The following is a 277,104-nucleotide window of genomic DNA, read 5'->3' as shown; positions in this document are numbered from 1 at the left end:
AAACAACCTGGATGATGCAGCTAACTGTGTTAGGGGGAAGTTATACCTTCCAGTGCCTACATTAAAAAAGAAGGGGGAGCGCCTGGGTGGCTCATTTGGTTAGGCGACTGACTTCCGCCCAGGTCATGATCTCGCGGTTCGTGGGTTTGAGCCCCGTGTCGGGCTCTGTGCCGACAGCTCAGAGCCTGGAGTCTGCTTCAGATTCTGCGTCTCCCTCTTTCTGCCCCTCCCCTGCTCGTGCTCTGTCTCTCAAAACTGAATAAAAGTTTTAAAAAATTGTTTAAAAAGAAGAGAGACCAATTAACCCCCACCCCAAAAAAGTAGAAGAAATAATAAAAGTAAGAGCAGAAATGAATGAATTGGGAAACAAAACAAGTACATGGTGAAAAGGATCAACAAAACCAAATCTTGTTTTGTTTTGTTTTAAGAGTAATAAATTTATACCCTGGCAGGACTACTCAAGACAAAAAGAGAGAAGACAAAAATAGTGATGTCAAGAATAAAAATGGGGACATACTGTAGAAACTGAAGACAATTCAAGAAATAAAAAGCGAAGGGATGCCTGGCTGGCTCAGTTGGTGGAGAGTGTGACTCTTGATCTTGGGGTCGTGAATTCGAGCCCTCATGTTGGGTATAGAGATCACTAAAAAAGAAATAAAACTTAAAAAAATAAAGGAGGGCCTGGGTGCTGAGTCGGTGAAGGATCTGACTCTTGATTACGGCTCAGGTCATGATCTCACGGCTGTGAGATCGAGCCCTGTGCGGGACTCTGTGCTGGGTGTGGAGCCTGCTTAAGATTGTCTCTCTGTCTGCCTGGCTCTCTCTCTTTCTCTCTCTCTCTCTAAAGGAAAAAAAAAACTAATAAATGAAAAGAGGAAATTATGAATAATGTTATGCCACTACTTTGAAAACTTAGATGAAATGAATACATTCCCAGAGAAAGGTGACATACCAAGCTGACAGAAGAAGAAATAGAAAGTCAAAACAGTCCCATGACCATTAAAGAAATTGAAAACCATCAGTTAAGTGTTCCCACAAACGAAACTCGAAAAACAGATGTCTATTCTTAAGTTCTATCACCACTTAGTAGAAAAAATAATGCCAGGGGCGCCTGGATGGCGCAGTCGGTTAAGCGTCCGACTTCAGCTCAGGTCACGATCTCGCGGTCCGTGAGTTCGAGCCCCGCGTTGGGCTCTGGGCTGATGGCTCAGAGCCTGGAGCCTGTTTCTGATTCTGTGTCTCCCTCTCTCTCTGCCCCTCCCCCATTCATGCTCTGTCTCTCTCTGTCCCAAAAATAAATAAACGTTGAAAAAAAAAATTAAAAAAAAAAAAAAAAGAAAAAATAATTCCAGTCTTACACCAACTTACCTAGAGAAGAGAAAAAGAGTAGACACTGCCCAAGTCACGTTAAGAGGTCATTGTAGGAGCAAACTCCAATGTGAACATTAGGAAAAAGGAAACATATAGAACTATTGCACTTACGAACACAAAAATCTCAAACAAAATATTAGCACGAATATGAAAAATGATAAGACTTCATGATAAAGTTAGGTTTTGTCCAGTAATTCAAGGTTGGTAAAAATATTTCAAAATCAATGCATTTAATACACTAACAGAAGAAAGGAGGAAATCTTATAATCATTTTAATAGAAGCAGAAAAGTTTATGTTAGCATCAGTATTGGAGCATAATAAAACTTAGCAAACTAGGGGGCGCCTGGGTGGCGCAGTCGGTTAAGCGTCCGACTTCAGCCAGGTCACGATCTCGCGGTCCGTGAGTTCGAGCCTTGCGTCAGGCTCTGGGCTGATGGCTCAGAGCCTGGAGCCTGTTTCTGATTCTGTGTCTCCCTCTCTCTCTGCCCCTCCCCCGTTCATACTCTGTCTCTCTCTGTCCCAAAAATAAATAAACGTTGAAAAAAAATTAAAAAAAAAAAAACTTAGCAAACTAGGAATAAAAGGAAACTTTCCTAAGCTGACAAAGCGTAACTACAACAAACCTACAGCAAACATTATTTTTAATGGTGAAACATTGAAAGATTTCCTTTTGAGATCTGGAATGAGATTAAGATGTCCATTCTCATTATTTCTGCATGACATTGAACTTGAGGGTTAGCCGGTTCAGTGGGGCAAGAGGAAGGAAAAGGTATTAGGACTGAAAAGGAAGAAATAAAACTCATTATTTATATGTGATATGATTGAGTATGTAGAAAATCCAAAATAATCAATTGGGAGAATTAACACGTGATTTTGGCAAGAATGTTGTTTATAAGTCCAGTATAAAACATGATAAAAAAAAAAAGAAGAAATCATAAAAAGAAGTCAATATACCAGCAAGACTAAGGAAATTTAAAACAAATTTAAAGGATACCATTTATAATATCAAGTGTAAGCCATTTACACAGAAAACTATACACTATTTGGAGAAATAATGAAAATGTGAGTAAGTGGGGGAATAGCCAAGTTCATGTGTTAGAAGCCTGAATATCACAAATGTCGCCTCTCTCGGAACTAATCTATAGATTCAATGCCTTTCTAACTAAATTCACAGGCGGTGGAACTTGGTAAACTTATTCTAAAACATGTGGAAAAGCAAAGAACCGAGGAGAGGGAAGCATTCTTGACAGAAAAGCACAGCGTGGCGGTTACCACACTGGACAACAAAGTAGGTCACAAAGGCCGAAATAACTGGGACTGGATGGTGTTGGGGCAAGGACACAGAGGAGGATCAGCTGGGCGGAAGGAGTCCAGAGACAGATCTACACGCACATGGGGGGCTTGGTTTATGACAAAGGAGGAAAGCAGTGCCTTTCAGAGAAATGGTTGGTGGGAAAACCATGGGAACAAATGAAACTTGACCTCTCCCGTGCACCACACACAAAAGTCAACGCCAGCTGGATTGCGTATCTAGCGTAAGACGTAGAATCATGAAGTGTCGGGAAGCTAACAGGAAGGTAGGGACCTCGGGGTAGGAAGACGCTTTCTAGATCAGGCATGAAGACACTAGCTATAAAGGAAAAGGTTGGTAGGTCGGGCTGTTAAAACCAATCTTTCTGTTCATTAGAGGACGCCATTTGGGGAGTGAAATGCAAGCTGTATATAGGAAGAAGGCATCTGTGGTGCACAACACAGAAAAGCATTCATTTCGTGGTAAGAGAACTATCCAGCAAGGGGGAAAAGGCACGCCGAGACAATCAGCAGCCGGCCAGACGTGAAAGGTGCGCGACAAGGACACACGCCTGAACGGTCCACGGATGTTTGAAAAGTCGCCCGACCTCCGAGGGGTCGTGAGAGTGCCAACCGAAATCCGGAGGCACCGCTCTGTGCCCACAGGATGCCTCAAATTCAAGGCTGACCGCATACGTTGCTGCAAATTCGTAAAACCACTTTGGAAAGCTTGGGTTTCTACCAGAGCTGATGATACGTCCACCCAATGACCTGGTTGCTTCTCTCCCGGGAACACGAGCAACAGAGATGCTCACACAAGTCCCTGGAGACACGCGCAGAGAGGCGCGCGTGTGCATGGCGGCCACAGCCCCACTCTGAAGCAGCCCGAGTGTCCGTCAATGGGACACCAGGCGTGTGCCAGCCGGATGTTGCCCCGTGATGAAAATCAACGCACTACCTCCACGCGCAGCAGCCTGGACTGATGTCCCAAGCATGCTATCCGGCACAAGCAGCCGGCCCCCAGTGAGTATATGCTGCGTGATTCCATTTACAACAGTTAAAGAAGCGGGCAACACCCAGCTCGTGTCGAACGACGCACGTACGGGCGCTAGAGCCGCGAGGGAACTCGAGGGGTGTTCACCACGAAGCGCGGTTGTCGGGAGCCGCTGGCGGGGACCAGGTGGTGCCGGGGGCTGTCAGGGCTCTTGACGCGGGGGTGGTGACGTGCACCTGCTTTCTGATAATGCGCACAACCCCCGAACAACACGGGTTGGAACTGCGAAGGTCCACTGAGCCGCAGACTTTCTTCCATAAATACAGAACAGCGTGTAAACGTATTTTCTCTTCCTCGTGCGTTTCTCGGTAACATTTTTTCCTCTAGCCTACTTTATTATACAGTACATGGCATGTACGACATGCAAAATAGGTGTTAATCAACTTTCTTGTTATCGGTAGGGCTCTGGCCAATAGCAGACTATTAGCAGTTGTGTTTTGGGGGAATCAAAAGTTGTATGTGGATTGTTTAGGGGTGCCCCGGGGGGCTCAGTCGGTTAAGCGCCGGACTTCGACTCAGGTCACGATCTCACGGTTCGTGGGTTCTAGCCCCACGTTGGGCTCTGTGCTAACAGCTCAGAGCCTGGAGCCTGTTTCAGATTCTGTGTCTCCCTCTCTCTCTGCCCCTCCCCCACTCATTCTCTCTCTCTCTCTCTCTCTCTCTCTCTCTCTCAAAAATGAATAAAATTAAGAAAACTAAAAGTCGTATGTGGATTTTTGACTCAGTGGGGGGTCAGTGCCTCTAACACCCATGATGCGCGAGCATCAGATGTACATTCAAATGTTAGGCTCGGGCCCTTGTCTCTGTCACGCTTCATGACGACAATGATTCTGAAGACACGAAAACGTTTCAAGCATCTTTCAAGCATCTCAGCTCTTCAATCCCCTCCCCCGGACTCCTTTGTGAAAACAGTTACTGGAGAAAACATTTCGACTGAAATGAAAAAAAAAAGAAACTTGCAAACGAGGAAGAAACTGAATCCAGGAAAAGGAGGCGTAGCCCTGACATGTGCAGTGAGAAGAAATGTCCGCAAGGGCACATGATGCCAAAAATTGTGTGATTGAGGGCTGAGCAGTTTCATGGGCACGTGTCGTGTGCACGCTCACGTAGACCGTGTGCAAGCACGTCTGTGCCCTGTGGATGCTCACATGTGCCGTGTGCACACGCACATCTGTGTGCACACTCACGTGGGCCGTGTGCATGAATGTCTGTGCCATGTGCGCGCTCGTGAGTGCCGTGTGCACATTCACATGGGCCGCGTGTGCATACGTGTCTGTACTGTGCACATGCACGCCTGCTGTGTGTGCACAGGTCTGTACGTGTGCATGCTCACACGGGCCATGCACACATGCATGTCTGTACTGTGCACGCTCACGTGGGTCATGTGCACACATGCATGAGTGTGCATGTGCACACTCACCTGGCTGTATGAGGACGCACACACATGTATCTCCATGTGCGCACAGATTCACGTGTGCTGTGTTTACACGTGAGCTGTCACATCCCGATTACGTTGACCCGGCCAGGGTCGGGAGGGCCCGGGTTTGGGGTCTGGGAGGACTGACGGAAGTGGGCTGGGGGTGCATTTCTACAGCTGGCCAGCCCTGGTCTCTCCTCTGGAGCCGAGAGGGTAGCGGGCGGCTGCCTGGGATAGGGAGGTGCCCGTGTGGTGAGCACTGTGTGAGGACATCAGAGCCAGTGTCACTGGGCTGAAGTCGAAGTGTTGACAGGGCTGGTTACTCCTGGAGGCTCCAGGGGAGAACCCTTTCCTCCAGCTTCCAGAGGTTTCCTGTGTTCCCCAGCCCCTTCCTCACATCCCCTCCCCAGCCTCTGCTTCCGTCCTACGTCTTTCACTCTGACCCTGCGACCTCCTCTGATAAGGACCCTGTGACCCCGGAGGCCTGTCTGGTCATCCAGGATAACTTTCCGTGTCAGGAACCTTCACTTGACCGTGGCTGCAAGGTCCCTCTGGCCGCGTGAGGTGACGTCCCAGTTCCCGGGTTCTGATGCGGACGTTCAGAGGGAATAGGGCCCGCATGGGGGTGCCCAGGCAGGGTCCAGGTGGTTGGAGCGCCTTGCACAGGGCGGGGCTGGAGGAAGCAGGGGGAGTGGAGGGAGAGAGCGCAGAGCCGGCCCCCAGAAGACCTGAAGAATGTGGACCAAGAGCAGGGCAGCCGGGGGACAGGCGTGTCTACACGGACAGGGGGCTGGGGCAGTGTCGGCAGGCAGGCCCCCCGCCCCGGCCTCCCCGGGCGCTGCTCAAGCCGGGGGAACACTGCCGGGTGCCCAGCCGCCTCCTGGCATCCGATTCATTCCACAGCCTCCTTGTCTGGTCACCTGTGGTCTGGACCCACTAATCCCCTTGGGGGTGGGGAGGGGTCCCGGAAGGAGGAAGACGCTGTGACCCTCGGGCTGTGCCCCTCCTGGAGACCCGGGCCCGACCCCCTGAGTCAGGCAGCGGATGTTTGTCTTGCTGCGGCCGAGGCCACAGCTGTGCGCTCCAGCCCGGCCCCGGGCCCCTGGTGGCCGGCCACGCGCTCACGTGTGACCCCGAGTCCTCCTCTCTGGGCCTCCGTTCCCGTCGCTGTCCAATGGGGCGTGTGGACTCAGGGACCTGTGAGGCTCCTTCCCGTCCTGTCCTGCCTGGATTCCGGGTGTTTATGAAGGGCCCCCACGGCCACGACAGGGTGCTCCTGCCCGAGGACGCTGCCGTTGCCGGCACCCCGTGCACAGGTCCCAGGACAGATAGCGGAGGGGCGGGCCGCGAGCCCAGCCACCCGGGGTGGCGTCAGGACCCTGAGGGTTGCGCAATAGCTCCAGCGGCAGCTGGCGGGCTGTGGAAAAGTTGTTTTTCACCGGGTGCAGCTGGAGGAGTGTGAGGGAAGCCAGCTCCTCGCAGCTGGGGGCCGGGGGCAGGCTGGGCGGCTGGAGGGGGATAGAGGGCCCCAAGGCCGCAGGGCCCACCCTCGCTGCACAGCCCCCAGCACCAGGGGAGAAAGTGGCCGCCTTGGATGCAGCAGCACAGGGGTCGGGGCCCCAGCAGGGTCCGCCAGACGGGGGCAAGGGCAAGACCACGGCGCAGGCCCGGCTGACGCCTGAGCCCAGAGAGCCCCACATCCCACCTCCCGCTTCACCGGCCGACCCCCTGAGTCTGGGGGGCGGCTCTTGCCAGCCAGCAGGCTGGTGGCAGGGAGTGACGAGCTGTGAAGTGACATTTGGGGGCACTTTTGAGGCCAGACCCCGAGGCAGGAGCCTCCCACGTGGCATTGAATCCAGTGTTTACTGTGGCACAGCAGGTGCCGACCAGCCGAGCCCGGCTCCTCTCTGGGCACCACCGCCTTGCTGCTCCCCGCATCTGCCCCCTCCCCTCCCTCCCCTCCAAAGTCAAAGGTTTCCGGCGGCGGTGGTGGGGAAAGAGGCGATGCCGACGGTTGGGGCGCCACTGATGTCCTCGGAGGCCACGCTCAGGGGGCCCGATCCATCCTGGGGGCGAAGTCCCCCCAAATGCCCAAGGTCCCCGACAGCAGGGGCTGCAGCCCCGCCCACGACCGCCACCACCTGTGAGGTCTCCTGCGGCCGCAAGGGACGGTTCTGGGCTCACCGTCGGCCCAGCTGCCTGCGGCCCTCTGCCCCTCGGCCGGAGGGTTTTCTCCAGCTCTGCGGACAGCAGCTCAGCCCCACACAGTGCACTGCCCCCCCCCCCACCCCCACCGCGCGGGGACCCAATCCCCCTCAGGGCAGACCCAGGGCCCCGGTGCGGCCCGGGTGTGGGGAGCGGCGCTCAGTTCACACGGTAACCGGAGCCCCAGGATGGCAAAACCGGGGTGCTGAACCAGACACGGCGCCCTCGTCAAAGCTGCTCGCGGCGATTTCTGGTCCTTCTGCCGAGTGCCCTGTGGTCTGATCCCCGCCAGCTCCTGGTGCGACTGGGTGTCCTGTGCATCCCTCTAGGTACCAAACAGAATCCCAGCCGCTGCCGCGGCCATCTGAGGCCACCCTCTAGACCTGCCCCGTGGCGGGGGGGGGGGGGGGGGGCCGGGTCACTGAAACACGGGCCTGTCCAGCCCCAGGCTCCCAGAGCTGGAAAGGGCTCGAGGTCCCGCGGTTGTCCAGCCGCCCTCAGGGAAGGTGGCCGGTGCTCACGCGGCTGCCCAGAGGCAGACCCTGCCCCCTGCGAGGCTGGGACCGGCGGGGTCTCCATCGCCCCGGGCTTTGCGGCCCGGAACCCAGGCCCGGCCCCCTCCCGCTCAGACCTGCTGGGCGCCCCTCCCCCTCCCCCTGGTGCCCCTACTTGCTACCCTGGGTGAGCTCCTGCCTCTCGGTCTCTTCCCGCCTCGCCCCGCCATCGCTGGCGTCAGGACCGGAGGCAGGAACAGCTGCGGCTGGGGCCGGGGGTCGGGGGAAGGGCTGCCCTCGGCGCCCCTGCCGGCCAAGGACCATGTGCTTGTAAACTTTAATTTCCATACAGTAGAGAAACACACAGTACAAGCAACATGGGGAATCCATTGTACAGCAAAGGCCACCGATGCACCTCAGAACACACGCGCGCCCCTCCCCCCCCACGCCCCGCCACCTGCCGCTTCACACAGAACCGCACAGGGGAGGAGGAACCAGCTCGGTCCTTGGAACCCCAACCCCCGTCAAGGGGCTTCCTCTGCCCGCCGTCCCAAGGCCACCTCCAGGAGGACAAGCGGCCTTCCAGAGGGTGTCAGGTGCTCTCTGCCCCTGGCCAGTCTCTCTCCTGCCACAGGGCTTGGCCGGGAAGCCAGGGCGCCTCCGCTCGGCACCTGCTGTGGGCCGGGTCCCCACGCTTGACTCCCCGAGTCAGACACGGCCGCCCCCCAGGGCCTCCAGGCTGGCGGGGTCACAGCCCTGGTCATTCAGTGCGGTGGGCACTGTGGTGTTCAGTGGGGGGGGGGGGATGGGAGGCATTCCTTGCGGAGGATGGGCTCGGGGACCGATCTGAGCAGGTGAGTCGGAGGGGAGGGAGGGATAGGAGTAGGTCGGACGTTTGGACACAGGTATGGACAGGTGTCGAGGCAGGGGTGTAGGACAGAAGGTGGGGGCTGCAGGGAACTCCAGAGGAGCGTTCTAGATATCCCGGGCACTTGGAGGGTGGCCCTCAGGAGCATCTGTACACGGGGGACATCCGGCTGCCCCCGTGGCACTGTGATGAGGGAGCCGACCCCCCGAAGGCTGAGAGGCAGGTCCCTGGCCAAGCCCTGCCCGCGGCGCTGCCCCTGGACAGCCAGGAGGAGGCCTCTGGCTCTGCTGAGGACCGTCTGTGGTCCTTCGTCCCGACCCCGTGGGAGGCAGCGGCTCCGGACGGGACCTCTCGGCTGGCACCTGTCCTGGGCCGCAGGCTCTGGCACTCGGCGACGTGGGGAGAGCTCCCCCTCACAGGACCACCTCGGGCGCGATGCTGAACAGGAGGTCATCATTCCCCCGACGCACCTCCAGCAGCAGAGGGGACTCCGTCAGGACGGCCTCCTGCAGCTCGCTCGAGTCCGCCAGCGGGCGCCCGTTGACCTTGACGATGATGTCGCCATCTTGGATGCCCCCCCTGCCGACGGAGAGACACCCGGTCACCGCACATCCCTGCAAGGCCAGGACCCCGCCCGGGGGACGATCTGGTTGAACAGCAGCGGTTGGAGAAGAACCACTTCCGCAGGTGAAAACAGCACCCTGACTGCGGGGTTCCTACCCCAGTGGAAAACCAACGTCCTACGAGGGCCAGGGCTGTGTCAGCCTGCTTCTTCTACACGTTAGGAGGGCTGGGTCCAAGTGTAGGCTGCCGCCTTCCTAGCTGGGCTGCCTCAGGCCAGGCACTGGGCCCCTTTGAGCCTCAGCTTCTACACCTGCAGCCCTATGTGGGGACACGCTTGCAAATTGCAAATTGCGAGGTCCAGGACGCGGTGAGGGTTGACTAAGGAGGTGCGTATGGAACGCTGATTCACGCCTCGGCCACCGGCAGCCACCGTGATCCCTGGTCCCACCGCGCTGGCCCTGAGGGCGGCCGCCTGCTGAATAAGGGGCCTGAATAAGGGGCCGGAGCTGGGAGTTGACTCTTTGCCTTCATGGATCTGCGTTCTAACAACTTGTCCTGCAGGCCGGCTGCAGACCGAGCGCGTGTGCTGGGGGCCCGTGTTTTCCCGCACAAGCAACACGGCACATGCAAGAGGAGGGGGGTCCTGGTGGGGTGAAGGGGCCCCGCAGGGCTGCAGGCCTGCCTGCCTGGTTCCTCTCCACTCCACCGCCTGCCTTCGTGCCCCACGGCCCTTGAGCTTGACCTCCAGCTGTGTGAATTACCATTTAGACCACTGACGAATGCAGCCCACCCTCCAACAGCGGAGACCTGGGGCAAAGGAGGGAAGGGGCTCGTCAGAGCCCCTCTGGGCCTGGATCGGCCCACAAGGGTGCCGGGCCCGTGCCACACCGGCTGCCTCAGCTCATGGTGTTGGGAACAGTCAGTCTTTCCCAGCACTCGGTGGTCTCAAAGGAAACGGGGCTTTATCTCATCTGAGCTTGACCAAGTCTCCTCAGGGGACAAAGAGTGGGCTGAATCGTGTCCATCTTGCAGACAAGGAAGGAGGCCCAGGCTGGCGGGAGTCAGGCCGGCATGGGGTTTGAGCTCTGGGGGGGTCTCTACTGCTCTGTCTCCCCAGACCCAAAGGAAAGGACATTCTGGGGGCACCTAGGGGGCTCAGTCGGTTGAGGCTCTGACTTCAGCTTAGGTCATGATCTCACGGGTCGTGGGTTCAAGCCCCACGTCGGGCTCTGTGCTGACAGCTCAGAGCCTGGAGCCCGCTTCGGATTCTGTCTCCCTCTCTGCCCCTCCCCTGCTTCCACTCTGTATCTCTCTCTCTCTCTCTGTCAAAAATAAATCAATGTAAAATGACAATAAAAATAAAAATAAAAGGAAAGGATACTCTGAACCAAGGATGGTGACTGCCAATGCCCCAAGGAGAGCTTCATCCTTCCAGCCTGCCCCTGGCTTAGACGACAAGCCGGAATCCCACCTGCCACATCCATGCCATATCACGTGCCAGGGGGCTCAAGTTCGTACAAGGTCACCGAGGCGAGCCCACCCTCGGCCTCATGCCCACCCAACCCCACCCACCAGGATGTCTGCTGGCCCCATCCAGCCTTCCTGCTTCCTGTAGGGCAGTCTACCTCTGAGAAGGTGAGTTTGGAACGACCTCCTGCACGTAGATCCCACTGCTGACCGATGGGAAGTCTGGGTCGCTGGCTTTCAGTTCTTCCAGCAAACTGAAAAGGCAGTTCCGTGGTTAAGGCACGTCTGCCCCCATCCTCACGTGGGGGCGGCTACAACCCCCAAACCCCTGGAGCCCCCCAGAAGCTGGGAGAGGCAAAGAAGGACTCTCCCCGCAGAGCCTTCGGTGGGAGCGCGTCCCTGCTGATGCCCTGATTTGGGACTACTGGCCTCCAGAAGTGTGAGAGAAGGAAGTTTGTGGTGATTTGCTACGGTAACCACAGAGGCTTCCTGGAGGAGGCAGCACCTGAAGGGAGCCTGAGGGAGCTGAGGAAACCTATGGGACAAAGGGGGAAATGGCACTGCAGGCAGAGGGACTGGCCTGAGCCCAGGCCTGGGAGTGCGAGTGCGTCTGGCCCACGGGAACACCTGCAGGCAGCCAGGCATGGCTGGACAGGGTCTGGGAGGAGAGAGGGGCAGCGGGAGTCATCCTTAGACACTCACCTCGGGGTGATGGTCCGCATCCGTATGCCGATGAAACGCTTCTTCCAGTCTGGGAACAAATCATGACAAGACTCCGTTAGAGCCTCTGTGAAAACCTCTGCCTTCCCTGAGGGGCCATGTGGGGACTAAATGTCCCCCAGGAGCCAAAAAAGCAGCGGGAGTCATTTGTGTAGTCACAGGCCTAGAGCTGCTTCTCTCCTCTAGGCTGCTCTTGAAGGGCTGGGAGATGTCCTGCCTCGTCTGGTGGCTTCATGCCCACCCCCGCCCTTAGGACCCACGCACCCATATCAGTTCCCACATCTGCTGTGTCGTGAGACCTACACCCAAACCCTGGTGGGCACTGGGGCTCTCCTCTCCAGCCTTATCTCCCAGATTTCCCAGCCTTGCCTGCTCAGATCTGAACTTGTCACCTTCTCCTGCCTTCCCCATAAATGATAATATTAGCCGATAATGCCCAGTGAGCACTAGCCACATGCCAGGCCCTCTGTTTAGAGCATCATACACACAACTTCCCCCTGGCTGCTCCAGCCTGTGACTTAGAAGGTGCCCTAGACCCAGAAATAACATTTACCTTTCTTGAACCATAAGATATGTCTCAGTACATTTTAAAATGTCCTATCATAAAAACATGCTCTCTGACCACAGCAGAATTAAAGAAGTCTCCAAGAACTTAGAAACGAAATAACATACTTCTGAACAACCCGTTTTCAAAGAAGAAGTCAAACAGGAAACTAGAAAGGATTTTAAACTAAATAAAAATGGCAAAACGACATATCAAAACTGGTGGGATGCAGGTAAAGCAGTACGTGGAGGGCAATGAATAGCACCAAAGTGCCCATATCAAAAAAAAAAAAAAAAGGGTTTCACATCAGTGACCTCAGCTTTCACCTTAAGAGCTAGAAAAAGAAGATCAGATGAAACCCAATGTAAGCAGAAGAAAGGAAATACCAAAGATTGGAAATCCGTGAAGTAGAAAACAGAAATATAATAGAGAAGATAAAACTTTAAGCTTTCAGCCACACTGATCAACCAAAATATGAAAAAAAGGACAAAGGAAAAGAGAAGATAATTATCCTCACCAGGACCACGAGAGGTGACATCACCACGGATCCTACAGGCATTAAAAGGGTCGTAAGACATCGCAATGAATAACTTGATGCCAATACATTTGATGACGCCGACAAAATGCACACGGTTTAAGTTTCCAAACTGCCAAATCTCACTCATGAAGCAGCAGACAACCACGTAACCTCACCTCTATTGTGAAAAACTGAATTTGTAGTTAAAAATCTTCCCACAAAGAAAACTTCAGGCCCAGGTGGTCCCACAGGAAAATTCTACTAAATGTTTAGTTAGGAAAGAGCACCGACTCTGCACAAACTCTTGTAGAACGCTGAAAATGAGCAAATACTTCTGGGATATCATGATTTATAATGAGAAATACGTATTTTGATGTTTGTTTGTGGTTCCCAGCACACACCCCCTAACACTTTTGTAATCCCTGTGATAAAGGCTCCGGGGACATCTTTTGCTGTCAGATCCTGAAATGGTGACAGTGACAAATGTGAGATGGGTTTCTTCTGTTACCTACGCCCAAGCCCCTTGCAACCACTCCTGAGTATATGTTAGTGAGTGATTTTGAGAAGCCCCTAAGGAAGGGGCTGGTTGCTAGGGAAACCCACCCACGTGGCCAAGGGTCAAACTTTCAGCCCCGACTCCCAACCTGCCTCTGGGGAGAGGTGAGGGGCTGGAGGATGACATAATCACCATGGCAGGGATGTAACCAATCATGCCAACACCACGAAGCCCAAGAGGGTGGGTGGGAGAGCTTCCCAGTTGGTGATTCCTCGGAAGTACTCTGCGCCTCCCCCCAGACCTGCCCTGTGCGTCTCTTCCATTGTTCCTGAGTTACTCCCCTTTATACATAAAATGGTCATCTAGCAAGTAACTGTTTTCCTGAGCTCTGTGAGCCACTCTAGCAAATGATCCAACCTGAGGAGGGGCCATGAGAACCCCCAGTCTATAGCCGGTGGGTCAGAAACACAGGTGATAGCCTGCACTTTTGATTGGCATCTGACTTGGGGGGCAGTCTTGTATGACCTTGATTGTGGGGTCTGACACTATCTCTAGGCAGACAGTGTCAGGCTCGGGGGAGAACAATAGGACAGCTAGCTAACTTTGGGAAGCCCCTCGCATTTGGTCCCCAGGGTGTCAGAAGTGACGCAGTGTCGTGGCAGAGAACTGAGGACAGATAAGAGGCACGGGAGGGGAGTTTTTCCTAAACAACTTCCCAACTATCATCCCGATACTAAAACCAGAAAACTAGACCCACACCCCTCTGGAAGACGGCTGCAAAAACCCTGTAGACATTTTCAGCGAACCAAATTCAACAATATGGAAAAAAGGATAATACCTCATGAGCAAGGGGGCTTTATCCCAGGAATACAAGGATGGTTCAACCCTCAAAACTCAGCCAACACAATTTGCCACATTAACAGACTCAAAACGAAGACCGCCGTCTCCAAAGGTCTAGAAAAAGTGTCTGACAAAATCTTCTAGCATCTGTGGCTTCTAAAACCCACGAATGGAAGGGAACTTTTTCCACCTGGGGTGGGACACCTGCGAGAGACCTTGAATGAGCATTCTGCTTACTGGTAGAAGACTAGAGACGTCTCTCCAAGGTCAGGAACAACGCAAGGACATCCTCTCTCACCACTTTTATTCAGTGTCTTATGCAGGCTCTGGGCAGACAAGAACAAAAGGCATCCAGACTGAAAGAAAGAGGCAAAAACTGCCTCTATCCACAGACTGCAGAATAATCTGCATAGAAAATCAGATGAGGACACCTGGGTGGCTCAGTCGGTTAAGCATCTGACTTCCGCTCAGCCCATGATCTCACAGTTCGTAAGTTCTGGGGGAGGAATTGACAAGCTGATTCTAAAATCCGTATGGAGGGGCGCCTGGGTGGCTCAGACGGTTAAGCATCCGATTCTTGGTTTCGGCTCAGGTCAGGGTCTCACGGTTTTGTGAGTTCGAGTCCCGTACCTGGTTCTGTGCTGACAGCGTGGAGCCTGCTTGGGATTCTCTCTCTCTCTCTTCTCTCTCTGCCCCTCCCCTGCCTATGCTGCTGTCTCTCTCAAAATAAATAAACTTAAAAAAATAAATAAAATCCACATGAAAATGCAAAGGATCCAGAAAAACCAGACCGACTTTGGAGGCGGGACAGATTGGGAGGGCTGACGTTGCCTGACCTGAGGACACTGCAGAGCTGCGGAAATCTGGACGGACAGACAGACAAGTGGGGCAAGACAGGCTCATTTTTTTTTTTTTTTTTTTGTTTTGACAAAGGAGCAGTTTAGGGGAGAAAAATACAGAGCGCCGGAACAACAGACTATCCAAAACAAAAACAAACAAAAAAGAACGTTGATTCATACTTTGCGCTATTAAAAAAATTAATTCAAAATACACCATCGTCCTGAGTCTAAGACCTCAAAAAGTAAACTTCTAGGGGCGCCTGGAGGGCTCTGTCAGTTAGGCATCCGACTTCAGCTCAGGTCATGATCTCACAATCCGTGAGTTCGAGCCCCGCATCGGGCTCTGTGCTGACAGCTCAGAGCCTGGAGCCCGCTTCCGATTCTGTGTCTCCCTCCCTGCCCCTCCCCCACTCACCCTCTGTCTCTCTCTGTCTATTGAAAATGAATGAACGTTAAAAAATTTTAAAATAAATAAAAAACAAAGTAAACTGCTAGAGGAAAAGGTAGGAGAAAATATTCCTGGCCTTTGGTTAGCAAAGATTTCCTAAATACAACACCACATGCACGATCCATTTAAAAAACTTTGTTAAATGAGACGTCATAAAAATTCACAAAACTTCTCTTGGAAGACACCGTTTAGGGAACAAAAAGTGAGGCCACGGGAGGAAACATTTGCAGCTCGTGTCTCTGACAAAGGCTCCTATCCACAATGCTCTCAAAACCTGCTAAGGACACAGACAGCCCCATCTTTTTAAGTGGGCAAAATATCTAAACAGGTTTTTCTGCACAGAAGATCGATGGACGGGACCAGGTGGCTCCGGGTGAGGGGAGGTCAGAGCGGCGGGGCGGAGGGGTGGGGGGGGCAGGGGGGCTGGGCCCACGGGTCTGCAGTCCGGGCGGCTTGGGTGTTCACCCCCAGCAGGTGCAGCCCGGGAGGGCTTTGGAGCAGAGACGGCCGTGGTCTGCCCTAAGTTTTGAAAGCGCCCCTCAGCCGGGAAGGTGTGTGGGGGTGAGGACAGCGGTACATCCCAGGCTGGGGTGCCGGAGAGGGAGGAAAAGGCCAGGCTGGAGATGTAAATCTGGGAGTCACCCCCCTAGATGGCACTTCAACCCTTAAGGCTGGGCGGGGCCCTCAGAGGAAAGAAGGGCCCCGCACAGAGGCCTGGGCCCCGCATCCCGCTGCCGACGTGGGCGCCGGCCCCCCGTCAGCATTGCTCAGAACCCCAAGGTCATGCTTCAAAACAGGAAGGAGCCCGAGCCTCCTGTGCTTGTGCGTGAGCGGCCCCCTGGCTGGGCAGAGGTGCAGCCCTGTCCCCCGCCAGGCAGCCGCCATCGCGTCGGAGTCCTTGGTCACAACCCCGATCGGCACCCAGCCCGGAGCCAGCGGGCCCAGCCCCACGCGGCTTCTCCAGAAACACGGGCGGTGGGGTGGGGGGCGGTGCGGGGTGGCCTGACTGGGTCCCTTTGTCTCCTCCTTCGCCGGGACGTCACCTAAATGCGAGGGTCCCGCGTGGGAGGGACCCAGGCGAGGCGACAGTCAGTGCAGGAAACGAAACCACGGGGGGGGGGGGGGAGGGAGGACTTCGGGTCCCGAATGCTCCCCGTGGGGAGACAGGCAGCTCCCCACACCGCCGGCGTGCTCGTGTCGCCAGAGGACGCACTGAAAGCGGTCGGCTGCAGGGCACGTGAACGTCACCTCAGCATGAAAACCAGCCAAGCCACGGAGAAGCGCGGGCTGGGGCTTCGCGGGCACCAGGGCTGATCCCTGAGGTGCCCCCTGAACCCGCGTCCCGGCCAACGCCCCTCCGCCCCAGCTCCAAGTTCAAGCTTCGCCGGGGACCCCACCTCTCCTCCCCTGCAGCTGCCGCACCCCAGCCAGGCCGCCAGGAAGGCAGCGGGGCCCCTCGTGGTTCCCCGCGGTGGACCCCCCCCTGCCCGGCACCCGCGGCTGCCTGCCAGCCCGCGCCCCTCTCTGCACCCCTCTCCCGGCCCTCCGCCGGCCTCCCTACTCTGACGTCACCGCGTAGACTGGCGCTCCCGTGCCCCTCCCCCCCCCCCCCCCCCCCCCCGCGCCCCAGCTAGAACAGAACCCCCCAGGGGCCACGGCTCCGTGAACATTCGCCGTCGTCGCCTCTGCTCCGAGACCCACCCTGCAGCCCAGAAAGCGGACTGACGGTCCCAGCCACGGAGCTGGGAGAGCGCCCAGCTCAGGTTCCAGGGACACTAAAGCCTGTGGCACCTTGAAGAAGCGACGATGGGTTCCAGGGCGCAGGCCCTGCCCGCAACCCCCTGCTCCTGCCGCCTCCCCGTCTATTGCACGCGGTGCCCAGTGCCTCCCTGCACCTCTCCCCGGGCGCACGGGACACAGAGACCCCTGGGGCCGGAGGTGAGCGACGTTTCCACTCCCCAGGCTGGACTGAGCACTGAGGATACATCTTCCACAGTTCACGGGGGGGGGGGGGGGGGGACCCTCCAGCCAAGCAGCCCTGGGGGTGCGCGCCAAGTCCCAAGGCTGGCTGAACCCCCAAACCCTCGTGAGCCCCGAAGCTGAGACAGGACCAAGAAGTGCTCCTTGACATCTCCCGAATTTAACTTAAGGATGGTCTGTTTTAAAGAACTTTGGATTATACTCTGGTTTCTCTTCAGATCGTATAAATCTTTCGCCTTTTAAAGAACTTTAGATTAACTGGGCTTACATATTTTGAAAGTTTTATTAAGAAAAAAAAAAAGCAAGAGTGAACACGTCAAGCTCAAAGGTTTTAAATTATAGATTCAGTCACCCCGCTAAGAATTACTGGGCTCTTTGATTAGTCCACATGTCCTAGGGGAGGTGACAGCTCTGGGGGCAGGGGATGACTGTTTCCCAGGGTGTCCGGGGAACGGTCACAACAAAGGAATGAACCCTGGTGGCCCCAGGCGGGCTCTGGCCCGAGAGCGGAGAGGAACAGGGCAAGAAGCAAGGAGACACGACCATCCAGTTTCCCGGAACAGTCATCTGACGACTCAACCTGCACCACATGCAGACCCACCAATTTCCAGGAGGCGGCCAAGGCCAAAGGCACCATTGGGGCAGAGGGCAGTTACACCAGGGACACTCAGCTACTAGGGAAAGGACCAAGGCTGTGACAGCTCAAAGGTGAAGCCCTGGGCTAAGTCCTGAGCTCCCCAGCAGCCAAGGAGTAAAGGGCTCCAAAGGGTTAGATGGCCCCCTGTCTAAGAGAAGAGGCTGTCAGCCTCTCTAGGGAAGGCCGGCTCTGCCCTGGCTCCAGGCCGTCTTCACACAAGGGCCCCCGATGAACCAAACGGTGTTCTCGCTCGAGAGTAGTTCTTCAGGTGACCAGCCCTCACGGCACCGGTCGCGGCTGCACTGGGTTCCGAGTGCTTGGCTGGTGGGACCGTTGGGGACGGGGCAAGCACGAAGAGGCCCCCTGCTCTCAGCGAACTGCTGGTGAGGGGGCTGGGAGGAGACAGGGGAGCAGTCTGAAGGTGGGAGTGGTGGGGGGGGGGAGGCCTGGGCGGCGAGCAGGTGGGCGCGGGAGACAAAACGGCTGGAGGGAGGCGCTCACTTGGGCTAAAATGAAAGGCAGGAGCGTCGAGGCCGCCAGGAAAGCTCCTGAGATCAGGAGACACGACCCTACTTTGGAGAACAGCCGTGGCCACCAACTGTAAGAAGGCGCTTGGCAGGCCCTCACTGGGGAGTCACCTGTGCCTGGCCAAGGCCCGCACCGGGTGGATGCCCCTGGCTGTCCAGAAGCGGGCAGGGGAGGCTGGACATCCCTGTGTGGATGGGGATGGAGAGAAGGGGCTGAGAGAACATGACTTCCAAGGATCAGGGGCTTGGGCACCACCGCTTTGGAGTTGAGGCTACCCTCCCGGGCAGTCGACCCGACCAGCAGACTGAGAGGGCAGTGTGCGGGGATGGGTGGGTGGGAGGAAGGAAAGCAGGGAGGGAGAGATGGAGGGAGGGAGAGATGGAGGGAGGGACGAAGGAAAGGAGGGAGGGAGGGAGGGAGGACAGACGGACGAGTCTGCAGCCACCCAGAGAAGTGGAGCCTGGGGAGCCCAGGTCGCTGGAGGCAGGTGGCGGGTGGCAGGTGGGGGACGCAGCCAGAAGGGGACAGTCTCGCGTGGTGGGGGTTGCACGTGGACAAGAAGCACGAGGCGGGGGGGACAGAGAAGGAGGCCGTGGCTGAGCGGGCGGGGGCCCCAGGGTGCCGGGGGACAGCTCGGAAGGCCGGCGTCCCTGCCCCGGCAGCCCCCGGGGCGGCACCGTACCTTTGGCGTGCCTGTCCTGGAACTCCGTGAGGAAGCGTGTGATGCGGTCCGAGGGGATGGCGAAGGAGATGCCGGCCGCAACCTTGAGCGTGTTGATGCCGATGACCTCTCCGTCCTGTGCGGGGGGCCGTCCGAGGGGGCGGTCACCTGGGCAGCCCGAGCCCCGTGGCCGCCGCCCAGTTCCCGTGGCCGACCGGCCGTCACCGCCCCCGAGGGGCTCCCGGAAGCTGTCTGGGAAAGGCGCTCCGGGGTTCGCCTCCGGGCCTGGGACCCCCCACCTCTCCCTCCAAGCCGGACCCCTCCTCTCCCTCGCCAGACAGTGTCCGTACGGGAGCTCGCGGTTCGCCCCGCGAGGAGGACACCCCCAGCAGCATCCCGGGAGCCCAGACGGGGGGTGATGAGGCGTATGCGCCCCTCTCTGCCTTCCTTCCAGAAGCACGACTGGGGGCGTGAGGTCGGGGCGGCTCCGGCATCACCCGCCCCCTCTGCGCCCTGGGAGCTGGCCTCCCCCGCCGCCCCCACCCTGCACCCCTCGAGGCTGCAGCCGGGGCCCCGGACACACCTCGCTCTTGACACCCTCCCGGGAAGGCACTCCTCTCCATACCCAGCACGCACCCCTGCGCCGGCTTTTCTGGCCTCCAGCCTGAAGCCCACCCGCACGACTTTCTCGAACACCAGTGCTGCGGCCTTCGTCCCGCTGAGCGTCCGACCCCTCCTGCTCGTGCTGTGCTGCTCCCCGGACCATCTTTCCCCTGCACGTCCCTCTCAACCCCAGACCCTCGGTCTCCACGGTGCAAGTTAGATGCTCCCTCCTCCAGGAAGCCCTCCCTGCCTGCATCCCTGCAGAGCCCCCTCACTGCTCCTCATGTCACACTTGCCCACAGGAGCTCCCCAGGGCGGGAGGGCATCCAACAATTCTCAGGGCCCAGAGCCGAACTGATTTCTGAACTGAACTTTGGGTTGATTCTGGAAATCTCCCCTGGGATGGGAATGAGCCTAACTCTGGGGCCCAGGGCAGACCTGGGGCAGGGGTGACCCAACAGGGCTGGGACGGAACGAGGATGCCCCCACACCCTCGCACGTAAACGCCAGGATGGGGGGCCCAGAGCCGTGACCGGCCGTGACCTGTGTCTCCCCTGCCCCAGGTCCTTGATGGGCATGTGGTCCCTGCCTGGCTGCTGTTCTGGGTCACCCTTACTCAGCAACCCTGGGGGCTTGGGGGGGCAGGGCAACAGGCACTTGGGGTCATGCCCTCCCCCGGGGCCCCCAGCCCAGCCACCGGGTGCGAAGATTCAAGGCGCATCTTCGAAGTTCCATCCCCGCCTCGGGGCCGTGCTGCCATGTGAGTGGAGGACTTGGGGACACTCACCAGGTTCACCAGGGGTCCCCCGGAGTTCCCGTACTGCAAGGGAGGAAACGAGACGTTAGCTGAGCCCTGAGCCCCTCGCGGGTTCCTGAAGCTCTGTCTCCTGAGCCCTCCCTGTTAACCAGCACAGAAGACGGGTACTCGGATTTTACCCCCAACAGCATCGAAAGGCCTCACTCCTGCCCCCATTTCACAGGTGAGAAAGCTGAGGCCCCGGAGGCCACGTGGACGCCGTCTGGCCTGGGCCAGAGCCCTCTGCACCCGCCACACGCCTCCAGATTCGCCTCACAGGGTACAGTTCTTCCCCACCCGCCTCGAGGGGTCTCTACAAAGACTAACATTTCCAGAAGAGCCCGAACCACGGCAAACCAGAGAGGTGGGTGTGGGGCGCCTGGGCAGAGCGCGCCGTGAGCCCCCCGATTCGGTGGCAACACTGAGGACGAGAAAAGCGAGGCTGACAGGGCGAGTGGTTCGGGCGCGGCTACGCCTCTGCGTCCCCCAAGGGCTGGCCCGGGTCAGGAACGAAGCCGCCGACTCCCAGGGCGGGCCTGGCGCCCGCGTGCAGAAGTCATAGGGAGTCCAGGCTCCGCTCAGCGTAAAGAAGCACCTTTCTAGCACGCGGGCCGGGCGACGGGGAGCGAGCCCCGCCGGAGGCCCCGCGAGGACTCACGTTGATGATGGCGTCTGTCTGGATGTAGTCCATGTCGGAGTCCCGGAGGCCCAGCTCCTTGCCGTCCCGCTGGGCCGTGCTGACGATGCCCGTGGTCACCGTGTTCTGCAGGGCAAACGGACTGCCGATGGCCACCACAAACTCGCCGGGCCGCAGGTCTGCCGAGTGGCCCAGCAGCAGGGCCGGGAGCTTCTTCTGCAGGGGGGACACGGGGAGGGAGGCTCAGCTGTCTGCCCTGGGTGAGACTGGAGCCAGATCAAGGCCGGGACGGTCCCAGGAGGGCCGGAGCGGCTGGCGACACCCATCGGGGGTGAAGGGCAAGGCAAGCTGCCAACTCAGACGGAGGCCGGGCTGGCCTCCAGCTGACCCGTAGCAGGAGGGACCCGGGCTGGAGTCCTTGGAACAGAGCCTCAGCCACACCAGTGACCACGGGAATCCCCAGGTGGGCTGCAGGGGTCACACACAGGGAGGAGGCCCACGGGGTCCGGCTGGGCACAGCCTCTGAGGTCATCGAGCTCAGTGGTTCGGTGGCCACAGGTCCCTCTGAAAGTCTGACAGGGGCTACGAATGCCGTCAAAAATGCATCACACACAGACCGATGCCTAGGACTGCAGGGGCTCTGGAGCCCTAGTTTTGGAATCCTTGATCCAGCTCAACCAGATCTCCCGATGTAGACACACAGGGAAACTGAGGCCCAGAGCGGCGAGGTGACTCAGCCAAGCTCTGCCATCACCCCCTGCCCACGGAGACGCCTGCCCACTCCAGTTTCACGTGGAGCCGGCCCGTCTGTCTGTCTGAGTCCACGGCTGGGCCGGCAGCTCTGAGGGCCAGCCGTGTTGGGGTCGCCTCCGTGTTCCGGAAGCTGCAGGAGACACGCTCAGAGGGGGTGCTCCTGAGCGGGCTTAAGGTGCCCGAGTGCGCACAGTGGCGAACGTGGAATCCACGGCGGCCGAGGCCCCGTCGCCAGCACCTCCGTGAATCTGGGGGTTCGGTGTCGCACCCCTTACGTCCGAGGCCACCACCGGGGAGGGGCACTGCTTCTGGGGGCTCCCCGGGGACGGCAGTCACTTGCAGACAGAAAGCTTTAAGAGAAGGTGCCGGCGACCGTCCTGTCCCGATCGCGGGGGGCCTCCCTCTAGCTCTGGGCAAGGACCCCACACCTCGGACCCTCTGAGCACCCGGTTGTGTGTGGTCACTCCCCTTCCCTCCCTGGCAGTGGCCTCCTCTTTCTGCTCCAGCCACCATGGCACTTAAGGTCTTCTGTCCCAGGGCAGCTCCCAGTACAAACGGGGGGACCTGTGAACGGGGGTGAGGCGAGCCGGCAGGGCTCCACTCGGCCCTTCCTCACCTGCCCGCGTGGCCGCGGGGCCGCAGCCCCCCCCAAGACTGGGGGGGCCACCACGCGCGGGACCCAGGGGCTGAGGCAGCTCCCGCTGGGAGGTCGTGCAGTCCTTACTAAAGTCCACCCACCCCTGGGGCCACGGACGGCTGCTGCGTGTGCCCCTCGGGATTGTGCCGCGGCGCCTGGAACAGGAGAGACCCGGCGACCGCCAGACCCGCGGTCCAGTCTGGCTCTGTGTCACCCTGTGGGGGTCCTCGGCAGGGGCTGCACCCTGTGGCCCTCGGGCCAAATGCAGCCTGCTGCCTGTTTCTGTTTTGTAAATAAAGTTTTATGGGGACACGGCCATGGGCTCGTGTGGCCTGTGGTGGCTGCGTCGTTGAGAGGCGTCCCCAGAGGGCCCGGACCCCACAAAGCCTCGAAGTGCTTACTGTCTGGAGCTTCACCGAAGACGTTTGCCAGCCTCTGTCTTTGAGCACACCCCGTGCCCCACCCCAGCCTCAGTTTCCCCATCTTTAGAACGGAGGTGGTGTCCCCGGGCTCAGTAACTGCCGTGGGGAAGGGTCCCCGTTGGGATAAGCCTCTCCTCCTCCCTGGATCGGGCAAGAAGGAGCCTCCTCACAAAAGATTCATTATCACCAAAACCACACACTTTCATTCAGAAAGAGCGGAAGCCGGATTCCAAGTCAGCCAAGCCAGACTCACCAGCGCAGACAGCCGCCCGGTCACCGGCCTCACGGCAGGGGCAGGCTGCCCTCACCGAGAGTCACGACCACAACACTGGACGTGCCCTGCCCCGGCTTAGCCTGACCTTGGGCAGTGACTTAACCTCTCTGACCTCAGTGTCCCCTCGGAAGCAGCAGGACACCGACGCCCCTTCTGTCAAGGGCGGTGGGGCGCAGGCACAGTGCCAGCCCCTGGCGGTGATGCGGGACGGCTGTGGCCCCGCTGTGGGCCCCGCCTGGCCAGCTGGGGGGACGGGATGTGGAGGGACCGGAGCGTATGTCCCGGAGCTCCGGGCCAGCGTCCCGTCAGCCCCACGGGGGAAGCTGCCTGTCCTGGAGTAAGCCGGGAGGGACGCAGGCAGCGTCCCTGGGCCTTGGAGGACGCCCCTTCGCGAACGACTTGGGGGCACATCGCTGGCTGGCGGGCTTCAGCCCGGCTCTGCTCGCACACGGCAGCTCAGGCAGCAGGGGCGGGGGGGTCTGGAGACCCCGGTTCTAGGCTGGCCCGCCCCGTGGCTGGGCCTCGGTTCCTCCGAGCGTCCCACAGGGAGGTCGGGCCGAGGCGACTCCGAGCGCTGGGGCCTGGGAAGGCGCCCCTGCCCCGCCCGCCGCCCACTCACCTTGGGGTGGATCTGGATGGTGGCGATGTCCGACTTCTTGTCGATGTCTTTGATGGTGGCCTCGTACGTGTCTCCATTCTGCAGCTGCACCTTGAGTTGTTGCCGGCCCGAGACGGCATTGGAGGTGGACACCACGTGGGCGTTGGTGACGATCAGGCCGGCCTCCGACATGATGAAGCCCGAGCCGCTGGACAGGGGCACATTGCGGCCAAACAGGGGGTGTCTGCGGGGAGCGAGTGCGGGCGGGGGGGGGGGTCAGGGCAGCCGGGGGCCTGCTGGAGGGGAGCGGAGCCCCGTGTGGGGTAAGAGAATGCGGTTCGGGGCCCCCCACCCCCACCCCGGCCTCGGGCCCAGCCCCGCCACCTTCGGCTGCGGCCTTGGCCTGCTCACTTAACGCCGGGCCCTCTTCACGGCCTCAAGGGGGGGCGGTGACCTCTGACTTGCAGTCTGCCGGGAAGGGACACGAGGCCCACGCCTGGCAGGCCTGTTAGGACAGGCGGGCACAGAGCTGGAGCCAGACAGGCCGGCACTTTAATCTCAGGGCCGTCCTGCTCATTACCTGCCTGGCCGTGGGCAAGCCTCAGTCTCCCCAGCTAGGAAATGGGGCATCTACCCTGCTGGGTGTGACGCCTGTTGTCCAAAGCGCCTGGGGGCAGGAAGCCACTCAACAAACAGGGCTGGGGGACAGCGCAGCAGGTGCCGGGGTCCCCAGGGGGGTACTTCTCCGCGGAGGGGCAGATCGGACCGTGCAGGGAAGGGGCAGTGCTGGGGCGGTCGCGTTCCCACCCCGCCCGGTCCCTCCCCTGCCCCGCACCTGCCCGGAAGCCCCAGACGGTGTGACAGGCAGGGCTGGGGGCAGGCTCTGCTCCATGATGACACCAGGTGTCATCCTTCCGGGGACTCAGGGGGCGGCGGGGACAGCGGACGGTGCAGGGCGGGGTGTGTGCTCAGACACAAGCAGACGCCGGGCCCGGCCTCTGTCTCCGTGAACAGGAGCAAACGGTCAGGGGTCAGAGTTCCCTGATGTGTGACCACGCCCAGCCGCCCGCAGGGCCAAGAGGGAACCACGGCCGCGGCTCAGGACCCTCTCTGGGGCGGGTCGCCTCTGGGACCCCCGAGGGGCCTGGACGGGGCAGGAGAGAAGGAACTCGAGGGTGGGGGCTTTCTCAGGGAAGTGAGGGTTGCACAAGACCCACCTCGGCGGGCAGGACCGGTGACCAGAGCCAAGGCCACCGGGCACCCCGAGCCAGACTCCCCGAGTGATTTAATGCTCACGACCACCCTACACGGTAGGAGGCCTTCAGTTTGCGGGTGGGGAAACTGAGGCCCAGGACTTGAACTACTTCTCTGGGTCAGGCAGGCAAAGGGCAGAGCAGGGGTTTGAAGCAGGCAGCCTGGGCACTCGGCCCCAGGGGGACCACGGGATCTGACCACTCACACGGGCCGTTGCCCCCGCCCCCCAGCTCCGTGTGGCCCTGGGCGAGGGCTGCACCTGGCCACACCCCTGCACCCACAGCTAGGGTCTGGCACTTGTCTGCTGGAGGGGCCCGAGGCGGGCCCGAGGCAGCCCCGGGGCCTCCCCGCCCAGGCCGGGGTCACAGCCAAGGCTCCCAAGCTTGATGAGCATCTCATCTGTGTCTGGGATCTTGCCCGCTCGGTCTCGTCCACCCACCCACCCACCCACCCACGTGGACATCGGCCTCGGAGGCTGATGTGGCAATGGCATTGCCACCTGGCCAGACTGGGCTACAGTCAGCAATTGGCTGGCTCGAAGCCTGGTGCCCGGAGCCTTCTGGAAATACACGGTCCTCGTCTGAGCCACTGGCAAGGCCAGGGACATACCACTTAGTGTGTCCAGTTATAATTTCCTCAATGATATGTCTCAGGGTCTGGAGGTTGCAGAAAGGGCAGTAAGGGGTCAGCTCTGGGGTCTGAGAGACCTGGGGTGAAACCCCGACTTGGCACTCAGCCGCTCTGTGAGCTCAGAGACGTTTCCAGGCCTCTGCTCCACACCCAGAAAATGGGAACATCAAAGCTTAGCTTCTGGGGCTCAGCCCTGAGGGACAGCAGTCTGTCGGGGTACAGTCTCAGTCAGCACTGAGGGGCGGGCCCCCCGGGCCCGACTCTTGGGGTGACTCCTGTGAGTGCCCGGCTGTCTCCACTAAGAGGTGGGCATTCACCAGGGCTGCTTAGACAGATGCAGGCAAAGCAGCTGAGGGGGCTCGGAGCACACGGCAGGTGTCCAGGGATACTGCTTTTCCGACAGTGAGCTCATGCCCTTGGTGGCTTGCCGCGTGGAGCACCATCAGGGGTGAGCACTGTCCTCACCCTCCAGAGATGGGGGGCAGTGACGTCCAGGAGCGAGGTCTCCCCCCGGGCAAGCTCCACGCCCAGGGAGCAGGGAGCCCCGTGCTGGGGCCAGGAATCGGGGTGTGGGGGATTCTGCCCACCCCCAGGGACCGGGGGCCACCCGGTCCTCTGCGCCTCGGTGTTGGCATAATGGCACCGGCCGGCCTCCACCCCTCGGGAGAGCGTGCTGGGGAACGGGGCTCTGGCCCCGCATGCCTCATCTGGGCTGTCTGGAGGCCCCCTCCCACACGGGGGCCACGAGGTTAAGACAAGGAAGAGGAACCCTGAACGTGAGACGTCGCACTGTCAGCGTCTTCTCTCTGGGGAGTACAGGACGCCCCGGGAGACCTCAGGACTGCCCTGAGCGATCAGCCGTTGGGGCCCCGGAGCTTCCCAGAAGCAGCTCTGACAGTCTCAGGGCCACCAGAGCTGACTCCGCGGTGCGCCTGCTTAGCACGCCCTGGCGCTATGAGGTCGATATCCCCCCCTTAGCGGGGAGACCAGAGTCAGAGAGGGGCCGCCCTCCCCAAGGGCGTCAGCAGTTGGAGGTGTCGGGGAGGTCTGCCGGACCCCACGTGCGCTTGGCTTCGACCGCCCCCGTGCTAGAACGGGGGTGGGGGGTGCCCGGGAGGGGTTCGCACACCTCAGGAAGAGCTCTATGTGGACCACGGCCGGCGCGATCTTCTCCACCACGTCCGCGATGAAGTTGAACTTGTACCTCGGGCTGGTCAGCTGGTGGAGACCTGCGCTGGCGGGAACAACCAGGCGCATTGATGAGACCCAGACACCGCCAGCGGTGCCCCGAACCCCGCCCCCCCCCCCGGGGAGGAAGCTCCAGCGAGGACCCCCCCCAGGCTCAGAGCCCCTCAGGGATGCCCGACACTCAGCCCGGTGACACCCAGATATTTGGGAGGGGGCTCCCTCGTCCCAAGAATGGTTACTGTGGAGTCTCCTCACTGGACGCCATACCACCGGGTGGGCCGGGAGGCTCAGAGATGTCAGGACACTTATTCTGACGTGACACTTGAGCCAGACCCGAGCCAGCCCCCTGGGCCCTCACCCAGAGCAATGCCCTGGCGTGAGGCCACCGTCCCCTCCCCCGCCGGCTCTGGCCCGTCCTCCAGCCTGTGCTAGTGCCGTGATCGGGCAAGGTGACAGCAGAGGTCCCCGGCCATCCCTTCGGAGCTGCCCTGGTCTGGCCCTGGGGTGGCCCCCTCCCAGGCCCCGCGGGACTCCGGATGTCTGCGTCGCCAGGGCCCCCCATCCAACTTGGCCGGACCCCAGTCCGACTTTCCAGGCGGTTCATGAACCCCCTGGAACCTTTGCCGGCTCAGATTTCTGCTGCTGTCAGCAGTGGGGGCCACCGCCTGCCGGGACCGCAGGCCTGAGGGATGTGGGTGGCACCGGGCCCACACCCCTTCGGTCTCCCTGCTCGGGCATGTGCTGAGCTCTCTCCGGTCGCAGCCAGAGGCTGGCGGTACCTGGAACCGGGCCTGCCCAGCACTGCTTGTAAGCGGCTCCCCGAATGAGCCGAGTGCTGGGAGTCCCGCAGGCCGGGCTTGGCTGGGCAGCCCCACTTCTGGCTGTGTGGCTTCAGGCAAATCACTCACCCTCTCTGGGCCTTGACTCCTAGTCTGAAAATGAGGCTGAAGGTGCCCCCCCCCCACCCCCGACCTGTGGGAACCGGGTACGGATGTGACTTGTGAGCCTAACCCTGCACCCCGGGACTGGTGCTGGCGAGCAAAGAGGGCTCGGCCCGTGAAGTCCAGTTCTGGGAGGTGAGGGGTCATCAGGGTTGAGTGAGAATCCGGATTTTTCCATTTTGCCCAGAGGGACAGGAGGTAAGGCGAGTGTAGCTATCATCAGTGCTGCATAAACATCTGGGGCAAATGCAGGGCTCTCCACACCCCGACTCATCTCCCCACGTCCAGGAGGCGGCCAGGGCAGGGGGCACTGCCCCCATCTTAAAGGTGGGAAAACTGTGGCTCCCTGAGCTCAGTCCTCTTGCCTGGAGATGCGTCTCTAGTTAGAGAAGGCAGGTTCTGAGCGCAGGCCGAGGGCTCTCCTCCTTAGGGGCCCCGAGTGTCCGTTATGCCTGAACCGGAGAGAGCTTCCCTCGGGGTCCAAGGTCAGAGGTGGGGAGGAGACCCCCCCCCCCGCCGGTTCTGTGATGTCTGCTTCTCAGCCAGGCAGTGGGCGCTGGACAGGGGGCCCCAGGCCACCGTGGTCAGCCTGAATCAAAGGCTGCCTGTCCGGGGTGGCCAGAGCCCGCTGGCCACCGCGAGGCCCCTCACCCATCAAAATGCAGGCGGCCTGGGGCTACGGCCTGGGAGCCCTCTTCTTCCGGGTGGCAAAACCCTCGGAGGGGCGGGGTGTAGGGCTCAGAGCTCACATTAACGGGGGCCCTGGGGCAGGGCCCACTGTGGGCCAGGGTTCCTTCCCCGCTCCCAGCATGCCATCGCGGTCGGAGTCTGTATCTCCACGCGGGATCGCTAATTTTCCCTGACGCTCTGCGACCGAGGCCGCCAGTCAGCTGGGGGGGCTGAGCCCAGCTCTGCCCTCTCCACCTCGAGGCAACCCCCCTGGGAGCCCACGTCATACTCTGGCCTCCGGGCACAGGGAAGGAAACCAGCCACAGAGTCTGCTGCCCTGTCCAGGTTCCGGTCTCTGACGAGACGTTCCTGGCCGGGCAGTTCCTGTGCCCTGGGGACCTCAGAGGACCCCGACCCCAGGCCCTTGTCTCTTCCACCAGGTGGGCGTTTGGCAGGGTCTTCCGGGTTTCCCCGGCCGAGGCTCGCGCCCACCGTGCTCTGCTGGGGCGGCCAGTCCCCGAGGGCTCAGTCAAGGGTCACCCTCTCCCTGCTGTGTAACCTGTTGGGCCATTTACCCCCAGTCTCTGCTCCATCACCCACCGTTCTGTGCCTCATCTGCACAGACCATTCATTCCCCACTTCCCCCCGCAGGACGCGCCAGCTTGTCCCGGGCACAATTCCAGTGCCGTCTCCTCCAGGCAGTCCCCCGGCAGGCTCCTTCCAGCCAGCATGAGTCTCTCCCTCCTGGGGTTCCCAGTGTAATGCCCCACCCACGGCCCTGCCTCTCATGCGGGGTATATTCAAGCCACGCAGGCCGAGCGCCTCTGTGTGCACCTGAGTTCAGCCGAGTTGGGCACAGCACAGCGTGACGGGGGATGGGGCACAGCAAAGCCCAGAGGTGCCCCAATCCGGGTCCCAGGGACTTCAGAGCCTGAGTCCTCCCTGACCCAGAGCGTGGGGCACCCCTCCGAGGCTCCTGGGTCAGCCAGCTGATGACTAGAGCCCCGCCGGGCCCTGTCCCTTTAAGCAGGGCCCCGGGGTGGGCGGTGGGGAGGGGGTGGTGGGGCGGGGCAGGCCTGTTTCCTGGTCCTCCTCCCTACACACAGATGAATCACCCCATGAATCAGTGGGAAGGGAGGACTCGGTTCCCACAGCCTCTTTCCACATGAAAACCGTGGGCCCCACGGCTGGAAAGCAGACTCTGTTTATTTGGGCTTTTGACAACCCCCACCCCACCCCCTCCTCCAGCCAAAGTTCTGAAGTCAACAGTCAGTCCCCACCAGATTCAGCCGTTAGCCTTTGTCGTTGTTGTTGTCGTGTTTTGTTTTCAAAAATAAACTGTGACCCACGGGCTCTGGAAGGTCCAGTTCGTGCAGAATTTGACACGGCAAAGCAATCGAGGCCAGGTGTCCAGTGGGGCCTCCCGGGAGAGGAAGGGACACAGCCAGGATGGGACGGACTGGGACAAGGGTTGGCAGGGAGAGAAGCTGGGCGTCAGGGCTCCACCCCAACACCCTGGCGTGGCCGAGCTCCCTGGAGGGCTCAGGGACAGTGGCAAACCCCGAGAGAGGACTTCACTATGTGCCAATTCTGGAGAGCCATACTGCCACGGAACAACAGAGGGGGAGACCAAGGCCCAGAGTGGGAAAGTGACTAGCCCAGACATCCCACCGGGCCGCCTTATAGTGTTACACAGGCTGTGGACTGCACAAGCCCAGGACCATTACTAACAAAGGTCTCAGCATGACTGGCTTCCCTTGGAGTTGGGCAGTGCGCAGCCTGCCCAACTATGCATTACCCCTCCAGCGCATAACAGGCACTGAGACCCAGTTTTGGCCCTCTCTGAGGTCATTGCCTTTATTCCATCATAAGAAGCTGCCACCTGTCACGCCGTGGTTAGCTGTGAACCGGGATGGAAGGGCCGTCGGCAGATGACCGCAAAGCCTGGGCCTATGCGTCCGTAATGCTGAACACAGCTTGCAGACCAGATGACGACGTCTTAGCGGTGCCTTCGAGGCCCAGGTTCTACCTGCGCCTGTCGCTCTCCCCTCTGGGCCCCCGGCTCCCTTCCCTCGTCCCTCCAGCCCAGGCCCGCACACCTCCTCTGGGGAGCCTGCCCCGACTTGGCAGGCTCAGTGACCACTCTCACCCCTCTGGGTCCCACAGCGCCTTGTAACACCTCCCTTCCTGAGGCATGTCCTTCTGTCCCCATGGCCTGGGCGCCCCAATCCACAGCACTGAGCAGGGAGCAGTGAGACAATGAGTGAATGAGCAAGCGGGGGGGGGGGGTGCATGGATGTTCTACAGGGACCGGGGCGCTGTCCCAGGGGACCCCCCACGGCCCCCAGCCCCCACCTGCAGGCCGCACTCACCCATCTGGGGCGGGCTCTGAAGCCCCAGGGGCCGCCTCCAGGGTCTAATTAGCCCCCAGAGCCAGGAACGGGGGCTTCCGATCCCACTGGGGCTCCCAGGGGCACCAGCACCGCTGTCCGTGGCCCTGGGGCCCCAGGCGCCTGTCCCTGGAATGCAGGCCTCCTCCCCCGTGGGTCCCTCCCCACGGCCGCCATCCACGGGCTCCGGGCCCGTGGTCCGGTGAACTCTTGTGACCGTTCTTCAAGGCAGGTGTCTCTGCCCATTTTACAGGCCAGGAGAACCCCCCCGCCAGGGCCCAGAGCCAGGTCCCTTGACGCTGACCCCAGGTACCTCCTCTGTCCCGGGCTGGTCCTCAGCCACTGCGCCTGGCTGTCCTGCCCAGGGGTGCCTGACCCGGCCAGTCCTCGCCTTGGGGCCAGCCTGGCTCCTCTAACGTGCCAACATCACGGAGGAGAGGCCCTCCCACCGGCCTGTCTGGACTTTTTCAAGGTGGGTATGCAGGCCAGTTGCCACGGAAGCCAAGGTGTGCTCGGCCCCCGGGCCTCCCCCGACAGGAAGCCCTCCCGGCCCTGACGGGTCCATCAGCGGCTCCTCTGGGCTCAGGCTTCCCAGCCGGTCCTGGGAAGTCCCCTGGGCATGTGGCAGCCCTTCCACAGACATTGCCTTCCGGCACCTTCTCTTCCTCGACTACCTACCTCTCCTTCACCCTCACGGCTATGGCAGAAACACCCAGCCGTCGGCACTCAGTCTGCTGGCACTCAGGGCTGTTAGCCTTCACGCTGTGCCAAGCACTTTGGACTCCTCGCCTGACTGCTCAGTGGCCCAGCGGGAAGGACACCACTGCCATCCCCACTTCACAGATGAGGGATCTGGGGCACGGAGAGCTTAGGAGACCTGCAGGTGGTGTAGCTGGGACTCAGCCCTGAGAACCGAACAGGGTCGCAGTTCTGGCTCTGCCCGTTACGCGCTCCGGGGTGACAGCATACAGTTGGGCAGGTTGGACACTGCACATCTCCAAGGGTTCACCTGCTCCCCCTCTGCCTCTAGACCCAGTGTTCGGTGTGGGGCACACATACATGCATCCTGGCCACACCTTTGCTGCACTGAGGACAAGGGACCTGCGACTTCATTCTCTTTCTTACCTGCTTATTTAACAACCTTATCAAAATCAGACAGAAAAGCCACTTCCCCAAGGCGCTGGAGGTCTGCCTCGCGTGCGGAACAGTACATGGAAAATCAGGGGAATCTGGGCGTGGGCAGAGCTGTCCCTCCCCAGCTGGGGTAGCTCGATGCCCCCGCTAAGCTTTTTCTTCTAACGGGCCATGAAAATAAGTCCTCAAGAATGTGTGTGTAAGGCTTTGACAGCCTGAAGCACAAGCCTGGCGTCTCCCCCTTGACCTTGGGGAACCTGGAGGCCTTCCTCCCTCAAAGCAAGGCCCGGGACGAGGCCTGAGACCCTCGGGCAGGACACAGCGCTCACTCCGCCAGGCGCCCGCCCACTTCCTTGTCTGGTTTGTGCAAACCCCAGGCCCCTGGGGAGGCCGCGCGAGTGTGGCTGGGCCCCGTCCCCCCCAGAGCTCCCGGTAGGCGGGTGAGCTGGCGGACGACTGAGGGGTGCCCGTCAGGTGCGTGGAGCCAGCGGGTGGAGCCTGGAACACCGTGGGTCCAGCTCACCCAGCACAGGGCTCGTCTGGCTGAGCCGCGCAGCTCCGGTCACCCTCACGTGGCTGCGTGTCTCCCCTGGTTCCCCGAGGACACGAACCCGGAGGCAAGGACGGGGCTTCGGATCTGGGCGGGGCCCACCGCTCCACCGGCCTCACGGGTCGCGGAGGGCCACCACAGGCCGGAGAGGGCCCGTGGCCCGTCCAGAAGCGAGGCCGTGCGCGCCCGACGAGGCAGACCCAGCGACACGGCCCCTGCGCACGGACGGGGTTGTTCGTCAGCCGGTCTCTTGGAACCCTGCCCCCGCCCCGGACACCGTCTACACCAGAGTGGCCCCAGCACCTGATCTGCACCTAACACCTTGCCTCTCCGGACCCGCTCCTCCAGCGGCCCTGACTCCAGGGCCCCCCGCCATCCTGTCACTCCCCCACCAACCCAACCCCGACGCCCATCAGGGACCCTCAGGCCCTCAGCTGTCGCCCTCGCTCCAGCCGCATCGGCCCTCCCCACCAGGGCACCGCCCCCCGCGCCCCCAAGCTGGGCCCCTGCACCCTTCTGCACACGTGTCACTCATAACCCTTGAGCTCCGCCCCTCCTGACGACGGGCCACCCTCCCAGCTCCTGCGCTCTCCGTGCCCACCTCTTCATGGCCGTTTACGTGCCACCTCCTCCAGGAAGCCCTTCCTAACCTACCCTTCCCCAATTCTGGAGGTGGTTTCCCCCTCACCTGGATTCCACACGTAGTCATCTGTCCCTCGCAAGACAGGATGGGGATTTCGTAGGCCATCTGCTAATGGTGGTGGGGCCCGGCAGGAAAGGGGAGGCCAGGCTGCAGCACAAGTCAGTGCTGGGTCTTGAAGGCAGTGAGAGCCATGGCTGGGCTTTTAGCAGGGAGGTCCAAGTCTCGTCACTCCCCCCGGGGCCGCTGCGTGCAGGTGCGTGTGGCAAGTGGAGACGCCCGAGCGGGCAGACCCCAGGGGTTGCTGTGGGGTCCCGGCCGCGCCTCTAGGCTTATGCCGGGAGCACAGGGGGTGAAGGTGCTTCCCGGGCCCAGCCTGGTCGGCGAAGGCCAGCTGCACGGCACCCCGGGTCTCAGGCTCCTCTCTGGGGGGGCGCCTGGCTCAGGAGCCGCCAGAAGCTGTGTCTCAGCCCTGCCGTCCAGGGTGCAGGGAGTGGGGGGGGGGGGGGGCGGGGAGCGTCATCCTGCCTGGTCCCCAGTGCAGAATTCCACACACAGGAATCTGCTAAGGGGATGAAAATCAAACACCAACCAAAGCTCTTAATACATAAAACAAGGGAGAGGGGCGCCTGGGTGGCGCAGTCGGTTAAGCGTCCGACTTCAGCCAGGTCACGATCTCGTGGTCCGGGAGTCCGAGCCCCGCGTCGGGCTCTGGGCTGATGGCTCGGAGCCTGGAGCCTGTTTCCGATTCTGTGTCTCCCTCTCTCTGCCCCTCCCCCGTTCATGCTCTGTCTCTCTCTGTCCCAAAAATAAATAAAAACGTTGAAAAAAAAAATTATAAAAAAAAAAATACATAAAACAAGGGAGAGACGCCGTCTGAACCTGCACCGGGGTCGCACACGGAACACGGATTCCTAAAGGCCACGTCGTACGCTGCCCTTGGGCTCTAGGTTTTGAATTAACTGTACGCACCAAGGCCCATTCGTCTGCAGGGGTGGGCAGAGAGGCCTTGAGGGGCAGGGACTCTGGCTAAGTGCAAAAGGGAGCCTCCTCCCTCCAGGGACACAAGGAGCACATTTACGTCTGTGTTTATCATCCCGGCGACAGACAGGTATTCACGCCAGGGAGTGGTTCTGTCTACCGTGGAGATGGGAAAACGCAAAGCTCCCGGAAAGGTGGTGAGGCCCCATCGCTGGGGGTCTGCAAGGAGGGTGGGGATGGAAATAAGGCAGATGATCCGGGTCAGAGAGGTGATGTGAGGGTCTAGAGGGGCCCCGGGGTGTGCTCGTGAGGCTAATGAGGGGGTTGCAAGGTGCGGTGATCAGGGAAGGCAGCTCAGGGGTGGGGGGTCGTCTAGGTCCAGACAGATGAGGACGTGGCCACATGAAAGTGAGAAAATGGGCACTTGGGCTGTAGCACAGCATGTGCAAGGGTCCTGAGGTGGGGAGAAGGGCAGGCTGGAGCACGGAGGATGAGGTGGCCGTGCGGGGTGGGGTGGGGGGGACCAGACGGCACAGGGCCTCGGGGGTCGGGTCAGTGTCGGGGAGCTGCCGAGGGGGTCCTGCTGGTGACGGGCAGAATGGATTTACCAAGGCCATCCTGGCTGCCGCATGGAGGGGTGGCGGGAGGGAGGATGAGGGAGGTGAGCAGGGGAGGCCAGCGGTGTGGGGACAAGTGGGCACTGGTGGCTTGGGGGACGTTTCCAGGCCGAAGACTCGCCTGTGGCTGGTAGGTAAGGAACGAGGGAGGGTGACAAACACTCCTGGAACAGACTTCCCGGTAGAGGACCACAGCCGGCAGGGATGCAGGACTCCGGCCCCGGGAAGAGGCGGGCGCTGGAGACTGGCCCCGAGTCATCAGCGCCGTGCATCTGAGGGCGGGCCCAGCGAGGGGACAGCGGGCGGGAATTCTGTGCAGAAATGCCCGGGCTGGGCAGTGCCTCACCTGCCCTCATGTGTAGACATCACCCGGCGCCTTCTGGCTGGACCCTTGGGACGCCGGGGGAAGGGAGGATGCTGCTCTATGGCGGCCGAGCCCAGTGGAGCCCACCTGACTCCAGGCCCCCGGGGCCCTGCGGTCCCCTGCCTGCAGAACGGAGCCCGGGACCCACGACGGTGCCGCTTTCCAAGCCAGCCAGAGCCGAGGCCCGAACGAGTGGCCTCAGGCCCCCTTGACCTCTCCCTGCCTCACTGAGCGCCTCTGCGGTGCCTGAAGGGCCAGACTGGCAAGGCCCAATGAGACGGCGCTGGCCCGAGACCCCGGCGCAGCAAGGATTCCGCGAGGACGGGATTCTGCATGCGGAGCCGGCAGAAACCTGGGTGTCTGAGGTCCCTGTACCTGGGGGGACAATGACGGCACAAGGGCCAGGAGTGAGGGCGGGGCCGCACTGCGCGAACGGTGCTCACGGACCCCAGCCCCGCGCTTTAAGGCCCCCGCTCCCCCCACCCCGAGGCTCACAGGGTCCCGTGCCCGGGGGACCTTGCCCTCTGCCTCTGCTGTGCTGCGTCCCTCCCGCCGCCCCCTCCTTTGCTGGGAGAGCTCCCGCTCACCGTCCACGGCTCGGCACAGAAGCTGACTCCCCGCATGAGACAGAGACGGGGGTGGGGGCAGGAGTCCTGGCAGCGACAGTAACACGGGGAACTAACACACGGTCTGCGGATTACCCATCAGGGGCACGTACCCACGCACCTCGGCCGTCAGTCCCCGCCCCCGCTCTCCCCGGCGGCTGCTACCGTCAGTCAGCCTCACTGTCATCAGATGGGAAGGGGGGCGGTAAGCAAGCTGCCTGAGGCCACGCAGTGGCGCCCCAGCCCGTGACCCCCGCGCTGGCAGCCGCCCCCCGTGCACCGAGCCACCTGTGCACCTGTCTGCCTTCAGGCTCTTGCCCTCTTCTCACCCTCCCACGTGTCTCCCCGACCCTCAGGTGTCTCCAGGGCAGGGCGTGGACAGGGTCGGCCCCATCCCAGCGCCCTTGCCACCAGCCGGGGGCCAGCTGGACACACAGGGAAGGTACTTTACAAATGTGGACCCGATCAGTCAAGAAATGAGGGTTTCCAAATGCTCAGACGGCCTCCAACCTCCCTGCCTTCCCTGCCCCCAGCCCTGGAGCCTTATTCTAAGAGCGCCCCCCACATGCGGGAGTCAGGGTTGGGGGGCCCCGTGGACACAACCACGCCGTAGTGGGAAGTCTCCAGCCCCGCCCCGAGCCCCCTGTGTCTCACAGGCATCGGCGTGGCCTGAGATGGGCCCGCCAGTCCCAAGCCCCAGGGCGGATGGGCCACCCGCGAGGGGGCAGTGTCTAAATACCCACCACCCGTCTCTGGGACTTTGCCCGGCACTGGGCTCTCATGCCTCACTCTCCTGGGCACCATCTAAACACAAGCCTGACCATATCACCCTCACCTCCCTCCAAGCCCTTCACTGGCTCCCCCAAACAATCACACTTAGGCCTATCTAGTGTTTCCCGGACTGGGTTCCTCGGAACCCCCGTGTGCCAGGAGGTCATATGTGCTCTGCTGACACCTTCTTGGAAAACACTGGGTTTTATTATTTTTGTGTGTGTGGTGTGTGGGGAGGGGGCGTCTGACCGCAGGTGTCCCCGGAACTTCTGACAGACTCAGGCGTCAACTGGGGAAGTCCGGCCTGCAAGATGGAGTCCAAGCCATTGGCACGACACTTATGGCCACTCATAAGTGTCAGCCCTGGGTGTCACACACGCACACACACACACGCACACACACGCACGCACACACGCTCGCGCGCACACTACTCCTTGTTCCCGGAGAGCCCTTCCCTACCGCCGCCTGGAACATCCGTCCCTGGCGTGAGATTCAGTTCGGATGCTTCTCATCCTTGAAGCGCTGCAGGTGATATACTCCCCACGGGGCTCCCAGGGCCACAAGCCTGTCCTCGAGGTTAGCGTCTCCCGCCCTGAGGCTATGAAACGAGGGCCCACACAGGGCTTGACTCATCCCCCTGACCTTGGGGCTCAGCGCCCAGCACACCGCGACCCCAAGTACCTATTGGACCAACGCCTTCCTAGGAGGCGCCCCAAACAGATAAAGGGACGGCAGGGTTTTCTAGCATTTTCTTCCACGCACAGGGTCCAGCTGTGTGGCAAGAAGCAGCCCTGGGCCAGCTCCGGGTGGGGGGAGGTCGTCCTGGGGTTTGGAGGGACAGAGGAATTTCCTGCCTCAGCAGCCTGTCCCAGGAGGCCCCGAGCCGCGCAGAGACCCCACATGCTCCATCACCATTCCCAACAGCCCTCTGGAGACCGGCACTCTAAGACCAGCTCAAAAGAAAGAGAACGCTGGATGTCGCTCAAGAGAACATCCGGACTGGGTGAGATGTAAGACCAGGAAAGACTGCCTTCCACCCAACACCCCCGGGGGCGGAGCAGAGCGGAATACGGGACCCGCGGAAAGGATACGCAAGGCAGGTACGTGTTGATGAGACCAGACCCCTTGGTGGTCAGGAGAGCACTGACTTTCCCCTTTAAACCACTTCTGTGACCCTGGGCCTCAGTTTCCCCACCTGGAAGACCAGGGGTCTGGCTAGATGATTTCCAACGGGCCTGCCCACGATGCCCAGCTTGGGCCGACCTCCGGGCTCCTCCAAGCTCCGCGCCTCAGTTTCCCCGGAAGGGGCCTCCCCTTCCACCCCGCGCCGCCCCTCGCTTACCCGACGGGCAGGCGCCCTTCTGCAGCTGGCGCACGGGCGTCCCGGAGAGCTGCAGCGCGCGCCGGCTGGCCGCCTGCAGCGCGCACACGCTGGCGTAGGTGTGCCCGTCGGTGCCGCACACGGCGTGCGCCCAGCGGCAGCGGCACACGCCGCGCGCGCACTCCAGGCTCTCCCCGCACGGCGAGTCGAGGGGGCGGCCGCACGGCTCGCCCTCGCTGGCGGCGCACACCAGGCAGCAGTTGCACTGGTCGGGCACGTAGCCGCCCGGACAGCGGGGACTGGGGCACCGGGACACGTCGCAGCGCGCGGGGCACGACGCGGCCGGGGGCTCCCGGGCCAGCGCCAGCGCGGCCAGCGCGGCCAGGAGCAGCGCGCGCGCCTGCATCGCGGCCGGGCCGGCGTCCGGCCGCAGCAGCGCGGGGGACGGGCCGGGGACCAGCGGGGGCGCCGAGGCGGTGCTGGGGCCGGGCTGCGGCCGCCTGCGGAGGGGACGGGGAAGGGCGCGCCGCCACATGCGCCGGCGGCTCCGGCGGGCGGGCAGCGGGACCGCTGGGGCACGCGGGGGCGGGGACCGGAGAGGCGCCCGCTCCTTCTGGGCCGACGCTGCGCGCCCGGGGCCCCGCCGCACTTAAAGGCGCGCGCGGCCCGCCCTCGCTGGAAGGGACGGCCCGGCCCCTCGGCCAGCCCCGCCCCGGCCCCCGCCGGCCCCCGCCCGGCCTGGCCTTCCGGGGCCTAGACCCAGCCGCCGGCCTGGCCTCGGAAACGCGGGCGATGGGTTTGCTGGGGGGCCTGAGGGGCGGGGCCGCGGGCGGGAGGAGCCACCAGGGCACAGGCCTCTCTCGGGCGCTCCCAGAGTCCCGGTGCCAGCCGCGTCCCAGTCCGTGCCCAGGATTCCTCTCCCCGTGGAAACTGACAAGCCCGGATCTCCCTGCCCCTCCTCCCCAGCGCGTCCCCCACCCCCTTGCTCCAAGTCCAGCTTGGAGGTCCAGCAGATGTCACCCCGGCCTGGCTCCCCACCTCCACCAGGGACAAACCCTCAGGAAACACCGCCCTAGGCCCGGACTTCCCTCCTCAGAGCTTGGAGGGCGCGACCTCTTACTGACACGCCTGACCCAGTTCTGCCTGTCTGGGGGTTCCGGCCCTCAGCGCTCTGTGACCCTGGCAGTCGTCCACAGCTCTGTGCCTCAGTTTCCCCCTCCACCAGAGGGGAAGGAAGAGCACTTTGCTAGCTCACAGGATTGCCGGGAGAAGCCCACAGAGGGGTTGGGGTACGGGACTCTCCTCTGGCAGGCGGCAAACCAGGAGCTGGTCACCACCTCGCGGAGCCGAGGCTCCAGAAGCAAAAGCCAATCAGTCAGAGTGGCGGCGCATCTAGCAGGGAAAAAACGCCCGCGCGCCAGCCCTGAGGCCGGAGATCCTCACCCTGTTTGTGTCGTGAGCCCCGCCGGGCACCTGCTGAAGCCTGGGGAGGCAGGCCGTCTCTCGGAAGGACGCTTTTGTAAACGCATGAGACACACTGGGCAGCATCGCAGCGGAAAGGAGCTGCCCAAACGCAGAGATTAAAATAGAGCAACAGAAGTAAGCCTGTGATGGACACACGGGCCTCTTTGTGAACGTGTTAAATAACAGCGTCTGGCCAGGGGCGGGGTTACCAGCCGAGATCCGCAAGCAGCGCGGGGCAGAAGGGACGCTTGGGGTGCCCGCAGCAGCCACGGTGGTCATGGAAACACCTGTGGCTTCTCTCGGCCACGGTCACAGGCGGCTCCGTGGCTCGAGCCTACCTCGCCACGGAAGGAAACGCTGCCCTTCAGGGAGGGGCGTTGGTGACCACAGAGATGTCGGTTCTCACCCAAGTTTACGGACACCCAGGGTGGGAACCGCTGGCCCAGGGGAAGGAGAAGGAGCAGGGGAGGGACGCGGGGCAGGCGCTGGGGGGCCCCCGGCCGTGAGCACCGTGGGGTCCCGAGAGGCAGTGGCCACGAGCATGGACGACAACAGGGCGGTGGGGTGTGAAGGGAGGCTGGGGCTTCCTCTTCTCAAAGGGGCAACAGGGACATGTGCTTTTGCCCCCCCAAAACCGGAAATGTCTTTTTCTTTGAAGACGTGGAGAATTTCAGGCCCTTTCCTGGAATGACCCCGAACGCCAGGGGTTGGGGACTCTGGGACTGGGCTCCTGGTTCGCATCTCCTGCCGGACGGGCTCAGGCCTCAGCGGTAGAGGGAGTGGCCCACCCAATGGGGGCATCGTGACCCAGAGCAGACCCTTCATAGGGGTCCCATCATGCTGCAGACGCCCATCCCTCAGGGCAGTGCTTTCTGGTGCCCGGATTCTACCGGGCCCAGAAGAGCAGAGACCTCAGGAAGGGCCAAGAGCTCACTTCTTCTCACCTTTTTTGTCTACAGGTGGGGAAACGGAGGCTCCCCCAGGGCTGGCCGCTGCTACAGACCGAGCTATATGGCCCTCCGTAGCTACTGCTGCTCCTGGGCCCTGGGGGCTCTGCATACGTTGTTTGGCTCAATTTTCACGGTGCCTAGCAGGCTCCAGAAGGCGCAGGTCACAGCGTGTGGCAGGCTGGGACTCCAGTCTGGGTCTTTCTGCCAGTCCGAGCTCTTCCGTCCAGACCGCACTGCCCCCAACGGTCACCTAGGACTTTTACAACCGACTTGCAAAGGGGTGTTTGCTCCTAGCACGGAGCGGGAAACCGAGGCCCAGAGTGAAAGGAAACATACAAGTTTCCCTCCTCCACTTGGACGGTGGGGTGTGGTTCCTGGGGTCGCCTTTGTGCGCCCCTGGCGTGGGCAGGCTGGGCTCACGCGGGCTACAGCGAGCACGGGTTGGCCCCAGGCCCAGACCTCTGCTGGAATCTGTTTCCAGATGTCAGGAGGCACTGCCTGGGAGACAGTGGGAACAGCGCCCCCTGCTGCTCGTGCTCCTTCCTTGCCTCCCGCTCAGCGAACCAGGACCCCCCCCCCCCCACCAGGAGCTTGGGGCGGGGGAGGCTATGGGACCCCTTCCGGGGCATCTGAGTCTCTCCCGGAGCCCTGCCCTCCCGTGGGTGCGTGTTCCTCGAAGGGTGGCGCTTTAAGGAAAGCAGAGGCTCCACTGTCAGGACCTACAGGGAACAGCAGGCAGGTTGTCCAGCCTTCACGACTGGGCTCTGCAGGTGTCCCCGGGCACCCGGCCAGGCCCTCTCTGGTCTGCCACTGTCATCCGCTCTCCGACACTGCCCACAAATGCTGGGCACTATTTTGTTGGCATAAATGTGTCATCCATTCGTGTGCATTTACTCCCCCTCACCGCTCCCATGTTTAAGGCTCTTCGTGAGCAAGAACAAGAAAAAAAGAGAAAAGAGAAACAGAGCAAAGCAAATAAAAGGGGGGGGGGAAGAAACATAATGGGAAGCCAGAAATGAGGGTAATATGCAAACTGTTATTACCACAAGAGGATATTTTTAGCGCATGCCCATAAATTTGTCTCCGAGCTTCCTGGTAGCCAGGGCAAAGAGGGAAACGTGATGTCCATGTGATGGAAACGAGCCCATTATCCCAAGCAGCCTATTTTTTCTCACCGTCGAGGAGAGAAGGGTCCCCCGGGGAGCCTCAGAAAGAAGATGCTGCCGACGGCCTGACAGCACGCTCCGCGGTGGGGCCTGTGTGGCTCCTCGTGCAGTGTTCCTCGGTGGGGACCCGGGCCAACACAGCTCAGGGATCCCGCGAGACGCTCCATTGGTCAGCAGGCGTGACCTGCATTCTCCTGGGGGTTTGCCACTCCTTCGGCACTGGGGCCTGCGCTTGGCAGAAAGTTGTAGAAGCTAAGTCGGGAGCAGGGGCTGAGATCCTGAGGTTGGTGGGAAGCACCTCGCCCGCCCACTCATGAGCACACCTGCCCCACGCCAGGCCTCCGCAGGTGCCACACGGCCACAGGCAAAGAGATCCACGAACCCTTGTTCCGTGAACGGGCTGGGCTCAGCCCATGTAGTTCGGGGCACACAAGACACCAAGGCAAGAAGGTTCTAGAAGAGGGGAGAGGGTCTGTGGGGACTGAGGGCCCTGGGAACTGTGTAGCAAGGGCCACAGATGCTGCCGTGGGACCGTCTAAGAAAACGTAGCTCAGGGACTGAGGCGTTATCCCCAGGTCAGCGCTGGTAGTGGGGGGGGGGGGTGGGATGGCGTCACAGCAGCAGAAGCCGGCCGGAGGGTGGTCCTGGCCCTGCGCTCTGCCTTATCTATGAGCTCGTGACAAGTACCTTCTGGGGGACACCCTCACATCCTTGGGCAAATGGGGATACTTTCCGTGGGGCTCCGGGTCCTGCACCCGTGGACGAGGGTTCTTGCTGTAAACAGTGACCTTGTCTCTGGGATGCAGTTATGATACGACCACCATCTAGGTCATGCCTGACCCGGCTCCAGGCGGCAGCCCCTTGCAGAGAGGGACAGTGTCTCATCTCCCCAGGGCTGGAGCACGCTGGGCGTCACACGGTGTTACCACCCACGATTGGAATGGAATTGAGGGCATCTGGGCCGGACCTGTGGTGGGCCGGGGTCTGCCTCCCCTCCCCCCCCCATCCCGGGGCGCCCCCTGCCGTGCCTCTAGCTCTGCAGAGAGCCGGACGGGGTTGCCAGGCCCTGGTCCTCGGGCCGAGCTGTCCAAACGCCGGGCAGGCTCTACCCCGTCCCCTGACCCTCGTCCAGGCCTGGGCTTCACATGGGGTGAGGTCATAGCTTATGTCACTTGGGGACCTCAAAGACCATCCCAGGCCACACCTCGGCCTGCGATAAGACTCATCAGCCCACATCAGTGGGTGACTCAGAGGGTGGGGTGGCCGGGGGTCAGTGACCTGGGAGCATCTGTCTGCCGTCCCCTCCCCTTGGCATCCACCACACTTAGAGGAAGCGAGTCCCTCTGAGAGGGCGACCTTACCCTTCCCGGGGGGAAGGAAACCTGGGGGCCTGGCAGGGGGCCACTCCAGGACCCGGGGATTGGAGGGCCTTCCTGAGTGGGTGGCATTCGAGAGGGGCTCCGACCACCAGGGCAGGGGCTGCAGGAAGGGGGTGCAAGAAAGCAGGACACCTGGAGGGACAAGATGATCCCTCAGCTCCCGGTCCTTCAGGGTCAGTGACAGAAAGCCCCGCTCCAACTGGCCTCAACAAAAGGGAATTGACGCGGTGGGCTGGCATCAGGTATGGCCCGATCCAGGGACTCCGAATGTCCTCCGGCCCGTGTGGATTATGTGCCCCTGGTGCTGGCTGCATGACGGCCACCAGCAGAACCAGGCACCGTGCTCCAGGGCGAGTCCCCAGCAGCCCTGCAGAAGTCTCAGTGCATCTCATTGGCCCTGGGGGCTCTCCTGTCCATCCCTGACCTAGTCACGGAGGCAACGGAGTCCGGAGCTGCGTCCCGTCCGTGTCTGATCACCTGCGGGCTCGGCGTTCTCCAGAGGACGATGGTCCCCGCTGGCAGGAAGGTATATCCAGAGACCGAGCTGACAGAGGTGCTGGGTGACCGCACCAGGAGACGTGAGCATCCCCTTCCCAGGCTTCCTGGCAGGGCCTCTGCTCACACACCTCTGATGATGGGGGGCTCACCACCATCAAAGCAGTCCCCTCGGTTACTAGAATGCTCTTCCTTTGAGTTAAATTCTGCTCCTGTAACTCCCACCTTTGGACTCTGCTAGACCCCACAAGGCTGTAGAGAATAAATACATCAGTCCCCTCATGGACAAAAGGAGGCCGTAAACACCTGAGGCCAGTCCCCGGTGGTTTCTTCTCCAGTCATTTGCTATATGACCTGGGGCCCCAGTTTCTTACCTACTGGAGGATGAGAAGAAAGAGGCTTCCTCCTGAGGCTCCCAAGAGCCAAAGGAGGAGATGGGTGGGGTGCTAGGATGCCCCCCAAGATTCCTGCCCCCTGGTATGCACACCCTGCGTAATTCCCTTCCCCTTGACTGTGGGTGGGCCTGACCTAATCAGGCAAGCCCTCAAAAGGAACTGGGCCCTTCCTGAAGTCAGAGGCTTAAAGCGTAGAGAGCTTGGAAGTGCGAGGGGCCCAGGAAGCGGGCCGCGGGGCAAGGACCTGGGGCGATCTCTGGGAGCTGAGCAACCCCAGCTGACAGCCAGCAACAAAATGGGAACCGCAGTCCTGCAACCACGAGGAATGAATTCTGCCAACACCCTGAAGACGCTTTCCTCGCTGAGCCTCCGGTCGGGGGTGCTGCTGGCCGACCCCCTGCGAGACTTTGAGCCAGGACGAGCCACAGCGTGCCAGCCTCTTGACCCACGGAGACAGCGAGGCAATGAAGGTGTGTGGTTTTAAGCCACTAGGTTTGTGAGGATTTGTGACACAACACAGAAAACAAATAGGGGGGCGAGGGCTGGGTGAGCATATGGCAGAGGGAGCACGTCAGAGGAGGCATGGAGGGGTGGGAGGGCAGATGGCCGGACGAGGGTGGGAGCAGGTCCTGGAGGCGGGGAGGGACCCCACTGCGGCCAGGTAGAGTGGAGCCGCCCTCAAGCTCTGCCCTGCTCACCCGGCTCTGCCCTCCTCGGAGCTTTTCCTTAAATTCTGGGAACAATGCCACCCAGGGTGCCAATATACCCCTTTCGTGGAGGCAGAAAACTGAGCTAAGAGAGTCTAAGTGGCTTTCCCAAGGCCCCTGAACCATTGGATGAAGGACTCAGGATTAGGGAATGGTTGGGTCCGACCCCAAAGTCCATGCTCTTTTCTCAGCACTACACTGCTGTTCGTACCTGTTTTATAGGAGGAAAACCGAGGCCCGGGAAGGGCAAGTGGGTTGCTGAGACAACCAGGCTAATCGACATAAGGTCACAGGGACTGAGCCTCTCCCCTGCAGCGGCGCGAACCCTTTCGCCGCGTCCTCCGAAGCAGCTGCTGTTACTGACGGGCTCGTTTCAACACATTAAGAATGCGGGGCCCAGAGAGGTCCCATGACGTCCCGAGGTCACACGGCAAGCGAGCCACAGAATCCGGATTCAAACCCAGGCGGCGGGACTGGAACCTCTCGTGCGCAAGTTGGTTGGGAACCGGCCGACGCCGAGGCCCAGGCGGGGAGGCTGAGCCAAGATGGGCAGCGTAGGGGCCCGGCTGATGGAAATGATGAAATCGGGGCCCCCGGCCAGCAGGGCTTGGGCTCTTTCTTTTAAGACAACAACCCTCAGCTTTGTCTGCAGCCCAGGCCCTTCTTGGAAATCACCCCGCCCTGCCCCATCCCCCACGGGGGAGGTGTTGGACGTGACCCCTCTCCTGGGAGGGTACGGCCCGTCTGTTCCGTCAGGCTCGGCTGCTCTCAGGACCGCCAGCCCCACCCACCGGGCTGGTGGCCGCGGGCCTCCACCGCCTGCCTCCCGGGAGCCGTCCGGCCTCGTGGGAGCCTCGGGCCGGGCGGTGCCCCGGGACAGTCACTCTGGCCGTCCAGGGTGTCAGGCATGGGCAAACCTGCCAGGAGCCACGGGCAGGAGTCTGGAACCCCTTTCCCTGCGCCCCTGGGCCGAGCCGCTCTTCAGACCCCGTGAGCTGTGTCCTCCGGGGTCCCCGCGGGCCAGCTGTGCTGAAGGTGAGCCAGAGACAAAGTAGCTCAGAGCTGAGGGCGAGGGGGGCGCTGATGGCCTTCTGGGGCCCCCCTCAAAGCTTTCACGTGGTGACAGGACACAGGTGCCCCCAGGAGCCCCCCTCCAACGGTCCCAGCGCCAAGTCATTTCTGGGCGACTGCTGTGTTCCCTGTAGTTTGAGTCCCCACGTGTCCCGGTGGAGGGTCTCCTACCATTGCCACGTCACAGGGAAGAACACCGAGGCTCAGAGAGCTTAAGTGACTCGCCCCAGGTCACACAGCGGGCCCTGATTCGGGGGGCGGTGTGGGCTGGGGAATACCGAAGGTGCTCAGTTGGAGGCTGGGGTCACGCGGTCACAAAGTGACGTGCTCCGGGCCAGAGCTAGAGCCCCCCCCCCACACCCAGGGGTCGTCCCAAGGGGCTTGCACACCTTCCGGGAAGGGAGCGCCTCTCACACACCCCCCGGGGCAGCCTGCCTGCCTCGTTCCTCCAGCATCTCCTCTGTCGGCAGCGCCCCACGCCCCACGTTGTCTTGCCAGGCTGGGGTCCCCACAGCTCCCTGGGCCTCTCAGCCTGGACCCAGCGCCCACCCTGCAGTTTCAGGCTCGGGCCGCAGGTCACGCTGTCTTCCTAAAACTGCTCCCCCCCTTCCCCAGTCCACAGGAGCCAAGTTTCAGGTCCTAGCGCCTTTCAAGGGTAGGCCCTGATTGGCCCAGCACATGGGCATGTCCCGCCCCCCTTCCACGGTGATTGGTTCAGGTGTGGTCCCCTAACCCAGGAGAGTCAATTCCACTTAAGGAGCCAGTTGCCTGGGCTTCCGGCTGGAGGAGATTTTTTGCCTCCAGCCCAGTCTTTTTCTTTCTTCAGATGCGAGAAGCAGGACCCGTGACTCTGTAACCATCCGATGACCTTGAGGGGAGTGTCTGCCTTGGCACGAAGCCACATGAGAAGTGGAACTGAGGGGAGAGAAAGAGCAGAGCCTGGATCCTGGATCCTGGATCCTGGATCATGCCACGCCTGAAGCTGTACTCTGTTCTCAGTGAATTAAGTCAATAATCAGCTGGGTTGGGTGTCCTGTGGTTACCCGCAACTTAGATTGTTGCACAGAGGCTGTGTGCAGCCGGACCCCGACAGTAAATATAGATTCACAAGGAGCACTCAGCCCAGGGGCGGGGGTTATGCACCTACTGTTTACGGAGCGCCCATGATGTGCTGGGCACTGTCCCCTTTATGTGCACACCGGGCCCCCGCTTTACGCGTGGGGACCTGAGGCTAAGGCCTGTGAAGTGGCAGCTGGGGCTTGGCCCCTGCTTTGTCTCACCCAGAGCCTGTGTGGTTCCCCCTCCCCAGGCGGCCCGACCCCAGCGGCAGCCCAGAGCCCGGCCTCACTGGACATCTGGAACCGGGAGCATGTGGCTGCAGGCGGGAGGCCCGGGCATGGCTGGCGCCCGGAGCTCGCGGGGGGCGCACGGTGTAACCGCGAGCCAGCTCCGTGACGCAGCCGGCTCCCGACCCCGCGCGCTCAGGCTCTGACGCGTCCTGCCTGCCATGTGACTGTCAGAGCCCCGTCTCTCCTCCTTCGCACGGGCACACCCGGCCTCCGCACTCTTGTGCACTGTGCCTCTCGGAGGCTGCCAGGGCACCAGCCAACCAGCCGGCAGAGACCGGGGCCCCGGGCACTGAGTGCCCCCCTCCTTGAGGGCAGCTGCACTCCACGCCTCCCAGCCTCCTGGACGACGGTCTCTGCCCTCCGCCTACCTGTCCCGCCTTTGGCTTTCATCCACCCTGCGACCCGCCCTGCCCCTGCCCCAGGTCCTGGCTGGCACCCGCTCGTTCCCAGGACGCCTCACAGCGGGGACTTCCTCCTCCGTCCCTCCGGGGTTCCGACTGCACACCCCGTCGCTGGCATCTCCGGTTTGGAAAACTGTACCGGCTTCAGTGACACGTGATTCACACGCCACACAAAGGACACGCGTCAGTGCGTTTTCATGTGTTCACAGACGTGTGCAGGCGTCCCCACACTTAATTTTAGGACGCCCCCGAACAAACCCTGCGCCCGTTAGCTGCGACTCCTCCCCGCCCCGCCCCCCAGCAACCAGTAATGTGCCTCCTCTGTCCCCGCAGACCCGCCCTCTCCGGACATGTCAGGCACATGGAGCCCTACAAGGTGTGGCACCTGTCGGCGCTCTGTCCCCTTTCACGGCTGCACAGGGGGTCCACCGCACGGACACGCGACGCTTGGTTCATCCAGTCACCGTCAAGGAGCATTTGGGAGCGCACTCCCGGGAGCAGAATTGCCGGGGCTCGCGGACCGACCTCCGGAGGAGCCGCCAGCCCGTCTTCCCGGGTGACCGCAGTGCCCTCCGCCCCCGCCAGCAGCGCCCCGGGCTCCCGCCCTCTGCCTCCTTGCCAACCCTTGCTACTTTTCCGTCTCCTAAAAATGCATTAAAAGTCACCCTAATATATGTGAAGGGCGTCTCCTTGTGGTTTCGATTTGCATTTCCCTGACGGCTCATGATGTTCGTGTGCTTTTCGGCCATTTGTATGTTTTCCTTGGAGAAATGTCTGTTCAGATCCTTTGCCCGTCCTCAAATTGGGGGGGCCTTTTGAAGTTATTGAGTCGCAGGAGTTACCTGTATGTTCTGGAGAAAAGTCCCTTATCGAATATATGATTTGTGAGCAGTTCTCTCCCATTCTATGGGTTGAATTTTAACCGGTGTCCTTGAGGCACAAAAGTCTAATTTTGATAAAGCCCAATTTGTCCGTTTTTGTGTTTGTTCGCTTGCGTTTTTAGGTGTCATATCTGAGAAGGCCTAGCCTACCCCAACATCACGAGGACACCTGTGTTTTTCTCTAAGGACGATAAAACCTTGGTGCTTGTCTATGGGCCTGGGACCCCTTCGGGTCATTCTGTGTGTCGTATGAGGTAGGGGTCCTGCTGCACCCACATGCATCCCCCCTGCACCCCTGCACCCCTGCATCCAAAGAAGACACAGATGGCCAGCAGACACACGAAAGATGCTCAGCACCACTCATCATCAGAAAATACAAATCAAAACCACGGTTAGATAGCACCTCCCACCTGTCAGAATGGCGAAAGTCAGCAACTCAGGCAACAACAGGTGTAGACGAGGATGCGGAGAAAGGGGAACCCTCGTGCGCCGTTGGTGGGATCGCACACTGGTGCAGCCGCTCTGGAGAACAGTGTGGGGTCCTCACAAAGGTCAAAACAGAACTACCCTACGACCCGCTTCAGGGATGGACCCAAAGGAAGTGCGAGCGGGATACGGAGGGTTCTCTGCGCCCCCGTGGTCTTGGCAGCATCATTCACGCAGCCGAGACACGGACGCAACCCCAGCGTCCACCGAGGGACGAGCGGGTAGGGGGATGTGGCGAGTGTGGACGATGGGGCGTGACTCAGCCGTGAGACAGACGAACTGCAGGCGCTTGCGACGACACGGACGGACCTGGGGCGCCAAGCGGAGAGAGACAAACAGCGCACGACGGTGCCCGTATGTGGGTCTACGGAGGCGGAGCTAGTCGGGACGGAGAGCAGAGCGGGCGCTGCCGGCGCTGAGGGCGGTGGGGGTGGGGAGACGCTGGTCCGGGGACACGAACTTCAGCGAGCGGGCGAATGTGGGGGCCCCACCCCACAGCGCGGTGGCCGCACCGTTTACTCGGAGGTTGCACAGAGCAGCTCTTAAAGTTCTCCCCACGAGCACACGGACAGAAGTGGTGATTGTGTGTCGGGAGGGAGGTGAGCGTCCCCGCCTGCCCCTACCCCGCGGGCTCATCTTGGTGATGAGCGGCCACCCAGTCCTGCAGGTGCGAGGACGTGATACAGACCCCGCACCCTGGGTGTTGGTCTTGGCCTTCGTGTGGCCTCAGGGAGACAGCTCCCGCCAGTCCTCAGGACCCTGCACACTGGGGCTCCTCACACCGGGTGCACACCGGGCTCAGTGGTTCTAAATCTCAGGAGGCTTTGCACACCAGGGCTCTGCACACCAGGCTCTGCACACTGGGGCTTTGCACACTGACCTTTGCACACCAGGCTCTGCACACCAGGCTCATGTTTCTAAGTCTCAGGGGGCTTTGCACACCAGGGCTCTGCACACCGGGCTCAGTGGTTCTAAATCTCAGGAGGCTTTGCACACCAGGGCTCTGCACACCAGGCTCTGCACACTGGGGCTTTGCACACTGACCTTTGCACACCAGGCTCTGCACACCAGGCTCAGTGTTTCTAAGTCTCAGGGGGCTTTGCACACCAGGGCTCTGCACACCAGGCTCTGCACACTGGGGCTTTGCACACTGAGCTTTGCACACCAGGCTCTGCACACCAGGTTCAGTGTTTCTAAGTCTCAGGGAGCTTTGCACACCAGGGTTCTGCACACCGGGCTCAGTGGTTCTAAATCTCAGGCGGCAATGGGACAATGTGTAGAATTTTGAGGAAAAGGTCTGCCCTCCCCCCCCAAATTTCATTCCAAGCAAGTTCCTCCAGTTTGTGAAGGAAACATACCGGTGCTTTAGATCTTTGAGGGCTGGGAAAGGTACGCCCATGTGCTCTCGCTGCGAAAGACCGTCCCCAGATGAGCTAATGCCTCAGAGGTGAGTGGAGTCATGTGCCTGGCAGTTCGTAGCATGCGGCATAAAAGGACTGGAAGCAGCTTCTGAAGGTGGTTTAACCGCAGAGTCAGGGAGGTAATGACACATCAGTCCCAAAACGACAAGTGCCAAATTTAGTCCTAAAGGCAAAGTTGTATCTGTCACGCGTTCATTCGGCAAATAGTAAACATTGCAGAGGACGGCGGGCAGGGGCCGGTCTTAGGTCAGTGGACAGAGTCCCTGCTGTGCGGGGCTGAGGTCAAACGGAGCAGGCGGACAACGAACGAGTAAGCGTAACACGTGTCTGGTGGTGTGACCGCTCTGGGAAACATAAGCCAGCTGAGGCAGCCGGGAAGGCCTCCCCGGGAGGGGGACACTCAGCCCCGACGGGAAGGAGGTGAAGGAAGGGGGATCCTGCAGGTTTGTGGAGAGGAGGGCTGCAGGCAGCAGGGAGGGCCTGTGCAAAGGCCCCGAGGCGAGGGGATGTTTGGAGTGCTCTGGACTGCTTGGAGGAGGTCTGGTTGCTGGCCGCTGACCAGACAGCCTTGTTGGGGGTCTGAGAGCTGGGAGGGGGGTGGAGGGGGCAGAGGGAAGGGACGATGTTTACCTGCAGTTTTGCTCTAAAGAGCGGCAGAGAGAAAACTAAGAAAAGAGCAAAAACCAATAGCGTGTCTTGGCCTGAAACACCAGGTTATGTTAAGATGCAGGAAGGGATTGGTGTGGAGGCAGGAGCACGGGATCCCTGTGGGCTCGTGGGGCCGGGGGCCGGGACCGCAGGACACAGAGCTCGGGAGGTGTGAGGGAAAGTGGGAGCCTCCGCCTCCCAGATACGGTGGGAGTTATATGATTGCGACATTACAACACACACACACACACACACACACACACACACACACACACAGTTTTTACAGGAGGAAATGTTTGAAGTTGTCACTCCTCTGTACATGGTCTGTGGTTGGAATGTTCTTTTTGAGTACTTTTCTACACAAGAAATGTTTCTTAACTGCTTCAGTAAGCAGCATATATATATATTAAATTTCCTTTTAAGAAACCCTTCTCTGGGTGCCTGGGAGGCTCAGTCAGTTGAGCATCTGACTCTTGATTTCGGCTCAGGTCATGATCTCGAGGTTCGTCGGTTTGAGCCCTGCATCGGGCTGCATGCTGACAGCACAGAGCCTGCTTGGGAATCTCTCTCTCCCCCCCCCCCCCCTTTCTGGCCCTCCCCTGCTCTCTCTGTCCCTCTCAAAATAAATAAGCACACTTAAAAAATAAAAGAAATTTAACAAGCCTTTTTACATCCTTATGCAAAAGAGTGAGGCTGGACCCCTACCTCACACCATATCCAAACATTCGCTCAACGTGGATCAAAGACCTAAATGTAACAATAAGACAATAAAACTCTTGGGAGAAAAATTAGAGAAAAGCTTCATGACGTTGAATTTGGTGACTGTTTCTTGGATAGGACACCAAGGGCACAGGCCTCCGTCAAAACGAAACCCCTTGTATGTCAAGGACACAATCGGTCAACAGAGGGAACAGGCGACCGACACATGCACCTGCTGGGGGCACATCTGACGAGGGGCGAGTGTCCAGAGTGCACGGGGGAGGTGACCACGCTCTGGAGATGCTGGTGGTTGCGCGTTATGAATGCACTTAATGCTGCCGAACTGTATACCTAAAAATGGTTCAAAGGTAAATTTTATCTTAAATATATTTCACTACAATTAAAAAGACATCACAGCTCCTTTAACAGGACGGTGCTCTAGCCAAGGTCAGCCTCGGCCATCCCATGCGACCCCTTCTCGGTCCCCACCTCAGGCCTGTGCCCACACTGTCCTTCTGCACGGCCGCCTTCCTTCCACCTGCCCCTGTCCCTAAGGCCCGGCTCAAGGTCCTGTCCTCCACCCACACGGTTGTACTCGGGACCCCAGGCAGGGAAACGCCCATTCTGGGGTCACCGGGCAGGCTGGTGCCCAGGGCAGGTCTGACGCCAGTGTTTCTCACCCACGCCCAGCCTCCCCAGCCCTCCCTGGGCACCTGCTCCCGGGCACGTAGCTGCGTCCTGGGTGGTGTTGCACCGGGAGGGTCTCAACCGTGCCAGGTGCCCAGAGCCTCGTTCTGTGTTCACTGCGGCCACGGAGTCCACTGGAAGGAGGGTGTCATAAGGCCACGTTTCCGTGAACGCGGCCCCCTGGGGCTGCTCTCCAGCAAAGCTGCCCTTTGCAGCCCGGTGACAAGCAGAAGTGAGTCAGGGTGTCCCCGTGCGAGGACAGCCACGTGGTCTCTCGTACCAAACCGAGTGAGGCTTCAGGGCAAGGTCCCTGCCCGCTCACCCCAGCCCGAGGCTCGCTCTTTCAGGGTGGGGTGGGGAGAGCCAGATGCACAGACAGGGACAGACTCCCCTGCAGAGAGAGCTGCTCGCCGCCGGGCTCCAGGGCTCCCAGGACCTCTCTTGAGGAAGAAGGCTTCACATAGCGCTTAGCTGGGGGTGTTTCTCCCCACGGCCCTTTCAGTCCGCCGAGTGCTGGGATCGCCTCAGAGGCCACACGGCCATTGCTCAAGGAAGTGTGTCCCACAGGGCACGAAGGCTTCATGCTTCGTGAAGAGGGTGTCCCGGGGTGAAAGAGACAATATACACGGAAGGGCCGTATGATGCCTTTTTGTAAAAATCAGAAAGGGTATGTGCCTACTTGTCCCTCCTATCCGGGTCTGGAAGGAGATTCTCCAAACTGCGCCTCTCGGAGGCGGGACTCGGGCTGATTTTTCCTTTAATGACTGCCTTTCTCTACACAGACACGTACTGAGGGTACGACGGTCGAGAGTTACTTTGGAGCCGTGTTCGTGTGTGTGCACACGTGTGTGCAGGTGCGCGCGTGTGCCATGTAGGCGTGGATGTGCGCGCACACACCCGTGTGCACATCGTGTGAGTTCGAGCGGTGTGGGCAGGTGTTGTGGGAACGTTGCTCCGTCTGGGTGCGTGTCAGTGTTTACAGGCCGGTCACTGTCTTCTCCGGCAGACAGTCCTGGTCCCCAGGGCCATTCCCAGGGCCAGGAGGAGGGTTCTTCCCAGACTTGCGGTCCTGGGGTTGTTTCCGGAGGGGGGAGGGGGGCTGGCCGCCTCCGGCTGGTGGCCGGCGGGTGTCTGGGATGCTCAGAGCTCAGGACTGACCTCCGGCGCCTGGAAGGCGGAAGGTCAGGTCCACCAACAACCTCAGGGGAAAACACTCAGTTTCCCATCTGTCACCGCAGAGGAGCAGAGCTTGGCCGGGCCGGGAAGCAGCCGCCTCCATTGTACAGATGTGGAAACTGAGGCCCAGGGAGAGCATGAAACTTGCCCAAATCACGGAGCTGGTGAGCGGCCGCGGGGCACGGACTCCTGGGCTCAGAGCTTTGCCACCACCCCAGGCTCCAGGTGGACGTGATTTGGGGGGACACTATTCAACCCGTTCCCTGTCCTCAGGCTCTTTCCAGGCTCCCGAGCCAGATTTTCAGCCTGTTGGCAAATAGCACTTGCTGTTAATTTCTCGACACCCCCCCCCATTCCCGGTGCCGCTTCTGTCCCCCAGCCGCAAGGCCCGCGGCCCTCATGAACGTGAAAGAAATGAGCCGTTAGTGACTAAGCAAAGTGTCAAAACAGACACTGGTGATGGGGGCGGGTCCTCCCCTCACCCCTCCCAAAGGAAAGGAAACCCAGCTCTCAGAATCCAGACCCCAGACCCAGAACAAAGGAGCCCTCGGGGGGAGACAGGATCACACACACCGTGGAGGCCCTGAGCCGCCGGCTTCCCGGGAGGAAACCGCCAGCTTCCGCCTGGGCTCCTGCCTCCCACAGGGCCAGCCGCGCTCACACGGACCAACCTTCCCCGGGACCCACCACTGCCAGGAAGCCGGTCTCCGGTCTCCTTCCCAGGCTCCAGGACAGGCTTCCCCCTGTCCCTCCCTCGGGGGGACTCTGGCGGCTGGTATGGAGGGCACCGGTGCCCCCTGCCCGCCTCCGTCTGTGTTTGGTGAGGGGCCCACAGCCAGGGGTCTATCTGACATTACACCCACAGCCCCACCTCCCTCACTGCCCTCTATGGGGCAATGGAGGGGGGCCGAATGGCCCTGGACAGGTGGGAGCGGCAGGAAGACGACCTCCGCCCCCCCAGAAATGTCCACGTCCTAACCTTGGATCGTGTGAACGTGACCTCATACGGCAAAACAGGAGTTTGGAGATGAGTTTACGTGAAGGATATGAAGAGGGGGGTTATCCCAGATTAGCTGGTGGGTCCGACCTGGGTTCGCAAGTGTCCTTCTCGGGGGTGGGGGGAGCAGAGTGTGAGCGCACACAGGGGGCGGGGGGCGGGGGGTGATGGGGGAGGTTTCCAGGATGCACCCTGGAAGGTTCCAGAGACACAGCCACCGGCCCAGCGGTGCGGCAGCCCAGCTCCCGAAACCAGAAAGGGCAGGAAGCCATTCTCCCCGGGCCCCCAGAGGGAGGAGCCCCTGCCGACTCCCCCATTTCAGAGTCTGGCCCCCAGACGGTGAGAGGGTAATTTCTGTCGTTTTAAGCCCCCCCCCCCCACATGTGTTACAGCCGCCACAGGAAGCTAACGCACTCTTACCCTTGAACAAATGAATATGAAGTTAAAAAAAATCCTGAAATACTGACTCGCAGTCCAGACCCCTACGTCCACCTGCCGCGTTTCCCTCACCCCTGCCCCTTCCCCCAAAGGACCCACGCAGCCCGCGGAAGAGAGGGACGTGCCGGGACCAAGCCCACCAGCGCCGGAAACCTGGGCAGCGGGAAGGGTCGGACGAGCGGAGACTCAGTCCCTCGGTGGTCCCCAAGACTGCCCGATGGACTCTGTGGGCTTTCAAAAATTCCAATGCCGGGTCTCCACCTTGGGCCAAATGACGAGAAAGTCGGGCCCCAGTGATTGCAGAGACTGTGTTCTCTCCATTCGTAGGGACCCAATCACTTTGGTTTTATTTGTGTATGTATTTTTACTGTTTACTCATTTTTGAGTCAGAATGCGCAGCAGGGGACGGGGGGGACAGAGGGGGGGACGGGGGGGACAGAAGGGGGGACAGAGGATGTCCAGCAGGACAGCAGAGAGCCCGAGGTGGGGCTCAAACTCACGTACCGTGAGATCACGACGTGAGCTGAAGTCAGATGCTTCACCAACTGAGCCCCCCAGGCGCCCCTCACTTTGGTTTTAAGTGTGGCCACCTTAGGATGGGAACTTGGCCAACTGGGGATGTTCCTCCCCTTGCCCTCGGTTCTCAGGGGTAACGGTTGGCTCAGCTGCCGAGGAGACACCCCCAGCCCTGGACGCCCCTGCTGGCCGCGGGGTCTGGTGCTGGGGGCGGGGTGTCCCATCCTGCCGGCCCTCGCTCACACCCTCCTCGAGTGGGCTGCCAGCCGGGTGCCCCCCAGAGGACTCTCAACACGTCCACGGCCTCCACGCCGGGGGGTCTGACAGGCCATCGCCCTCGGCCAGAGTCGCTCTGTTGCTGGAGCCGCGTCGATAACGTTCTTCGCGCCACCCCGATCTGATTCCCTAAGGGAGTTCGGGGGCCCCACGGCAGAAGGGGCCCTTTGTAGTCAAAGTCCCCCCCCTTGGCCCAGAGCCTCCCCCACTCCCAGCGCCCCCACGAGAGGGTCCTTTTGTTAAATTGGTGGACCCACGTGGGTACGCAGCCCCCAGTTCACGTCAAGGTCCCTCTCGGCGTGTGCCTTCCGCGGGCTCGGACACGCGTGTGATGGCAGGCAGACCCGCTGTTATGGTCTCGCCCGGCGCGGCCCACTGCCCTCAACACCCCTGGGCTCCGACCTGTTCTGCCCTCCCCGGCCCCCAGCCCCCCGCCACCGCTGATCTTACCGTCCCCGCCGTCCTGCCTGTTCCGGAATGTCCCGTGGATGGTCGGCCACACGGCGTGCAGCCTTTTCAGACTGGCCGCTTGCCCTCAGTCGTGCGCGTCCACACTTCCTCCGGGTCTCTTGCCCGCTTGATGGCCTCCAGACTTTGCTCTGAGCCCTACGAGCCCGGCCCTCCCGGAATTAAAAACAAAACCCACCCGATGTCGAGGGCTGCCGAGCGGGGCCGGCACGGGGGAGGGGAGAAGGGGTGAGGGGTGCCGGGGAGGCTGCTACAGGCTCAGGACAGCCGGACAGCGGCGTCTGCTCCCAGAGCTGCCTTCAGTGACCTCGGGTGGGCCCCCGGGATTGGCCAGGCTGGGAGGGTCCCCTCCGCGGGAATCAGCCTCAAGGTGGCAAACCTCACGTGAGTCGAATCAGGATGGCGGTCGTCGGGGGCACCTTGTTTCTCCTGCCGGCGGCCTCGTGTTTGCCAGGGGGCTTGGCTGGCTACGCGGAGGCCTCGGGGCTCCCGGCCCGCGGTAAGCAGCCGAGCCCCGAGCGTGCAGCCACGCTTTCCAAGCCTCTGCCTGCGTCCTGCACGCTCATGCGCACCGGCCAGAGCCGCTCAGGGGGGAGGAGACGCCGTCTCTGCAGGGAAGACGGTACCCGACCTCCTATCACGTCTGCCGACACAAAGGGTGCTTCGGCACGAACCTGGACATCTCCCGGGGCGCCTGCGTGAGGCTGGCCGGGGACTGTGTGTGCACGTCTGCTGTGGCATTTGCCCCTTTATTTAAAACGGTCCACGCTGTGTGTGTGTGTGTGTGTGTGTGTGTGTGTGTGGTTACATTGTATACACGTGCATATGTATGCTGTTCGTATCACATGTAATAAACACACACACACACACACACACACACACACACACGCACAGAGTTACCCCCGCTCGGGACACATGCAGGTGTCTTCTCCAAGTCTGTGTCTTGTCTTACCACCGTGATGTCTTTTCATGCAGGATGACTTATCACTTCTTAAAAATGGTTATTTAGGGTCACCTGCGTGGCTCAGTCGGTTGTTAAGCATCCAACCCGGGCTCAGGTCACGCTCTCGCGGTCCGTGGGTTCGAGCCCCGCGTCGGGCTCTGTGCCGACAGCTCAGAGCCTGGAGCCCGCTTCGGATTCTGTGTCTCCCTCTCTCTCTGTCTCTCTCTCTCTCTCTTAAAAAATAAATAAAACCATTCAATTTTTTTTAAGTTTACTTATTTTTGAAAGAGAGTAGAAATCGGGGAGGAGCAGAGAGCCCACTGTGGGGCTCAAACTCACGAACAATGAGACCACAACCTGAGCCGAAGTCATGAGCTGGATGCTTAACCGACTGAGCCCCCCGGGTGGCCCCCACTCCTTTATTTTCCTTGGTTTGATGGTTTTCTGTGACCTTCAGGACCAGGTGGACTAGAAGTGGGGGGGCACCACCCGGCCCCCCTTGGACCCACACGGAACCCGTTCAGGCTCCACGGAGGGGAGAAAGCCCTCGTGAGCTGGGGCGGGTCTCACTTGCTGAGGATGTTTATTCCCGGGGGGGGGGGGGGTGGCTGGGAGGACGCGGAATGCCTTCCTGCATCCGCCGAGTGGCTCCGGGGTCCTCTGTGGGTCTGCCCCACGGTGTTGGCGAACATTGGGGTGCAGCCAGATGAGCGGCTGAGTCCAGAGTGCTCTGGCTCCCCAAGAAGGTCCCTTCCTGCACCGGGAGGACCTTCCCCCGGGGCCAGGCAGAAGTGGGAGGCGACCCTGCCCAGGCAGGACCGTCTGGGCCGTGTCCTGGAAAGCAGATGTCCCTTTGGTCAGGGCCCCCCCAACCTCGCACTGGGCTCCAGGATCCAGGCCGAGGCAGGAGCGGGTGTCTGTCGTGCTGGACCGAGAATTCCGGGGGCATCAGCCGTGACCGCACTCTGCAGGGTCCTCCCTGCTGGCCCGCGGGCCTTGAGCCTGGGTAGGGACGGGCTCAGGGCCGGATGTGCACAGGGGCTGCCCCCATGGGGCGGGGTGGTGCAGAATGTGAGGAGAGGGGCCTGCTCTGGGCCTGTCCCCCCACCCCCACCCCGCGCCCTGTCCTGCCCCAGGGGTGGGGCCTGTTCTGGAACCTGAGACAGCTTCGGCTCCCTCCCTTGCCCTTCTCTGAAAACCCCGCCCAGCCCTCCCCTGGCCTCACCACTTCCCCAAATTGATGGGTCTCCAGAGAGGTTCCCCCGCCCTGCAGACAGGCGCACCAGAGCCGTCACAGACACGGAGCCCACCCTGCGTGTTCTGGGGGGGACGCCCCTGTTTCCCGGAGACACCCGGCCCCGTGTTCCCTCTTCCCCGGGACGCCATGCAAACCCGGCCCAAAGCCACAGAGGTTGTGAAATGCTTTCGGTTCTGGCTGGAGGTGAGGGCCGGCCTGGGGAGCACAGGCGAGGGTGGACGAGGGCCGTGCTCGCAGCTGGAAACGGCTGCCCCGGGGCGACGGCAAGGCCCCGCACCGTCCCTTGTGTCCAGGGGCACAGGCCCACCCGGAAGATCGCCCTCTGCTCGGGGGGACCCAGACTGTCTGGGTCCTGCAGCCGTGCGGAGGGCGGCTGAGAGCCCGGGGTCCCGACGCCCGGCCCTCCCCGTCTCTCCTTCCTTAACTGCAGGTGCGGGAGCCAGGCCCAGGCCTCACACGTGGACGAGTGGAGCCCGGAGAGCACGGACAGGTGGGCGCACAGGTGCACAGGCGGGGACGGAGCTGGGGAGGGCAGCCAGCGGCGAGGCTGAACGCGGCCCCTGCCAGGTGGGGTCAGGCTGCAGGGCCGCCTGGCCTTTGGCCTCGGTGTGTGTTATCCGAGCCTCGTAGCAAATGATCACGAACTTCTCGGCGGAAAACGACACGCATTTGCTGCTTCACACTTTCTGGGGGTCAGGAGTTGGGCCCGGCTCTCTGCTCAGGGTCTCAGCCAGCTGCAGTCAAGGTGTCCGCGGGGGCCGTGATTTGAGCTGAGGATCGGGGACCCCTCCCAAACCACATGGTTGTTGGCAGAACTCAGTTCCTTGTGGTGGCAGGACTGAGGTCCCCGTGCTCGAGGGCAGCCGCAGGGGACCCCAGAGCTCCTTGCATGTGGCCCCTCTACGGGAAGTTCACACCGTGGCTGTTTGCTTTCTCAGGGCCACAAGGAGAGCAGCTTAGATCTCCTTGCAGGGAAGGCTGGACCCTCTGTTAGAGGGATCGCCTGGTTAGGTCAGGCCCACCGGGATACTCTCCTGTTTGAATAACCCCGTCCACTGATGAGACATAATTACATCTGCAACCCACTTCGCGTTTTCCATGGAACATAACCTACTTCTAGGAGTGAAACCCCATGGCTGCAGCTCACTCAGGGAAGGGGTGCTCCAGGGCCGTTTTGGAATTCTGCCTTCCATCTGGGGGAAAGCACACCCTGTCCTCTTTCACCTTGTCACGTCAGCCGTGGTGACCCCAATAAGCCCCAGTTTGTTACGGCACCAGTGTTTCGAAAGCCGCCGTCAACCCTCCTAACACCTCGGCACGGAACTTCTCTCGTCCTTCGCGTACAGGAAGCTGAGGCTCGCGGAGGGCAAGGCCCATCGGCACACGTGCCTTTGCCGGGCGTTTCGGGTCACACAGGGGCGGAGAGAAGCAAAGCCTGGGCTCGCACAGACCCCCCGCCCCGCGGCCGGCAGACAGGTTCCCCGAGCCTTGCAGCCGGTGGCCGACAGACCCCCTCCCAGGCCAGGTGCACGCGGCCCAGGAAGCTCGGGCTGACCCCCCCCAAACGCAGCTGCGACCACGGGCCACGCAGACCTTCTTGTCCCCAGCAGAGTGTCAGGGCCGCCGAGACACCTCTCCTTGGCGAGGGAGGGCCCTCTGCAGCCGGGGGTCCAGGTCTCCCTGAGGGGGGCCCCTCCCGTTGCCAGAGACCCGGCCTGGGAGAGCACTCAGCCTCACACCAGGCACGCCCACCGCCCGCAGCTCCCGCCCGCTCCCTGTTCGCAGGTGATGGGGCTGCCGTCGCTCCACGGTGACGAAGGGGATGACGGATGCTGTGTGTCCTTGGGACGGTCGCTATCCCTCTCTCAGCTTCAGTTTCCCGATCCAAAGCCAGAGCCCGCCTACGCTTGGGTCAACATTTGTCCCTCATAAGAACCCGGTGCCCAGAAAGAGGTGGTCTCCACGGAGGCAGAGACGGCCAAGCCGGGGTGGGGACGTCCGGGACCCTGAAGTTAGGAAGTGGGGCTGTGTGACCCTGGGGGGGGGTTGCCTTCCCTCTCTGTTTGGGGAGGTGGATGGGAGTCTCCAGGGACCCCTGGCGAGGAGTGGTTTTATCCCTGGCCCGGGGGGCTCCTCCTGGAGGAGGGGCCATTTGTCCCCCCTCATCCCCACGTGGCTCAGCCCTGAGCACGGCCTGCAGCAGCTGGTGATCCCGCACGCGGGTCCCCGAACGGGCCCGGTGGAGACGCCTCCTTCTACGGCTGGGGCAGCGGGGCTCCTGGGCTGCGTGCCCAGTCGGCGCACGGGTGCCAGGCACGTGCCCGTCTCACACGCGCTCTGCTCCAAGAGGGGCTCCGGGGTTACCGCCTGGGGCCCTGGTCTCTGAAGGGCCCCCCCCGCTGCCCGCCCCCTCCTTGCTCTGGTCGAAAACGAGGGACTGGCCGCCCAGCTCTGTGCCTGGCACGTGCTCTCTCTTCTTCCTCAGGACCTGGCGGTAGGTTTGGTTTTGGTGACAGATGAAGAAGAGACTGAGGGTCTGAGACGCGAAGAGACTCGACCAGTGACTCAGCCTTTGGTTCAGAGTTCCGGAGCCTGTGGTTGTTGGAGCGCATCCCGTGGTGCATCATCAGAAGGAAGCAGGCAACTCTCAGCCCGGGGTCTGGCACCGAGCCCTCGGCTCTGTGAGTCCTCCCTCGACCCCCGTATGGGGGCCATCGGTCTCGCTTTACTTTCGACCAAAACTGGGGCTCCAATGAACTCACCCCAAATCCCCAGCGTCTGAGTGGGGGGCTGGGGGTGGAAGCCAGGAGTTGACCGACAGAACGTGCCCTCGGGGCCACCAGGCCTGCTGCCCCAGGGCAACGGGGAGGTCCCAGCGGGCAGGGGTGGGGCGCTGGGAACCCCGGGCGGGAGGGGTGAGGGCCACAGCTGGAGGTCAGGGAAGGCGCGGGTTCTGAGGCAGGTGGTGGCCCCCGAGTGACCTGCCCAACAGTCCGACCCGACACGGGGAGGCTGCAGGCCCAGCGCGGGTCGTCAGGTCGTCCTGTTTTCAATTACAGCGCGGCCTCCTCCCATGTTCCCCTCCCAGCGACCGCGAGAAGCCAGTTTGGGGTCAAGGTTAGAAGCTTCCCCGGCTTCTGCGCCCGCTTCTGGAAGGCTCTCTGCTGCCCCCTGGTGGGAGAGGCCGGGGCGGGGCCTGCAGGCCGCCTCTGAGCCGGGCAGGAGTGGGGGGGGGGGGGGGAGGGGGGACTCCCCCAGACCCCAGCGGCAGAGGCAGGAAGGATAGTGGAGCCCCTGCCGGCCTCAGTTTCCCCTTCTGCTAAAGGAGAAGTGACGTGGGCGGTGTCTGTGGGGAGACGAAAATGTTTCCGAACCAGGCACAGGCGGGCGGCTGAACCACATCTACCTGCACAAAACGCCTCTGAGTCGGTCACTTTCAATGGTTCATTTTATCTTACGTGAATGTCACCTTGTTTGACAAAATAAATTAAAGAAAAAGAGATCGGAACAGTGCCGTGCGGGTGAGAACCACTTGGGACGCCCACGGCCTCTCTGAGCCTCAGTTCCCCTGGCTGTAAGTGGAGGGTTCCTGGCACGTGGGGGCCCAGACGAGCCCCTAGACGCACTCACAGCAGCACATTCCGCACAGGGCTGGAGGCCACCCCCCTCCCGGCCTGGCTGGCTGGCGGGTGCAGGTGGGACCGGCCGGGCTGGGCCAGAGGACTCTCAGGTGACGGAGCGTGTGGGCCGCGTTCCCCTCGCTCGCCTTCGGGACGCAGGAAGGGGCAGAGGTGCAATGACGTGCTGACACCTTCTTCCAGGACGCGCCCCTGGGTCCTGATGCTGACACATCCCCCCGAGGCAGGCGGGCTGGTGGTACAGTGGTTACGGCTCTGCCCCACCTACCTGCTGTGTGACGGCGGGCAGGGCACCTACCCTCTCTGTGCCTCGGCCGGAAATGGAGATGATAACAGACCCAACGGTGTGGGCCCGGTGAGGTCGGTGTGAGGGTTAAAGGCAGAGCACAGAGCCTGACACACAGTGAGGGCACGGGGAAGGGGGAAGATGCCCAGGGGATCCCACCACCGCCTTCCGCTCTGACAGGCCAGGAAATGGGTGTGAGGGGCGTGATTTGCCTGAGGCCACACCGCGCGGGGCCGGCAGGGGGACCTGGCCCGGGTCGGTCCTTCCAGCTCACAGCAGCAGGGCGGGCCCCCGGGGACGGGGCTTGGTCCCTGGACGCTCCCCAGGCGGTAGGCCAGGGGAGGGGGCCTTGCGGGCTTTGGCAGGCTGCCGCAAAATCGTTTATTGCTATCAGACCCCTACGGTCCTGCCTCTGTTTCCCAGAAAATGAGCCTCCCAGAGACACTAGGGGACCTCAGGGCGAGGGGCCGGGGGCCAGCCGGGCGGACAGGCGTCCTCAGGACGAGGGGCCGGGGGCCAGCCGGGCAGACAGGGGACCTCAGGGCGAGGGGCCGGGGGCCAGCCGGGCGGACAGGCGTCCTCAGGACGAGGGGCCGGGGGCCAGCCGGGCAGACAGGGGACCTCAGGGCGAGGGGCCGGGGGCCAGCCGGGCAGACAGGCGTCCTCAGGGTGAGGGGCCGGGGGCCAGCCAGGGCGGACAGGGGTCCTCAGGGCGAGGGGCCGGGGGCCAGCCGGGCAGACAGGTGTCCTCAGGGCGAGGGGCCGGGGGCCAGCCAGGGCGCCCGCCCCCAGCACCGCCCCGGGGCCAGGTTGACTCTGCGGATGTTGAGCTCGGTGGCGAAGGTCCTGGCCTTCTGGTAGAAGAAGAGGGACTTCTCGCGGTCCAGGAGGAAGTTGTGGTAGATGGTGGCCAGGCGCGTGTAGATCTTCATCTGGGCCTTCTTGTTGCCGAGGTCCACGGCCGCTGCCAAGGCCAGCTGGTAGTACCCCGCCGCGTCGAAGGGGTCCTGAAGGAGGCCCGACATTAACACGCCCCCTGGCTGCAGGCAGGGGCTGGCCGGCCTGTGTCCCCAGAGGCTGCTCCGTGCCCGGCCCCCCATCACCTCCACCCAGTCCCTCCCGACGGACCGCTCTAACTGGGACAAGCCCCAGTTCAGCAGCCCTGGCTCCTCCCTGCCCCCACACAGAGAGGGGATAAAAGCAGGTACGCAGAGCAGTTCAACAAACACTCCCGAGCCCCTACCGGGCACTGGACCCCGTGCAGGGCGGGAGCCACGGCTGACTCTGGGGCCACGCCGACCACGGGGGTGACCGGCGGCCGGTGGCAGCCCCAGGTGGCACCTGAGTCAGCCTGAGGTGGACTTGGAGGGCTGCCTGGAGGAGTGGACAGCCTCACTAAAGAGCTGACCAAAGTGGGTGGTTGGGAGTTGTGTATCCGTGTGCATGTGTGTGCGTGTGGACGTGCACACCTGTGCCTGGAGCAGCCAGCGGGCGGCAAACAGGATTCACGCCCAAATCTGTCCCGTTCCAGCCTTGTTCTTTCGTCCCCGAGGCCCCGCGTACAGATGACCTCGATTCAGGGAGACCATTGGCAAAGATGCCCATGGCCCCCCAACCTCTAGAGCGGCGCTTGCCCAGGCCTGTCCCGTAAAGGGGGCTCGGAGGAATCTCTCGCCCTCCTGGCCACGTGGCTGACGGTGTGAAGTCGGCCCGTGGCCCCTGATGGAATTTCCAAGCCGTCGTCACGGTGAGGACAGACGTGCTGTCGACAGAGCGGCCATGGTGCGGCTGGCAAGCTGCCTGGTCCCAGCCTCTCGGGCTCAGGGACCTGGGCTTCTCAGCCGCAGCCCTGCCCCGTGACACCGTGGAGAGATAAGGTCCCCGTCCCCAGGGCCTGGGCGTCAGATCAGCTACCTCTGGGCCTGCAGCTGCCCCCGGCCCGGCCCCCGACCCCCATCTTGGACACCTTTTTTGCCTCCCAGCCTGTTTCCCCCTCTTGTACAGAGCTGCTTAGGAATCAGTCACACGGGACCCGGGTCAGGCCCCCCCCTCGGATGGGCCAGGGGTCAGGGGCATGTATTGCAGATGACAGAGGGCTCTGGGTGTAAGAGCTCAGGTGAGGCTGGCCACAGTCCTGCCCTACCGCCAGGCTCCGTGGCCCCGACACAGGGGAGGGCCCGGCCCAGAGCCCAGCCTGGGACATAGACACGTATGCGGGTCGCAGGGTCAGAGGCTCGTGGGTTCTAGGATCCCGGGCACTGGAGCCCCATGGAGCTCTGCTAATCCTACTCTGGTCAACTGACCGTGCCTGGCCCTCAGCCTATGCCCTGCCTCCAGGGGGCTCCACTCTTCTAGAACAGTAAAGCGTTCGCAGGCAGAACCAACCACACAGAGCCTGGGTCACACGGAGCCTGGGTCACACAGACTGGAAGGTAGTGAGGCTACGTTGCAGTACCCCCCCACCCCCGCTGCCCCGGCCGACAGGCTCCCCAAGAACCACCCAGCGGACGCGGGAGGCTGTAGTGACCACTTGTGACCACCAGGTGTCATCGGTGCACAGCCAAGGCTGCCCCGGGGAAGGGGGTTGGGGGCTACCAACTGGGTGGGGGTCTTCTGGCGCCACCCCAGCCCTGAGGGGCCATTCAGTGGGGAGGGGGAGGGAGAAGTCGGCCCCTGGGCTGGGGCACCCGCCCTTCAGCCGGCACGGAGCAGGGACACCGCGCAGGGATGACGCTAGGCCCCGGGTGGGGTGAGGGGGGCCCCTGCCCGTGCAGGCGAGTGATGGAGAGACATCTCCGGGTTCTGGTCTGTGAGGTCCCAACTCCAGCGCCTCCAGCCCCCACAGGGCAGGAACTGCCCGGAGTGGTGTCCCTGCTACAAACCCCCGGGGGACATGAGGATTAAAGGGGACTCGGGATTCCAGGAAGGAGTCGCTCTGCCCACAGTGGCCGGCTTCCTGGAGGAGGTGCCGGGATCTGGGTAGCACCCTACAACCTGGGTCTCTGGTGGGTCTCTAGTGACTCGTCCCTGCCCCCGGAACGTCCTGTCCCCGTCCTACTGCCTCGGCGGCTAACTCCTGCTTGACCGTCACGACTCGGCTTTGCCGTTACCGTGCCCGGGAGGCTCCCCCGGCTACACGGCCGTGTCTGCTCTGACCCAGTGGCTCCCAGGGTCCGTTCACACGTCAGCCGCCCCCACGGGCTGGGGGAGCTCCGACGGCGTCTGCTGACCTTGCCTGTGCCGCAGAGCCAGGCCCGGAGACGCCGGGGCCCCGGGGCCCGTGTGCGGTCCCCCTCCACGCGGGAGCAAGGGCTCCCGACACGCCCAAGCCCCGCCTCCCCTCCCCCCCCCCGCGCCCACCTTCAGGTCGTAGAAGATGATGTCCCCGAGCACCAGGTACACTTTCACGTAGTACAGCGTCTCCTCGGCGAACTGCAGGGGCGAGCTGCAGAGTGACAGGGCCTTGAGGTAGAAATGCTCCGCCAGCTCGCCGTGGCCCAGCCGGTGGTGCAGGGCGGCCAGCCGGTGGTAGGCCACTCTCTCGTTCAGCCGGTCCCCTAGGGTCGCAGGGGAGGGGGCACGCGTGAGGCTATGGCTGCGGGTGGCGGCGGGCACAGGCCAGCTCCGGCCCCCAAGCCGGCCGCTTCCTGTCCCGAGACTCACTCTTCCCATCTGCACAATGGGCCTGATGTTGCAGGCTCGCTGTCCGCCTCAGGAAGGTGGACCTGCCCATGGGGCCTGCTCTGTACCTGCCTGTGGCGCCTGGAAGGGGTGACGGGGAGCCCCAAAGTCAGGCAGTCGCAAACCCCGGGGCTCGGTCCACCCGCACACACGACGCTCACCCTTCCTGGTGTATGAGCTGCTGCTCCCCGCCCCCCCCCCCCACGCCCTCCGGATGTCTCCAGATCGTCCCCCTTCCAGGCGAGCACTGTGGGGTCTGCACACCCAGTCCTGTCTCCGAGGGGAAGACAGGTGGCTGGGAGCAGCACAGTTAGGTGCTAGGACACGAGGTGCCCGGCAGTGAGGGGATCTCGCCAGCCAGGTGACAGCGGGGCTGGCTGAGTGTGGCGAGGAACAAGGGTAAGGGACGGCACGCAGACAGGCGCGTGCCGGGGCTGGTGACAAGCCGGGGTGTTCAGACCGCGGGGCATGGTGGCCGGCCTTGGTGGTCAGCTGGCCAAGAAAGCCCAGCCACCCCGTGAGTGTGACGTGTCCCCCAGGGCATCCCAGCCCGCCTGCACGGAGGAGGCGGCTTGCAGACGGAAGCAGCCCCGCACGCGGGCCGGGTTCCACGCCTCGGCCCTTCTGCGCCCGCCCTCCAGGTCTCCCCCGCCGGGGCCGGGGTGCAGGGCTTACCCAGGGTGATGCTGAGCGCCAGGGCCATGTGGGCGAACTCCAGGCCCTCCCGGGGCGCGTCCAGCTCGGCCAGCAGTGCCACCAGCTTGTTGCACAGACGCAGCTCGGCCTCCTGGTTCCCTGTGGTGGAGGCCAAGGGCAGCGCCCGATCCTGCCACACGGGCGGGTGGGTCAGGCCTCACCTGCGGCGGCCGGCCCGGGACCAGCACCCCCTCAGAGCCCCGACCGCACGCTGGGAGCGTCCTCCCCATCATCCCGCTGTATCTGTGTTCGGCTCAGAGAGGTCCTGGCAGCCCCAGGGCACTGAGCCACCAGCAAGCTGGGATGTGGCCTGCAGCCCATCTGTCTCAGCAGCCTGGGACCAGCCCGTCCCCGGAGGGTGAGAGCCTGACCAGGAGGGCCCAACCCCGCGGTCTAAACACGCACGTTTCTCTGTTCCCCAGGGCTGAGCCGCAGGCCGTGAGCTGGGCGCGCAGGCACACGCAGACCTGGGCCCCGGGGCTGTGTGTCCCGTGATACACCCCTGTGCCTCTCTGAGCCTCAGTTTCCTCATCTGCGAAGTGGAACAGGACTGGCCTCCCTGAGGTTTGAGGTGCTGTAAGCCTAAAGCTGCCTCCGTCCCTCAAACAGCCTCTCCTTTCTCTGTCCCTCCCAGGTGAGGGTGGGGGACAAGATCATCCCAGGCGAAACCACCAAGCAAGTAAGCGGGTGCGTGGGGCAGTCCTCCCTCCTGGCGGGAGGCCTCCGCCGGCCCCCCCAAACTCCCATGGAAGGCGCCCCCACCCCTGACGCCCACCCTCACCGCCCGGCTCACCCGGTAGAAGGACACGGCTTTCTCCCGCTCCCAGGTCCCGTTGAAGAAGATGTCCCCAGCCGCCTCAAACAGCTCCAGCCCCAGGTTGGGGTCCCCCGTGTACAGGGCTGCGTTCTGGGCCACCTGCGGGCGTGCAGAAGCTCTCGTGAGACCCACAGGGCTCCCCCAGACCCTCGAGGCAACCCCGAGGACCCACAACACGTGCTCCGGGTGACTCTTTCCTCTCCCTCCAGAGGGACTGGCCTTGTTCAGTCCCTGTGCAGCTGGGGACATCATTTCCCACTACATCCCATGGGGAGGCCCGTCCAGCTAGGGCGCCGGGGGTCCGCAAGTGCGGGCTGCTGAGGAGTTTGGGAGCCAGCTCCGAGGTGGCCTCCGGGTCCCGGCGGTCACACCCGGACCCCGGCATTCTCTCCGCTGGGGTCCCCTCCACTGTGTCCCTCCGTGGCCCTTAGCAACACCTGCCTGTCTCTCTGAGCAGACGACTAAGACTGCTGCTTCTCTGCTGCATCTGGGGCCCAGCACGGTGCCTGGCCCATAATAGGTGCTCAACCAACACCAGCTGAGTGGACAAGAGTGGCCTAGCCCTGCCGGCAATCCAGAACCTTCCACAGTCCCATGAACCTTTGGCCTCTGCCCCTGTGAATCCCCTACTGCTGGGAAGCCCTCTTCCCAGTTGGGCACTGGCCCCACGCACCCTGCACCCCAAACCGACCGGAGCTCGCCCTCCCGGCCCCTCTGTGCACAACCGCACCCCTGCCCGCAGCTCTGCCCGCAGCCCCGAGGCGCCTGCCCCGTCAGCGGTGAGCCCCGGGACCCTCGGCCCATGGCCCAGGGAAGTACACAGCAAGCGCTCAAAAGTGAAAACACTCATTGGCCTCACGAGCCTCTCAATCTATTCCAAGTCATGTCAAGCTTGGAACGCAACTGGAAACGGAGCTTCTGTGATAAGTGGGTTTTTTAAGGAGGCACGCCATTTGCCACTGAAGAAAATTCTTCTGTGTGCCAACGCGGTGGACGCGTCATTTGCACATTTATTGAGCGCTTGCTGGGTACCAACACGGTGGTGGCTGTGGTGAGGGGCACACGCCTCTGGCCCCTTGGGAGGGCTCGGATTGTTGTGGAAGATGCCGGGCAGTGGGGGTCCAGGGCTGGGGGTCCAGGGCTGGGAATACAGAGATGGGGGTCTAGGGCTGGGGCGTCCAGGGGTGGCGGTCCAGGGCTGGGAATCCAGGGCTGGGGGTTCAGTGGTGGGGGCCCAGGGCTGGGGGTCCACGGGTGGCAGTCCAGGGCTGGGAATACAGGGATGGGGGTCTAGGGCTGGGGGTCCCAGGGGTGGCGGTCCAGGGCTGGGGGTTCAGGGCTGGGGGTCCAGGGCTGGGGGTTCAGAGGGTAGGGGTCCAGGGCTGGGAATCCAGGGCTGGGGGTTCAGGGGTGGGGGTCCAGGGGTGGTGGTCCATGGTGGGGGCCTCACAGGCAGCTGGCACGCAGCGGGTGCCCCGCAGGCGGAGGGGATGAAGGACAGGGCGCCCCAGCACCTGGAGGTACACGTCTACCAGCTCGTTCTGCTGGAGGATGTAATAGATCTTCCCCGCCTGCAGCCACGCGTGCGCCTCCTTCTCCTTCTTCTGCAGGTCGATGAAAATGCCCAGACTGCGCTTCGTGTAGTCCAGGGCGGACCTGTAGGCCCTGGGATTAGAGAGGGGGTCAGAGCGCGCGCTCCCGGGCCGGCTGTCCCCGGGGGAGCAGACCAGGCTCTTCCTGGTGCCCGTCTGCCGGCTTGGGCTTGCCCGGCGAAAGTAAGGGAGGCTTTTTGGAAGGAAATGGGGTCAGGGAGTGGGCCATTCTGTCCCTGCCCCACTCCCCGGACACAGGCGCGACCTCTCTGGGTGCAGCGGGGAACGTGTGTGTGGGCAGAAATTGAGAGACAACCTAGGCCAGTGGTTCTCAAACCCCAGTGTGGCCGAGGGGCCCTATTCCTAGGGTTTCTGCCGCAGCAGGTCTGGGGTGGGGCCCGAGAATGTGCTTTTGCAGCGAGCACCCGGGCGATATTCTCCCCCAATTTGAGAAGCAGTGATCAAGGTCACTGCCCGTCAGTTCTGCTGTGAAACTGAGGCCCAGGTGGGAGGGGCAGAGGCCCCCGAAGTCCTGTGGAAACCTGGCTCCTTCCCTGCCTCTCAGCGAGTCCCCAGCCGGGAGGGGTGTTACCAGTGACGTTCCCGGGACCGTCCATCTGATCGGGATGGTCAGTGTGGGCGTCACAGGGGACAGAGGACCCTGAAACCCTGCCCCGAAGAAGCAGGTGGGACAGCCAGGTATTTCCCTGCGGATGAGAATCCTTCAGGTACACGTGGCCACTGTCCTCACATCTGAGGGGACAGCTGGAAACAGACTGCCTGGCCCAGAGCTGGGCTGGCTGGTGGACACTCGGGGCAGGCAGAGGTCAGCTTACAAAAGCCACTGTGTCACGAAGAATGGCCCAGAAACGCACGGTCTGCCTCCACTGTGGTGTGTACGTGGAGACGAGGGGACACCCTTCAGGGGAACCCTGTGCCACGAGCGCTGCTGGGGACACCCCCAGGCCGGCCAGCTCGGAGCTTATCTGACACTAAGGAATGAAGTGGTCCCTGAGGAGGGGCCACCCCAGGACCAGGGCCGGGGTCCTCCCCGCCCTGCCCGCGGAACCGGCCCTCACCGCTCGGTGCCCAGGGACAGGTAGAGCCGGCTGATGGTCTCCAGGAGCTGCCCCTCCAGCACCTTGTCCGCCACCCTGCGGGCCAGCGACAGCTGGAACTCGTGGTAGACGACGCACTGGGCCTCGCTGGGCATGACCGTGCTGTAGAAGTGACAAAGCCTCTGGACGGCACACAGCTGGCCTGGGCGGGGAGAACGAGAGGAAGGCATCGCCGTCACGCACGGCGGTGACATCTACAGGGTTTGAAGGCCCCTGCCGTGTGCCTGCCTCCTCCATGACTCTAGTGGGGTCGGTGCAGCGGGGAAACTGAGTCCAGACCGGCTACGCGATCCGCTCCGGGCCGCACAGCCAAGAGCACGCCGTGACGAGCCCGCTGGGGCACGTCACACACACGGCGCTGACCGCGTCTACACGTCCCGGGCCCGGGGGTCCTGGCCAGCCTCTCCCACCGCACCGGGCTTCCTGCTTCTGCTTCACAAAACCCCTCCTGGGGTGACGGACAGGGGCTGCCTTCACCCCACGCCGACGAGGCAGGGAGCACCGGGCTGCCCATGCCGCAGGCGGGCACACTGAGTCTGGGGCACACAGCACGCAGTGGGGCTGCGATTCAAACCCAGCTCCCGGCGTTCCGGAGCCAGCGCTCCCTCACGAAGCCAGTCTCCGGCCGAGAATGGCCGGATGGGCTCCCCGCCAAGCGGACCACCGACAAGGACACAGAAGATCAGAACAACACGGTGACCGGGGAGACCGCACATATCGCGTTCTCAGTCGCCGAATCACCAGGCGACGCTCAGTAAATGTGAGAGCCTGACGTCTTACAGAGCATGATCTCCGGCGACGGCAGGATGAAACCAGGAATCGGTAACGGACGGGAGTTTGGGAAATCCACGAATACGTGGACGTGAAAAACGCACTGCCAGACGGCCGGGGGTCGCGGGAGAAATCGCGACGGGAACCAGAAGGTGCTCTGAGATGAGTGGAAGTAAACGCAGGGCAGACCCTGACCCTGCGGGATGCGGGACAGCCGTGTTTAGAGGGACTTTCTGGCCGTAAATGCCTACCTCAGAAAAGAAGAAAATTTTCAGACGCAAAGTTTAAGCTTCCGCCTTAAGGAACGAGAAAGACAGGAGGTAACTACATCCAAAGCGAGCAAAAGGAAGGAAAAATAAAGATTCAAGAGTAAAGATAAAATAGTGACGTTGAGAATCGAAAAAACAAGAGAGGGAAACGAATGAAACTGAATGACGGATCTTTGAGAAGATTCACAAAACGGACTCATCTGCAGCCAGACTAAGAAGAAAAGGCATAAATGATTGGGATTAGCCGTGGCACCGGCCTTACAGAAGGGTTTATGCCAACAAAGGGCAACCCAGATACAACGGATGAACCTGGGGAGACCCAAGCTGCCAAAGCCAACTCAAAAAGGAGCAGAGTGGCCCTCGGGCTCCTCGAGGTTCAGCATGGGGCAGAGGGGACAACAGGCCTGTGAGCACAGACAGGACCCGCCCGAGGCCACCGGGCACATCTGGGGACCCAGCTCTTGCTTCTTTCTGGAGATCCACAGGGTCCCCTTCCAGGCTCCGTGAGCTTCCGAGTGTTCTACAACCCTCAACGGCTCCCCAGGGCTCTCGGGAAAAATGCCAAACCGCAGCCTGGGGTCCCTGATCCCTGCCTAGCGCCCCCAGCCTAGGTGCTCACCACCCACCACCCGAGGCACCCACCCCAAACTCTGCATCTCCCTGCATGGCCCAGCTTTCCCCAGGGCCTTTGCACGGGCTTCACCGTCTGCCTGCCCTCCATCCTATGCTTGGCTAAACCCTCCTCCACACGGAGGTCCCACTAGTCGGGACCGGGAGCCCCTGTCGTCACAATGAATACCCCCGTTTGCGGCTCCCGTGACCCGGGCATCTGTTTCCCACACTTGGCGGCCGGCCCCCGTGAGGACCGCACGGGTGCCGTTTGTGGCTGGAGCCTGCACAGAGCCTGGCGGGGGGGCTCCCACGAGAGCCGCCCCGCACCCGGCCTCGAAGGCACCCGCAAGTACCTGCGGGTTCCCGCCATTCGACACTCTCGACGGCAGGAGAGTCGAGAGCCCCGGGCGCGCTCTGGACGGACAGGGGGAGAAGACGCGTTTTCTTTCCGCGAAGCCAGCGTGGCCGCCACTCACCTTCCAGGTGGTCCATCTCCGCGGCGACCAGAAAGGCCCACTCGTAGTAGCACTTGGCCTGCCGGGCGCGGGCCCTGCGGGCGCACAGGCGGCCCAGCCGCAGGAGCACGCAGGTGAAGTCCTGGCCGCCCTCCCCGCCCGGCAGCCGCGAGAAGAGCTTCACGGCCTCCCGGCAGTAGTGCTGGGCCAGGCCGCCGGCGCCGGCCCGCAGGCACAGGGCCCCCAGGTTGGCCAGCGCCACCGCCTGGTTCCTCCGCCGGCCCCGGCCCCGCGCCACCCGCAGGGCGCGGTAGTAGCCCTCGGCCGCCTGCCGGGTCCTGCCCGTCCTCGTCAGCGCCACGGCCGCCATGTTGGCCATCACGCCCTCCCGCTCCGCGCCGGCCACCGCCCCGTCCCGCACGCACTCGAGGACGCCCAGGGCCGCCGGGCTCCGGCCGCCGAGCACGTGCAGCCAGGCGAGCGCCAACAGGTAGTCCAGCGCCAGGCGGCTCCCGGCCCCGGCGGCCGCCTCCGCGGCCTGCGCCATCAGGGCGACGGCCCTGCCGTGCTGGCCGTGGCCGCTGTGCAGCCGGGCCAGGCTGGCGCACAGGGGCCCGCGCAGCGCCCGGCCCGCGCCCGGGCCCAGGGAGGCCAGCGCCCGCCGGAGGTGGGGCGCGGCCTGGGAGGGCGGGCGGGGCAGGCGGGGGGCGTTGCGCAGGACCAGGTCCACGCTCCGGAGCGAGCCGCGCAGCGAGGCCCGGGCCCGCAGCGAGGCCGCCCTGACGCAGCCCAGCGCCAGGCGCGGCAGGCACCGCCGGCTGTAGGTGTCGGCCAGGAGCAGGTAGCAGTCGGCGGGCCAGGCGGCCTCCGGGGAGCCCCAGGCCTCGTGCAGGAGCAGCAGCCGCTCCAGGAAGGGCAGGGCCTCCTCCGGCTGCCGCAGGCGGGCGTGGTGCCTGGCCAGCAGGAAGCAGGCCCGGGCCTCGGCCTGCGGGCTCCGGCCGGCCACGGCCCGCCGCAGGGCGTGCGCCAGCAGCTCCGACCCGGCCTCGGTGCCGCAGCCGTGGCCGGGCGTCCCCAGCAGCAGGGCCGCGGCCTTGGGCGTCACCTGCGCGCACCTGTCTCTGTTCCTCTGCTTCAGGTGGATGGTGGCCAGGCTGCAGTACACGGCTGCCACCAGGAAGAGGTCGCCGAAGCGGCCCCCCAGGGCGCCCAGCGCCTCCTCGAAGTACACCCGGGCCTGGGACAGCTTGAGCCGGCGCACGCACAGCCGCCCCAGGAGGAAGCAGACTCTGGCGAGGGCCATGGGGAGGCCGGCCTTCTTGGCCGCCCCCCGCGCCCGCGCCAGGAGCCCGGCCAGCTCCTCCTCGTCGGTGCGGCCGCCGCACAGGGCGCTAAGCCCCGGCAGGGAGAGGTCGTACAGGCCGCGGAAGCAGGCCTTGTAGCCGGGCGCGTCCAGGAACAGCAGCAGCGAGCCCAGGGCCTCCGGGTCGGTCCGGTCGGCCCCCGCGTCCAAGCAGAAGGGGGGCTCCTCAGGGTCCGGTGGGCTCGCGCCGCCGGAGGCTGCGCAGAGACCCCAGGACTCTGGCTCCTCGGGGCAGTCCTGGCGGGATTTGAATTCTTCCAGAACGTTCTTCACCTTCTGTAGGGTCTCGTGTGGCTCTGGGTCCAGGTGAGGTGATTCTGCAAATCACCAAAACCCCCGGGGTGGATGAGAGGCCAATCTGGGCCTAGGCCGGGGTAAGGGACAGACATCCCTCCGAGCCTCGGCACCCCTGTCGGCTGCTGCCCGAGCCTCCCCTACCTGAAGCCCAAGATTTACGCGCAATGCCGAGCCCAGCGCCTAGCACCCGGTGGGGACTCGGTCATGGTTATGAGAATAGGGATCGATCTGGCCGAGCTTTTTGCCGAGTAACCCCTTCTGATGCTTCCTGTTTGAGAGCACCGCTCAGCGATCAGCGTCCTTTCCCCTCCAGGAAAAGCCACTTAACAGATGGACACGTCCACATTCCTGGCTGCCCCCGCCTCCGTGGGATTTCCTCAGCACTTGGGGGTCTCCCGTCGGGTGCAGGACTCCCGTGAAATCATCATGGGCCAACCAGAGCTATGGGGCAGCACGTGCTCAGAAGCCACCCCCAGAACTGATGAAACCCGCCTCGATGGAGGACAATGTTTGGGTCCCTGGTCCAGCTCTCTCCCGGGACCACATCAGCGAGGACCCCCTGGGTCTCCACCTTCACCCTGGCTGCTTCGAGAATCTGAGGCCCACAGTTACTAAAGGGTTAAGAAGGAAAGGGATGAGGCGCTGGAGAACCTGGGGGCACCCGTACCCAAAAGTGCCCGTGTGCGGGGCTGTTGGCTTTGGATGGGTCAGTACCCAAAGACACAGCCAACGAGCAAACAGCTACGCTTCCTGCTGGAAAAACACGAGCTTAAAGGGGAATTTGTTTGCAAGGAAAGAAACAGAATCTAAAGGCTCTTCTGTTTCGAGTTCACATAAAAAATATGTTCAAAACTAACGCTCTCTTTATTCGTCCGTAAAGTCGGGGAATAAAAAAGAATTCACTGTGGTCCAGCAGCAAACGTCTGACCTGACTAATCCGACATGTAGGTGCAAATGCGTCCCCCCAACCTCGTTGCCCCCACCCCCTCCCATCCCGGCGAGTCCTGCCCTCCTCACCCAGCAGAGGCCCGGGCTGGACGGAGGGCCCGGAATGGCCCCGGATGTCCTGAGCCTCCCCATCGAGTACCCCAAGTGGCCCTTCCCCGTTTGCGCTTAGGTGGACCCCAAAGGGTCCTCGGGCATTCAAGTCCCCAGGTTCTCCCCGATGCAGACCTTCTGTGGGGGGGTCAAGATGGAGGTGTGGAGGGAGAAGGAGGGGGTCTCCCTTACCAGCTCCCAGGGGAAGAAGCAAATCTTTGAGGGGCTTCTCTAGCGTGAGACTCCAAATCCAGCACCCCCTTCGCCCTCCAAACCCAGCATTTCACTTTCTCAAAGCCAAGAGTTTCAGATGCTCTAGGTTTCAAGAAAAGAACCCATGGCCAAGTACAGGCCCAGGACCCCCACCTTAGCTGGGGACAGAGTGGGGACAGCCACGGCCCGGGCAGTGGAGGGGACCCCCCCCCCTTAGCTGGAGGGCTGGTGTGTTGGCAGGGACCACTACCACAGCAGGGGGGAGCTTTGCCCTCACCTCATCCCCTCCCCCTGCAGGACGGACCCCCTCCCGCCTTCCCCGACGGAGGTGTGAGGTCCCCGCGCAGAGCCCCATCCGCACGCAGCTCTGTGGTTTCTGCCGGGTGTCATACCCCCGGGCCCAGCCCCTTGCCCGGAGGGACGCTGCCGTGTGGGGAGAACCCACCTTGTTCTTCTGGCGGCTCAAAGTCGGTCTCTTCTAATCTGTCTGAGAAGGGAGAGAACAGAGGCATCACCCTCCGGCCAGCACCTCCAGGTCGGGGCCATGTCGGGATGGGTGGGGACACCAGGACAGAAACATTCCAGTGACCTGAGGGGCTGCAGGGCTGGGGGGATCCCCTGGTCAAGAGGCCGAGCCCTTCCCTAAGCCTCAGTTTCCACCTCCTGAAAATGGGCTGACGCTAATTTGCTGGGAAAAGACGTGTGAAGTGTGATGTCAACTCTGACAAATGCACAGGGTCCGGGAAGCTAAGGGGTGCCTGGCGGAAGGGGGCCCCCAGAATGTCCCCCCGAGTGCGGGGCTGACATAGGTGCTATGGTCAAATTTAAGTTTGCCTGTTTAGGAAGAGAGACCAATTTGTGGGACCTGGAAAGTTTAACCCTGTTACTGGTGGAAAAGTTCCCGATGTGCAAGTCATGTCTGCTCCAGGGCCGTGAGGAGTGTGTGTGTGCGTGCACATACGTGTAACTGTGCTCGTGTGTGTGCATGGATGTGTAGGTGTATGTGCATGTGGATGTGTGTGCATGCATGTGTGTGCTGCCTTATTTGAGTGTGCACGTGTGTGCACGTGTGTAAGTGTGTGCACGTGTGCTTCAAATGAGTGTGCTGCATGTATTGTAAGCGTGCACACACATGCCGCACGTATGTGTAAGTGCGTGTGCACATGTGTATACTGTGCGTGTGTGTAAGCGTGTGTGTGCACGCGCATTCACCTCCGTGCACAGGATGAAGGAACCGGCTAGATTGCACCCCCGGCCCCAGGCAGTCCCCCAGCGGGTCTGTTCCTCTGTCGCCTCTGTTGCCGATGACACGGCTCTCCCCCCCGCATGGCAGCCGACAGAGGGTCCTTCCTGAGCGCAGGGCAGCGTGGGGAGAGGGAGCAGCACCGTCTTTAGGGGCTGGTGGCCCTGGGGTCCGGCCCCGGTCCCTGGTGGTCAGGCAACCAGGCCAGCCCACAGCCACGCGAGCCCGGGCTCCTGGTCCTGTCACGGAGGGCGGTCACTGTCACCCAGACTGGCGGAGCAGCAGCTCGTGGGCAGCGGGCCGGCCCCGGTGCCCGGCGGGCACGCCTCGCGGCCACTGCGGGCATCTCCCTGCCGCTCGCCCTGTCCCCCTCTCTGCCCCTGGCCCGCTGCCGTCCCTACGGGCCCCTCAGGCAGCAGCAGCACCTGTGCGGTCACCTTTAGGTGCCCCGGGGCGGGCCTTCTTGAAGGGACACGGGGAGGGGCGTCCTGAGCGGAGCACGGAAGCCAGAACAGTCCGCGCTCCGCGGAGGGGACAGGAGCCCGAGCAGGCCCGGTGCCGGCCGGCTGGGTCTCGGGGTCTCCCGGTTCAGCTGCAAACCCTCTTGTCCTTCTGGGAACCTGCCCCCAGAAACCGTCCTAAGCACCCAGGGTCTGATGCAGGTCCTGCGACGTCCCCGTGGCCAGGGGGAGGGGAGGGAGGAGCCGTGCCCCCCCCGCCCCCGCGGCGCCCTCACACCTACCCAAGCTGTACACGGTGCACGTGTCCGCACCGGACATCCTCCTCAGCAACTGCCTGGCGTCCTCGTCCGAGAAGCGCCCTTCGTTGCTGAAGAACGACTTTTCTTCCTCATCGAGAAAAATCACGTCTTCCAACCTGGAGAAAAGAAGGTGCTTTATTTACAACAGCACGTTTCCTGCCCAAGACCCCCATCTACCCTCTGGTGTGACAGACACCCCCGTCACACCTGCTCTGTGCCCGGCGGCCAGGTCACCGGGACAGAAACAAAATAGATCCGGCCCACAAGGCCCGTCTGGTCCAGCTGCAGGCAGATGGCCAGGAGCGGGAGAGGCTGCTACAGACACGGCGGGTCGTGGCAGCCGGGGAAGGTGAGCTCCTGGGCAGCCTCCAAAGCCCCGCTTCAAGTGCCCCTTCCCCTGTGAGGCGGGTGGTGACGGCTGCAGGCAGAATGTACGTATCGCACGTACGTGTGTGTGCACAAGTGTGTGTTACAAATGTGTGCGTGTGCACGTGTGGATGTACGGGTCGACCCCTTCGCATCGCGAACTCCCGGGCTCCCCACGACGCCCAGCACAGAAATGGGGCGCTCCTGTCCCCGCCAAGTCAGGGAGATGAAAAACGGGAAGGGGAGAAGGGAGAGAAGGAACAGGCATTTTTCGCTCGTGGGACGAAATCACCAGCGTTACGCGAAACTCTGAAATGCGCCTGGAAACTGGAAGGAGCTATTTTGAGACGTTAAAAAGAAAATCTCAGAGTAGCTTCTGGTACATTCAACAGAACAACAGGCCCGTGTGCCTCAAAAACGTCAGTGTCCTAAAGGACCGCGAGACGAGGGAGGAGAGGCTGGTGGCACGAGGCCTGGAACTTTCTCTGGTTGTCCGGGACACGACCGGGACGCTGGCAGACCCCGAGTGTGGCCTGCACCTGCAGGGCGCTGTTCCGTCACCGTCCCGATCCCGAAGGGCGCGCGGCGGTGCCCAGGCGGGCGTCCTGGCCTTAGGAGACACGCGCCGCGCCACTCGCCGGGAAAGGGGTGTCCTGCTTACAACCCACGCCCGACGGCGTCAGTACGAGAAGGAAAAGCGGAAGACGAATGTGACAACGTGCCAACCCTTGGGTGACCGGGGGGAAGGGATTACGGGAATCTGACACTCGTCTTGCAACCTCCCTAAATCTGAAATTTTGCCAAACTAAAGGAAAAGAACAGAGGCACCAGGAGGTGGTTCATTAAACAAAGGATGAAAACCCAGGGTCTGGAACAGGGAAGATGTGCAGTCGACGTTTGTGGAGCGAACGAGGGCGTCCGCGGGGCTTTTCCAGGCTTCCTGCCCAGGCCGCGGGACGTCAGGGCCAGAGGACCCCTGAAGACGGGCGTGGGAGGCCAGGTCCAGACCCAGTAAAGGCCCTGTCCCTACGCCCACCTTCTCTGGGCTCACGACTGAGGTCTTGACAATGATGCTTCAAGCCCAGGGGAATGGAATTTCCACCCAAGGATGGGCACAGCTGTGCCCACTGACCGCTCCCCCAAGGACACCCCTGCTGCTGCCCAGGGCCGCACCGTGGGGACACTCAGAATTCTCAGAAGGGCAGGGGCGGGCATGTCACCAGCAGGGTGTGGGGGGGGTCCCACAGGGAGAGGAGCAGGTCCCCAGGGATGAGCCGTCGGAGACGGGGCCTGGGGGCCAGTGAGAGCCCCAGGAAAACTGGAGGGCAGGGATGGAGGGGGTGTCTCACGTAGGGGCACACGTGTCAAAGCAGACTCGTTCCGGAAGGGGCCTGACGGCAAGGGGCAGCCTTTGACATCGGCGGTCCCCGGGGTCTGTGTCGTGGGGGGGCCTTGAAGGCCAGGCCTAGAATCTCGAGCACCTGACTTCGGCTCAGGTCGTGATCTCACGGTTTGTGAGTTCGAGCCCCGCGTCGGGCTCTGTGCTGACAGCTCGGAGCCTGGAGCCTGTTTCAGATTCTGTGTCTCCCTCTCTCTGCCCCTCCCCTGCTCACACTCTGTCTCTTTCTCTCTCAAATTTAAACATGAAGAAAAGAAGAGAAAACAAAAGAAAAGGGAGTGGCAAGGTGTATGGGGGTGAATAGTGTCCCTCAAAATTCATGTCCACCTAGGACCTCGGGAGGTGATTTATTCAATGAAGGGTCTTTGCAGATATAACCAGTTGAGGTGGGGGTCACACTGGGGTAGGGTGGGCCCTAATCCAGAGACTGGTGTCCTTATAGGACGAGGCTCGAAGACACGTGCTGGGGTGAGGAGGCCGTGGGAAGACGGAGGCAGAGACGGGGGTGACGTGGCCACCAGGAGCTGTAAGGAGGGCGCCTCCAGAGAAAGTGGGGCCCTGTGGCACCTTGACTCTGGACTCCTGGCCCTGTGGGCTGGGACGGAATCTCCACCTGCTGAGCTAAGCCCCCCGCGTGGGATGCCGTGTAGTTCAGAGAACAGCCCCGGGCTGCACTTGGAGGAGGGACACGAGGGGTCCAGGTAGGAGGCTGACGCCAGCCCTGGGGACAAGGGAACAGGCGCCCGGGCGGTGGCGAGGGGGAGGGTCAGGGGTGCCATCCGGGACCTCGTCCACGTGTGTCACCAGGCTGCCCCCGGGGGTAGGGGAGCGGGCTCGGGAGAGGGCAGGGCCTCAGCCACTCACTCAGACACTTGGCCCTGCACACTGATGTCACTCGTGCGCACAAACCCGACCTGGCCCGAGGCCGTGTGCCGGCCCAGGCACCAGGGCAGGCCGGGCACCCGGGCGCCCAGGACCTCGATGACGTCACCGCCTCGGAAGGTCAGCTCTTCAGGCCCGGAGCCCTGGTAGTCTGCCACTGCTGAGGCCAGGCCCACCGCTGCGGAAAGGAGGCCACGAAGTCAGTGCTGGGGGCGCAGCCCGGGGCTCTTGTCCAAGAACAGCTGGTCAGGGTTGCCGCGAAGTGTGGCCGCTGCACCCAAGGGGCTGGACATCTAGGGGCCCCCGGAGGGGGCGCTTCCTCCGCACAGCGAGCATGGGAAACTGAGGCCCAGAGACATTGACTAACTTGGCCCAGGGCCGTCAGCCCCGGGCTGGCCCAGGCTCTCCCTCGGGGCCTCGCAGCCACTTCACAGGTATACAGGGCCCTGCCAGCTTGGGGCAGAGCAGAGAGCACTGGACCAGGAGCCCAAGTCAGAGCCCCACTCTGGCCTTTCGGGAGAAGACCCAGCACTAAGCCTCCAGACCCTCATGAGCTCACACGGCAACATCAGCGGGAGCCTAGCCCACCCGTCCCAGGGCCCTCTGAGGTGTCTCAAGTGCGGCTGGAGAGAAAGCAGTGCTTGATGGGTGCTCTGTGAATGGGACCCTGGGGGCTCCCCGGAGGCAGCGACGGGGACGCGGCCCGGCTTCCCCGCACCCCGTGCGACAAAATCCGGGCCAGCCGGTGGACCTCTCTGAGCTTCGTTGTCGCAGCATGAGCTGCAGGGGATTCTAGCTACCCCCTCTGGCTTGGGGAGGATTCAGGGCGAGCACAGAAGCTTCCAGAATGCGGGTGCCTGCCCCTCCTTGCCCATGCCATTCCCAGGGGAGAAAGGCCAGCGAAAGCATTTACCCATCAGCAGAACGTCTGACGTCACAGGGCCGCTCACGGAGTCGTCGATGGGGTCCCAAGCGACCCTGAGGGCCCACCTGGAGGGAGACAAGAGAGGATTTCAGATGTGAGGCGAGTGGACGATGCGTAGATGGGATAAGTCAGCAGCCCCCAGGGACGCAAGCAAATTTCACCAATTGCCACCACTATGCACATACAGGCACACACACACCTGCCCAGGTGGGCAGCCTCAGACCTCGGCATGTGGCCGTGCCTGCAGGGAGTCACCTGCCCGTCCTCCGGCTGGCCTCCTGAGAAACCTCCCTCCATTAGCCCAGGGCAGCAGCCAAGCCATTGCCAATTACTTCACAGATTCTAAACATCAGGTCATCGACTTTCTCTCTTTGCTTTGGCTGCCAGGAAGCTCCAAGCCAAGTTAACGCCCCACACTCAGCTCCTGAGCAAGAACTGGCATGCTACCCAAGCTTCCTCTGCCTTGGTTTTCATTTGTACAGATTTCCACATGCCTCCTTCCTACGGGTGCACGGTAGGCAGCTGGCTCCCTCAAAAGCTTTTCAGAACGAGCTAGAACACAAAGCAAGAGCTCCACGCTGCACAGCCTGGTGCCATCGAATGCCAGCCCTGCCAGGGAATGTCAGCGTCCCCGGGCAGCTCGCAGCCCTGAGGCCCAGAGCTGGGCTCACTGTCACGGCCACACACCGGAAGCAACAGACAGGGTCAGGACCGGGTCTGCCTGGAGCACCGTCCAGCCCCTCTGGCTGAGGCTGGACCAGCGCCTGGGGGCGGGGGGCGCGGTGGGGGCTCCAGGAGGCCTGACGACACACAGGACGGGACCGGCCGGAAGCGGAGACACAAAGGTCGGTACCTACTGATGAAATGGAATCAGAGGTTCCGGAGCGGCCACCGCTGCCGTGTCCTGGGAGCACGTGCCGGGGCTGGGCGCCTTAGAGTCCGCTGCCGGGGCTGCGTCTCCATGGGGGACCCCCGCGGCTCGCCTCGGGGGCTGCGGGCCTGCGCCCCGGGGGCTGGTGGTCACTCTCACGTGGTGGTCGGGACACAGGACAAAGAAAGGGCCTTCGAAGTGACAGACAGTGGCCTTCAGTGTGGGACCCACCCGTCCCCGCCAGGCCGCACGCGTGCAGGCAGTCCTGCGGGGTCTCCACAGCCCCGGTCTCTGCCGCCCCCCCGGACTGGAAGGCCGGCGCCGGCCTGGAGTCCCAGTTCTGCTCACACCTGCCCGGGGAGCCTCGCTGAACCTCAGACCCTTGGGGCCTCAGTTTCCCTTCCTGTGGTCCCCAGGGTCCTGTCTGCCGGGACCACCGCCGGGAGCCTGGCCGCAGCCGGCCGGCCGCCTTTCTTCTCGTCCGCAGCCAGGGCGAGACCGGCAGCTGCGTGTTGTGTTTGCTGCTGACCCGACCCAATGACGAGGCCACCTCGGCGCTCAAAGCAAGACCGCGTCGGGTCAGGACCCCGGGATGGCGGTGCCACTTGGCAGAAATGCTTTTTCTCTTCTTTCCTGGGGGCCTGGCCAGGTTTCTACAGCGAAGTGACAGGGCCTGGGCGCTTCATGGCTGGGGTCCCCCCCACCCCCCGCATGCTCCTCCCTGCACGAAGCCCCCGTCCGCCCCCGAGTGCACGCCGGGGCCTCCAGGACCCTCCTGCGGCCCGTGGCCCCCGTGGCCCCAGCATGGTGTGCCCCCGGCCGACGTCACCGTCATCATGCAGCGCTCACCCTCCTGGGCGAGGAGAATCTCCTGTGTCCGTGTCAAGGCCTCCTGATCCACGTGGACTTGGATGGTCGTCTCCTCGTCTTCGCTGGGCGCAAGCAGCCAGAAGGCCTGGTCCACGAGCAGGTTTTCCAGGCAGTGGTGAGTGAAGCCTGGGGGCCAGACGGGCCTGGTGACCGGCAGGCCCCAAAGGGAGACACGGAAACCTTCACAGGCCGGCGCGGGGGGGGGGGGGGGGGGGGTGGGGGAGCCCTGCCCTGCCCTGGGGCCTTGCGGTTCCGTCTACAACCCAGGCAGCCCCAGGTCTGACCACCCGGGCTGTGAGTGGACCGGCCGTGACCGTGGGCGACACACTGGCCTTCTGTGACCCTCCGTCTCCTCGTCTCTGAGACGGGAAAAGAGCCTTCAAGGTCGAGTGTGCTGGGGGGTTGGCACAGGCCCCGCTCAAGGTGTGCAAGACACCGTTGTTCTCATTGTCCACTCTGTCTGTCCTCAGACCCAGGTGGTGGGGCAAGGTCCCCGAGAGGACGCAGCCAGACCCTCGCGGATGCCTCCCAGCGGGCTGGGGGTGTTTTAGAAACAGAGCGCTTTGGACGAGCTGGAAATAACCCGGTCTGTGCTGAGCCCGTCTGAGCTCAGTGTCCCCTGAGGTCTGGCCGTGCAAAGCTACCACACGGTGCAGCGCTGGGAGGAACTCGGAGCGCGGAACTGGGGGCGTTTTAGAAACAGAGCGCTTTGGACGAGCTGGAAATAACCCGGTCTGTGCTGAGCCCGTCTGAGCTCAGCGTCCCCTGAGGTCTGGCCGTGCAAAGCTACCACACGGTGCAGCGCTGGGAGGAACTCGGAGCGCGGCCCAAATGCGGGCACAGACGGGCGTGCCTCTGTGTCCCCACCCATCACGCCATTTCCCCCCCCCGAGAGCAGGTGAGCGAGCCCCACTGCCCGGGCCGTCGTGAGCAACCCTAACCTGAAGCCTGATCTATGATATAACATGCTAGGCGTGTGACAAGTGTCCTCGGGGGGGCGGGGGGTTCCCCATAACCAGCTCTGGGGAGGTCACCTCCTTACCAAGAGCGTGGTAAGTGGAGAACTTCCAGATCTCTTCGAAAGTCTTAAACGACACCACAATCCGGTCCTGGTCACTGTGGATAGACAGCAGCCTGGCCGATAGCTCCTTATGGGGAAGAAACAGTCCCGGGGGCCGTCAGGCATCCGACGGCCAGGAGGACGGAGCCGCTCGACAGAAACATCGTGAGAAATGACCCAGGCGGGGGCGGAAGCACAGAGCCGATTCCTTGACAGCCCGAGGCCGGGGCCCTCGAGCCAGCCGTGGCTCCCCGGTGCCTCTGCCCAGCCCCGCTCCTTCCCTGAGCCCCTGGGGGCTCAGACCCTGGGCCCCACTCTCGGTGACCCCGTCCCGTGAGCTAACTCCCCTGCTGGTGATGGGGCGTTGGAATAACACCAGCAGGTACGAGGCGCAGCGTCGTGGGTCCCGGGGAAGCGGAGCTACCAGGGCCCCACCTGACACGCTGACGATGGAAGCCACTCTTCTAATCGGGAGCCCGACCCTCGGTAAGCGGCCCGCGCGATTCGGCCGCTCGCCTGGCCCCACGAAGGGCGGCCAGTCCCGGGGCACCGCGCTGGTGCTCGCGTGCCGTCTGGACCTCCCCCTCCTCCCGGGGCCACCCCTGGCCTCCCTGCTCCTTTGCTCCCGCGGGCTCGTCTTCCACCCAGAGGAGCCAGACTCACCCCCAGCACGCTGGCCACTTCCCGGCTGTCATTCTCCAGCAGGCGGAGCCGGGCCCGCATTGCCCGCCGCAGGCTGGGGTCCGGAAGCCCCGTCTTCCTCCGCACGGCCAGCAGCTGCAGGGTCAGGTCTGGAAGGGGCCAGCGCCCAGCGAGCACTCAGCAAAGTCACGGGAGTCACCGTGACCTCCAGCCCCGACCTCTCCCACCGCCGAGCTCCAGACGGGGGCGTTCGAGTGTCAGCAGGCCCCCCAGAACCCACCGTACTGCCCCCAAACTCACCCTTCCGCCTCTGTCCCATTTCCAGAAGGGCCCCCAGCCTCCTCCCTGCAGACCAAGGACACCTCCCTGCACCACACGGCACGTGGGTCCACCAGTGAGCTGTAAAACCAGGCCCCACCCACCGTGGCACCCCTCCCCGGGGCCCCGGGTCACGCCCCCCCCTCCAGACCATTCTCTGGTCCACGGAGAGCCGGGGGGGTCCCTGACACTGAGCTCTGGCTCGCTGTCTGCCCCAGCTCTCGGCACCCCCCAGGCAGTGCCATCCGGTGTCCTGAAGGGCGGCTGCCAGCCGTGCGGGGCCGTCGAGCTCTGGAAATGTGGCCAGGGCATCCGTGGGAACTAGATTTTAAATTTTATTTAAGTTAAATCAGAACAAAAACTGCGTGGCTGTATTGGATGGTACAGCTGCAATTATTTTCCATTATCAGATAAACTAAGACACAAACCCTTCCCATCTTCCCACCAGCAGAGCCTTGAGCCTCTGGCCCTGCTCCCCCCCAGCCTCTTCTGTCCCTCCCATCTAGCCTGCGGCCTCCCTGCTGCCCTAGGACATGAGGACATCCCCCACCCTGCCCCAGGGCCTTGGCACTCACCACATCCTCCACCTAAAGCACTCTCTCCCAGATCAAATCCCGGCCTGCCTGCCTGGCTGCCCTACAATTCAGATCTCGGCTCAAGTGCCCCAAACCCACCCCCGCCCCTGTCCTCCTAAGAGGCCTCCGAACCAGGCTACGGAGATCCCCGGGGCATGGACTGCTCCAAAGAGGGGGATGATGCAGGAGGAGAAGAGAGGGGGAAGGGAGAGAGAAAGGTGGGGGTGGAGAAAGAGAAGAAGGGAGATGGGGAGGGGAGTACAGGGGAAGGGAGGGGAGAGAAGGGCGGTATGGAGACTTCTGGAACCTGGAATCGGCCCCACTCCCCCAGCAGGAAGCGTGGCCGACATTTCACAACTGGTTCTAAGATGTGCCCCTGCTCCTGTAAGAGGGCGGGGCTGCAAACCAGACCCAGAAATAATCTGCCGCTTGCTCAACGCGCCCGGTCATCCCGAGTGACCACAGGCAGAGCCGGCTGCCCGGAAGGAAAGTCAGAAGAGGAGGGTGGCGAGGCAAAGGTGAGCCACTAACAGCGCCGGGGTTCCTGTGCCACCACAGCTGGGGGTCAGCAGCAGGGGCTCAGGGGTAGGGGGCTTCTGCCCGCCCCTTCCCCCCACCACCCAGGGCTGCCTCCCGCATTTGCGCCCCGCAGAAAGCCCCCTGGCCCTCGGGGCCCCCTCCCCAGAAGTCAGTCCTCGGCCGCCGCTTCCCAAGGGCCCTGCTCCTTCCTCTGCGTCCCTAACCCGGTCATGTCGCACCTGTGACGCCTCCCCAGAGTGTCACTTCCCCTGCATGTGGTCCAGCCTACTGGGCTGTGTCCCCTTCTCGGGCAGATGCAAACACAGACTCCACAGAAGCCCTTTCCAAAGGCAGACAAACTCCAGCCTTTGGGCCCCAAGTGGAAATGCAGAGTCCTGGGCCCTCCCCCAGTGGGGCTGGATGGGGACCTGGGCACGGGACCCGGCCATCTGCATCTAGGCAGTCTCCCTACCCCCACAGCGATCCCCAGGCGGGAAGTCTGGGGACCACACTTTGAAAATCACTGGGTTAGGGGTGCCTGGGTGGCTAAGCGTCTGACTTCAGCTCAGGTCATGATCTCACGGTCCGTGAGTTTGAGCCCTGCATTGGTCTCTGTGCTGACAGCTCGGAGCCCGGAGCCTGCTTGGGATTCTGTGTCTCCCTCTCTCTCTCTCTCTCTCTCTCTCTCTGTCCCTCCCCTGCTCACACTCTGTTTCTTTCTGTCTCAAAAATAAATAAACATTAAAAAAAAAAAAAAAAAAAAAAAGAAGAGAAAATCTCTGCGTTAGACTTTCCTGGACCCGCAGGCCATGGGACAGTGAGGGTGGGCACGGGGTGGGGGGGCGCCCAGGGACCCACATTCACGTCCCCACCCACACTGAACCCTGTGGCGCCATGTGGCATGTGAGGACATCTACCTGTGGGGCAGGTTCCCATCTGGCCAGGAGGGGTCCCAGCAGCCGGCCCAGAGCCGCCAGGGGCCGGGGAGGCATCTGTAACACAGCAGGTTTGGGGATCAAGGTCAGAACAGGCACAAACCCCCCCAATAGTTCTGGAGGGAAAGAGGTGTGTCCGACACCTGCGAGGGGACGAGGACGGGGCGGGTGTCAGGGTCTCCCTGTGCTGCAAAAAACGGCACGAGTGTTGTCTTGCTGTGCCGGAGTCTAGAAAGTTCTCACCGGCTAAAACCAAGGTTTCGGCAGAGCCGGCTCCTGCTGGAGGCTCCGGGGGGTGGGGTGGGGGGGGGGTGGTCTGTCTCCAGCTCATCCGCCCCCCTCGATCTCTGGTTCTTCCTCCAGTCTCAGAGCCAGAAGCCCGGCAGCCTCAGTGTCTCTGATTCTGACCCTGAGGTTTTTTTTTCCCATCTCGGGATCCTCGACTTACCCCCACCCCTAAAATCACTTCTGCCATACGTTCTGGGGATTAGGACGTGGACTTCTTCGGGGCCACCGTTCTGCTGACCCCAGAGGAGAGGTGACAGCCCGGAAGGAACCCAGAGTCCGGGGCAGACAAGGCTGTGTCCTGTTCAGTCTGCACCAGTCGCTGACCGAGGGTGAACCGCGCCCCCTCGGCCTCGTGAGGTGAGTAAGGCGCGGCTGACAACCCGGCTGGGGTTGTGGAGACACCCCGAAGTGCAGGGTCGGTGGAGGGGGCTCACGCGGGGGCCAGAGGGGAGGACGGGCTCCGCAACTGAGCGACAGCCAGGAGTCTGCTGACCGGGCAGGTGTCTGACTGTGGGACCCCTCCCCCTTGGGTATCGGCACCCAGGAGGGCCACCCTGGCCCCTTCCGTGTCCCTCACACCCGGAAGGACCGAGATGACAGACGTGATGTGCCTTGTGAAGCTCTGTTCCCATCCTCCCAGCGCATCCATCATCCGCTGGCCACTCAGCTGGGCATCTCCTTGGGCAAGCCCCCTTTGGGAGACCCCCAACGGGCAGCCAGGCAGGGGAGCGGGAGGAGGGAGGAGACGTGAGGACAGGGGAGCCTGGGGAAGGGCAGGAGGCACAGGCCGTCCCTGCCTCGGGGAGGGTCTTTCCCCTCCTTCCCTCGTCTCCAGAGCCCAAGGAGGTAGACAGCGGGGTCCTGGAGATCCCCTTGCCACCCCTCAGGTTCCCAAGTGGGGAAACCGAGGCCCAAGTCAAGCCAGTGGCAATCAGGATTACACCAGGGCCCGGGCAGGAGCGCGGCCATGCTTCTCAGAACAGCCTCCTGAGCCCACGTCTCTGGGTTCATCTCCCCCCCCACCGAAAGAGGCCCGGCCTGGTCCTTGCCCGGTCCTTCCTGGCCACTGGGCCCCTCCCAGGGAGTCCTCCTCAGAGGAATGGGGCGGTCCCATGCTGAGCAACCCCAGGGCTTTATGTCCTGAGGACAAAGCAGGACTGCGGGAACGCAAAGGTTTGTAACAGAGCCATTCATCGAGGTGCAGCCGTTCTAGAACTTTCCCAGCCCCCTTCCCCTTCGCCACGCCAAGTTCTGCTATCGCGGACACGCGCCCCCGGAGACACACTAGCTGGGCCCCCGTCTCTCGCAGGGTGAGCGGGCACTCACTGGGCACGGGACTCTGTTTCGACACACACCCTGGCCGCAGACACGGCTCCGTCCGCGGGCGGCTGGACAACAGGGGGGACGGCCCGCGCTGTACTCACCACCTCTGACCACAGCCTGGGCTTCCTCGGGCCCCACGCGCTCCCAGGCGACCGACGAGCTCACGGCCACTCTCCGGACCTCGTGGCCGCGGCCACCGCCTCCCGAGGGCCCCGCAGGCCCCCTCCCCATCGGGGCCGGCCCCTCGCCAGCCGCGTCCCCTGGGCCCTCCATGACGGGCGGCGGCACCATCAGCACCGGGGGCTCCGCGTGCCCGCTGGCTGCTGTGGGGAGAGCAGAGGGTGGTGGTCAGCGCTGAGGCCTCTCCGGGAACACGGGTGCCCACGGAGAGGCCGCCACAGGGGCCGGGGTCAGGAGAGAAGCCTCCGCTTTGCCTGGAGGGTGTCTCCGCTTCCTTTCAGAGGTCTGTCCGTCTGTGCGCCGCTGCCTCCCCGGCTAGGACCACCCTCCGAACCCCCAAGCCCCCAGCCACGTGCTCTTCCCGAGACGGGTGCGGCGTTTGCCCGGTGAGGAGGCCAACACCGGCCTCGCCTGCAGGTGGACAGACGGGGCCCCGTTCTTGCCGGCCCACGGGCCACCAGGGAATAGCTCAGAGCCTGACCCGTCCTGGTGCTCGAACATCCCTGCAAGCGCTGGACGGATGTGTGGGAACAGGGAGCAGAGAAGTCCTCGCGGGGCACCCGACACCTTGCATTTGAGATGAGTCCCCCCTCGTGTCCCGTCCGGCTAGAGCTGAGACGGACGCCCCCAGAGGCGGCCACCCGGGTCCGACTCGCACAAGCCTCAGTGTCGCTGTGATTCTGGCCCCGGGTTCCCAAGAGATCCCGTTGCTCCTTACAGCGACCCCCTCGGCTCCAGCTGGCTCAGCGGGCCCGGCCTGGGCTCTCGTGGGGCCGCTGGAACGCGGTCGCATCCCACTGGTCAGGAAATGGGCCAGGTTCCGGGCCGCCACGGAGGACAGGAAGCAGGTGGGGGACGGCAGGGAAGGAGGAAGTGGCCGAGGCAGAACCGAGGTGGATCGGGCCACTGCTCCCCACCCCGGGCGCCCTTGGGCCTCCCAGCCCCCCCCCCCCCCCCCCCCCCCCCCGCCAGGAGCTGTCATCAAGCTTCACTCGTGCCTGGGGTCAGAGATGAGAGGCTGTTACAAATGGACACACGGTGCTCCTGGGGTGGGAGCTCTGTCACCACTCAGGACACAGGGCAACACAGAGTCCCCTTTCCAAAGGAAGGGGGGGGGGCGGTGGCAGGGCCAGGGCTGAGGAAGGGAGGGGAGGACTCCCAGCTGTGGCCATTGGGACCGGGTGCAGCCGGGTCTTGGGGACACAGGTGGCGAGGGATGGCCCTGCTCGGTCACGTTTCACATGGAGGTCGGTGAAACAACGCTAGGACGCACAATTAAGGGAATCCCCCTTATTTCGAGCCTCCCTGATCCCTGATGATGAGCTATGGGATTTCAAGCCAAAGCCGGAACAGGCCGGCGGGAATCCCCTCTGCACAGAGCACACAGAGACAGGAAAACACCCCCGGCCCCCCCCTGCAGGGACAACAATGCCAGTGTGGCTTCCTCCCGGCCCACCCCCTTCCCGACAGATGCTGGGGAGCAGGGCCTGGGCAGCGGCCAGAGAACTCGGAGGCAGCAGCGTGGAGCCCCCAGCCTGGACAGCCCCACCGGCCCCCGGCCCTGTCTCCCCAAGGCACCTGCTGCCCATGCAGGAGGCAGGACGCACACTGGGGCAGCCAGGGAGGTGCCGTGGGTCTGGGGTGCAGCCCAGATGAGGTGAAGGCCCCCAGAGGCGTTGAGCACCCCCACGAAAGTTGAGGAGCCACTGAAGCGTTTAAAGCCCGGAGTAGCGGGTTTGGTTCTGTGCCTTGGAAAGTTCCCTCTGGCACTTGTGCAGAACGAACTGAGGAGAGTGGAGACAGGGCCGCCCTGGGCCTTGGGTTTATTTCCTCCCCTCAAATTTTCACCAAAAACAAAGGGGCAGCTGGACCTTTACTAGACCCGGTGTGGAATATTTTCACAACTATTTACAGAACCCCATCCGTTCAAAGCCCCTGTTCCCGCCTCCCTCCAGACTCCCCAAACCCGAGGACTGGAGAGCGAGCCGGGTTCCCAGAAAGCCACCCGCACGTGCCAGGGCTGGTTCCGGGACAAAGAGAGCTCTCCTGACGCTGGAGGTGAGGGGAAGGGCGCCGGGCAGTCAGGAGGGGCGCAGGGGGAGGCGGCGACCGCGTGCGGAGGGGCTGACAGGTGGCCGTCCACGTCGCCAACGGCACGGTGGGGCAGAGCCCCAGAGACAGCCAGACGTCCGAGGTCGCCGCAGCCCTGCTGTCCCAAGGGGGGCAAAGCATGAGTAGCCTCACAGCTGGGCGAGTGGAGAGCGAGGGCGGGGGCCCAGACCTCAGGCTCCCACCCCCCGACCCCAGGGGACAGGCCGACCCCTCCCGCCTTGTGCTCCTCCCAAGCTGAAGGGTAAGGCCCCCGCCCGCCCTCCTTCCTGGCCTTGGGGATTAGTGGTCAGGGCTCCCGCGGGAGCCCCTGCTCGGCCCCCGGCACACTCAGTCCAGCCACACGTGTCCTCCACGGGCTGGGCACCAGCAGGCGTCCCAGGGGCACTGGGCAAGCGGTGGCGGCTTGCCCAGGCTCCTGGACGGTGACTCGGGGGTGGGGGGGGCCTCGGCCCCCAGGGGCTTTGCCCGGCCCACCGCCCTGCGGACCCCCCGTTTCATTCCCCGAAATGCTAGAGCCACTCCTGCCGGGGCCTTCTCAGCCCATTCCAAGCCAGGATCGCCTCTACGATCCGAACGACAAAGACGGAAAGAAGGAAAAGTCGGAACAGCCACAATGGCTGCAGAGGCAGGGCTCCCCGGGTTTCTGGCGCCCCTCGTGTGGCCTTGCCAGACAGCCCCTCACTACGGAGAAACAGGGACCCTCCCCCCCCACAGGGACCAACACTCCCCCAGCAGCCCAAGGCCCCCAAGGCTTACAGAGGCGATGCCCCGCCCCTCCTCCAACCCGGACCTGATTCCCATCTGAGGGGTACAGCCTGGGGGGGGGGGTGGGGGCAGGAGGCACCTGACCCAGGGAGCAGCCAGCACCCCACCCCCCTGCACACGGCCAGGCCCCGCAGCCCCTCCCCTCTCCAGGGATGCTGCCAGGGCCCAGGGGAAGAAGCCCGCTGGGGTCTGCAGTCACCCAGGGCCGTCTCCACACAGCCTCGTCACTCAGGCCCTGGTGCCTGCACCCCCTGCTCCCCGCGCCGTCTCCCTCCTCGTAAAGCACGAGGCCCCCTCCGCATCTTCCTGGATATGGCTCCGCGTGCCGCCCGCCCCAGCCCCCAGCCACGTCCAAGCCCCAGTTGATTCTTTCCCTTCTCGCCTCACCAACGCTGCTCCCCACACCTGCTCCCGCACCGCTGCCCGCCACAGGTGGATGTCAGGACCGGGGCGCTCAAGGGGCTTTGAGGTCAGTCCGCCGTCCTTCTGCCCTTCCATTGCGAGGCCCACGCAGGGGCCCAGGCCTCCCACCCCGCCGGCCACGTCACCCTTCAGGGGACAGGTCCGCGTCCCCACCTTGGGTACAGGAGGGGCCCCGGCAGCCGGATGTCAGCCTTTCGTTCTGCCCGCCTCTGCCCGCGGGTCAGGACTCGCCCGTCCGTGTGTGCGTCCGGGCCCATCGTCCGGGCTCCCGGCAGCCTCAGGGACAGCTTCCTGAGGAAAGGGCAGGCTTCCTGGGCTCACGGACCCTCCCCCCTGCTCAGTGATGGATGTGCCCGAGCAGGCGGGGCCCCCAGTGACAGGCCTCAGCCGGGGTTCCTAGTCGCGGCCGGAGATGAGGAAGTGAGCCCAATCTCTGCCCAGAGTTCCCTCCCCGCTGGTTCCTATAATGGCCTTGCCTGGCCTCACAGGCCGTGGCTCCCGCTGTAGACGCGGCTCCCACACTGCCGGGGCCGCTGACCTGCGGTCCTGGGGGACTGCTCGCTGGTCACCATCAACGGCAGACTCTCCCTTCCGGCCTTTCCCTCTCTGTTCGGCGTATCTGGGACAAACCCAGGGGGCAGCTGCTGGGTCCACAGCAGCCCCCGGGCCCTGGCCAGCGCCCAGCCCAGGAGGGGGGAGTGTGGCCCCAGAGCATAGACACGTGGGGTCGGTGGGCCGGGAAAGCCTGCGTGCCCCCCTCAGCCCACCTGGAGGGTGAGAACGAAAACCCGCGCCTCACGGGGGCGTCAACGCAGTGCACAGATGGTACTCCAGGGTGGCAGCTGGCACTTAACAAGTGTGGGTTTAGCAGAGGGCGAGATCGTACCCTTCCAGCCCGGAACACGTTCAGGGAGGTCTGGTTGGAGCATTCACTGGGCTCGTACTGAACAAATACCTTGTGGGCCCACGCAGACCTTGTCCAAGCTCCAAGAAGCATCTCTTCACAGCTGTCTGGTCACCCCGGGACTGGGGTGACCAGTGTCCCCCAGATTCGTACCCACCAGGGAACCTCAGAAGGCATCTTATAAGAAGAGGAGGGACACAGACAGACAGACAGGGGGTGGGGGCCATGTGACCACAGAGGACAGACGGAGGATGCGGCCCACCGCCCAGGAGCACCTGGAGTCCCAGGAAGAGGCGGGAAGTTCCCTCCCCTGGAGCCCCTGGAGGGAGCTGGACCCTGGAGACACCTTGAGTTTGGACTTTGGGGCCCTGGACCGCGAGAGAGTCAGGTCTCATCGCCGGCCGCTGCGTGTGGGGCTGTGTCGCGGCAGCCCCGGGGAACTAATTCACCTGTGACCCCCACGCCTGCTTTCTCTGCCGGAGGCAGGGTGGAGCCCACCCACGTCATGGGATTTTGTGAGAATCAAGTCAGAACGGCCCATACGGGATGCGTCGTGGTCACTGACAGCGGTGTTGACGTTCTGAACAGACAGCACCCCCAAGTGCTAACCAAGCACGGCCGTTTAATCTTCGTGACGACCCAGGGAGCGGGGGGAGGGGGCTGCCACTGTGCCCTTTTCACAGGTGGCCAACCTGAGGCTTACAGCCAGGGACCCGGCCCCGCCGGGAAGCACACATGGGATTCGAACCCAGAGGAGCCGAGTGCAGCACCTGTCTCAGGCCCCCGCCCCACCTCCCGCCAGGAGTTCAGCCACAGAGCTGGGGGTCCTGGGGCGCCTGGAGGAGTCACTGGAAGCCGGGAGAGGGTCTCAGTTGGTGCGCTGGGAGCACGTACCCAGGGCAGGACCTGGCGTTGGAAATCCTGGGCCTGTGTCCTCCCCCACGACCGTCTGGTGGGTGCCCCTGGTCAGGGCACTCGCCCCATCTAGTTGGCAGGAAAGAGGCCCAGGGTTGGTGACCTCGGAGTGGCCAGGCCACCGCTGCAGAGCCACCCTGGGCTGTCTTGGGGCGTCTCCTGCGGCGTGTGCCCGAGGTGGCACCGTTCCAGGGCAGGGGACGAGACCCCTGAGACCCGGAATCCCTTATCGCAGGCCGCGTGCTCAGCCGGGGGACAGGCCAGCTGAGCGCCCGCACGGAGTGGGGTCAAGCGAGCTCACAGAAGCCAGGCTGGGCCAGCGTTCCCGAGTTCCGGCTGCCGTCTACTAACCGGGACCCAGACCTCCGGGCTCCCCAGGCCACAGCTCTGCTCCCACGGTCCCAACACAGCAGAAAAGGCTTCGAGAAATCCAAAGTTGAGAGGCTGTTCTTAGACCCCACCGTGCGCGGCAAGACCCGGCTCCGGGGCCAACACCTGCCCCGCCCGGCCCAGTGCCCCCCATACCTGCTCCCGCTGCTCAGACGCCGCTCCCCGCCCGGTGGGGGGGGGGGGGGGTGGACCGCAGGCACCCGGTGGCGGCTCCCGGCCCCTCGCTGGCTGGCCCCGCGGGCTGTCCCGGCAGCCGGGCCGGCCGGCCGCCCACAGCCCAGCTGTCTGCACCGCGGCTGCCACCACCCCCTGCTTCCTGCCACACTTCCTCCCTGCGCCCCGGGCCGGTGGCGAGAGGTTGGCCCAGCGCGCCTGGCGTTGATCATTAGCTCCTCCCTGGACCAGCTCCAGGCCCGGCCGCCTGCCCACCGCCCAGCCCCCAGGCTGTGAGAGCCGGGGAACCACCCAGGTTCCAGCCTGGGCCCCCGGGCTTGGGGAAGTGCACCAGCCGCTGGCCGAGCGGCCCCGCCAAACCTCAGCCCTGCTCTGTTCCTCTTCCACTTGCCCCACAGGGACACACACGCACGGACACACGTGCAGCCCCGTCCCTCTGCCAGGTGCTACCCCAGCCCATTGGCCCGCCAGGGACAGATCGGGGTCGGACCACAATTCTCCTTGCTCCCTGACTTCCCACCGGCTCTGGGCCCCACCTGGGGACCTGGGCTCCGCTCACCAGGGGTGGGGGGGAGCTAGGCAGGGAATGAACTGGGGTCAGCCCGCAGCCTCGTCCTCCCGTGCGCTCACTGAGGCAGGGGCACGGCTCCAGTCGCCGGCCCCAGCCGGGCCCCAAGAATCACGGCAGGAAAGCCACCTTCTCCCCTGTCCTGTGCTCAGACGGGCCAGGCTTTCACACCTGGCCTGGATCAGACCAGGAAAAAATCTCCAATTCAGTAGAAATGTGACTGTTTCACACACAGTGAAACTGAGGCTCAGGGAGGTCACGTGATATGCCCAAGACCAGTGACGATTAGAAGAGCCCAGAACGGGTCTGACAGACGCCAAAGCCCCGAGGCCGGGGTTTCTAAGGGCTGCACTGCTGACACTTGGGACGATCGCTCTTTGCCGTGGGGAGTGGCTGCTGTGTAGACGTGGGATTTCAGCAGCACCCCGGCCCGGCCAGCAAGATGCCCGTATCACCCACAGCCCAGCTGTGACGGCCACACACATCTCCAGACATTAGTCACCTGGGGACAACGGTCCTCACCCTCCTGCCCGCCTGTCCTTCCTCTCACCGGCTCCTGGTGTCCCCCACAGCCACCAAAAGTTACCAATTCCCCTCCCTCCCTGCGGGGCCAGAGCCCAAGTGCCTCACTGGGTGGAGCCGGCCACTGAGGCCGAGAGCGGGAGAGGGGCTCCCTCTGGGGGCTCCAGCAGGTCACGGGCACAGCCATGCCCGGCACACGCCCAGCCCGGCCACCCCGCCCGCTGCACAGAGACCCCACCGCGGGAGCCAAGGGTCAGGGGGAGGCGTTTTCACAGTCTCCTTGGCCGCGGGCAGATCTGACCCTCCTCTGTGGGTCCCAGGGGCCGGAGCAGGGGGGACAGCTGCTTCCTCGGGCAACTCCTTGCCTCTGGGAGGTGTGGCCTTGTCTCCCCGGAGGGACAGCTGTGAGGGTCACACTGCCAGTGTCCTGGGGCTGCCGTGACAGAGCTCCACAGACCGGGTGCCTCGGTCCCTCCCCGTCTGGAGGCCAGAAGTCTAAATCAGGCCTGGGCGGGCCTGCGCCCCCTCCCGAGGCTCCTTCCCGCCTCTTCCAGCTCCCGGGGCCCCGGGTGCTCCTGGGCTCCCGGCCACGTCGCTCGGGCTCCCCCAGCAGCACGTGGCCACCCCTGCACGTCTCCTCTTCTCTTCCGCCAGGTGGTGTTCTGAGGTTCCCGTGGGTCACCATCCCGCCCAGGACCCCTAAACGCCCGTGGGAGTGGGGAGCAGGCTCAGGACAGGGCAGCTGGTGAACGCTCACACCCGCCTGCCTGGCCACAGCGCCGCCCTCTGGTCACGCCTCAGCCACCCGTCGTCCTTCAGGGGCGCGTCCTCCTGCCCATCTCTGGGAGGCCTGAACAAGGTCCGGGTGCCCTGTCCTGAGGCTCCTCCGGGGCGAGAGTCCTCACTGCTCCTTCCTCTCAGACACCTGCCTCGCCGTCTCCCCACCCCCCTCCATCCACTCCAACTCTGCTTCCAACCTGCCCAGCCCAGCGGGGCCTGCCCAGCGCCCCGTGCCTCTGCCCTCACAGCCCTGGGGACCGGTGATGCCCTCGTCTGTGTGAAGGACCCACTGCGCATTGGAAGTTGGATTCTCCTTGCCCCCCCTCTGCAGGATGGGTGCTCCTCCCCTGCGGCCACTCTCCGGGGCGGGCCTTTGCAGGGCAGCTGGCCACCTGCGGATGCCCACGGATGGGCCCACAGCACCCCCGGGCCCCCCTGTCACCCCTCCGGCCTTCTCACCGGAGGGGAGAGCTCCTACCACAAGGGGTAGGAGGTGGGCACCTGCGTCCATGGACAGCACCTTGAAGGTCAGCTCTGCCGCGCTGGCCACACGACCTTGGCGTTTTGGATTCACCAGGGGCACAGCTCTCCAGGCAAACGAGAGCTCTCGGCTGCCCACCCCTCGTTATGCCCCTCGCAGCCCGGGGCTGGCCTGTGCCATGGCCCGGGGGACCCCGGGGGCTGCTCCTGAGCACCAGCACGGAGACCTCCCTCTCCATCCCCTGCGTGCCCTCCACGCCTCCCCCTGCTCCTCTCGGCCTCCGCCCCGAGCCTGTGAGGTGGGACCCCGGCTCCCCAGCCTGCGCTCCAGAACCCCACCATGCACACGACACCAGATGCTTGGCCTCTTCTCCCTTTGTTTTTCTGGAAATTGTGCTGAACGAGGTCTCAGATGGGCTCCACATCCATAACAGGGTCTGGACACACTTCCTCTCCTGGCCATTGTCCCCTGCTGTGGCCCGAGACCCCACATCCTGTTTGTCTCCGCAGCTACTCTCTTGGTCCAAGGCCGGGGGCGGGGGTTTCCCAGGGCCTCCCCGAGTGTGCCCAGCGTTCGTCCGTGCTGCAGAGCACTCAGACTCCACAGGATGCACCCCAATTCCCCACGGCACACCCCAATCCGGTGTCTCGACTTTGCACGGCGCACCCGGACTCTGCTGATCGCACCGACCCCAGAGAATGCAGCCTTAAGCACAGGGTGCCCGATTCTGCACCGTGCACCCCCAACTCCGGAGTGCACCCCAATTCCGCAAGTGCACCCCAGGAACCCTCCAGAGGAAGAACACGAGCTTTCTAGGTCAGGGGACTTTGCAAACAAGGGTCCCTCGTGGAGGCTGGGTATGTGCCCGGCCCACACTGCCCAGGCTGTGAGTCCCTCTGGGAGAGCCTGTCACTCCCGGGGCCTCGCTGCCCCCCTTGCAGAAGGTGGAGTCCCACGTGGAGGTCTCTAAATGCCCTCCCCCCACCCACACACGCCTCAACGGCTCTGGTGCCTAACACGGCTGCGGCAATAAATCCCATCACACTTGCCAAGAAGATGCTAGATGCGTGGGTTAGAACCCTCCTGGTGTGAGTGTTACCGCCACGCGCTGGACGCAGAGGCGGCTGCCGCCCAGGGTCGTGGGGCCCTCAGACAGTGGCGCCAGCCGGGGTCTCAGGTCCACCCAGCGCCGGGGCGGATGCCCTGATCCCAGGAACCCGGAGAGCAAGTCCGGTCCGAGGCCGGCGTTTTCCAAGTCATCAGACCCCATGCTTCGAGCACCACAGTCTGATTTTAATTCTCTCGGACGGCAATTCTGCCCCTTATCACATCACAGGGACCGGCCGATGTCTCGCTGAATCGTAAGGTGCCGGGCGGGGGGCACGTCTGGAAGCTGCCCAGCTGTCCACAGACTCCAGTGTCCGTAGAGCTTTTCCGAGCACCTGCCTCTGGGGCCCGCCTTTCCCCTCCTCCAGGAAGCCCTCGTGCAGGTATGAGGGTGCTGGATGGAAAGCAAACCAAACCGTGAGGGCGGCGCTTTCCCCGACAGAGGGCTGAGCACGTTTGGGAAGCGGGATGGCTCGTGTCCCGCATTTTGCCGCTCGGGACGAAGAGACACGTTTTCTAGCCAGTGTGGAAGCCGTGGGCACGACTCCCCGCACCCGGGAGAGCACGCGTGTCCGTGGAAGGCCGGGATCTGATACACCACAGCCCACGCTCAGGGTGGGAGACTGGCCTGGCCTGTGTCCTCTGTGCGGCCTCGGGGAGTCGCACAGGACTCGGAGGACACGGAGGCTCAGAGAGGGGACGGGGGAAGGAGCCGCACGGGCAGGGCCTCCCCGAGGGGTCATGTGGACGGTTACGCTGAAGCACACGGAGCCTGGCACTCTACGTCCCTTGACCACACGCTGTCACTCGGTCCCTGTCTCCCCAGTGTCCTTTGCAGGGAAGACAGTCTAAGGCTTCCTTCCAGATGGAGGCTGTCCCAGGCGGCCCTGGGAAGTACCCAAACCGGTTATGTGTCCTTCCCTTGGGAAAGTCTGCACCACCCAGGGGACCAGCTGCACCTGCAAGCCCCCAGCCCAGCCCCGCCCAGCCCAGCGGCTGTAACTTCCAGGATGCTCTCCCAGGGTTCCTGGCGGCCCCTCTCCCGCCCTAAATCCGCCTGACTCCACCCTGGACCCCACCTTCTGATACAGGCAGAGATTTCTTTCCTCCGAGCCCTTAGGCAGCTCCTGCCGAACCCGGGGCGCTGACTCACCCCTGCTCAGCGGGGATGGAACCCAGGGCTGCAATCCAGAGCTGGGACGCCGGGGGCTGAGGGGGCCCTGCCTTTCACCCTTCGCTTATTTCTTATTGTTTAGCTCTCGGGGCAGATAGCAACAGCTGTGGTCAAGTGAAGATTAAAGGCGATTCTGAATTTCGTCACGTCCTCCTAAGGTATTTCCAGTTCTCTGGGACTGCGACCCAGGCCTCCCCCGGCCCAGCTGGGCTCCCCAGGACACCCTCCCTTGCCCGTGGCCCAGCGTCTTGCTAGATCCCCTACCCGATCTTGAGATAGCTCTGCTCTCTGGGGTTCGACGCTACCCGCCCCCCACCCCCATCAACGATCTTGGCCCTCCCATCTCCGCTCTGCCTTCCAGGCTCCCGGCCATCAGGTCCCACAGGCAATCTGGGCAGACAGACCTGGAAAGAGACTGGGACAAAGTAGCACGGTCCTTACAGGGGCAAAGGGAAGCCTGGGACGGAAAGGAGAGGAGGAGAGAATCAAGGAAGACTTCTTGGAAGTGGAGGCCTCTGGGCTGAGTCTTTCAAGACGAGGCCAAGAGGGGGCGTTGCAGAGGTCTTCCCGGGGCCAGGGCCAGACAGAAGAGCCCTTAAACCCAGCCTCCACCTAGACAACCCGTATCCAGACACGTAGCTCTGCGGCGTTATGGAAGCTGGAGAGGCCAGGTCACGCTCTTGCCCCCAGGGTTAATCCACAGCCGGTCAGAATGGTGAATCTCAGGAATGCAGAGGCCCCCAGGGGCGGTAGGGTAGGGTGTGTGACTTCTCCCTGCTCCCTGGGCTCCGGGTCTCTCCAGCCGCCCTGGGCGGTAGAAAACAAGACCCGCTGAGGCCACACAGGCAGTTGTAGAGCGGAGGCGACAATGCGTTCTCATCAGGCGGGTCCAGGCCAGGGGAGCGTGAAACAGAGGATGCCACGTAGGCGGTAGGCGGCGTTCATGCAAATGGTCCACAACAGGTGCACCTTGTGCAGGTGAGACCTTGTATGCAAAACAGGGGTCGGATCCGGCCCTCAGAGTGGGCCCTGCTCTGGAGAATGGGTGGGGTGGGCACACGTGGAAAAGCATCTCAGGATCCCCCCCCCCCCCCCACCCGAGGCAGGAAGGAGCCAGCCCACAGGCGTTCCCTGCCGCCCTGGGATTGGGATGTACAAAGGTTCAAGCGGAGCGGGGTGGGGGCCAGTCCTGGCGCCGGGGACGGGGCACAGGCTTGGAGCTGGCACAGGGGAGAGTACATGAAGCTGCGTCCTGCCCCCTCCAACCCCTGGTCGTGGCTGTACCTGCAAACACAGTTAAATTGTCAAGTATTAGCGAGAACCAGCACTTCGCGTGTAGGAGAGGAGCGTCAAATAAACCCAGGTGACTGGGGAAAGAAACCGAGACTCAGGAAGAGAACGCCCCTCAGCCAAGGTCGCGAGAAACAGGGTCCCCAGCGTTCCCGTGGTCCACGCTAAGAACACCCCGTCGTCTTTCCCGGTCTCTGGCTCCCCACCTGTGTGATGCAGATGTGACCCGGCCTAATGCAACTTTCCAGACAGGCAAACAGAGCAGCACGCACCCCCCGGGGCCCGTGTCCCTGAGCCCCACCCGGGTCTAGGAACCCGGAAGGTCGGGCTGGACATGCCCGTCGGCACGCCCGGGTCTGAGGACAGAGGCATCGGGGATGGAGACAGACGCCGCGAGCCTGGAGCCTGGCACCCAGCTGCCACCGGCCACACAGAAAGGGCCAGAACGGGGCCGTGCTCCGCGAGGCGCCGCCGGTGTTTGTTATTTTTGGCCTCAGCGGCTGAAAATGCCCCAATCGAAGATGAGCAAAGCTCGAGTCGGCGAGATTTCAGGAACTGCTCTTTGCAAAACAAGGATATTGGGACCAAACAGGCCTGTGATGACTGACGGCCACCCCGGGCCGGGTCACAGGCTGCAGGAAGCTGTCAGCAGTTCCTGAACCTCGGCCGGGACTGATGACGCTCCCCGGCCTCCTCCCCCCCCTCCCCCCCCCCCCCCCCCCCCCAGGTCATGACCATCCGGCCTTCACGCCAGGGACTCGCTGACTCGGCCGGGCAGGGCGGCCCGAGAGCTGGCCGGGCGCTCCTCCAGACCACGCTCCTGCATCTGGAGCGGCCAGGGAGGCCAGGTGCTTCCAGAAACGGAGACTTAAGTGGGGCGCCCTCCTTGCACCCCAAATAATACGCCTTGGGTCCTCAGAGGAAGCCGGTTAGAAGGCATAGAGACTATCTTCGCTGCCCGCCTAGGGAGCCTGTGCCTCACGCCTGCAGGGGCGCCACGGTGCCCGCCAGCTCTCAGTAGCCCCCTCCTCGACGAGGGATGGGGTCCCAAGGGGCCACACGGCTGCCAGTGGCCAAGTCTCAGGAGCACCCCGGTTTCTCCCTTTGTGGTACAGGCGCGTCCTACCCACCGGACCGTCTGGCTGTGGGCCGTGGGGTGACCCAGGGCGGGGTGCACGGAGGAGGCGGGAGTAACGGCCCGAGTCGCCCCGGCTTACAGACGAGACCCCAGGGACACCCTGATCCCACTGAACCTCGCTCCCCAGAGCAGCAGCATTCCTGACTCTGGGTGTGGGACCCCGGCTGGAATTCTGGACATTCCCCGGAGCCCAGTCACCAGAGGGCGGATCTGGAAACTCGCTTACGCAAACATTAACCCAGCAGAGCACACGCTTCCCAAAGGCCTCCCGGGCGTGACGGTGAAGTCCTCCCAGCCCCGACCCATCTCCCTGGAAACCAGGCCCAGGTCGGGGCAGTGGGTGGGGGGGGCGTGGGCAGGCTTAGGCGGGAATTTCCGCAGGACTCACTCCCGAGGCCCCCTTGGCCTGTGCTGGGACACGCAGGAGGGTGGCCCTGTCAGCCCCCAGGTCGCTGAGGGCATTCGGGGGGCACGTATTGTTCTTCCTGCTCCCTTCCCAGCAGCACCTCCTTCCCTGCTCAGCCCGGCCTGGCCCCCCCACCCCCACCCCTGCCTCAAAACCGGCCTCGTCCAGGCCACCGGCTCCCACCACGTCCGCCTCCCTGCTTTCTCGGCCCAGCGGACCACACGCCCCCTCCGAAGGCCTCTTTCTGCACCTGCACCGGCCACACCTCTCTGCCCGCACCGGCCCCATGAGCTCACACAGTTGGGGACTTCTGGAGCCGTCTGTCTGTCCACACTGGCGGTTCCAGGGTTCCATCTCTGAGCCCTGGGGGCGGAGCTGGAGCACAAGGCACTCCTCTTGGGGGGACCTGGACACCTGCCCCCCACGGTCCCCGACCCGTGGCCATCTGAGCCCCCGGCCCCGGCCCTGCATTTGCACGTCCCTCTTCCTGGTCAGCTTCTCCACCAGGCTCTGACCGCCACTCGCCAAAGCGTCCCGCTGGCCCTGCCTCCTTCCAGCCTCCCCTGAGCCGAGCGGCACAAGCCCCCCCCTGCCCCAGCCCCCAGCACCCTGAGCTCGTCCGCACTGTAACTGGGGTCTCCGCAGAGGCTGTCGCTTGGTTAACACGCGAGGACCCACAACGGGGGCGCCTCAGGGGCGTCGATGGGCCCCACACGTGGTTGTGAAATGACGGAGACACAGAGCCACTGAAGGGCGCGGTGGGCGGCCCAAGCCCCACAGGACCCTGAGCGCCAGCCTGGGAGCACAGATCTGCCTGCCGGGCGCGCAGAAGGGGCGGATCCCTGAACGACGCCCCTCGGAGGCCCTGAGCCCTACAGACGCTGACCTTTTCCACCTGCCCATTATCCAGGGGCTCCCTTTCTTCCTGGCCTCCGGAGGGGGGGCCAGCTGGGCGGACAAGACCCGAAGCGTGTGTGAACGGCACCGGGCGGGCCCTGGCCACAGCACTTGTGCCCTCTGACCCATGTCACAGAGACAGGGTCAGGGTCACAGCCTCCTCCGCACGGCCCGCCATGGGCTCTGAGCCCCACACCTGTGCCCGTCCCACGCCGGCCGCCCAGCGGCGAGCTCTCATGGGCCGTGTCACGGCTTCCGCGACAGCCTAGTGGCCACCCCCAGGGTCCCCTCTCACTCGCTGTGGGATGTGCACCTCCTCCCCCTCCCTCTCCTGCGTGCAGAGAGCATAGCTCTGGGGTCCAGCCACCCCATGCACCGGTTCCCGCGGACCCGACGCTGGCCGTGCGCAGCGTGCGGAGAGGGTCGCACAAAGCAGAGCTGTTACGGTCATTACTATACAATGAGGGCAGGGCTCGGGGGCTGCAGCACCGCCCAGCCCCGCACCTGCCGGCCCTACTCGGTGCCTGGCCCAGGGCGTCAGACAGCCCCGCCTGCAGAGCCCTCAGCCTACTGGTGACAGCAGCCAAGGAAACGTATGGAGACAAGACAGCACAGCTGGAGCAACTGTGACAGGGGATGCCCAGAGAGGCCGGGGCCACCACACGGCCAGGATCCCGCCTGGGGCAGCTGGGGAGGCTGCCTGGAGGAGGCGCTCGGAGCCAAGCCTGGGCACGTGAGCTACATCCCCCAGCTTGAGCTAAACACAAAGCCTAGGGCTTCTTATGGTCCCAGAAACTAGGAAGTGGGAGGGAGGGAGGGACAAAGGACAGACAGATGGATGGATCCCACCCTGGTGGGATGATGTCAAAGGGACGCAGGAGCCAATCAAGAACTCCCAATGGCCAAAGCGAGAACGCTAGGAGCATCAAAATATAGTAGAATCGGGTTGTAACCCAAGGTATAAAATAAACATCCTCAGCTGGGCCTGGCCTCTCCTCTGAGTCCCCATCATCGCCCACCCCACTCACCCCATCAGGGAGGACAGGGAGCTGCCCGCACATCGCCCCTCTCTGCCCTTCCCCACCGTGAGCGAGGGCTTTGCACAGGATGCTCCTCTGCCTGGAGCACAGTCTTCCCTCCCCGGCAAACTCTCAAGCCTCCTTTCAAACACGACTCGGCCCTCACCGCCTCTGGGAGCCTTCTGGGATTGCTCCCGCTTGTGGGAGGGGTTGGCAGAGGAGGGGAGGGAGTGCTTTGCCTTTGCCCTGTCCACCTGGGCCCGGCCGACCCTCCCACAGCTCAGCCCTCACCGCACCCCTGCAAGTCTCCCAGAGCCAGCCGAGGGCGGACAGGCACTGTGCCCTCTAACATGGTGCCCAGTGCCTGGCGGGGGCTCAGCGACGTCCTGTTCACTGACCCGAATCCCAGGCTAACGGGCGCCTTGCGTGAGTCATTTACCTGTCAGCCTCAGGCACCCTATCCATGGGCAGGACAGGGTCTGGGACGGGGGCGTGGGTGCCCCATAATTACGGGAGAGAGCCTGGTGACGCGGGGCCACGCTCAGGGCCCGAGCGCCGGGCACCTGCAGACACAGCCTCTTTTTTTTATCTAATTGTATCTAAAACAGTTCAGATTTAGAGAAACGTCGCTCTGAAAGCACACAGCTCCCACACACCCACACCCGGCATCCCCTGCGGTTAACGCGTCCCATGCCTGTGGCACGCTTGTCACACTTGGTGAACGAGTCACACACTGACTCGTCATTATTCACCAAAGTCCACACTTGGTTCAATTGCCTCCGTTTTCCCCTGATGTCCTTCCAGTCCTCAGAGCCACCGAGGGCACCACCACATTTGAGTGTCCCTGCTCTTCATGACCTTACTTTTGGGAAGGACTGGCCACAACCATGTTTGGGGAATGTCCTTCCGTCGCGATTGGTCTGGTGTTTCCCCATTTAAAAAAAAATTTTTTTTTTAATTTATTTTTGAGAGAGATTGAGAGAGAGAGCAGGGGAGGGGCAGAGAGAGAAGGAGACACAGAATCGGAAGCAAGCTCCAGGCTCTGAGCCGTCAGCACAGAGCCTGATGCGGGGCTTGAACCCACGAACCGTGAGATCGCGACCTGAGCCGAAGTTGGACGCTTAACCGACGGAGCCACCCAGGCAGCCCGAAAGAAATTTTTTTTTTTTTAACGTTTATTTATTTTTGGGACAGAGAGAGACAGAGCATGAATGGGGGAGGGGCAGAGAGAGAGGGAGACACAGAATCGGAAGCAGGCTCCAGGCTCTGAGCCATCAGCCCAGAGCCCGACGCGGGGCTCGAACTCACGGACCGCGAGATCGTGACCTGGCCGAAGTCGGACGCTTAACCGACTGCGCCACCCAGGCGCCCCAAGAAATTTTTTTTTAATGTTTATTTATTTTTGAGAGAGAGAGAGACAGAGACAGAGTGTGAGCGGGGGGAGGAGCAGAGAGAGAGGGAGACACAGAATCTAAAGCAGGCTCCAGGCTCTGAGCTGTCCGCACAGGGCCCGACGCGGGGCTTGAACTCACAGACCGCGAGATCATGCCCTGAGCCGAAATCGAGAGTTGGATGCTTAACCAGCTGAGCCATCCAGGCGCCCCTTCTCACTTCCAACAACCAAACCTGCTGCTGACCTGTCGCTGAGTCGGGCCAGGCCTGGGCCCCGCTGCCAGCGGCTGTTTTCAGCCGAAGCGCGCCTGAGAAGCCGGCCCTCTCAATGCAGGCCCTACGCCGCGCCAGAGGAAAGACCGAGCACCCCGCAGAAGAGCAGTGGGACCGGGTCCTGTCTGTTAAGACAGAGCAAATGATGCTCAAGCTCCCCAGCCAGGCGTGCAAAACGATCCCAAGGGACTCGGTCACCTCCCGGTTCAGCGAGACCGGGCCTCGGTCAGCCGGTGCCTGGGACCAGTGTGAGGGCAGGCGAGCCACCAACAAAACCGCGGCCCTGAGTGGCAGCCCCGCCTCCGGAATTCCCCGGGGCACACGGCCACCCACCAAGGAGATGGCGGGGCTGCCAGGGCGTCCAGGCTCCTTACAACAGCTGCTCCTGGGGAATAGCCCGGGCGTGGGACTGACGTCGCTCCAGCCAGCACCCAGCGGCCAGCAGCACGGAACGGGAAGCTCCCCGCGGCCGACCGGGAAAGGTCCCCGAGACCCAGCGAGGGGGGAGACTGAGGTGGGGGGATATGTGCGTCATGCTGCGTCTTGGGGTCTAAAGGGGGTCGGAGCGCGTCTGCGTTTGCTGGCGTTTGTGCAGGGAAACCGTGAGGGGAAGAAAGGAACAGGGGCGTTGAGTAGGTGAAGCGCGGGCATTTTGCCGGGCGGTGAACCTCGTCACCGGGTGCTGTGACACCTTGTGCACACCACGTGTGCCGATAAGGACACGGTAAGAGGTCGGGGCTGCCGGGACGGGTGCAGGGGGCGGAGCAGGGGTCCGTGTTACCGAGGCGTGAGCCACCCTCACTGAAGGCGGCGGCGGGTGGGCCAGACCGAAGCCAAAAGGAGCCACACGTTCTCACCGGGCGCCAGCCGATATCGCCGCTCAGCACGGGGCAGGGGTGACAAATTCTCAGACTTCTGTACAGGTGCCGAGCCGCTGGAATTTGAACAATTAAGTAAATGGACGGTGGATGGTGAAAGCCAGGCTTGTCACTGTTGGAGTAGGGTTACAGAAAATCAAGGAGAGGGCTGGAAGAATCCATACGGTGATGGATGATGGGCGGGGATGTCAGGTCTCAGTTAATACAGACACATTCTGCATACGGAACTGCTTACATCGGTGTGTGTGCAAAGTACTTAGACCCGCGTACGTAGACGGGTTAGACGTGCACGCGCTGAGCTGCAGGTACGTACACACGCACGGGTCAGTACACTCATAGTTGCAGATCTGTGTGAAAAAGAGAAGACCTAGGTAGCCGCAAGCACGCCCAGAGTGCGGACGGATCTTGGTTCCTAAGACCATCCTCCAACTGAGGGAATCAGGACCCTTGGAGAAACGGCCGGCTCTAGGACCAGGCCAGCAAAGGGCCAGGGTGGGGCCTGGCTTGTGGCGCCACAGAGGAAGGAAGTGAATGAGTGGGTGAGCGAATGGATGAAATGCCACCAGGACGGGGTGAGTCGAGGGGACACAGGAGCCCACTGAGAGAGCTCCCAATGGCCAAAGCTAGAAAGCTTTGAGCAACAAAATTAATTAGTATCAGATTAGAACCCACATTACAAGATATCCATGAGTCTATCCAGGATAAATCCATGAGCAAATACATAAAGGAGGGAGAAGGGACAGATCTCTCCCCTGCAGAAGAACCTCCAGGGATTTACGTGGAGACACCACCCCCGAGGAGGGGGGCCCCCTCCCCAGTCCTCAGGTGGGCGCCGAGCGCCGTGACCTCCCCGCTAAGAGCGTAGTGCGCGACGGCGGGGAGGGGGCCGTGCGGTGGGGAAGCCCGGCAAGCCCGGCAAACCCGGCCGCAGCCGGGGGGTCAAGGTCAGCATCCCGGTGACGGCGGGTGCCCTTGACGGGACGTGAGGAGAGGGCACTCCGCCACCCCGGTATTCCTCCCGGGGACCCGCGATCCCCGTGTAAGCACGGGAGACGATCAGACGAGTCCCGGCCGAGGGACCTCGCACACAACCCCTGGCCGGGACTCGTCGCAGAAATGTCACAACATGGCAAGTCTGAGGAACCGTCCCAGCCCCGAGGAGCCGGGAGACGGGCGGACAAAGCGTCACGTGATGTCCTGGGCGGGCTCCTGGGCAGGGGACACTAAGGGGAAATCTAAGGGAATCCGAGCCACGGATAGACTTTACTTAAGAATAAAGTCTGGTGGCTCAGTCAGTTAAGTGTCCGACTTCAGCTCAGGTCATGATCTCATAGTTCGTGGGTTCGAGCCCCGCATCGGGCTCTGTGCTGACAGCTCAGAGCCTGGAGACCCGCTTTGGAGTCTGTGTCTCCCTCTCTCTCTGCCTCTCCCCTGCTCTCTCTCAAAAAAATTTTTGTTTATTAAAAAAAAAGAACAACGGACCCATAGTTGTGCACCAGCTGAGGCAAACGCACCCTTCTAATGTAAGATGTCAATGGTCAAGGAGACTGGGTGGGAGGATATGAGAAGTCTGTGCTGGCTTGGCAGTGCTTCTGTAAATCTAAAACTGTTCTGAAAGGTGAAAAAGGTGGAACACCAGGATGCGGGTGCAGAGGGAACCATTAAGACCCACACACACTGGGGGTACAGCCGGGCCTGCAGCCGACTGCCTGGGGCGAAGTCCCAGGTCCACTTGCTGTGGCCCTGGGCCAGCCCAGGAGCCTCCCAGCGCCGCACCTGCACCTCCCTCAGCGGGGCTCAAGGACACCGAGGCAGGCCTTGGGCGGCCCATCCTAGCCCAGCCGCTACCCTCCAGGGGTCTCGGCCACGTTGCGGCACCCAGAGCCTCGGGCCTCTCCGTGTGAGTCAAGGAGGAGGAACCCTCACGGTCCGTCCCGAGAACCCTGCAGCCACTGGGGAGGGGGACGGTCACAAGGGTCCTTGTGCCTGTGCAGAAACTGAGGCTCAGAGCAGAGCAGCACCTGGGGCCACGGAGGGGCCCCTCACCCCGGTCAGCCTGTGCCAAGTCCACAGCGGGGGTCTCAGGACTGTGGGGGCAAGGCCCCTCCCTGGTCTCGTCCATATCTGGCCCCATTCCTCTCCCCACGGCCCTTCCCTGCTCCAAGCCTCTCTCAGGCCCACCTCTGAAAAAGCTGTCGTCCCTGGGGCCGGCGGGGCGACAGGGACTTTGGCCCCTGGGGGCTGAGATGGGGGCTGGAGAAAGAGGGGGGACAGAGAGCAGGGTGCTGAAGTCCAGGCAGGTAGGGCTGCACCAGGGCGAGGGAAAGCCAGGACCCCGGCCCCTGCCACCAGCCCAGGGCTGTGGCTCCTCTCCATGGTCATCAGTACAGACGGAGGCCGCTGACCCAGTGTGGGCCTGCACGGGGCCCCCGTGACTCTCTCACCCTACAGACAGGGACACTGAGGTACAGAGGGGCAGGGTCACTAGCTCCCAGGTGCTGGGCCAGGATCAGAACCCCTGGGCCCACTGTCTCCTGAGCCCTCCCGGGGCCCCAACCTGGGGGCAGGCACATCTCCCCCCCCCACAGTGGCCACCGCGACAACATCCAGCGTCACCTGCCGGCTCTCAGCTCCTTTCTCAGGCGTGGGGACACCAGGCTGGCCTTTCCTTGGCCACCTGAATCCCGGCCTGAAGCAGCGCCCGCCCTGCTGCTCCCCGACCGGGCGGGATTGGAGGGCACGCCCCACGCACGCCCTCCCCTGACCCCACCTGTCCAGACAGGTGAGCCGGAGGCAGGCCCGGGGCTGCCGCCGCGTAGGGGTGGCTCCTCCCGGGGCAGATCCAGCCCAGTGGCTGGGGACTTACCCTGCCAGGGGGCAGACGTTGCCAGCGAAGGAAGGGAGGGAGGGAGGCTGCCTGGGTCCCTCACCTGTGGCTGCCGCGCGGACACTTGCCTCCTGGTCCCGGGCCCCACAGGTCGGTGGGTCCGGCCGGGGCAGGATGCACACGCTTTAGGCCCCCAGGCTCCAATCAGGTGGCCCGATAGTCGCCCAGGTCATTGGTCGCGCCCACGACTACGGCCCGCCTCTCGAGTCTCCTCCCCCCTGACCTTCCTCCTCCTTATCTGCTCCGAAGTCCCCAGTCAGCATTCCCGAGCTGGGAGGGGAGGGGTGGCCTGGGGGGAAGTGCAGGCTCCAGGCCTGGTGTGCGGGAAGGAGGTGGGGGGGGGGACCCTCAAGGAGGAGGGAGGCCTGGCCCCCTGCACGGCTGCAGGGGGCGGGGACAACCCACCGCTTAGCTGGGTTGCGTTAGCTTAGCCCCTCCAGGGGGCCCTGCTTCCTGTAGCTGGGCCTGGGGGCAGCTGGCCGGCACTCAGCAAACACTTATTGGACACCTACTGTGTGCCGGGCCCAGCGTGAGGTCAGCAGTGGGTCAGCGAAGGGGGGCAGGGTCTCTCTTGTGGGGTCCAGAGAAGCCCATATTTGCTCATGATGAGTCACCTGCCGTGTCCTTAAATTTGCAGTCTAGACTCCAAGGTCCGGCCCAGAAATCTGGATTTTCAACAAGTTCCCAAGTGACCTTTGACACCCGTGTCCCCAAAGGGCACGCCTACCTTCAGATTAAGCGACAGGTGGGCGCTGACCCTCCCGGCCCCGGCCCCTCCGCAGACCCCTGACCACGAAGGGAGGCAGACACCTGCCCTACCTCGTCAGTGCTCGTGAGCATAAGCGGCTCGCGACTGTTGGGGGCGGGCACCCCAGCTGTGCATTTTCACCAGGCATCCCGGTGACTCTCGGCCACGGGAGGTGATTCCTGCTGTCACGGGCAGAGGTGGGCAGGGAGTCACTGGCTCAGGAGTCGGGACACACTGGGCTGTGGGGCCTGAGTGCCCATCCTCGTCACCCGTGGGGACGCGTGAACGAATGACCTAGGCAGTGTCTGAGGAGTTCTCCGCTTTGCGAGAGCGCGGGGTAGGATTCTGCACGGCCCTGCCGGCTGACAGCCGATGGCACCGGCCGGGCGGCCCCGACGTTGTCCAGTCTAGAGACCTTCCCGCAAAGCCTCACGGGCTTGTCCGTGTGTCCGGTGCTGCCCCAGGACGGGGCTCCTTCCAGGGAGGACGGCTGGGTCCCAGAGTTGCCACCCCTGTGAGGGCCACCCACCGCCAGCTGCCCTCAGCACATGCAGCCTAGAGACTTCTGAATTCCTCTCAAGGATCCAGGGGGTAGAGATCACACGAGGAAGCCAGATGCCCGGCTGTTCCGGAAACTCCAAGAGCCTGGCTGCATGAGGCGGCTTTCCCGCCTGGCCCACTCGGGGCTGGGGAGCTTCCCAATGCCCACGGTGACGTGGGGGCTCCACCGATTCACTAGGTGGCATCCTGCAGGGACTGAGCTGTGACCCCGCTTTCCCAGGCCTAGTGGGGGCCCAGCGGCCAAGCCCCATGGCTCGGTCCCCAGGAAGATGTCGGGCGTCCTGGGGCCCGTGGGGATCCTCCAAGCTCTCGGACGGTGCCCAGGGGAGGATGCCGGTCACCAGCCCGGAGGGGCGTAGAGGTGGTGAGGGTGAGGGCCTGCAGGGGGCCAGCACCCCACTCACGCCTTTGATCTCAAAGGCTCTGAGCACCCCACCGGGTCTGCCCTGGGTCTGCTGCCGGCTGGAACAATAAAGGCCCCAGGCCACACAGCAATGTGGATACAGTCTGATCCCGGGGTCCTACTGTGGGACTTCCCCCTGCTGGAGTCTTGGGGTCTAGGAGCTCTGCCCACCCCCTACCCCGGCCTCGCAGTTTCTCTCACAGGACCACACTGGGTCAGGGCCCCTGTACTTTTTTTTAATGTTTATTGTTATTTTGAGTGAGAGAGAGCAGGGGAGGGGCAGAGAGGGAGAGAGACAATCCCCAAGCAGGCTCTGCACGGACACCAAGGAGCCCGACGTGTGGCTCCAACTCACGAACCGAGAGATCACGACCTGAGCCGAGATCAAGGGTTGGAACGCTTCACCGACGGAGCCCCCAGGCGCCCCAGGGGCCCTGTGTTTTTAATCCCGGCTCCATAAAGACAATACACAGCCATCTCTGGGCCTCAGTTTCCCTGTGTGCAAGCTGGAAGTGTCTGTGCTGGGAGCCCTGTGGGTCAGACCGCAGGGGTCACGACTCCTCCTCATCTGCGTGTGCGTGGTCCTGGCTGAGGGGCCCGTGTGGGGTGGCGCAATGCCTGTCCTCGCTCTTGGAGAGAGAATTCTGTCGGCGACACAGCGGTGTCCCACAGGCCCTCTGACCTAGGGTCGATGGGCTGAGGACGCGTGTAAGAAGCCCCAGGGCCTCCTTGGTGTGGATGAGGTGGCCGGCCGCCGTCTCGCCTCAGGCACAGGCGCCAGGGGGCCCAGAACTCCCTTGAAAACAAGTCACCTAAGCCCTAAATTTATTGTCTCCGTCCTTTAGAGACCATATTAGAAATCCTGCTTATTAACAGTAAAGCCAAGGGCACCTTCCTTTCCGCAGCCAGGGCCCTAAAGGGCTGGCCCGGCCACCTGTCCCCCGAGGGGACACGACTGGACGGGGCAGCCCTGAGGGCCCATGCGGTCACATCGGAGTGAGGGAGATGCACAGAAGCCAGGAGATCCCAGGAAATGAGCGTGTGTGTGGAGAAAGGGCCGCACGGACCTGTTTCCCTGTGGGATACACAGCGCTGAGCTCCCTGCGGCCAGCGAGACAGAAACAGGCCGGGAACAGGGGACCACGAGGGGGACAACCACCTATACACTTGAAAGGGTGTTCTGCACGCCCCAAGGAGCCGGAGCGTGGTGCTTCTGATGGGGCCACAGGGCTGTCCTCCCCACACCCCTGTGCGGGGGCCGGGGACTCTCAGTGGAGGGGCGGGGGTGCTGGGTCCCGGCTGGCCCGTCACTGAGCCCAGGAGGACATTCTCCACAGCATCCTCCGGGGTGGGGCGGACCGCGGACGACTGGAGCCCCTTTTTGCTTTTGAAAATGCTCTTTAGAGGAAGCAGCAAAGTCAGACTGGAGAAAACAACATTCACAACGTAACCTGAAGGTGATTATTTCTGTCATCAGGGAAAGCGATCAGCCTGAGAATGAAGACCGTCTTTTGCACCAGGTTTGTGAACGAAGGCAGATCTGAGCAGGTCTGTGAGCCTGAGGATGCAGCAGGGACTTGAAATTCGGGCTCCTGGAGCCGGTGGCCTCAGTGGCCCCAGGCTGGAGGCCCCCGACACCATTGTGAACAAGCCCACGGGTGAGCCCGGGGAGCCTGGGGGACGGTTCTCTCCTTGTGCCTTGGGACGAATGCCCTGCACAACTGGGCCTCGGAATTCCCCATCCAGATCCAGACGTCAGGCCAGCTCTCTGCAGGTCCCATGTCCCCATGTCTGTCCAAACCTAGAGGGACGGCTCCTACTCACCACTGCCCTCTAGTGGAAAACCAGAAGACGGAGCACAGAGACCATATTGGTCACCCGCTCTGGGTCCCCTGTGGGCCACCCCCATGGGGAGGCCGGAGGCCCTGTGGTTGTGACCGCCCCTCCTTGGTGACAGCAATGGCTCACCCAGGAAGTGGCGGGCTGGGGTTCACCTGGTTCTCTCCCTGCCCTGGATCCCCGACTCTTATCACACACACAACGGCATTACTAGCTTAACAACGGATGAGAATGCCCCAGCCTGGGCTCACATGGGTCACCCCACCTGTCCACAAAGCCCCCCTGGAGGTAGGGCTTCTGGTCTCACCCGCTTAAGAGTGAAGGGTGGAGAGAGGACGCAGGGAGCCCGAACTCACACAGCTGGTGAGTGGGGCCCACTTACCCCACAGGCAGGACCCCACAGGTAGGACTCGGGACCAGCCACGAAGTGGGGATTACAGAGTCGTCAGCTGATTGCGTCCCGGTGACAGCCGCGTGCTAGCTCCAGCCGCTGGAGACGGGCAGCGAGCTGAGTGATGGAGAAGAGAAACAGGGCTTTCAGCTGGCAAACCCGGCCTGGGTCCCGCCTGCTCCAGACATCAGTAGGACACCCTGGGCAGATGTCCCGTCCTGGCCTAAGGGACATCTGTGAAGTCAGGAACCGGCCCCGCCGGGCCATGCCAGGACTGAACGCAGGGACATCCACCCATGGAGTGGCCACAGGTCCCCTCCCTTGGAGACTGCAAATGCCGCCCCACCTGGACAGGCGCAAGCCGTCCCCTGGCTGCACCCTCCTTGTGGGGAGGGGTGGGGGGAGACAAATGCACCTGACCCTGACAATTTAGGTTGTATTTTCTTGAGTCAGACGCTTAACCTCGCTAAGCTTCCGTTTTTATCTCAGAAATGGGACTCATGCGTGAGCCAGCTCAGAAGTGATCCCCCCTGGTGGAACTTTGGAGGGGACCACGGCCCCGGCGACGGCCTGACTGCAGCCTCACGAGAGCCCTTGAAGCACAGAACCTGTGGGACAAACGTTTCATAAGCCAGCACAAACCACAGGGCCCACCCCCCACTCACCTGGAGGGTATGTACCTGAGGAAAGGCGCGAAAGGCGGTTCACACCATGGTGGTGGCACCGAGCACTCTTGGGGTTTGCACATCTATTGACGCTGACATTTGCTGGCTTCCGGTTGACCCTGGGGGCACACCTTCCTCATGCCTCGGTTTCCCCGTCTGTGCAGTGGAGCCAGCAAGCTTGGGGCTGAAGGGGGCAAAGCGCAGGCGATGTCCATGGTGCAGGCGGTTGGTGGTGCTCCGAGGCCAGGTCTCGGCTTGCCGGAAGGTCCGCTCCCTTCCCCCACCACCCCGGAAAGTCAGCTCCTCATTTGGAGAAGGAAACACAGGACCGCCGCAGGTCTGTTTGCACCTTGGTAGAGCAAATGACAAATGGGACCTGATTTTCTGGAAAGACGAGGGAGAGTCTCATAAACGCTCTGGTGGCCCTCTTGGTCCTCGAGATCCACTAAAAAGCGCCTGTGATTACAAATCCCTTGATCTCGGTGGTGTTCCTGGCTCCGTTGATGGAGGCCCGTGTGACCGCAGGTAGGGTGCTCACCTTCTCTGAGCCTGGGTGTCCCCAGTCGTGACGCGAATTGCCCATGGACCAGTAGACATGCAGTCATGCCTGAGTTCTCTCCTCCCCACTCCCACCTGCCCCAAAGAGTCCACCTGGGAAACCTCAGGTCCCCTCAACTGCCTTTTCATCGGAGTCCCAGAGTTTTTTGGTTTTTTTTTTTTAATGTTTTATTTATTTTTGAGAGAGACTGTGTATGAGCAGGGGAGAGGCGGAGAGGGAGGGGGACGGAGGATCGGAGGCAGGCTCTAGGCTCTGAGCTGTCAGCACGGAGCCCGATGTGGGGCTTGAACTCATGAACCACGAGATCAGGACCCAAGCCGAAGTCGGACGGATGCTCAACTGACTGAGCCACCCAGGCGCCCCGAGACTTTTGAAATCAATCAATCAATCAATCAATCTATCAATCAATTATATAAAACTTTCAGGTGCTGCTCATCAGGGCAGGTCCTGACTGATAGCTTAACCCCCTGCAGATTTCCCTTCTTCTGTCTTATTCCTCCTCAACCACATTGTCATCATCCCCATTTTATGGATGAGTAAACTGAGGTTCTGAAGGGTCAGGAGGCTCGCCTGGGTCACACAGTACAGCTGGGACCCTGCTGGGGCTGAGCCCAGGTCTCCAGCACTCCCGAGGGCTGCATCTTCCAAGGATCCAGGAAGGCCAGCACGGCAAGGCCACGGGTGAGGTGGGGGCCCAGGAGACCCCGAGGAAAGCACAGGGGAGGGGAGGTTCCCTGGGGCATGCCGGGCCCTTTCCCTCCCTCTGGCCCGAATGCCTGGGCTGTCTTTGCCAGGCCACCCGGGACCTCCGCTCTCTGCCTTAACCGAGGCACGGCGGCCTCGGTTCTGGGCAGCTGCGGGCCGTTCTGTCCAGCAGGCGAGCTCTGCAGCAGAAGATCCTGGTCAATAAGCCACCGGGAGTGACTCCTCCGGAAGGACAGGCCCAAGCAGGCAGGCACTTCCTGCTCTCTGCGGCCCCCACGCAGTGAAGGGGCAGGGCTGGCTGTGGCCGACCTTCCAGACCCCAGACTGGCCCCGTGCACCTGTTACGTGCCAGGCCCTGCAGGGCACCAGGGTGGGCCTGGGTCTCCGGCCCCTGAGCTGCCACCTCCAGAGATGTGACCCTGGGAAGGCCTCTCTCCCGATCAGCCTCAGCGTGCTCACCTGGGCACAGGGATCATCGCACAGAGCCAGGCGAGGAATGTGAATAAAGTACGTGTGTCCAGCACGGGGAGGGCCCCTGTTTGCTGTTGTTTTTATCATTTTTACCGGTTTTACAGGCGCAAAAGTGTACTTTGCTTGGGCGCACAGTTACGTGAAGTTTAATGCTCACATACTCACCCCACGGAATTCGAAACAATTCTGTCACCTCTCCAAACCAAGCCCTTTAACGATGAACTCAATGCCTTCGCCAGGAGGCATCCAGCTGGTGGCTCGGCCTGGACACCTGCTGGCTCTGCGTGGCCTGCGGGTCTGAAGCCTGTGCAGCCGTGTTTGCATCCGCCCCCGGGTGCTCGATGAGGATCCTCCTTCAACTGACGGGAGCTGGGATCCTTCAAGTCCCCTCTCCGCCAGGCCCGTCTCAGAGGCGTGTGGCCAGGAGAGAGAGAGCCCTGCTAAGTCAGTCGAGTTCCCCGTCCTCCTGGCCCCTGGGGGACTTCTGTCCCCCGCCTGCCTCCGCAAGGAGCCTGTCAGGTGGCTCTACCCAGAACCAGAGGCACAACCAGAACCTGAACCCCCCGTCCCGACGTTTGCTCTCAGTAACTTCCCGCCGCTGGAACGAGCCTGGTGCTGCGCAGAGGCCTCTCTCCTCTGTCTCTCTCACTCTCTCTGTTCCTCTGTCTCTCTGTGTGTCTGTCTCTCTCACTCTGTCTCTCTTGGTCTCTCTCCCCCTGGCCGAACGCGGGAAAGCAGATGGCTTGCTGTTTAGAGCGCGGGTCTGGCTACTTATTACCTGCAAGAATCCCCGAGCACCCCCCCCCCATTTCTCCTTCACAACAGCCTGCGAAGGGCCTGGAAAAAGGAGGAAACAATAATCAAGGTGCAGGTTTCAAAAGTGGATTTCAGGAGGGTGCTCTCCTCCCCCTGCCCCTGTCCCCACAGACACCACACCCCCTCGGCCGGCACTTGGGAGGGGGGCCCGGACTCCCCTGCAGCCCTATCACTGGCCGCTACTCACCGCTGTCCCGGGGCACAGAAGAACCGCGAGACCCCCGTGATCCTGTGCGTGGCAGACGTGCCCTCCGGCCTCCACCAGGCAGGGGCCTCCCCGGCTCCTCGGGCTGAGGGCTGATCACGACCCCCGGTACAGTCACTCTTTGCCTTGTGGTCCGTTGGGACGAGGTCCTCGCTAACAAGTTTCAGCTTCAATAGAACCTTTGCTCTGTCCCCTGGTGGAATCATCGCCATCCCCTCCGACCACGCCGGGCCAGGACCGCCGACCCCACGGAGCCGGAGACCACAGAGCGGGCAGCACAAAGTCTGCCAGCAGGCCCCTGAGAATGACTGGCAGGGGCCGATCTCGCTCCCACCCTTGCTTTCCGGCCCCACGCACGGCCTGTCGGCTCGGTGCACACCCCACACCCTGGAAAACAGGAAACACAGCAGAAGGTGGGGCACTGAGCCTCGGGTGGGCCGTCCCGTCAGCTGGCTGCTTCCCAGAGAGTGGGTCCCACGGTCTGGGGTTCCACGTCACACCTTCCATGCTGCAAAACGGGAGCCTTAGTCTGAGCGCTTCCTCGGCAGTCTGTACGGACAGCGTTGTCAATTGTCCGTAAGTTGAACACTGACCCCGGTCTGTATGGTTTTCTGTCTGCCCTGTTGGGTGGAGGATTGGGGACCCAGGGAGCACCCGCAGGGGCACATATCTCCTTTCATCTCTCAGCTCGCCTCTAAGGGGTTTCCCTGACATACAGTGGATGATAGCCTTTCCTCCCTGCCTCTTGCCTGGAGTAGAGTTGAAAGATGTCACCTTTCTCTCTGGCTCTGACAAGGGGTCAGGTAAGCCAGAGGCTCTCGGGGATTCCCCAAGCATGCCAGCCAGACCGGGGGGGGCAGGTGAGAGGTGAGGGCCCCCAGGACGATTCTGCCGCTTAAGCCGGGACCAATCCAAACCCTGTGCCATCTGGAGGGAGATCCTATCACCGTTCTAAACGTGTTTATTTCAGTGAGTCACAAACACCGTTGATTTAGGGGCTTGGGGGTATTAGAAACAACAACAGACTCAAATCCAAGTGCTTAAACAAAAAGGTCTTCCTTGGCTCTTGGATCTGGAAGTCCAGAGGTAGCTGGGCCTCGGGATTGGCTGGATCCAGTGGGGCCAGAGCCCCACTTCGCCACGATTTCCTCTGGCTGGCTTCCCGAGTGGGGACAAGATTGCAACAGCTGTCACTGGGGTACATGTGCCACCACAACATCCAGACTAGGACGGAGGGAGTCTTCCCGAGCTCTGTCCTTAGGGTGAGGACGTCTTTTCCATCATTCCTCAGCAAGCCACTGCTCACATGCCATTGGTCTGAACTGGGTCACGTGCCATTCCTGGAGAAAGTCCTGTGTCCAGGGAACGCTGGGTGCTGACTGGTGTAGCTGATCTTTGTCAACCTTAGACCCATCGGAACCTTCTGAGTGGGGGCCGGCTGCTGGGAAGTCCGTGGGCTGTGTGGAGGAGGAGTGGTGGCCTCTGAACAGAAACCTAGAACTGTGAGAAAGCAAGAGCAAGGGAAGGGGGAAGTTAGATAAACAGCAGTCAGGACACGGAGGCTAAGGAGCTCCTGACGGGCTGTCCACTGTCTCCACGCTCACATACTTAATTAGATCGTGACCACAAACTGTACAGCCTCTGACCCTGAGACCCCAGCTATCAGGAAGGGTGGGGTATGGTTAAAGGCCTGTGGGAAACTGTCCCTTCCCTTCTGTCCCTTTGTGTTGGCTGAAAGTGCCAGGGTGGTCTTTGCTGGGGGCATTGTCTGTCCACCTCTGTGGGCTGGCATAAAAGCTGGGACGGCTGGGACTCAGGACTCCTGGATGCTGTGCCCTCAATTAGAGGAATCCACTGCCAGGGGCCAGTGAACAGAGACTGATGGGCTTTGAAACAATAAAGCTTCCCCCCAACCCCCACCGCCGCCTCCCGAACAGTATCCTGGGAAGTGGACGGTAGTGTGAAAATTAGTAAAGGAAACGTGGTTTACAATGGAGTCCGGTGGCCAGCAGGGGGAGCTCTCAGCCCTACCCCTCCCCGTCAATTGCAGACCCAAGGGAAAGAGAAGCACCTTGCAGGCGGATTCCACTGTGGCTAGTATTTTACTAACCCAGCAGGAAGAAGGAAGGTTTCCTCCTCCCCCAGCAACAGTTCCAGCCAATGAGAGAATGCCACAGTCCAGCCAATAAGAGACTGCCACAGCCCAGCCAATGAGAGACTGCCACAGCCCGGCCAATGAGAGACTGCCACAGCCCGGCCAATGAGAAGCCACTACACTTCCAACTCCCAGTTTCATCCAATAGACTTTCAGTTTACAATAGTGCCCCCCCCCCCCCGCCCCCCACTATAAAAGAGCCCCCACGGTTCTAAGGATTCACCTGTGGTTTTAGTCTGGCCTCTTGATGCTGGTTTGCGATTCTCTGCTGTGCTCCAAAGAAACTCGTTTTGCTGATAAGTTAACTAGTAGTTTTATTTTTTAAGGTGATCAGTAGCCAATCCTTTCCGTGAAATTATGTGCTACTTTCCTATTAAAAAAATCGGCCTCTTCATGACCACAGCCAAGTTCCTTCCGGGAAACACTTGCTCCTCACCTGCCCTGTGCCAGGCCCTCTGTGCCCTGGACGCTCAGTCAGCACCCAGGCCTCTGGCCAGCTCCCCACGGGGACAGGAAGGAAGGGACGGTTTGGTCTGCTGCCGGATGGGGTGTGGGCGAGGCCAGGCTCCTCGCCCACGGGACCTAGAAGAACAGGACAGCCACACCTCTTCTCTGCAACTGTTTTTAGTCACGTAGACACAGGACGGCATGTAACTGGCCCGTCCCTCTCTCTGCTGGGGCTCAGCTGGGACTGTCCTCGGCTGGTGTCCCCACCCGGGGCAGGGGTCAGTGGAAGACCTCAGCCCCAAGTTCCTGGATTCTCTACCTCATTTCCCTTCACCCCACTTTCTTAATCACTGTTTTCAAATCTTTCTCTGTGAGACACCCCAAGGACTCTCCAGAACGAGTTAGGGCCCCAGGAACTGGAGTTAAAACATCGAATGAAACACAGTCCCCTACCTCGGCTGTCCCTCCAGCCCCATCCTTTAGCTGTCCTTCATGGTCCTTCAGATCCCAGCTTTTCTCTGAGGATCTCACAGCATCCAAAGCTCACCATCTCGTGCGGGACACAAGGACGCTCATCAACGATTTCATGTGACCAGCCCTGTAATAAGAGGAGTGAAACCCAGAGGAGTGCCCAGCTCAGCTCAGGGGTCAGGGAGAACCTCCTGGAGGAGGTGGTGTCTACACCAGTTCTTACGGATCGGTAGGGCCAGGAAGAGGAGGAGAGGAAGGCCTTTCAGTGGAGCCGTGGGACCCAGGTCCAGAGGTGGGAGGTCCAGAGGTGGTGGGATGCAAACAGGGCTGGGGGGGGTGGTGAAGTGGGTGAGGAGTGCAGCACTTGGGGAGCTGTGACCCACTGAGGCCCGAGGCAAAGGGATGGACGGATGGGTGAGTGGGTGGATGTGTGATGGATGGAAGGAAGGAAGAAAGAATGCATGGACAGATGGATGATGGGTGGGTAGACAGGTAGGCAGGCGGGGGGTAGATATGGGTCTCTTTTAAGGAATCGGCGCGTGGGATTCTGGGGCCTGGCGAGCACAAGATCCCGAGGGCAGGCTGACGCTCGGGCAGGAGTCGACCCTGCGGTCTTGAGGTGCAATTTCTTCTCCGGGAAATCTCAGTTTTACTCTCAGTTTTGCTCTTACGGCCTTGAAAGGATTAGATGAGGTCCCACCCACGTTATGGAGGGCAATTTGCTTCCCTGGAGGTCAAATGATAACGGATGTTAACCACACCTGCAAAATAACCTTCGCGGCCACGTCCAGAGGAGTGAGTGTTTGGCTGATTGGCCGGGAACCACAGCCTGGCTGAGTTGACCCGTGAAACTGACCGTCACAGAAGGGGCTTCCTCCCCACGAGGGTGGGTGTGCATTTGCCCAGGGAGGGAGGGAGGAGGGGGGCCCTGAGACCCTCCAGGGAGGGAGAACCCAGTGATGGACACCGGGAGGGGTGAGAGCAGGAAACGATGGAGTGTTCTGGAAAGGTGGTGGGTGTGGGACCTGCAGAGACAGCAGATCAGCTCCCAGAGGGAGCCGTGTCCACAGGATGGAGCCCCAAGGGGGTCCTCGGTGTGTGGCTGGGTGCGGCTGGGCGGGGATTGGAGGTGGTTTTGAGTGAACGGGAGGGGAGGTGGTGCAGACAGCGAGTGTAGACGCTTCTCCCAGAAACATGACCAAGATGATCATGGGGTGACGGGCAAGCTTGGTCCGGGGGGCACTATTTTGCTTTTGTTTTTAATACGAAAACACCAGAACATGCATCTTTTAGCATTTCCCCAGCCAGTGGCATTTGGCATTGTCCTCAAACCCCTCAGTCCTGTGTCTGCTCCCAGTGGCTTGGTTGGAGCCCCCCAAAATTCTAGTGGAGAGTGCCCTGTGCTGGCCGTCGGAAGGACGCTCATCGGGCCTCAGCCAGGCCTGTCCTCGCTGGTGACTTCTGCACATCGCTTAGCCGTGGTGACCTAAGGTCCCTCGTGCGTCAAACCACGCGGTGCTCAGTCAGGGCCGGAAAGGGCGCTGGAGTGAGAGGTGGTGAGGACAAAGCCCTTGGCAATCCTGCAGGAGGCGAGGGGGTGAAGGTCCTCCCCAAAGCCCACCCCTTGCTCACGCTGGCAGCTGGGGAGGACGGTCCTTGCCTGGGCCCTCTCCCTGCCCCAGGAGGCGGGACTGTTCCGGCGCACAAAGCCCGGGGCTGCGGTGCCGCGTTGAGAGGTGACGTGTCTCGCTTTGATGAGCCTGGGGGTCAGCGGCGGCTGGGACCGGAGGCGAGGAGGTGCCACGTAAGGCTTTGTCGGGAGCCCTCCGCTGCCCAGAACAAGAGGTGGTCTCCCCATCCGGGAGGGCTGCCCTGGCGTCCCCTATGAGGCCACGGGCTCACCTTGTCATCAACAAGCTGGGGACAATAGTGGACTCCGGCCTGCTGGGACCCGACTCCTAGTGTGACCTTGTCCGTCTGAGCCCCTGTTTTCTGCCCTCCCACCGGGAGGCCTTAGACCTGAAGCTTTCCTCCCGGGCCCTTATGGAGCACGGTGCTGGGTTGGATTGGGCCCCCAAAAGAGAGGCTCAAATCCCACCCCTCAAGGACCTGTGAGGTGACCTTATTTGGAAATAGGGTCTTCGTGGGTATAACGGGCTAAGACACAGCCCGGCTGGAGTAGGCGGGCCCTAAATCCGAGGACTGGCATCCTTGCAGGAGGCACAGGGACAGCACAGGGAGGCGAGGTTGGAGTGGGGCAGCCACATGCCCAGGAGCGCCAGGAGCCCCTGGGAGCCGGGGGAGGGCGAGGAAGGACCCTCCGCGGGAGTTTTTGCGGGGAGCACGGCCCTGCCAGCACCTCAGACATCTGGCCTCCGGGACAGCGGGAGGACAACTTCTGTGTTCTGTGGTGCTTTTTGTCACACGGCCACAGGACGTGGTGCAATCCCTCTGCACATTCCGGTTGCTCCCGAGGGGCCCGGACCGGCTCTTGCCGGCTCACCTCTCCGGCTTCCAGCACCGCAAGGTGCTGGGTGAATGCGTCTCCGCGCCTCTGAGCTGCTCTCACATGCTCCCGACTCCCCCCGTCTGCTTCTGCCGCAGAGGCACACAATTTCATCAGGCGAAAGGCTATTTGATCGGCAGCCCAAACGCCAGGTCTTGCGCGGAGTCATTTCCAGGACGCGGCCCGTATCTCCGACCTCATTCCATCACCGTGACCAGCCGGCTCCGTGACGGCCAACCGTTGCCGGATCTGCCGAACCCGGAGGTGGCGAGGGTGGAATGACTGGTGGCTGCGGTCGACGGTGCACCCGTGACCGCCCCCCACCCCCACCCCCTCCTTCCCACCTTCCCCGGGAACTCAGGTGAGCCGTAGGCGTGGGATGGTGAGGTTGGGCTCGAGTCAGCTGGACACTCGAGGTGTGTGATGTCCATTTGCGAGAGCAAGGCTCTTGCAAGACACGAGTCACATGTTATTTTAATTTTATTTTTCACATTTTATTTATTTTTAAAAGAAAGAGAGACAGAGCACAAGTCGGGGAGGGGCAGAGAGAGACGGAGACACAGAATCCGAAGCGGGCTCCAGGCTCCCAGCTGTCGGCACAGAGCCCGACGCGGGGCTCGAACTCACAAACCGCGAGATCATGACCTGAGCCGAAGTCGGACACTTGACCGACTGAGCCGCCCAGGCGCCCCAGTCACGTGTTGCTTCTACCCTTGGCTTCATATGGCATGGTTTTAAACTACTGAGCGCCTGGAAAGATCCCACAATTGAAAACATATTTCATTTGTTCCCCCGCTTGGCTGTGAAGTAAATCAATTGCTGGGCTGTATTTGGAGGTGAAGGAAGGACAGAGAAACCCACAGCTTCAGCCGGACTGTGCCCGGAGGGGCCCTGGGGTCATTGAGGGCTACCAGATGCTGTCTATTTCCGCTGGCCACCGTGTGACTTTGACGGCTTCTGGCACAGTTGGGTTTCAGGGCGACACCTTTCTAGACCAGGCCCCGGGGGAATCCCAGCCACTCTGTGCTGCTCTCTGTAGAAGCAACTTGTGGGAAGCCTGAGCAGACCCAGCACAAGGTCAGGAACACCGGGAGGGGGGCTCAGGGGAGTATGACCTCTTTCCTTTTGGACAGAGCTGAGCGAGGGGTGGCAAAGGGAACCACGGCCGGGAGCGTATTGAAACCACGATTTAGTGGCTACTCTCCTCTGCGTTGGAGACCCCAGGGTGCTCTGCGGACCCTGAGATGCTCTGGAGACCCCAGCACGTGCCAGAGACCCCAAGATGACCAAGTCTTGCCTGGCAAGCTTGGCGTCTGGCTGGGGAGCCAGACAGGAGCCAAATGGCAAGACCGGGGAGTGATGCGGCAGTGACGGGCAAGGCCGCGGGAGCAGAGGTGGCCCCTGGCTTAGTCAGGGGGGTTTCTCCAAGGAGAAACTCTCCATCGAGATCCAGAAGGTGAGCCTGAGTTATCCAGGTGAGGGTGGGAGCATTTCCAGCAGCCCAGGGAGCAGCGGGCCTGGCATAGTTTGGGGCCCAGAAAGGCCTGCTCCACATCCTTGGCCCAGGACGCTCAGCCTTGTCGCTTGGCTTCCCGGGTGCCAGACCTAGAAGGCACTGTCCCAAAAGCCCACAGCCTCCTCCAAAGGGCCTGGCTCTTCCACTTGGGAATAGATTGCGTTGGGGTAAGCTAAAGTCTCAGTTTCCCTGTCTGTAAAATGGGGATATGATGGTGATGCCAGTAAGGAAGGGTTCATGGGCACAGAGCTGTCCCAGGTCTTGGCTGCCCGCCTGGCCTGGCTTGGCCCTGGGCATTCTGCTCAGGGGCAGTTTCCACTGCCCCTCAGCTCCCACCATCTGAGCATGAGGCTGGTCCCATGAGGGTGAGACAAAAGCCCTCCATCCAGGCTCTTCTGTCCCATAGGAGTAGCCCCCTGGCCCACGGGTTGCTGACCCCTCTGCCTCCCAGTCCCTCCTGGGCTGTTCTCGAGAAACCCGACCCAAATCTCTACCTGACCCAGACTGTGTGAGGTCAGCCCCTGGGGGGCCACCCGGCTCTCCACCCAACATGCTGTACGTCCCAAGGCCTTCGTGTGTCTCTAAAGGGCAATAAACATTTTCAGGACAAATGCCCCCAATTTTGAAGCCATTATGCAGGCCCGTGGCACAGTGACAGGTGCCTGTGCTTCTCACAGGAGCATTTATCATGAAAAGGGCCTTTCCCTGGGTTCTGACCATCCCTTTCCAGCCTCCTGTGCAACCCAGCACCTGCCTGTCAGCACCGGGCAGGGCGGTTCGTGGGCCCAGGTGCTCTGACATCTTGGCCCAATGACACCGCCGTCCTCCTTGGAGCACGGCCTCGGAGCAGCGTCCACACCTGAGAGCCTCCGGATCCCAAGGCGGCCGTGACAGTGCCAGAGGCAGCAGGCCGAGTGCCCGGGGCCCATCCGGGAGGGACAAAGGCCAGTGTTGCAGGCCGGAGGCTCCGGCCAGCGCTCCGACCTAATCCAGGAGAGTCTTGGAAATCTCCACCCCTTCTGCGCTTCCCCGACGTGAGGCCCGGCCAGGTTTTGTCCCCTTTCCAAGCCTATAGGGTACAAGACCACAGCCCTGCTTCAAGGGGTGTGGGAAGGATTAAATCAAATGGACCATGTAAGTTCCATGTAAGTTCCAAGGTGGGAACGGTGAGGCAAAGGCACGTGGGGCAAGAATGGGCATGGAGCTGGGAGAAAGGGCCAGGGGGCCACTGTCTGGGGCACCTGTGAGGGGCTTGAAGGCCCCAGTGAAAGCTGTGATAAGCACTTGAGGTGGGGGGGGCCCTCAAGGAGCAGGTGAAGCCCCTTCCTTGTCTGCCAGGGGCCCCGAACACAAGGGTGTCCCTCTGTCTGCAGGTGTGAGCCCAGCAGGAGGGGGCTGTGGGGGGGGGGAGGCAAGCCCCCACCGCCCTATGGCTCCTTCTGTATCTGCGCCCACCCAGCCAGCTGTCCCTTGACTGTTAGCCTGGAACCTCCTTGTCTCAAGGAGCCCTTGAAGGTCCTCTGACACCCCCCCCCCCACTTTGCCTTCAGGGCCTCAGGTGGCATCATTTTCTATAATGAGTCATGTGACTTGAGAAAAAAATTCTTCTCATTTTTTTAAAACTAGAACAGTGCCCAGTACACTAAAGGTGTTCATTAAAGGTGGATAGATGGGTGGATGGATGGATGGATGGACGGATGGACAGACGGATGATGGAAGGAAGGATGGATGGATGGATGGGGGATGGGTGGATGGATGGATGGATGGAAGGATAGAGGGTAGAAAGAAGGATGGACAGATGGAAGGATGAATGGATGATGGACGGATAGACGATGGAAGGAAGGAAGAATGGAAGGATGGACAGATGGAAGGATGAATGGATGATGGACGGATAGATGATGGAAGGAAGGAAGAATGGAAGGATGGACAGATGGAAGGATGAATGGATGATGGACGGATAGATGATGGAAGGAAGGAAGAATGGAAGGATGGACAGATGGAAGGATGAATGGATGATCGAAGGAAGGAAGGATGGATGGATGGATGGGGGGTGGGTGGATGGATGTAAGAAATACACGTGAGAAAAGAAAACAGTCTTTAGGGGAAGTGATGTGTCTCCCGGGTCTGTTTTAATAACAATGGTGATAATAACACCGATGGGGCTCTGACTTCTTGCCAGACACTTACATTACTCCGTTATTCTCCTAACAAACCCTACTGGGGTTCATACTGTGCTTTGAAAGGTAAGAAAAATGACGCACAGAGAGGGCGAGCAAGTTGCCCGAGGTCACACCTGGTTCACAGTACCAGGGATGAGAACCAAAGTGTGGGTCAGTCTATCCAATCAGTCAGTGTCGGCAGGTGCTGTGCAGGAAGAGAGGACACGCGAGCGGGCCTGCCCCGGTGACAGGTCCCCTTGCCGGGGCACCTGCTGAGGGCGGAGGGCTGGCAGCATAGCCACAGACCTGGGTCAAGCCCCTCCCTTACCTCTGATTTGCTGGGTGACTCTGGGCAGGGCCTCCTTGGGCCTTAGGTTCAGTCCTCTTGAAAGAATGTGCCAGAATCACATGACCCTGAGGTCTTTCCGGGTTGAAAACTGCTGTGACCTCCCACCCCCTTCCTGCTGTTTCATGCCAGCTCCATGGGGAGGCCCGGGGTGGCCACACAGCAGGCTGAACTCTGGGACCAGCCGGGAACCAGGCTAACCACACCCACCATGACTCACACCTGCATCCACACCTTGGTTTTTCCCGCGGCTGAGTGGTGTGACCGCGGCCTCCCTGCCGTCCTCACCAAGCTCTGTGGAGGAAATCATACGCTTCCAGGAGGTTCCTAGGGATCTTTAGAGACACGGGGGTGCTGATGCTTCTGCCAGGGAGGAAGCAGGACTGCGGGGGGCTGGGCAGAGAGTTTTTGAGGAGGGTGAGCGGTGGCAGGGGTGCTCCCACCCTCTCCTGCCTCCATCCTTCTCCCCCTTCACTCCACAGACGTTTGTGGGGATTGTGGGGAGAGCCCGCTCTGCCGCAGACCCCGTGCAAGGCACTGAGGACAACAGTAATAATGATGGCATGATAATGTCCAAGACGTGTATCGATCTCAACTCAGAGGCGTGCACGGCATACATTAGCGTGCGTAATCCCCAGAACTGTTCTGTGAGGCAGGAGCTCTGTCTGGTTGGATGATGGACACGAGGCACCTTGCACGAGCAGGTGAAGCTGGGCTCCCTACCAGGTGGTCAGACCCCAGGCTCCTCCGTCCCTGCTGGCCTGCATCTGCCCGGCCAAGACCGATGACCCAGATTTCATGCTCTCAGCCGACTTCGCTCATCGGTCCTGATGCCCACATAAGGGTCTTGCTCAGGGTCGCATTAAGAGGGGAAGCCGAGCGGGGAGGGAGGCATCGGACCCTCGCACCACACCGCGCTTGTGTTCTGGGGAAAAGCCCAGAACAGGGATTAGAGCCTGCAGCTGCAGGGCCAGCCACCCGGGCAGGCCTCCTGGGGTTGCTAGGGCGCCCGTCCGGGCCTGACCGGCCTTGCCTGTGGCCGGTTCTGCTGGGCTTGGGCTTTCCCGGGAGTCCGGGGTAGATGGGCCAGAGACTCTGCTCCCGCTTCGGTATGCCATTCAGAGTCCACGTTTTCTGCGGCCAGCCCTCCTTCCCTTGTTCACTGCATCTCCCAACAGCCTTGGCCCAAGCCAATCGTCCTCCCGCCACCTCACCGCGCCGTGCCAGGTCCGGAAGCCTGCCTCCCGAATGTTCCTCCAGTCCAGTCGCCTGCACCCCAAGGACCCCTTTTGTCAGTACCAGGCACCAGCGGGCTCTGCCCGCTCCCAGTCCTTTCCTGAGGCCCACCCCTAGTCCTTCCCTCTCCAGGACTCGGACCCCGCCCCGTGCTGGGCTCCTGACGTCACAGAGGGCAGTCGGTGACAGCGGGGGGGGGGGGGGGGGGGGGGGAGACTGGGGCCGGGGACTACCGTGGGGTAGGACGCGGCCCCTCCTAAGGCGCCAGCCAGTGCAGCGCGGCGGGAACCTGCGGTGTGTTGCCCTAGACCTGGAGTCTGGAGCCCCGCGCCAGCCCGCGCCCCGCCTCGGTTTCCCTGTCTGCACAACTGGGGGAGGCGGGGGTTGGCCCAGGTCTTCAGGCCCCCTGCAACTCCACGACTCAACTGGAGCTACACCAAGCTCTTGTCCCTTGGCTTCTCTCTCTGTCACTCCCGGGCTCTCGGGAGCCGCCGCCAGCCAAGGCGCCAGCCAGGCCGCTTTGACAGCCCCGCAGAGACCCACCGGCCGCGGCGGGAGGCCGCAGCGGCGTCGCCTGGCTGCGCGTGCGCGGGCCGCGCTGCCTGCCGGGACTTGTAGTTCGTCCGTGCGGCGGCTGGGCCGCGAAGGCGGAGCGGCGGGGGCGCTGCGCCTACACTTCCCAGGGCGCGTCCTGCCAGCGGCGCGGCGGGGGCGGAACGGGGCGGGGCCGCGCGAGGGGGCGGGGTTGGCGGGGGGCGGGGCCGGCGGGGCGGGGCCGGCGCGCCGGGGGGCTGCGGCGGCGCTGCGGGCGGGCGCGGACCTTGCCCGGGGCTGGCGGACCCGGGAACCCGCGGGCTGGCGGGCTGGCGATCGCGCGGGCGCGGCCCCTGCGGGCAGGAGCCTCGGGCCGCCGCAACGCCGGACCGCCCGCCTCCCTGCTGCCGCCGAGATGAGTGCAGGTGAGTGTGGGGACCGAGGGACCGGCGCGTCCCCGAGCTGGGTCGCGGCGCAGCGAGGGCTGTGGGGGCATTCTGGAGCTGCACCTGCAGCACCGGGGAAATCACCCAGTGGCTCCACCCAACTCTTGTCCCGGGGTCTTGGCAAACCCGAGGGGCGGTCCGCAGCCCCCTGCCCCTGCGCCTGCGGCGCGCGCAGCTCTGCAGCCCGGGCCGGAGACCCCTTCCCACCGCGCCGGCCCGGGTGGCTGCGCTCGGCTGTCTGGAAGGCGCCACTTTTTTGCTTCTCACGGGTCCCGGGTCGCTGCAGGTTGCAGAAGGCGACCGGGTCCGGGCGGTGGGGAGCAGGGCCGCCGCAGACCCTGCCACGGAGAGGTGTGAAGACTTGGGGGGCTTTGCGGCAGGGGGTGCCGCCCTTGCGCTGCGCTCGCGCCGCCTGAGCAGGGTGGGGGGGGGCGGCGTCAGGCCGACCCCCGGCGTCCTGGGCTCTTCAGCTGCAGGTTTGGGGGCACAGACCCCGCAGGTGTGTGCGACCCGCCCCATCTCCCACCGGTCGGCATCTCCGGCCCGCACCCCTGCGCGTCCCCCAGGCTGCCTCCCGCCGCACCCACCGGATCTGACAGCCTCTGTGTGGCCCTGGAAAATCCCACAGCGTCACAAGCCAGCCGCACCTACTGCGCTTGGGGAAACTGAGACCCACAGCAGGGAGGCCTTGGCATGAGTCTGGTGCGCGGCCAGAGGGGCCCCGGATTTGAGAGTCTCCTGTGGCCTGGCATTGGGTGGAGGGTTGGTCCGTACCTTCCCTGGCAGGAGGGGCCGTCACCCCATTTTTCAGGGTGCGACCGAGGCTCACCAGGCTTGAGTCCCTTGCTCGGCTCACGCAGCGGAGTGCGGATTCAAACCTGGTGCTCCCTGCCTCCTGTGCTCTTTCCTCTGAGGCTGTCTCGCCAAAGACTGCAGTGTGGCCCTTGGCCATGGTGCAGAAACCACCGGGACAAGCTGGGGGGAAACGGGACCAGGGAGGGAGTGTGCATTTAGCGAGTGCTTGCCCCGAGCTCTGCTCTTGGTTTAGGAGGGCTGTTTCCAGGGACCCATCTCGCAGGGGAAATAGTCCCCTCCCCCTCCAACCAAGGAAGGAGGGACCGCACCGGCAGTGGGCGTTGGGAGAGTGGCTGAGAGCAAATGGCAGGCAGCGGGAGGCAGAATTCTCTAGAAGAGGGTTTCTGAAATGGCCAACCTGTTCTCTGGAGGTGGCTGGGGAGCGGGGCGCCCTGAGACCCAGCAGAACCTGCAGACACATTTATCTAATGGCAGGTGGGGATAATGACAGGGTGCACACAGGGTAATTTTAGGTTTTCTGTGACCATAATTGATGGCTCCGCTCCCTCCTGTAATCCAGGGGAACCCTGGAAGGAGCACTGGCGTTTGTGGTTGTCTTGGGAGAGGGGCTCTGTGGGCACCGGGGGCCGTGCGGGGTCGTGAATCCAACGAGCAAGGGGGCTGGGGTTTGAACCGTGCTGTCCGCCTGCTGGCAAATTGTGATCTTGGCGAATGGTGGCACCTTCCTGAGTTCGGCTTCCTGGGGTGTGAAAACAATATTCCTGGTCACCTGGAGCGGAGGAGATTCGAGTGGGAAACCCTGCACGTAGTAGGTCCTCGGTAGCTTGTGATGGTCATTGCTAGGCGGCCACGTTCCCTTGTCTTTGTGAGTTTACCCAGCCCTTTGGAAATGCCAGCGCGCCTGCTCCCATCCACCTGTGGCTCGTGCCCCAGATGTGTCCCCGGGCCGTTATGTGCGCCCCACACCGCAGTGGGGGGAGCGGTGGTCCCGCGTGCCTGGCGCCTGGCTCTCGTGTGTGGCCGCTGTGCACATCTGGCGGGTCAGGGGCTTCCATCCTCAATGAGGACAAGCCCTGGTGCCCCCCTCCCGCCAAGAAGACTGGCATCATCCCAGTGCTTGGTGCTAACAGGTGTAGGTGGGCATCACTCTGTCCGGCATCCAGCTGCCCAGATGGGCCCTTTGGGCAAAGCCCGAGAGTCTGTACAACCTTCCCAGGTCACAGGCTCCCTCTCCTCCATGCCACCAGGCTGCAGGCACGTCTTCCTTCAGTTACATGATGTGGGTCACCTTTGAGATGGCTTGGGTGTGGCCTCAGGGCCCCGTGTATTTGCCTGCTTGGTTTGTGGCCTGTTATTCTGGGTGGCCAGGGAAATTGTCAGAGGCGGCATCCCGTGTCAGACCTAGATCCAGATCCCACGCGCTAGCTATGGGTTCCTTGTGCCTCAGTTTCCCTGTGGTATGGAGGGAATGCCCTTAGCTCTGCACGTAGCCTTGGCCTGCTGGCACGGGGGCCAGCAGATGAGGGGTGTGGTGGTCTCCTGACCTTGCAGCCTGTGGGGTCACGGCGGGTGAGGCGGGGTTGAGGGGAGTCCCTGATCTGGGAGGGGCCCCAGGGCCAGCTCTGATGGATGCCAGGTCCTCGAGCAAGACCCACGCTCTGTCTGGGCCTAGATGCCGTCCCTGGCGGCTGCAGACCTGGCAGGTGGGCATCCCCCAGCTGCTCAGAGGCTCCTGGCTCCTGGCCGGTTGGATCAACGTGCCGGGGCCGCCATAACAAAGCACCACAGACGAGGCGGCTTAACCACAGACGTTTATTCTCTCGCTTCTGGAGGCGGGAAGTTCAAGTTCAAGGTGAGGGCCTGGTTGGTTCCCGCTGAGGCCTCCCTCCTCGACTTGTAGACGGACCTCTTCTCTCTGTATTCACAGGGCTTTCCTTAGGTATGTGTCTGGGTCCAGATTTCCTGTTCTTAACAAGGGCGCGCCGCTCATGCTGGATTGGGGCCCACGTGACTGGCTTCGCGTTACCTGAATTACGCCATAGAGTCCCTCTCTCCAAAGGCAGTCCCCATTCTGCGTTACCAGGGGTAGGGCTTCAGCATGTGGATTTGGAGGGAGGCACAGTTCAGCCCCAAACAGGTGCAGGGCCAGGTGGAGAGCCTGGGCGGCCGCCTCCACCGTCCCGAGTTCATGGCTGCCTGGTTAAGATCACAGAGCTGCGAGGGATCTGGAGAATGTCGGGGAGCAAAGCCACTCACATGCACAGAGGGGACGCTGAGGCCCGGAGAAGGGAAAGCAACCGTCCAGGGTCAAGGAGAGAGTGTGGCAGAGCCAGAACCTGAGCCCCGGTCCCCTACTCTGGTTACCACAGCCCTGGGTATTTGGAACAGAGACACAGCCCTTCACCTAACCCGAGTGTGGACAAGGACCCACTGTGGGTAGCCGCAAAGGTGCTCACATCAGTGCCACAGGAAGTTAGCAGCTGCCTAAACGTGGAGGGGAGTGACGAGATACCAGCCCCGCCGTGCGGTCACTCGTTCGGGGGGCCCATGCCTACCGCACGCCTGCCGTGTGCCTGGCACTGCTCCAGGCCCCCCCGGGAAGAGCAGTGGACAAGAACAAACACAGTCCGCATCCCGCTGGAGCTGCTCACAGCCTGGTGGTGGGGGGAGCATTCTAGTTAACAGCATGCGAGGAGGTTTTAACGTTGGGAGAAATGCTTAAGCGGACAAGTTTAATTTAGACAACGGCGGAGGGCAGGGTTGTACGTCATCCGCGATCTCCAGGCTGCAGACACAATAAAGGAGGAAAAGCCGGGGGACACGCGTCAAGATGTCCGCAGTGGCCTGTCTCGTGGAAAGAGGACAAAGAAGGTTCCCCACATCTGCATCTTTATATACTCTCTGCGACTTTCCCAAATTTTCTCCTTTTGCAGTGAAAGTGAGAAAGGAGTGCTGCCGAGTCTAAGCAGGGCGCACGAAGTCCGTGACTTGGTGGGAGTTCCAGAACATTCCGTTCTGCGGGGGCCGCTGTCCTTTGGCTGGGAGTGGGGGTGGATGGTGTTAGGGAGCTTCCCACAAGCAGGGGCACTGGTGCCTGGCTTCTCTGCATGACTCTGTCAGAATCAGGTGCAGAAGACCAATCATCCTGACCCAGAAATCCATCTGAAAAGGGCGGTTTCCTCGCCCGAGAACCAGCTGGCACGCTCTGGCTCCGCAGGGGCATCCCTGAGTCTGACCTGTTTCCTCTCGTGTTCAGGGGCACCCCCTGACCTGCCACCCAGGACCTTTGGATTCTGTCGTTGAGGTTAATTTGGGGTTAGATGGCATATTTTCTGGAATCAAGTTCTGACTTTGGTGGACTCTTTTTTTTTTTTTTTTAATGTTTATTCATTTTTGAGAGATAGAGACAGAGCATGAGCAGAGGAGAGGCAGAGAGAGAGGGAGACACAGAATCCGAAGCAGGCTCCAGGCTCCGAGCCGTCAGCACAGAGCCCGACTCAGGGCTCAGACCCACGAACCGTGAGATCATGACCTGAGCCGAAGTTGGACGCTTCACCCACTGAGCCACCCAGGTGCCCTTGACTTTGATGAACTCTTGGCGAGTCCGGTCTTAACTGTCCCAGAAAGGGGAGTGTCACCCTCGCTTATGGAGAAGTCGCCCGTCTGGGACCCTGCCTCCCCAGAGCATCATCTGGAGTGTGGGAGAGCTGAGCTGCGCGGAGGAGATGGGCGCCTCGGGGTGATGACAGAAGAGGGTGGGAAGGGCCCCAGCCGGCAGGGTCTGTCCTGGCACCTGCCCTCGGCGGGGCCAGCCGTGGTGGCCGACAGCAGCAGCTGCCAGGACTCTGGTCCCTCCCCTCCGCACCGACACGGGGACTTCCTCACACCCCTGGCTCTGCCCCTGCCTCCACAGGACAGGACAAGGCCTCCACTGAACTCGGGTGTCGACATTCCAGCTCGGCCACCTGCTGGCATTATTGATTGTGGAACCTCTGTGTGCCTCCGATGCCGCCTCCCCCGGGGGTCTGGGGTAGGGACTGAGGGTGCAGGTCCTGACGTGTGAGAGAGGCTGGAGAAGTCAGCTAAAAATAGCCGCCATAGGAGAACACGGTGGTGTTCGGATCGCGGCTCAGTTGTGGATGACGACCACGTTGGGAGCCACGGAGGGGACCGGCCAGATGTGTGCCGACTCGCGTGGGCGGAGAGCCTTGGGCCTCAGGGCTGGTAGGACGCGGGGCAGAGCAACCTGAGCGGAGCATCTCTGTTTACTCGGGGGATGTTTCCATTGCCGCGGCCTCTAGGGTGTCAGGAAGGACCGTACTTCGGTGTCACCTCAGCCACGGCTCACGGGACGCTCCCTCGGGCCCCACGCCCGGCCAGATGCTCCTGAGTTCTCACAGCACTTCTCAGGGCTGCCGGGGTGTCCCCATGACCGGAGGGAGGTGTCCCCGTGACGGGAGGGGAAGCAAATACCCAGAAGGGCCTGGTGGCCGCCTGGCGTCGCGCCACACCCGGGTTTGAACCCCATGTGCCCAGACACTCCTCTTCCCACGTGGGTGGGCTCCGTGTGCCCACCTTCCCCCCACTGCCCCCTGCGCTTGCCTGAGCTGGCTCTTCCTGCCATTTACTGCCCCCCAGTAATGCGTGGCTGAGAGTTTGGGTTGGATAAGGCTTGGCCATTTGGGGCATCGTAATAATGCTTTGTAGCGACGGGGGGACTACAGGGTGCATCTTGTCCCCGAGAACCTTCTAGAGCAGCAGTCACGACTGCCCCGCGTCCCCGCTGCGGCGCCCGGCCCAGCCCCCCTGGCATCATCCAGCCCCATGGGTCGTGCCTCAGCTCCCGGGAATCCCAGCTCCACCCACCCGGGCCGCTGTGTGACCTTGGGCAGGCTGTCTTCCCTCTCTGGGCCTCGGCGTACCCGTCTGTAAAGACAGGGCCTACCGCCACCCTCAGGGATGTGACCCGCTTCTGACAACCCTGTCCCCCCTCCACTGTCCCCAGAGAGATGGTCTGAGCTTGAGGCTGAGCCAGCATCTCAGGGAAGCATGGCCCCCGTCATCCTCTTCTGCCACGTAGAGCTCGTCTGACAATTCGGTGGCAGGAAGCACTTGGCCTTTGCACGGAGGCTCCCTGATGTAAGGGGGCTTCTCCGCAGCCTGCCAGGGAAGCCACGTCTGTGGGCGTCTGCCTCGTACCTGAGCCGGGACGCCCGCGTCCTCCCTGTCCGTGGGCAGGACTGGGGAGGGCGGCACGTGTGCTTTGCATTTCGTGGCACTCACTTTCCCTTGGCTGCAGCCACCAGCAAGCCCCGCTGGGTGCCGGGGCTGGTCCTGGGCGCCTTCTGCCTCCGTGGGCTCCTCGGCTGGTGGCAGCCCAGCCAGGCTTCTACTGAACAGGAGCTGCTGCGAAAGGACGCGTTTGGGGGGCTCTGTGCACCATTTGCCTCGCCTGAAGATTTCTAAGCAACGAGAGAGGCCGTGTTGATGCCTTGGAAAGTACCGTCGGTGGCTTGGGGGTCAGGCTGACCTGGGCTCCAGTCCCAGTTGTCATCTGCTAGTCGGGTCCCGGCATCTGGGTTGCTTAGCTGCTCTTTGCCTCAGTTTCCCCACCTATAAAGTGGCGATAAGAGCACCCCAGCCTTCTCCAGTGTTTGCCAGCGTGCAGAGCCTCTCTCTGACCCTCTGCCTCTCCTCGGACGTGGGCGGCCCCAGGATCCTACCGGAAGATGATGTCTCAGTTGGGGCTGCAGGTGGGTGTGGAGTTCAAGAAGGAGGAGTTGCCAGGACCATCCCCGTGGCCCCCACTTCAGGTTCAAATCCATCAGGATGGCTCCCCCCGCCCCCAGCCTTTGCCCTGTGATGGCCGCCGTCCAGGTGCCCCTGGGGACAAGGACGTGGGTCCAGGCAGACTGCTGGGGGAGCCACCCCAGGAGGCACAGGTTGAGAAGACGAGGGGGGAGAAGGGGAGGGGGGAGAGTGGGGGCATTCGCATGGGTGGGCAGCTCCTCAGGGCAGTCCCGTGTTGGGGGGAGTGGGATGCTGGGGTCTTTGCCCTGCAGGGTGGGCGCGGTCCCCCCCCCGTCCGGTCCGGGGCCAGCGAGTGTCCACCGTGCTGTGGGGGAGCCTCAGGCTGCAAAGCAAAGTGGTGCATGGGTTTGCAGCACGGAGGGGTCAGCCAGCTCCTGTCCTTGTCTGCCACAGGAGACCTAGGGGTGGGGAGGGGACAGGTGTCACCACAGCTGCGCACCCGCTGTGGCTCCCACGTGCTTCAGATATGGTCCAGCCTCAGCTCGGGGCCACCTCCGTTCCCAGCCGTCAGCAGCCCCTCAAGGGCTCAAAGCCATTCCGGAATGTTCCGATGACTGTTTATTGAGCACCCACTGTGTGCAGAACGCTGTCCTACTTGTGGTGCCCAGATGCCCTTGCTTGGCTTTTTCCTGCCGCTCTCTCCACCGCCCCCCCCCCCCCACCCCGGCCCCCGTGCTGGAGCTCCTCCCCCTCAGTCTTCCAGGCTTCCAACCAGAGCTCCAGACCGGCTATGACGCTATCCCCGCTCTCTCGGGGCCTTCGCTGCCCTCCCTCCGCAGAGCTGGTGGGCGGTGGACAGGGCTGGGGTCTCCTGCTGAGGACCTGTGTCTGGTCCCCGCTGCGTGTGACCCAGGGCTAGGTCCCGCCCCTCCCCCAATGCCTCGTCTGGGGTGGTGCGGTGAGCTGAGTAATGGCCCCCTGAAATGTCCCTGTCCTTGTCCCCAGAACCTGGGCCTATGTTGGAAAGGGACTTTGCAGATGGGATTCAGTTAAGGACCTTGCCTTGGGGAGACTACCCAGTGGGCCCCTCGTGATCCAGGCCCCTCAGGAGAGGGAGGCAGGAGGCGGAGAGGGGAGAGGAGGGCCGAAGCAGAGGTCAGAGGAGGGAGGACCGAGGAGGGTCTGGGAGCCTAGGAACCAGGCGCCTCCAGAAGCTGGACGGGGCGGATGAGGGGTCCTCCCCGGGAGCCTACAGGAGGAGCCGGCCCTGTGGGCCCATTTCAGACTCCGAACCCCAGACCTGTGAGAGATGACGTCTGCTTCAAGCCTGTAGGTCTGTGACCATTTGTCGCAGCTGCTGCCTGTGACTCCGACGGCCCACGTTCCCCACCTTCCCTGCTGCTGGGTCGGGAGGCCCAGGGAGAGGCAACGTCTGCAAAGGGGGGATTGATTGTTCCCGACCTCCTCAGGGGTGCGAGACTGTGTGGTTTCAGCGCATGCACGCGGCCGGGGCCTCCTGCTCCTGGCGGTGTTTGGGGAGCACCTTCGTGAATAATGAATGCGCGAGGACTGCCCGTTGGAAGAGGAAAGGCAGGGAGGGGCCGGTGTTTACCGAGAACCTCCAGGCTCCTGCTCCGGCTCACGTGGGCCTCTCGGTGTCCAGGGCGGTGGGGTCGTGCCCCAGGCTCCGGATGCCTGGCCAGGGCGCCCGCTCACTGACCGGGCGGGACCTGCGCACGGATGGTTCGTGTTCTGAGCGTTCCTCCTGATCAGTCCCAGCTTCCTGACTGGGTGGGAAACCGGGGCTGGACGTCCGTGGTGTGTCCCGTAAGTCACCAGCCCGGATTCCAGCCTGCGAGCTCCTGGATCCAAACCCACATCTCCCCTGCTCACGTGGCCTCGCCCCTGCTCACGTGGCCCTCTTGGACCTCAGCCAGCCTTCCTCTCTTGTGGTCAGTGTCAGACCTGACCCCCAACATCTGTGCGGTTTCAGACGGTCCACGTCTGCGGGGTCTGGAGCCAGGCATTTCTCTAGTTCTGGGGGCACGGTCTGACACCCCCCGGGTGGGAGGGGGCAGGGGGATCTCACACAATCTGCTTTCCCCCGGTACCGGGTGAGCCCGGGTCTCGGGATGGTGCGTGAGCGGCTCTGGGGTCGGTGGGAAGACATAGGACGGTCTGGTGGAGAGGTGAGTGGGTCCTAGCTCTGGCTGCGTGCCCCCCGGCAGGTGCCTCCACCCTCGGAGGCCTCACCCCTCACGTGCCGTTGGGGTCGGGGGCGTCTTCTGGGCCCTGCCAGCCCTGCACCCGGGTGTGGGCACCTCGGGACACAGGATTTGCTCTCAGGCAGGCAGGTGATGGCAGTGGCCGCGGCGTTTCCCACCCGGGGCCCCAGCACCCCGAGCACACCTCCCGCTGCCCCTGTGACATCTGGGGCCTCTTGCCCGTGTGACACCTTGGGCGCTGTTCACCCCTCTGGGTCCCTGCCCACTGCCTCTCTCACCCACCCGCCTCAGGTAAAGCAGCAGCTGGTCGGACCGAGATGTGAGAAACGTTTCTGGATGCGCAGCCCTGCGCCGGACACACGGAGGGCGCTGGGCAGACCAGGGCGGCAGGGACCCTTCCCCGTGGAGGTCACAACCCAGACAGACAGGGAACAGGTGTATCAGAACCTGGTGGGAGGCAGAATGGGGACGGGACAAGAGGAATCGCGTCCGTATGGCATCAGGGAAGGCTTCCTGGAGGAGAGGGCACGGACTTGAGTCCCAGGACCGGCACGTGAGTGGTGACTGGGGAGGCAGGAGGCTCAGCACGAAGGCAGGGAGGTGGGGAACGAGGGTGTCCGGGCATCAGCAGACCGTCCGGTGGGGCCAGAGCGGATGAGCCGCACGGGAGGGGTCAGGCCGGGCGGTGAGGAAGGAGTCAGGACGGCGACCAGGTGTGAGCGCCAGCGGTGGGCCCGGAGCCATGGCGCTGGCTAATGTCTGCCGTCCTGCCGTGCTGCCGGCACCCGCGCGTTCAAGCCCAGATCGACTCGTGGGCCTCCGAGGCCCCCCGCTCCGCCTCCTTGTTTGTCGTTCTGATCCAGCGGTTCGCCTCCAACTGAAACCGGGCCCGGCCTGCCAAGTGCTCGGGGAGTAGTTGTGGGGTGCGGGGTTACACGCATCAGCTCCCTCACACACGTCCCGGGGTGCTGCAGAAATCAGGAAATGCGATATGTGTACGAGAAGCCCGGCATCCAGCGAGGCGCCTCCCTGCCTGTCCCTAACGGGGGAGGGAGTAGGGTGCAGCGTGAGTGTGGCTAAAGGGCAGGGCGGGTGTGGGCGTGGTTGCAGGGCCCAGAGGGTGCCGTGGGGTGCAGCCTGGCCACGGGCTACTGCACGGGATGGGCGGGGGCCCCAGTGCTGGGTGGGTGGGGGCTCCTGGTGCTGGGGGACGTAGGGTGGCGGTGCCCCGTCTGCAGGCCACCTGGGACTCGGGCTGCCTCGATTGCTCTCCCCTGCAGGCCCTCTAGTTCCCTGCTCGCCCTGTCCCCCTGGCCAAGCCGGGCCCCCCGAAGCCTGTAAGGCCTAGGGCTGGCATGACGCGTCCCGCCACCGATGCTGCCTCTTCCCCTCCTCCCTCGGCTTCCGTCTCCTGCACCGCGGTCCCTTCTCTGTCTGTGTCCTTGTGGGCAGTGGCTCAGCCAGCAGGCTTTGAAGGAGCCGAGAGGACTTTGGACAGCCAGTGGCTTACGCGCCCGAGCCCCCGGGCGGGGAGGGGTGGGGGCCGGTGAGGGCCTCTAGGGGGGCTTGTGGCAGCCCAGCGCAGGAAGCTCTCCTAGCAGGTGATGCCGTGGGCTGGAGGTCGCGGGGCTGGAGAAGAGGGGACTCAGCCCCCCCTCACTGGAGGGCGATGGGCGGCAATAATTTGCTCACCATTCTGGAGGCCAGCGGGCCGCTCCCCCCAGCGTCACCGGGCTGAAGTGAAGGTGTCAGCGGGGCCACCACTCCGGGGGGCTCCGGGGAGAACGCACTCCTTCCTCTTCCGGCTTCTGGGGCAGCGACCCCACATCCCTTCCCGCCCGTCTCCCCTGCCTCCCTCCCACCAGGACGCTGGTGAGTGCATCAGGGCCCGCCCGGACCATCCAGGACGGTCCCCGTCTCCAGACCCTTAACCGGATCGCACCTGCGGCGGAGGGCATCCCCCAGCATCCGGCAGACGGCCTCCTTGCCCACCGCTTCTGGGACCCACACTTGTCCTCTCCCTGTGGGGTCTCCAGCCCGGCAGAGGGTTTTCGAGGACGACTTCTCATTGGGGGGGAAAAATGCGACTCTTAACTCGGCTAAATTTAAACTTCCCCAAACCCCGTGAGCTGGATCCCGTCACAGACCGCCGACTGGGGCGCCAGCTTCAGGGCAGCCATCAGGCACACGCACGAGCCTTAAGTACATCCGCGCCCTTTGGTAGAGGAATCGCTTCTTCGGGACTCTTTCTGCAGAGGCTCTGGAACACAGACACGGGTCTACACCCGGACGGTCGGCCGGCGCGGGGCGGGCACGCTGTGCAACGCGGCCGTCCCGCCCCCAGAGCGCGGGGCACGTTCATCACTGTCCGTCCACAGTGGGGGCTCTCAGACCCGCTTCTAAATGGGTTGTATTTGTTGGCGTTTCCTGAGCCGGACGTCAAGATGGGGAAGATCCTAAGATATTTGCTAACTCGACGGATAATACAGCCCTTTGTATGTCAACATGCGTTTTTAGTGGCCCGAGGGGCGTTGCTTTACAGTCGGGCAAGTCTCCTCAATGTCCGGCTTGAGAGGCGACGGCTGGACTTCACGTCCGGCCTGTGTCCAGCCGGTCCCGACGCCGCACGTGCCCTCGGGACGAGGTGCGAGTGGACCCGGGAAGCAGCATCTGAATCTTGTTCCGAAACTGGCTCTGACCCCGCCCCACTCCCCGACGGGGTCTCGGCCCCCCGCGCCCCGGGGCTCCCCGCCACACACCTTGGAGAGCCGCCGGTCGAGGCGGGGTGCCCTGCAGTCGTGACGGCGGTGATGAGGGGTCGGCGAGCCCACGCGTCAGTGCTGGCGACGGGTGAGGAGCAGGGGACGCGGAATCCCACGCGCCGCTCCGTGTCCGCGACGCATGCACGGAAGACGCGCCGGGAGAAAACGCAGCACCGCGCGGGAGGGTCGTGGGCACCTTTTGCGCCCCGGCTGACGCCGGACTGCTCTTGCCGACCCACTTTGAGGACGCGCAAGGGGCAGGGTTCGGCTCAGGGAGGCTTGATTTGAGCGCAGCTGCCCGGCTCTCCGGCCCCAGCGCCGGCTCCGGGGACGCATTCCCCATTTCGGGAGGAGCGTGCTCGCCGTGGAAGTGGGGCGGTGGGTGGCACGACGCGTGACCAGCACGGGAGTTTCACGCGGGCGTGTGCGTCGGCTGCAGTTACAGACGGGAGGGGGTTCTGCTCTGGAGCAGATTCCAGGGTGGTCCGTGAGGAGAGAGCCGGGGTGCCCGCACCCCGCCGAGCTGCAGCAGAAAAGCTAAATATAGCCCGGGCCTGTGCCGGTCTCCGCGGGGGCCCCCGCCCCCGCCGCCGCGGCCGGAGCTCGGGGGACCGATTGATTTGTCTAATAAAAATCAATGTCTGCTGCTCGCGGAGCATCTAGTAACGCCGGGCCCGGCGGAGAAGTCGCGGATCCCCGTGGGGGCGGGGGCGAGGCTCCCACGCTGCGCACAGGGCGCTCTCGCTCGGGACGCGCGACGTGCCCGAGGTCAGGCGGCTGGTGACGAGGGGGTGGGGTTCACACGGGCCTGGCCGGCTCTCGGGGGACCCCCCCCCCAGTGCCGCCTCCCCCAGGGACACGTGTCTCCTCGTGAGGTCTCCAGATCGTCCTGCTTCTCAGTAAAAGGTGCCTCGCGGGCGGCGAGAACGGCAGTGGACAAGTATTGGCCATTTGCCCCCCCCCCCCCCCCCCGACACTGAGGGGCGGCGGCCACATGCCTGTTTTGCAGGTGGGGACGTGGAAGCCAGGCGGCGAGGAGAAGGCCACCTGGAGTCCCCAGCTGGCAGGTGGAACCAGCATTTGCCCTCGGGCGTTCCCTTTGGACTCTGGGCTCCCGCTGACCTGTGACGCGCTTCCTGTGATCTGCACCAAATGTGGGTCAGCTTCCCGCCGACGCCTCCTGAGACCCTCTGCGACCCTGCGTGACCCGTCCCTGAGCTCAGAGCCTGCGTTGGTTCATGTGCGTGTGGGGTTTTCCTCCACACCTCAGCTGGCCGAGGCGGGGGGCTCCTGACGCTCCGACGGCTGGGCTGGGGCTAGGCTGGGCTGTCGGCGGTGGCTGTCACTGCCCGGAGCCCTGGGGATGGGGTAGGAAACATTCTGAAAGGGTCTTATACAGAAACCGTTGCTTTTCTTAAAATAGGACCCACAGCCTCCAAGGTGGGTACCTTGGAAAGGGCATCTTGCTAGAAAGTGGGGTCCTGAGGGCCGTTTCTGCCCCGCCCCAGTGGCCTGGGGACCAGCACCGAAGTCCTGCTCGGGGCTCTGATGCCTCCCTTCCTGGACCTCCTCGACTGACTTCCTATTTCCCCTGTGAGGACCTGCCTCTCCCTGGTGGGGGGGACTGATATCAGGAAGGACACCCCCTTCGCAGGAGACCATTCCCTCTGCCCCAAAGGCGGGGCCCCACCCTGGGTCCTGTGGGCGGCACGGCAGCATCTTCCAACTCGCAGCCAACCAGCCCAGCGTCCGTGGGGGAAGGGCGGGGGGCAGAGGCGGTGGCTTCACTTGAGTGTATCGATCTGCTGGCCAGGTGCTGGAGGTGACCCTGAGTTAGTTTCTCCTCCAGGCATAATGAGAAAGCCAGACGGTACGTGATGAAAACACAGCATGAGAAAGCACTTCTCTGGGGACAGAGAGAAGCCGGCTAGTGAAGCTGCTCGGAGAGAGAAATCCTGGCAGGCTTCCTGGAAGAGGTGGCATTAAGCAAGTAGGTGTCAGCCAGACAAAGCCGTGGGGAGAAGGGCGCCCCGCGGCAGGCACAGAGCCCTGGAGGAGAGAGTGGAGGGTGTGCTGGAGAAACTCCACTGGTGTCGGTGCCCCAGGTTAGGCCCTGGGTAAGGTGCCAGGGCCCCACAACCCTGTCTGCCTCTCCTGTACATGGTCTTCCTGCGCCTGTTTGGCATCGCGCTAGCAGGTGGTGTTCAGGGAGCATGTGAGGGGCTGATGAGGCACAGGGGAGAGGAGGGGAGAGGGAGGACTTCATGCTTCCGCAGGCACAGACCCTGCGTCTTCTGACAGGGCTGCTGGGGTCCAGGGTGCTGGCAACTCAGCCAGTGATGCCAGGCCAGGCCAGGTTTAGGGGGCTGTGGGTGTCACGACCCCTGCAAGAGAGATATTGCCCAAGAGCTGGCGTGCCCGGGTCAGGGAGGGCTTGCGGGTCCCCGTGCAGGGGAGAGGGAGGCGGGAGCAACACAAGGGACGCCGTGCTGAGGCCCCTCCTCATCCTCCCCACCTGCTGTCGAGCTGTCTTCCGTGGCCCTTTGGCCCCTCTGGACTGGGGTTCCTCGAGGGTCACGTGGGGTCAACCTCCTCTGAGGGCTCAGGGACGAGGGCGCTGTCTCGGGGAGGGAGGTGGCACCGGCCGGGCGGGAGAGAGGCTGGGCGTGCCGGCCAGCCCCTGTTCTGGAAGCCCGGACCCCCCTCGCACGCAGCAGGCTGGCCCCACAGCCCGTCCACAGCCCTCCGTCACCCTCAGCTCTCCTGAGAATAGCAGAAGCGGCCCTTTTTCAGGCTTTCCCCATGTCATTAAATCTGTGGCTCTGTGAAGCCAGGGGACACAGGTGACAAGGGCGTGTGCCCGCTGCGTCTGAGGTGAAGAGCCATCTCAACGGCTATGGCGCTCTCCCCAGCCAGGGGCTGCTGGGGCAGCGACGTGAGGCCCCCCAGACCCCCGCCGTCTGGAAGTCCAGTCCGGCGAGGGAGGCTGGCAGGGGACCAGACAGGCACAGGCCTTAGTGCCTCAGTGCCACCTAGACCAGCGGGACTCAGAGACCAGGAAGGGGCCTCGGGCCAGTCCGAAACCCTGGTGACAGCCGGGCCCCGGCTGTCCCAGTTCTGGAGTAGAACCTTCTCCATTCCCCACGGCGTGCCCGACTCCAGGGACCGCGGCGGTTTGGCAGCGGGCGTCTGTGGCTGGCGGTGGGTGGGGACGGTCACTGGCCTCCGTGGCAGCAGCAGGGGAGTGTTGACCGGCGGGCAAGGAGGGGCCTCCCCACCACCGCTGCCACGGAGGAGCTGGGCCCCTCCCCGGCCTCTGAGCTCCGTGGCAGGTGCCGGGCTGTTCGTACCCCTTCCTGCTCAGACACTCGTCCGCTCTCTGTCCGAGGTGACGGAACCATGCGACAGGCGGCCGAACGTCAGCAACTTTGGAATGCGGAGGAAAGGAGGGTGAGCCAGTGCGCTGAGCGCGTCGTCGACAACGGTCCTCCTACTTAGAACCCAGAATCACGCTGGCAAACGGGGCTCCCGTGTGCAGACCCGCGAGGGACCTGCCCCGAATACTGAGCACAGCGGATCCACCCTCCCCCGCGGTGTCCTGTGCGGCCGCTGAATTATTCAGATATCGATTACTTGACTCAGCTTGAACAAAGAGACCCGAGTCGCATCCGTGGCTGGCAAAGGCCACTTCCCTGCGTGCCCGCGAGCTTCTGGCGAAGGGAAGTGAATTGCAGGCAAACGCTGAACCAGGCCCCATGTGGCCGTGGTCTTGCGAAGGAGGACGATGGGCTGGTAATTAACTGCAGGGCACGTCCGGGCCCGGACTGGCGGGTCCCCACGGGTCTTCCGTAAGATTGTAGCTCATGTTTCTTCCCAGCTCTGGGGTGTTTGTGACACCGTTAGTTTTTCCAGAATCCTCGGAAATACTCAGGGCTCTGGGGTGGAGGTGGGGGAGGCAGGACGCTGAGGCCACAGGGCCAGAGTCAGGGCTGCCTGTGCCCCGGGCCCCACCCCCCGCCCTGAGATGGCTGGGGGTGGGGGGAGAGGGAAGGGGGGTGGGTGGGGGCAGGGTGGAGGTTGGCTGAGCTCAAAGACAGGTGGGATCACCTTGGAGGAGCACTGCCCACCCACCTGCCCCGCAGCAGGTGACCCCAATAATTTCAATGAGAAAAGAGGCTTTAAAAGATACGATTCACACACCCAGGCCCCGTTTGTGCTCACGGGAAGTGTCCTGGTCCTCGCCACCTCCCAGCAGCCTCTGCGCTCCCTGACGCCCGCCTGACGCCCGCCTAACTGGCCAGCCGGAGCCTGCCTCTCTGCTAAACTCTGTCACCAGCCCTCCACTGCCTCCCACACGCATCTGGGTACCACTCTGGCCAGAGGGGACCTTACACGGGGGCCCCGAGCATCCAGTTTTGCCAAAGCCGACTGATGAGCAGAAAAGGAAAAATCTGTGACTCCCAGCAACACAGGAAGGCCCCCAGGCCCCGCTGCTGTATTTTCTCCCGGCTCTTGCCTCCGCGCGGACCCTCAGGTGGCACCCCGTGCTTGTCTCCTCGACCTTCCGGAAGCTTCTATGGCAAGTAGTATCGCAGCGACCGCGGGTGGCTCTGAGCGGGTTTTCCGTGCTTCGTTGACCACATTCTCTCTTTCCTTCACTCGGTGGACAGGGTTTCCCGTTTTGTTTTTTTGTGTGTTTAACATGTTTAAATTGAGATAACATAGACATAATGTAAAACCTACATCGGTGTCAAGGACATTTCACATTCTTGTGAAACCTGCACCACCCTCCGTCTCCAGGGTGTCTCCATCTCCCCAACGGAAACCGTGTCCCCTGAACTGATTCTCTGTGCGCCCCGCCCGCGGCCCCTGGCGACCTCCATTCTGCCTTCGCCGGGCATCTGATGCTCTGGGGACCTCAGAAGCGCGGTCACACGGTATTTGTCTCTGCCGCCGCCTCGCTGCACTGACCGTAACGTCCTCCAGGTCCGTCCACGTGGCGGCAGGTGTCGCCAGGTCCTTCCTGCTCCAGGCTGGGAGACGCTCCATCGGGTGGACCGCGTTGTGCTTCGCCGTTCGCCTGTTGATGGGCACCTGGCTGCTTTTGGCCACAGGGGTGCACATACCTGTTCTGCTCTGCTTCCTCGGGCATAATCCAGATTTCTGCATCGGGGGCAGACTCCGGGGCTCGGCCGAGGGGCTGAGACCCGGCCCCTCCCCACCCCACTGCCTGTCACCTCCTCGTGAGCACCGGTGCCCAGGCCGTGGCGCTGAGCTCGTAGGGGTCCCTCCTGCCACCCCTGCAAATTTGCTTCAGGGGCCCGCCTTCCCTTGCGCTTCCCCCCTCCATCAGCCAGCCTTTGGGTGGCCTCCAGCCGGCTCTCCCTGACCTCCCCCCACCCCCCACTGATGCACCTGTGTGTCCTCTTGTCTGGGTGCATCTGTGCCCTTTCTGTCCCCCTCCCTCGACCGGGGATTCCACAGGAGGCACTTCGGCACCCCTCTCTGCCCCCGCCTTGCTCCCCCCACCCCTCCGTCCCAGAGCCAGCACACATCTGCTGCAGCCCAGAGGCCTGAGCTGTCGGGGGGGGGGGGGGCATGACCCCGGGCCGCAGCTCCCAGGAACCGGGAAAGCGTCCGCATGAGAGCAGGGTGGCCTGGGGCTCCCCGGGAAACACAGCCCCGTGCTTGGGAAAGCTGCAGGGCGCAGGCGCTGAGGTGTAAATTTATCCACACTGAGCTGGAAAACATGCCCGCCCCTTCATTCCCCTGCTTCCCCGGTCCCGGGAGCGTGATTCATAGGCCCGCCCTGGTCGGCCCCCTCACGGCGCCCCGTTGTCTGGGACGCAGGGACGCTGACCCACGGAGCAGACCCCACGGTGGGCGGCAGGCGGCGGCTGGGGCCCCCCCTCCGTCGTGCTTTGGGGGTTTGCCGCCCTGGGCACAGCATCGACTGGCACGTTCTGCTTTCATTGCGTAATTAAATTAAATTTACCATTTTCGCCATTTCCGGTTGTCCAGCTCAGTGGCCTAAGCGCATTCGCGTTGTCGTGAGGCCGTCCCCACCCTCCTTCCCAGAACTGTTTGGTGTCCCCGGACTGACACGGGGCTCCCCGCCCCCGGTCCCCACCGTCCACTTGTGTCGGCGGATCTGACCCCTCCGGCCCCTCGTGGAAGTGGGATCCTTGCACTGAGCCGAGTGTCTCCAGGGTTCATCCGTGCCTGGCGTGCGTCAGAATTTCCTTCCTCTTTCGGGCCGAACAATATTCCGTTGTGGGGACATGCCACATGTTGTTGATCATCCACCTGCTGGTGGCCCCCCCGGGCTGCTCCCACTTCGCCTGTTGTGAATCATCTGCGGTGGCCACGGGTATGCGGTCCTGATTTGACGGTCCCATCAGCAGCTCTGCGGCCGGTAGCCTCACGACCGTCCCGTGGTCCCGCCCTCAGCAGGGCCCGGGCGCCAGGCCCGCACGGGACACGTTACGCGTGGCTCTTGGGTTTCCCTCCCCACGGCCTCCCGTGGCTGGGCGCCGTTTGTGTCCCCGGTGCACAGAAGAGAAACTGAGGCCGGTGAGGAGCCGGGCGCTGGATGGAGGAGTGGCCGTGTGCGGGACCCACATCGCCCCTTTCCCCGGAGCACGTCCGACGGCCTGTCTGCGTCGGTCCATTCGCTGGCTAGCGCGTTGGCTCGTGGAAGCCCCAGGGGTCCCACCCTGCGTCCCGTGCTGGCTCACACGGGGGGAGGAACCGGCGAGGGGTGAGGGGGTTCGGGCCGCGCTGCAGGCACGCGGGCCCGCTGGCCACACGCGTGTTCCGACTCGCCGCGAGCCCCGCGGAGGTGTCTGCGCCCGTGCAGACCCGACAGATGGCCGGGGCCGGAAGTGCTAAATGGAAGTAACTTCCGCCAAACCGCTCTCCCCAGGGCCGTCCTGATTTCTGCCTTTGCCCAAAGGAGGCCTGAGTTCCCGGTCCCGCCCCCTCCCAGCCCGGGGCGCCGGGCAGCGAGTCTGTTCCTATTTGCCGAGAGGGTGGGAAGCAAGCCCCCGCCCCCCACCGTTGAGCTGCCTTCCCGGGGACTGGGGGCGCCAAGAGCCCTTTCTCCATCTCCGGGCCACGTGTGCCTCCACAGATTTCCTGTCCCTCCTTTGCCCGTTTTCCAATCGGCTGCTCATCTGTGTTTGTTGACTCGGGAGGCGGATGGGTGTGTGGACTGCGCTTTGTCAGGCCGGGGGTGGCTCCCCGGTGATCCCAGTGCAGGATGGCACCCCCACGGGCCGGGGGGGGGGGGTGGGTGTGTGTCCGGGGGTGTCGGTGGCACAGTAGCCCGGCTGGCAGAAACACGGCCCCCCCCCCCCCAGCCCACCCTTCTCGGTGGCTGGTCTGCCCTGCAGGCGGCTCTGGGGGCCACCAAGGTGTCCCTGGGCCTCCTGCAGCTTCCCGTGGCTCCAGGCTTCCCAGCTGCTGACCCCTCCGCCGGACCCACTCCCCTCTGAAGCTTTCTTTGTCTTGTTCAGAAGCCGGCAGAATTTGTTCGATTCTTTGTTTATTTATTATTTTTATTTTTTAATGTCTATTTTTGCGAGAGAGAGAGAGAGACAGAGTGTGAAGGGGGGAGGGGCAGCGAGAGAGGGAGACACAGAATCCGAAACGGGCTCCAGGCTCCGAGCCGTCAGCACAGAGCCGGACGCGGGGCTCGAACCCACGAGCCGCACAAACCGTGAGATCGTGACCTGAGCTGAAGCCGGACGCCTAATCAACAAGCCACCCAGGTGCCCCTCCCCTTCAGATTTTAGAGCCCAGCCCTGCTGATGCCCTGACTCAGGAGCTCGGCCTCCCGAACGGTGAGAGCACAGGTGTCTGCCGTTCAAGCCCCCCAGTGTGGGGTCATTTGTCACCGCAGCTGCGGAAACCTGATGCCGTCACCAGCTGGGAAGGACAGATGTCATTTAGCAAGCGCCACCGTCTCCCAGGCTGGGCACCAGGTGCCTTCACCTACAACCTGTCATTTGTCTCCCTGCAACCCGGCAGGTAGGCATCCCCCTTTTACGGACAAGGAGACTGAGGCTCAGAGAGGTTATGTCTCTGGGTCAAGGTCACCCAGCTGCTCAGCGATGATGGAGCTGGTTGCACACCCAGGGCGGCCCGAGCTGCAGAAGGGGAGGTGAGGGAAGCGGCGGGTGGACGCAGACGGGCGCGGCATTCTCTTTTCCCGCTATGGATTGCCGGGGGCTTCCAGGCAGAGGTGTCCAGCACGCAGCTGGTGCTGGGGGCTGAGTGCTCAGGAGAGGCCGGGGCTGGGCCCTAGAAATCCTTGCTCAGGGCCCGGACGGTGTTGCAGATCCCTCCAGACCCAAATTTTTATGCCCCTGAAAAAGCGTTGGTGTCTTCTTCCCTTTAAAGTCACCTTGAGAATCTGTACCATCTGCTGGAAGGTTCCAGGCTCCGATCTCATTGGTCTCTCGTCTTTTAAGCAGATGTGAGTGAACAACAGAGCAGTGATTGCTGGGGAGTGAAGGATCATGCCGGAATGTGGGGCAGGGTTGTGCCGGGAGGAGGGGGAGGGAGCCCATAGGATCCTCACTGGCGGAGATGCTGGGGCCGCCTGGGACCACACACGCCTTTCCTTTTTGGTCGGAGCCCCTTCCCAAGCCGCCTGATGCACCTGACTGCTCCTGGGATGCGGGCTGCTGTGTGGGCGGCGGGGGAGGACTGTCCACGAGGCAGGGTGGCCGGGACCACATCCTCGAGCGTGCGTGTGTCCTTCCAGGCACCTGTCAGCCCCGCCCACCCGCGCTGTGCAGAAAGAGCACCTTTCTCTCTTTTCTTTCGATCACTTTGTTTCACTCGGGCCCCCCTCCCTGGCAGGTGTGGATGCTGGGCTAGAAGTTTCTGCACGGCAGGTGGCGACCCATTTGTGGGCGTGAAATCAGTTCAGTGGGTCACATCGGCACTGGTTATGTAAGGAGGGGGACTGGCTAGGGAAACGGCAGCGCCCGTCGCGAGCGATAAAAGTAGGTATTGTTTGGTGAAAACCAATAGTTATATATTTACGTGCGGCATGAACCACGGCTGTGTGTGGTGACCGAGGAATGAGCCCTGCAAACTGTACCGCGTCTTTGTCCGCGGGACCTAGGAGTGCGGCCGTATTTGGGAGGCGGTTTTTGCAGATGGGATTAAAGGAAGGATGTCGTGATGGGGGGATTATCCTGGATTAGCCGTGTGAGCCCTAAATGTGATCACGGTTATTCTTAGAAGAGGAGGCGGAGGGAGGTTATAGGGACAGACGCACAGAAAACAAGAACACATGACCGCAGAGGCAGGGGTGGGGGTGATGAGGCCGCAGGCAGCGAGGGCCGGCTGCCCCGGAGGCTGGAAGGGGGGCGGGGGGGCAGATTGTCCCCAGAACGGCTGCAGCCCTGCGGGTACCTTGATTTCGGCCCAGCGGCACCGATTCTGGACTCCGGGCCTCCGGAACCGCGGTCAGCACCCCGTTCCAGAACGTTTGTTACAGCCGCCGTGGGAAGCTTACGCACCGTGGAACACGCAGCCCCGCGCGCAGAGCCCCACACCCTGGCTCGGGGCCCGTGGCTGGCCGGGGCTCCACGTGGTGGCCCCGCTCTCGCTCGAACCTTCCTCCTGGGAGCAGCACGCTGACGCGGGAACGTTCTCCTTGTTCAGAGGCAGCAGCTCGATAGGACAGGCGGAAACGTGTGAGGCCCGTAGGCACGGCTGCACGCGGTCACTTCCGCCCGAGGGTCACTGGCCAAAACCAGCCACGTGAGCAAACAGGAAGTTACCGGGCAGGAGAGTGCTCTGTTCCCCAGGGTAGACTCCGGGAAGGTACATGCACACCTGTCCCCCGGGACCCCTGTCTGGGGGACACGTCCGATTTGTGTGCTGGCGTGGGAACAGTTGGGAAGCCGCTGGCCAGTGACACGGAGCCCAGTGCACGGTGCTTGCTCCCAGGGCCCTTGATCCCGAGGTCGGTGGGTGTCACAGCCCCGCTCTGCCTGTCGGCTCGACTCTTCTGAGCTTCTGGCTGGAAGTTTCTAGGCGTGGCGGAAGCCTCACCTGCTCACCTCACATCTTCGGAGGAAAGGAGGGGCTCATCCTGCGGGGTCTGGGGAGGGGAGAGGGTGGTTCCTCCAAAGCCCCGTTGGTCACAGCCCCAGGATGGGATGTGCAAATTGCAAACTAGCGTAAGCCCGTCGGGGTCCCGGTCCCTGGCCTTCTGACCACATGGTTGACCTTGAAGGCTGAGGCCTATGCCAAGGGGTGAGACTCCCCCGCGAGGCTGGGAATCTATAACCTTCCCTCCCGTTGGGCGCCCGCCACACTGCGCCTCCTGCCCGCTGCAGAGCCAGTGGGGAAGGGGCAGGGCGTAGGCACCCCCTCCGTGCCTCGGGCCAGCGAGCCCAGTTGAGGCTGTGGAGGAGGAAGCCATTAGTCTCTGGACCCCGGGCCTGTGTGGGTGAGGGTTGTCTTCACCCTCAGTGTCCCCATGAACCCGGGGCAGCCTCCCGGGGACCTGACGGCCACTGCAGATGGGGGCGCACGGTGCAGTGGGGCCGGGTCTCCGTGGGGTGATCGGTCCCAGGGCCCAGGCAGCGGGGGGCCGGGACAGACACCTGGAGAAGAATGCAACCCGGGCCTGCACTGTGATTTCTGCCCGAGGGTCCCAGAGTCCACGGAGCCCCCACCGTGATGCGGCCCCCCTCTCCCGGGAGGCTGATCCGACAGCATTGGGGCAGATGGCCCTCCTCGCACGCGGGCATTCTGGCCCCCGGCCGAGGTGGACTGAAGGTATGAGGCCTTGGGGGTCCCTGGGGGTGACTTTGAGGAGGGGACCCGGGGCTGAGAGGCTCAGAGAGGGCGTAAGACAGAGGCTGGCCCCTGCCCACCTTCCCACCGCAGCGAGCACCCCAGCCTCATGGAGCGGGGGCCCTCCGCACTCCTAGAACGTCTCCTGTCCAACCTCACGCAGGCTGTTCCTTCCCCGTGTCCAGCCACTAGCTGCCCCTCGGCCTCTGCGTGTCCACCGGCCCCTTCCTCCGGGGCGCCCTCTGGGGCACCGGTCACTCGCAGAGGGCTCTGCCAGACCCCCCGACTCACAGCCCACAGCCCCCTCCTGCTCACCAGAGCCGGCTGCACCCCGCCTGTCTCTCTATCTCAGTTTCCTCTTGGAGACAACAGGGACACGATCGCTCCTGTCTCGGGTATGGAGCAGCACGTGGGACTTGCTGGGTGCTCAGAGGGGCGCTGAGGTCGTGGTCACCATCCTCGTTTCTGTGCGGAGCTGGGCACGGGGACGCAGGGCATGGACGGCAGAATCAGGGAACAGGAAACTCCTCTCGTTTATGAGCCAAAGGGGCTATAACCCTGTGGCCCGGATGGATGATTTGTGCTCACGTGTGGGTCCCACGGGGCCCGGTAGTGACGGCCCAGACAGCCCTGGGGGTTTCCTGTGGTAGCCTGAGGGACACCAGCCCCAGTGCCCAGGTGGGGAGGAGGACGTGTCAGACCGTGGTGACGGGTGGCAGTCAGATCAGGTGAGGAAAGCCCCATCCCGGCCGCCAGCACCTGCTCCTGACTCTTTAGAGCTGGTGGGATGGGGTGTTTCCTGCCGGGTGCCTTCAGAGGGGTCCCTCGGCCCGCCCAGCGCTGCGCCAAGGGCCGCTGGTGTCACCCCAAAGCCTGTTAACGGTGGTTATTGATGACCGGTGTGCAGACACCTGTGGGTCCCCTGTGGCTACATGCTGGGCCCAGGCCTGTGCTTACTGTGCACGTATAACTCCGGGACCGAAGCCAGCAGAGGGGCTCTGAGGATGTGCAGTGTGTCAGCTGGACCCCCCGGGGCCCCGGCACCGCCGTTCACGACCAGCGTCCTTCCCGAGCCTCAGTTTCCCCTCTGGCACGTTGGGGCCCTGCAGTGGATTCAAAAGGTCCGCCCCGAGTCACGTCCACCCAGAAGCTTGGCCTGTGACCTTATCGGGAGTAAGGGTCTTTGCTGGTGTCATCAAGATAGGGTTGGAAATGAAGTCATCCGGGACCAGGGCGGGCCCCAAATCCGGTGACAGGCGCGCTTACCAGAGACAGGAGGGGACGGGCACGTGGACACGCGGGGAGAGGCCACGTAAAGAAAGAGGCAGAGGTTGTTGTGACGTGGCCAGGAGCCCCCGGAGCCGGAAGCTGCGGGGAGGGATCCTCCCCGGGAGCCTCCAGAGGGAGCGTGTGCGGCCCTGTGAACGCAGATCTGGGGCTTTCGGCCTCTGGAACTGCAGGAACGTAACGTCGCACGTGAAGCCCCCTGTTTGTGGGGCTGTGCCGGGCAGTCCCAGCACACGGGCCGTGGGGTCGCGCTGCCCGCACCGGGCACATGGGGGCAGGAGATGGGCCCGGCCCCTCCACCCCCGCCCGTGTCTTTCCAAAGTCCCTTTCCCGGACGCCCGGGAAACAGGTGCACCTTTGGGGGTTGGTGGGAGTCTATTTCGGTGTGCCGGGAAGGGGTTGGGCCTGCCCTTCCTCGGGCATGCGGATGGCAGCTGCCACGTGACCTTCTGGAGAGTCCGTGTGGAGACGTGCCGGCCCCAGAGACTCTTCTGCTGGTTCAGCCGCAGCCCGCAGCCTCGCCCGGTGCCGGTCCCCGGAGAGGAGGCCACGCTCCATGGGGATGCCGGGAGGAGACACAGGTAAAGCTGGCAACTGCCCTTTTGGCCGAGACCTTCCGGGCGGAGGGGAAAGCTTGAGCCCCACAAGCAAGCTTTGGGGGGTCTGACACGAAGGGAGGCGGTCTAACGGAGCGCCGCTGTTTGTGAACGTGGTGAGGGCCAGCACTTGTGAGCGCCGACTGTATGCCAGGCTTTGGGGACTTTCCATGACGGCATCTTGATGACAGCCCTGTGCAGTGACCCATCTCACAGACGAACAGGCCGAAACCCGGGGAAAGGGAGCTTGGACCCCCCAGGAACAGAGGGAGGGGGGGATGTACCAGGAAGAGCTTCTGAAGCCCGGGCGGTGGGGGGAGGGGGTCCAGGGCCTGCCTCCCGCAGGTGCCTCGCCTCATGGGGCCTCTGTCTGGGCACGAGTGGGCACCTCATGTCCGGGCGGCTGGGACAGATCCTTCCCCTCACCGGTTCTTCCTGCAGAGTAGGGGCCGGGACCCCCTCACCCCTATCTCCCCGTCCTCGCCTCACACTCTGGGGTAGCTCTGGGGCGGCGTGGCCCGGAAGCTGACCGGTGAGACCCGAGCCCCTCTGGCCTGGCCTTGCTGCGCCCTGGACAGGGCACTTGGCCGTTCCCGGGGGCGCCCCAGCGACCCCCCTCCCCGTAACCTGAGGTTGATTGCGGCTGCCCTGCCCGAGGTGTCGTGAGTGGACACGGCGGACATTTGATACTTGTTTCCCCGAAGCTTGTGGCTTCGCCCCCACTGGCCGTGCTTACGGCACCAGCTGGCTTGGGGTCAGGTGACGTCCCCCCGGCCTGGTGGCTGTGCCGGATTGTTCTGAAATCCCCAGTGGATCCCGGGAGCCCAGGCATGTGACCACGATGTGCGTTTCTCCAGTGGAATTTCCATGCTGACGCGGGATGGGTCTCCCTGCTCAGCCGGACACACCGTGTCCTTCCCATCGGACGGTGGGCAGGGACGCTGGTGGCGAAGGGCGAACAGGGGTCATGAAAGATGGCCCAGACCCTGTGCAGTAGGGACCACTGTTCCCGGTTCACGGATGAAGAGATGGCATCTTGTGATAAAAATTGCAGTAAAGGAAATGTGATTCTATTTATGTAAGATTATAGTAAAAGCTAAAAACTAAAAATGCTGTGGATCCCTTAGGAAAAAAAAAATCAGGCTAAATCTCTGTGCTCTCAGATGAAGCGGTGCTTTCTTAGAAACGACAGCACGGACACAGCCAAAGAAAACGCAAATAAATTGGATGTCGTCAAAATTAAACATGCTCATCCCACGAAGAACATTATGAGGAAGATGAAAACAGCTTGCAAATCTGGAGACGGCCGTCGCCAGTGTTGTATGCGATCAAGGACTTATGTGTGGAACATGCACACAACCCTTATGGCTCGGGTCTCCAGAAAGCACATTAAATGGACGAAGGGTCTGAAAAGACGCTTCTCCGCAAGAGATTTTCAAGTCTGAACAAGCACACGAAAGGTGTTCAACATCACTAGTCGTGGGTATGGGCAGCTCCCACCTGCTCAGTGGCCGTGGTCGGAAAAACAAGGATGTGGGGACTCTGGAGGCTCGCCCCCTGCGGCTGGTAGGGATGGGAAACGGCAGAGCCATCTAGCCAAAGGTCTGGCGGGTCCTCAGATGGCTAGACACGGAGTCACCGTGTGAATGGCCACTTCCCAATTCAGACGTACCCAAGGGAAATGGACTCACATGTCCACACAAAGGAGATCGTGCCCGAATGGTCACAGCAGGCCCAAAAGTGGGAGCAACCCTAGAGCCCATAGACTGGCAGGTGGATGCGTTCGTGGGATGGAACGTTAGTGGCCGCTAAGAGCCTTCAGCCCTGACTCACGCTCCAGTGCGGATGAACCGTGGAAGCCAATCTGTAGAGACAGAAAGTCAATTATCAGTTGTCAGGGGCTGGGACAGAGGAGGGATGGGGGGTGACGGAAATGGGCGGGGGAGTCTTTCTGGGACGATGAAAATGTGCTAAAATTGATCGTGGCGACCGACACCCTACTCTGTGAAAACAGATGATGCCTGAACCACACAGGTTTGAACCGAGCGGGTCCACTTACATGTGGATTTTTTTCAGCAAATATACATACAACACAGGAAATGTGTTTTCTCTTCCTTATGATGATATTTATTTTTATTTTTTTAAATTTTTTTAACGCTTATTTATTATCGAGAGAAAGAGACAGAGCGTGAGCAGGGGAGGAGCAGAGGGGGAGACACAGAATCCGAAGCAGGCTCCAGGCTCCGAGCTGTCGGCACAGAGCCCCACGCGGGCTCAAACCTGAGATCATGACCTGTGCTGAAGTCGGACGCTTAACCGACTGAGCCACCCAGGTGCCCCCCCGATGATATTTTTTTTTAATTTTTTTTTTTCAACGTTTATTTATTTTTGGGACAGAGAGAGACAGAGCATGAACGGGGGAGGGGCAGAGAGAGAGGGAGACACAGAATCGGAAACAGGCTCCAGGCTCCGAGCCATCAGCCCAGAGCCTGACGCGGGGCTCGAACTCCCGGACCGCGAGATCATGACCTGTGCTGAATTCGGACGCTTAACCGACTGAGCCACCCAGGCGCCCCCCGATGATATTTTTAATAGCATTTTCTTTCCCCTAGCTTACGCTATTGTAAAACCCCAGCATATAGTACATGTAACATACAAAATACATGTTAATCGACTGTATCCGTTGTCCGTAGGCTCTGGCCAACAGGAGGCTAGTAGTCGTTAAGTTTCTGGGGACTCAAAAGTTATGCTTGGATTTTCAACTGCATTAGGGGTGGTTGGTGCCTCCAACCCCGTGTCGTTCAAGGGTCACCTTTACACCAATGATCATAAAGTTGTGCATTTTAGGCAGGTGAGTTGTGTGGCATGTGAATTGTAGCTCAATAAAACTTTTGTTTGAAGTGGACGCGGGGCACCTTCTGGAGAGCGGCGTGGGTCCTGGGCGTGTGCTCAGGGTATTGTTTTTGAAGAGAGTACATCTGGGACACGAGGGCAAGGCATTGGTTCTGTCCCCCGAGAAGATTACGTTGTTATATTGTATCGCATCCTAGGTCATAGCATGTCACACGTCCTAGGTGTGCGTGTGTGTGTGTGTGTGTGTGTGTGTGTGTGTGTGTGTGTGAGAACGTATATGGATAACGTCTTGTTTGCGGCTCACGGGACTGCCTGCTGGGATGGTCACGGTGGCTAATGTCAGCGTAGAAGGTTAGCAGGGATTGTAATTCTTCAACTTCTGTGTGCTGTTTGGGTCACCAAAAAGAAGGTATTTTTGTTGTCGAAACCTAAGGAATTGTGGTCTTGGGGGGTGGGCAGCGGCTCCAGGATGGGCTCCCACGCAGCACCACGTGACATCAGAAGGCCACACGTCTGGGCCCCTCCGGGTGGAGCAGGGGCCCGTCACCGCGGACGGGCTGTGTGACCAGGCATTGGTGACCCTGGTGCGCCTGAGCTCAGAGGGGGGTGGGGTCTGTGGCTGTCGGTTTGTGCACTGGACGCTGTCAGTGCGCGTGAAATGCCCCGGGAGACGTCGGGGTGACGGGCGGTGTGGTGTGTGTGTCGAACTGATGTCCTGCACGTCTCAGCTTTCCCTGGGCCCCAGGCCAGCACGCTGGATGCCTGGTTTTAATTAGACCCAGGACATGCTTCCCCTGCCACGGCCCTTCCGTGGCCCAGCGAGCAGGAGGAAAGCACAGAGGGGCCCGCACGTGAGTGGGGGAAGGGCCCGAGGAGGACAAACCAGTCCTGTGACCGCCCCCCTCCCCGTTCCAGCTACAGCTGTGTGATCTTCCCAAGCTGCTGAGCATCTCTGAGCCCCAGGCTCCTTATCTGCACAGTGGGGTGGTCACAGCTCTCGGGCCCACACCGGACGGGGGGCATCGTCACATCCTCCCTGAACCCGCCCGCGTCTGCTCCTATGCCGTTACAGCCCCCAAATCACGGGAAGCTGAAGTTTGCCTCTGCCCGCTTGTAGGTCAGCGCTGGTGGTCGCCCCCCGCCCCATGACTCCAAGGGGACCCCCAACCTCACCCCCAGACGCCGCCCCACTGGGCAGATGTGTCTCAGGGGCTCCCATGAGCGTCTGGTGTTATCCTCCCCAGACCCTGGCGGTCCCACGGAGGAAGGAGGGAGGGCACGGAGGCCTGGAGGGGCACGGCTGCCCAGCAGAGGTGAGAACGGGGGCCCACAAGCCGCGGCCAGACGTCCCGCAGGCTCCCCGCCCCTCCAGGCTCACCCCTGCGTCCTGGTGGCCTGGGGTATCTGGTGTGGTCGGATTCCCCGGCCACGATTTTCAGATGCAGACTGAGACCCTTTATCACCAACACAGACCACTAAACAGGCTGGTAACGCTCACGTTTCCTGGAGAAAAGTGACATCGCCCAGCGGGCCCCTTGCTGCCCTGGACGCTCGCCGTGGACGGGGGAGGGGCCGCACGAGCCCCGAGGAGCAGGTTGGGGGAATTTTAACTTGAACTCTGGCGTGGGCCCCACAATGTGCTGTGGGTTTTGGGGGCTCGGGCACCAGTAGCTGCTTTTGGACGCAGGGATCAGGGTCTCCACGCACCATGCGAGCGTCTGGAGGGCCTGGGATGGAGACGGCCAGGCCAGGCACTGGGGAGGGGCAGGAAGGGACTGAAGACCCCGAGTAAGGGCTGCCGGCTGGCAGGGAGGAACGCAGAGGCCCTGAATCCCACCTGGGCAGAGGAGGGTCCTTCTGGGCCCGTTGGGAGCCGCAGCCGGGTCTGGAGGTTAATCGGGTGCTTGTTCCAAGGGCTGTGAGCCGCCCCGTCCCCAGGCTGCTCGGTGTCGGCAAAGATGGTGAAGCTGGGAAACGGGTTTGAGGAGCAGGGGCCCTGTGGAGGCAGACTCGACTGTCCTTCTGGAAGGCCACACACACCCGCCAGGTCCCTCGCGCGCCTCCCCCCAGCATGGCGCGGTGGGCAGGGGAGACCTGGGTCCAGTCCCGGCCCGGGCAAGTGGCTTCGCCGCTCAGAACCTCTGCCTGTCCATCTGTAAAGCTGCCACCAGAGGCCAGTTCCCAGTTGTGTGAATGAAGTGACGACTGGAGGAGAGGTGGCCGGTGCTCAGTGGGCCTCAGGAAATGGGCGGTGTCCTCCTGGGACACAGACAGGGAGGCGAGGTCAAGGGGGGACAGTGGCCTCTCAGACCCCTGTGGCCACCCCTGCCGGATCCAAAGCCAAGGGCGCTCCCAGGGGCTTGGACTTGCCGACGGTGTCCAGTGGGGCAGCTGGGCCCCCGTCCGGGCGGGGTGTCTCCGGGTCACGGCTGCAGCCCTGTCTTCTGAGTCCTGGGCTGCACAGGCTGGTGATCCTGACTGGCCAGGGTGCACCGGGGGCGCACTGGCAGCCTCCAGCCAGCGGGCCCCACACCGACGGGGTCCCGTGGCAGCTGGCCCGGCGGGAGGGCCTCGGCCCTCACAGATCTCGGTGGGAGGCCACAGCTGGGGCTGGAGGTCACGTGGCCCGCGTTCCTGTCTCAGCTGTCCCCCGTCCCTGTATCCTGCTCTGGGAGCCGATCGGGGACGCAAACCGCCGAATGCAGTGCCTGGCACTTAGCCCGGGGAACGGGAACCGAAAGATGATGTCACACACGTCATTGTCACCCGTGCTGGTGCCCCGTGCAGTGCTTTGAGTCATCGGATATGTGTCCTGTTCCCGTTAGATTTGAGGAACGTTTACTGGGGCATATGCCGGGTACTGGACCCTGGATGTACGTTCCGACCCAGACAGAGTCGCTTACTGCTCTAGAGGTGACCACCCTGGCCTGTGGCCATGTGACCGGAGGGTTAAGCACCGGCCTGGGGGCCTGGAGACCCCCGCCCTGCACCCGGCCTGCCCAGACTCTGTGTGACCTGGGCGGGGCCCCCCCCTCTCTGCCATTGGCCATTTCCCCTGGGCCTGTGTGGGGACAGGACGGGCCCAGATGCCCTGACCTTCCGGAATGCCGCCCGTGAGGTCCTCAGATGCCTCTCCGGTCAGGAGGAGCCGCTCTTCCGGCAATGAAATAATACCCTCGGGGACGTGGGTGGAGAGGCCTCCCGGACCAGCTGCTTGGAGCGTGGGGCATCCTGGGAATTGCCAGGAGCCCCGGCTGAGGCCTGCGGGAGGCCCTGCGGCCAGCCTGAGCTTCCGGGGCTGCTCACGGCCGCGTTGCCCCCCGCTTCTGCCTCGGGAAGGAGCCCCCCGCCACGGGCCAGCCCTGCCCCGTCTCCCTCCTCAGAAAGCCTGGCGGGGGGAGGGGTGGGGGTGGCTGGTAACATCATCGTCCCCCTGCGGATGGAAAACAGGCTTGGGGGGGTGGGGCACCAGCACATCCCAGGCCTGGCTTCTGGCTCTTTCCACCCGTGGGGATGGTGGATTTGTTTCCTGGGGATGCAGTAACAAAGTCCCACCGACTGGGGCTTGTCCAGCAGATGTTGGCTCACATTCTGGAGGGGAGGGGGCCCTGAGATCAAGGTGTCGCCGGGGTGGGGTCCTTCCGACGGCCGTGAGGGAAGGATCTCTCCTCGGCTTGCAGACAATTGTCCTGTCCCTGTGTCTGCACGTGGTCCCCTCTGTGTCCTGATGCCCACTGTGCATAAGGACAGTCGTGTTGGAGCAGGGCCACCCGATGATCTCACTTTAGCTTGACCACTTGTGTAAACACCTTGCCTCCAAGTCAGGTCATATTCTGAGGCGCTGGGGGCTAGGGGGTCAACGTATGAATCTGGGGGGGACACAATTCAGCTGTCACAGATGGGCTCTTTCCGTGGCCCCTGGGGCCCCCCTTTTGACCACACATACTCTGCAGGGAGGGAGGGAGACAGGGCCGGCTTTTCGTCCCTCCCCCCATCAAGTATGAGGCTCATTCCAGGCTCCGTGGGGCTGCCTGGTGTTCCCCCCCCACCCCAGGCTGTGTGTGGCTGAGAGTGACTTTGTGGGAATGTGCTCCCATCTCCGGGCAGGAAGAACCACGGGGCAGCGGGGGTCTGAGCTCGGTCTGCCGGGATCCAGACGCCGAGCTGCTGTCACTCCGATGGAGAGTGATCTCTGACTCCTGGCCTCCCTGGGTCTGGCGGGGTTGACCCTGTGCAGCTCCCCCAACCTACCCAAAGGGCCCGCAGCAGTGCCCTGGGAGCAAGGGGCCCACGTTGGGCGGGGTGGCCCAGGATTCACACCCACACCCAGGCCTCCTGGACGGGGAGCGTGACCCAGGCGGTCTGAGGTGAACTGGGTCCTCTGTTCCCCAAGCCCCGTGCTGGCCTTTAGGGGGCCCCAGAGAGAGACGGGAGCCCCCAGTGGGGTCTCCAGCAGAGGCGGCCAGAGGTTCACTGGCCGTTTTGGAGAGGAGATTTCGCTTGTTCCAGGTGGCAGTCGGTGGCCCAGGGGGACCCCACTGCTGCAGCATCGAGAGGAGCCAGTGCCCAGAGCACCCCCCGGGGCGTGGGGCTCAGCACGCGGGCTCCCCGTGAGCGCGTTGTGGGTACAGAGGAGGCCTGAGGGGTCAATCGTCTTCGCAGGTGAAGGGGCAGGAGCCTCACTCCCAGGAGACGGCGTGGCGGGGGCCGGGGCTGGTGCTGGGACAACTTTGGGAAAGGGTCTGGGGTCAGCAAGCAGTGGGGGAGAAGTCAGGGAACCAGGTGGGCGCGGGGCGTGGAGGCGTGGGGGTCCCTCGGGGACATGGGTCCTATGGGCTGTGGGCAGGGTATTGAGCAGGTCAGGGACCCGAGCAAAGGACCTGACCTTGCTGGTGCTCAAGGCCGCCTTCCCTGGTCCTGCCACCTTGCCGGAGCTTGTCCTGGGGGCTCTGTCGTCTGGGCTGTCCCCTTGCTGTGAGCCCGTGGGCTCAAGGGGACAGTCTCCCACCAGGTCCAAATGGGGACCTCCCGAGACACTTGGGACTTGGGAGCCAGGGTAGGTTGGCGGGAGGAGGGCAGACCGGGGATTGAATCTTGACTCCATCCTTCCTGGCTGTGTGGCCTTGGGCTGGTTAGCTTACCTCTCTGAGCTTGGTTTCTCACTCTGCCAAAAGGGCACAAGAGTGTCTACCCCAGGGTGGCAGGAAGGACTCCAGACAATGTCATGCCAGACTTTGGGCATTTCCTTCCCTGAATCAAAGCAGCCAGCACATCCTCGTGGGACTTGGGCCGTGGAGGGAGGGACGTTCCTGTGTCTGGAGAGGTCTGGAGTGAGCCTCAGGCCGGCTGTGTGCAGAGGGGGAGGCACGCCATGTCGGGACTTGGCAGGGGATTCTGGGGGTCTGGCTGTGGTTTTCTGTGGCCGAATAACACGCCGCCCCAAATCTTCAGCACCGAACGTACATTCTGGGACATTCACGGGTTCCGAGGGTCGGAAATCCAGAAAGGGCACGGCAGGGGCGTTTTCTGTCCTCCCCACGATGTCTGTGGTTTCTCCTGGGAAGACGTAAAGACTGGGGGTGACCCGAGAGCTGGGGATGATGGAGCCCCTGGAGGCGTCATGGCCCACGTGGCTGGTGGCCCACGTGGCTGGCGGCCAGAACAGCTTCACGTGCGTGCTGCGTGCGATCCCTCTGTATTTGGGGTGGTCGTGCTTCCTCACAGCGTGGCCTCTGGGCTCCAAGAAGGAGCGTCCTTAAAAGCAAGCTTGTGGCGTGATGATCTGGCCTGGAAGCCACGTGGAGTTGTTTCCATCACATTGTTGGCCGAGGCCGTCCCCAGATGTCCACCCGTGTTCCAGGGGAGGGGTCTCCCACCCCGACACTTAGTGGGAGATGTGGTAAAGCCACATTGGAGAAGAGCTTTGTGGGACGGGCATCTGCCTCCAGGAACTGCTCGGAGCGGTGAGCGTCCAGACCTCCAGAAGGAGGGGCGGTCACATTGCCGGATGCCCAGGCACGCGGCGTGCAGGTGGAGACGGGCAAGGCACCTGTCCCAAAATGTTGCAGTTCAGTGTGGTGTGTGTTGATTCGTCCTATTTCTCGAATGCCTAGCAGGTGCCAGGCGCTGGGCTGGGTGCGGGGCCCCCGAGGGTGAAGGGGACGTTCAGCGCAGTGGGGTGAACGGGAGAGGAGGTTCGGCTCAGCCACCCAGCAGACACTTATCGCCGTGTCCCCGGCCCTGAGCGGGGCCCAGGGGACCCCCGGTGGCTCTGCCCCCAGACGTCATGGTGTCGGGCAGAAGTTGGCCGGGAGTGTGCAACACTTTAACATGCTCAGTTCTGCCTGCGAACGCTTGTGCTGAGCCCATGTCCCCGTCCTAGAACCCGGTCAAGCAGAGCTGATCGCTGCCGGCCGACTGCAGTCTGGTCCTGGGGCAGGTCAAGGGCTCGTGTGGGCGCACTCAGCCCCACAGAGAAACCAGAGGCCACATCTGTGGGGAACCGGCCGAGGGCCAGGTCACTCCCGGGGGGTGGAGGGAACAGCTTCCCACGAGGTGGCATCCCCAGGGGGACAGGGGTCCCTGCGGTCCGATGGTGTGGGTATCGAAACGGGCCTGAGGGTGGCTGCTACGGGAGTTCAGGCGTCTGGTGCCACGAGCTTCTGGGTGGGGTGTTTCTGTCCCCCAACTCTGTGCCCTGGAGTGCAGACCCCTGGGGGCGGGAACTGCCCCGAGCTCGGCAGGGAGCAGGTACCCGCAGCGTCTTCGCTGGCGCTGGTGGAGGACTGGATGAATGGCTTCCTGGAAGGGTCAGACAGGATCGCCCCTCTGGCCCGTCTGGGGAGCCTGCTTGCTGGGCCCAGGCTGCCGACGGCCTCGGAGAGAACGGCCAGCTCCGTGATTATAATTAGCAGTCGGCCCGTAAGTAGGTTAGCGAAGGGAGTGCTCCCGTGTGATTTGAAGTGATTTTCCGACACGCAGCACTGGGGAGGGCGGCGGGAGAGAGCGCGACCTACTCCTGACCTGAGGCACAGCCTGTAAAAGAGCGTTCTGAGGGCAGGGCAGACAGACCCTCCGGGACATGGGGGTGGGGGCGTCATTAACTCTGTACTTAGAAAACCAGCGCCAAGAAACACGCGTGCCGGAGGGGTGCGCAAGCCACAGGGATGCTTATGGCCACGCGGGGCGTGTGAGAGCCACCTCCCCCACACCGGGCCCAAGGGACACACACTTCCCAGACTTGGCCCCTGGCCCTGGGGGCCTTCCACGCGGGGGGAGGCGGGCACACAGGCCGACGGGCGGGGGCCACCCAGCGCGGTCGGGACCGTGATGGAAATGAGCACGGTGACGTGCCCTTGCTGAAGACCCAGAAGGCACCTGCCTACCTCGTGTCACCTCCTCCCAGAAGTTCTCCTTGATTGCACAGAGGTCCATGCCCCCTGTGTGCCTGGGACCCACCCTGGGTATATCGGAGTCTCAGGAGTGGGTGTGCATGCATGGTTTATGAGGCTATTTGATATTAGAACACAGTCACGCAGTTTGGAACCCCGGCCGGTGGTTTGCAGGATGCAAACAGCAGAGGGGAGAGCACAGCGAAGCCATCACGGCTGGCGGGGCCACGGGGTCCAGTCAGAACTGGAGCGCACAGGGTCCCACGTCCTGTACCGAGGTGCGTGTCCATCCGGAGCAAACCCTGCACCAGATGACCAGGGACTGTGGGTCTTTGGCCCTGCCAGGCACAGCCAGCCCGGGCTCCAGCACGAACTGGACCCTCGGGGAAGGAACAGAACACCAGCACCAACATGAGAAAACGGAAGAAACGGCTAGAAATGTCCCGAGGATCACGAACGGCAGGTGCTTTGCGGTCTGGGAAGTGGGAGATGCATCGGGGTCCCCCATCTGGGAATGCCTATCCCCATCGCGGAGGTGGAAACAGGCTTTGGAGGGCATGTGACCTGCCCAAGGTGTCAGGGCCGGGGGGGGCATAGCTCGTGTCAGTACGGCTCTCCGGCTCCGCCCCCCCACCCCCTCCGTCGTCTACCCCACCACGTCACGAGGTGACTGGAGCGTGGAGGCAAATCTGGGGACATCTACAAACGAGGCTGGCGTGTGAGCCGAGGCATGGCCCTCTGGGAGCTTCCGGTCTCCCTCCTGGCAGCCTCCTCCCCGTCCCCACCCCCAGCTGCGGGGAGGCCCCCGAGATCTGGGGACCTGGGGACCACCAGGACAGCCTTGCACCAGGGGCTTCCTCGACTTTAATGGAGCCTAAAACAATTCCTCAGGAGACCGAGCTCCAATTTATAGATGTGAAAACTGAGGCTTCTTGGGATTCGGTCAGCTCTCCAAGGTCACGCGGCCGCCCCCGGATGTCACAGCCCGCCCTGCTGGCTCCCGTCCCAGCTCCAGCAGCACACGGCTTCTCCTGGAGAGAGAGCACGGTCGCAGCCTGGAGGGGCTGCCGGGCATCGCGGGGGCTGCGGGGCTGGCCCCCGGTCAGGGCGCGCTGGCCGCGTCCCTCCCCTGTGACCGCGGGCGTTACGCAGTGGTGGTGCCTGTAGTAATTCCTGTTCCCTGCGAGGCCCCCCGGTGCCGGGATTTCACTAGCACAGGGGGATTAAGTGGCCACAGCCCTTTGTGGGATCGATTCATGCCACTCGTGTTTATGTTTTACGTGATGATCACGGCTGGGGGTCTGTAGTGCGAAGAGCCCGCTGTGCGTGTGGTTAGGGCTCCGGCGTGGCCGTTCTCTCTCTCTCTCTCTCTCTCTCTCTCTCTCTCTCTCTCTCTCTCCTTTTCGTTTAAAAATTTTCCCCGACGTCGTCTCCTAGAGTGGCCGTCCGTCCACAGCAACACCGAACAGACAGCGGGGTTCCCGTGGACGCCACACTCGGAACTTTCCGCTGGGGTTTGCATCTTGCGGTGGTGGGGTGTGCTTGCCGTAGAATGAGCTGAAGTTTCCGCTGGGGTGACTCCGGGCAGGACGAGTGTGCCGTGACAGGTGTCCCCACGGGGGTCTCGTGGCCGTAAACGCCCTCTGTGTGCCCGTTCACCCCTCCCGCCCCCACGCCCTGGCGACCGCTGATCTTTGTTTCCTGTTTCCATGGTTTTGCCTTTTCCAGAATGCCCTGTGCGTGGGATCCTACAGCCCCGTAGCGGGCTCGTTCTCTTGGTAACGTGCATGTAGGATTCTCCCTGTCTTTTTGAGGCTTGGTAGCTAGTTTCTCGAGAATTCTCTTTTTTTTAATGTACTACCCACACCCCGGACACCAGGCCTGGCCAGAACAGCCCATCCCTGTCCCGGGGCCGAGTGGAGAAAACCCTGGGTGTCGTCACGCGCCGGGCCTGGGCCATCTCTCTGGGCCTCAGCTCCTTCAGCAGCATCAGGGACAACAGAGAGCACATACCCCAGCGTGGTCTGCGTATGGGGGTTTCTTGCAAGTGGGCATGTGCAGGAGGCGCAAGGGTTGAGTCCGTCTCGGGGGGTCAGAGGGCCCACGCCGCAGATCTGCAGGATTCACGGGTGGGATCCGGGCAGGTGCCCGGCCGGAGGGAACACCTGTGCACGAGGCCCACGGCTGTCTCCGTGGCGCAGTGTCTTCTTCCCGCCACCAGAGGGCAGCACCACCGCTCTCACCGCCCCGGAGGTCCCAGGAGGCTTTAGAGGGTCCCCTCCTCCGTGGGCAGGGTTGGGTCCCCTCAGCAAAGCGTGTCTTAAAGCAGCTCTGCCCGCAGGTCAGATATATCTCCAGGAGCCAGGCAACTGAGGGTGTTCAGGCCGTGTGTTCTGGAAAGTGACAATAGCTCTTGTGCACCCAGCCCACATCCTAGCAACGCTCTGGGGCAGGTGATTGAACGAGGCAGCCGGGCGGAGGGACGGCTGCGTGGAAGGCTGGACGTTCCAGGTCACAGCACATAGGAGGTGAGGCTGGGGCTGCGCCCAGGCCATCTGCCCCCACGGCCTGCACTCCCCCCCCCCCCCCCCGGGACTCTGACAGTGACCTTCCCTCCCTGGCCTTGAGCCAGATCCCAGCAGTATAAAAACTTGCTTGTCTGCTCACGGACAGACGATCGGCTGTTGTCCTTTGTATGCCTGACAGATGAGAAGATAACAGTGTCCAGTGTCGAGGATCTCAGTCCTCCCTCCACCGCCCCCCCCCGCCCCCACCGCCCCTGCACAGTCTCCATGGAGCCTCGGAGGAGGACAGGGTGACTCCATAGCCCGCCGGGCCATTCACCGGCTTCAAACCCGGATTCCAGCGGCTCATCCCGCAAGGGGAGTCTTAAATTGAAGCCCAGTCTTGAATTTCGAGTCTTAAATTCAAATCCTGCCCTCTGCCTTCTTCCGCTAATTTTATCAAGTCGGTTTCTGCACTCGTTCTTCAGGAAGGAGAATCACAGGGAGAGCCCAGTGTTGGCACTTCAGCTAGAGCGGGGAGGGTCGCTGCGGCTACAGGAGGGCAGCAGAACTCGAGGGGCCCCGCCGGGCTCCGCACCCGCAGTCTGCTGTTTGGATCCCTCTGGAGGCACAAGGCAGGCGCGGACTCCCGGCCCAGGGTGCCCAGGGAGACGCCAAATTACTTTTCATGCCGCTCACCTCCTTTCCTGCACCTGCTTCTCGTCCCCAGATAGCCGGAACCCTGCTGCCCTCGGGGTGTTCACAGCCTTCTCCTCCTCAGACAGCCTGCTGTCCCCAGCATGGCCCGCTCCCCCTCTGTGCCACCCACGCAATGTCCCCACCTCGGGCGGGGACCGCAGCAGAGAGGAACCCCGCCCTGGTGGATGGGGGGCCGCCGGGATGCGGGGTCCTGGGGGGCAAGGGGTGGGGGGGGGAATCGGATGGAGAAATGTCCTTCTCTGTCTGGCGTGACCTCCTTGATGTTTACGAGGAGACCCCGAGGTGTGGTGCTCGCTCAAAGCTGGCGTTAGACAACCGTGTTCATGGGTGTGCGTGGGTACAAGTAGCTTAATGCTCCAACGAAGTGTGGCAGGTCCTTCCTCGGCCACCCCGCACCCCTCAGCCCACCTGGGCTTTCTCCTGCAGGCTTCCTGCCCCAGGTACACCACCTGCACCCTGTCCAGACCAAGAAAGGAGGGTGGCATTAGAGGATGTGAAAATAGGGGCGCCTGGGTGGCTCAGTCGGTGAAGCGTCCGACTTCGGCTCAGGTCACGATCTCGCAGTTTGTGAGTTCGAGCCCCGCGTCGGGCTCTGTGCTGACAGCTCGGAGCCTGGAGCCTGTTTCGGATTCTGTGTCTCCCTCTCTCTCTGACCCTCCCCTGTTCATGCTCTGTCTCTCTCTGTCTCAAAAATAAATAAACATAAAAATAAATAAAATAAATAAAAAGAAGATGTGAAAGTAAGCAAAGACCCCCAAATGAGAAAGTCAAAGCTGTCTCCCCAGCACTGGCTGGAGCAGGGGGTCGTCCCCCCTCACTTGCGTTTGCCAGAGCCCCAGAGGCGGGCAGAGCAGTGGGGGGGCTTCCCAGAGGAGGAAAGAGGCTGGGGTGGGTCTGATGGGAGGCCGGAGAGGCTGGGAGTCCAGGAGGCCGGGAAGTCCGCTGAAAGGGGTGACCACACGGCTGGTCAGGGAAGCAGGTTTGGCTTTCTCGGGTTGGTCCTGAGTCGGAAGGATCCAGCTGGCTCAGGTCCCTGCGTGGGCCATGCTCCCTGCCCGGCAGGCCTCCGTGCCAGCCTCCAGCTCTGCCATCGGCCGGCTCCTCCCTGTGTTTCAAGCGACTCTGCTGGTCCCCAGCCCCTGGGCCTCCCCCGGCATCAGCTGTGCCCCTTGGGCTGTCTTCACCGCCAGGCTGGGGCTCCTTAAGGGGCTGGCCTGCTGTGGGCCCCTGTGTCCTGTCCGCTGGCCTCCACAGGGGCTTTTGGAGGATGTGGGAGAGGAGCATATGGCCCCCCCAGACCCCAAGAGCCCCAGAGCCGGGCCCTTTGACCATCTACCCCGACCTGCCCCTCGGTGGGTTTCTACACCTCCACAAACACCCCAGGCCATGGCTGGCTCGAAGGAGGGCGCACCAGTACTCAGGTTCACGTCCCCGGGACACAGAGGGACTTTGAAGCACGCTCCAAGGAGGACCGTGGTTATTGCTGTTGCACAAAAGAGGACTGTGGGTCTCCCGGCTGTAGACGGGATGCCCGGCTCAGTGGGTGGGGGTAGGGGGCTGCTTCTGAGGCCCTGCCGGTCAACGCAGCAAGAGACCAGGATACCCTTTGGGATGGGGTCGAGATCTCCCCACCACGGCAGGCGCGCACACAGCGATGGGGGACGGATGGCCCACGTGTGGGGCGCCAGAGACAGGAGCCGCTCACTGGGGTTGACCAGGTGGCCTCAAGTTATCTGATTCTCTCTGGTCCCCCAGGAAAGAAGATGGGCCTGTGCCCTGACGCCCTATGGGGCTTGAGCTGGCGGAGGGGGGGGGGGCGGGGGGGCGCGAGCGCAGTCACTGGTTTACTCACCTGCGCCTGGTGTGTCCCACCCTTTAACGTGGCCTTTCTTCCCCCGGCAGTGTCGGAGCCCCAGGCTGCTCACAGCCCCCTGGAGAAGTCGCCCAGCACGGCCATCCTGTGCAACACGTGTGGAAATGTGTGCAAGGGGGAGGTGCTGAGGGTCCAGAACAAGTATTTCCACATCAAGTGCTTTGTCTGTAAAGGTGAGCATCTCTGGTCTCTGTTCTTTGTCCCTGCTGAGACAGGTGAGCTCTTGTGAGGACATAAATACACCCGCTAAACTAAGGTCTGCGGGTGGGGGGTGAGGAAGGGTCTGGAAGCTTCCAGGGAGGGCTTCGCAGAGGAGGTGGTGTTTGGGTTCTGACTTGGAGTGAGGAGGAGCCCGTCAGGCCAACCCAGGCGGCAGGGGCAGGTGCACACGGTGTGGGGAGCAGGTCGGCGGTTTGACTGCGGGGTGCTGCAGGGCCGGAGGGGGATGGGGCTGGGGGCCCAGGCTCCCCCCTGTGCCAGCGGCCCTGTGAGGGACCCGAGACTGTCACTCGAGGGGGCGGCTGGGGCCTGGAGATGTGGGAGCCTGTCCAGGGCTGGATGGTGGCCTCTGATGAGTCCCGGGCAGGGTGCCGGGCAGAGTGCTGTGGGAGACTCGGGGGTCCTGCCGGGGCCAGTGGCCCAGGGAAGACCCGAGCGCCCCCAGTGGCCCCCACCCAGGGACCTCTGGGGCGACACCATCTCTGGCAGGGGTGGGAGTGTCCTGGGACCCTCGGTCTGAGGGTGACCCTGGCCCTGCCCGTCAGAGGGGCACAGCCTGGAAGTGGTGTTTTCTGGGAAAGGACGGGGCAGCGCCGTGTGGGCGTGTGAGAACGGCGACCCTGCAGCGTCCTGGGGACACCACCTCTGCCTACGACGCGGCTCCCCCGCTGCGGACCATGCCCCCACCCCTTCTGTGGTCGGTGCCCCACCTCCGGATGGAGAGTGCCCACCCCCCTCGCCTGAAGCTTCTCCTTTTCATCAGAGCTTCCCAGGGATTTGTCTGGGTTACCTCTCTCTACTCTCCAAAAGATCAATTTGCTGTGTCCGAAAAGCAAAATCCATTAAAATGCTCTTTTTCGATGCTGACTTTAAAAGACAGGGGAAGTGGCCGCCGTGTTTCCAAGGATGGTCCGGAAGCACAGGCCTTAGGAACGTGATAAAAAGCATCAGAACGGAGTCCTGGTTTGACCCGGGGGGGGTTGGGAGGAGGGGAGCCCCTGCCCTCCCACAGCGTCACCGGGGACAGATCACTTTGTCCTCCGTGAGCGGCCCTGGAAAAGCCGCGGCCCCTTCGTCACGGGCCGCAGGCGGGTGGTGCTGGCGGGCACCCGGGACGCGCCTCTGTGCGCCGCGGCCACTCCCAGCGCTTGCTGTGGGGGTGGCACGGGTGGCAGGAGCCTGTGGGCACGCGGGCCCCCTTTCGAGACCGCTGCCCACACGCGCAGGCAGCCACAGAGCCTCACGCCGTGCCGGGCGGCTGTGCCCAGCGGGGCCCCTGCCCTTGGCGGTGGGGGCATCTCTGCTTCACCTGCTCAGAACGACGTGGGGCGGCTGAGGTTGCCTGCAGGCTGGAAAGAACCGTGTTTGTTTAAGCGTGAAGGTTACACGGCCTCCGATTGGGCGTCTATCCAGTTTGTCTGAAAGTGCAAAGCCTCTGAGTCACTGAGGGCACTTTGGGATGAATAAAAACGAATACCCAACTCCTAGTGTCTTAAACAACATGGATACTTATCATCTGGTTTTTAACGCTTATTTAGTTTTGAGAGAGAGAGAGAGAGAGAGAGCAGGGCAGGGGCAGAGAGGGAGGGGGACAGAGGACCTAAAGCAGGCTCTGTGTTGAGTGGAGAGCCCGACGCGGGGCTCGAACCCACGAACTGTGAGATCATGACCTGAGCCGAAGTCGGACACTTAACCGACTGAGCCACCCAGGCACCTCGGATGTTTATCGTCTTAACGTAAAGCCTGGAAGTGGCCCCTTTCCCCAGAGTTGGGTAACTTAACAGCTCAACAGGGTCATTAAAGATGCAGGTTTCTTCACTGCCCCACCCCCACTTTCCCTCGCCCCCCCCCCCCCCCGCATCCTGGGCATGGCAGAGGTGCCTCTCTTCATGGTCTCAAGGTGGCTGCCGTAGCTCCAAGCATCACATCCTCACAGGATAGTATCCAACTCGGGAAGAGGGATAGACACAGGCAGAGGCCTCCCTGCTCACATGATTCTCCCTTCTTTGATCAGGGAGAACCCTTTCCCTGAGGCTCTCCCAAAGACTTCTAATATGGCTCATTGGCCGGAACCAGGTCACGTGTCCACCCACAGGGCCACAGAGGACCAAGAAGGAGGATGGCGATTCACAGAGACCAGTCATGTCTGTCCCTGGGTGGGCACGTTGCCAGGCGCCCACAGCATCTCACAAGAGGCCCCGGTGGGATGGGTTCTTGCCACCTTGGCACGTGTTTGGCGTGCCTCAGTTTACCTGGGAGAGCCCACGAAATAATTATGTAATTACACTCTGCCTCATGGATGCCCCAGGCTTGGGCTTTGATGCTTGGAGGTCTGGGTTCAAATCCCACCTCTGCCACCACCGGCTCGTGTGGGTCCTACGCACGTTTCTAACCTCGGGGTTTGTACAGCAACATTTCTCGGGCAGCTGCCATGCTCAGGCGGTGTTCTGGGTGCTTGAGAGGCATCCGTGAGCACGACGGACACCCTTCTTCTCATGGAGATCACGTTCTGGTAAACGGGGGACGGGCGGGAAACACTGGACAGGATAGGTACATCTTACCATGTGCTCGAAGGTGCCAGACAGGAAGGGAGGAAGAGGGGCAGAGTTGCTGTTTTCCGTTGAGCAATCAGGGTGGGCCTCACAGGGGAGGTGACCTGAGTGAAGACTTGAGGGACGTTTGGGAAGAGCCTTGCAGCCAGAGGGAGCAGCTGGGACGAAGACGAGAACGCGGGGTGCGTGCCTGGCGGACGTGGGAAAAGCCTGGAGCAGAATGAGTGATGGGGAGGGGTCCTTGTGAGGCTCTCGGCTCTGGGGCCCAGGGACAGTGGACAGAGGAGGGCCCCGGTCCACCTTCGTTTCCCCAGACCTCTGTGCGGAGGGCCACGGTGGGCGTGGGGAAGGGTCCAGGGGCCGGAGACTGGTGTCCACCGTGCGGGGACGTGGGATTCCGGCTGCGTGTAGGGATCTTGTCGCCTCTATTCTCACGCTGCAACATGTGACCAAACGTGGAAGACACCCAGCACGTAGTAGGTCCTCAAGAAAGAAGTGAAAGCGTGTTTACCAACAGCTTGAAATTTGCCTGGAGAGCCCAGTGTGGTCCCCTTGACTTTGTGTGTGCGGCCAAGGTCTGCGCTTTTAGGACCCTGGTTCTTGATTGCGCCCTGCTCGCAGCGCCCTGGAAACACGGCCCCGGCCCCTAAGTGACGACCACAGGAGGCCACATCCACCCGTGATGCCCAGCAAGCGGGCGTTTTCTGATCCGAGAAGCAGCAGGGCTGAGCAGGACCGTGATGGCGGGAAAGTCCCCCCAGGAGGGAAGGAGGTGGGCAGGGCAGCGAGCCCACTGGCTCTGCCTGTGGGGTCGACCACAAGGGCACATCTCTCTGGGACCGCCACCGGAGAGCTGCTCTGGGCACCTGGGGGTGACAAGGGAGTGGTACAAAATGCCCACATTCTCTCCTTTTGGGGTGCCCCCGGGGCATTTATGAGAAACCAACCAACGGCTTCCAGAACCAAAGGAAAGCTTCGTCTGCCGGCCCCGGGCAGGTGTCCTTCTGCACAGCCTGCCCCTCACAGGGCGATCCAGGACCCGCGGGCCCCGTGGCAGGGAGGTCGCTCTGGGGACAGGGGCCTGTTAGTACAGATGGAGGGTCCCAGGCAGAGACGGGGGTGAGCCCTGGCTGGCAGTGGCCGTGAGCCCCGAGCCAGCGCACTAGGGGCCCCCCCAGGGGACTCCTGTCGGGTTCGGGTCGGTAGGCAGCCCCTCCATCCCGTCCCTCGCGAGTCTCTTTAATTGGAGGTCTCGTTACATACACTCCTCTGTGTCCTGATTTATTCACCTCCCGGACCGTGGGCGCCCTTTCCCCATCATGCACATCCTTCCACATCAGTTTCAGTATCTGCCCCGATTCCTCACAGGCAAGGCCAACGGTCACCTTGGCCATTCCTCTGCTGTCGGACACGTAAGCCGGTTCCATCCGGCGCTGAGCGAACCCTACGTTGCAGGGGACGACTCGGAGGTTCAGAGAGGCTAAGTAGCTCGCCCAAGGTCACACAGCTGAGCAGCAGCGGAGGAAGGATTCCGGCCCAGGCTGCCTGGCTCCAAAGCCCCGTGTTAACTGCCTACATCGTTTGCATCGCGGCTGCAGCCTACACTGGCCAGCAGTGCTCTGTGGGTGTTCCTGGTCATGTCCTGGGAATGAAGTCCCAGAAAAGAGATTGACGGGTCGGGGGGCAGGAGCGGTTTTCACGTTCTGTAGCGTCCGTGCTAAGTGGTATTCCGGGAGGAGCCCCCACATCCCCCGCTCCTGTTTCTGGGAGAAGGACCACAGTGAAGGCGCAGGACCGAGCCTCGGGGAGGCCTCTGCAGAGACCCAGAAAGGTTAAGGAACTTGCCCAGGACGCACAGCCGAGGGCACAGGCGGAGCTGGGGTCCAGAGCCAGGCAGCTCCAGCGTCTGGGCTCAGCTGCTCAGCTGACGTCTCACCTCGTCTGCAGAGCTCACATCTCCTTGGAGAACCGCTCTGCTCTCCACAACTGGCACACCGCACGTGCCACCCTGTGGCCCGGGCGAGGGGTCAGGGAGACCCAGGAGAGGCCCATCACCCACCTTGTGTGGGAGCTGAGCTGAGGGGGCTCCCCTCCCCGCAGGGCCGCCGGAGCCCCCGGGCAGCAGGCGAAGGGGCAGGTGGTGGGCACTGAGTGGGGTGTGAGCTGAGGGGGGCTCTGCGGACCGGGCCGAGCGGACCGGGCCCCGGGAGGACCCCGACTCCCAGAGGTTCAGTCTCCAGACTCCAAATTTCCGCAAATGCTCTTCCGAAACCTGAGCCCCCGAGAAGGCACCTGTCCGGAAGGAAGGCCGCCAGGCTTCCCCTCGCCTCCCAGACTCCCAGGGCACCAAGAAAAGGTTCCACGGTCGGGGCTCCCTTGACCGGCCACCGGGCGTTCCCCTCGGTCAACACCATCCGTGGCACCAAGAGCTTACGTAGAAAGGTTTTCTCTGTCTCCGACGACTTATCCAAATTTATAATGTATGTGTTACTTTGCTAGCTTTCTACTCATCTTAGTAAAAAAAAAAAATAAAATAAAATAACCCAATCCAGAATAACTTATTAAATATTTAGAGCCTTGTGACCACAAGACATTCCTAAGAAATCAATGTCCACGTTGACTCTGGAATTTTTTCCTGCGGAGAAGGCGAGGCGGCACTTCCGGTCTTAAAACACGTTACGTTCGCGTGCGGTTCTTTGGGGAAGTAGAAGGGAACTAGGCTTTCCAGGCAAAAGGGGGACAAGGTGAAGTTTCCACTTTTACGAATGCTGGCTGTGGGCTTTGCTAGAAGATGCTGGCGGTCTCACTCTGGCAAGACCTCCCACGGGATGTGCTCGAAAGGACGACGTGAGTTAGAGTGAAAGATGCCGATACTCAGAATTCCCCAGAAGCAGCATCCTTTGCAATCAATTAATGTTTTGATGACAAATTTTAAGTGCTGATGCAATACCATGATGAAGGAGGAAGGAAGGGAGGAAGGAAGGAAGGAAGGGAGGAAGGAAGGAAGGAAGGAAGGAAGGAAGGAAGGAAGGAAGGAAGGAACGATGTGGTTTTCAAGACTCTGCTTGGGGGCTGTGACCCAGGAGGACCCAGGGCCCAGCTGGCAGGGTCTGGAGCTGCAGGGGCGCCCTCTTGGTCCCCAGCAGGGAGGGGCTGGGCCAGCCAGGGAGAGCATAGGCTGCTCCCTCTGAAACCGTTCATGGCTCCCACGTGCCCCTGGGCTGGAGGGGGGGGTGGGGGGGGGGAGGGGAAGGCATGGGTGTCCCTGGGTGTCCCTGACGCACACCGGCAGGCTGTCCTGAGGCAAGTCGCCCCGTTCCCCGCCTGGCAAAGTTCTCTGAGCCCCTCCGCGGGGCTCTTCCTGGGGCCAGAAGAGTGTTTAGGGCACAGGGGACGAAAGGATTTGTGCTCAAGTGACCATGGCCTATGGGAGTCTGGTCTTGGGAGACAGACGTGAGACGTGGAGACGGACATTGGAGAGGGCGTCGGGACTTCCTCGGCGGCCTGGGACAACCACGGGACGCATCTGCCCTCCGCCCCGCGGGGCTTCCCGCCCAGGACGGGGCGCCGTCCGGGCCCGCTGTGTCCCGTGCTGGGAACGGCCCGGGGAGCGGAGGGTCTCGGGGGCGTCGGCGCTCCTTCCCTGCCGGGGGCCGAGGGGGCTTGGCGAGGCGGCCCCGACTCCCGGCCCGGGTGGGGGCCGCTCTTCCGGAAGCTTCCGCGGGAGAGTCCGCCTGGCGCCGAGACCCGCGTCGTCGGGCGGGGGGAGGGGGAGGGGGGAAGGGGGGGCGGGAGGGGGAGGGGGAGGGGGCCGCATGCGGCGGGAAACCCGCCCGGGGTCCCCGCCCTGCTGACGCCCGCGGCCGCCCCCCAGCGTGCGGCTGTGACCTGGCCGAGGGCGGCTTCTTCGTGCGCCAGGGCGAGTACATCTGCACGCGGGACTACCAGAGGCTCTACGGGACCCGCTGCTTCAGCTGCGACCGGTTCATCGAGGGCGAGGTGGTGTCCGCGCTGGGCAAGACCTACCACCCCGACTGCTTCGTGTGCGCCGTGTGCCGGTGAGTGAGGCCGCGGGCTCCCCGCGCCTTCCCTGCCCTTCTCCCCTCCGTCCCTCCCTTCCCTCTCTCTCTCCCCCTCCTTCCCTCTCTCCCTCCCCTCTCCCTCCCTCTCCCCTCCCTTCCCCCTTCTTCTCCCCTCCCCCCTCCCCCTCCCTTCCTCCTGTTGGGCCACAGCTAGGAGCAGAGGCAGGTCCCAGCCCAGGGCCCCGCAGGCGGACCTGCACCGGGGCACATCTTCGCCCGGCCCCGACCCTGCAGGCGTCCACCCCTTGCCCCCAGCACAGGACCAGGCCCCCAGGCCCTCTTTCCCGGGGGGCACAGAGTGCAGCGGGTTCTGGGCTTCTGGGAAGGAGCTCCCTCCCCGCCCTCCGCGGCCCCCTCGGTCAGCTCCTCTCCCGCGGGCACTCTCCACACGTTTCTTCTCTTGCGTTGGTGCCTGTGGAGGCCACGCTTAGCCCCTCCTCAGCTGCCCGTGTCCTCGATCTGTGGGTGGCACCCCACCAGCCCCCCCGGGGGCAGGGCCCCCCAAGCGTGAGCGGCTTCCGGATCTGGGGAAGGGCCCCTCCCTTGCTACGCTCTCCCCAGCTGCGACCCCCACCGAGGCTTCAACACGTGCCCGCTTGGGGTCCTGCCGCGGCCTCCACGCCGGGGTCCCGCCTCTCTGTCGCTCCCCCTCACTGCCCCCTCCCTCCCCGCCCGGCATCCCTGAGAAAGTCCGGGCTCCTCAGCCTGGCTGAGAGGACTTCGCAGTCTGGTCTAGTTCATTCATTCATTCATTCGTTCCTTCCTTCCTGCAACCAGGCTTTTTAAGCACCTGCGTGCGCTTGGTACAGGGCCAGTGCCGGTGACTCAGGGAGGCATTAGCCCAGACTCTAAGGGCTCAGGACCCAGAGACCCTGAAGTACGAGGGTGCACTGTCAGGGCCTTTCCTACCCTGGGGGGCAGGTCCCCTCCCTCGTCAGGGCACCACTGTGCCCTGCACAGGTGCTCACCTGGGCCCCACGGCACCTTCCCAGCAGCACGTCTCTGGAGTTGCGTGCGGGCAGGGGCTGGGCCTGCTTCCTCTGTGGTGCCTTGTGCCTGGCCCAGAGCAGGGGTGAGGCGGAGGGTCGCTGGAGATAGACTGAGGGCCTGATCCTCATGGCAGGGCCACAACCCGGCTCCCCTCTCTGCCCTGCACCTCAGGGGGCTTAGCAGGGAGGCCAGAAGCAGTTTTCTCACGAGCACCCGGCCCCCAGACACATGGCTCCAGCTCCCAGGAACATGTTCCATTTCTGTGAGACAAAGAATAATAATTAAAAAAACTCCCCAGAGTTAACTTCTGCTCTGTGTTCTCTGTCTCACCACACCCAGTTTCGAGGGTGTTGGTTGTAGTTACAGCCTTTGTGCCAGACAGAAGTGGATGTTTTCGTCAGGGAGGTGCAGAGACGGGGGAACGATGACAAGGAACGTTTCTAATGACAGTCACTGTGCCCTCGTGCCACGTTCAGGCCAAAGTTCCCATCAGGACTATCAAATAGTTGGTTTCTGTGCACGTAGCTTAGAGACGAGGAGACGTGGTCACCGTTGGCTGGAAGGATCACCTCTGGACAATCTCCTGTTTTGAAAACAACAGCAGACGATTCTGTCACGCTGCATTGACCGCGTTGCACTTACCACCCTCCGTACACGACTATCAAACTGGACAAAGTACACGAAACAACTGTTTTCAGGCACCGGAGCACAGGCTGCTTGGGACTCAGCCTGGGGACACAGGCAGCAGACTCTGAAAATACCCAGCTTTGTGCCCGGAGACAGTTTCTGGAGCCGTAGTACCAGGAGGGGAGACCGAGTCAGGAGGCGGTGACCCGAGCAGCAGGAGCCGTACTCCGGAGGGGTGGGGGCGCCTCTGAGCCTTTGACTGGACACAAAGCCACCCAGGCGGAGAGGACATTTCACCAGGTGGACAGAGAGTGACCAGATCGCTGTAAGCTGAACCGTTCCCAGGGCTGGGAGACGTTCAAGTTGTGACCGGGCTGTTGAACACCCAGGTACGCAGTGGGGATGCCAAAAGGGTCGTGCCCGATTAGTGGGGCTAAAATAGCCTGCGCGCGAAAGCTGCAAACACCTGCTGAAACGAAGAAAAAGGTCAAACCCACAAAAGGTCGCGCTGATCTGCAAATGAGCCTCCGCCAGAACAGACCCAGCACTCTCCGTAGGAAGAGTGGGGTCCAGCCCTCGGCATCATAGAATGCGGCGCCCAACATCCGATCAAATAGTACCAGTCACAGAAGAAGCTGGAAAATGAGAGCCAAAGCCAGGAGAAGAACGAGTCAATGGAAGTAGACCCGGAAATGAGAGTGATGTGACAGTAGCAGCCGGTGGCTTGAAACACTTTGGAAATATGCTTCGGTATTTAAAGGAAAATGTGAATATAAGTGGGAGTGTTACAGGACGTATGAAAAGAAACCAAGTGGAATTTCTGCAAATGAACATTACAATTTCTGAGACGAAAAAATTCCTTCAAAGGAATTAGCGGGAGAGTAACTATTGCAGAGGAAAGGCTTGGTGAACCTGAAGACAAAACCATAGGCTCTATTGAGACTACAGCAAAGAGACAGAAAAGACTGGGACACATGGGAACAGGTTCAGGAATCTGAGAATAAAGGATCTTTTTACCTGTCCAAGGGGGGGGGGCATCCAGGAGGTGGGGGAAGAGCGGATAATTGAAGAAATAATGGCTAAACAATTTCCAATTTTGATGAAAACTGTTAACCCATGGATCCAGGAATGTTGATGAATCTCAAGTAGCATAAACACAACAGAAGCCTACTAAGCCCGTGGTAATCAAATTTCTGAAAAATAGTAACAAAACTAACAAGGAGCAAGAGGGGAAAAAAAAAAAAACCCACATCACAGACAATGGAACAAAGGAGTTATTACAGACTTCTCACCTAAAACTATGCCCAACGGAAGACAATGGGCTAGTATCTTTAAAGACTTACAAGAAAGAAATCAAACAATTCCGTGCCAAGCCTCCCGCCCACCCGGCCACACACCGAAAAAGAAAAAAAGAAAAAAGAAAAACACTTTCAAAACTAAAGGCAAGACCACTAAGGAATATGGGGTTTCTTGCTTGGGGCGACGAAAAAGTCCTCAAATTGATTGTGGGGATAAATGCCCAAGTCTGAGTACCCTAGAAACCACGTTGAATGACATGAATGTCACACAGGCACCCCTCACTTTGTTGCACTTCGGTTTATGGTGCTTTGCAGACACTGCGTGTTTTACAAATTGAAGGTTGTGCCAGTGCTGCATCGAGCGAGCGCGTCGGTGCCATTTTCTGACAGTATCTGCTCCCTTCGTGTCTCTGTCACCTTTCGGTCATTCTCACAACATGTCAAGCTTTTTCAGTTTTATATTTGTTGGGCTGATGTGTGATCAGTGACTACGACTTACTGAAAGTTCAGGTGACAGTTAGCATTTTTTAGCAACAAAGTACTTTTTAAGGTATGTACGTGGTTTTTTTGACTTCGTGCTACTGCACATCTAATAGACCACAGTGTAAACATACCTTTTCTATGCCCCGGGAAACCGGAAGATCCATTTGACTTGCTCTATTGCAATGTTTGCTTTATTGCAGTGGTTTGGAACTGCACCCGTAGTATCTCTGAGGGATGCCTGTAGTGTGTGATTAAAATGACATCAATAAATATGTCCCCCCCCCCAAATAATGAAGGCAAAATAAAGACTTCTGTCAGCACACAAAAGCTGAGAGAACTTGTTGCCAACACACCCGCGTGACGGGAAAGTTAGAGGAAGAAAAATAATGTCAAAAGCTATCAATAAAGTTCCGGAGCAAGCCATCAGCTGGTAGATAATATATATCTGATGAGGCATCGGCATCCAAATATGTACAGAACTTCTACAAGTCAGCAGCAAGAAGGTAAACCAAAATCCTATGGAAAACGGCAGAAAGGTTTAACAGACACTCCACAAAAGAATATAGACGAATGGCCACAAGCACATAAAACAGTGCAGATTGAAATGGTGAGGAACCATCAGCTAGCCACCAGAACGTCTAGAACGGAAACGGAAGGTAACGGCGATTGTTGGCGAGGGTATAAGCCTGAAGGAACCCTCACGTGTTGCCGGCGGGAATGCAAAGTGGTGCGACCTCTCTGGAGATCAGTTTGGTGGTTCATTACAAACTTAATCACAGAGTTAGCATATGCCCCAGGTACGTACCCAAGAGCAGTGAAACCACGTGACCACAGAATGACTTGTCACTGAACGTTCTTAGCAGCTTCATTTGTAACAGCCCCCGAACTGGAAAGAACCCAGAGGTCTGTCAACGGTGAATGGAATCGTGTTCCTCACCTGTCCGGGGGAGCACCGCTCAGTAGTAACGAGGTGCAAGCTATTGATGTGTGCAGCGTGCGAGTGACTGTCAGGGGCAGGACGCTGAACCAGACATCAGAGGCTATGTCCTGTGTGAGTCCTTGTATATGTAGGATGGATGGATGGATGGATGGATGGATGGATGGATGGATAGATGAATTGCAGCCCGATGAGACAGGTATTTTCAGTCTCACTTCACAGGTGAGAAACAGGACTCAGACAGGGTAAGTAACCTGCTCTGGGTTACACAGCCAGAGACCCTGTGAGTGCACATGCAGGGAAGGTGAGGACCCCTCACTCTGTCCTAACACCGCACATTAGCAGGCCAGATGCAAGAGTCTAAGAGCGAGCAGCAGAGCACAGCGCTGACCACAGGTGACACGGCACAAGGCGTCAGCTGTGAAGGTTCCAGGCCCCGAGCAACCAGGTCTGCAGGGCTGTCTCACAAGCCTGGGGAGATAGGCCAGCTCAGCTTGTATTTGTCCTCGGTCCCCAAGAGCAGGAACTGGCCCGGTGGGGACCCGAGAACACACCTGCTGAATGACCACCGGCCGCACAAGGTGGGGGCGATGGCAGGCTCTGTTGGGGGGACCGCTGCTGCAGGGTTCGGGCTGGCCTGGGGCCGGTGTGACCGGGCAGGCCTCGTGGGGAGGCCAGCCGGGTGAGGACGGCTGAGTCGGGCCTCCTGGGGGCCTCTGGTCATTCACTCGTTCACTCACCCATTCCCGCATTACCGGGCACCTGCTGAGCGCCTGGGGTGTGCCATGGACTGTCCAGCCCTGAGAAGGCAAAGTGGAGACGACACAGGTTTAACCGGAGGAAAGGGCATGTGCTGGTCCAGGCTCCTGGCCCAGAGGGTTCTGCAGGCTCCTGGCCCAGAGCACGGCTTCTCTGGCCAGGCTGAGCCGGGGAAGGAACGTGGCCCGGGGGCTGCCAGGACTCAGAGGCAGCAGGTGGCCGGGATGGGACACGGGCAGGACACTTGGGTCCGTCTTCCGGCCCCTGACTGCAGGTGGCCTGTCCCTGGCTCACCAGAGAGCAGCCACCTTCCCGGAGGGGAGGTCCTCGGTGAAGGAGGCTGGTAGGCTCCCTGCTGCCCCTTCCGGCCTGGCTCAGGGCAGCCCCGGGCCGTGACCTGCCTCGCACCGGGGCTGGGATTCACTCTGGATGCAGAATTTCAGCAAGTGCCAGAACGCTCAGCAATCCAGGTAAACGATATTTCAGCGGGGTAGTTTCAAAAATTAAACTGTCGGCAGTTTACAAGGCACTGACTTTTTAGAGGCCTCAGTAGGTAAATCATGCGGCTCTGCAGCGAGGCAGGCCTTGCTTCGACTCCGGTTCTGACACGCATCTGCTGTGTGTCCTTGGAAAAGTTAACTGTCCTCTCTGAACTTGGGTTTTCTCACCTAGGGAGCCAAAAATGAAGCACACTCCAGCTTGGACAAATGTCCTAAAGTTATTAAGTGAGGCATGCATGTGAGGCGTCTATGGTAAGACGTGGCAGCTGGCATAGAGTAGGTGCTCAATAAATGCTCGCCGTTGCCATTATCATTGAACTGATTTGGACACAGCATCCTGGGCGGTCAGAGGAGGCAGGGTCGAATGGAGGAGGGAGTCGTCGACGCTGCCTGGTTGGTTGCCGTGAGCCAAGCACGGGGCTGGCCCTCGCTGCCCCTCACCGGGGCGCTGCGATTCTGCCTGTTTGCACAGAGAGGAAACTGAGGCTTAGGTGTGGGCGACTGGCCTGGGCTCGCAGCAGGCCGGGGGGCCCTGCGTGTCCTCAGCCTGCGGCACCCGTCTGCGCGAGGCCCCCGGGGAAGCGGTGGTATACGGGGCAGGGGGGTCTCGGTCCCCCGCCCCAGGAGAAGAGCCGGAGGCAATGCTGGCCGGTCACACGTTCTCTTATTTCAGGTTGCCCTTCCCGCCTGGGGACCGAGTGACCTTCAACGGGAAGGAATGCGTGTGTCAGAAGTGCTCCCTGCCCAAGACAGCGGGCGGCAGCGTGCACCTGTCCCAGGGCCTCTGGAGTAAGTGGGCACCGAGCGGCACGCGGGGGGAGGGGGTGGCTGGCTCGCGGTGTCCGGGAGGGACCCGGCCTCCCGGGGCACAGGCCGTGGGAGTGAACCCCTGACTGTGGACAAACACGGGAAGGGGACCGGGGACAGAAGTCTCTGGGGCTCCAAGCATTTGCGCAGCTGTGCCCTCCCTGCCACACACCACCCCTCCTTTTAGCCCGGCTCCAGCCTGCCTCCTCCAGGAAGCCTCCTGGCCTCCTCTGGTCCTCTCCCTCCAATGCACGCGCGCGCGCGCACACACACGCACGCACACACTGAGTTCCACCTTCTAGAGCTCAATAATAATAGATAATTCTAGGCCTCCCAGAAGCTCTTTGGGGGAGCCATTAGGAGAGCACTGAACTCTGGGCTCCTGAGGTCAAGGGCTCCCGGGTTTAGTGCTCCACACACACACACACACACACACACACACACACACACACACACACACACCCGCCCTGCCCAGAGCTAGGCCGGGATTTGTATGCAGCAGGTGCTCAAGGCATGCTTGTTGGGTGCGGAAGCAGATTGTAAAGCAATCAATGTGTACTGAGTGCAGGGCAGCGAGAGGGCGAGGCAGGGGCTCTTCTGCAGACCTGCAGCTCTGCTGGGCCGGACGTGGGGCGCCGGGACCGGGAAGGGGGCCCCGCACTCTCGGGCCTGCTGCTGCCTGGTTCCCTGGGCAGGATTGGAGTTTCCGAGCCCACCCTGCGTGCCGCGGTCACTGTGGTGTCCCCAGTGCCTGAGTCACGTGTCCCTTGACAGAGGAGGGCTTTGTGCTGACGTCTATCACAGTTCATTCCTGCTCCCCCCCCCCCCCCCCCCGTTAAGCACCTTCTTCTTCCTCGCCCACCTTGTCTGCCACGTTGAAAATCTCTCCAGGAGAGATTGTACCTCCAGCCTTCCAGAAGCTCGGTGCTCCAGGGCCTGGTGGTAATTTCACTCTGTGGAGGGAGGCGAAGCCCTCATCTCTTGGGGAGACAAACTGGCAGCCATGCCAGTTGGTGAGGCTGTTGCTTTGGGGCTTGCTGGGAGAGTCCTCCATTCAAGGATTTCTCTCCCGCTGAGGTCTGCATTGATTGAACTTCTGGGGATTTGCTTCGCAGTTGATGCTCTTATAATTAAATCTGAAATAGTAATTAAAAGCTCTAACAAGCAAGATTAGAAGGGGGGAGATTAGTTTGAACAGTTTGTCCAGAGCTCCCCAGCAGCCAGAGTAAAAAGAGAAATGTGCCTGACTGCAGACTCCTTGTCTAAGAATTTTTTGAGTTGGGAAAGGCTCTGCCCTTTCCAAATATAAAAGTATTTTAAAATACCAAATTTACATTTCCAGAGAACAAACGCTCCCTTGACCCCCAGGTGATCTAATAATGCAACCTGCCCCATCTTCCAGTCTGCCCTGAAAATCTCCCGCCTAGAACCTTTTTGGTGTCTGGGGAGTGTTAAACATTCACCACCAGCTCCTGCCTCCTGTGTGGATACCTGCAGAATCCTCCCAGTCAATCCCCGCTTCCTTGTGTCCCCAGAGCAGCCCCGTCAGGCAGGATGCCTCCTCTCCGTCCCAGAAGTGCCCTGAGTCGGGCGGGGAGGTGGGTGTGTGTGTGCCAGGAGCCGGGTGTCCCGCTAGGCTCGAGCCAAGGGCTTCAAACCCCAAAGCAGGGGTGCAGGTGGCCTCTGTTCTGAAACTTGAAACACAGGTGCCAGTGGGTGGACATGGAAGGGAAGACACCACAGGACAGGGAGAGAGCGGGCAGCCACCCGATCCTTGTGAGTGGCCCAGCGGGGGGCTGCTACGTGGGGGGGACAAGGGACGGAATGAAGCGGGAGAGACGGACACCAGACGGCAAAGCCGTGCCCAGTCCCACTGCATCCCGGAGGCAATGAGGAGCCATAGATGGCTGTTGAGTGAGGGACGCCAGGAGAAGCTTGAGCGGCGGTGTGGTCGGCCCGCAGGTCGCGGGGCCGGAGGAGCGCGGTGGCCGGAAGGGGGAAGCGGCTCTTCCCCGGGCAGCTGTTGAGGTCGGAGTCCAGCTGGAGTCCCGGGGCTCTGAGCGCCCCTCAGCATCCCTCTTGGCTCTGGCCCTGTGCCTGTCACTTAGCAACGGGATAAGCGCTCTGCACTGCACGCCCACGCTGTTCCATCCCTGGAGGAGACACCACTCCTTCTGAATCTTGCACAACGGCTTCTGCCCTGGGCTGCCTCCCCCACTGCCCCGAGGAGGGTCTCCTCCCCGAGAGCTCTTTTTGCTTCTCCCCACCCCCCCCCCCCCGCTTCCCCTTCCCTGGGCTCCCCCCTCCCCGGCCTCCAGCTCCAAACTGGGAGCTGGGGCTTGGAGGCCCCTCCAGAGTCAGGAGGGGTGGTGCACCCTCAGCAGGAAGGGGGGTGGGGGTGAGGGTCCACGGCCCTCCCCTCTGAGACCCGTGGCCTGTGGCCCTTGGGGCTTCCCCGTCTTCTGCCGGAAAGAGCCTACGTTGCTCAGGTGCTCGGGGGTCGGCGGTGGGGCCCTGGAACCCCAGCCCCCTCGCTGGCCCGCTGCTGCCTGGGAAATGGGCCAGCGAGGCCGTGAGGTCGCATGCCCAGTAGGGTACGGTGATGGCTCTGTGCCCTTAATGGGGTGCTTCTGTCTTAGGGTGCGTCTGCCTTGGGGGGTGCTGCGGCCCCCAGGAGTCAACACGCTCTTGCCCCCGCACTGCCATCCGGTGGGGGGGGAGGGGTTGTCGCCAGCTCAGCTCAGAGCCCCAGTGCGTGGGACCACACTCGATCCGGTTTATCTTTCCCTGCCGTTGCCCCAGGCCCTTCCACTCAGTCCGGGCTTTCAGAGAAATGACGGGCCCCCCTCAGGACGTGTCTGTCGGGCATTTTCAAGTTTTAGACTTCAGTCGGCTCCGTGCTTTCAAAAGTCAATCTCAGATCCGACTCTGAGCCCTTCCCTGCTCCCCGACCCAGTTTGACCTGGGGGCCAGTGGGTGACGGTGGGTCTGTCCCGCCTTGACCATGACCCCCCCCCCCCCCGCCCTGTTCGCAGCCGGGCTTCAGAGAGGCCGCCCCGCACGTCCTGTGTCCCACGCAAGTTCGCGGCAGAGCTGAAGATCTCATGACCACGTCCACTAGAGGGGGGAGCGCTTTGGGGCAGACAGGAAGCTGTCTAGAACTTTCTAGAAGGGTCATGCTGGGGCAGCGGCCCAGGCTCAGCCCGTTGCTGTGACGGCAGAGCCAGTCCCCTTTGCCGACAGCTGTTGTCGGCAGGATTCATCACACGGGGTTCTGTACGGTCGTCTGCAAAGCCGTGCAAAGCTATGCTGAGCTCCAGTCATGTTTGGAGAGTGGCGATTGCTGTTGCCATGGCAACGGTCCTTCCGGCAAGCGCTCTGGCCTCGGAGTTCACAGCCCACTATTAGCGAGACTCTGCCCCAGGCTCGCTGGGGTGGGTGTGGGGTCCCCGTCCTCCTGCAGACACAGCTGGCACGCTCCGGGAGCCTCTGGACCACCCCCCCCCCCCCCGGGGCCGGACAGGCGCGAATATCGTAGCAGGCGGGGTGACAATGTGGGAGGTGTCCTCAGGTGGCTTCCCGCAGGGAGCTGGGCCCCCGGGTCTTCCGGCAACAATCACGGCGTTGGGCCTCTTGCGCGTTTATTCAGTTATCAAACACATCCACGGGCCTGTGGCCTCATAACAAGTGTGTGAGCCTACACTGCTGTTGGCCCCGTAGAACGCACCCCCTTCGTACTGGGCACAGAGAGGCCAAGTGACTAGCCCACAGTCGCACAGCGGGTGAGGGCAGCCAGGCTCCAAGGGCCAGGTTTCTAACCACTGCTCTACCCTGCCTCCTCCCCCTCCCCCCGGCCCTGTGCACAATGCGGTGTGGCCTCCGAGCCCGGTTTCTCGACTCTGGAGCCACCGACAGTTGGGGCCGGATGATTCTGTGCGGTGGGACCATCCTGCACGCCGGAGGGCACCGAGCGGCGGCCCTGGCCTCGCCCACCAGGTGCCTGGGGCATGCCCCCCTCCAGCGGGGACAATCAAAAGTGTGTCCAGACATTGCCAGGTGTCCCCTGGGGAGCACAGCCGTCCTCGGTCGACAGGCGGTGACGTGGAGCTTACAGGGCGAGCCCGCAGTCGAAGCCAGCCCGCGGGAGTCCGGAACTGGCGAGCCGCCGTTGCCTCTGTGCTGCTGGGGACCCACGGAGGTCGAAGGTTGGGGAGGGGCTCTGGGTGCTTCCTGAACTTGAGAAAGGAGGGCGTTCTTTCGGTCCCCACTCATTCATTCACGCGTGCGCGCACGCACTCACTGGCCCAGCGTTCTCCGGCTGCCGGCCACGCTGGGCCTCGAGGGGCCCCAGGTGAGCAAGCTGCCTGCTTCCCCCGCCCGCAGTCTTGGAGTGGGACTCTGTTCTTTGGGCGTTTGGTGCGCAGTTTGCGTGTGGATTTGGACCGTGTGGTAATTTAGGAAAGCCAGAGCTTGACCAACGGTTCTGTGGGCGTCAAATGGTTTTTTTTCTGAAAACAATAGGACGCTGCCATCTGCCAAGGAGAAGAGCATTTGTGGAGCCCCCGCCGTGCGCCAGGCCCGTGCGTGCCCGCCCCCCGCCACTCTGTGCCTTTGTGTTTTGTCATTCGATGGGATGCCCCCCCCCCCCCCCGCCCAGTGAGGACACGGGGCCCAGAGGGGACAGAGCTCGGCCCAGTGCGGCCCCGTGAGCCGTGGGGGCCAGGACCGGTAGCCGGGCCTGTCGCGCCCTGAGCTACCCTCTCTCATCTCGGGGTGCGGGGTCCCCGCTCAGCCTGCGAGCCCCTCGGCTGAGCCCGGGTTGCTGCGGGCTCCTGTGGGCCGTGGGTGCCGTTTGGCAGATGCCTGCTCATCAGGACCCTGCGGGGCCCCCGAGGCCCATCCTGCCCCTGACACACCCAGATACACACACACAAACACACACACACGCACACACGCACCCCAGGCAGGCGATGCCGCCCGTGTCTGTGCCCGAGGCTCCCCTGGCCTGGCTCCACCCCGTCATCCTTCAGCACAGGTGACACTGGCTGGGGACCCCGGTGTGGTCCCCAGGCCAGGCCTCAGAGGCCTACGCGCTGAGGGGCGGGCCTGGGACCCAGGGGCCATTGAGCAGGGAGGGGCACACTGGGAAGGGTAGCAGGGGCGTGGGGAGGCCAGTGCCCCGACGGGTGGGGGCCATGGGGTGAGGGGTGCGTATCCCCTGGGGGCGGTTCGCCAAGGGAGGGGCCCCCCAGGCTGACCGCCCGGGGCCCGGCTCAGACGCGGGCTGAGGCCCGGAGCACAGGTGGGGACGGGGCGGTCTGTATCGGGGATGCCGACGTCCATATCGGGTACAGACAGCCACGGGAGGAGGTCCAGACAAGTGGGTCGGGAGGGCTTCCTGGGGGGGGGCATCAGGGCAGGTGAGGGCCCAGAGGAAGGAATGGCAGGGGTGACAGCTCAGACCTCCCTAATGCAGTGCATTTCCTTGGGGGGCACGTTGGCCGGGTCACTTAGGTTCACTCTGCTTTAAGACAGAGGAGGACGCGCTGCCCGCCCCTCCAGGCGGCCCCCACCCTGCAGTGTGGTCTTGTCCCAGGACACACCCGCTGCCAGGCCCTGGCCCTGTCCTCTGCAAGGCAGGGCCCTTTCCGCTCCCAGCCCAGGCTGCATGCAGTCGGCGCTCAATGCCTGCAGAGACGAACCTCGTGGCTCGTTTCTCGGCACTTGTGCCGGCTGGCGTGTAGCAGGGTCCCTCCGGCACAGCCAGCTGGACTGTCCCCTCTGTCCCCTCCCACAGACCGTGGGCACTTCTGAGCCCGGAGACCCGGCGGGATAGGCCGCCACGCCTCCTGGCCCACGATGGCCATGTCTGTGTCCCGTTCTTTCTTTCAGGTTGCGGGGGCTGCGGCACGGAAATTAAAAACGGCCAGTCCCTGGTGGCTTTGGACAAACACTGGCACTTGGGCTGTTTTAAGTGCGAGACGTGTGGGAAACAGCTGGACGCGGAGTACATCAGCAAGTGAGTGGTCGGCCCTCCCGCGTCTGCCTGTGCTGACGGTGCCTCCCGGGACCGCGGCTGCCCCGTGGCCCGCGCGGCCCAGGCCCCTGCATGTCTGTCCCCCCGCCCGGCGCCCCCTCCCAGCAGCCTCGCCTCCATAGTGTTTCCGTGGATCGAAGCAGAGACCGTGGCCCCCACCTTAGCCTTCGTAAGATGCCTCCCTCCCTACACCCGTCCCCGGGTGTCACCCTCCCGTGGCGCCTGGATCGCCTGCAGAGTGCATCGTGAGCGCCGGCTGACCGCAGCAGCGGGAGCGAGGGGGCGAGGACTGACCAGCCTCAGCTGTCACCGATGTGGTGGCTCAGCCCCACACTCCAGCTTGGGCGGTCCCTGGGCATTGGGCAGCTCCCCCTGGCCGGCCCGGTGTCCCCACGCGTGCAGCCCGGATGCAGTGATGGCTGGTTTGCGTGGGGGTCGGAGGACACATCTCATCAGAAGGCCATGCAGTGGGAGCCTCTGCGGGGGGGGGGGGGGGTCAGCCCCGAGCAGGAGCAGCTGGCTTGCCAGGGAGGGGTGCATTTGCTGGGATCGGCGGACCGAGTCAGGGCAGGCCCCACCGTGGCACAGAGTCGGGGGGAGCTGAGATGTGCAGGCTCCTTCCTGCAAGTTAGGGGGCTCTGTGGGCCGCTAACATGGGGGACCCTGCTGGCTCCTGATGCCGGAGGGAGCGGGTCTGTCACAGGAACCCACCGTGCGGGGGAACCGCGCAGAGTGAACCCTGCGTGCACGCACACCCTCACGCAGGAGTACCGGCCACACCCGGGGAATCGGAATCAGGCCGCCGACGTGCCAGCTGCTCTGGTGCTCTCGTGCTGCACGAGGCCACCCCGGGGGCAACGGGGCGGAGGGGGCGTGGGGTCCCTCCGTCTCCTTCCTCGCGGCTGCGTGAGAGTGCACGCTTCTCTCAGAACAAAACGTTTTCAGTTAAAGCCCCCAAGCCAAGACGATCCAGGCTGGATGGGGCTGGGGGAGGTACCGGCCGTGCCTCTGTCGTAGTAAAGGAAGGGGTGACTCACGTGAGGGCAGCCCCGGAGGCCGAGCCCTCGAAGGCACCATAGCGAGCGCCCAGCCCCCAAGCGCTGGCTGCCTCTGGAGCCCACCCACACGCACGCCTGTCACTCAGCGGCCTTCAGAGCTGTCCCAGAATTGTCGGGGAGGCTGCGTGGGTGTTGCCATGGAGACGTTATCTTTGAACTTCTTGGGTTTGGGGCACAACCGTTCCCAGTGGGGAATAACAGGGGCCCTGAGGTCAGCAGACCTTTGAAAGCAGATCCTGAGGGCTCGATTTACAGGCTCCTCTGCTGGAAGGCAGCGCTTCCTCCCTCCGAGGCTGGGGCGTGGGAGAAATGCCCTGCGGCCACCGCGGCCCCGGGGGCTTGAACCCCCCCCCCCACCCTTCCTCTCCTGCCTGAGGCCTTGGGACCTACAGAAGGTCCAGAGCTTTGAGGGAAAGACAGCGGCATTAGCTGTGGTCTCCCCACAGCTCGAGAAGCTTACCCCTGTCGGCAGCTGGAAACCTGGAAACCAGTCACGACCACACTGGGAGGAACGTGGCAGCTTCAGCAGTGGGGGGAGGGGGGGTGCACTGGGGCAGCGGGTGTCCCCAGTGCCCGTGGCCTCCGCGCCCGACTCCCGCTGGGCGGGGCCGAGGGCCAGCCCGGTCAGCAACGACAGCGGCCTCGGCCACCAGCTGGCGAGTGCCTGCCCTGTGCTAGGCGCTGACCACACCTTCTCTTCTTTAGACCTTACCGTCACCTCTCCCATTTCACAGCTGGGGAAGCTGAGGCTCAGAGAGGTTAAGTGACCTGCCCAGGGGCACACAGCTGGGCCTTGGCGTTTGAGGGCAAGCCTGTTCACTTCGCCGCCACACGGCCTCCCGCCGTGCTGTGTTGACCTCAAAATGGTCATTGCGGTCGCTGGTAGAGCGGCTCCCACCATGTGTCCCATGCTGTGCCGGGCGACGTGCCTGCACTGTGTTCTCTCGTCAGCACCCCGAAAACCGGGCCGAAGCCCGCCCAAGCCCGCCCAGTACTCGGGAGCAGCGCCCCACACGCGGTGTGCCCCCCGCCATGAACAGCACCCGCGGCAGATACGCGTGCCCTGTGGCCCACCCGCTCCCTCCCTCGCAGCCGGATGCCTCTGCCACCACAGCCGGGGACAGCGAGGGTCATCCCAACCCAGCCCAAGTGCCAGGCCCTGACGGGGGCACGTTCGTCACACACCCTTTGTGGCTCATGGCTTCGTAGGGCAGCCCGGACCCCTCTTGGAGGGAGTGGGAAGCCACCTGCTGAGTAAATAGGCCGCCTCCCACCCAGATGCCAAACGAACGTGGGACAGAATGAACCGGAAGCAAGAGCCACGTCCCTGGAAACATCTTCGATTTCCCAGATACGGCTTTTATTCTCTCGGCTGAGCCTCCGGAGGCGGCTGCGGCTGCCAGCTCTCGCTGGGCCTGGGGCTCCCCGCTCTGTGCGCCTCAGTTTCTGCCCCTGTAAAATGGGCCCGTCTCCCCGGCATTTCTCGTGGGGCCAGGGCGGCGGTGGAGGAGGTGTGCTGGCACCCAAAGCGCCCAGGAAACGCTGATGGTGGCCATCTGGAGTAGGAGGAGGTGGCATTTCCCCCTTTGACGCGGTCCCTCTCGTTGGCAACGGCTGTGGGGTCTCGGGGGGCCCCGGGGTGAAGCCCCCGTGTGTCCTGACCGCCTGTCTCGTTGCAGGGACGGGCTGCCCTACTGCGAGACCGACTACCACACCAAGTTCGGCATCCGCTGTGACGGCTGTGAGAAGTACATCACGGGGCACGTGCTGGAGGTGAGTGGGCCTCCGGGTGCCCTCTCTGGGCAGGTCCTGCTCTGTGCCTCGCGCGGCGCCCCGTGCTCCTGTGTGTGCGCGCAAGGATACGTGCCCCCGAGCCCTGGCCTCCTCACTCCTCTCGGCTCTGCCGGAAGACAGCTTCCTCAGCCTTCCGGGGCCTGCTCGCTGAGGGCCACCTCCTCCAGGAAGCCCTCTCCGGACAGTCTCCCCTGTGCCCTCTGCGAGCTGATGGAGTCGGTGGGAAGGGTTGAGATCTGGGTCCAGCCCTTCCGCATTAGATGGGGGTCTGAGACCTGGAGGAGGTCCAGGAGGCAGGACCGGGTGCCCGTAGGAAGCCTAGAGTGGTCTCCCGGCAGGCCCGGTCACACGGCAGCCACGGGGCAGGCAGACTTTCTGGGGTGCCCACACTGTGTCTTTTGATCCCGGTGGGAGTTACGTGGCTGTGTCTCTTTGTGGAAGTAACGTATATCATGCACTTCGGTACGTTTGTTCCCAAGATACATCTCGTGGGACGACCGAGCTCCAGCCACCTGGTTGTCAGACCCAGCTCGTCCCCGTATCCATTCCTCAGCCCCTCCTTGGCTTTGTCCATGGGGAAGGCACAGGTGACGGGGGCCTCAGGGGACAGGGAGGCGGGTCACAGAGGAGCCCCCGGGGGCGGGAAGATAGGGCCCCCCCCCCCCCCCGGCCATCCCTGACAAAGGCTTTTGAGCCAGGGAGTGCCTGGGGGCCAGGGGCAGTGGGACACGTGGGGTGCCCCTCGCGTCCCCAAGGATGTCTGCCCTGCCTGTACCCACAGCCAGTGCCTGGCCCACGAGCGGGGTCTCAGGTGCTGCAGTGGAATCATACCTGGAACTCTGAGTTGCTTTTCTCGAAATTATACCTGGCATCTGAGTGGCGGGGACAGAGTTGCTGCAGGCCCTCAGCCCCACCTCTTTCCACCCCAGCCCTCTCTTGCCCCTGCACCCAGGGGTGGGAAGGGGAGAGGGGAGAGGGGTATCACACCCACAGGCAGCAGACCTGCCCCTCTCCTCATTCCCGGGGTGGGAAACCCTGGAGGCCAGCATGGTGGGGGCAGCCCTGCCTCTGCGGAGGGGCCCGAGGATGGGTGTGGTCACACGCGTGCGGACTGGGGACAGGGTGCAGAGTACAGAGAAGGGGAGAGCCGCGGGTAATGTGATCAGGGGTAGCTTCGCTTCTCGGCTGGTTTCCTTCCAGTTTTTTCTCTCTTGACGTCATTATAGTTGAGACCAAACCGTTTGTACGTTATATTCTGATTCTGTCTGGTTCACGTTTCCTCCTTAGCAGATTCTCCTGTTTTTGTTTTTGTTTTGTAAGATGGGCTTTTAAATTTTTTTTTATTTTTTATTTTTATTTATTTACCCTTAATCTAATTCATCGTCAAGGTGGCTAACATACAGGGTGTAGAGTGTGCTCCTGGTTTTGGGGGTAGATGCCCGTGTTTCATCGTTTACATGCGACACCCAGGGCTCGTCCCAACACGTGCCCTCCTCAATGCCCATCACCCATTTGCATGGGCCTTTTTTCAAACCGCTCGATTGGAACATAGCTCACGTGCGGCGCAGTTGACGGCTTGAACGCGTGCCTCCGTGGCCGTCAGTTTCTGCGTGGACGCACGCACCTCATGCCGTTGTTTTAGAGCGTTTCCAGCACCTCCAGGAGAACCCGACGTCCTGGCTGCTCCCGCCCCACCCAGCCCTGACACCACGTCTCTGTCTCTCTAGACTTACCTGTTCTGCACATCCACACAAATGGTGTCAGACGGCGGGTGGCCCTCTGACTGGCTGCTTTCTCACGGGGCGGGTTTTCAAGGCGCGTCCATACTGAGCGTGGCTCCGTCTTGCATTATCTTCCACCGTAGGACTATTCCAGAACCCAGTAAGCTGATGGTTTATTGTCAGACGGAGCATGGCTTCCTAGTTTTCTTTTCTTTTCTTTTTTTTTTTTTTTTAACCACACTAAACAGCACTGAGATGAACATCTGGGTTTTTTTTTTTTTGCATTTCTAATTTTTCTTAAGATTTATTCCCAGAAATGTCAAAGTTCAGTCAACAACTATGAACTTCACAAGAGTCTTGATGCTTGCGAAGTGCTTTCCAGAAATGTCATTCTAATTTACCCTCTTACCTGCAGAACTTGGTGTCCCATCCCCCACGGTGAGTGTGGTCTCTGTGGAATCCGAGCTGGTTCGACAGCTGGGAACGTGGGTCCTCGCTCACTCTCGTGACTTTCTTCCGGCCCTTGAACCTGGTCTTTCTGACGGTTGACCGGACCCTAGCCCCTGCATCGTGGCCGCTTTCCACGCGCTGCCTGGTTCCACACGGGGTCTTTGACCTTCAGCTCTGTCTGGGCATGCGGGTCACGTGACGAAACTGTTGGCGTTTAGTCTGAGGGCGTCTTTTACCCTGTTAGCGGGGTAGTGACCATACCTAACACTTATACCCACACTCCCCGAATCTGTGGACGGAGGCTATGCCCTCTCTGGGGTTCCACATGGCGCCGTAAATATTGGGGACAGGACTCGACGGCCAGCAGCTCAAACCGTTTCTCTCTGTTCCCTGCGAAGTTTGGTCCCGACCTTCCGCTCTCTCCTGGGCTCCCCGCGCATGTGTGCTGGGCCGTCGGCTGCCTCCAAGCAGGTGGCGGAGCCAGACTGGAACCCAGGCCGCCCCGGGCTCCCGGTGCCGTCCAGTCCCCTCGCGGGGTGTGGATGCTGCTTTTCACTTGGTGTTAGCACCGTGCCCCACTGGGATACCTGACGGCTGCCAGCGGGGTGCGTCTCGGCTCGGGGGGCGCTGAGCTCTTGCTCTGTGGTGCGTGTGTGGGTCTAGCCTGGCCTGCTTCCTGGCAACCGTGGGCTCCGGTCACTGTGCCCTGGGGCAGGGGTGGACGCCTGGCCTCGACCCTGCTGCCTGCCCTGACCCAGAGAACACTCCAGAACCTCAGGGACTCAATGAGACGTCGTGTGCAAAGCGTTCTCCAGCCCAGTAACGGGGGCTGGGGGGCTTCCTTATTGTCCCCGGGCAGTCAGCGGGGCTCCCCTTGAAGGGTCGAGGGGGAAGGGTGACCCCGTCTGCACCGCGGGGCCTGATGCTTAACGCTGGGCCAAATACAGAACGTGGGGGCTCGGCGCCTGAGCCCCTCGGGTGCACTCCGGTTTGCCCTCGGGCAGGGGACCGTCCTCATTGCGAAGAGCAGGAGGAAAACAGGTCCGGGTTTTCCTCCTCGTCGGTGGAGGATACGGGGCCTCCCGGGGAAGATTCATGCTTTTGTTCTTGAGCTCCCTGGCGCGGCTGAGTCGGCGGGCTCTGCAAAGCTCTGAGCAGCCTCCTCGCGAGGTGGCAGCTGCGGGCGGGCAGAGACGAGCCCGACTCCGCGGAAGGGGAGCAGCCGCGGCGGCGGCGTCACCTGAACTTGGCCCAGAGCGTGCTGGCGCCCCGCTGGGCGGGCCGTGGGCTCTTGGGGGGCAGCCGGTGGCGGGTGGCAGGAGAAAGAAGGGAGAGGATCCGGACCGCTGGCTGAAGGCGGGGGCTGGCCGTCCTCACGGGCACGCCGTCCGTTCCAGCTGACTGTCTGGGGCGCGGGCGCTGGAGAGGGGCAGCGGGGGCCGGCCGATCGGACCGGGCTCTGTCGCGAGGACCCCGTGCAGGTAGGGAGCCTGGCCGGGCGCTTCGGAGGGCCGGTGGTGAGGCCGGAGGAGCCACACTGGGTTGCAGGAGGGTGGGCTCGCGAGGAGCTGGGCCACATCGGCCAGGTGAGACCCCCCCGGCGCCCCTGTCGTCCCCCCACCCCGTTCTGTCCTCCCGTGAGATGCGTGTCACACTCAGAGCTTTCCTGCCCTCGGAGCCCGAGCCGGAGAGCAGCCCGGGCCCCCCTCCCCGCCCACGGGAGCCATCGATCTGTGCCGCGTCTGTGTGCGTCGGGCAGCATGCCATCTCAGTGCCGGGCGCCCCAGAGCCCGCCTGTCTGCCCGCAAAGTGTGCGTTCGGTGGTGACGGTGCGGCCCTTCCTCCCCCTGCCTCAGCTACTCCCAAATACGCAGCCTCCCTTTCTGCGTGTTTTCTCGCATCCTGCGTATCTCGGGGCGTCCCCTGCCGCGCGCTGGGGCACAGGTGGAGGAGCCTCGTGGGTCTGGTGGGGACTCGCAGGGGCCGTCTGCCCCCACCCTACTGCTGAGATGGGTGTCTGGGAGTGTGGGGAGGGCTGGGGTGGGGGGGGGGGCCCCGGGCGGTCCTCTGCAGGGCTGGCTCCAGGGACAGAGTCGCCCCCAGGGCAGGGCTAAAAGGTGACTGGAGAACTGCCTGCTGGCCAGACCAGCTAGACCAGAGTCTGATAAGGGGGTGCTGAGTGAGGGAGAGTCCCTGGCTCAGTCCTCCCCATCACCCCACCCCTGCCTTATTCTCCTTTGGCTGGAATGCTTCCCTGCACAGGTGGGAGTGGGCGGGGGCGGGGACTGGCCCTGCCCTCCTTAACCCCTGCCTTGCTGCTGTCTGAGCCCCACCTGCCTGGTGCAGCCTGCCTGTCTCCATGGTAACCAGAAGCCCAGGGTACCTCTGGGACCACTAATGAATTCCTCCCTCCCTCTCTCCCTCCCCCTGCCTGCCTTCCCGTCTTTCCATCTCCCTCAACCCACCACTCACCTACAGACCCTCTGAACATGCGCTGTGTCCCCCCCCCCCCACCCTGGGCTGGAGCCTGGGCTCGATGCCTCCCCGCTAGGAGCCCTGGTGGGAGGGGGCACCCTGGCCAGCTCCCACCCTGGGTCAGGCAGCCAGCTAAACGTTTCTGCACTTCACGTAAACCACCGCTGCCACTGCGGGGCATCGGTTACTTGCTTTCTCTTGTCTTCCTTCGGCATGTCCCACTTTACCCTCCTAAGCGGGTGTGAGTTTTATCACTGGGAGAAAATAAACCATATGTTCCAAAGAAATAAATGCATTATCTCAGGACAGAAGCAAAGTCAACTTCCCCAGGCCCTACCTTCTCCCTCTCTTTTTGTGATTTAATGACTGTGTTTATTTAACAAACATATTCAGAACGAATACCTGTTTATCGTAGAGTAAACTGAAAAATCATCCGTAATAAATGACAGCACCCAGACTAACTACCGTTAGCATTTAGAAATCACCATTTTAGGTTGTGCACACACGTACACAGATGAACACAGGCACACACACACACAAATACACACACAGATACAGGAGTGCATACACAGACACACACAGATACAGCGGCACACGCAGGTATAGACACACATACATACACACGTGGATACACATAGACACACGTTACAGACACACACAAACACAGATACACCCAGACATACACGCGGATACAGGCACACACAGACACACACAGACATAGACACAGTATGTGACTTGCTCTTAGCCTGATACCGTGCCCCTGCTCATGCATCCAGTAACACCGGGCAAGGGCACTGAGCAGAGGCCTTTGCTGAGGGCTTCTTAGAGCCGTGATACGCGGATATGCCCACGGACACACCCAAAGGTAGAAGGGATGATTCATCTGCTCCCACACTCACTTGGTCCAAACCCTCCTTTTGTCCTGTAGGGGCCACTTAGGAACAACTTGTCTCTACCAGCCCACTCCTGCACGTGGCTCTGCTCCAGGGCCTGGGGGACCGTGGAGAACAAGGGGACAGCAGTGCGGTGCTCCTGAAGGGCATGACCTAGATGGGGCTCAATGGTGGGAATGAGGGAGAGGGAGCGAAGGAGAGGGAGCGTGAGGGAGCAAGCTGGCTCAGCCCGGCAACATGCGTTCCGGGCAGAGACCCCACCCTGAGCATGAACACGTGGGGTCAGCTGCGAGAGAGTGGCAGGGGGTGAGGTCAGGGCTCCCCTCTGGGGAGGGGACTGCAGATGGGCCTGCCTGGCCCCGCATGGCAAGGAGCTGGGCTTCTTGTGGGGAGGCGGCTCCCGGCAGGAGGGCATTTGTGCAGCTGCCCTGGGAAGTCTGTGCGGCTCCGGCCGAAGGTTTTGATGAGCTTCGAGGTAGATTTCGTTATGTCGGCTGGTGACGAGGCCTTTTAAGATCCGGACTCAGTTCTAGGCAGTCAACGAGGAAACTCAGCTTTGAATCGGGCTGGAGGATGTGGATGCCTGGCCCCCGGGAGCCGTGTGGCCTGGTGGGGGGCCTCAACGCGGCACAGGCCCCACCCTCGGCGGTCTGGAATCCAGGGATGAGGGGACGCCTGCGTCACACGTGCCGGGCATGTCACGGTCGAGGGCTGTCCCTCTGTGCTGCCGTGGCCGGGTGAGGGAGGGAGGGGCGGGGGTCTCTGGAGCCCAGAGGCATTGCCCCAAGTCCCCAGTGCTGGTCGCCCCTGCGTGCCGGCCGTGGGCTGTGCTCCAGGCTCGGCTCCCACTTGGTTCTGAGTAAGACACGGCGTTTTTTGCGTGCCCCTGGAACCAGAGTTCCTGTGTTCCTGATGAGCGTTGTTCTGTCTCATTAACGATGACAGCCGCTTGTCAGAAGGCACAAGACATCTTTTTAAAACCACGCACCGAAAAATCTCATGGGCTTTTAATATTCTTTAAAAACACCTGAGCCATCTTGAGAGACCCACCTGGCAAGGGGCTGGGCCACCTGCCCGGCAGGGGGCTGGGCGACAGGTACTGGCCTTCGAGGCCTTTCCTGCGTGGCAACTGGGAGGAGATGCCTGCGAGAGCAGGGGTGCGGCAGTGTTCTGATGACGCGGAATGTCCGGTCACTGTGGCCGCGGTGGGGGTTGATACGAGGAGTGAGGGTGCCTTGACTTTTGACTCTATCGCGCGTCCTGGGCTGCTGGGGCTGCTGCAGCCACACTGGACCCTGTGTGCTGAGACCCCAGGCCGCGTCTTTCCTTATGCAGCAAGCCACAATTCAGGTGCCGGCCCATTCGGTTCCTGGGGACAGTCCCCCCGCCCCCCCCCCCCAGGCCGCAGACGGCCACCAGATTCTCCCTGTGTCCTCACGTGGCGGAGACAGAGCTCTGGCGTCCCGCCTTGACATCAGGGGCCCCACGAGTCAGGTCTCCTTCCCTTCTAAGGCTGGCTAATATTCCGTCGTGTGGATGGGCCACAGTTTGGACCGTTTGCACCCTGTGGCCTCTGAAAATCGCTGCCGTGGACGTTCACACGCGGGCTGCGGGGCAGACCTGGGTTCGCTTTGCTTACCACGACCGTCGGTTTTCTCACTCCCACCAGCAGCACTGCTGGGTCACGTGGTAACTGTGTCACCTTCCCAGGCGCCGGCGCTGCCCCAGTCACGTCCCTGCCGCAGGTGCACGGGGGCCCCGGCTGCCCCACGTCCTCGCCGGCGCTGACTTCCCGCTCTGGCTCGGTTCGCTTTGACTACAGCCGCCCTCACGGGTGCGGAGCGGCCTCTCGCTGGGGTTTGGATCTGCACTCCCTCCGCGATGGCGATGTGGGGGCATCTCCTACGTGCTTCCTGGCCGTTGGTGCATCTCCTTTGGAAAAATGTCTCTTCCGGTCCTTTGCCCGTTTTCTCATTGGACCGGTTTTCTCTTTGCTGCTGGGCTGTAAGAAGTCTTTATTCCGGATGCGAAGCCCTCGTCAGATCTACGATTTCAAATGTTTTCTCCCCTTCTACGGGCTGTCTTTCCACGTCCCCGACAGCGTCCTCTGATGCGCGATAGTTTTAATTTTTGTGAAGAAAAGAATGTGTTTTTCTTGTTGCTGCTCACGCCTTTGGTGTCAAACCCAGGGCTCTGTTGCTAAATCTGGGGTCGCGAAGATGTGCTCCCGTGTCCTCCTCTAAGAGACGTGTAGTCTCGGCTCTTAATTTAGGTCATCGATCCGTTTTGCGGGAAGAGTCTTTAGCTGGCACGTCCCCCAGAGGAGTGCGCAGATCATACGTGCGCAGCTCGGTAAATGCCCACAAGCCAGACTCGTGGGTGTGCCCGGCACCCAGGTCAGGAAGGAGGATGTGCCCAGCCCCCCGGGACCCCCAGCCACCACCCTGACGAAGCAGACTCGTCTGCCTCATCCTGAACTTCACGCGATTGAATCCGTACTCTTCAGTGTCTGTTTCTCGACTCGCTCTCAGGGAGTCTCCGTGTTGATTGCCTAGGGCGGGGACTGGGGGGCATGTGAGGTCGGGGTCAGCACCCTGGAGCCGGGACCGCCAGGCCGGGGGCTGAGAGGCCACAAAGGGCCACACTCCTGGGCTCCACTCCCGTTCTGCCAGCTGTGTGCTGTGTGACCTTCCCCAGCTTCCTCCACCTCTCTGTGCACCATGCGGAAAATGAGGACAATGATGTGCCTCGTAGGGCTTCTGGAGGGTGGAGACAGGTTAGTGCGCAAAAGGGCCTCTGCTCGAGCTGCAGTAATGGTCGCCGAGTTGCCGTTATTTTTGGAGGTGGGGACGTTCGCCAGGCCGGGGACGGGAGCGCTTCCCGGATGGCAGAGAGTGTGGACGCAGGGCCGGCCCCCTCACAGCGGCCCAGAGCTGCGTCTCCACTCTGGATGAGTCTCATCCGCCTGGTTGGGGTTTCGAGCCTGTTGTCTTAGAAACCAGCCCCGCATTTTTCTCTCTCCTCCTACTCAGGTGTAGACCTGACACGTAGACGCCTCGGGTACACCCCACGGTCTGTTTTCCCTCCAGGGTGAGCTTTCTCCTGCACGCGGCTGTCACAGAACTCCTGCTGTTTGAGGTCACGGAGTCTGCCCCCCACCCAGGGTGACGGGGGCCCTGGGTGAGGTGGGTGTGAGGACAGGTCCAGGGGCATAATGTTTAAATCACTGCAGGGCCGCCTGGGGGGCTCAGTCGGTTGGGCATCCGACTTCGGCTCAGGTCATGATCTCGCAGTTTGTGAGTTCGAGCCCCGCATCGGGCTCTGTGCCGACAGCTAGGAGCCTGGAGCCCGCTTCGGAGTCTGTGTCTCCCTCTCTCTCTGCCCCTCCCCCGCTCGCGCTCTGTCTCCCTCTCTTTCCCAAAAATAAATAAACATTAAAAACATTTTTTAAATCCCCGGAATGGCTGCTGTGCCCTGGTTCTGCCTGGGCCAGGGCTGCCGTGTGACCTGCTCCCCCGACAGACCCCCACAACTAGCAGTGGCCGTGGCGGGGCCCTGCCCCCCAGGTGGGGAAGAGGGAACTGCAGGAGCCCAGGAGGGAGGAGTGCCCGGGAGGCTTTCAGGAGGAGGCACCTTTGAGATGAGATAAAGAACATTCAGGGCCCCCGGGCAGGAGCGGGGGCGGCACTCCCGGGGGAACAGCTTCCTGAGGCTTCAGAGCCGCAGACCGGGTTGGGGGGGGGGGCACAGCATCTTAGCGCTTTGCCCGGAGACGCCGGTGGGCCATGCCCGTGGGCAACCCACTCGGGAGGGGAGGGAGCTCTGGATTCCTCCTCGCACAGGGGTCACCTTGGGCCAGGCTTCCACCGGGGGCACCAGTGATGGGGGAGCTGTTCCTGATGCGGTTCCCCCACTCCCAGCTCCTTCAGGGAACCGGTTATTACCAGCTCACACCCCAGGAGTGATGCTCAGCCTCCTTGCCATTTTGGGAAAGAGTGAGGCACGGGCTTTCGAGCTTCGAGCGGCCCGCCTTCCCCAGGGTGGAGGGTGTGGCCACGAAGAGGCGCCCAGTACGCTCTTCTGGGGTGATTGCCCTGCACCACGTAGAACGAAGCCAGACCAGCCTCTATAACCTGTTCAGGTTATTCCGGTGTTAATATTTCCACCTAGTCCAATGGTGGTGTTAGGAATTATAAAAATAGTAGATGCTAAGCGAGAAACCTGAGTGCAGGGACCCGTGGGACCGTGACTAATTGTCTTTCACCCCACTCGTCCTGTGCCTCCACCTGGGGAAATCATGTTCGCTCCGGCCTCCCCTCCGCTGTCCCCCACCGCCGCCCCCCTGCCAGCTACAGAGATGGACGGGACCGGGCCCCCCTGCCTTGTGAAGATTTGCGGAGCAATAGCCCTGCTCCCCTGGGGACGTCGGGTGGCACCGCTGGGTCTCTGCTCCCCCCACTCAGCACCCCAGAAAGCCTGGGAGCACCCACTGGCCCCGGACTCTCCGTGGTGCCGTCCCGAGCCCCCGGGGCGCACGGGAGGCCCCGGCACACCCTCTGCTTCTCCTGAGGACCCCGCGTGCGGGTGTGCTCCCCTGACCACCCTCCCTTCAGCGGAAACACCTCTGCTCCGTTCTTCCCACAGGCAGGAGAGAAACACTATCACCCCTTGTGTGCGCTATGTGTCAGGTGTGGCCGGATGTTTGCGGAAGGCGAGGAGATGTATCTTCAAGGTGAGCGCACGACCATGCCGCCCGGTCCCCTGGGGCCGGGGATTGCTGGCGGGTCACCTGCGGTAGCTCGAGTGCTGCTTGGGAAGCCGGCCACGCAACCCGGGGCTGGGGGAGCAGAGCCCGAGCGGGCTTGCCCCGGCGACGCGGTGGGATGGCGGGCAGTGTGCGGGAGGCACCCGTGGGACCTGGTGATGGCCGGGACATGGGGGCGGGGTGCCCAGGGCTGCTCAGACCTTCCCCCAGAGGATGGGCCCCTTCTCTGCGGCCACCATTTCTTCTCAATGCTCCCTCTGTGTCCAGCGTCCCTGGAGGGGAGCAGAGCGGGGCTGGGCGGACGGCAGGGCCACACACGGGCTGTTCCATGACCTCACGCGGTGGTCATCCCGGGGCGATGTGTCAGACAGGCCTGCCTTTCTGAGTCGGACCTCGTGGGCTGATGTCAGCTGGGACGGCCTCGTCCCCGGCGTCCCCTCTTGTTCCTCAAGTCGCTGCTTGAGAGTCCGTGAAAAGGGGGTCCTTTGCGCTGCCCCCACCCCACCCCCTGCTGCTCAGATGTCTGGGCGGGAGGGGCCCCTTGCCCCGGGCACCACCCCTGCTGTAAATAGTGCCTTCAGGCCTGCCCGACACCAAGCATGGGGACACGAGCTCGCCATCAAGGGGGCCCCAGTGTCAGGGAATAAAGATGCTCGTCATGGCTCTGGGCTGAGGCCGGCGCCCCGTGTCTAAAGCGGGCCCTCCCGTGACTTTCTGTGGGACCTTGGAACCAGTCCCACCCCTCTCCCAGCTTCAGATTTCCCGGTCGGTGTGACAAGGGGTCAAAACCCAGGTCGGAGCTTTTCAGTGGTACACTGTGGAACCCCGGAGTCCTGTGGCCAGGGGCCCTTGGGGGGCCCGGCCCCCACCCTGCCTGGTCCGCCTGGATGCTGGGGCGCCATGAAGGCATTGACAGGTGAATCCTGTACAGACGAAGCTGTGAGAAGCAGGGGGCCCGGTGAGCCCTGCAGCCTTCGAGGATGGTGAGACAGGCCACCCCCTCCCCACTGCCACCAGCACCCCTACCGTGGGCAACACCTTTCCGATAAATATGACGGAGGGGCTGTTGGCTCCCAGGAATTGTCGGGGAGACCCGGATGAAAATAATAACGAGATGCTATTTCCCCCCATTCGATTGACGATCGAAGGGCACACCCACGTGGTGAGGAACCTGGCTGGTGAGGCAGGAATTGGGAAATTGCCTTAAAAATGCCCACACCCTTTGAGCCGAGACCTCACTTCTTGGAGTCCTCAAGTAGGAGGGACGTGCTAGGACTTGGGTGCTGTGGACCCCCTCCCCGACAACGGGACTTAGAGAGAAAACCCCACATCCCACGGCCAGGGACAGATGCATCCTCTTTCCACGTGGTGGAATGCCACGCAGCCCTTAAGGGTTACGCTTCTGTGTTTAAGTGTATGAGGAAATGTGCAGGACTCGAAAACAAAGCTCCCAAGACATAAAAATACGTACGTACAACATGATCCACATTCTACGAACAACGCACGTGTGTGCCCGAAGGCTGCCCGGCCAGAAGTGGCTTGGAGATTATAGACGGTTTTCATTTTCTTACTTATATTTTGTTGGGGTTCTTTAATTTTTTTAATGTTTGTTTATTTTTGAGAGAGAGAGAGAGAGAGGGAGGGAGCATGAGTGGGGGAAGGACAGAGAGAGAGAGGGAGACACAGAATCCGAAGCAGCTCCAGGCTCTGAGTTGTCAGCACAGAGTCTAACGTGGGGCTTGAACTCATGAACCGTGAGATCATCACCTGAGCCGAAGTCAGATACTTAACTGACTGAGCCACCCCGCCACCTTATTAATTGTTAATAAGGGCCATCGATTACTCATCTATGACTTTTGTCATCAAAAACGGTTGTCAAAAATGACTGTTTTACACACACACGCGCACACACACACACACACACACACACACACACACACACACACACAATTAAATCATGGTCTCCCCAGGAGCTCCAGGCCCATGCAGATGTTTTCCAGGGAGGGACAGTGATAAGTTCCACCCCCAGGCGTTAGCTCCTGTGACCTGGGAGGCTTTGCAAGCAGGAGATGGGATGTAGTGCTTTCCTTCACATGCACCTGTCAGCCCCATGAGGTGCCAGGCTCTGTGTGCCTGGTCTCTGGAGTGCAAGAGACACCGCCCCCTCCTGGCTGGGGCACAAACCCACACACAGAGCCACAGGGAGAGGGAGTAGGGGGTCGGGCTGAGGTCCAGGGGGGCCCCGTAGGGAGAGCAAGTGCTCTGGGCCCTGGAAGGAGGGCTGACCTGTGCCGGGAGTCCCAGGGGAGCGCCGCGGACGTATAGGCGGCCTCCGACTCTCCTCACGGCCCCTGCATCGCGGGAAGGGACACTGAGCGCTTCCTCTTGGGTCTGTCCGCAGGTTCCTCCATCTGGCACCCGGCGTGCCGACAAGCAGCCAGAACTGAAGACAAAAACAAGGTTGGTGGAATTTACGATCTGCTCCCGTGCGTTCGTCAGCGCCGTGTGCGGTCACCCGCTTCTGTAGACTCACCGGCTGTAGACTCACCCGCCCACGGGCCAGGCAGCGCGAGGCCTGGGGGTGCTGAGGTGCGCCGGGTGGATCCACCGAGGGGCTGGTGCGAGGTGGGGCACGCACGGGCATCTCCGGGCCTCCCAGCGCTGGCCCGCTGACCTCCCCACGGGTCCCGTGGACTCGAGGGCCGCAAAAGCTCAGGGACAGCTCTGACGTTAGCAGGTCTCCAAATAGTCTCCAGACTGCCCACACTTATGACACCAGCTGCAAGTTTGAGGGGCCCCAAACTGCCCTCGGTCTCAGTCGTTTGTTGGAAAGACTCACAGACACGCTGAAGGCTATCCTCGTCACGGTTAGGGTTTATTGTGCGAGAAATCAGCCAGAGAAAGAGGGCGCGGGGCAGGGTCCAGGAGGGGTCCAGCCCCAGAGCCGCTCCTCTCCCGCGGAGACAGGACGTGGCAACCCCGGGCCCGCGCGTGACTGCACGCGCCGGGTATTACCAACCAGGGAAGCTGTGTGTCCAGAGATCTTAGTGGGGCTCCACTGACTGATTGACTGATTGCCACATGGTTGATTTCACCCCAGATCACACGGTGTCTCTCTGGTGCCGGCCCCACCCTAAGCCTGTTGGGTGAGGGTGACCCCCTCCCTGAGCAAACAGTCTATCAGGTGGACACAGATCACCCTTCAGGGTCGAGGGCGCAGGCCAGGCCTCTCTCTGGGCAAGGCCAAATCCCTCGCTGCCCAGAGGCCCAGCTGGGCTCTGGGCACAGAGGCGTCGCAGTGAGGAAGAAGGGTTGCCCTCTTGGGACCGAGTTCTAGGGAGAGACGGAAATTGATGCCCAAACGAGCGATAATGCAACAGAGGCTGGTGTCGGGGGCAGAATGGATGGTCAGGGAGGGCCTCGGGAGGACATGGGGTGGGAGCTAGGCCTGCGGGATGAGCCGGGCGGCCCTGGCGGGAGGGAGCGGGGAGGGCTGCCGGTGGCCGGGCAGAGTCGCCTCGCCCTTAGCCCTGCAGCGAGGGCGGGGCTCAACCGGCAAGCCCCAGCTGGGCCCATCTGTGGGACTAGAAGGTTTTTGGAATTTCCGTGAGGCTGGATGGAGAGCCCATGGGCTCAGGCCACTGAGGTTCACAGGGCTGTTGGCTGGTGGAGGAGACGCTCCTACGGGCCCCCGCAGGATGGGTGGGCTCCCCCAGGTCGGCTGTCGCTTGCCAAGCCTGTTCCGAAAGACCCCAGCAGAGGGAAGTGCTCCCGCATCCTGTAGAAACGGAGTCTGGTGGGTTCGGAGGCCGCTGCTTCTCACGCACTCGCTCACAGTGCTGCCTCTTTGGTTTGTCGTTCATTCAGCAGAGCTTTACCCAGCGTCTGGTTGTGCCGAGCCCTGTTCTTGGCCCGGGGCCCAGAGGTGACCGAGTCCTGCCCCAGCGTGCTGGGGACACAGGGGGAATGGGTGGGCACACGGGGACGCCCAGCCTGTCACCGGGACACGAGGGCAGGGGGCCCTGGGCCGGGGCAGGAGGGCTCCGTGGAGGAGAGGCGCCTCCTCTCGCGTCCCCAAGCCTCCCCTAACCCGTGACAGCCTCGCATGGTTGCTCAGCCCCTCTCCGTGGACGCCAGGCCGGCCCGAGGGAACTGCGCCTCTGAGCTCTCCTCTTCCGGCCTGACACTTCCTTCCGCCTGCCAGCTCGTTCCTCCCGATTTTAAAGTAGTGCCAGTTGCTTTTCTCAGAGTTGTCAAAGTGCCTACACAGGGCTCTGGTTTAATTCGGGTTCAGATGGTCGCCTCTGATGGCCACAGAGAGGAGGTCCACTCAGCGTTAAGCGCTGGTGGGCACAGACCTCCATATGGCCACTGCTCCGGCCTCGGGCCTGGGGGGTGGGGAGAGGCAGGGGGCCCGGCCCTGGGTACAGGGAGCCACAGGAGTGGAGGGCGGGGTCTTGTCCCCTTGGGGAGGGCAGGTCTGTGGCCGCTGGACCCTGGCTTGGGCCACTGCCCATGTCTGCTGAGACTCAGGAGGCCGAGGGACTGACGACCGTGCAGAGGGAAGCAAGGGGCAGGGGAGCCCGACAGCCTGGGAAGAGACCCCGGGGGCTTCAGCGGCCAGGCTCACTGTCCCCTGTCACCCTTCCGGCTAGATTCCCAGACTGTAGCCCCAACTAGAGAACACTGGGATTTGGGCTGCAAGCCGCCCGCCTGGCCTGCCCCCTGCCCCTCAATCTCGGGGACTGAAGCTACTGTGCCCTGGGGTTCCCCCACCCGCCCCCCCCCCCGCTGCCAGGGGTGAGGTGCAGAGGTTGTGAAGGATGGTGCCCCTCCCCAGGCCCTGCACCGGGGGACTGTGTGAAGGTGAGGAAGGGGGACAGGCCCACATGACGGTGGTCCTCCCAGCTACAGGGACACAGAGCCGTGGAGACTGTGGCTTCCTGTGGCTGCTGTAATGAATTACCGCAAATTTAGTGGCTGGAAGGGCACAGATGTATCCCCTCCCTCGGGGGCCGGAGGCTGAGGATGGGCCAGCAGGGCTATGCTCCCTCTGGAGGCTCCAGGGAGAAGCCCCTCCTCATTCGTTGCCACATCTGGAGCCTCCGGGGTTGGCTCCCGGCCCCACGTCCTTCAGACCCCGCTTTCGTCGCCACGTGGGCCCCGGCCCCCCAGCCTCCTTCAAACGACCCTGAGACCCCAGGGAGCCCACCTCCCAACTCGAGCTCCTTACTCCCATCGGCAGAGACCCTTTGGTCACACGTGGGCATCCTCATGGATGTTACTCTGTTCCCACGGTGACAGGATATGCCCAGTTGGTCTCGTTCACGGTCAGGGTCACAGTAGGTGGCGGGCACGCCCCACTGTGCACCACATCCTCTCACATCATACAGCCCACGATTCCCTCCATAACCCGCCCCCGTGCCACCCCGGGCACATCCCTGCCCTCACAGAGCCAGCGTCCCTGACCCGGAAGTGACCACGGGGTCCTGTCTGCGGGACTCCTCCCCGAATCCCAACCCAGAGGCCTATCGGAGGGACCTGGCCGAGGGACCCCACATGCCAAGAGGCCTCCAGGCCCGTCTCCGGAGCGTGACCGGGTTAGAATGGGGGACCCGGGCCAGCCCGCTCAAGGACAGGTCGGGTGGCCAGCCCTGCTCGTGGCCTCTGGACCCGGCTGCGAGGCTGGCCTCGGGGCCTGCGGGGAGCCCAGCTCCCTCTGCTCTTAGCCCAGGGGTCCGCCCGTGATGACCGCAGCTGCCGGCCCGAGGAAGGGAGGCCCTCTGAACAGTGGACGGGGAGAAGGAGAGGGCGCAGCCGGAGCTGGCTTCCTGGGCTGTGTCTCCACAGACGCCTTGGGAACATCTGGGGCCGAGGCCGTCCCATGAGGACAGCTGTCCCCTCGGTGCTGCGCCCTGGGGCTGGCACGGCTCGGGGCCCGCCCCTCTGTGTCCTGGGACGGCATCCAGGCCCCGGCCATGCCCTGCTTGCCCCTCACTTCACCCTCCCTCGCTCCAGCCCCTCAGAGCCTCTTCTGTCTCGCCTGAGAAATGAGAATAGACCCGGGCGGGGCCGGGCGGTGAGCGCCCGGGTGACAGGAAGGCAGAGCCCTACGTGTCCTGTGTTGCTTCCTGCAAGCTGGTCGGGGAGCACGAGCCAGCAGCCCCGGCCAGCGTTGGGTCAGCGTGGCGGAGCCAGCCCCGGAGACACGCAGCAGAGGTGGTGTGGGCCTCGCTGAGTCTCTGGTGGGGGGTGATCGAGACAAGAGGCACCCACCAGGAACTGACCAGCAGCCCCGTCATTTACCAAGTGCCCCCCCGCCCCCGCCAGGCTCCGGGACCCGTAGGACCAGCTGGGTCCTGGCCTCCCAGTTGCTCTCCAGCAAGAGAGGCCGGCCCTGGGGTCCCTGCAGGGACGGGCGAGGAGGCAGAGGGCACTGTGTCCTCCCTGACCACATACCCCGGGGGCACGGCCGCTCCCCAGGACAAGGATGGCCCCTGGGTGTCTGCTGAGGGCGCTCAAGGAAAGCCTTCCGGAAGGCTGTGGCCCTGACTGCCCGTCCCCGGCACGTCCTTGGTCATTGGGTCACTCAACACACAGCCGGCCCGTGAGTGCCCGTCGGCTGGGTGGCGGAACACAGACGCGGGGAAGACTGGCGGCCGCCCTGCCCTGGAGGCACGTGTGGGATGAGGGGGCTCCCGCAGGGTGCCCCCCGGGCGACGGGGAGGGGCGGCCCCCCTGGACGGGCCTAGGCGGCAGGGTGGGGGAGAGGATGTCTTCCTGGAGCCGAGCCTTGGCAGGTGGTGCGGGAGGTGGGTCTCGGGGCCTGTGCCTGGGGAGCCGGGGGTCTGCAGGGCACTGAGACTGAGGGATTGTTCTAGAGCCTGGCCGAGGGTGGCCCCAGGCCTGCCAAGTAGCTGGAGAAGAGCTCCAGGGGGCCTGGAGCTGGGGCCCAGCGGCCCTGGGAGACAGGGCAGGCCCGGAGGGGAGGGGGCGGCCCCACGCCCGGTCCTGGAGGAAGCCGTACCCAGGAGCGTGGAGGGGGCGGCCGGCGCTGATGAGCGGGCGAGCGGGCGCCTCACCGAAGAGGTGAGCCCCGGCATCACGCCCTCTGCCTCTTCTCTTTCCTCCCCAGATGCAGAAGCAGGCTTGCAGTCAGGTTTACCCGGGCACCACCCCCTGTGCCTTGCAGGTTTGTCCCTCCCACTGCCGTGGTGGCCTCGCATCTGCTCCTGGTGTTGTCCTGTCCTTGCTGCTGTCCTGCCGACAGTGTAGGAGGTGCTGGGCATCCTCCAGCTGGGAGGGCAGGCTCCACGGCCCGTGCCGGTGTCCTGGGGCCGCTGTGTACAATGGTGCAGGCTGGACCCTCAGCCGGCAGGGATTTATTCTCTCCCGGTCCTGGAGGCTGGGAGTCCTGGCTCAAAATGTGGGCTGGTTGGTTCCCTCTGAGGCCTCCTCCTTGGCGTGTAGACGGCGGTCTTCTCCCTGTGTCCTCACCTGGTCGTCTCCTGTGCGCGTCTGTGTCCTGATATCCTCCTCTCGTGGGGACACCAGGCCCACCCTAGTGACCTCATTTTACCTTAATTACATCTTTAAGTGCCCCGTCTCCAAACGCGGTCACACTCTGGGGTGCCAGGAGTTAGGGCTCGAACATGCGAGTTTTGAGAGAGAGAATTCAGCCTGTGATGTGGCCCCTCCCAGGGCCGCTGCAGCAGGCGTGGGCCACCGAGAGGGATAGAGACGAGGTAGGAGGCAGCCAGCCGGAGCTGTCAGGAGGCAGGGGGAGGCCAGGCGGGGGTGGTCCAGGCAGGGGTGGAGGCTGGACCAGGAGGGGCAAGCACGTCCTACCGGTGGGGTTGGACGGACGCCGGTATGAGTGATGGGAGCCGGGGAAGAAGGGTGTCCACGCAGGGTTGGGCGGGCCTGGAGTGCGGAACAGAGGAGGGGCCTGGGGAAACTGTTGCCTCCGGGGAAGCAGGAGATGTGGCCGAGGAGGGAGGAGGGGCAGGGGTGGGCCCTCGGGGAGCAGGTCACAGATGGGGTGGCCGCAGAGTCTGACAGCAGAGGCCCGGGCTGTTAGAATGAGCTAAACACGCCCCCCACCCCTGTAACCTACGTGGAAAATAACATCTCCGAGCAGCAAAACTCTGGGTAAAAGGGACGGCCTTGGCCTCTGGAGTGCGCAGAATCCCTTGCTCTCGTCCTCCGAAAAACAGATAATTTCTTTGCGTGAAGCCGGGTGATCATCGGAGCGTTTCCAGCGGCACGGAGAACGTGCTGGTCGGCTCGGAGTTGGCGTCACCTGCCGCGTCTGTCTGATTATAGCTTTCCAGCCGCTCATTCAAGCCCACGTGTTTATTTTAAGAACTCTTTCAATCTGAAAAAAAAAAAAAAAAAATGTCGTTACTGGCATTTCTGTCGGAGTGTGACCTGTGATAATTTGCATCTGGAAGGTTCTGGAATCAACATATTCTGCTTTCAGTCTCCTCCTGTCGCCTTCCTTTCCAGGAAACCAGGAGCTCCTCAGAGAGCATCATTTCTGTACCTGCTTCCAGCACCTCGGGGTCTCCGAGCCGCGTGATCTATGTGAGTTGGAGAGTGGGGAGGCCCGTGGTGGGAGGGTCCGGACCCGGGTCATGGCCAGGGGTGCCCTTGGGGGCCGGGGCGTCCTCAGGTGCTGGGGTGCAGAGCCGGGGCTCTCGCCGCGGCCGTGGGGTGCAGACTGGTGCAGACTTCGTGAGGTTAACTCCGAGCTTTCGGTGAGGACCATCACGTGACCCCGCAGCTCCTGGGTGACGTGGTGGTGGTGCCCAAAGAGATGTGCTCACAACTGTTGTCCATAATGGTGTCAGCTCAACACCGCCTCCCTGTCCTGCAGCTAAGGCTTGCCCGAAAAAGTGACACTCGGCACACGGGGGACCGGGCTGGTGTCACCAATAGGCGTGCAGATCTTCATCTGCTACCTGGGAAGCGTTTCTAACGTGCTCCTCCGAGAGGCCTATGAAGGATAATCTATGTTATGCGGTCCCGTTTTCATGAAAGAGTGTACGTGTGTATGCGTGTGTGTGCGCATATGGGTATATATGTGTACAAATGTATGTGTGTTTACATATGTGTATGTGTGCATATGGGTATATGTGTGTATGGGTGTGCATATGTGTGTGCATATGGGTATATCTCTGTACAGATGTGTATATACATGTATAAATGTATGTGTCTGCATATGTGCATGTGTGCATATGGCTACATATGTGTATGGGTGTATGTATGTGTGTGCATATGGGTATATGTGTGTACAGATGTGTGTGGGCGTGCACATATGAGGATATACATGTGTAAATGTATGTGTTTACATATGTGTATGTGTATATGGATATATATGTGTATGGGTGTGCATATGTGTGTGCATATGGGTATATGTGTGTACAGATGTATGTGTGTTTACATACGTGTGTGTGTGCATATGGGTATATGTGTGTATGGGTGTGCATATGTGTGTGCATATGTGTGTGCATATGGGTATATCTGTACAGATGTGTATATACATGTATAAGTGTATGTGTTTACATATGTGCATGTGTGCATATGGCTACATATGTGTGTGGGTGTTTGTGTGTATGTGTGTGTATATGGGTATATGTGTGTACAAATGTAGGTGTGTTTACATACGTGTGTGTGTGCATATGGGTATATGTGTGTACAGATGTGTGTGGGCGTGCACATATGGGGATATACATGTGTAAATGTATGTGTTTACATATGTGTATGTGTGTATGGATATATATGTGTATGGGTGTGCATATGGGTAGATGTGCGTGCAGGTGTGTGTGGTATGTGCATATATGTGTGTATGCGCGCACATGGGTATACACATATGTAAATGTATGTTTACATATGTGTATGTGTGCATGTGGTATATGTGTATATAGGTATATTGTGTGTGCACAGATTTATATGTACATGTGCATATGGGTATATGTATGTGAAAATATGGATTTGGCAGGACCTAACCCAGCCCATAGTGCATCGCTGTCATTAAAAATAGTAATCGTGATAGTATCCTTTTAAATGTTTATTTTTGAGAGAGAGAGAGACAGAGCAGAGAGAGAGGGAGACACAGAATCCGAAGCAGGCTCCAGGCTCCGAGCCATCAGCACAGAGCCCAACGCGGGGCTCGAACCCACGAACTGTGAGATCATGACCTGAGCCTGAGTCAGACGCTCAGCTGACTGAGCCACCCAGACGCCCCAAACACGAACCACTCTTTTAAACACACTGGTGTTTGTGAAAGACCAGGTATTGTTGTGACCGTGCAGTGAGCAGAGACACTGGTCACCGTTGTCACAACTACTTGCAAGGCTCCGCGACTGTCCACGGTGGTGCTTACTGGGTGTGCCTTCGACTGAAGCAGATGGGCCTCAGGCCGGAGCACCCCGGCCGTCCCTCCCCCATTAGCGTGGTGTCCGCTCCCAATTGGCGCAAATCCTCGACCTCCCTCGCCGAGGAGGCGTGAGTCCTGCAAGACGAGCCCTTCCTATCTCGGGGCTCTGCCTTGCTTTTGCTTTCGTGTCTTTCCTGGCATCTGCTGTTGCCCTACTGTGCGCCTGACCCCGTGCTTGCTGCCGGACCTCGGGAGGGTGGCCCTGGTCCCCGTGGCGGCTCGGTGTGCTTGGAAGGACGCCAGCAGTCCGGCAGCTCACCGGTGCGAGGGGAAAGATGAATACCATCGTCCCCCGCCAGTGCCCGCGTGGCCACTGTTAATATTTTGGAGCACGCCCCGTGGGTCTCTGGGTCCCTTTTCTCTCTGTGTGTTTTCTTTTAACCACAGTGAGGCCACACTGAATATTTGTTGCAGCCTCTGTTCACCATGGCAGTAAGTCAGTAACTAGGCATAGCGTAACATCAGCATTATTGCGTTATGACGTATTATTATCGACAGCGCATCGTAAGTATGATGTCCTGTGTGGCCGTATATTGTTATTGTTTATTATGCCGGGTGGCGTGTGGGAGAGAGAAAGGCGCAGGGAAACCACATGAACCTGTACACACGCCCCAGTGGCCCTCCGCCAGTCAGAGAGCCTGTTGTCACGGCGACCGCCGGGAGGCAATGGGTCTGTGAGCCCCGCTGGGCGGGACAGATGCCGAAGAGCCAGGCGGAGCCACTTTCCAGGGTGGGAGCGGGCACGAATGGTGCCATCAGGCCGCCTCTGCGGTCCGTGCTGTCAGGGGCTGACCCAGGGCAGGGCCGGCCTCCCTGATCCGGGCACCGCGGGGCTGGGACGGCCGCGGGCAGATGCTCTGATCGGGGTGGGATCCCGAGGCAGGGACTGGGGGGGAGGCACCTGCAGGCCTTGCCCCGCCCCTCACTCCAGTGTCAGCTTGAATTTGATGTCCGCGGAATCCAGCGGGTGGACAAGACGTAGGTGGTGTCCCCATTTTACATGCGGAGACGGAGGCCCAGAGCGTCCTCCTGACTTTGGCAAATGCCCCGTGGATTTTAATTCAGTTCTCAAGCACGTCCCAAGGACCTTGCCGTGCCGGGCACGGAGTCAGGGAGGAGGACTCCATCATGAATCAGGGAGACTCGTTGGGCCCCCAGGAGCCGCAGGCCCAGACAAGGGGAGACAGACGCGCCCACCAACGTCCGCACCTTGACTTAAAGGAGACAAACACAAACGTGAAACCAGATGGCGGAGGGGAGCAGGGACGGTCTCCCAGACAGGGAGGCCTGGACTGGGTCTGGAAGAACAGCCAGGCAAAAGGGACGGGGATGCCGAGAGAGAGAGAGAGAGAGAGAGAGAGAGCGCGCGCGAGCGAGCGAGCACGGAGCGCAAGCTCACAGCAGGTGCCAGGCCCCCGGGCTCTGGATGGCTGGGCAGCCATAAGGAGCTCCTCGTAGCAGGTAGCATGGCTCTGAGGGGCGGGTCACTAGGACAGGCAGAGGCACAGGGTCCCCTGAGGGACAGCTCAGAAGTTCTGATCAGGGCCCATCCCGACTACAGACAACAGACTTAGAAATTTTTTTTTAATTTTTTTTAACGTTTATTATTGGGAGACAGAGGAACATAGAGCGTGAGCAGGGGAGGGGCAGAGAGAGGAGGAGACACAGAATCAAAAGCGGGCTCCAGGCTCCAAGCTGTCAGGACAGAGCCCGACGTGGGACTCGAACTCAAACTGCGAGATCATGACCTGAGCCGAAATCGGTCACCCAACTAACAGAACCACCCAGGTGCCCCCAGACTTAGGATTTGAACTCAGGTCCTCAGAACCCTGCCCAGGCTCCAAAGGGAAGAGTCAGAGATCTGAGACCTCACGCATTCACTCTCTCAACCTGTGTCACAAACAGCAGCATTCACCCCGAGACCACCCACCAGACTCATGAGAGCCCTGGGGTCAGGTGGTCAGGGAAGGCTTCCTAGAGGAGGTGGGCTGGGGCTGCTGAACCGGGGGCTGAGCCTGGCATGCGGGGGCACAGGGAGGAGACCCCTCAGGGCCAGCAGGCTGGGAATGTCAGCAGCGCACTTGGGGAACCACAGCGAGGGCTTGCGTCACCCACCCAGAGGGGCTGGAGGGCAGGGTGTCGTCGCTGGGGCTCCAGAGACGCGGCCCTGGCAGGGACGGGGGCGACGGTGGGGAGCACGGCTCTGGAGTCAGACAGCCTGGGCCTCTTCCCACCCACGCCTCCCTGGCTGTGTGACTCTGGGCGAGCTACCTAACCTCTCTGGGCTCTGGACTCGTCGTCGATGAAGTGGAGCGACCGTGGGTGCGCCCAGCACGGGCTCGCTCTGCGAATCTGGTGAGCCAATAATAGAAGGCTTAGTCTCATGCCATCCCGGGCAAGAGCTCGTGGTATCGGCAGCTGCTGTTGGCGACGTTTGTTCGGAGCAAGTGCGGCAGGAAGGCCCCCAGGAGGCTCTTGCTGGGTCCAGATATGAGCGGTGAGGGCCTGGACCAGAGCCGCCTGGGCTGGAAAGGGACAGCTAGTCGCACAGCGGACAGGAGCGTGGGGCCTGTGCCGGCCCTGGTACGGATGCTACGGGACACCGGGGCCGAGTAGAGGCTTCTCTCCGGGTGTGGGGAGAGCCGAGCCGGTGGGGGCAGCCTGACCGCCACCTTTGCCCACGGCCGGCAACGCCAGGCTGAGACGGATCCCGAGAGGGGAACGCGGTGGGGAGGAGGTGACGCCGTGCGTCGGCTCCAGGACGGGTGGGCACGTGGGCACCTGCAAGGGGAACGTGGGGACCGACACAGATAATCGTCCCCGCCGTGACCGCTGGGGGTCAGGTTGCGTGTTTGCTCCTGCCCAGCTCTAGTACCTGTTTGAGCCCGCCGTGTGCCCCCAGGCAGCCCCCGGAGCCAGGGAGGGGTGGCAGCTGGGGGCAATAGCCTGGGAGCAGTGGGGGCGGTGCAGGGGGGAGGCTGGGCAGAGTCACAGGGGAGCAAGGGGCCAGGGGGCCCTCGCCAGGGCGAGCGAGCGAGCGAGCGTCACCAGTGAGCGCCTGCCATGGGGCGGGGTGCGGTCCTTGCCCGACCTGAGCCCGGGGCCCAGCCGGCCTGTCAGACGCCAGGCACTTTGCTGCCGTATCTCAAGAGCTCAAAATTGCTGCGGGTGCGTGTGTGTGTGCGTGCGTGTGCGTATGTGTATGGGTGTGTGTGCGTGCGTGTGCGCGCGCGTGTGCGTGCGCTTGTGCGTGTAAGGGTGTGTGTCGATGTGTACTGGTTTGGGAGGGTGCCGTTATGTGTGCAAGTATGTGCTATTGCACAGGAGTGGGTGTGTGGGTGTGCGTGTGCGTGTGTGCGTGTGCATGCGTGTGCGTGTAAGGGTGTGTGTTGATGTGTACTGGTTTGGGTGGGTGCCGTTATGTGTGCAAGTATGTGCTGTTGCACAGGAGTGGGTGTGTGGGTGTGTGGGTGTGTGTGTGCGTGCGTGTGCGTGTAAGGGTGTGTGTTGATGTGTACTGGTTTGGGAGGGTGCCACTATGTGCGCAAGTATGTGCTGTTGCACGGTAGTGGGTGTGTATGTGCGTGCGTGTGTGTGTGCGTGTAAGGGTGTGTGTCGATGTGTACTGGTTTGGGAGGGTGCCGTCATATGTGCAAGTATGTGCTGTTGCACGGGAGTGTGTGTGCGTGCATGTGCGTGTGCGTGCGTGTGTGTGTGCGTGCGCGTGCGTGTGCATGTATGGGTGTGTGTCGATGTGTACTGGTTTGGGAGGGTGATGTTATGTATACGTGTGTGTGCGTGTGTGTGCGTGCGTGTGCGTGTAAGGTTGTGTGTTGATGTGTACTGGTTTGGGAAGGTGCTGTCATGTGTGCAAGTATGTGCTATTACACGGGAGTGGGTGTGTGGGTGTGCGTCTGTGTGCGCATGCATGTGCGTGCGTGCGTGTGCATGTAAGGGTGTGTGTCGATGTGTACTGGTTTGGGAGGGTGCCGTCATGTGCGCAAGTATGTGCTGTTGAACGGGAGTGGGTGTGTGGGTGTGCGTGTGTGCGTGTGCATGCGTGTGCGTGTAAGGGTGTGTGTCGATGTGTACTGGTTTGGGAGGGTGCCGTCATGTGTGCAAGTATGTGCTGTTGCACGGGAGTGGGGGTGTGTGCGTGCGTGTGCATGTGTGTACATGCATGTGCGTGCGTGCGTGTGCATGTAAGGGTGTGTGTCGATGTGTACCGGTTTGGGAGGGTGCTGTTATGTGTGCAAGTATGTGCTGTTGAACGGGAGTGGGGGTGTGGGTGTGAGTGCGTGTGTGTATGAGCGAGCGTGTGGGCCCGGGTGGCGCGACCATGCATTGGCGTGGGTGTGGGAGTGAGGGTGACCGGTGCGTCTGCAAGTGTGGTGTGGGAGAGGGTGTGGGTTGTGCAGACGTGTGTGCCAGTGTGTGGCCGGGGGCACGAACCAGTTGGCGGCTGTGTAGGTGGCTGACTTACACGGTCTTAGACGGGACGTCCTCTGTGCACGCGTGTGGGTGCAGAAGCGTGTACCCCGGTGTTTGCACACTTGCTTGCGTCACACACCATGTGTGTATAGACGCGTGCGTGCGTACGTGTGTTTGGGCGGTGGGCCGAGCCTCACGGTCTGCCGGGCTCCGCACCAGGCAGGTCACGGGCTCCGTGTCTCTGATCCCCGAGCCGTCCCTGTGGAAGCTTCCGGCTCGGCGGAGGGGGTCTGCCTGAGGGACGCTTCCTCAGGACCACGTGGTCTTCCGTGGTGGGGCCGAGGGCCTCAGGCCCACGTGACAATGAGACACACACACACACACACACACACACACACACGTGTGTGCCTTTGCCCCTTCACCCCGTGTCACCGCGACGTGGCTCTGGGGCGGGGCCCCGCCGTCCACACGGCTGCCGGAGCACCCGCTGCGGGCCGGGCCCCGGGGCCGCTGCCCTGTGGGGCGTGGGGCCGACGGCGCCCTCTGCTGGCTCTCTCCTCTCAGGCGAAGCTGGGCGATGAGATTCTCGACTACAGGGACCTGGCTGCCCTTCCCAAAAGCAAGGCCATCTACAACATCGACCGCCCCGACATGATCTCCTACTCGCCGTACATCAGCCACTCGGTGGCGGACAGACAGAGCTGCAGCGAGGTAGGGCACCTGCGGGGGGGGGGGGGGGGGGGGGGAGGGGGAGGGGTGCCCACGGCAGGGGCCCCGTCTGCTTCCGCCCCCTCTGACGGCCTGTGCGCCTCCCCTTGAGGGAGGCCGCAGCGGGTCCCGCCCCTAGCCTCGCGGGCCACGTGCAGCAGGCTGAAGGGCTGAGTCGAGAGGAGCCCCCTGAAACAGGAGGGAACGCGGGAGACGTGCCCGTGTGTAGCAAAGTGCCGGGAACCGAGCGACAGTCTCCTTTTCTTCGGTTCGGGACGACTCCCCTACTGCGTGAGTCGTGTCCTTCTCTTTTCTCCAGAACATGCCTGGCCTGGCCGCCGTCCTCAGCGGCTGGCCTGCCCCTAAGTCTCGTGAATTCCTTGTGTTGGTTCGACTCCCTGTTTGGGGCGCAAATGACCGATTCCCTCGTGTCCGTGGGCAGTGTCCCTCCGGGGTGACTCTGCTCCTTTTTACACGCAGCCCCTGCTGATTTTCCCTTGTCTTCGGTGGTGTTGAGGCTTGCGTGTGGCTGTGGGCGCCCGGGATAGACGAGGAGAGCGTTTTGCCGGCTGTCGACCTGAGCGTGTGTGCTGTTCGTGTGTGGGCCCTCCCCTGGGGGCAGGAGAACCCGGGACCTTTGCACATCTCCCCCGGGGCCTTCCTGTTTGCTTCTCTGGGAGCGAGGCTGAGGCTCGGGGACACCATGCTCGTGGGCGGGTGCAGCCACGGAGGCAGGTGGGAGGGTGAGACGGACCCCACTTCCCTTGCTCCGCGGCCAGCGGGCACCCCTCCTGACTGGCTTCTGCCGCAGGGGACCCCTGGGACCTGAGGACCAGGCGATGAGCCCCGTCAAGAGGCAGGGCAGGGAGCGGTCATGGACCTGGGCTCTGCACGGGGCTTTGGCATCCAGCACCGGGTCCAGGCTCCAATGGACAGCGCCGGAAGAGGGTCAGAGAGGTCGACGCCCTTGGCCGTGGTCCCCCAAGTGGCGAGCCCCAGCCGAGACAGGATCCTTTCTGCCCCAGGGACCACATTCTGGCTGTTTCCTTAACCGCCCCTCACGCCGCCTGGAAGACAGGGGAGCCAGGTCCAGAGGGCCGGGTTCAAGTTCCCCGTCCACCCGCTGGCAGCCGTGCGACACCCCGCCCTCGCTGGTTGGGGCCTGAGGTTTCCCGCGCAGACGGGGGCTAGGAAGGGCCACGCGCGGCTGTGGGTGCGGGGTGTGGTCGCTGCCTGTCCTGCTTCCACGGGTCACATGAATGTCGGCAGACACGCACACGGTCTACACTGTGGCCTCTGACCCTGCACCCCTCCAGTGGGGCGCACTGTATGCGAACGTGGGTGCACCCACCAGGGGGTGGGGGTGGGGAGGGAGGTCCCGGGTCAGATGTGTTCACACTGAGGCTCTCCTGCCAGATGCAGGGCAGCCCGGGGCACAGAAATCCTCTGTTCAGGGACCGGTCACGCTGTAGTGTCACGGTCCCTACTCCCCCGGGGCCTGCTTACTCTGCACTGACACCGGGCTTTCCTGTGTACCCGTGGCCCATGGCCCTGCACCTTGGCAGTGACTGTCACAGGATACAGATGAGGACTCAAGGTTCAGGGGCCGTGCTGGCCCAGGGCCGTGCTGCTGACAGAGGCAGAGCCCTGTCACCAGGGGTCACCAGCTCTGGTCACCGTGGCCTCCCTGCCGACGTCTGCCATTGTCCTGAGGTGTCAGAGCCCCCTCACTCCCTCAGTTCAGGGCCCCTGAGGGCTCCCCCCTCTCCAGGCCCTGCCACACCCTGGCTGGGAGCCTGCTTGGTGCCAGTCTCCCCGGGGACCCTTCTGTGGGCACATGACGGGGTGGGGACTGGGAAGCCACAGGAGGCTCAGGGCACCGCGCTGAGCAGACTTGGGCCAGGGCTGGAATTCTCTGGAATGGCAGCCATCCAGCAGTTGAGCACCAGTGCGGGAACCTAGCAGGGAAAGAGAGCAGGCTGGAAGCTCAGAGATCTGGCTTCACCTCTCTGAGCCTCAGTCTCCCCTTCCGTGAAATGGGAAGATTGGGAAACACTTGCACCTTTCCATTCTGAGGAGAAGGAAACCCCAAACCCCGAGGCCCCGAATCACCCTCCTCTTCTCTGGGCCCCTTTTCTCTCCTTTCCGGAGAAGACCGAGGCAGATGGACTCAGGATGTTGCCACCCTGGGCCCTGACCGTCTCCCTCTAGGAAAATACGTCTTCACGGGGGAGCAGTGGGCGTAGGGCGCACTCAAAGAAGTGTCCTGGGGAACCTCTTTCCTGGGGTGCCATTGACCCTACTTCTCCAAAAAGGTCTTGGCTCCTGTGTCGTGTCTGGTGGTAGGTTCCTTGCCCATTTGGAGGAGGGTCTGGTCGTGAGGATGTGTCTGTGCCCTGGGCTGTTTCTTCTTCCCCACGTGACCTCCTGGTGCCAAGGCACTAACAGGCCACTCTGTTGTGTCCACAGTCCCCACAGGTACTCTCGCCAACGCCGACAGAGGTAACCGCCTGCCCCCCGGCCCGCCACCCTCCCACCCCGTTTGCTCATGGTGCTTCCCCCCCCCGCCCCGTCCCCGGGTTATAAAGATAACCACCATGGCACCCCCGGCAGGGCCTCTGCGGCTCCTGACCGTGGGGTCTGGGGCCCCGGTCCTTGGTGGCCGGAAGTGCCGTCCTCGGCGTTGGTTATTTTTATAATCATGTCTCATCACGTCTCATCTGCATGCCCCCTGTGCACCTGTCGGCCCTGCAGTCACAGACACGTGGGACGTGGCTCTCTCGAGGTCTGGGTCATGGCTTTCTTTTAAATTTTTTTTTAATGTTTGTCTATCTTAGAGAGAGAGAGAGAGAGAGAGACAGAGCATGAGCAGGGGAGGGGGAGAGAGAGGGGAGACACAGAATCCAAAGCAGCTCCAGGCTCCGAGCCATCAGCACGGAGCCCGACGCGGGGCTCGAACCCACGAACCGTGAGATCCTGACCCGAGCCGAAGTCAGATGCTCAGCCGCCTGAGCCACCCAGGCGCCCCATGGCTTTCTTTGGAGAAAAACCCCAGGAGCCTGGGTTAGCCCAGGGCCCATGTCACTCCTCTGAGTGGGACGAGGAGGCAGCCAGACCCTCGCAGATGAATATTCCAAAAGCATTCCTCTGTTAGATTTATAGTGAGCGGCTCTGGGTCCCTGTTTCCCAGCCTTAGCCAGTGACGTGGACAGCTGTCAGTCAGACTTGCATCTGCACTGGCTTCGGACCCTCGGGTCCAGGAACGCGGCGACACGGGGACGGTGGTTAGCTCGTGTGGAGCTTCTACAACCACACGTGGCCGGCGAGCCCCACGGACAGGCTAGGCGAGGAGACAGGGCGCCCGTGGGTTGGAAGCCGGCCCGAGGGGCTGAGCAGAGGACGGCCAGAGACGCCACCACCCCTGGGGCGAGGGGGCCCCTCACCGTGGGTGGGGACGAGCCACATGGGCTCAGGGCCCGGCCGGCAGGTACGGTCGCAGCACGAGGGCCGGCCTGAGCAGAGCCTGGAGGCAGGTGTGCGGGCAGGCTTCGGGGACGGCGGCTCAGTGGGTTCGGTCGGAGGGCAAGCCTCAGGAGGCAGAAGGTAAAGCCCAGAAAGGGTGAGAGCCAGGAGCGCCAGACCCACACTCTCGTCGCCCGTGCACGTCCCCGTGCCGGCCTTCAGGGCCCAGCCAGCGGCGCCGGCACCACGGCATCCTGGGCTGTCTCACGACTGCGGCCTTCGTGCCCTGCAGCCTGGCCGTCCCCCGTCCCTGCTGCCGGGTCATCTCACGCCGCCCGCCGCCCGCTCCAAACGGTTGCCCGTCCCTGCTCGAACGGAGTCTTGTGGGCCAGCGTTTGCGGGTCCGATTCGACCGAGCCTTCGGGCCTGGGAGGGGTGCTGTGGTGCCTCCCAGGCCCGGGAGCCCCCGTTGTGGGGCAGGCGGGGGCGGGGGTGGAGAATGCAGAAGCTCAAGGTTCTCAGAGACCTGGTGGTTGTCAGGACCCCGGGGGCCGGGAAGGGGGTGGGGCAGGAGCACAGGTGCAGCCAGGTCCCTCCCCCACCTTTTGGGGAGCCCAGACACAAGGAGGGGCTGATGGGGACCCCGCCCTCTGGGATCCGGGGCACAGGGACCGGGCTCAGGCCAAGGCGGGGTGGTGTCAGCGCCAGGTCGGGCCCCCACCTGGCCCTCCAGATGTGCCCTGGCAGGTGCAGAGGCTCTCACCCTGGGGCCACGTTGGGTCAGCCCCGAGGGTCTGGGGGGTGAATGCCAGGAGGAGGGTGGGCGGCGGGCGGGGCGGGCGGTGCCCTCAGCTCCTGCGTTCACCAGGCCGCCTTCCCTCCCAGGGGGATCAGGACGACCGTTCGTACAAGCAGTGCCGGACCTCCAGCCCCAGCTCCACCGGCTCCGTCAGCCTCGGGCGCTACACCCCGACCTCGCGGTCGCCCCAGCACTACAGCCGTCCAGGTACTTTGCGCCCGCGGCTTCCCTGCCCCCGGATGAAGATCTACTTCCTATTGCCCTCCCTCTCTTTCGAATCCGTGCCTTACTTTACACACCTGGTAAAACGACGGGCCGGGCGTGGGGTTCCCGGTGGGTGACGGGAGAAGCTGTCCGTTTAACTTGCCCATGGTGGTGGGCGGGGGGACGGCAGAGGCAGCTGGTGAACCCGCGGGTCAGAGGGGCCGTCCGGGAACGTGCAGGCAGCACCGAGCGCTCAGAACCGAGCTGGTGTTTTGGTCATGGGCGGCAAGAAGGTTACGGAGCACGGGTGTTGGAGACCAGAAGCCCGTCAGTCCCGGGCTCACCGGGGGTCTGAGGGGCTTTGAGCCGTGAGGACGGCGTCAGCGGCCAAAAAGAGAGCCAGCTTTCTTCACGCGCAGCTGGGTCGGTGGCCCCAAAGACAGCCCCGTGGAAATTGGCGAGAGGCCAGGGGCGGGCCCGTCCCCGCAGGGGGACGCCCGGTGCGGGGTGCTCCCCAACCCCCCAAGCACACCTCCTTCCCTGCCTGGCGCCCGGCTGCGTATTGCTGTCCCTTAGCTTTGAAAGCCCGTCGCTGCCCTTGGTGTGTCAAAGCCGCAGGACGCTCCACGCACACTCTGCCTTCGTGAGGGATTTTTCCAAGCCGCTTCCTCCGTGGCGGCTGCTGCATGGCGCCATTTCCACGTCCATGGACTCTGGCTCTTAGTTTCACAGCCTTTGTGGAAAAATCAACTCATTCGTCTGCAGTTCTTTCCATTGACTCCCTGCTATGTTCTTGGAACGTCCCGCTCACTGGGTGTCTGGAAGGTGGATGAGAGTCAGTGTGTGTGTGTTGGGGGGGGGTGTGGATGAGTGTGTGGGTAGATGGATGAGGGAGTGACTGTGTGAATGAGTGTGCATCTGGATGAGTGTGTGTGGGTGAGTGAATGAATGAGTGAATGAGTGTACGAGTGTGTGTGTGTGAGTGTGGGTGAGTGAATGAGTGGGTGACTGTGTGAGTGTGTGTCTGGGTGTGTGTGTGTATCTGGATGAGTGGGTATGTAGGTGAGTATGTGAGTGTGAATGTGTAAATGAGTGTGTGTCTAAGTAAGTGTGTGGGTGAGTGTGGGTGGGTGTGTGTGTCTGGATGAACATGTAAGTGGGTGAGTGTGGGTGCGTCTAGGTAAATGTGTGAGTGTGTGTGTGTGTCAATGAGTGTGTGTGTCTAGGTGTGTGGGTGAGTGTGTCTGGATGAGCGTGTGAGTGAGTGGGTGAATGTGAACGTGTGTGAATGAGTGTGTGTCTAGGTGGGGGGAGTGGGGGGGAATGTGTGTGTCTGGATGAGCGTGTGAGCAAGTGGGTGAGTGTGGGTGTGTGTGTGTGTCTAGGTAAATGTGTGAGTGAATGAGTGTGTGGGGTGTGGATGAATGTGTGAGTGGGTGAGTGTGTGGGTGAGTGTGAATGTGTGTGAATGAGTGTGTGTCTAGGTAAGTGTGTGGGTGAGTGGGGGAGTGTGTCTGGATGAGCATGTGAGTGAGTTGGTGAGTGTGGGTGCGTCTAGGTAAATGTGTGTGTGGGTGTGGGTGAGTGTGAATGTGTGTCAATGGGTGTGTGTCTAGGTAAGTGTGTGGGTGAGTGGGTAAGTGTGGGTATGTGGGTGTGTCCAGGTAAATGTGTGAGTGTGGGGGTGTGTGTCTGGATGAGTGGGTATGTAGGTATGTCAGTGAGTGGGTGAGTGTGAACGTGTGTGAATGAGTGTGTGTCTGTGTAAGTGTGGGGGGGAGTGTGGGGGAGTGTGTCTGGATGAGCGTGTGAGTGGGTGAGTCTAGGTAAACGTGTGAGTGTGTGGGTGAGTGAGTGTGTGTGTGTGTGTGTGTATCTGGATGAGTGGGTATGTAGGTGAGTGTGTGAGTGTGAATGTGTGTAAATGGGTGTGTGTCTAGGTAAGTGGGGGAATGTGGGGGAGTGTGTGTGGATGAGCGTGTGAGTGGGTGAGTGTGGGTGTGTGTGTGTCTAGGTAAATGTGTGAGTGTGTGGAGTGTGTCTAGATGAGTGTGTGAGTGGGTGTGTGTAGGTGAGTGTGTGGGTGTGAGTGGGTGTGTCTGGATGAGCATGTGAGTGAGTGGGTGAGTGTGGATGTGTGTGAATGTGTGTCTAGGTAAGTGTGTGGGTGAATGTGGGTGGGTGTGTCTGGATGAACATGTAAGTGGGTGAGTGTGGGTGCGTCTAGGTAAATATGTGAGTGGGTGTGTGAGTGTGTGGGTGAGTGTGAATGTGTGTCAATGAGTGTGTGTGTCTAGGTAAGTGTGTGAGTGTGGGGGAGTGTATCTGGATGAGCGTGTGAGTGGATGAGTGTGAACGTGTGTGAATGAATGTGTGTCTAGGTAAGTGTGGGGGGAGTGTGTCTGGATGAGCGTGTGAGTGGGTGAGTGTGGGTGCGTCTAGGTAAATGTGTGAGTGGGTGTGTGAGTGTGTGGGTGAGTGTGGATGTGTGTGAATGAGTGTGTGTCTAGGTAAGTGTGTGGGTGGGTGTGTCTGGATGAACATGTAAGTGGGTGAGTGTGGGTGCGTCTAGGTAAATGTGAGTGTGTGGGTGTGTGTGTGGGTGAGTGTGAATGTGTGTCAATGGGTGTGTGTGTCTAGGTAAGTGTGTGGGTGAGTGGGTGTGGGTGTGTAGGTGTGTCCAGGTAAATGGGTGAGTGTGTGTGTGGGGTGTCTGGATGAGTGGGTATGTGGGTATGTCAGTGAGTGGGTGAGTGTGAACATGTGTGAATGTGTGTCTAGGTAAGTGTGTGGGTGAGTGTGGGTGAGTGTGTGTGTCTGGATGAACATGTAAGTGGGTGAGTGTGGGTGCATCTGGGTAAATGTGTGAGTGTGTGAGTGTGAACATGTGTGAATGAGTGTGTGTCTAGGTAAGTGTGGGGGAGTGTGTGTGGATGAATGTGTGAGCAAGTGGGTGAGTGTGGGTGTGTGTGTGTCTAGGTAAATGTGTGAGTGAATGAGTGTGTGGGGTGTGTCTGGATGAGTGTGTGAGTGTGTGAGTGTGAGTGAATGAGTGTGTGTCTAGGTAAGTGTGTGGGGGTGTCTGGATGAGCGTGTGAGTGAGTGGGTGTGGGTGCGTCTAGGTAAATGTGTGTGGGGGGGTGTGTCTGGATGAGTGGGTATGTGGGTATGTCAGTGAGTGGGTGAGTGTGAACGTGTGTGAATGAGTGTGTGTCTAAGTAAGTGTGTGGGTGAGTGTGGGTGGGTGTGTGTGTCTGGATGAACATGTAAGTGGGTGAGTGTGGGTGTGTCTAGGTAAACGTGTGAGTGAGTGAGTGTGTGGGTGAGTGTGTGGGTGGGTGAGTGGGTGAGTGTGTGGGTGGGTGAGTGAGTGAGTGAGTGTGTGGGTGGGTGAGTGAGTGTGTGGGTGAGCGGGTGAGCAGGCGGGTGCGGGGTGAAGGGCAGTCAGCGTCCTCACGCGCCCTCTCTGAGGGCCCCTCTCCTGACCCCCGACCACCGTCCTTTGGGTCACCTGGGCGTGTGGCCGTGCCTGGCCGGGTGGCCACCTCCAAGAGCTGAGACGTGCGCCTCAGTGGGGCGAGGCCGGGCGACCGTCCTGTGCGCGCTCGCCCCGGCCTAGCCAGCCGCTCTCCACCTGTCCTTGATCCCACGGAGCCCCCCCCCCCCCCCGCCCGGGGTGGAGTGACAGGCAGGCCTCCGGGGGCCGGTGGCGGCCGTCCGGCCACGCCGGGGGCTGCCGCCCTGTCCCCTAGAGAGCGGGCCCCCACCCCCCGGCGGGACCCGGAGCCGACCGAGCTAAAGCGTCCTCGGCGACTCCCCCTCAGGTGCCTCAAAATGGTGAGCTTTCTTCGGGAGAGGAAGCAAAATGTTCCTAGCAGAGCGGGGCCTAGGAATATTTTGTGGCTTTGCGGCCGGCGAGCACGGGGTGGACTCTGACTTGCTCTCTGTTGCCCGCAGCTGGTACTGTGAGTGTTGGTACCAGTAGCTGCCTGTCCCTGTCCCAACACCCAAGCCCTACATCCGTGTTCAGACATCATTACATCCCCTACTTCCGAGGTAAGGTGCGCAGTGCCGCGGGCTGTGGGCGCTCGCAGGGCATCCCGCCACGCGTCTGTGTCTCGCTGTCCCGTGTCCGCCGCATGGCTTCCCCGAGCCCTGTGTGTCCGCCCGTGCCCCTTGCTGTGTGTCTCGTGAGTCCAGCTCCGTCTCTGTCGGTGTGTAAATGTTCCTGGGAGGAGGACGTGGGCAGCTCGTGGCGAGAGGAGTGAGCGGTGAGGGCCGAGCTCGAGCCGAAGGGACAGGAGGCGAGGCCGTCCCCCGGCGCCCGGCCCCGGGGCCCCTCGTGAGAGCCCTCGCCCGTTGCCCGTGTTCCTTCCCACGTCAGCTGCGAGGGGCAGAGGGACCGCTCCCAGCTATGACCTAGAGCAAAGCACAGGAGGCCGTGACGCGTCCGTGGCCTCGGGCTCAGGGTGGCGGGGGCAGGATGCGCCCGGACAGGCTCCGAGGTCCCGCCTCCTCCCAGGGTGCAGACGGCCCGCCGTTCGCATCCCTGCAGGGGCATCGTCGGACGCAAATCACACCAGGGAGATGGCCGAGCTCTTCTCCTGCACGTTGGGAACTGAATTGCGTCCGACTCGTGCGTTAGAGCCCCACCTAGCAGCGTGACCGCCTCTGGAGATGGGTCCTCGGGAGGCCGTCAGGGTTACCCCAAGTCACCAAGGCGAGGCCCTGATCGGTGGCCTTACGAGAAGCGGAAGAGGCACCAGGACGTCTCTCTCGCTCTCGCTGCACGTGCTCGGAGGAAAGACCGTGAGGCCACGTGAGGCCAGGGTGGCCGCCTGCGAGCGGGGAGGTGGGCCCTCGCCGCACACCAGACCCCGCCACAATTTGGCGTGGGACTTGCAGCCTCCAGAACCGCGAGAAACACGTGTCTGTTGCTGAAGCCGCCCGGTGCGGCACTTTGTCGAGAGGCCCTAGTGGCCGGAGACACCCTGGGAAGCCCCTCGAGGCGTTAGAGGAAGCAGGTAGGATGTTCTTGCTGACGCCCCCGAGATGCACGAAGTCCCCAGCCCGTACCGCGCCGGGTGGAAGACGTCCGACCCACAGGGACCGGGAGGCGAGCCAAGCTCGGCTGGATCGTTCCACCGTGTGTCGGTCTCAGACGGGGCTCGTCGGAACTTGTGCGTCCCCCGCGTACGTCACCGGTCGTGTCGGTGCGAGCCCTGTCAGTCGGCTCGGAGGAGAGCCCCTGACCACCGTCACGGGTCCTTACGGCGCCTGTGCCGGCTCCGCTGGTCGCGCTGACTCTCTCGAAAAGCAGCAGAGCCGGAAATGGTGCGCCCCGCCCCCGTGCGTGGGAAAGCCGGAAATGGTGCACCCCGGGCGTGGGAAAGTAGCCAGCACGGCCTTGCCCCACGCATCCGCGTGGCACGTGAGTGTCGAATGACCGAGAGGCACACGGAACAGTCACTGCAAACCAGAGTGAATTTGTTAGGTCACCAGGGAGACGTGTCTGCTCCCTTTGCTCACACGTCCAAAGGCCCTGGGCACACGGCTCCCCGCCCCCCCCCCCCCACAACAACCACCGCCACCTGCCGTGGCCCCGTTTTGGGTGGGGCTGTTCCCCCGGGGGGCTCTGGTCGAGGCGTGGCCCGCAGACCACAGGCTGGGAGCAGACCCTGTGAGCCTCCTCTGCTCCTTTCTGACCCTCCACCCTCGAGTTCTTTCCGTGCCAGGGTGAGGAGAGCCACGTGGACCCTCAGCCAAGGGCAGACACCCCGGGGGGCGCCTCAGACCTGCAGCACGCCTGCTCCGGGCGGGTCGGGGGGAGCAGCACCCCGTCCTCAGCCCCGTTGAGAGGGGACCGGGGAGAGGCAGCCCCATTGTCCTCGGACAAGAGCAGCGAGGCCCTTCCCTCCATCCCGTGTGGGAGAAGACTGTGCAGACAGACCCCGCCCCCCGCCCCCCAAAATATGGTCCAGAAACTATTTCCTGGCTGGGCCAAGGGCATCCCCCACGGGCAGGGGCTCAGTCCCCGTGCGGTGCGGTGGCCGGGTGGGTGGACACAGGCACCCGCCCAGTGTGGGGCCTTTGAGGCCCGTGTCTGCCCTGGCTCCCTCCTGGCTGCGTTGGCCACCAATTCCCTTTGTCAGAGGTCAGACACAGCCTCCCCACCCTCCTCTCGGGGTCAGACGTGGGGGAGCCCTGACCCCACAGCTCTGCCCCACGCCCGACTTCCAGGGACGTGTGTGACCTGGGGTTTGCCCAGCCTCTTTCCAGGACTCACCCCAGGGGAGACTGAGGCTCAGAGAGACCCGGGCCCTGAAATCCCAGAGCCCCTTGGGACAGACCCGAGTCAGGCTCCCGTTCACAAGCTGTGTCCGCCACAGGTCCCGGGTCCATCTCAGAGGCCACAGCGAGGGAGCCTGTGCCCTTCTCCTTGATGCTCATTCAGCCCCGCGCTCTAGTGCGTCCCAGCCTTTGGGCGTTCCAGTGGCCAGCTGTGCCCACGGCCTGCCCTCCTCCAGCTGGTCACGGCCCTGGGTCCACCCACAGTCCCCGGAAAAGCTGTTCCTGGCCTCTCCTCATCCCTCCTTAGCATCCCTGACTCCACTAGGTGGAAATTTCCCTAAGAATGCTGCTGTGGTCGGAGGGCTCCCCGAGGGGAGGCATGCCCTCCCCACGGCCAGCACCTGCCCCGACCCACCAGATGCTGACAAGGGCCCCTTGCTTCCCTCCTCTTTCCCTGCTGGACGCCCCTCCCAGTCACATCTACCCACCCCTGTCTCCGTGCCTAGGGCTGCCCCTCCACCAAGACCTTGCGCACAGCAGCAGTGCTAATGGTAGTCAGGTACGCTTTAGTATGAATTCCGGGCGGTGTGAGGCTTAAGGTTGACCTCTCACCTGTTAAGGAGCGGGCAGGTGTGGGAGGCGGTTGCTGCTGAAATCTCTTCACTGGGCAGCTGCCACTTACCGCCCAGCGAGCCTCCTCCCCACGAGGCATGGGAGGGAGGGGAGGGAAGGGGCTTCTGGTGCAGAGCCTCAGGTCAGGGTCCTGTTCCCACCGCTCGCTGCGCCCCAGAGGTACCTCTCCATCTGGCCCCAATCCCTGGGCCATGCACCTTACCGGGTGGTCGTGGTCGAGGCTCAGGGGGCCTGTGGCGGAGCATTGCACACGCGAGGACCCGCCCACGTCTCGGCGTTCGTCCTTAACGCTCCCCTGCGCACGGGTGGGGGCTGGCCTTGCTTCTGGCCGCCTCGAGAGGAGCCAACTGGGGGGCAAAGATGGGACAACTGAAGAGTGGACTGAATGAAGAGTATGGACTGTAACCCAAGGTGTGAGATGAGGGTCCGTGAGTCCACGCTGACACGAATACATAAAGGCGGGAGAAGGGACGGATCTCTCCCCTGCAGAAGAACCTCCAGGGATTTACGTGGAGACACCACCCCCGAGGAGGGGGGCCCCCTCCCCAGTCCTCAGGTGGGCACCGAGCGCCGTGACCTCCCGCTAAGAGCGCAGCGCGGGACGGCGAGGAGGGGGCCGTGCGGTGGGGAAGCCCGGCAAACCCGGCCGCGGCCGGGGGGTCAAGGTCAGCATCCCGGTGACGGCGGGTGCCCTTGACGGGACGCGAGGAGAGGGCACTCCGCCACCCCGGTCTTCCTCCCGGGGACCCGCGATCCCCGTGTAAGCACGGGAGACGATCAGACGAGTCCTGGCCGAGGGACCTCGCACACAACCCCTGGCCGGGACTCGTCACAGAAATGTCACAACACGGCAAGTCTGAGGAACCGTCCCAGCCCCGAGGAGCCGGGAGACGGGCGGACAAAGCGTCACGTGACGTCCTGGGCGGGCTCCCGGGCAGGGAGGGGACATTAGGGGAAGTAAGGAAATCCGAACAAAGTGTGGCGTTCAGAGAGTACCAAAGTGGCAATGCACGGCTGTGACGTGGGCCCTGAACCGGCGGGGACTGGCCAAGAGCACACAGGAGCCTCTGCACAGCCTGAAACGGCTCCAAAATAAATCACTTACTTAACTTTTAAAAGGAAGAAGCTCCCCCCCCCCCCCAGTAGAGCTCAGGTTCTGCCCTCCTTCCTGAACTGCCTCCAGAAGCCACGAGCCTCCTCAGAAGGGGCTTCTGTGCCTTTTCAAAGTCACCGCACAGCCAGGCTCTCCTCTGGGTTTCCCACATCCGTGGTGACATCAGTGGTTTGGGGTTTTTACCCTGAAGGCCCACGGGGGAAGCTGGCCCCTGGGGCATGACGGGAGCCTCTAGAGGGACTCGGCGAGCGGGCCGGAGCTGGGTCTCACTGGGGCCCTGGCGCCTGTCACCCAGACCCTCCCGGCCCCGCCCTCCTGCAGATGGGAGCTGAGGTGGTGGGAGCCCTGCAGGGCCGACGTGGGCAGAGCACCGCACTGGGCCCTGGAGGTTGACGTTGGCGGGTGCGATCGTGAAGTGACGAAGCAAGTCCAGAGAAGGGAGCGGTCAGCAGTGGCCTGTGTCTTCCAGGGAAGCTGGGTACTGGAGCCTTGACCCAGGAAGGGTCTTGACTAGCGGGGAAGATCACAAAGGGGGTTCTGGTGGGGGCGGGGAGGGGAAGGAGGGCTGGGGGACATGGGACAAGGTGACAGAGTTTGGTGACCAGTGCGTCCCTGGATGGCAGGTGCGGGCGGGCATGACGGGCCACTGTTTCTGTGTCCCCACTTGCCTCTGGGTCTTGTGCCCTGTGAGTACCCGAGGGACGCTGCGGGCGCTCCCCAGACAGATCGGCACATGTGCACGGGGGCTTGCGTGTGATCTAAGAGGGCACCGCACTGTAGGCTTGGGGACTGGGGGGACAGGAGCCCTCAGGAGCCTATGTTTGATGGCCTGGGGCCGCCTGGGCAAGAGCTGGGTGGACCAGGGCCAGTGAATTCCGGGCAGAAGGAAACGAGCTGTTCGAAGCCCCCCGGATTCTACGGGCCAGCCCGGAGCACGCCCAGCTTAGCCATGACACCCCAAATGCGCCGTCCTCCGCTGCTCTGGAGCTCATGCAAGTGGACTTTTTCAAGCCTGTGCTTCCGCCACGTTTCTCTGCCCTTGGGGACGGATCCAGTCGCAGCCACAGTTGGTAGAACCAACCCGCGGTTTCCTTTGTGTGCGTGGGGCGTGGCTTCCCCCGGGAGCTGAGAAATGGCCCGGATTGGCGAAGAGCTCTGGAAGGCTCCGTGCCGCACACTGGAGGGGCGTGGCTCAGGAGAAGGCGGGGTTCACGCTGCGACAGGGGGGCAGTCACCTGCCTGAAACGCGATCGGCGCCGCCGACGGGTGAAATTGGAGCTCAGGCGTGGGAAGATGCTCGAAGCTGTGGTCAGCAGCCCGTTTTGTGGTCTCAGCCCACACAGGCGTGCCCGCACGCCCTCCCCGGTTCCCAGTGCACCTGCCCCGGGCCACAGCTCGCTCTGAGCCCACGCCCGCCGCGCCCTCCTTGTCAGCCACCGTGCGGCCCCCTGCCAGTCCACTCCCAGCCCCGCGGAAGGGCTGCTTCACTTCCCCGTCACCTTGGGGTCCCGATGCTACAACGCCCAGAGCTCCTTCCAAGGCAGGAGAGCCCCTTGCGTTCGCCAGGCCGCGATCTGAGGCAGCACAGGGTTCCTGAGGCTAACGGGAAAGGAAACGAGGTGTGCCTTATGCGTGTCTTGCTAAAACGAGCCGTAAACCTCATCATCCAAAGTGTTCAGTGCCCATCGCATTCTGTCTATCATGCCATTCCTCAAATAGGTACCTGTAGGGCGGGGAGGTTCCCCGGGGGCAGGGGGGCGGGGGGGACTGTGGCTGCCTAAACTTGTGACTTGTTAATCCAACCTTGTTCAAAACTCAGAAATTACAAATCCACACGGGACAAGGAATCGGAGCCAGAATTGGAGAATTTTCATTTGATTTGCCAAAAATAGCTTTATCCGGGAGCATGGCAGCTGACACCAACTTTCTCTTATTCTCCTGCGGCTCGTAAAAGTTTACTCCGTGGCTTTGAGGGACAGATTCTGTGATCCTGCGCTGGATGATTAATCCGCGGGTTTTCCAAGCAAGGGGCATCTTCTTACATAAGGATACTCAGAAAGGGAGGCTTTGGTTTTGGTGGCTTTGCAGTTTGCTGGATGCAGGCATCAGCCGTGGCTGAGCAGCGGGCCAGCTGTGCACCCCAAGGAGAGTGGGGGGCCAGCCCAGAGCCAGGCCAGCCTCCCCGTGAACTAGCAACCAGCAAACCCTCTGCCCTCGAGGCCACTATTCCTTCGCCACGGGGCCGTTGGACGGGGTCCACCCAGGTTGGATTAACAAGCCATGGGGCCCGGTCTGGAAATGTCAGCAGGGGCCACCCTCCCTTCCCTGTGCAGAGGGGTGGGGGTGGGGGGGCCCCACCAGGCAGGGGAGAGGGCTGGCTGGGAACAAGTGTTCCTATTTGACGTACTCTCCTTTCTCTTCCCCTTCCTCCCTTCTGCCCGTCTTTGCTCTTCCGTCTGGAGGCAGTGAAAGTGGCCGGAGCACCCCCAGCCTCTCGGTGCTCTCAGACAGCAAGCCTCCCCCCTGCACCTACCAGCAGGCGCCTCGCCACTTCCACGTCCCAGGTAGGCACCCAGGACGCGTGGTCGGGCTCGCCATGCAGAGCGTCTGTTTGCACGGAAGGGCCGTGGTTCCCAAGCCTCTCCGCCCCCCGCCCCCAATTCTGCGGGTTTGCACACCCCGTAGCTGGCCTGTGTTTGAGCTTCTCCCAAAGCCATACAAGCACCAGGGAGACGTTTTTGCCCTCCTGGAAATGTGCTGGAGGGAAGGCGCTGTCCGGCCGGCTGTGCACCTTAGCCGCCTCCCTCCCTCTGCCCCTTGAAGTAGGTTCTGGCATCGGGCTGGGCGACGCTTAGCTTGCGGTGTGGGTCCCGGGCATCAGTCACCTGTGGGGCGCGAGATCCTTTCTGGCCACTTAGGATCCGGTGCCTGAGGGCTGACGTGGGATGGAAACCTCCAGTCTGCTGGCTCACCCTGCTCTTCTCCTCTCTCTCTTCTTTCCCAGACACTGGCGTAAAAGATAACATCTATAGGAAACCCCCCATCTACAAACAGCATGGTACAGTCAGCTCTCCTCTGTCGCTGGCTCCCTGCATGCCTGTCGCACCCTCTTGCTGTGACCCGATGGGCGATGGGGAAGGCACCGCGGGCAGTCTTGAATGTTACATGTGTTCGCTAGCAGGCTCCCGGGGGCCTCTTCTCAAATCGCTACAGAGGGTGCCCCTGAGTAAGGGCGCCTCTGTGTGTCGTAAGGCCGAGGCTGACACGCGTCGCTGGGCTCGGGGTGGGTGTTCACAACTGAGAGCGGGTTTCCGTGAAAACTGTTTCGCTTTTTTAAAAATTTACTTAATGTTTATTTATTTCGGGAGGGAGACGGAGCATAAGCAGGGGAGGGGCACAGAGAGAGAGGGAGACACAGAATCCGAAGCAGGCTCCAGGCTCCGAGCTGTCGGCACAGGGCCCGACGCGGGGCTCGAACCCACAGACCACAAGATCACGACCTGAGCCGAACTCGGACGCCCAACCGACTGAGCCCCCCAGGCGCCCCAACACTGTTTCACTCTGAGTGAAGCAGCCAGATTGGCTTTAACCAAGGTGGTGGGGGACAAAGGCTTCTTGGACCACAGCCCAACCCAGCCTGATTTTTGGAAAACATAACAAACCAGATTTGGTCATTTATTCCTGCGGGTTAGGAATTTCTGACGATAGAATGAATAGCTAGTTTTCAGGTAAAGAGATTGTTGCCTCAACAGATAGGGGCTGGGGACGTCTAGCAGCGAGGGGGTCCCCTCAGCCCCCAGTTTCCCTCTCTAAGCGAGGGGACTGCCCGCCTCCGCTCCACCGGAGTCTGCCCGCCTGGGACAGGTGCACAGGCAGCATGTGGAGCCACGGAGCAGGAAGCAGAAGGCTCAAGGTCTCCCCTCTGTTTCTTGATGGAATCTCTGGGTGGTTTGGGCATGTTACTTCACCATCCTGAGCCTCTGTTTCCTCATCTGCAAAATGGGACCGAGCCCTCCGCCCCGCCCTTTCCACAGGCCGGTTCTGAGACCAGATGGAATAATGAATGTGGAAATGCATTATAAACTGTGACGTGCTGTGCACGTGACGGGGAGATGGGAAGAGGAATTCCCACATTTACGGTTCTTGTCCAGATGCACCCAGAGAAAACAGCCACGTCCCATGTTGACCACTGCATCACTCACCGTGAGACGGAACCCTATAAGAGTGTGCTTTCTGTGACTTACTGCTAAATCAGTGCTCTGACCGTACAGACAACAAGGTTCTTACTTTTCCCTTGATTGCAGTAGGGCCTGTGCTTTGCACATGCACTTGTGTCTCCTCTTCCCAAGAAGGAAGAAAATGGATTCCACTCTCGGGTGCCGAGAGGGCGGTGACTTTCATACCGTGGCCTCTCAGCCGGGGAAGCTTGGAGCACAGATCTCCCAGAGGGATCAGAGAGGGGTGGGCTACTTAGACGCCAGGGCTCTTAGAGACTGTCCAGACCAGCCCCCTCTTGTTACTGGTGGGGAGCCCTGAGGCCCAGCTGAAGGAAGGAGCCCTCGCGTTAAGTGCCGTCTTCACATCACGGCACCCGTGTTCGAGCCTGCGTGGAAAGCGGCGTGTTCTGTTCTTGGCCCACAAGTGGGATTCACAGCCTTGGCCTTTTATTAACCTCAAACATGTAATTAACGCACGTGGTAGAGGAGGGACCAGCTCCTTAGAAAGCGGAAGAGGCCGTAAATCAGATAATGAACCAGCTCAACGACATCTGAAAGCCAGTTCGGAGCCAGAGGACTTCCGACATTAAGTCCTTTGATTAGATCGCCCCAGGGAGGCATTTGATTTTTACCGTTACCAGCAATAATCCTGGTGCTGTTGTTTTTAAACTGGAATCGAAGGCCCCTCCTACCCAAAAGCGAGTGAATTCCAATATAACGGAGCCCCGAGCCATGACTGAAGCCCATTGATTTCGGGCATCTGGCATGTCGAGTCTTTTACCAAGGAAGCTCTGTGGACTACCTGCTGTCCACTGGGCATTGGCCACATTCCAGGGATAAACACGAATGAAGTCTCTCCCTTTGTGCATGGACATGGGCTGTGAATGGAGGGGTCAGCATGGGCGTGCACTGTCCTTGACCCGGCTTCCTTCCGTAGCACTCGGAAAATGATGGTTGTGTTAGGATGCATTTGGTTTTGAACGTATTTGAGATGTTTGGATTACAAGATTTCCCCCATCCAAGTGAGCACATCCTGTCGGAAGTATGTGTGTGTGAGCGCGTGCGTATGTTGTGAGTGTGTGTGAGTGCGTGTGTGCACCCCCCCCCACTATGTTGAGCAAAGTGACCACCCATCATCTCGCAGGAGAGAGGAGTGTAGTTCAGGTTTAAGAAGCCAGTCTTTGACTCTCCATCTGTCTTGGGACCCTCTGGGTGATGATGTTAAGTCACTGGACCATTTAACTACTTTAAGATAACATATGCATTTAACTACTTTAAGATGATACATCCAACCAGTTTAAAAATCATAGTTTTTTTAAATTTTTTGTTTGAGTTTATTTATTTTGAGAGAGAGACAGCGTGAGTGGGGGAGGGGCAGGGAGAGAGGGAGAGAGAGAGGATCCCAAGCAGGCTCTGCACCGCCAGCACAGAACCCGATGCGGGGCTTGAACTCACAAAACCGCGACATCATGACCTGAGCTGAAACCAAGAGTCGGACACTTAACCGACTGAGCCACCCAGGCGCCCCTAAAAATCAGTTTTTAATCAATGCATTTACTTTCCAATTCCCTGTTTCCAACCCATAAAAGGTTTTTGTCGTGGTTGCTTTTAATTAGCATCCTGCTTTTCCGGGGTTCGCGTCCCATTCCTGTTTGGGGGGAAGCGAGCCTCCGGCCTGCCGGCTGAGGACGAGGTCGGTTAGCGCCCCATCGGCCGCCGTGAATGTATCCCTGCTCTGCACAGACACTCCATGGTGTCAGCGCTTCTCCTGTTGGCCACTCTGAGGGGGGCACTGAGCCTGGGGACGAGAAGTGGCCACTCTGTGGCCCAGCTGGGGCTCACCCCCAGGTCTGCCTGACCCCCGACCTCCAGCCCCCGACCTTTCTGCTCTCGTACAGCATTTAGGGCCCGACGGTATATTCTTGTACTGTATCCGTTCCAGCTCTGCTTGGTTGTGATTTAACGGCTTTAAAAAAAAATAGTAAGACAGAAGAAAGGAAGCAAAAGGGAGTGAATGGAAGATAGGAAACAGTGGGGGGACAGGCCAGGCCAGGACGAGAAAAGCCCTTTCCTGCACAGTCGGGGACAGACGCGGAGCAGGGCCAGCCGTGGGACGCTGAGTGCAGGCAGGACCAGGGCGCTGTGCTGGGGAGCCCGGTGACCTTGGTGAGGCAGGCACAGCTCCAGCCTCGGCCGCTCCCCGTCCCCGCCTGAGAGTGGGCTCCAGGCTGCTCTGCCATCGAGCTTTGACGCGAGGCGCAGAGCGGAGCTTTCCGGCGGTGGATGCCCCGGATGGGGCAAAGCTGTGCTAGGTTTCAGACTGCTCCAAATGAATTCCAGAGGAAAACAGAACACGTTCCCCGCACCACCACCCCCCCCCCAGGAAGCCGAGTGTCCAGACGCAGGCATAGGACTTGCATTTCCCCAAACGCTGTCTCATTTGTAAGCCAACAGAGCTCTCGGCCGGCGGCCATGGGAGTCGAAGTCCCTGCCCAGGAGCCCTGCACCTGCAGCCGCCCCGCTGGCGAAGGAAGGGTGCTCACTCCGTCCTCCCGCCTGGGCCAGACAGCAGACGTGGCCCCGTGGGACATGCACGCTGTTCCTCTGGTCCCTGGTCTGAAACGGGAAGCAATAGCTTCTCGTGTGTCTCTGGGATTCCTTTGTGGTGAGGTTGAGTCTCGTCTTGGGGGTTTGGGGAACGTGTCTTGGGATGAGAGGAAAGAGAAGGCAGGTGGGCTGTGGGTCCAGAAAGAAACTCGGAAGCCTGCCACCCTCCTGGGGATGCCTCCGACGGAGGGTCCCCGGGGCTGTCCCAGGAGGGCTCCTCACGGCAGATGCATCCCAGGCTCGGAGGGAACTGCCTGGTGTCTTAGGACAGACACAACCCGATTTCCTGGCCGTCTTCTGCCCACACTGTGAGACACCCTACTGCCAGTCGGCCTCAAAGCTGGCCTCTTGTTTTCTCCTGCTTTTTCCGGACCTCTCCCAGCGTGTTACCGCATCCACATACGTTATCTCACAGATCCTTGCAACTTGAGGGTGGGCGTCACTTGCCCACTTTACAGATCAGGAAACTGAGGCTCGGGGTTGTTAAGGAAGCAGGCCACAAACAATACAAAATTCTGGGTTCCTGTATTTTCCTCCTCCTGCTTCCGCATCTTAGATTCTGTCGTGTGTGTCTCCGGCTGGCACACTTAGCCTTTGGAAAGCCCCCGGACATGTGTGGCCCACCCTGTCACCCACGGCTGTGTGACCTCCTCAGACCCAAGATGGCCTCTGGTCCCTGTGGCCTGAACTCCAAGGGCTAGGATTTCACGTCCCAAAGAGCCCCTTGGCTTTTTTTTTTTACACTTGCAAATTACCCCCACTGTGGGGTAATTTGGGGGCCCCCGAGGGCTCGTGAGGGGTGCGCTCACTGACTCACCCGTGAACCCAGCCCTGGAGGCCTTCTGTGGGCTGGGTGATGGCTGTGCTCCCAGGGCTCCAAGTAGCCACTAGCCTGATTGTCCCCAGGGCTTGCTGGGCCGCTGGCTGCCAGGAGTCTTGGCTGATGTACGGCCAGACCCTCGGGGCTCTGCTACCCAGCGAAGGCCGTTGTCTGGGCAACGGGCGAGCCCTGGCTGGTGGGCATGCGTCCGCCTCGGTTCCCTGCCCCCTGCTCTCTGCCCGTCACGGTGCTTGTCACGCAAGCTGGCTGTAAATTGGCCTCCAGGAGTGGAGAGAGCAGGGTTTTCATTTTCATGCTGGAAAATCACTGTCTCTCCTGGAAGAAGGAGAAACAGGTGGCCGTCAGGAGTAATGAGATGTCAGCGTATCCAGAACGCTCTTCAACTGTGACCTTATCTTGTCAAGGTCCTGTAGCCCAATCCCCAATTTCCAAGCTCTCGGGCCTGATGTCAGTCTTGTCCTTGGTGGTGCACAAGGCAGGGTGCTCCAAAAGGCTAGAAGGTCCAAGCCCTCTGCGGGCTGCAGGTAAGAAGCCCACCCCTGGCATGTCCTTCCCGTGGCCTCGGTCCCCGTGGAGGGTGGGGAAGGACCCTGGGGTTCTCCTTTCATCGTCCGTGCATGGGGGTCCGTGTTCTTGTATGGGAAGTCCCGAGTCAGATCCTGAGAACTGTCGGGATGCCCTTGTACGATTTGCTTGATCAGATGTCCTTGGAGGTGATGTCAGCCCAGCTGGGTGACAACCCCCACCCCCACGGAGAAAAAAAAAAAAAAGCCCAGTGGAGAATACAGACTCCTTCCTCCTCAGCTCCAAATAGCTCTCTTGGTAGGCACACTACTGCGAAGTGGACTTTCGCTTGGTCGAGTCCGCTGAGGTCGCCTCTGGCTGTATGTCGTACCTCCTTTCCTGCTCTTCGAGGACCTTCTCCAGGGGCAGAACTCACAGACTGTTGTGTGTTCTGCGGGCGGCAGGAAGCGAGGGGGGCAGACAGAGGGAGGACTTTGGAGACAGACCATCTGGGTTCAAATGTCAGCCTCTGCCACCCCCCATCCATGGTCTTGAGCAAGGCCATCATGTCTCTGAGCCTCAGTCTCCCGATCTGTGAAAGGGGTTGCATGGGCATAAGCAGTAGTGCCTTACTGGCTGAGTCGGACACAGTAGGCGCTGGTTGGCCAAAACCTCCTCTTACTTTATGTTAACCTGAAAAGCAGAGAATGCGTTCTTCCAAAGGCCAAGCGGCTGCATCGGAAAACATGGCTCGATCTCTCTGTTGTGTGTGGAGGGCGGGGGATTGGCTGGAGTTTTAAGAGCTCATCACTGTGCACACCGCTCTTGGTTTTAAGAATCGTCACACGTGAGGGCGCGTGGCCGCTGCCCACGGTGTCCCCGCGGGAGCCTTCTCCAGCGTGTCCTGTCCCCCAGCCCTGAAAAGGCACTCGTAGTGTTGACCTTGGCTTGATCACCCTCTGTCTCTGAGCACACTGTGGAGCGGGAATGCTGTGGCGGGGAGGCGCGGCCTAGTTGATGCATTGCCCTGACAAGCCGCCTCTTCCCTTCCAGCCGCGAGGCGACCAGACGGAGAAGACGGCAGTTTCGAGCAGGATAACAGGAAGGTAATACGGGGGCAGGTCTGGTTTAAGGCCACCCTGCCCGGAGGGAGCCTGGTTTCGTGGGGATTCTCCAGCGGAAACCTCAGGTCCCCTCGCTGACATTCTGCTCCTGGTTGGGTCCCACGAGGCTGTATGCCCCAGGGGCCAGATTTACGAGGTGCCCCTGCCCCCAGCCTCCTCCTCACACGCAGGACTAGCTCGTCTCCTGCCAAAGTCCCCCTTAGGTGCCCGTGTCACTTTCCTGGTTCTGTAACTGAGCAGATGTCCGAAAATAAAGGAAAATACGTCAGCGTGTGGTCTGGGGGCATCTGGGGTGATTGCTCGAGATCGGGCTTGGCGGAGTGCTCCGTAAAGGGTCCGAGGGTAAATATTTAGGGCTTGGGGGCCGTGCCGTCTCTGGTGCGGCTCTTTTGCTGTGAAAACAGCCAGGGGTGGAGCATGGAGTCACGGGCACGGCCACGTCCCGCAACGTGTCAACTACGAAAGCGGGCTGTGGGCAGGGTTTGGCCCCCCGGGCTGAGTTTCCCCAGCCGCCCCCGGCTGGAGAGCCAGGGCCCTTGTCGTCAAGGGAGGGAGGCGTGTGTGGAGAGAGCCCACACCTGGCTCCCCGCCCCCCATGCACCGCCGTGAGAAGCCCTGACCTCCTCGAACCCATTTTGTCATCTGTAAAATGGGGCAGTGCCATAGCCGATGACCTGGAAATTCACGTGACTTGTTTTTTCTCTCAGCAGAAGACCAGCTGGCTGATTCTCAAGGGGGACGCAGACACTAGGACTAATTCTCCAGACCTAGACAGCCAGTCTTTGTCCCTCAGTAGCGGGACCGATAGAGACCCTCTCCAAACAATGCAAGGGGACAACTTTTACTCACGTGAGTGGTTCTTTTGAGCAAAGAGCTGTACGTGTGGCTTGAAAGGCCTCGCAGCAAAGGGGCCCCACAGCCTGGAACCCGTCCCCCCAGATCCAAGCCTTGCTCATTAAAAAAAATACACAAGAGCAAACCAGGTAGGAGTGAGGACCCTTTTCTGTTTGAGTTTCCCTCGGACATCGTTAGCTGGCGAGCTGCCAGCGGGCATGCTGGCTTGTCTCCTGGAACATTCCGGAGCTGGCCAGAGCCCAGAAAGCCAAATGGGGCTCCCGGGCTCTTTGGCAAAGAAGGCGTCTCGGGCCGCCAGGCTGGAAGCTGAGGGCCTGTTTCCCAGAGCAGACGTAAGCATGGTCCAGGCAGGGGAGTCCAGACTGGGAGTCAATGACAGGGCACTGCCACCCGGTGCTGGTCCTGAGCAGAGATCCGGGAACTGGGGGCTTCCCGTCCCCAGGGAGCACAGATGACGACTGTCTGGCTCTGGGAGCCGTGAGGGCTGGATTAGGAGTGGTTTTCAGATGTAGGGCGAGGCTCCACACGGTATTCTAGAGGCTGTGAGTTCCCGGGGAAACCACGGCCAGCTACAGGGGGATGCCCCCGGGAGGTCTGGACGTGGTCTTCGGGCCCCAGAGGGGCCGTGGGTGGTGCCCGGTGGGTGAGCGTGAGGCGGAGAGCGAAAGCGAAGGATGGGGACGGGCGTGAGAAGGCAGAGAGCGCAGCGGATGCCGGCTGGGCCGCTCCTTCGTCGCGGGGCCTCTGTCCCACCCACCTGCCTGGCCGGGCGGGTAGAGACCAGAGGAGGGGACACGCACGCACAGCCAGCGCTCTGCCTGGCCCATAGTAGGTGCTCAGCGAACAGACTGTCATTGTCATCCTCACCTCCATGACTGAGCCGTAACGGGGCTGACAAATGAAAGCCTTCGCGGGCAGGGGAGGGGTGAAGAAGGCCGGGCATCACTGATGGTTGAAAAAGAGCCCCGAGCACAGCAAAGACGCACCGTTTCGTGGATGAGTTTCGTAAGCAGACATCTGTGAGCCCACCCCAGCCCCGCCTTGCGCCTCCGGCCCTGCCTGGGGTGCAGCCTTCTAAATGTGGGGATGTCTGGGCCGGCGCAAAGGGTGGATGTCACCGCGGGAAGGCCACACCAAAGCAGTCCCCCAGAGTGACCCGTCCACCACGGGGGCACCCCTCCCGGCTGCCCGTACCGCCCGCAGGCGGGGTGCAGGCCCGGGGCCGGTCCCAGCACGACCCACCGACCGGGCAGCCGCAGTCCGTCCCCCAGCCCGTCTCTCCTCCAGGCACCCGGCGCCCTGGGTGGCTCAGGACTGACACCCGGGCCCCGGGCCGTTGCTGCTTTGTGTTCCCTTGTTTCTCACGGCAGCTGTTTTGGAAGGCGGTGCCTCCAGCCGCCCTCCTGTGCCCGGGTGTCGTGGCGTTCCCGGCGAGGCCCAGGGGCTCTCAGGAAGCCAGTGTCTGGGGACGTCAGGGTGGCCCTTTCCAGCCTTCCGCCCTCTGCTTGCTGGGCGGGGCTCGGCCCCTCGCCTCCCGCTGACCCAGGGATCCCCACTTAGGCTCGCAGGCCACCCGCGGGAGGAGGGGCACCACGCGGGGAGAAGCCGCGGCAGGAGACGGGCTGCCGGTGGGGACCTCCTCGTGCCGCCGCCTGCCGTGTGCCCCGTGCATGCTGCCTTCACCCCGGGAGCGGTGTGAGCCCGCCTGCACCTGCTGCAACCAGGTGCCCCGGGTGTCCCAGAGGTGGAGGACCCCGGCTAGGCCCGAGGCTGTGTGCGCTGATTTGATCGGCCAATCACACACCTGCAAGGTCTTGTTTCGGCCCCGCCCCCACTGTTGCCGCCCCATCACTGGGGCACAGGCAGGCGACCACACATTGGGGGAGGGGAGTGCTGGTGCTTCTCATCCGGGCACACCTGGCCTTAAGGAATCACCTGGCCTGTGCCAGAATCCACCATCTAACTGGGGAGGTTCCTCCAAAGTGCATACAACGTGTGTGTGTGTGTGTGTGTGTGTGTGTGTGTGTGTGTGGCCTTCCCTTTACCGATGCTTGCTTCTGGCAATCACCATGGTTCTGTCATTCCTTCACTTTCTACGGTGTCCTGATGTCGGCTCCTCTGAGCAGGAAGCCCACTGTGCTATCACACGTGTCCTGAAGACACTGCCTTGTTTACCGATGTGCATGGACCCGGGCTGCTGGCCATGCCCACATCGAGCGTGCCTTGCCAGCTGCCAGCCGATTGAGAAATTCGGGCGGGGTGGGCAGCACCCAGAATCCGAGGGCCAGGTCCCCTCTTTGCCCGGGGCTCCTTGGACTATCCCCGAGCAGCTCCCAACGTGAGTGCATCGACACCGGTCCCGTTGGGAAATGACTGTTCTTGAACGAAGCAGTTGCACACGGCAAGGCACGCCCAGCCGCGTCCCCGGGACACCCATCTGTAGCGCGCCCAAGGAAGGTAGGATTGTGACACTCAACACAGTGGGCGCTCAATAAATGTTTGTTGAATTGAGATGCGTTAAATTCAACGGGTATTTATTGAGCACCCACTCTGTGCCAGACGCTGTGTGGGGCGCGAAGGGGGGGCACCGAGAAGACGAGAGCGGCCCCCGCCCCGGAGAAGCATACAGGGCGCGAGAGAGGCGGAGTCGCCGGCGGGAGCGAGCACCCGTGCGTCCCGCCGCCACCCACCGGGGGCCTCCGAGGGCTGACGGGGAGGGGGCACGGCTCATGCCACCCATGACACCATCGGCACATCTCACGTGGGGCTGAGCTCATCATTCAGTGCTTCATCCATCCCTCCACCAAACATTTATTGAGCACCTACCATGTGCTGGACATGGTGCTAGGCAGCGGACAGGCGGAGGGGAGTGTGGCGCAGGGAAGCAGATGACTGAGGCGCAGTGACAGAGCAGCGCGGACCCCCCTCCTTTGTGGCAGCGGCTCTCCGCTCGCACCGTCACCCCCTCTGAAGAGGGTCTCGTTGAAATACACATTTTATGAGAGACTGCTTTTATTTTCCTTTATCCTACACCCAGGGTCCTATCTGGACCGTGTGTTTGGTACGTTGTGGCACCAGTGAAGCTGACTTTGGCACGGGGAAGGGTGGCACGGAGCGCTTGTTAGAAGCAGAGGGTCTTGAGCCCCCAGAAGAACACGAGGCGACGTGAGCCCCCTTCCGCAGCCTGGACCCTGCGGTCGGGCCTGCTGCCTGCCCTGGGTCCCACGTTCCGAGCCCCTGAGGTTCTGCCTTCTCCTTTGAGGTCCCCCACGACGCCCTCTGCGTGGTCAGGGAGGTGTCGGCATAAGACAAAGCCCCAGCCGGCTGGAGACCCCACCTGGAGGACTCAGGGACCCCTAGAAAGACCCCAGGGGGGTGGGGGGGAAGCTCTGCTTTGGAAACTGAGGCAGCACAGATGGTGGTCCCTGTGGCTTTGGCTTTTGCGTCCCCTTCTGTGTGTCCCTCCCTGTGGAGTCCCGTGTTTGATGGGACGCGCTGGTCTTCACCCGGGGTCCTGGTGTGGGGCCTGGCCGCGGTCGCCTCCCTGGGTCCCTCCCAGCGCCCACGGGCACGGGGGTTAGGAGGCAGGGCTCTGCGGCAGCTTGCTACCGGCCTGAGGTTTGGTCAGAGATGGCCTTTCTCCCGTCCCCTGTCACTCCTCTGGAGTTGCAGGATGGCAACAATTGCTCCCACGTGTCCCAGTCCACGACTGAAAGAAAGAGACCCCGATTCACCGTCGGCCGGTCTCATGACAGCATCTGGTTCACGTGGGCCCCGCGGCCCCCGGGGGTGGCTCCACAAACCTCAGGACTGAAGAACAACGTCAGGGCTGTTTCCTCCCTCACGACGGGCCGGACGAGGCCCAGGGGGAGGGCGCCACCCTCCCGACCTTCGGCAGATACCTTCCCGAGCACCTTCTGTATTCAGGCCCCGCCGTAGGTGCTGGGGGTAGAGCAGAGGCCTGAAGAGATGACACTCTGGCCCGAGGAGCCCAGCTGCTCGTGGGGTGGGGGCTCAGGAGCAGAGTTAGAAACTAAGTTCCATCAATGCCGTGCAGGTAAGGAGGCCAGGAGGTGCTGGGGACAGTCTTCAATACGGCGGCCGGGGAAGGGAGACCATATCTGAGCGAGACTCGAAGGGGTATAGGCTCGAACCAAGTGGACACTTAGAGGAAGCCTGGCAGGCTTGTGGGTGGCAAGGGGGCCCGTGTGGTAGGGGTGAGGGCTGCGATGCGCGGGGTCATGGGGGACTCGGTCACCCGGGGACGATTCCAGCCTGGCGTCCAAATGGAGCTGTGGTCCTGGAGGGTTCCCGGCAGAGCCCTGACCTCGTCGGGCCTGAGTGGGGGCACGAAAGACCATATGAGGCCATTGCCATCTTCCAGGTTGGGGGACAGTTACTGGGAGGGTGTCCTGTGGGTGTGCGTTCCTAGCAGAGGGTTCCTTTGGGGAAGGTGTCCTGGGGGGTGTGTTCCTGGGGGAGAGTGTCCGGGGACAGGGTGTCCTATGGGGAGGGTTTCTTGGGGGGGGGTTCCCTGGGGGGGGCATCCTGGGGGATTGTCCTAGGGGAGAGGGTCCTGGGGGGTGCTAGGGGGGTGTCCCCGGGGGGTGTTCTAAGCAGCACACGCGGCATGTAGAAACGAGCTGAGGTGAGAAGCGGGGTGGCCATTTGGGAAACAGGAGGCCAGTGGAGTGGCAGGGGAGGGACCAGCCGGGACCGAGCTGGTCTGTCGTGGTGCCAGGAAGCTTCTCTGTCTGCTGAGGAACGGGCCAGCGGTGCAGGGGTGCGGGCAGGGGGACGAGGCAGTCCGTTCTACGTATGGAAAACCAGGACGGACGGGCAACGTCACAGAGGGTAGAAAGGAGGCTGCCAGGCCAGGAAACGAGGGATTGGGGTGTCCACGGAAGCAGCGGGGAGCCCCTTGAGTGGTCTGAATGGCAGGACCCTGTGTGAGCAGGTAAGGCTCGTGTGGCCGGGGGGACAGAATCAGGAGTGACGTGGGGTGGATGGAGGTGCCTTTCTTCAGAGATAGGGAAAGAACCAGGTGGTTCTGGGAGGAGCCCATCGAGCCGGAAGCCTGAACATCCAGGCCCAGCTGGAGGCGGGCGGACGGGCTGGGGGCTCAGGAGACGTGTGAGCTCCCAGCAGAGTCCCCGAGGGTCCTCAGCGCCCGGAGGCGAGTGGGTAGCCTGAGGCCCAGCGCTTTCCGCAGACGTGTGCCCGATAGACCCGTGTTCCTGAGATCGCAGCACGTTCTCCAAAGGGTCTGAGGCCCAAATAAGGTGTGGTCCTCTGGGTTTACTCCCAGCTCCCTCTGGGTCCTTCTGTTTTTCGTCTCTGCTGAATCCTGGAGGAAAGGGGAGAGAAAGAGTGGGCGGGCGGGCAAGGCGCCGTGTTGGGGCACAAGGCGGCCCAGATGAGCCACTAGGGATGAAGACAGCCACGGCTAGGGGAGTGGGCCACGGAAGCCAGGGGCGGGGGAGGGGGGGCGGCCACCTGATCAGCAGCTGGTTAGGTCAGCTGGCGTGGAGGCTGCTGGGGAGGGCGTGGCCAGCCGCGTCTTTCTGCAAGACCGTGGCCTCCAGCTGCATGGACAGATCGCTCTCTTTCTCGGCTCCCGTCCAGTCCCTAGAAAGAGCAGTGGACCCGCCAGACGTCACGGAGGGGACCCTGACCCAGAAAACCCTGTTGGCCCCTCATCGCTAGAGACCACCCCAGCTGCGAGAGTGGGGCACCCCGGGGCAAAGCCCACCGCCCTTTGATGGGGGTTGGCTGGGGACTCTTTGCTTTTAGCCAGATCCCCTGTGTAACCGCTTCCCAGCAGGCCTGCCCTCGGGGACCGGGCGGGGTGCGGCGTCTGAGTGGTGGGCAGGGGCATAAGCCGAAGGCAGTGCCGTGTTCCTGGAAAGGAGCCGATGTCTCAGGTCACACCTCTCAGGGCTTCCTTTGCTCCCCTCCGAATCTGCCTTGGGGTCTTGAGACACTCCCACCCAGCTGGAAGCTGGCTCCCCTCCCCCATCCCAGGCCGGGAGCACTTGATCAATGACCGTCTGTGTCCTTTCTCCCCCGGGGACAGGGACGGTTAGCGCCTGGGGAGCGCTCGCTTCTCAGTGCTCGGCAGTGCTGTGCGCTGGGCCTTCGGGGACCAGCCCCCTCCTCTCTTCGTGGGACACAGCATTGCTTCTGGTGGGGGGGGGAGGGGACATGACAGTGGCTGCCGCTGATACAGGCAGCAACGGTGTCCACGAGGTCACAGGACGGGCCGGCAGGGAGTGCTAGATCCAGTGCTGGTCCACTCGGATGTGAATCCCAGCTCGTCACTTGCCTTGTGACTTTGGCACAAAAGCAAGCTTGTCTGCTTTGAAAATGGCCTCGTCAATGGGGATGATCCGGTCGGCCTGGGAGGAAGCACCTGGGCTTTGGGGGCTGACGTGTGGGCACCCGGCATCCCGTGACCTGAGCCTTGGGGGATGTCTCGGCATCCGGATGTCCCGCGGTCAAGTCCGCGGCCCGGGTCGTGGTGAGCCTTCCGCGGCCCCCTCTCGCCGGCTTCTGAAGCCTGGAGCTTGGACCATCTTCGGGCCTCCTGTTCACGGTCAATCGGGGTGGAAGGCAGTTCCAGCCGGTGCAGGACCCAAACCTGTGCAGGGCCACACGGCCGCAAAGTCGCGGAGCCACGCGTCAGTGGAAAACCCGTTGTGGTTCTGGCAGAGCTGACAAAGGTCTGCCCAGGGAAGCACCGAGAATGCCAGGTTTGCACCGAGAATGCCTGGAGGCTGTGATGGTCTCGGCTGCTCTCCAGCTGCATCAGGACCAGCCGCCCGCCCCCGAGATCCTCCCCTTGAGGATACTCCAACCGGTCGGAAGCCAGCCCAGAAGAGGCCCAGACCCGAGGAGACCAGGGCCCTGAGAGCGGTCCCGCAGGACGCCAGGGGCTGACACCAGTGGGCTTCTGAGAGGAGGTGGCAGGGGAGCCCGTTTGGCGAGGACTCGGGGACGGGTGGGTGTCCAGCACCTGCAGAGCTGATGAGACTGACGACGACCCAGCTGCCGCCTCGTCCCAGGGGCAGTAGACCTGCCTTCTCTCAAGTACACACAGCGGGCACTCTTCTGGCCACCCAGTGTCATCTGACACGCAGGTGCCTGAAAGTCCCCCCCCCCCCCCCCCCCCGCAAAACCCACACCAGGCAGAGCTGCTGGAGCGGAAGGGATCACTGGATCGTGAAGCCGGAAGTCCCGGGCTCTTGCCGTGCCCTCGCTGTGAGCAGACCTTGACCTTTAGGGGTCATTTGTTCTCACTAGGCTCCCGCTTCCTCACCCGTAAAGGGAGGCCATGTGTAATGGGAAGGTGTATGAGGGTCAGGTAAAGTCTCTGAATGTGTGTGGGGACTTTTTAAACTGGTGGCTCTCAACCCTAGCTGCACATGGGGTCCCTGGGACCTCTAAAATCCACTGATGGCTGGTCCCAGCCCCAGATAAACCAAGTTTGATGGGTCTACATGGCAGCCTGGGCGGGGAGAGAGTGGACCCTCCCCTACTATCTCTGCTGGTCCCCACTACGTATAGCCAAACCCCACCCCCCGAAACAATACAGCAGACAGATCACAGAACTCTCAAGGGTGGAAAGAGGAGGTGGGCTGGACCCCAGGACTCGAGGGAAAACACGGGACCCACGTCTCCCACCTCCCATGCAGTGGCACCAGGGGCCAGGTAGACGTCTCGCTCCCCTGGCCACACCAGCAGATGTGAAGCGGGAGGCCCGCTGGCTCCTGGCAGCCTGGAGGGTGGGCCTGGGAGGCCCTCTCCACCACGGCTGGCATCTCTCACCCCCACCTCGGGGCACGGAGCCACCAGGGAAGCGCATCTCGCCCCCGCAGGCAGTGCCGACAGGCACCGGCTGGACTCGGCCGGTCGCAAGGGCCCTTGACAAATGTTCTGAAAACTGGCTTGTCCTCGAAGCCGCATCCACCACAAACCCCATCTGCCAAACCCAACCAGGTGGCAGCGGCCTCCGTGGGAGGTTTTCCTGGGACCTGGCGTCCTCGTCCTCTGACGCAAAGTCTCAGATGTCTGGGAGACGATAGAGGGCTACTCCAAGAGCCATGAAGATAACAATTTGGGTAAAAACAAGCAACAAACACGACATGGAGAAGGACTGGATGTTGGGGCGCCTGGTGGCTCAGTCCATCGATCCTCCGACTTCGGCTCACGTCATGACCTCACGGTTCGCAAGGTTGAGCCCCGTGTTGGGCTTTCTGCTGTCAGCACGGAGCCTGCTTTGGATCCTCTGTCCCCCTCTCTCTGCACCTTCCTGCTCGCTCGCTCTCTTTCTCTCTCTCACTCACACACACACATAAATATTTGAAAAACGAACTGGATGTTGGGGTTCCCGGACAAGGACCTTGAGTGCCAGCAATCAGAAGAACACTTCAACAAGCAAGTACAGATACTCTGGAAACAACCAAAAATGTAAAAAAAGAGCCAAACGGAAACGATAGAAATGAAAAAGAAAATAATCAAAATTTAAAAATCATCATGTAGATTCAATAACACAGCAGCAGAACATGACAGAGGAAAGCTAGTGGTCCCTTAGATGGAACAGCAGAAGGGACCCGGTCGGCACAACAGAAAACAGCAGGAAATAAACGAACGGGGCCTCGGAGACCTGCGGGGCAATATTTGTAGCATTGGAGTCCCAGAAAGAGAGAAGACAGCGGGTTTGAAAAAGTACTCAAGGATGTGGCCGAACACTTACCAGATGTGGCAAAACACATAAACCTACCGGTTCCAGAAACTGCGTGAACCCCAAGCGGGATGAGTCCAAGGTAATTCACTCCAGAACCCATCACAATTGAACTTCTAAAATCTAAAGACAGAGGGTTGAAAATCCTGAAAGCAGCCGAGACAGAAGACAGACTCCCTGTAGGGAAACGCCGGTCTGGAGGCAAGCATTTCTCATCAGAAACCACGGGGGCCGAAAGCAAGTTGCTCGTCCGCGTGAATTCCATATTGGGGGAGCACATCCTCCGGGAATGAATGGGAAATGCAGAAATTCTCGAAGGAAAAGTAAGAAGTTTTCACCAGCAGACGTTCTTTCAAGAATTGTGGGCGGAAGTGGTCCAGGCCGAAGGGAAATGCTGAGAGAAGGTTGGAGCTTCTGAACAGAAAGCCCATCGGAACAGGCAAAAAATGGGGCAAACGTGATTGGCTCTTCTTTTCGTGAGTTTCTGAAATCCTGTTTGAATCCCGGTGAAGCGAAATTTCTAACGTTATCGGATATGGACGCTCAAGGTAGGTGGAAGAAATAGCTGGGACAAGTGTCACTAAAAAGGAGAACAGGGTGGCCTCTGGGGAGTAGGGTCTCTGCACGAGAAGCAGTAAAATACAGAGGCTGGCACATGGCGGTCTGAACAGGGGACATTGTAACAGCCGTCCATGTGACAGCAGGGCCTCCAGGTGACAGCTAGAGGTGAGGGCATCGCTGTTCTTGAGGCCCTAAAGCCGTGCTTCCCGAACCGTCACGATGCCCCAGAGGGCTGGTGAAAACCCAGCTCACGGGACCCCAGCCCTGGATTCTGATGCAGGAGGTCGGGGGCGGGGCCTGAGAACTTGCCTTTCTCACCAGTTCCAGGTAAGCCGATGCCGCTAGTCAGGGACCCCACTTTGAGAACCACTGCCCCGGGCATCTTTGGCTGATAAGGGCCTCCTGTGTCTCGGTGGAGGGTCCCTCAGATCCTCCACCACGTCCCCAAGTGTGCCTGGCTCTGTGTGTAAATTAGGAGGGACCCCAGGACTGTGAGTCAGGACGCCTCATTTGCATCACGGGGCTGGGCGCCCTCGGGCAGCCCCCCCCCCCCCCCCGACCTCCACGATCTCTGAGCCTCGATTCGCCTTCTGTAGAATGGGAAGCTAGTTGATGACCTGGAGGAGGCTTGAGAGAGGCTGGGAGGAAGAGGGACGGCAAGAGTGGGGCTGGCCCCTCGCCCCTCACCCCACTTCTGTCTCCCCTTCCCCCTGTTTTGCGTGTCAGTTCATGTAAAATCTCGCATGGCGAGAGGGCGCCTTTGCTCAAGGAAGCTTGAGAACCCTGCCCTAGATGTGGCAAAAGGCCCTTTCTGACCCGCATCCAGGGCCTTCCCACAGGCCACCCGGGAGCAAACAAGTCCCCAAGACCGGTTCCCCAGCTGAGGCATCGCCTACAGGCTTGCCCGTGTCCACATGCACGCAGAATGTCTCCTTTGTCCTCACAGACTCGGCGAGGACTCCCAGAGACGAGGGCATCTGGATAAGTATCCTTTGCTCAGAGCAGGGGCGTCCTGGAGTGGGTGGGTGGGCAGTTCTGTGCGCGGCACCCAGCTCATCCGAGGCCCTGTCCTCCGCCCTTGGTCCGGTGTGCACATGGCCTTGTGGACACAGAGACGTGCTCCACCCCCCGCCGGGCCCACAGCCTGGAGGCTCCCAGGGTACGTTGCTTCCTGGGCCGCTGGGTCCCGGCCCGGTGCTGGGAGCCAGGACCCCCGGATGGAGCAGAACTGGTCCCTGAGTGTTAAGGGCCCACAGGGACCGGGGACAAGCCTCCTGAAGGTGCTCCCCCAGAGTGGGGGTGGCCCGGCTCTGCCACTCGTCCTCGCCTTCAGGACGCATCCCACACTCCCCTCTCGGCCAGAAGGATGTCGCAGAGAGCCTCCGCGCTGCCCTCTCCAGGCACGTGCTGCAGGGGCATAACTGGGAATTCTCAGACCCCGGGGCCCACGCGGGGCAGCCGGGGACGTGAGCCATGGAGGTGGAGCAGGTGTGGGGGTCCCACGGTCTCAGGCCAGCCCTTTTCTGCTTCAAGAGAAGCTGGACATTAGGCTTTTAATGTGACCCCCCACAACTGCAAACAGCTTAAGGTCTTTTAAAAAACAAAATAGTTTTCCTGCTGCCTTCTGCTGGTGGCAGGCCTCCGTGTGCGGCCTCTGGGACAGGAGGGCACAGCCCTACCCCGCACAGGGGTCCTGACTCTGCCCCCAGCTCACCGGGTCCACCAGGCGAGGAGCGCGGCCTGGGGGACCGGTGGCACCAAGGCCTGAGGCCGTCAGAGAACACAGGTGCCCACCGGGACCAGGGCTGGGCCCCAGGGTGTTCCTGGGGTCCTAGGCGGGCTCAGGGACATCACGCCCTTACTGGCTTCCTCCTCAGTCAGCGCCCTGGAGACAGAGGCCACGACTGAGGGGGGGGGGGGTCGTGACCTTCAGGGGCCTTTCTGGGTGTCACCACCCAGCCCCGCCGGCCGGGGCTGAGCCTTTCCTCCCCTGCCTGGCCGAGCCTGCGTGTGTGCGTGACAGAGCTGTGCTGTGTCTGTTTCAGGATCCCCCTATTCCAAATCTGACCCTCTCCCAGGACACGGAAAGAATGGCCTGGACCACCGGGTAGGTACTCGACCCCTCCCTGGCTCGCAGTGCACTAACCGTCACCCGCCGTGAGCCTGAGCGCGGGGCCCACACGGCCAGAAGGAGGGGCCCGGGGACCCCGCTCGCCCACCAGCTCTTGCCTGCTGTCCCCAGGGGCCCTGCTGTCACCCCTGCAGACCAGGGTCAGACCAGAACTGGGACACCCCCCTCCCCTCTGAACCCGGCCCCCGGCTCCCAAGGAGACCTCAGTGTGGGGGGACAGAGGGAGACAGGGGCCACCCAGAGTATTCAGATCCTCTGAGGCCCCTCCTGGCTCACGTCCTTCTTCTGTGACCCAGAGCCTATCTAAGGACCTTAAAGGGTCGGCTGGCTCACGAGCAACGTGAACCGAGGACCTACGTCCGTTTCTGGGGTGTCGTGACCATCAGGACTGTCACCGCTAGTGGTGTCATTAACATCTGTGACTATTATCGTCCCCGTTATCGTCCCTAATGATGCCGCTTCCACCTGTGATAATTATCGCATCCCACACCGTGTCCTTGGCTTTCTCTGGCTGCCCCCCAGCTAAAGGCTGGTTTGACCTCCTCGTCCGGTTTTCCCAGTCTTGGGACATGGGGATGTGAGCCCGGGTAGTTTGGCACCTGCCTTGTCCCCACGGGAGGTCTGGGCTCATTTTTGTTGCTGTTCCTGTGGCTTCACTAGTCCCCAGTGAGGACTGGGGTGGGGCAGGTGTGATGGCACCAGAGCCCCCCCCCCCCGCCCCCCGGCAACAGCCCCGGGAGACCCGCGGTCAGGCAGCCTCTGTTGTCTGAGGACGTTTGTCTAAAACCGAGGCAAGTCGTTCCGCAAGAGAAGCCGCTCAGAAGTCACCCCCTGTGATACCCTGCAGTGGTCTTGGCAGTAAGTGTATAATGCTGGGGACAGCCTCCCCCGGTCCCCCAGGGCAGACCTCACATCCAGGGTCCCAGACGCCTCTGGGACAATCCAAGAAGAGGGATGCCTCGGGCGTTTTCTCCGCCTTCTTTGTCCTCCTCAGGCTCGGGCCCACCTGCTGCTGTGTCTGTCCTGGGCCCAGGCACCTCTGCATGGTTTGACTCTAGTGAACCCCCTCTTGCCACTAACCGCACCCGCGTTCTGGAAGGGGCCGAGTCAAGGCGCACGCATGCGGCATGCTTCCCTGAATTTCCTTCTAAGGATTTCTCCAGCCTTCATCCTCAGTGGACGGCGGGGAGGGCACGGGGTGGGCGGGAGATGTAAACCCTCGGGCTGGGGGTTAGGCGTCCTGAAGGTGGTGGGGAAACCATCCCAGAACATTCTCTGCACACGTGGAACAGCTCCTGTGTGGCTCGGGGGCCTACGAGGGCGGTGGTCACAGGCTAGGCCATGCCAAGGTGCCCCACCCCCCACACCAAGTCCTGGGACTTGCTCTCGTTAAGAGAGGAATTCTCCGCACTCTGGTCTTACATCATTGGTGCCTGGGCCGTGCATCCTCTGGGGAGATGCCCTCCTTGGTACATGACGGAATGAGCCGGATTGATGCCCCAGCACCTGCAGAGAAGGCTGTGGCGTCACACGCCCACCCCCCACCCCCAAAAGAGCTGGGAACGGCTGATCCAGACGCCCCAGCATGGATGCAATGTTCGTTCCCTCTCCTAGAGCTAGTGAGAGCAGGGGCTCCAAAGCACAGGTGCACTCAGACCAAAAACCCATGACCACCAACCACAAGGGAGCAGAGGAGAAAAGTATGAAAGAAGTTACGTACCGGAATTATACAAGAAACAGAAGAGCCTTGTATGAGCAAAACTGCTGAAGCTTAGCTCTGAGCTTCCTAGCGGCCAGGGCAAAGAGGCAAACGGGACTGGCTGTGTAGTTCTCATCTGGCGGGAAGAAGGAACTCAAGTTCATCAGGGGGAGACGGAGGTTTCTAGTTCTTGCTCTGAGAGGGATTTGTCACAAGGGGTCACCACCCCGTGTCCCAAGGCTCATTAAAATACCCTGATAACCAGCCTGCCACAAAGCCTACCTGTGGTAGCTGCTCATCTCCGTGGAAGGACCAGGGCGGTGGCCACTGGTGGCCATTCCTGTGGCTGGCAGCGTGGCTCCCCCTGTGCCGCCTGGTCTGCTATCAGGAGAACGACCGCCGGCCACCTGATGGCAACGAGGAGCGTAATCGAATTCTCCGAGTAGAAGGCAGAGGCTGTCACATTGTAGTAACGGCAGGCAGAGGGGACGCTAGTTTGTGAGGATACACGGTATCGGGCAGGTATTGCCTTCGTACGTGAAAATGCCCCGAGCCACCCGGCAGTGCCGGAGACCCGGATAGAATACAGGACGGCAGGCAATTGGAACATGGCTTTTGAGATCAGACGTGCGGATCCGTTGACCCAAAAAGGCACGGGAAGCGAATGGCGCGACTGCACGGTGCAGACGGCAAGCAGCCTAGGGGGTCTATGGGGGACGCGTATCTTGCGAATCAGGCTTCCACGTGTCCATCAAGCGTTTGCCAAAACGTCTGTGTACAAGGAAAACCTTGGCGAAGAAGTCTGAGTTTTCCCAGCCGTGACCCTGGAAAGCACACGTACCGCAGTCAGCCCTCGGTTGGCCCCCAGCTCTGCCACCGGCTCCGGGCGCGTTTTCGGGCCACCCGCTCGCATTTCCTGAGGCTCTCCTTCCTGGTCTTTGAAAACGTCACCCTTGCCTCTCAAGGGCGTCGTGAGGACCCGCGACCGTTAAAGCGGGTGGCGTCTTCTCCTCCGTGCGCGCCACGGCACGGTTCCCACACGGGGAGTCGTCATCAAGGCAGAAGCCCCCTGCCCTTTCTTGCTCCCACACCGGTGGCTGTTGGCACATTCCGACGGGAGCCTCAGCCGGAAAATAACGGTGACCGGCCACCGTTCCTTTCCTACTGCTAACAGTTGCGGTCTGATTTTTGAGAAGTGAAAGACGTGGGTTGAAACGGTCACAGTTCTGTGGATTCGCTGTAGGACCTCGGGCTCGTTGCTTGACCTCTCTGAGCCTCGTCCATAACGTGACATGATGGTACCCGTCTCCTGGGTTGGCAGCAAAGATTGTGGGATGTATCTGGAGGGCGGCTGGCACACGGAGACTCCAGCCAGTGGGAGGGGTTACTAACTGGTTGCCTTTAAATTCCCTGGGGCCTCTGTTGAGACCCGTAGGGGGATCAGCCAGGGACGTGCCTATTGGCATCGTGTTCCCGGGGCTCCCCTGGCCACCCCATCTCTGGAGGAGTAACCACGAGACTCCCTTGCACCAGGGAGGTCTTGAAGATCTCAGACGCTTGGAGGACCACGGGGAGACGGCTCTTCCCCTGCTGTGGACTGATCCACGGGCCCCGGCCCTCCACCCCTCTCTCCTGGGAGTCTCTGTCTGGTCTTAGAGCCTGGCAGACCACAGGGCGCTTTTGCTGCTAAGAAAGGGGGCTCTAACTGCCCAGGTCGGCGGCGGGGGCCTGTGATGCAGGGCAGTGGGCACTAGGGGGAGGCATTTCTCTTCCGCACCACAGGCCAGCCGGGCGAAGGCAATGGACGCAGGTTTGCCTTGCGTTATGCGGGAAGAGGTTCCCCAGCCAGACAGGCGCCCCCTGGGGGTGCTTCCCGGTGTCCTGAGAAAACGTCTCAGGAAAAACCCCCAAGGAGAACTATTCTGTGATGATCGTAAAAGGGAGTGGAGGCGAATGCACCTGGCTCAGGGTCATGAGGCCAGTGAGGCACCTGCCCAAAGGCTCGGTCATCAAATAATGGTCCAATGCGATGCCTTTTTTTAAAATAGTGATTGATCACAGATGTTATTTATTTATTTGTTTGTTTATTGAGAGAGCGCCTGCAGGGGAGGGGCAGAGAGAGAGAGCATCCCAAGCAGGCTCCGGTCTGTTAGCGCTAGGGCCTGACACGGGGCTCGAACCCGCGAACCACTCCTATCACGACCCGAGCTGAGATCAAGAGGCAGAGGCTCAACCGAGCGAGCCATCGAGGCACCCCTGATGAGTACCTTTTAAAATCCAAATTAATTCGTGGTGAACAAAACGCCAACCGTTTCTGTAGAGACTGGCCCCAGGCCCCCACCCGTGCTCGCCTGACTCACCACCCCTGTTTCTCCTGTTGGGCTGCAGGACCGTGGGCTGGGGGCTCTCCGGGCTGGTCTCTGCCCCCACACTCCCTGGGACTGCGCCTGCCCCTCGACCACCGCTTGTCCGCGGCAGCAAGCGGCACTGAAGGCGCTCTCCCCGTGGCGCAGTCCGGGGCGAAGCGGTCACCTTGAAGGTCAACCCCTGCACCCAATTCCAGAAGCGCCGGCCGTGAGCGCCCAGCCTGTGTCAGACCCCGTGTAGGCGCTGGGCCTGAGGAAGCGGTGCTCTTCGAGCGGCTCAGCCCGACTGGCGGTGCTCACACCAGGCGCAGGAGGCGGGGGTAGAGATTCAGGGGCTCGGCACCCGCTTTACGGGCCCGGGCCCTCCTCAGCCGTTGCAGGATGAGTTTTTCAGGTGGGCTTGCGGGGTCGTGATGCACCGAAATGCCAGCTTGCCGATGAATGCCGCGAAGCAGGGAGGGCGGCCCATGTTTTCCGAATGTCACCACCTGAGTGCCCCACGCAGGGCTCCGTCCAGGGGCTGTGCCGGCCCGGCACGTGGGAGCGCTGGGGCCCTCGGGGTCCGGTCTCCGTGCTGTGCGGGGCCCAGAGAGCAGGCGCGCGGGCATGGCTTGAAGGGCGGCAGGAGAGCTGGGCCAAGCAGGGTCCGCGCAGGCCTGGAAGGGGCGGGAGGACCTTCTGGAGCCGTGGCACCGGGGGCTCCTGGCTGCCCGCCCTCCTCCCACCTGGGCCAGCACCACCAAGGCGCGGCCACCCGCCCCTACAACCTGCCTCCTGCCGCCCTCTCTCTTTCTCTTCCAGAACGCCAATCTGGCCCCTTGTGGAGCAGACCCGGATGCCAGCTGGGGCACGCGAGGTACAAGACGCGGGGACCCCCGTGGGTCCCTGGCTGGGGCAGGGGTCACTTACACGGTTCCATGAGTGTCATCCTGACCCGGGCCCCTCCAGGGCCAGCTGGCAAAAGGCTCTGAGCATCGTGCGGTGGGGGGATCAGGGAGGGCGCGTGTCCACGCAAGGAGCACTTTACCTCCATTCTCAGGTTACCGAAGGTGCTCCCCTCGCTCGTAGTGCTCCCGCTCCTACTTGAGGGGCTCCCCTCGCTCCTGGTGCTCCCTCTCCTGCTCCCCTGGCTCTCTTCTCTCCCACCTCAGATGCCCCGCTCCCCTACCTCAGGCCCTCCCTTCTCTGCATCCTTGAGAACAGCCGCCCCTGTCCCTGATATGTTTGTCGCTCTGGGCCCTTGGGGAGAGAGATCTGTGTTGGACTAAGCCTCCTGTACCAGCACCGAGGACAAGCCAAACACCCACTGGCAAATTGCGTGGCAGTAAGGGAGGAAGTCACAGCAGAAAGCCTCTGGGGTCTGAGCCGAGTGGATTCGGGTCACCTCCTGCCTCCCACCCTTGCTGGCTGTGTGGCCTCCTGGCATTCAAACCTGGGAGGCTGCTGTTCCTGGAGTGACCCTGCTCATATGGCAGGTGCCTGACCGGGGGCTCTGCTAAGTTGGAGCCCGTCCCGCTCAGGGCCATGCCGCTCACCCCTGTCACCCCAAGAAAGACAGGGAGCGTGCCCTCAGGGGCGGGTTCACAACAGACAGAGGAGCGATGGGGTGTCACAGCCGGCCCCCTCCACGTGGCTCTCCAAGCTCCCGGCCTCAGAGCTGGCATGTCAGGACGTCGCATGGCATGCTGGGAAATTTGGGGACCGACCCCTGTCACCCAGGCCCTTGTCGGGGCCTCCCTCCCAAGACCAGCTTGTGGCCCAGGTCTGCTTTCTGTGGGTTCTGCATGGTCCCCGAGGCCCTCCTATCCGTACGAGTTTGTTCTTTGACATGACGATTTTAGTCTGGTGGAAAAGCCTTTAAAAAAGCGTACGGAACTCAGTAGTCTAACAGGAGGACCTAGGGGGTAGAAAGGTAAGCAGTGCCCCCGAGACGTCTGCCCCGGAATGCCCGCTCCGCAGGTGGGTGAATCGAGGCAGGCAGCTTTCTCAGGGTGGCCCGGACCGCCAGGCCGACAGAACCACGTCCGAGGAACACAGCACTGCATCCAGCTCCCAGTCTGGCCTCCAGCCTCCTGACCATGCCTCCTGCTCTCGGTTTCCCTCTGGAGAATCTGCTCCCTGGGGGACTAGAGCCCCGAGTGCAGGCCGCCGGGGGTGGGAGGCGGGCATGCACAGCCGACTGCGGGGCGGGGGGAGGGGGGGTCCCCAGGATGGGAGGCTGCTCCCACCTTTGGGGTGAGTTCCCACGCTTCCTAAACCACCACCTGTGGTCTCTGCTCCTTCTCTTACAGAATACAAGGTAAGAGGGGCCGCCCGCTGCCACGCCGACTGCTTCGTGCCAGGCCGCACCTGCCCAGGTTAAAAGTTCCTTTTGTTGTGCTTTCGTGTGAAATGTGTATGTCAGATGCAGACGCAAGTATGTATCTTCGCGTTGGCCTTCGGCTCGGCTCTTCGGTCCCGGCTCGCGCCTGCTTCCTGGGGTGAACCTGTGGTTTCTTCTCCCGACAGGTCTACCCTTATGACGCCCTCATTGTCACAAACCGAATTCGCGTGAAACTGCCCAGAGATGTGGACCGCACGAGACTGGAGGTAGGAGGGCGTCTCCGGCCGGGACGTTTGTTCCGGCTGGGTGATCTTGGGCTCCTCCCGTCCCAAGGATCTTGGGCTCCTCCCTTGGGCGCACTCCTGTCCCTGCTGTCAACACTCGGCCCCCTCCCGCGTGTTCCCACCGCGGCCTCAGCGCCAGGGCCCCTCGTTGTCTGAAAGGCTGGAGGACGGCGGGCGCGTGCCCCGGTAGAGACGGCTTTGCAGAGGGCTCTGCTGTTTGCAGGGGTGCTGAGTCAGTAGTGCCCGTCTTTTCCCCAAGCACTGGTGTTGAGAAGGCGGTCGTAATCCATGGCCTCTCGTTTGACCACGTCCACACCGATCTAGAACAATAAGCCGGTCTGTGGGGAGCAGGTGTAGGTTTAAAGAAGCAACGGGATGTCAGCACGGGGTAGGTGTTTAGATAATCTCTGCTGAGCCCTTGCTATGAGCCGTAATCCCCACGATTGTCCTACAAAGTGATTAACGTCCATCCAGTGAATTTCACCTCCTGAGCCCTGTCACAAATGTTTTGTGGCCTGTTAATGTCCGTTTTGCTGGGAGTGCGGGGTCTGGAGGCTCCTGAAGGCCCAGGGCCCCCTGCCCCATCGGTGACCCAGAGCTGGGCACAGAGTAGGTCCCGGAAGCGTCTCAGGCATCGTGTGTGTGCAGCTGGTGCCAGACCCGCCAGACGGCCCATCTGGGAGGGCCCCTGACACAGCCGGGGGGTACCCAGTGACACCCGCGGGCTCAGCCGGGCTGCCAGGCGAAGGCCAGGTGGCCACCCAAGATGGGACGGACGGAGGCCAGGCGGGGAGAGCTGGGTGGCGAGTGGGGACACGTCCACTGCTCAGCAGGAAACACTGAGCTGGCCCTTGAAGGAGGGACGAGATTCTCACCTGCAAAGAGGGGAGAACATAGGCCTGGGCCCAGGGACCCCAAGTAAAGGCTTCAAGGGGGGATCTACAGGATGTGCCCTGGGTAAGAAGGGAGCCCTCTCGGTGAGACTGATGGGGCACAGACCTCTGTGCGCAGCCTTGACGATGAAGACACTGCTGTCCAGCAGCTGGGTCCCTGGGCTCCTTGCCCGGGGCCCAGGGAACGGCATCGCTTGCGGGGGGAATAGTGGTGGTGGTGAGGGCTACGCGGGTGCTGGTGTGGCTGCAGCCCTGCAGGGAGGCACATCGTGCCGACGCTTTCTGTCACGAGTGACGAGAGCCTGCCCACGTGACTCAGGCAGAAAAGGGGTTACCAGCTCATAGGATTGATGGGTCCCTTCAGGGTGGCTCAGTCATATCTCGGGCCCAGCGTCTCTCCTGCAGTCTCTTGGCCGTATTTCCTGTGTCCTGGCCGCTAGACCGACTTTGACCTCACTTCTCCCAGGCTCAGAGTCTGCAGAGAAGAGGTCAGTGTGCTCCGTCCGCCCTCTCCTTCCTTCTCTCTCTCCCTCTCTCTCCAAAGTCCTAGCCTCATCTCCGCCTCTGGGCGGGTGATCTGACCACCCTGAATCAACCAGCTTGTCCGGGGGACTGTGATGTCCCCTCTGGCCAGGCTTGGCCGCCGGCCCTGGAGCAGGGGGACAGCTCCGAGCTCTGGGACTTGGTACTTCAGCTTAGGGCCAGACGCCTACAGAGAGGCGGGGAGCTGAGGCCGGGGAGGAGGGGACAGTGCGGCCCGGCGAGCCCACGGACGCCGCAGTCGGGCAGCGCGGCGGACCCACCAGATCCTGCCATCATCCAGGACACCGGGGCATCGTGCCGGGCAAAGGACCACAGAGCCAAATGACACACGAGCTCCTGTCTCAGGAGACTGTCCATTTATCAGGACATTTGGACCTTACCCCACAGCAAAGCAAAGATGTGTAGAAAGTTCTGACCTGTGGGGATAAGCTCAGGTGGCCCGTGGGGTCAGGGGCGGCCAGCTGGGAGCTGGTGTGTGAGTCCAGGGGAGGGGGGCCACGGAGCCCCCAGTCCCCGGTGCGGCTCCTGGGACGTGGGGGCCCTCGGAGGGCACACGCAAAAGCTGCGAATGCGGGAGGGCCATCTCACGCTGTGGGGGTGCCTGCTGTGGGGAAGACAGGGTCCTGGGCAGCCTCCCCAAGGGGCTCACGTTTAACAATCCCCACTTTCTCTGCAGGGGACACGCTCTCTGGCTCCTGCTGAGTGGAGTCCTTGTTAATTGTGTGGTCACGTCCCCAGCCTGGAGGGTTCCTGTTTGCTGCGCGTCTTTGCTCCTTAAAGGGCCAAGCCCTGTGGGCTGGCTGCCCTCACCACAGAGCGGAGCTCAGAACAGGATGCCTGGGGCTCCTGGCTCAGCAGCGTTAGGACTAGCTGTTTCCCTCTTGGGACTGGGGTGCACTGTACATGACGCCCGCCTCCCTTTGCTTTTTATTAAACATGGCACGAAAGGGGCAAAATAGCGGTTGATAGCTATCAATATTTCCTTTTAACAAACTCTGAGGACTGGTGTTGAGTTTCGTCATCCAGTCCCCAAGAGCACATCCAAGGGTGCATCTCTGTAATCATTCTCTTCCCCGTCTGAGCCCAGCCAGGAGGCAAACTGGAACTGTTACCACAAGTGGGGCTCGTCCCACATTCTTCGGGGCTCGGAGCTGGGAGGTGAGTGGGGAGTGGGGCAGGAGGGGCCACATCCCAGCAGGACACGGGGGACCCTGATGTTTTTATGTCAGGGGAGGGAGCTGTATCTTTTTCTTTTTTTTTTTAATGTTTATTTTATTTTAGAGGGAGAGAGAGACAGAGTGAGCAGGGGAGGGGCAGAGAGAGACACACACAGAATCCAAAGCAGGCTCCAGGCTCCGAGCTGCCAGCACAGAGCCTGACGCGGGGGTCAAACCCGAAAACCACGAGATCAGGACCTGAGCCGAAGTCGGACACTTAACCCACTGAGCCACCCAGGCGCCCCGAGCTTTATTTTTAACGTAAAAACAATTTCTAACTCTTGTAGAACTTCAGAAAAATACAAAGAAGAATGCAGACATCACACGGAAATCCCCCAACGAGTCATAACTCCTATTAACTCCATGGTGGACCTGTTTCCGGAAATCTCTTTTTGCATAAACACGGCCGAATTTGCATAAAGTTTGCATAAAGACGGCCGAGTCCAGCTCTTTTCTTTTAAATTTGACGTGAACGTTTTCTCTGCCAGTTGACGTAGACCTGCTCGTCCTTTTAAACGGCTGGATGATGGTCCCACATCCACACATGGGAGGGTCCAAAGGGCCAGGCTTCTGCCCACGCCCCCACGAGCCGTGGCTCGGTCACGTGGCCAAGCGCCACGCAAGGCAGGCTGGGCGTGCTGGGTGCCCAGCGAGAGGAAAGGGTGAATCTGGTGGACAGCTGGTGAGCCCGGCACATCTCTGTAGGGTCCGCCTCTGGAAGGTGGACTGTTCCGTCAGCTTCTCGCCCCTTCCTGCCAGAGCGCTCAGCTGACTCTCCCACGCATTCGGTGAGTATGTGGCACCGAGCTGGGTCCTGGGATGTGTGTGACGTGCAAAACCCGGCATGAGCTCTGCCCTCCCAGAGTCAGTCTGACCGGGGAGACGGAATCAATCAACCGATACCCCAAATGAGTATATGTAATTATACACCAAGATAAGGGGTTTAACGGGAAGGAATGTGGGCCCGTGAGCCTTTGAAAATGGGTAAAAGTTAATCGGATGTATAAGTGCTGTGTGTGTGGAGGTGTGTGCGTGTCTGTAAGGTGAGGGAGGCACATAGGAAGAGAATTCCAGGAAGCACAGACTGTGTGTGCAAAGGCCCTGGGGTAGGAGGAAGCAGCGGCTATTTGAGCAAGAACTTTAAGGAGACTCAGGTGGCTGTAGTTGAGCAGGGTGAAGGTAAGGGTGGGGCCAGGCCGTTCAGGGCCCTGGGCCATGGTAAGCAGTTTGGATTTTAGTTTTAAGAGCAACGGCTTTAGGTGGGGGAACCACCTGATTAGGTTTGTCACTGAAAGCATCAGCGGGGCTGCTCTGTGAGGCCTGGGTTGGCTGTGGGGATGCAGGGAGACCGTTTGGGAGACGATTGCGTCCTCCAAGCAAGACATGCTGGCATATTGGTCAGGGTGGTGGCAGCGTCATTGTGAGAAGTGGGCAGCGTGGGGATTTGGGCCCTATTTGGGAGGTCGAGGGAGCAGGACCGGGTGATGGAAGGTGCACTGTGGAGTGACGGGCACATCTGGCGTGACTCCAGGGTGTCGGGAGGGGGTGGCAGTCACTCGGAGTGCGGTGAGACCGGACCCCGATGATGGTGGACACTACGAGGCTTGGCCAGGGGAAATTCAGGATGCTTATTAGCCCAGGAAAACGAAAGGTGTCACATAGCTGCCCTTAGCATGTAGTAGGTGCTCCATAAACGTTGGTGACGTATGCAGGGGGATGATAACCCTCTGCGGCTCTGGAAGTGCAGTCAGATGAACCGTGTGACCCCCCCCCCCCCTGCAGAGGGCAGGGCAGGGGTCAGCGGGCAGACTTCCAGGGACACCCACCTGGAGCCTGGCTGAACGTCATTCCCGAGATCCAGGGCTCTCTGTCCTAGAGGGTCTGGCCCCTGGTTCCCAGTACCCGAGGGCCTCGTGCCTGGGAGGACCTCGGGCCCTTCCTGATTTGGCGGTGCCCTTCCAAGGGTCTGCTTCCAGGAGCTTCCAGTCTGAGTGGAAGGAGCTTTGCCTGTCCCTGGGAAAGACTCAAGTATCCTGAGACCACTCCCCGCACACCTCTGCCTGGCACCTGCCAAATGACATCACCATCCCGTTCGTCCGTCCGTCTCCACATCCTGGAGGAGAGAGAGCTCACCCAGGGTCGGGATGACCTGGGTGTGAATTCAGTCTCCGTAATGTCTAGTTATGTGACCGCAGGCGGGTTCCTTCATCACCCTGAGCCTGACTTCTCCCCTGTCAAATGACATTGCTGTGCCGATCGTGCTGGCTGGTTTGAGCGTTTATTCTGTTGTTCGGAGGTAGTCGTTAAACACCTCCTGTGAACAGGCCCTGGGCAGGTGCAGGGTGGGCACGACTCAGTTATGTTTTCCACATCGCCTCACTTTACCAACCTGAGATTGAGCCACATAGATGACTGTGGATTAGAATACGCTTTTCGTGGAAACGAGGGTTACAGAGTGGCCGACACAATGGTGGCTAAGAGCTTCAGAAAAAGCAAGGTGGCTGTGTGTGAAGGGAGGGGGTGTCAGCGGAGGCCCGGCCACCAGGAGGATAACAGGAACCCCTTCCTGAGGCCCCGTGCTGGGGGTAAGTAGGACTTTGGAGAATGTATCGGGTTCGGTTTATTTAGTAAGTACTTCTCCCGCCCGACTCTGCACCGGGCTGTTCCAAGCACGTGGCACGTTGGCCCGCTGGGTTTTTACCACGCGATGCTGTGGCCACTGAGGAGGCCCCGGGGCTGGCGGGCAGCTCGAGGACTTCCCAGCCACGCTCATGACAGGCGGAGCTGGGATTCAGGCTGAGGCGTAGGAGCTGGTGCCCTGTGCCGTCTTCCTGGGTTCCAGTCCGGAGAATGAATTGCTAACCTCTCTTCCGTGCCCCGACTCCCCAGCGCACGTCGAGGGACGTTCTGCTCCTTAGGGAGGGCGGTATATCAGCCCAGGTCCTCCAGAGAGACGGAGTCTGTGGGAGATAAAGGGGTGAGCAGCCAGACAGACATGGACACGGGCACGTTTGCGGGAATTGGCTCACGTAGCTGTGGCGGGGGCTGGAGGGTCTGAAATCTGTAGGGCAGCCTGGAGTCCCAGGCGGGATTTGACACTCTGAGGCACAATTTCTTCTCCGAGAAGCCTCTGGTTTTGCTCTTAAGGCCTCCAACAGGCTGGATGAGGCCCCTTCGGTACTGAGGGCAAACTTTACTAAAGTCCACAGATCGTGGATGTAAACCACATCTATAGATGTCTTCATAGCAGCCCCTAGATCAGTGTTTGGACGAACAGCTGGGCCCCATGTCTGGCTTCTCGTCTGGCCAGGGGCCTGGTGAGTCACTGGAGGGTCCTCCTGACTCAACATCTCTGGGGTCTGCAAGTACTCAGGTCCGCGGGGAGGGGGGCAGGGTGGGGGAGGGAGTGGCTCCTTGCAAAGGACTCTTGTGGTTTCTTGACTGCCTCCACCAGACCTTGAGACTAAATGCACACCTTACTTTGCTCCAACAGTAAGAGCCCAGGTGGGAATGTGCCTGAAAAATAAGGACCCTGTGCTAAGAATACCTCCTTTGTTTAAACCCATCCAACCGGTCTGGTGAGAATCTGATAGACTGATGTAGACTGATGGCGATACTCACGGGTGGGGTGCATCTGAGGGGCTGCACCAGAAGCTGGGACTCCAGGCAGGGCCTCCCGGGTCCGAGCATGAGCAGTCCTTGCCAGGCCATCGCAGGGGTGGAGGATGGGGAGGGAGGAGGGAATGGCAGAGGAGAGTAGGGTAGGGTGGTGGAACCAGCCTAGATGGAGTGGAGAGGAAGCTGGGAGGCAGTATGACAGGGACGTGAGAACACAGATTTAGATTCAGGAGTATGCATGGCCAACATGGATTGTCCCTGGAGGAGGGTGGGAGACCAGGCTGCATAGACAGGCCCGTGCCCACCCTCATGGAGCCGGAAGCCACGTGAGGTCAGCCGGGGCCTGATCAGCTAGGGCAGCCTAGGAGGGCCTGCTGGAGGAGGGGACATTTGAGCTGGGACCTGTAGGATGAGGAGGATTGAAGCCCTAGGGTGGCAAAGAGCCTGGAATGTTCTAGAACCCACCATGGATCAGAGTGGCGGTGGGAGAGGTGGGCAAGGACACACTGACGGTGATGCAGGACCTTGAGGCCACCTGACAGCCTCGTCACTCTGCCCAGCATAGCTTCCGTTTATTCCCTACGGCATGGGCTCTGGGCGAGGTCATGTGACTGCCTGTGGGGCGTTTCCAGAGCCCCCCTGGCATAGGCAAGCACTCCCCACACAGTGGCAGCCATTGTCATGAGGACAACTGTGTCACAGTGATGGTGATGTCACGGTGACGATGACGTGATGGTGATGTCATGCTGATGATGTCATTGAGATGGTGATTCGTGCTGATGATGTCATTGAGATGGTGATTCATGCTGATGATGTCATGATGATGGTGATGTCGTTACAATGGTGATGTCACAATGACTATGAAGCTGTTGCAATAGGGATGTCGTGATGGCCATGGTGCCATGGTACGACGATGCCACTAGAAGGGGCTTCCCGCTAAGGGGCTAAAACTTCAGAGTGTGGGCCCCCCTAAGCGGGACTCCCCTCTGCAATAGGGGCCCCTCTTCTTGGAGGCTAAGCCGTGGGATTGAGCAGAACTGTACTGTGAGGGGCACCCGGATGGCTCAGTTGGTTGAGCATCCGACTCTTGATCTCAGCTCAGGTCTTGATCTCCGGGTCCTGAGTTCAAGCCCCACGTTGGGCTCCGTGCTGGGCATGAAGCCTACTTAAAAAAAAAAAAAAAACAAAAAAACAAAAAACACACCTTGGAGCCCAGTCCTCCAGAGAAAAGCGGCCCACCCTCCGGCCCAGGCATGGCAGGCTGTGCAGGCCTGGGGCTTGAATCTCACCAGGTCAGCCCACACCAGTGGTACCGGGGTGCAGGGCCTGGTGCCGGTGGGGGACGGGGTGGTGGGGGGGTGGGATGGAGCAGGCGAGGGTCAGCCAGGCCCCTCCCAGGGGCACAGCTGGGCTTGGAGAAGTGAGGGGCAGCCAGAAGTGCCCTGCTGAGGGGAAGGCTAGAGGAGGGGCAGGCTGGTCCCAGCAGGGTGGGGGGCGCGGGGTAACCCGACCCTGCTGGAGCGGAGGCAGCACGGCTGGGCTACCGGCTACGGGGCCTGGTTCCAGGCTCCCGGGCTCTTAGGCCTGGCCCTGTGGCTTCCTGACTGTGCGACCTTGGGCGAGGCACAGGACCTCTCTGAGCCTGGGTTTCCTGAGGCAATTAAACGAGAGTCTCAGGGTGTGGGGGTGGCAGCGAATGTGGTGAAGGCTCTCACCACTGCCTGGCCCGTGGTCCTCAGTCAGTGCAGGAGAACTGTGGGGTTTGCGTTCCTAACCGGGGTCCCTACCTGGGCCCAGGGTGTCCACGGAGCTCCCTGGCGTGACACGGAGGGTGTATGAGTGACATGTTCCTACTGGGATGGGCCGCTTCGCCAACGTCACACAGGGTCTGTGAGGCAAAACTGTTGGGGGTTTCTGCCACAAAGCGGTGGTGCGGATGTCCGGGCCTCGGGGCTGGCAGGCCTGCGTGTGGGGCCCTTCTTCCGGGGGGGGGGAAGCTCTGTGGATCTGCCTGGCTGAGCCGCACGGTGGTCTCGCAGTGCTGCGGGGGGCACACAGCTCTGGGGCCTCGGGAAGAGCCCTGGGCCCTGGGGCGGAGTTTGGAGTGCCAGCGCGCCGATCGCGGGCTGTGTGACACAGGGGCGTCCCCTGTCTGTGGCTCGGTCTGCAGCCTCTGCAGACAGGCAGTCCCCTGTGCCTTGTACACGCATACTGATCACCGCCCTCCCCTCCGTGCGAAGCAACACGGGAGAACACGTGTGCGCGCATCAGCGGTCGCGGGCTGTTCCTCCTGCCGGGAGCAGGTGGTTAGTCCGTATGAATCTCGTGTTCGGGAAGCCTCCCCTGGTTGGTCCAGGTCACAGGGTGAAGTCAGAGATCCATTTCCCTTAGGAAACAACCTTCTGGCTATGAGATGCCAGCAGAAACATCATTAATGCCTCAGAAGGCATCGAGGCTTCCGGGTCACGGGTGTCTCCTGGACAAGGCCCCCCTGGGCCACCCCTAGTCCTGGGGCTCCCACAGGGACCAAACTGCTCTCGGAGCTGCCTCCCCACCTGTGTGAGATAACTGTGGGGTGAGGGCGGCCCGGTCAGGTTTATTTCTGTGTCCCGGCAGCTGTCCCCACCACCCCACCAGTGAATAAAGGACAGGCCCAGAGCAGGCACCGAGCTCAGCCTGCACACACCCACCCCCAGCGATCCTGCAGCCCACTGGTGGCTGCGAATGCCCTGCGCTGGGTCCTGGGCACAGGTGGGGGACTCCCTGTCTCTGCCCGGGGTGGCCATTACTGAGGGAACCACAGTACTGGGCGCTCAGCACCTGCCAGGCTGTTCCTACTGCTTAATTTTCAGGAATTTTGCATGCGGTGCATTAAACCCAGCCTCTACTGAAAACCAAGTGAACCTGGGATGCAATAAATTCTATTTAAAGCAAAGGTGCTAAGTACCCAAGACTCAGCCCTTCCTGGCTCCTTTAGTACATTTCCTATCACCCACACTCTGGAGGTTACGAGCACCGACCGCACCTGTACAGGAGGAACGTCCTAGGACCCCGTGCTACTTGGTCCCTCTTTCCAACTCTGCACTCAGTGACATCACATAGCAGCTTGAACCTGGGGGTGCGTCCTCACACCGTGCAAAGAGGCCTGTGGGCTCCGGGAGCCTCCGGTGAGGGTGCCGTCAGGGGGCGCTTCCCGGAGGAGCTGAGACCCAAGGCCAGGTCTGAAGAGTGAGCGGGAGTTGCCTGGGCACGTGAGGGGGGAACCCGCCTTCCAGGAGCGCATCAAGGCGCAGACGTGCTTGTTCCCATTTTACAGAATCGTAAGTGAGGCGAAGTCACTCAGCACAGCTGGACAGGGATGGAACCGGGACGGGAATCCTGGCGTGTCTGGCTCCTGGGCTGCAGGTCTTTCGGGATGCTGCCCTGGGGGGTCAGATGCAGGCCGACCCCCGGCAAAGCGTGTAGGGCCCCCCCCCGCCCCGCCCTGCTGACAAAATGGCCTCCTCCCCAGGGGCACTTTCTGGGGAGACCGGGGTGCTCCGGGAGTGAGGCTGTGCCTGAGCGAGGCCAACCCATCCCTCGAGAAAGGCTCCGAGCCCTGGGCTTGCCTTCTGCCAGCTCAGGAAGGAGCTTGGCTAGGCCTGACCTTGGCGGGCACCTGGAGGTCAGGCCGCCCTGCCCCCTGGGGAAGCTTTAGGAGCCAGGGCCAGGGGAGTGGGCCCAGGCTCAGAAGGCTGGCCACGGGGGTCAGCTGTACCCCACATGTCCCGCCTGCTGAGGGGCACGGGGTGAAGGGGGTGCCTGAGTCTGCCACGCGGCCTGGAGCCAGTTTATCTGCTATGCCAATGAACAGGGCCCCTCAGCTCCTTGTTGCCTAGGCAACAGTGGAGACGCATCCAGGCTAGCTGGGCACTCAGGACCCGGGGCTGGGGTTGGGGTGGGGCGAGGGGGGTGGAGACAGATACCTGCTGGGCATTCCTCATTTGAGCCTCTGCCGGCCCTCCCGGGTTCTCAGGGAGCCAAGTTCCGTTCTCGCTCTGCAGATGAGGTTGGGGGTCCCTGCTAGCCTCTAGGGCTTTCCCTTACCCCAAGGATTCCCCAACCCAGCTGCCAGCAGCCGTTCTGGGCTCTGGGAGGCATGTGACACATACGGGCTCCCGGGTCCCGTGCCACTAAGCCTACCTGGGTAGGCAGTTCTCAGCTCTGGCGAGCATCCAGGGGGTTGCCAAGGCTGGCGGGGCTGGGGACTCGGCTGGGACCCCATGTAGCCTCCCCGCTACTCTCTCCTAATCCCACCATCATCGGGCTCCTGTTTGCGGCAGGAATGCAGGACGGCATCATCAAGGTTGAGAGCGCTCGCCTCAGGCTCACCCCAACCCATCCCTGGGGGCGGGGGGGGGGGGGGGCTGGCACTGGGGACAGGTGGCCTGTGGGCAAGCTCCAGCCTGGCTCCTCCCCGTCCCCCGGGGGGCCTGCCTGCCTCCCTCCTGCCACTGCTCCACCACGTGGCAGGTGTACAGGTCCCGAGGGTGTGTGTTTCCCTGACCACAGCTTTTCTGACTCAGTTCCCAGCGCGTCCTGGTATGGAGAGTGGAGGTGAGCCGCCTGGGCCCGCAGTCAGGGGTCTGTGGCTTCTCAAGTGCCCCCCCACCAAGTGCCCCGGCTTGGGGGAGGCTCCCAGGCGCTAGGTGCACACTCGGCCCTCAGCACTGCCCTCCCCACCTTCCCAGCCAGGGTGCTCTGCCCCTGCCTGCTTCTCTTGCATATGCCCTACCTGGCTCCCCCGAAGGGCCCTTAACCGCCTCGCCACTGGGATCCCTTCCTGCTCTGCAGGACCATCTTTGGGCACCTCTCCAGTCGCCTCAGGCCTCCCCCTGCTCATTGCACTGAGGACAGCACCAAGGAGGCGGGTCGCCTGCCCCGGCACCAGCTTGGGGCTCTGAGCTGATTCCTGTTCACCTGCACTCGTGGTACCCGCCCAGCCCACTCCCCCGGGGGCCTGGGTCCAGGCAGCCAGTGGGTGTGGAGAAGAGTGAGAATGCTTTTCCTCTTGGCTTCCTCGTCCACATCTCGGTGACCCTGCAGTATTCGGGAAGGCTGTGATGCCGTACCCAGAAGCAGGGGTGCTGTTGTCCGAGGACAATCCTGTATCTCCGCGGGCTGGCTGTGGACTCCTGAGCACTCCAGGTCCACACCGTGTAGGTGGTTCATTTCTGGCCGGATCCCTTCCAGTCTGCAAGTTCGAGATTCCAGCGGGCAGCTGCTGGCTTCTTCCTGGCAGAGACTTGCTTGATGGGGTGTCTGTGTGTGCGTCTGTGTGTATCTCTTTGTGTGTGTGTGTGTGTGTGTGTGTGTGCGCATGTGCACGCGCCCTGAGTACTCTGGGCCCGGACCCGACAAATAGGGCCTTCTGTGACCCAGCACAAGACAGAGGGTGTCCTGAGCCCCGTCCTGTGGCTCTTGGCGGCATCCGGCCTGCACCCCCCGCCCCTGCCACACGATGCGGGGATCTCTGTGAAGCCGTGAGTGGTGACGGCTGACGTGTATGCTCTCCGCAGGGTTCCCGGTGTCTTCACATCCACTCCTCTCGGGAGAGTAGTTTAGTGTCAGAGTCAAGGAAAACGTGTTTGGGGCAAGAATGGGGAGAGTCCCATAAAATTCTCCGTCGTAACCACTTCAAGTATGCAATTCAGCGGCACCTAGCAGATTCCCCACGTGGTGCGGCCACCGCCTCGACCTAGTTCTGGAACGTTTGTGCAGCGCCCCCCGCCCTGCTCCCGGAAAGGGAAACTCTGGCCCTCTCCAGCCCGGTCCCTCCCCAGCCCCCCGCAGCCGCACATCTGTTCCTGGTCCCTAAGGATTTGCCTGTTCTGGATGCTTCCTAGCTGTGGAGCCACACAGGATGTGCCTTTTGTGTCTGGCCTCCTTCACTCCGCCTCCCGCTGTGCGTCCTGTTACCGCGCAAGTCAAGGCTCCACTGCCACTGATGGCCGAACGACACCCCGCCGTGTGTGTGCACCACATTTTGTGGATGCACTCGTGCCTCTGTGGGCAGTTGGGTCGTTTCCATGTTTTGGCCTCGGCGAATAACGCCGCTGTGAACACGGGTGTGCAAGGACCCGTTTGAGTCCTGTTCAGTCGGGTCCCTCAGCGAGTGTCTTTCCCTGCGCTTGGTTATGTGCACTGCGAAGTGGGAGCGGCGGGGATGCAGAGGGAATCAGGGACCTGGAAGGCCCCGGGCCCGCAGGGAGAGCCCCCTGCGTCCTCGACGATGCCGACCCTGGCTCCGGACAGCCCGGCGGTGCCGACGGAGCTGGCCCGACAGCAGAGTTGCTAACCGCTCCTCTCTGGGTCTCCCGGTTTGTTTGCAGAGGCACCTGTCGCCCGAGGAGTTCCAGGAAGTGTTTGGAATGAGTGTGCAAGAGTTCGACCGCCTGGCCCTCTGGAAGAGGAATGACCTCAAGAAGAAAGCCCTGTTGTTTTGACGGCCTCCAGCGTGCCAGCGACAGAGCGTGGGACAGCTGGCGAGAACCACAGAACCCCCTCCTTCCGCACCTGGCTCTGGCTTCTCTGTGTCCCTGCGGGCGGGCAGCGGGCCCCTGGAGAGGGCGGGGCGGGAGGCTGGGGCGGGAGGATGTTCCAGAGCGGGTGCGGCCTCTAGTTTCTGCCAGCTACGCTCCTGCCCCTAGTTCAGAGCCCAGATGCCTTGCTTCGCACTGCACGTGTAACCCACATCACAGAGGGGCTGCAAAGATGCTCCCGGGGCTCGAAGAACATTTACCTTGACCGTGCGGCGCCCCCCCCCCCCCCCCGCCCCTGTGCAGTGCCCCACCCCCCGTGATAGGCCCTGGGGGCGCACAGAGGTGCCTGGGCCTTGGGATTTGAGGAGGTCTGTCAACGACAGACGCTGGCACGACACAATCACGGGTGGGTGGGCCTATGGCTCCCAGCGCCTGCTCCCCGCCCCCCTCCCCCGCTTGCTCAGCCCTGGGGAGGCACAGCCTCGCGCGCAGACAGGCCAGGCCTGGCCAGGGAGAGCGCTGAGGAGCACCCAGGGCCGCTCGAAGCGAAGCGTGGGGTGCATGATGTTTGCCGCCGTTTGTGACGAGTCTGTTTTTAGGGACAACCGTCCACCGGACAGGGTACCTTCTGCCGGGGCCCTCCGTGCACTGCATTTTTCTTCCAAATCATCCCCTAGATGCCTAAATGATATCTTTAAAGTAACACAGAAGTTTTTATTTTATTAAAAAGCATAGCCTACTTAAACATAAGACGACATAGATAGAGTTCCATTTTACGGTCCCGCGGAAGGGGAGCGCCTCCAGCCTTACTCTCCAGTGTCCGGTCCTGTGTGCTTTCGCTTCCCCGTGTGCTCCTAGCGCACACGGCTCCTTGTCGGGTTTCTTTGCTTTTCTTCTTTTTCACCTGCCACACCAGCCCTCGGCCACGTAATGCCGTTTCTAAGTATGCGTGACGTGTCGCCATCACTGTTTGCCTGGCTGTTATTTTCCGCATCCCGGAGAGAAAAGATTCTCCTCTGATGGCCAAAGCCCCGGAATAAAGGATTTCCACGCACCCAGCCTAACACCCAGCGTAGCTCTTGGGGTGCCCTTTTGTGACATGGCTGGTGGTGCCCACCTTAGCCCGGTGCGTGCGTGGTCCCGAGGCAGGCACCGGCCGCTGGGGAAGGAGGAGGGAGACACCCCCCCCCTTTTCTGACCTGCCCGCTCCGCATCAGAAGCCTGGCCGGGCCCCCAGCTGAAATCTGGGTGCCGGGCCCCCAGTCTGTAATCGGGTGCGGGTCGGAGCGCGGTGCCTGTCGCAGGCGGCTTGTAGAGTGGGTTGAGAGGTTCGCGAATCAGTAGGAAGGTGTCACCGAAGTCTGTCTTCCCTGTCTTCTGTGGAGCTGTGTCTTTCTGTGCGTCCTGAACGCCCGCCTGTGAGTCAGTGTTACTCAGATCCTTCCGGCCCCCGCCACGCACCCCGTCGTGCACCGGCTCCTCACCGGCCCGGCTCGGCCAGGGAGGGGGAGTTTCTAGCACCTAATGCACTTCCTTCCATTTAGCAGAGCCTGAGCAACTGGAAACCCCCATTTTTCTCACTAGTGCAATGTCCTGTCAGCTCCCAGGGGAGCCCGGAAAAATAAAGGTCGGTGTATCCTAACTTGTGAAGGTCAAAGCTGCTTCTCATAAACGTGTGTCATTTCTAACGGCACGGGCTGGCGCCCGGGGAGACCGCCTGCTGAAAAGCAGTGGCCCTGGATGGGCACAGGGTGGGGGCGGTGCCTCGAGGGGCGGGACCCCCATCCACATGGGACACCCCTGTCTCAAGACAGCAAGTCAGAGGCACTTGCCAGCCAGCACCAGGCGCCAGTGATGGGGGGGGTGGGAGCTGATGCCTGTCCCTGTTGGGCTGGGGAGACCAACCAGCAAAGACAAGACTGACCGCTGCCCTCCGGAGGAGCCCCTGATACACCCAGAGGTCAGTGAAGGGAAGGGCATTCCAGGCTGAGGGAACAGCAGGAACAGACACAGTGAGCTGGAGATAGCCTCCGAGGTTCTGGAAAGTTCCGTAGCTGGTTAAGGCTGGAGCACACCGCTAAGGAAGGGAGGAAAATGCAGGTGGGGCTCCCTCGAGGGAGGGCCCAGCAGGTCTGCCCCCCCACAGTCGCCAATGCCACTCTGGGATTAAACGTCCCCTCATCTCTACTTTGTTCAGACGACTGACTACTCAGACTCAGTGTGCCACTACCGAGAGACTCCTATGACAAAACACCGTTGACTGGGTGGCTTAAACAACACACATTTGTTTCTCATCGTGGTGGAGTCCGGAGGTCCAAGATCGAGGTGCTGGTGAGACCGAGTAGTGAGAGCCCACTCCCTGGCTTGCTGCCCCTCGCTGCGTCCTCCCTTCGTGGACAGAGATCACCCTTCCATTCCGCCTCATCTTCCTGGAAGGGCACGGTCCCATGGTGAGGGCCCCACCCTCACGGCCTGATCATCTCCCAGAGGCCCCATCGCACCGGTTAGGGCTTCCACACGCTTTGGGTTTTCCCCCTAAAAGCCGGTCCACGTGGACCCGGTCGGCCCATCTTGGTAAATGGCACAACCGTATCCCCCGTGGTAAACGGGCACGCTTCCCTCAGCCCCCAAGGACCCAGCAGAAGGCCTGACTCCACGGCAGGTATCCCCCTTGCGTCTTTCCGCCTCCTCGGACCCTGTCACAGAATCGTTCACGCCGGCGGCCCGTGCGGGATGGAAGGCGTCTCCCTTACTGTCGACCTTGGGAGGCTGGTGTGCACCTGGCCGGGCCCAGGCAGACTGGGGCACGTGGTCGCCCCGACCACACTGAGCCCATGCTCACGCCTCCCTGGATGGACACAGCACGTCCCAGGGTCTCTGCTTCTTCCCCAGGCGAGGCCCTTCTCTACCTTCTGGGCTCAGCTCAGAAGTTCCTAAGTCAGACGGGCCGCTCGCCGGCCCTGTAGAAAGTCCGCCCCGGGCCCGTGCTGGGATTCGCACTTGCCCCTGTTCTGTTTATTGGCTCCTTCCCTCCACCACCGGTAAAGCCAAGAGGGGGGGACAGTTTTACAGTAGTTTGGTAACAGTGCTCTGCGACCCAGAAGTTTTGTTGGGCTGTTTGGTAGCGAGGCTGGAGCCCATCTGGACGCTGTACTTTGCCCCAAGGTTGGCCTTCTTAGTTCCCAGAGTAGAAACCAGTCTACTACATAAGGAGCATCGCAGAACTGGTTTCCATCCCCTTGTCTCTCGCTCCCGGACCCCCACCTTCCGGGTGGAAGACACCCCGGCAGCCGGAGAGGTGGCTCACCTGCGCTGGGAGTTCTGGGACCCAACACAGCCCTCTGGGGGGGGGGGGGTGTCCCTAGGGAGCACGCTTTGGAAGAGTTTAACAAGAAAAGACATCAGTGCCACCTAGTGGCCACCAGGGGCCGCCAGGCTAGTAGGGAACTAGGTTTCACGAATAATAGAGGCTCCCTTTCCTTCTGTCTGAATCATGAGGCCCAGGGAACGTTCTCAGCTGGACATCTTTCCGGAGAGTTCCACCGAGCAGCCCTACCTGCTGACAGCTCTTCCCGCCTCTGCCCCCTGAACATGTCTCTACTCAACACTTAGATGCCACGTCATCCCCTCTGGTCCATCCCGTGCTCAAGAGCCCATAGAAATCTGTAGCACACATTTGCCCATGAGCCTGGGTGCCTCACTGGGGCTCTGGGGCCCTTCCCCGACTCCTTCACTGGCACCGCCTGGCCACTGACTCCCTCCACAGACACCTCCTTCCTCCTCCCCTCATACCCTTGTTTCTCAGGCAGCACCTTCTCACCTCCCTCCCAAACACAGTGCCCTTTGCAAAGGCTCCTTCCTCTCCCTGCGATGCCCCAACTAGCAAACTCCTATCCATTCTTCAATACCCAGCTGAGATACTATCTTCTCCGCAAAGGCGTCCATGAGATGCCCCCCCTCCCCCCCTTGTTATCACTCTTCCTTCCGTCCAGATAACCTCGTTCCTCAGCAAATATTCACTGAACTGGGCATGAAAAAGACACCGTCCCTGACCCTCAAGAGGAGGAAAGGTACTGTGGATTGAACTGTGTGCCTCACAAGTTCACACACTGACCCTGAGCTGGGGGAGGGGCGGGCATACCCTCTATCCTGTCCGAAGTCTCTGCTCTCATTGACCTCCTGCCTTGGACTCCATCTTGATCCATCTTCCCTCAAGGGGGCCTTCTTCCAGCTGCCCTGGGTCACCGACTCCAGGCTGGCTCCTGACAGGACCCCTGTCCCCAGTGAGTCTGAGCATGCACAGACCCCAGCTGTGCCAGCTTACAGTCTTTCCCCTCAGCACATGAAGGCCTCAGGCGTGCGGGGGTTGCTGGGAACTTGCTTTACGGGCCCCCAGCACTGGTTGGGGCTAATATTGGGTTAGATGCTCCCAACAAGTCCTACGAGGCTTTGGCGACCCCTTTCCGCCAGCTGCCAGCAGCCCAGTCATTCTCGCCTGCCTGAGTCTTTTCTTACCTTCCCTGCACTAAAAGCTTGATGGTCTTTCACATGTCTCCAGGATTTTTTTCTGCCCTAGACAAGTCGATAAAAAGGACAGCCTTTCGGTTTGGGTTTATGGTCACTCTCTGGACTCAGATGTTCTCAAGAGAGCCCCGTAGCACAGTGGGCAGTGGGGAGGCATCCCCCCGTTCCCTCTGGGGGGTAAGGCCATTCTAGCTCTGTGTCCATCTCTTCCAATGCTGACCAGCTGTGGCTTCCCCCAGACCCCCGGCTCTGCTGAGGAGGGGCAACTGCCTTACAATCAACAAGTCAATCGAGAGGTCAGCTTCTGGGGCAGTGGCTCACCCCCTCCTCTGGGTGCTCCCAAACGCACCTGCTGATCCATTCTTGTCCAGAGCAGTGCAGCTCTCTGCCTCAGCCCAGCCACCTATGGCCTATAGTCGCCTTTAACCTTCCTTTCCAGTGGCTTCCCAGACCAATACTTGTGCTTTTCTCTGGGAAAGGAATTCTGAGGTTTGCTCTTAGAGCACTATCTCTGCCCTTCTTCCTTTGCCATGAGCTGTCCCCAGGAGAAGAGGTTGGAGGGGCCAGGCCTGGGAGGAGAATGATATGGATGCTTTTGCCACAATTCTGGGGAGAGCTGCAAAGGCTGAGGGGGGCTGTGGATTCCGGAAAGACAGCCAGCAGGACCTGGAGGTTGGGTGTGGGGACGGGGGAGAGGGTGGGACCCCACTCACTGGCAGGGCAATGGGGCAGATGCTGGAGCCACTGGTGAGTGAGAAACCTGAGAGGAACAGCCAGTCTGGGATGTGGAAGACAGGTGCGGGCCACGGCGTGTCCCGGGTGAGGTGCCCAGGGGCCGCCCCATGGAGGTGCCCCAGGCACCGCTGGGCTGACAGGCTTGAGACTCGGTGGATGGAGGTGGCAGGGCGGGATGTTTGTGAGGGATGGCCAGAGTCACAGGCCCTCACGAGCCATCCCTGGGGACGGTGCAGAGTGAGAAGAGGGGACCCAGCGGAACACTGGCTTTTTGTGGACTTAGACTTCCTACATCTGGTGCAGGAAGAATGCAGTACAGAGGTGACCGAGGAGGGCAGCAGGACAGGGAGGGAGGCAGGCGGGTGTGGTACAGCTGAGGCCGAGGGGAGAGAGGGTTAACAAGAGGGCAGATGGCAGGGTGAGATGCAGACCGACGGATGAGACGGGACGGAACCGTGTGGGGGTGGAAGAGGCGGACGGGCACCAAGGCTGGGAGACAGGAAAGCACATGCTGGCCGTATGTGCCCGGGTCTGAATGCGGGAGGGACCCTGGGCAGCAGTCAGGAGGGCGAAAGAGGAGACGGAGGGCTCGTTCGCGCGGATGAAGGTCTGGGTGCTGATGGATTGATGCAGGGTGGTCAGAGAAGGCGGCAACTGAGTCGATCCAGGGGAGGCGAATCTGTCCTTCCAGGCTGGTCCCTGCTCCCTCTAGTCCCAGAATCTAGGAAGACTGTGTCAAAGGCATCGTGTTGCTTACCTTGGCATAGAAATATTTCATAATCATGTTTTTTCCTCAAGAGACTTGTTACTGGAAAAGTCTGGGAAGAGGTCTCAGGTCACGAACCCCACCAAGTAGCCCTTCACAGTATCAGACTAGGTCAGGAGCTTCCATAAAGAGCGTTGGTGCAACTTTGGGGTCATTAAGCCCTGATTTATTTTCCTATTGAATGAATGCTCTCTTTCTATTAGGACTGTGGTGGCAGACAGGGATTGGGCTTATTTTCTGAGGTTCCGGGAGGTCCCAACATTTTATTTTCATATAGGACAAACCTTTCTACTAGTCAGAGCTATGAAACCTGCCGGGACTGGTTCACTGCGTGGTGAATTTCGTGTCAGTGATCGTGGGGCCCAAATAGGATGGCCACTGATGAGGAAGGAGAGAGTCAGGCTGGGTTTCTCCGTGTGACAGACACGTGTTGAATGCCTATATATGTCGGTTAGGAGTTCTGTAAGTAACAGAAAAATTGACCAGCGCTGGCTGACACAGCCAAGGGGGTTTGCTTTTCCTGCTCCACAGGGAATCTGGAGTCAGGCGATTCCCTGTCTTGATCCAGTGGCTCCAGGATGGAAGAGTCAGGATCTGCTTCTGACTTTGCTCATTGTCAAGTGGCTGCTACGGGTCCAGGGGTCACATGTGTGTCCAAAGGTAAACGAATGAGCTCCACTGCCGAGAAAAAGCAGCATCAGCGGGGTCTACCCCTTTCTCGAAGAGGAACACTTTCTCTGGAAGCTAATGGTGTGCCGGTAGATCTTCACTCATCGGCTTTCTGGGGGGTGGGAAGGAGGAAGATAGTCCTGGTCTATCGTCGTTACCAATTTCTGCGGCATAAATCCTCCCACCACATCTAATTTCTTTTTTTTTTTTTTAATTTTTTTTTCAACGTTTATTTATTTTTGGGACAGAGAGAGACAGAGCATGAACGGGGGAGGGGCAGAGAGAGAGGGAGACACAGAATCAGAAACAGGCTCCAGGCTCCGAGCCATCAGCCCAGAGCCCGACACGGGGCTCGGACTCAACGGACCGCGAGATCGTGACCTGGCTGAAGTCGGACGCTTAACCGACTGCGCCACCCAGGCGCCACCACATCTAATTTCAAGCTACCAACATGCCGTTGCTGGAGGCAGCCATGAGAACAGATATCAGTAGCACCACATGATATAGAATTTCTATCATACAGTAGATCTAAAATCTTCAGTAGCATAGATAGTCACAAACCACAGTAAAATGACTAGGAGCCAATTCCGGATATTTATTTTTGTTTTTTTTTTTTTAATGTTTAGTTTTGAAAGAGAGAGACAGAGCGTGAGCAGGGGAGAGGCAGAGAGAGAGGGAGACAGAATCCGAAGCAGGCTCCGGGCTCCGAGCTATCAGCACAGAGCCCGATGCGGGGTTCGAACTCACGAGCCGTGAGATCAAGACCGGAGCCGAAGTCAGACGCTTAACCGATGGAGCCACCCAGGCGCCCCAATTTTTGATTTTGATATAACTTTTGTCTTTGATATAACTTTCATTGTAAGTGCATACAATTTAATTTTTAGGTAGCCATTTTGTTTAATAAGTGACTTTGCACAATTCCCAAAGGGTGAACAATCAGCTCTCAAGGCCTGCTCCAAATTGGCCCCAGGGCACCAACTGCTGGAAACCTTTCAGCCAACTTCCACTAGGTCTCACTGGCCAGGACAATGTCACATGGTCCCCTCAGGCTGCAAGGGAGGCTCGGAAGACAAGACACTATTCAGGTCTGTATGATGGAATATGGCCAAGGGAAAGGGGTCAGAGAGGACAGTGGGGCCAGCCAGCAAGCTGACTGCTTGGTCTCCTCCAACCGACTGCCCTAGAACAGGACTGTGCTGGGCATTTGCAGCACAGTGGGGAGCGAGACAAAGTCCATTCTTGTTCTCGTGGGGCTTTCAAGTTCATAAGAAATAATCACAAATGTAGAAGCGTAACACAATGCACACATTTCTTTTTTTTTTTAAACTATTTTTAAAAATGTATTTCCTTTTTTGAGAGACAGAGCAAGCGAGCAGGGGAGGGATGGAGGGAGCAAGAGAGAGAGAGAGAGAGAGAGAGAGAGAATCCCAAGCAGGCTCCGTGCTGTCAGTGCACATTCTGACGCAGGGTTCGATCCCCTGAACCGTGAGATCACGACCTGAGCCGAGATCAGGAGGTGGACGCTTAACCCATTGAACCACCCAGGCACCCCCATGATGCACACATTT

At 61.8% G+C, this 277,104-nt stretch overlaps 3 protein-coding genes and 1 long non-coding RNA gene across 19 annotated transcripts; 2 read left to right on the top strand and 2 right to left on the bottom strand.

Moving 5' to 3' along the window:
* Positions 1-8,155: 8,155 nt before the first annotated feature.
* On the bottom strand, positions 8,156-38,351 carry HTRA3 (HtrA serine peptidase 3). 2 transcript variants are annotated; one of them, XM_086705544.1, is made up of 9 exons: positions 37,738-38,351; positions 26,675-26,774; positions 23,683-23,905; positions 20,999-21,193; positions 20,332-20,364; positions 18,963-19,077; positions 11,434-11,482; positions 10,890-10,985; positions 8,156-9,279 (listed from the first exon to the last, which is right to left on the bottom strand). In XM_086705544.1, the coding sequence occupies exons 1-9, from the start codon at positions 38,249-38,251 to the stop codon at positions 9,114-9,116; spliced, it is 1,491 nt and encodes a 496-aa protein (XP_086561670.1). In that variant the 5' UTR covers positions 38,252-38,351; the 3' UTR covers positions 8,156-9,113. The 2 variants fall into 2 exon arrangements, with proteins under 2 accessions (XP_086561670.1, XP_086561671.1); XM_086705545.1 differs by lacking the exons at positions 8,156-9,279; positions 10,890-10,985; positions 11,434-11,482 and adding an exon at positions 17,980-18,144.
* Positions 37,161-47,974, top strand: LOC147582141 (uncharacterized). The gene is made up of 2 exons (XR_015250634.1): positions 37,161-37,495; positions 46,170-47,974. It is a non-coding gene; the product is annotated as an uncharacterized LOC147582141 (long non-coding RNA).
* Positions 47,975-61,417: 13,443 nt separating this feature from the next.
* On the bottom strand, positions 61,418-108,618 carry SH3TC1 (SH3 domain and tetratricopeptide repeats 1). Of its 6 annotated transcripts, none has more exons than XM_086705538.1 (18): positions 108,464-108,618; positions 87,911-88,132; positions 86,181-86,255; positions 83,873-84,000; positions 83,192-83,297; positions 82,129-82,275; positions 81,266-81,470; positions 80,397-80,473; positions 79,466-79,661; positions 76,819-76,952; positions 75,279-75,320; positions 71,944-73,602; positions 69,777-69,957; positions 68,620-68,770; positions 67,082-67,204; positions 66,268-66,418; positions 65,272-65,468; positions 61,418-62,918 (listed from the first exon to the last, which is right to left on the bottom strand). In XM_086705538.1, exons 2-18 carry the CDS (start codon positions 88,098-88,100, stop codon positions 62,661-62,663), a joined length of 4,020 nt encoding a protein of 1,339 aa, XP_086561664.1. In that variant the 5' UTR covers positions 88,101-88,132; positions 108,464-108,618; the 3' UTR covers positions 61,418-62,660. The 6 variants fall into 6 exon arrangements, with proteins under 6 accessions (XP_086561664.1, XP_086561667.1, XP_086561665.1 ...); XM_086705541.1 differs by lacking the exon at positions 108,464-108,618 and adding an exon at positions 103,064-103,623; XM_086705539.1 differs by lacking the exon at positions 108,464-108,618 and adding an exon at positions 93,634-93,766.
* An 18,854-nt stretch (positions 108,619-127,472) lies between these two features.
* Positions 127,473-270,484, top strand: ABLIM2 (actin binding LIM protein family member 2). Of its 10 annotated transcripts, none has more exons than XR_015250625.1 (23): positions 127,473-127,642; positions 167,295-167,438; positions 173,911-174,094; positions 180,386-180,501; positions 186,412-186,538; positions 189,294-189,387; positions 199,592-199,679; positions 202,114-202,172; positions 208,221-208,298; positions 215,149-215,295; positions 217,762-217,794; positions 219,640-219,760; positions 223,715-223,813; positions 230,258-230,359; positions 230,800-230,853; positions 235,865-235,984; positions 237,018-237,070; positions 237,796-237,937; positions 249,293-249,354; positions 254,245-254,299; positions 255,735-255,800; positions 255,952-256,032; positions 268,693-270,484. XR_015250625.1 is itself a non-coding variant. In XM_086705537.1 (23 exons), the coding sequence occupies exons 1-23, from the start codon at positions 151,885-151,887 to the stop codon at positions 268,804-268,806; spliced, it is 2,142 nt and encodes a 713-aa protein (XP_086561663.1). In that variant the 5' UTR covers positions 151,790-151,884; the 3' UTR covers positions 268,807-270,484. The 10 variants fall into 10 exon arrangements, 2 of the variants coding, with proteins under 2 accessions (XP_086561663.1, XP_086561662.1); XM_086705537.1 differs by lacking the exon at positions 127,473-127,642 and adding an exon at positions 151,790-151,909 and having other exon boundaries at positions 255,735-255,778; XR_015250627.1 differs by lacking the exons at positions 127,473-127,642; positions 235,865-235,984 and adding an exon at positions 151,791-151,909 and having other exon boundaries at positions 237,799-237,937.
* Positions 270,485-277,104: the final 6,620 nt, after the last annotated feature.

Source organism: Puma concolor, chromosome B1 (genome assembly GCF_028749965.1).
Source record: "Puma concolor isolate L17-30 chromosome B1, mPumCon1.1.hap2, whole genome shotgun sequence".
Lineage (NCBI taxonomy): Eukaryota > Metazoa > Chordata > Mammalia > Carnivora > Felidae > Puma > Puma concolor.
This window is presented reverse-complemented; position numbering and strand designations above follow the sequence as displayed.

Bases quoted from the DNA above. Each gene is read 5' to 3' on its own strand.
- HTRA3 (XM_086705544.1), bottom strand. From the start codon at position 38,251: ATGTGGCGGCGCGCCCTTCCCCGTCCCCTCCGCAGGCGGCCGCAGCCC. The intron at 26,775-37,737 runs GTAAGCGAGGGG...CCGCCAGCGCAG, and splicing joins GAAGGGCGCCTGCCCGTCGG to GTCTCCACCAGCTGACCAGC. The intron at 9,280-10,889 runs GTAGACTGCCCT...CTCCGTCGGCAG, and splicing joins CCAAACTCACCTTCTCAGAG to GGGGGGCATCCAAGATGGCG.
- SH3TC1 (XM_086705538.1), bottom strand. From the start codon at position 88,100: ATGGTGCCGCCGCCCGTCATGGAGGGCCCAGGGGACGCGGCTGGCGAG. The intron at 69,958-71,943 runs GTGAGTGGCGGC...CTCCCCGCCCAG, and splicing joins GGAGATGGACCACCTGGAAG to GCCAGCTGTGTGCCGTCCAG. The intron at 67,205-68,619 runs GTGCTGGGGCGC...GCACGCCCGCAG, and splicing joins TGGTAGACGTGTACCTCCAG to GTGGCCCAGAACGCAGCCCT.
- ABLIM2 (XM_086705537.1), top strand. From the start codon at position 151,885: ATGGGGATGCCGGGAGGAGACACAG. The intron at 208,299-215,148 runs GTGAGTTGGAGA...CTCTCCTCTCAG, and splicing joins CTCCGAGCCGCGTGATCTAT to GCGAAGCTGGGCGATGAGAT. The intron at 256,033-268,692 runs GTAGGAGGGCGT...GTTTGTTTGCAG, and splicing joins TGGACCGCACGAGACTGGAG to AGGCACCTGTCGCCCGAGGA.